Source organism: Macaca fascicularis, chromosome 2 (genome assembly GCF_037993035.2).
Source record: "Macaca fascicularis isolate 582-1 chromosome 2, T2T-MFA8v1.1".
NCBI classification, from domain to species: domain Eukaryota; kingdom Metazoa; phylum Chordata; class Mammalia; order Primates; family Cercopithecidae; genus Macaca; species Macaca fascicularis.
This window is the reverse complement of record NC_088376.1, coordinates 91,088,439-91,376,796: the sequence shown is the minus strand read 5'-3', so window position 1 is coordinate 91,376,796 and position 288,358 is coordinate 91,088,439. Positions and strand designations below refer to the sequence as shown.

Genomic DNA, 288,358 nt, shown 5'->3' with positions numbered 1-288,358 from the left:
TAATGAGCCATTTCCATAAAGGACAATCACTAGAGTCTGCTTTTGTGTAAAGTATAATGTCCCTCCACAGACCTTTATGTAGGCATACATCTGGTATACATCTATAAGCAAAAGTTGGGACTTAAATTTTTGACTTTTATTATGTTGCTTATATAGGGAGCCATCAAACAATTTTTTTGTTTGTTTTTGTTTTTGTTTTTTTTGAGACAGAGTCTTGCTCGGTTGCCCAGGCTGGAGTGCTATGGCGCAGTCTCAGCTCACTGCAAATTCTACCTCCTAGGTTCAAGTGATCCTCCTGTCTCAGCCTCCCAAGTAGCTGGGGCTACAAGGGCCCACCACCACGCCCAGCTAATTTTTGTATTTTTAGTAGAGACAGGGTTTCACCATGTTGGCCAGGCTGGTCTCTAACTCCTGACCTTGTGACCTGCCTGCCTTGGCCTCCCAAAGTGCTGGGATTACAGGCGTGAGCCACCACACCCGGTCCACCAAACAGTTTTTAACACCAAAACATTACTCGAATTGATACCGAATTCTCTCCTTCACTGTGCCTGCACAGATCACTTTCATCTGAATTGTTACAGTGCTTTTCCTATCTTCTCACCTTTTAGATGCTAGGAGAGTCATTTATAGAATGTCTACTATTATGGTCATATGCTGTGCTAGGAATTAACATATGAATAAACTTTCTTGGAGTTTCACATCTTGTGTCTGCCCATCGCCATTAGGACAGAAAGCTTTCTGAGAGTAGAACTGGTTTTTTATTTGCCAGCATTATACCAGGCCCGGTCAACATCAGACACTCAGTCAATATTTATACAAACATAAATAGAAAGCAAGAAAAATCAAGATCAAGAAAAACATTCTCCAACTCTAACATCTACTTACTTGTTCTTGTTCTTCACAAACTGAATACTCTCGTATTTTATACAGGTGCTTTCCCACTTCAATATCTAAGTCTTTGCACAATCACACATTCCTGAAGCAGTGCCTTCTCCATCAAACCTTCTACTTTCTGTTTTTACAGAATACATATTTTTTCATAGGACTTAAAATTTATCACAGTTAAATGAGTCACTTTATTAACCTCAACCAGCTCACTAACCCTATGGGAGATTATATGCCTTTGTGATGGTGTATTTAGCAGGTATCATTTTTTGAAGGATTAAAAAACATCCTCTTTCTGGTCTACTCTTTAGAGTATAACTACCCAAACCATGAGTAATTAAAATATTTATCAACATGAGACTAACTGGTTAAATTATGATTCATCCACATAATGAACTACTATATACCTGCTAAAAAGAATAAGGAGAATCTGTATGTAGTAACATGGGAGGAGATACTACATATACTGTTATGTCAAGGTATAAAATAAGCATGTGTAGCACTTTCCTATTTCATTAAAAAATAGTAAGCTGGGCCGGGCGCGGTGGCTCAAGCCTGTAATCCCAGCACTTTGGGAGGCCGAGACGGGCGGATCATGAGGTCAGGAGATCGAGACCACCCTGGCTAACACAGTGAAACCCCGTCTCTACTAAAAATACAAAAACTTAGCCGGGCGAGGTGGCAGGCGCCTGTAGTCCCAGCTACTCGGGAGGCTGAGGCAGGAGAATGGCGTAAACCCGGGAGGCGGAGCTTGCAGTGAGCTGAGATCCGGCCACTGCACTCCAGCCTGGGTGACAGAGCGAGACTCCGTCTCAAAAAAAAAAAAAAAAAAAAAAAAAATAGTAAGCTGGGAGCAGTGGCACATGTCTGTAGTCCTAGCTACTCGGGAGGCTGAGGTGGGAGGGTCACTTGAGCTCAGGAGCTCGAGTCCGTCCTGGGCAACACAGCAAGTCCCCATGTCAAAAAAAAAAAAAAAAAACACAAAAGCCAAAAACAGGCTGGGCAAGTTGACTCATGCCTGTAATCCCAGCACTTTGGGAGGCCAAGGCAGGAAGATTGCTTGAGCCCAGGAGTTCAAGATCAACCTGGGCAACAGAGCAAGATCCCATCTCTACCAAAACAAACAAACAAACAAAACCCCCAAACAATTAGTTGGGCATGGTGGCCAGCACCTGTGGTCCCAGCTATTCAGGAGGCTGAGGCTGGAGAATTGCTTAAACCCAGGAGGTCGGTGCTGCAGTGAGTCATGACTGCAACACTGCACTCCAGCCTAGGCAACAGAACGAGATCCTGTCTCAAAAAAACAAAAGGAAAGCACAAGTGAATATTAAAAAAAATAATTTTGGATTTATATATTTACTGATTTAATTATCATCAGAGATCTCTGTATGACACAAAATCCCAAAAGCCAAAGACTGGCAAACCTGACAATAATTAAATGAGTAAATACATAGAAAGTAATTAAAACACTGATACAAAATGTATTAAAAATTTTATTAGCGGCCAGGTACAGTGGCTCACGTCTGTAATCCCAGCACTTTGGGAGGCTGAGGCAGGCAGATCACTTGAGGCCAGGAGTTCAAGACCAGCCTGGCCAACATGGCAGAACCCTGTCTCTACTAAAAATACAAAAATTAGCTGGACGCGGGGTTGGGCGCCTGTAATCCCAACTACTTGGGAGGCTGAGGCAGAAGAATCGCTTGCACCCGGGAGGCAGAGGTTGCAGTGAGCCAAGACCACACCATTGCACTCCAGTCTGGGAGACAGAGCAAAACTGTCTCAAAAAATAAAAGGAAAAAAAGAAAATGCTCTTAGTTACTATTACAAATTTGTCTGAAAATATAAAAACACTTCTGTGTTGCAAAAATTTCTACACTGCCAAAAGACAACATATAGAGAAAGAAATACACACGGCCAGGTGCAGTGGCTCATGCCTGTAATCTCAGCATTTTGGGAGGCCCCAGAGGGTGGATTGCTTGAGCCCAGGCGTTTGAGACCAGCCTGGGCAACATGGTGAAATCATGTCTCTACAAAAAACAAAAATAAACTGGTCATGGTGTCATACACCTGTAATCTTGGCTACTAGGGAGGCTTGGGTGGGAGGATGGCTTGTACCTAGCAGACCAAGGCTGCAGTGAGTCAAGATCATGCCACTGTACTCCAGCCTGGCCAACAGAGCAAGACTTTGTCTCAGGAAAAAAAAAAAGAAAGAAAAGAAATACACACAACTAACAGATATATGAAAAAACTACTCAACTTTACAAAGAAATATAAAATTGAAATGATGAGGCAACATTTTTCAATTACCGTATCAGCAAAATGTTTCACTTTGATAAATTCCATTACAGAGAAACATGGAAAACTGAAACATGGAAACTGATGAAGAAACAACTCGTGCAACTTTTTGGAGAAGAGTTTGGCAATATGTACCCAAAGTTTAAAAGCATGTGCTATTTGGCTTATCAATGCCACTTCCAGAAATTTATTTTCCAGATATGTTACATAAATATGCAAACAATATGGGAGAAAATTAAACACAGCAGTATGTATAATACCAAAAAACTTGGAAAGAACCCAAGTATCAGCAACAGGGGACTGGTTAAAATAATACAGGCACTCAGCAGCATAAGAGAAGGGAAAAAATATATATGTCTAGTTTTTTAATATGTAAATAAAATATAATATATAAGAAAGAAAATCCACATAGCTTTCCATAACAGCATATATCCCTTTCTTTTTAATGGCCACATTATACATTTCATTGGATGGATATATCCATCCATTTGCTGCCCAGCTGGGGCAACAGAGCAAGACTTCAACTCTAAAAAAAATTTTTAAATTTTAAAAAGAACTCCTTTTAATCTGACACATATCTCCTAATAGTCTCCTTGTCACCAGTTTATAATTTTCACTCCAAACAAGCGAATTCTATCTTTACCCCCCCGCCTTTTTTTTTGAGACAGAGTCTCGCACTGTCACCCAGGCTGCAGTGCATTGGCGTGGTCTTGGCTCACTGCAACCTCCACCTCCTGGGTTGAAGTGATTCTTCTGCCTCAGCTTCCTGAGTACCTGGGATTACAGGCACATACCACCATGCCCAGCTAATTTCTGTAGCCTCCCATAGTGTTGGGATTACAGGTGTAAGCCACTGCATCTGGATATAAATTTATCCTTTTACATAAAACATTCTATAGTGCTGAAATAGTAATAGTTTTATTAATTTTTTTTTTCTGGTGGTTGGCAACCCTAGGAAGATTTTCTTTCCCACCAACCCCTCTTTTTTCCTACCGTAATTCAGCCTTTTCAGCTTCAATCTGAAGGACGGCCATTGATTTTTCATAAATCTTTTCAGGACTGTCATAGAAATTACGGGCAATCCATCTCGATATGGGATGCTACAAGAGAAAATTTGTTTAATATTAGTCCATTTCTGAATAATATTTTGCTTTTCTAGTTGACTATTCTTTAAAATGATCATTTCAGTTAGATAAACCAATAACATCTAGTATGATGTTATTTGATTTATATCTAGTATGATTTATATATATATATATATATATAAAATAATTTTAACAGATTAGGTGGATACTATTTTTGTCCACATTTTAAAGATAAGTGAATTGCACAAAGTTACGTAGCTAATAAATGGCAGCACCTGGACTCAAACCAAGTCTGACTCCAAAGCTATGTGCTCTTTTCCATTACACTATGCTGAGCATCTTAGGTGGCAGATTCAGAAGCCAAACCCAGGTTTTGGTAATTCAAAAATGGGGCTCTTTGCACCAGTTAGCATAAACGAACTAATTCTAAGGCCTGCCTTAAGATTTAATGGTTTAAGATTTATATTTAAAATATAATTCATTCAGATAATAAAACATGATGGGATAATAAGACATTTTTAGACATCTCTCTGTGTAAGGCATTATTTATAGGTATTCCATGAGTTTCTCATTTTGTTTTTATATACTGTAACAAGATATAATAAAAGACATATTATTTCTTCTGGTCTTCCCTATACCTATGATACGAAACATTTTAGGATTCAAGATGTTAGAAGTACTTTGAACAAAATTTCCCATGAAAATCTAATGTTTATTGTCATTGACATTTTCATTCTTTGTTAGAGGACTATAGTTTTGTTTTTTTTTTGGGACATACTCTATTCAAGGCTCATGATAACACTTGTAAACAAATAACAAAATTAATTTTGGGTTTTGGTAGCAGTGGCAGTATGGCGTAATGACCAACAGTGCAGGCTCTGGAGTCAAAGTTGCCTGGGTTGAAATAGTGACCCTATCTAGACAGGTCACTGAACTCTTTTAGCCTCAGTTTCTTCATCTCCAAAGAGGGAATAATAATAGTACATTTTACATGGGATGAAATAATAAATGTTTGTAAAACACTCAGCACAGTACCCGTTACACAGTAGGTGCTCAATAAATGACAGCTAGCATTAACATTGGTGAAATCTTTCCTAAGGCATTGAACTTAGGATAAATTATGTTAGTCTGTTAGGCTGAGAACACACTGCAATCATTCTTTAAAAAATTGTAAAGCTTAAAATGATTTTTAAAAAATTAAGTATCAAAACTAGTTGTTTATAAAAAGTATGCAAAAAATGTATCTACTTGATATAAAAAATGAAATATAAAACTCTATCATGGCTGGGCACAGTGGCTCACACCTTTAATCCCAGTACTTTGGGAGGCTGAGGTGGGCGGATCACTTGAGGCCAGGAGTTCGAGAAAAGCCTGGCCAACATGGTGAAATCCTGTCTCTACTAAAAATACCAAAATTAGCCAGGATCACACAGCAGACACCTGTGATCTCAGCGACATGGGAGGCTGAGGGATGACAATTGCCTGAACGCGGGAGGCAGAGATTGCAGTGAGCCGAAATCGTGCCACTGTATTCCAGCCTTGGCAACAGAGAGAGATGCTGTCTCAACAAAACAAAGCAAAACAAAACAAAAAACCTGACTATATCATAATTGCTGAATTAAGATATTAACTAGTGCATTGACAAGGCACGTAACAGTATGTAATTGTCAATGTCCTATACAAACCTTATAATATTCCCAGTGTTCTGGGATATAGCCTTCTGGAATTTCTGCTAGTTCAGCTTCACCTAATAAGAAAAAATGGTTATGTTCAACTTCAGCATGAGGAGTTTAAAAAATTAATTCTTCACCATTAAAGTAATAAAACCAACTTCTTGTGGTTTTAAAGGATCCTTTAAAAACTTTGTACCAATGAAGATATCTAATATCTTTAATTCACTTTAATCTGGTTGACAATCAATTCATTTGTTAGACATTTTTAGACATCTCTCTGTGTAAGGCATTATTTATAGGTATTCCATGAGTTTCTCATTTTGTTTTTATATACTGTAACAAGATATAATAAAAGACATATTATTCCTTCTGGTCTTCCCTATACCTATGATACGAAACATTTTAGGATTCAAGATGTTAGAAGTACTTTGAACAAAATTTCCCATGAAAATCTAATGTTTATTGTCATTGACATTTTCATTCTTTGTTAGAGGACTATAGTTTTGTTTTTTTTTTGAGATGGAGTCTCGTTCTGTCGCCCAGGTTGGAGTGCGATGGCACGATCTCAGTTCACTGCAACCTCCACCTCTCGGGTTCAAGTCATTCTCCTGCCTCAGCCTCCCGAGTAGCTGGCATTACAGGCGCCCACCACCACGCCCGGCTCATTTTTTGTATTTTTAGTAGAGACGGGGTTTCACTATGTTGGCCAGGCTGGTCTCTTGAACCCCTAACCTCATGATTCGCCCGCCTCGGCCTCCCAAAGTGCTGGGATTACAGGCATGAGGCACTGCGCCCGGCCGAGGATTATAGTTTTATGTGTTCTAGGATGGATTAAAAAATTCTTAGTTCAGGTTGAGATTTGGTTATTTTAAGATCAACTGCCATGCTTATGCTTAAAGAACTTTTCATTACAATATCCGTAATTTCTTTTTTATATTGATGTACATATGTTTAAAAATTTTTCCAATCTGGTGGTGCTGGCAGGGGATGGAAGTGACTTACCAATGAATACATTCACCAGAGTTATGATAATTACTACTGGAATCCCAGTCAATGCAATGTAGAATCTCTAAGATAAAAAATAAAAAAATGTTTCTCATGACCGTTTCGTAACTCTCCCCACACACAAATCATCCTCATGATATGATTTCCTCATATTTCTTATAAAATAAACTTGCCAAATTGGGCATACAGTACGAAATTATTAATTTCTGTGATTTTACTTTTTGGTAAAGCAATGTCATGAAAGAAAACAACACGTTAAGAACAAAAGTGTAAAAACATCAGGGTGATTTCTATCACTAAACAGGATTTGAGCTGGTCATAACAAGAAAAGCAAGGGCTCAACCAAGGAGATGAAAAAGGTCATTAAACACAATGGAAGGGCAAGAGAAAGTTTTAAGGTCAGTACTCAAATGATGATTCAGAGCTTTATCTACAGTGGCAGATGGTTCAGACAATCTCCCATTTTCTAAGCCTCTACTTTGTTCCTATTGAGCCTTGAGACAGAAATACAGTCAGCATTCTAAATAAGCAATGTAATTATATTATTGCTAAATTAAGATGGCACTATAGATCCCTGTTACCCTCTGAAATCAGTGTTCTTGAGCAACATACAAATATAAAACCATATCCCAAAATAATGTAGCTCCTTTATTTAAAAAAGTCTTTCAACAAATTCTTTGGTCATTTAAAGAATATTTTAGTTATAGCAACACAGATTCTATTTCGAAACGCCATAATCTTCAAAAGAAAGGAATGGTTCATGTTTTACCTCCATTTAGTGTAAATCCTTTTGTGAAGAAGGAAAGCTTCACTAATTTAAAGAGAAATTCAGTAACAAATCAGACTTTACAATCTCAGTCTCTTCTACAGAAAGAAATATAAATTTACAAAATAAAATATTTCATAAAATGAAAGATGTTTTCTAAAGAGGCAAAAATTTTTTCCATTACATGCAGAGACTCTAATTCAACAAAAAATTTAAACTTACCAATAACTTCAAAAACCGGATGTCATAGAATCTAGAAGGTTTGATGACAAATAGTCTTTTCCCATGGCCTCCACTGTGTCGAACAGGAGCTGGAAATATTGAATTACCCTGTTTTATACAAGGTTCATATGGGTATACTGTTATATTCTGAGTTAAAATCAGATTATAAAGAAAAAAAATACAAGGATCCTTTTGCAGATCATAAGCAGGGTGACTGGGTTTTCACATTCATGTGTGAGATATGCCTCCCTCAAACCTTGTTATGAGGTAGGCACATTACTCATCTGACATGAAACAAAAAGAAAATATACATTCTTAGATGTTTAATATAAGATTTTAAAATGTCTTATTTGAGTAACAAGGCCAGGTCAGATAGGATATCTTTAAACAAAGATGGATCTACTGTTCTAAAGCATAACTTTCCTCATTTTAATTCAAAGTTAAAGAAGTATCTAAATAATCATTTTAATTTGTTTCAATAGCAGGCCGAGAGGTTAGCTACTTAATGAGCTGTTTATCTGTGTCTCCTCTGCAACAAATATTTGCTAATGCTGCAAAAGAAATACATTTAATGTAAATTATTCCATTATGACATTTCACATGACACATTATCTGTATTATATGTATTATTATGCTGCAAAATAGATGGAAAGGACCAGCAGTATTTATTCAACAAATCACCAGCAGGAATTAGAACTTGTTATCAAACTACACACTCTAAAATATCTTGATAAAATCACATGGTAAACCATTGCTGATTAAGAATATCCTCTTCAAGTCTCCCCCCTGACAGAATTTAATCAAGCCTTGCTGGAAGTAAATTGAGGCAAAATTTCACTTCTGGATCCTCTTTTTACATTCTTCCTCTTGAAGGTCTGGAAGGATCACTACAGGCATTCCAAGCCCTTTGCACTGGGAACAGGAAAGGATCTAGCTGTTACTTAGAAACTGAAGGTTCCTATGTTTTCACTGTGTAACTACTCTCAAGGATATTTTGCATGTGAGTCACTGTGGAATAAAAAACTTTAATTTCCCATTGAAGGAATTTCAGTCATAATAGATGTCAGAAAGATCTGAATCTTTTGTTCATGTTTAATATCTAGAAAGGTGTCCCCTCTCCTAAAATCTGTATTAGGCCCAGATAACATCTTATCTTCCAAGATGCCAACATTCTTCCCAACCATACGAGATCTTTCCTACTTTTGAATTACTATACATTACTGTGATGTGTATATTTGTGTTCACTGCTGCCACTTTTAAGTATAAATATCTTGAAAGCAGGAACTGTCTTCTTAACTTTGGTTAACACCTGAAAGCAGCTTGCAGTGAGTTTGGGAGGTAGAATCACAAGGGAAATTAGAAACTGGAATGAATTTACTATATATAATTCATACTACTAAGGCTTTTTAAAGAACAAGATTAAGAGAATTTGACAAAGTAAGTATGGACTTCAGCAAATCATCTGAAAGATACATAATAGAATTTTTTTGTGGACTAGATGAAGAAAAAGGGTTGGATGACAGTACAAAGTACTCATTAATTCAATACATATTTAATTGCATACTATGTGCAGATCCTATGCTAGACCGATATACGGTCTAAGAGGGATATATATCTTGCTGGGAGAAATACACAATACACAAATAATTACAAATCTGTAACGGTAACAAGGGAAAGAAATAGGATACAGTGGCCCAGAAGAAAAGTTCCTATTTGGACAAGATGTGGGGGCTAGGAAGAGGAGACATTATAAGCTGAGAGAAAGAGCAAGTTAGAGAAATTTGTAATGGGTACTTGATTGACTGTAACCAAAAGGTACTGATTAATTATTGCAGTAACCTGGCAAAGGGATCTCTCAAAAGTCCTGCAGCATCAAGGTTTTTATGAATGGCTTAGATGAGGTGGATACAGCATTCCTGACTTGTCAAGTCTTAGAAACACAAAGCTACTGCTACAACACAAAGAACTACTTAGAAACACAACTACTTAGAAACACAAAGCTACTGCTACATCATCAGTGGCTAAGACACTGATGAAACAGGGTCCCTAAAGAGTCTTTACACACATTACAAAAGGCTGAATCCAAAAGGATTCAATGTAATAAGGTAAGTGGGTTTCCACCTGGAACTCCCAGAAATTTAGTTGCTCACAAAAAAGCAAAAGGCCAATTCAATATTAATCTGATACACTAGAAGTACAGGGTCAAAACAGGATGATCTTCCCTGTCCCTTATCCCCTGACTACACCTGCAGAAATGTGTTCATTCAAGAGCATACTCTCTTAGAGGGACAATCTATTTTCAGCTTAATATTAGGTTGGTGCAAAAGTAATTGCAGTTTTTGCAATTGAAAGTAATTGTGGTTTTTGGCCGGGTGCGGTGGCTCATGCCTGTAATCCCAGCACTTTGGGGGATTGAGGCAGGCAGATCACGAGGTCAGGAGATGGAGTCCAACCTGGCTAACACGATGAAACCCCGTCTCTACTAAAAATATATAAAAAAAAAATAGCCAGGTGTGGTGGTGGGCGCCTGTAGTTCCAGCTGCTGGGGAGGCTGAGGCAGGAGAATGGTGTAAGTAAACCCAGGAGTGAGCCTAGGTTGTGCCACTGCACTCCAGCCTGGGTGACAGAGCGAGACTCCGTCTCCAAAAAAAAAAAAAAAAAAGTTTAATGCATTTAGTAATGTGAACAGCTTGCTCTTTCTTTACACATATTACCCAATTATTAAACAATTAGTCATGTCACTAAAAGTCCTAGATAACTTATTAATATTGTTTCAAAGTATATTTCATAGCATGTAACTCTTTTTTTCTTTTTTCTTTTCCAGAGACAAGGTTTTTCACTATGTTACTCAAGCTGGTCTCAAACTCCTGGGCTCAAGAGATCCTCCCACCTCAGCCTGCGGAGTAGCTGGGATTACATCACGCACCACCACAACTGACTTGCACTTAACTCTTTTTAAATGTTTTGAGCCGTCATGATTTTTGATGTAGTAGGGCCATCTGCTTAAATCTAAAAATATTAGTGTGTAACCAGGAATGGCGGTACGTGCTTGTAATCCCAGCTACTCAGGAGGCTGAGGCGGGAGGATCACTTGAGACCAGGAATTTGAGGCCAGCCTGAGCAACATAGCTAGACCCTTCCCCCTAAAAAAAAAATTAAATTATAGGGTGAACATTGCTTACAATGAAGTGACTACCAGGATTTCTGGAACCCTGATCCTCCTGACACCAAAAATAGGCATCTTTCACTGCTCTCTAAAGCCTGAAATTTCTCCATTAAGTATTCATTAATTTCATAGGCCCAAGGCCTCAATAACTAATTTTTTAAAATGCAAATAGCCTCAGAAAAGTTACTAAGCCTTTGACGATTGCGATTTTTATAAGAATTGAATAAGATAATGTAGGAACTTTTTGTGTATCAAAGACAACAATTGGGCTGGGCACAGTGGCTCACACCTGTAATCCCAGCACTTTGGGGGGCCGAGGTGGGCAGATCACTTGAGGTCAGGAGTTCGAGACCAGCCTGGCCAACATGGTGAAACCCTGTCTCTACTAAAAATACAAAAAATTAGCCAGGCCTGTAATCCCAGCTACTTGGGAGGCTGAGGCAAGAGAATCGCTTGAACCTGGGAGGTGGAGGTTGTGGTGAACCAAGACTGTGCCACTACGCTCCAGCCTCGGTGACAGAGTGAGACTCTGTCTCAAAAAAATAAAAAAATAAAAAGACGACAACAATAAAAATTGGTCATTTTCTTTCCGTCATTCCCAGTAAAGGGCACCACCATCTCAATTACCTTGGATAAAAATCTCAATCATCTTCCGTGCATCTATCCTTCATTCATCATTTGCCAAGGCCTCTTGATTCTAAGATTTAAACTCTCCATTTCATTCCATGCCTTCTTTACCTTACTGGCCTAGGTAATCAACATACCCTATAAGCCATCCAATATTCAGAAGCATCTTCCTAAAACACACTCCTGATATTGTTCTTCTGCTATAACACTCTGTTGCCTACAAAATCAAATGAAGATACTTTGGCTTTGTAGTCAGTCCCTCCCCTCCCCCAATTTGGTCCCAACTTTCCTTTATTTGCCTTTTCTCCCAACACCTACCTGCCCCAAGAGTCATATATCTAATAAAAAAAACTTAACCTTTACTTTTCTGCCAGTTCCACCAATTAAAACTATCCCTTTAATTCGGTTAAAATGCCCCATCTATTCCATGTCTGGATTAACTCCACAGCACTCTTGTTTATATATTCATATTAATATTCTTCACATTTTTAAAAACCATAAGTTGTGCATATCAGTCTTCAATTATAAATTAAATTTACCTGCAGCTGAGGGGAGAAATTAGCTCATTTCTGGAATTACACAATCTCTGATGTTTAATAAATAATTTAATTAAATAGAATAGCTTTATCTGCTAATTTTCTGAGAAAGGTTTACAGAGGGTGATGGAGAACATGACAGCACTAGACTTTTAGGAAAGATGAGGCTATAGGTATTTGTAGAAGGCTAATGCCAGGACTTCAAAGGCACAGACAAAAAAAGAAAAATCAGACAAACTGGACTTCATGAAAATTTAAAAATTTTGTCTGAAAGGACGCTATCAGCAGAGTAAAAAGGCAACCCACAGAATGGGAGAAAATATATGCAAATCATATATCTGATAAGGGATTGATATCAGAACACATAGAAAACTCAACAACAACAATAAAAAACCAAATAATCCAATTTAAAAATAGGCTGGGCATGGTGGCTCATGCCTGTAATCCCAGCACTTTGGGAGGCTGAGGTGGGGAATTTCTTGAGCCCAGGAGTTTAAAACTAGCCTGGTCAACATAGCCAGATCTCATCTCTACAAAAAACTTAAAAAATTAGCCGGGTGTGGTGGTGTGTACTTGTCATCCCAGCTACTCAGGAGGCTGAGGCAGGAAGATCACCTGAGTCTAGGAGGTTGAGGCTACAGTGAGCTATGACTGCGCCACTGCACTTCGGCCGGGGTGACAGAGCAAGATCCTGCCAAAAATAAACGAAAAAATAAAACAGGCAAATAGCTTGGCAGAGTGGCATGTACCTGTAGTCCCAGCTACTTGAGAGGCTGAAGCAAGATTGCTTGAGTCCAGGAGTTCAAGTTCGGCATGGGCAACATTAGGGAGACCTCATACTCAAGATAAAAAATAATAAAATAAATAATAAGCAAAGGATTTGAATAGACATTTCTCTAAAGAAGATATATATACAAATGGCCAAGAAGCAAACTAATTAGGGAAATGCAAATCAAAACTACAATGATATCATCACATACCCATCAGAATGGCTACTTTCAAAAAACCAGAAAATAACAAGTGTCAGAATATGGAGGAATTGGAATCTTTGCACACTGTTGGTAAACAAAGGAATGTAAAATGGTATTGCTGCTATGGAAAATAGCATGAGGGTTCCTCAAAAAATTAAAAACAGAATTACCATATTGTGGAATCCTAGTAAGATACATAAGCAACAAGTAAGGGGCCCCAGGAGGAGGAAAGCAATTCTGCTGAGACACGGCTAATCACAGGCGACGCACGGGCACAACATCCTGTTCCCAAATACCTCATTCAACACATAGCCCCAGCAGAGTGACCTTATCTGCACACCTTCTCTACTCATAGTCCCGTCAGTATGACCCTATAAAACTTCCCTGTAGCCCCTGATTCTGCAGATAGCCCCTTCTCTGCTGTGCTGCCCACTGTTCCCTTGCAACTTTATCTTTGTATTTTCTCTAACAAATCTGTCCTCTTTACCTATGACTGTCTTGGTAAATTCTTTTACCACCCACAATGCCAGTCCCAGCCAGTGACACCCATGACACACATGACCCAGCAATTACACTTCTGCAGATACACCCACAAGAATTGAAAGCAGGGTCTCAGAAGAGATATTTGTACATCCATGTTCACAGAAACATTATTCACAAAACAAGTCACACTCAATGTCACTGATAAGTTCTTGGAAACTGTGACTTTAAGTGAAACCACATACAGCAGGTCCTTAAACAACATCATTTCCATCTTTATTATAGGTTCTGAGGGTTGCAGTTTCAAAAGCCAATGATGTTAAGTGAAGCTTTACAGTAATTAAAATCTGCAAGTGCTTGGGTGTAGGCTCACAGCTGTAATCCCAACACTTTTAAGAGGCCAAGGCAGGTGGATCACTTGAGGACAGGAGTTTGAAGGAATTCTTAACAGAACCCATTTAGGATTAAACACGTTTTATTGTGGGTATGAAGAAACTCCCCAGGCCTCCACAAACAAGTTTACTGGGGGTCTGAAGGAACTTCCCAAACCTCCATGATTTAGCAGGAGACAAGATAAGGGTAATCACCCCAGTACCTGGACCCATTTAGATTAAGTAAATTTACTAAGGCTCCAGAGGAAGGTCTTCAGGACTCAGACCTTAATTATCGATTTTAAAAACTTAGTCACTTATGTCTTTAGATGAGTGCACACTTACACGTAGACATACAGCTTAAAAGGTCTACGGGCTCTGGAAAACCGTAATGTTAAGTTGGTCTGGCGATAATTTCCAGGACTTATCCCTGTAACCGGTTACAGGAATAAAAACTCTTTCTGGCCAGGCGTGGTGGCTCATGTCTATAATCCCAGCACTTTGGGAGGCCGAGGCAGGCAGATCACCTGAGGTCAGGAGTTCAAGACCAGCCTGGCCAACATGGTGAAACCCCATCTCTACTAAAAATACAAAAATCAGCCGGGCGTGGTGTGGCATGCACCTGTAATCCCAGCTATTTGGGAGGCTGAAGCAGGAGAATCCCTGGAACCCAGGAGGCGAAGGTTGCAGTGAGCCAAGATCGCACCACTGCACTCCAGCCTGGGCAACAGAATGAGACTGTGTCTCAAAAAAAAAAAAAAAAACCCCTCTTCCTCCCCAGTTCATCTGCATCTCATTATTGGGCAGCAAGAAATAGCAGCCTGACCCTCAGTTTGATACGAGAACACTGGAAGCCAGGGGTTGCGGTGAGCCAAGATCGTGCCACTGCACTCTAGCCTGGAAGACACAGCAAGACTCTGTCTCAAACAAACAAACAAACAAAAAACCTGAAGCAACCCAATTGACAGATGATGGATAAGCAAAATGGGGTAAATACATACAATGGACAATGGACAATTCAGCTTTAAAAAGAAGGAAATTCTGACATATGCTACAACATAAATATGCCTTGGGATATTATGCTAAGTGACAGACAAATATTTTATGATTCTACTTACATGAGAAATAGAGTAGTCAAAATCATAAAGACAGCAGAATGGTGGTTACCAGGGTCTACGTGGAAGGGGAATGGAGAGTTACTGTTTAACGGATACGGAGTTTTAGTTTTACCATATGAAAAAAGTTATGGAGTCGGATGACGGTGATGGTTGCATAGCATTAGGAATGTATTTAATACCACTGAACGGTGCACTTAAAAATGGTTAAAATGGTAAATGTTATGTGTACTTTACCACAATTTTCTTAAAGGTTACTGCTGCCAGGCACTGTTGATTTTTTCCACTCTTCACAACTACCTTTTGAGGCAGGTTAAAATTCTCATCTTTTTTAAAGAGGAGGAAACGCAGGTTATGAGCAATTAGGTGTCTTCCACTTTAGCTTCCAAGATGTGATGATCACAGACATGGCTTCTAAATTCTAGAGCCAGAATTTGAAGATAGGCAGTCTATCTCCAGAGAAAACAAGACAAGACAGGTTGTCTACTACACTAGAGCTTACATTCTTGTAGGGACAGATACAAACAACCATATAAGAGATTAAAACCTTTCATATCACAGTGACAGATGCAAAATACCTTTGAAAGCAGGTACACAGCAGAAAACACAGTAACCTTTAGTAAAGATAGCTATTAGATCCTTCCCTGCTCTGACTGGAAAGGGCGCAGAACACGGTAATGATTCTTTGAGAAGCCCAAGAAAGGGCAATAATGTAGAAAGAGAAACTAGGGGTGAAATTTTGCTGCAGTTTATCTCCAGCTAGATTTGATTGAATACTACCAGGGCGAGTATTTGAAGTATTTGTATTTGGCTATATGAGGATATTTGTAATCAGAAAAGACTTAAAAGGGATTTTCATCAAGGAATGTTAGCATATGTAATTTTGTAACAAGTTCAAATTCCTGCTGGAAATCTGTTAAATACCACTGGTTCTTTGCATCATGTTTCGAGCAAATCCCTATGTATATTGCCTCATCCTGTGGAGTGGCATAATTCAAATTAAATTGGGAGAATAAGGGTAAAAACAGAACAAGATATTTTGAGGCTGGAGACAACTTTTTGACTTTAAAGTTTCACTTCCTCTTTACCTGTTTCTATTGCACAGGGCAAATAGCTCACAGTATATATTTAACGAGGAGGATTAAATAAATTAATACTTTAAACCCTTAAAATGATGCTTGAGGTCAGGTGCGGTGGCTCACGCCTGTAATCTCAGCACTTTGGGAGGCCGAGGTGGGTGGATCACGAGGTCAGGAGTTCGAGACCAGACTGGCCAACATGGTGAAACCCCATCTCTACAAAAAAAAAAAAAAATTAGCCCGGCACGGAGGCATGCACCTGTAAACCCAGTTACTCAGAAGGCTGAGGCAGGATAATTGCCTGAACCCAGGAGGCAGAGGTCGCAGTGAGCCAAGATCACACCATTGCACTCCAGCCTGGGCAACGCAGCAAGACTCCGTCTTGAAAAAAAAAGGAAAATGATGCTTGACACATAACAGGTGCTCAGTAAATGTTGGCTGTCATTATCATTTAGTACAGTGACACATTATTTAATAATTGAGTCAGTTTCCTCATCTGTAAAATGAAAATAACATTGTAATTTCTTTGCACAGTCTTTGAGATAATAAAATGCACCGAATACCAAGCATTTGATGCTTTGCTATGATTATTCACACCACCATAATGCAACTCACTAGGTCCAAATAACCCTGTTAAGACTGTATTGGTCAGGTGCAATGGCTCACGCCTATAATCCCAGCACTTTGGGAGGCTGAGGCAGGCAGATCATTTGAGGTCAGGAGTTCGAGACCAGCCTGGCCAACATGATGACACCCCATCTCTACTAAATATACAAAAATTAGCCAGGCGTGGTGGTGTGCACCTGTAGTCTCAGCTACTGGGAGGCTGAGGCAGGAGAATGGCTTGAACCCGGGCAGTGAGCCAAGACGGTGCCACTGCACTCCAGCCTGTGTGACAGAGTGAGACTGTCTCAAAACAAACAAACAAAAAGACTGTATTATGACTTTCCTGAGACCTAGGCACTTTTGCCTTCAAGGGCCCCTTCCTCTTAAGTTACCAAAAATCGTATGTTATGACTGCATTGGTATAAAATGAATATAATACAGGCTAGATTCGTTATCATATTCATAAACATTATGATCTTTTTAAAAAAGAAATTTAAATTAAAACACTTTCGTGGACCCCTAAAACTATCATGAGTTCAGGCAGGTGAATCGCTTGAACCTAGGAGGCGGAGGTTGCAGTAAGCCAAGATCGCGCCACTGCACTCCAGCCTGGGTGACAAAGTGAGACTGTCTCAAAAAACAAAGAAAACAAAAAAAAACTCTCTTCCCCCCCAGTCCATCTGCATCTCATTATTGGGCGGCACCGTACTTACTGTGCCTAAAGAATAAGTTGGCCCTGAGCCTCTTTACCTGTCTACATATTACCTGTCTTCATATTCCTTACATAGGTGGGCTTCTCAGCAACATGACTTTGCATATGTGGGACTAGAACCCAGCCTTTGGGCAGGTGGAACGCAACAATAAGCTTGTGACCTAGAGATACAGGTCTCAGCTCTATAGCTTCCTAGACTCAGCTTCATCCGCAAATTAGCATTGAGATGGTGAATAACAACGTTTTAGAAATGCTAATAATGTAAACGCGATCGATCTGACTACTTCAGGAAAACCCCTCCTATAGCTCGCGCTCCGTCTCTCCTCTCAAGCCCCAAGCCCACAATTTGTCCCGGCTCCCTCCGGATCCCACCAAGGTCACCCTGGAAGCGTCCTCTCTTTTCTCGCCCTGCACCCGCTTCACGCCCGTTCTCCCAAGGCCAGCACCCACCAACAGCCTTCGGAAAGCCACGAGTGAGGAAGCCCCCAAATCCGAGTCGAGTGCCAAGGGAGCGGCCAGAAAGCGCTGCCACCGCAGTAACCGAAACCCGTCGCAACAAACTCATGCCCGCCATGGCTACTGCGAGCAACAGGAAAAATGGGGGCGGGTCACGGAAGCTGAGAGAGCCAATTTACCAATGAGGACAAAGGCAGGAAGTGGCCATCTTAAGTGAGGGCAAGTTTCTAGTCCCTTCACGGCCGGCTTGAGACGCCGGAAGTAACGCCATCGTTGGCGGAAACGCGGTTTGCCTAGTTATGCGAAAACATGGCTGCGGCAGGTTTGGCCCTTCTTTGTAGGAGAGTCTCAGCTGCCCTGAAAGCTTCCAGGTCGTTAATAACTCCTCAGGTCCCTGCCTGCACAGGGTAAGTGATGGGTAAAGTAGGTTTGCCCACCTCTCCAACTCTGGATCTTCTTTGGTTGCGGAGATGCCAAGAACAGTTCAAGAATGGAAAGGCCGCCTGGATGGCAGAGCAGGAGCCCACTTTGGTGAGGAGTGAGTGACCTTGGAGAAGTCGCCCACCTCCGACATTTCTATTTCTTCCTCATTTTGTTGCTGCCCGCTGCGGACAAGACAGTATATGGGGTTTGTAGATGTCCAGAATTTGTTCAAGTAAATAAACCTATAAGTACAGAAGCATCCTGTTGGGCTGGGTGAGGTGGGAAAAGCTTTACCTAAGATGTTTTTGTTATGATACTCAAGTCTGTGTCAAGTTTGGATGGTTTAAAAGGTGTTTGTATTTACAGAATGTGTTACAATGAAAGTAACTGGTAACTTCGTAACTTCTTTAATTTTTTTTTTTTTTTGGTTCTGGATCCAGTGAAGGATCATTTATTACATTGGTTGCCCTGACTCTTTAGTCTCTAATCCGGAACAATTTCTTTTTTTCTCTGTCTTAATGTTGTTGACATTTTGATGAGATTAGCTTTTTAAGAATCTCTCTTCTTTTGGATTTTTCTGATTGTTTCCTCATGATTAGATTTAGGCTAAATATTTTTGGTAGGGATACAACACTTGTGATAAACTTCATTATTTAGTTTCAGATCATCTCAGGTCATTATTTTTTAAAAACAGGAATTTTGAATTACTGCATAATAATTTATCCAGATGCACAATAATTTTTGAACCATTCTCAGCTGCACATTTACATAATTAAAAACTTGATATCCTATATAGTGCTTTAATAAACATCTTAATTTACAAATTCCCATCTATGATAATTTCTTCAGTTGAAATTTCTAGATGTAGAATTACTGAGTTAAAGGAGGAAGTATTTGAGGCTCCTGATACATGTTGCAGAATTGTGGGGCTTTTTTGTTTTTGTTTTTTGAGACAGGGACTGACTCTGTCGCCCAGGCTGGAGTGCAACGGTGTGATCTCAGCTCACTGAAACCCTCTGTCTCCCAGGCTCAAACCATCCTCCCACCTCAACCTCTCGAGTAGTTGTAACTATAAGACACATGCCACCACTCCTGGCTAATTTTTGTATTTTTGTTAAAAGACGAGGTTTTGCCATCTTGCCCAGGCTGCTCTTGAGCTCCTGGACTCAAAGTGATCCTCCCACCTCGGCCTCCCAAATTTCTGGGATAACAGGTGTGAGCCACCGTGCCCAGCCCACATGTTGCAAAATTGACTGCTCTTTTTACCTGTGCTTGCACCCATTAGCAATGTAAGAAGGACCCAAAAATGTTACCTTAAAATATAATTGTGTTAATGTGTTACCTCTGAAATTATAAGGTAGCAGCTTCTATAATGCAATATTGAAAATACTTTCTAAAGCATTTTCAACATTTATTGTGACCAAACATGGTGGCTCATGCTTGTAATCCCAGCACTTCGGGAGGCCAAGGTAGGAAGATCACTTGAGTCCAGGAGTTCGAGACCAGCCTGGACAACATAGTGAGACCAAGTCTCTAAATAAGAAAAAAAAAAAAATTAATTCTTGTGCAGAAACCCTGAGTAGCTTTTTAAAACATTATAGATGACAAAATGATTATATTTATTATGATAATGTTTGCTGCTTATAAAATCCAAATATTATAAAACTTTACTTGTTTATATGTGTTCAATTGCAGGTTTTTTCTTGGTTTGTTGCCTAAGAGTACACCAAATGTGACATCCTTTCACCAATATAGATTACTTCATACCACATTGTCAAGAAAAGGACTAGAAGAATTTTTTGATGACCCAAAAAACTGGGGGCAAGAAAAAGTAAAATCTGGTGAGATACTTGGATTTGTCAACATTAAATATATTTATGGAACCTCCCCCCATCATTCTAGGATTATTTATCCAGTTTAGGAATTATTTAGATGTTTCCTTTTTCAGTTTTCTTTGAGACTGTCTACTAGAGAAAATTAAAAGAACCATATAATAGTAGAGTTAATTGTTCCTTGGCAGATGGGCAAGATAGTTAGAAAAGGAATAGGTTGAAATTATTAACTAAAGTAAGGTTTAGGGCTTATTTTAGATTTTATTTTTTAATGATAATTAGAAGTTTATTTATTTATTTAGAGATGGAGTTTTGCTCTTGTTGCCCAGGCTCGGGTGCAGTGGCACAACCTTGGCTCACTGCAGCCTCTGCCTCTCGGATTCCAGTGATTCTCCTACCTCGGCATCCCAAGTAGCTGGGATTACAGGCATGTGCCACCATGCCCAGCTAATTTTGTATTTTTAGTAGAGATGGGGTTTCGCCATCTTGGTTAGGCTGGTCTTGAACTCCCGACCTCAGGTGATCCCCACCATCTTGGCCTCCCAAAGTGCTGGGAATACAGGTTTGAGCCACTGCCCCCGGCCAAAAAGTTAACTTATAATGACATAAAGTATTTTGTCATTAGGGTGTGAAAATACATTCTGTACTAATGCTAACATTTTTTGAATGCTATTGCCAATCATGTTAATGTTATTTTCATATGTTACCTAATTTATCCCTAATTACAAATTATGTTATATACTGTAAAAAAGCTATTATATAGTTTACAGATAAGGAAACAGGTTTAGACAGGTTTAGAGAGCTTAAATAATTTGCCAAAGGGCACATGGCTAGAAATATTATTTCATGTTATGTATTATTTTAATAGGAGCAGCATGGACCTGTCAGCAACTAAGGAACAAAAGTAATGAAGATTTACACAAACTTTGGTAAGTATAGTAAGTACATTAATATCTAGACGTTTGAAGCAGTTATAATGTAACAATGAGGTAAAAACTAAATCTGATATAGGAAATTGAGTAAAGTGATTTGTTTTGTAGTACTATGGATGATAAATCTGATATTTAAGATCATGAAAGATTTTATATGACAGAGGTTAGGTTATGACAAATGTCACAGTTCTCAAGTGGTCGGGAATTCAGAAATTTTACTGTGATTTACATTGGTCCTACTAACACCTTTATACTAGCAATTTCAGTGAATTAATAAAATGAAACGGGGAACAGTTGGTTGCTTTTGTTTTTTTCTTTGAGACAAGGTCTCGCTCTGTTGCCCTGGCTGGAGTGCAGTGGTGCAGTCATGGCTTACTGCAGCCTTGACCTCCTGGGCTCAAGTGATCCCCCACCTCGGCCTCCTGAGTACCTGGGAGCACAGGTATGCATCACCACACCCAGCTAATTTTTTTGCATTTTGTGGTGAGGGAGTTTCCCTATGTTGCCCAGGCTGGTCTCACTGGGGCTCAAGTGATCCTCCCACCTCGGCCTCCCAACATCCTGGGATTACAGGCGTGAGCCACTGTGCCCAGCCATTGGTTATATTTAGAATTCTCTCCTTTTTATTATGTTTTCATGATCTGTAATCTTTAGTGTATTTGCTTTGGAAGGGCATGTTGGAGGGTGCATTTAATTGGGAATATAGGTAGATTTTTCTGGCGGGCTCTGATGAATTAGAGAGGGTTGAGAAGATTTAAGACAGGATTGCATTTTTAATGTACTATATGTAGGCCAAAGATATGTTTTGTTTGGACCATAATTGTTTTTTAAATTGGGAAGTTTCACACAGAAAATATTATTTCTGTCGGCTCTTGAATAACGAGACCTGTGATTTGGCAACACTGGCCCTGCATTCCTACGTGGCAACAACTTGGCTGGTCTGTGGAGCAACTGCCCCTCCTAGATGGAGCAGGGACACACCACTTCTTAGGCACCCTGTGGTTCTTTCACTGTGTCTACTTCCTTCATGATTGTTATCTGCCTAAGAACTCTAGTAGACATTTACTTTTTTTTATTTTCTTTTTTTGAGACACAGTCTCGCTCTGTCACCCAGGCTGGAATGCAGTGGTGTGATCTTGGCTCACTGCAACCTCCACCTCCGAGGTTCAAGCAATTCTCGTGCCTCAGCCTCTGAAGTAGCTGGGATTACAGGCTCACGCCGCCATGCCCAGCTAAATTTTTGTATTTTTAGTAGAGACGGGGTTTCACCATGTTGGTTAGGCTGGTCTTGAATTCCTGGCCTCAAGTGATCTGCCTCTCTTGGCCTCCCAAAGTGCTGGGATTATATACAGGCATGAGCCACCGTGCATGGCCAGCATTTATGTTTTTTCCCCTGATGTAAAGCATTGTTTATCTTTCTTGACAAATTAAAGAATTGTAAGGTATTTATAAAAACCACTGATACTATGTTTATTCATTATAGAAAAATAAGTTGTTTTAAAGCACTATTAGTTACCATGGGTTATCGGTGAAAGGATAGTTAGGGCTATTTCAACATTCATCATGGCTGCAACCAACCAAAGTTTTGCCATTTCTCTTTTTTGTTTTTGTTTTTGTTTTTTTGAGACAAAGTCTCACTTTGTCGCCCAGGTTGGAGTGCAATGGCGTGATCTCAGCCCACTGCAACATCTGCCTTCTAGGTTCTCGTGTCTCAGCCTCCTGAGTAGCTGGGATTACAGGCACACACCACCACACCCAGCTAATTTTTGTATTTTAGTAGACACGGGGTTTCACCATGTTGGCCAGGCTGGTCTCAAACTCCTGACTTCAAGCGATCCACCCACCTCAGCCTCTGAAAGTGCTGGGATTACAGGTGTGAGCCGCTGTACTCGGCCCTAACTCTTATTCTCAAATAGATGTATTCAGAAAATCTGTCTTCACTTTAGCTCTGCTGCTTCAGTACCTTTGATTATGTTTGCTGTGCTCTCCCTTCTATGATAAACTGCATCTCCTCTATGAATCTTTCCCTGGTCATCTTAGCTAGAAAAGATGTTTCTCATCTCCCCCACTTAATTCTTCTGGTACTTATTGCCTGTCCCACTTATTATCCCACATACATTACAGTTTCAGAAGCAGCATGGTGGAGTTAAAATAGAATGGATTTTGTACACAGAGATCAGGGATTTGAATCTTGAATTACCTGTATGACCCAGAATACCTTACTTCTCTCAGCCTTAGCTTCTTTGTTTAGTAAGTGGAAATAATGCCAACCTCAGAAGGCGGTTGTGAAAACTAGATGAAATTAGTGTATATAAAATGGTTAACACATTGTCTGGCATATAATAGGTACTCAACAAATGTTATTTATCTTCCATCTGCCTTCTCTACTCTCCACTCAGAATGTAAGGACTATATTTTATGCCTCTTTGTAACTATCTTTGCACTTAATACATGTGGCAGATGAAAAGTTTATTGAACAAATGGATAAGCAAAGATAGTTATGTATATAGGATTATTCTTTGTAATCATATTCTATATATTGAGATTTCTAGTATGACTTTTTTTTTTTTTTTTTGAGACAAGATCTCACTTTATCCCCAGGCTGGAGTATAGTAGTGCGATCTTAGCCCACTGTAGCCTTGAATTCCCAGGCTCAAGCAATCCTCCTGTCTCAGTCTCCCAAACAGCTGGGGCTACAGGTGTGTGCCACCATGCCCGGCTAAGTATATTTTTTATTTTTTTGTAGAGATGGGGTCTTGCTGTGTTGCCCAGGCTGGTCTTGAATTCCTGAGGTCAAGCAATCCTCCCACCTCAACTTCCCAAAGTGCTGAGATTACAGGTGTGAGCCACAGCACCTCGCCCATAAGTGACTTTCAAGTACAGACAATTAATTTTGATGTCAGAAATCACAACTTTATTAACATAACCACAGAATAGCATCACAAGGTTTGTGTTCTTTTGTTTAGGTATGTCTTACTGAAAGAAAGAAACATGCTTTTAACCCTAGAGCAGGAGGCCAAGCGGCAGAGATTGCCAATGCCAAGTCCAGAGCGGTTAGATAAGGTAAGAATTGGGGGAGGCTGGAGACTGGTATACACGATTACAGCTAAAAGGAGTTTAGCTATGTGGTTCTTGTATTTGTTGTCAAATAGATTTTTTTTTCTTATTTGTTTGAGTTTTAGTAAATGTGAGTAGTGCAACCATCATAGCTCATTTGGAAACATTTCCATCCCCCCTAAAAGAAATCTGATACTCATCTGCAGTCATTCCTCATTTCTACCTGCAAGGTTTTTTTTTTTTTTTTTTTTTTTTGGTGGGGGCGTGGGGGGCAGGAGGGTCTCACTCTGTCACCCACGCTGGAGTGCAGTGGTGTGATATCTTAGCTCACTGCAACCTCCACCTCCCAGGATCAAGCGATTCTCTTGCCTCAGCCTCCCAAGTTGTTGGGATTACAGGCACGTACCACCATGCCAAGCTAATTTTTGTATTTTTGGTATAAATGGGGTTTCACCATGTTGCCAGGCTGGTCTCAAACTCTTGACCTCAAGTGATCTACTCACTTCGGCCTCCCAAACCTACCTGCAACTTCTAACATAAATGTGGACAACTGTTTTTATTTGAGTAGATACCTAGGAGTAAAATTACTGGCTTATATGGTAAATCTATGTTTAGCATTTTTAAGAAACTGCCAAACTGTTTTCTAAGTAGCTATACCACTTTACATTCCTAGTTCTGGTTTAACCATTTCATTAATAACTAGATCAGTTTTTTACTGCTTTTTAAAATACTGTGGTAAAAATCACATAACATAAAATTTACTATCTTGACCATTTTTAAGTGTAATAGTCAGTAGTGTTTAATAGATTAACAATGTTTTGAAAGGTTGGTTACTTTTTTTTTTTTTTGAGACAGAGTTTCGCTCTTGTTGCCCAGCCTGGAGTGCGATAGCGTGATCTCGGCTCGCTGCAACTTCCGCCTCCCATGTTCAAGCAATTCTCCTGCCTCAGCCTCCCAAGTAGCTGAGACCCCAGGCACACACCACCACGACTAGCTAATTTTTTGTATTTTTAGTAGAGACGAGGTTTCACCATGTTGGCCGGGCTGGTCTTGAACACCTGACCTCGTGATCTGCCTGTCTCGGCCTCCCAAAGTGCTGGGATTACAGGTATAAGCCATCGTGCCCAGCCAAAGACTTATGTTTTTATTTAGATTTATGTTTTTACTCGATTGCTTTCAAGATCAACCCTTTATTGATTTTTTTCTGTGGCATAGTAAGTAGTGAGAACAGAATTCAGTTTTTGTAATAGCATTAGTGCTGCTAGCTAACCTTAGCTACTTTAGTTTCCTTTCCTCACGCCAGTCGCAGCCATTGTTACCACACTGCCTTTAAGATGGAAGGACAACAATACCTGGAGAAAATCAAAGAGGAAAAAAATGAAACCTCATTGATTTGCCCTAATTATGGAGAAGGTTATTCTGATGTAGTTAAAGTTGAGTTATATAACATTTTTTTCTTTTATCTTTATTTTGACATAATATTAGACTCACAGAAAAATTACAAGAATAGTAGAAGGAATTCTCATATACCCTTTACCCCGATTCCTCTGTTTTACTGCATTTACCTTATCCTTCTATTCATCCATCACTCCTCCATACACATTATTTTTTCTCAAATGTTTGAGAGTAAGTTGTACACGTGACATCCCTTTATCTATAAAAACTTCATAAAAACCAGGATATTCCCTTATATAACCACTGTGTAATTTTCAAAATCAGGAAATTAACATTGATACAATTCTATTAGCTGTAATCTACAGATCTTATTCAGAGTTTATCAGTTATCCCAAGTGTCCTTTATGGCAAAAGAAAATTCTGCATCATGAATTTTCATGTGTCTCTTTAGTCTAATCTGGAGACTATCTCCTTTAATCTTTCATTGTGTTTCCTGACATTGAACTTTTTTAAAACGATAGGGCCTGGGAGGTTGAGGCTGCAGTGAGCCCCGATTGCACCACCAAACTCTAGCTTCGGTGACCGAGCAAGACCCTGTCTCAATAAATAAAAAACTGAAAGTGCATTGACAAGGATGTTTTATAAAGAACACATTATTTGATGAAAAAGCTTTTGTTATAATGGTGCTGTTATAGAACTTCAACAGTGGATTATCTGCTTTAAATATATATTTCAGAGGTGAACTTCAGCCCAGTAGGTCATATGTACTGCACTTTCTCAATCAGTAGAACCCAAAATAATAGAAGTTTACTCCAGAGAAGCTGAAAGTGACCGTAATTTTTTCAAACTTCAAATATATCTGGTGTTTCCAGTGTTTTGTGACATACTACTAGGAAACTTTATTAAGCAAAAATGTAAAAAAATTTCTCAATATAAGATAGAAACCAAAGATTTGGAACTATTTTAAGGAAAACAGAAAAGAAGAATTATAACTGGGATATAATTCTTATCACTGGGCTGATCTGAGTTGATACCCAGTTCAAGCATATTACAGACAAATTTTACTTACAGAATAATAGAAAAATTAAGGGAGAAATTGTATAATTCTGGCACAATAGCTATGATTGTAACTAAAGTATTAACTATCCATCTGAGATTAAAAAAACCCTCACTATATGTGCTTCTCTTCAGAGTATTAGTACCTATTTATCACACAAATAAATGATATTATGTTACTTCCCTTGTGTTTGAAATACAGAAACAAGGCACATGATAAAAGATTGATTATAATTTTGCAAGTGTATCTTTTTGTCTCTTTTTAAAAAATGTGTTTCAAGGGCTACTCTGTAATATTAATTCTTGGCTGTAAAGAGAAGTGTATACTCTTACCCTGGAACACAGTCCTATTAATTTTATATTCTCTCAACTGACACTTTTGGCACTAAGAAACTTACAGAAAAGATGGGCTCTTTGAGGTTGACTTGTTTACAGTTAGGTATATCTAAATAATACTTCTGATTTTCCTTCACATTTCTTGGCATGAACTTCTGAATGTTAATTCTGTGGACTTGGTAGCCATTTTCTTTCTATCTTTGTGAGCTAACACTGGATTTCAGCTGAAAGCCTCAAGTCTTACCCTTGCTTAGGCAAACTGTTAGTGTAGTTAATCAACAACCAGATTTACTAAAAATTTCTAAAGATTAGCGAATTTTATATAAAGCCCTTATCAGTGTGGTCCCTTTACCCTCCTGAGTTTGCTTGTCTTCAAAATAGAATTTGTCTTAGTCATCTTTTCTTTTTCAGGGATTTTGTAGAAAATAAAATAGTTAAGAGGAAGGCATGTGAATTCAGCTACTGTAAGCCATTTAGTGAAGTTGAGGATAGCAGAAGTGCTGAGTGTGAACCGAGCAGGTTATGGGCCGGGTGCGATGGCTCACGTCTGTAATCCCAGCACTTTGGGAGGCCAAGGCAAACAGATCACTTGAGCCAGGGAGTTTGAGACCAGTCTGGGCTACATGGCAAAACCCTGTCTCTACCAAAAACATACAAAAATCATTCGGGTGTGATAGTGCATGCCTGTAGTGCCAGCTACTTGGGAGGCTGAGGTGGGAGGACTGCTTGAGCCTAGGAGGCAGAGGTTGCAGTGAGCCAAGATCGTGCCACTGCACTCCAGCCCGGGTGACAGAGCTAGACCCTGTCTCAAAAAACAAAAATGAAACAGATTATGAAATAATTTATCTAAATTTGTGGCTTTCACATCTTTTTCAGATCTCATAGTTACCTGGGAGATTATAATCTGTGCTTTTTTTGAGGATTCTTATGAGAAACAAATGTGCTTATACAGTATTTGATATCTCTTGTGATGCTTAAGGGACATACATAACACATAAAATGGCTCTCAGTATGTATTTAGAACTATGAAAAAGTTTGGCCCATCTCACATTACAATCCCCAACATATGAATATTTATGTATAAACAAATATAAGGCCGGGTATGGTGGCTTATGCCTGTAATCCCAGCACTTTGGGAGGCCAAGGTGGGCAGGTCACCTGGGGCCAGGAGTTTGAGACCAGCCTGGCCAATATGGTGAAATCCCGTCTCTACTAAAAATACAAAAAATTAGCCGGGCTTCGTGGCGGGTGCCTGTAATCCCAGCTGCTCAGGAGGCTGAGGCGGGAGAAACACTTGAACCTGGAAGGTGGAGGTTGCAGTGAGCTAAGATAAGTGAGCCGAGATCACACCACTGCACTCCAGCCTGATTGACAGAGCAAGACTCTGTCTCAAAAAAAAAAAATATATATATATATATATAAAAAAACTCTGCCAATGTATACATTATAAAACAATAGAAATCTTAAAGAGGTAAAATTAAATAGAAGTTTAATAGTATCATCTTGCATCTTGATAAATCTTTGGAGATTCTTATCTAGATGGACTGCTATTCCTTTCCCTGTAGTAGCAACAGCTACCAAGCAGGCTGCAATATCTGTGTCTGCATATCAGGGACACAATGATTAGTTGAGACCAGAACATGTCTTTTTTAATATAATGAAAATAGCAAATTGTTGTCACTTCTTATTAGCTCATTGAGTTTTGAAATAACATGAATCAAATTGGGTCTCCAAAAAGAATCTATATAAGTGTATCTCACTCCAAACAGACCTAATATGTGGAAATAGATTTGTAGTTAAATAAAACTATAAACTTTTTTAAAAACATAGAAAGTGGTAATCTAGACACCCATGTAGACATACTTGTGCCAAAAAGATTTTTAGGAAATACTTAACAGAGTGGTTCTTTGGTATAAATATTCATCATAAGTTTTCTGTAGCGGAGTGTTTATACATTCTCTTTTTTTTGGAATTTTGTAGTAGGTGATTGTTGAAATTGTATCTTTCTATTCTCCTTTCAGGTAGTAGATTCCATGGATGCATTAGATAAAGTTGTCCAGGAAAGAGAAGATGCCCTAAGGCTTCTTCAGACTGGCCAAGAAAGAGCCAGACCTGGTGCTTGGAGAAGAGACATCTTTGGAAGAATCATCTGGTAGGTAGTTACGCTGTGGGTCTTCTAAGATGAGAGTGGAAATCCATGCCTCATTCCCCTGCCCAATATCTTAAAAAAAAAAAAAAACACTTGCACCGTATGAGATATATTAGTGATATGTCTAATAAAAGAAGAGGCCCCACACTCCTTTGCACTTTAACGAAGGGGGATATGAATGAAGGTAGCTTTATCTGGTAAAACCAGCCCAGACATCCCATTCCCATGATTCAGTTACCTATAAGTCTTTATTGTAGTGGTTCGTAGTCTTACATGAATCACAAGGCCTTTTGAGACTTTGATGAAAGTTATGGATCGTTTCCTCAGAAGAATGTACATGCACACGTATCATTTCAGAAGGTATAAAATCCACGAAGCTAACTTCAGGACACACACCTGCCCTCTTTGCCCATTGAGAACCTGGAACTATTTTTTTTAAAGTCTCAGGGAATGTCACATGAACCAGTTTCAGTTTGCTCCCGTTGCCATCAGGATAAACCCTAGGACAAGTTATGAAATAGTTTATTTAAAAAAAAAAAAAAAGAGAGAAAAATAGTTTATTTATTTTACCTCCTTGTTTCTCCTACATTCATATCCCAGAGTCTTGTCGGCCTTTGGGAAAGGATCTGATAATCAGCATTCATGCTGAGGTGTAAGTAACTAAGAAGACCTGGTGTAAATAAACCTCATTCGGTGGGAAGGCTGTTCAACCCAAAGGTAAATAAACTTCCGCTCAGAAGGAGGTTTATTTATCTTTGGGCTGAACAACCAAGATGAAGCATCATTAGACTTTTAAATGTAGGCAGAATGGGGAAGGCATTTTGGTTAGAGACCTTCCCTGTACTCTTGACATTATACCACTTAACTCATAGCTCATTTGGTAGGTTCTTTCAATGGAGTTTAAGTCCAACACAGAAAAGAGAGAAATTGCCAAAACATCTCACTAAAAACGTTTATCTGTTTTATTTTCTACTAATTTGTATTTGGACTAACCCATTTGAGGTAAATTAGGAAAGTGAAAATGTATTAAATGTTTTCTTTAAGGCAAATAACTTTTTGCTTTATTGGCAGGCACAAGTTCAAGCAGTGGGTTATACCTTGGCACCTAAATAAAAGATACAATAGGAAACGATTCTTTGCCATGCCTTATGTGGACCATTTTCTCAGGTGAGCACAAGTACTCTTAATAAAACATACTATCTTTATACCAGATGACATAAAGAAAGTCATAAAGACATAAAGACATAAAGAAATATGACATAAAGACATAAAGAAAGCTTTCTTTAAATTTTAATTTCTGTTATTACATAAGTATTTTTAAAAATAGAAAAGTCAGGCCGGGTGTGGTGGCTCACACCTGTAATCCCAGCATTTTGGGAGGCCAAGGTGGGTGGATCACGAGGTCAGGCGATCGAGACCATCCCAGCTAACACAGTGAAACCCCGTCTCTACTAAATATACAAAAAATTAGCCGGGCATGATGGTGGACACCTGTACTCCAGCTGAAGCCAGGAGGCAGAACTTGCAGGGAGCAGAGATCGTGCCACTGCACTCCAGCCTAGGTGACAGAGTGAAACTCCGTCTCAAAAAAAAAAGAAAGAAAAACAGGAAAGTCAGGTAAAAAAGAAAATTGAAGTCACATATAAGCTCACTATCAGAAATAGCCACAGTCAGCCAAGCGCGCTGGCTCACACCTGTAATCCCAGCACTTTGGGAGGCCACGGCAGGCGGATCAGTTGAGGTCAGGAGTTTGAGACCAGCCTGGCCAACATGACGAAACCCTGTCTCTACTAAAAATACAAAAATTAGCCGGCCGTGGTAGCATGCACCTGTAATCTCAGCTACTTAGGAGGCTGAGGCATGAGAACTGATCGAACCTAGGAGGTGGAGGTTGCAGTGAGCTGAGATTGCACCACTGCACTCCAGCCCGGGTGACAGAGTGAGATTTCGTCTCAAAAAACAGAAAAAAAAAAAAAAAAGAAATAGCCACTGTTAACATTATAATATGTATCCTTTGAAAAGTTTTATTGCCTTTCTATTCTTGTATCTATATGTAAATGGAAAAATTTCTCCTCTTATGTTAAAATGAAGGTCCAAATAATTCAGTTGCATACAGTGTGAGTTCATGTTATTCGAAGGCTGTTGAAAAGAAAATGGGGCTAGAAAGAGAAGTCTGTTGTATTATATGTAAACTCATGTTGTCCTGCAGAATGTTGATCTCCAAATATTTCCTTTAGCACATTTTTCCTGCATTAGGTTTATCATTGAATAGGGAGAACATAGGGCTTCTGTTATGATAGAGGAGCGCGTGTTCCCATGAACCACTTGCTGATAACTATACAAACTTAAGATTTTTTTTTTAAAGAGCTATTTTAAAACACTTGGGCCATATCCAAAAGGAGACAAAGCCAGAGGATAGAGTTTAATCCCCAAAACTGCAATTAGAAGGGAAAAGTATTGCAAGTTAATGGTTTCCTGGGCCAAGGGTGCTACTCAATTCCCATTGCTGTGGCTCCAGAGAGAGGGCAGAGGAACCAAAAGGCTCCTGGCTAAGGGTGCTAGAAGTCAGAATTCAAGGCTGGGAAGGCAGCTAGAAAATTAAAAGGGAAATCGTAGCAGCACAAGAACCACAGCTTTTAACAACTCTCTTGAATAATACATTCTGCTTTTAGCAAGTTCCTCAAAAACTGATTCTCTCCCGCCCCCCACCACGAAAGATTTTCATACCAAAACAAACTTTTAAAAACAATTTAAACAGGAATGGAATGTATCTTTAAGCTTGGCTTTAAAGTGTTTAGTGTACCTTAGAATCACATTTAAAATTACTTATCTTCCCTACTGAACCAGCTACCTCTCCTCATTTCATGTGTAGTACATCCAGTCTGCATGGCACTAAACCATCAGTCGTCTTTTTCATCACCATTGCTGTATATTTAATCAGTCCTTGATTTAATTCTTGCTGCAGAATGTCTCCAGGATCTGTCTTTTCTTCTCCCATTGTCTTTGCCCTAGTGCAGTCTCTGTCTTTATCAAATTGAATTACCGCACATCCTCTTGACTGCAGTCCAATCAAGTATTGCTTCCTGGCTAATTTTCCTCAAGACTTTTTTTTTTTTTTTTTTTTTAAATCACATCAGGGCTGTTCAGAAACATACAGCAGCTTCTTATCTACAGGATCAAATCTTAAACTCTTTTCCTCCCAGCATTCCTACAAGTCTTAGCTACCTACCCTTCATCGAAGTCAGAATTCTTGCCTTGTTTCCTAAATATTCCTTGCTCATTTTCCACTGTTGCTTCTTCTGTGGCGAAAGCTTTTAAATCTTTGCTATTCACATTTAAGACCTAGTTGAGATGCTAAGCAACTGAAGAAATCTGAGTCTGAGATTTCTCCAAGCCCAGTGTTGTGCTGTTTGATCCTTTTGTCCCTTAGTCATACAGGGTGGTTATAAATCACTTTTTTTTTTTTTTTTTTGAGATGGAGTCTTGCTCTGTTGCCAGGCTGGAGTGCAGTGGTGTGATCTCAGCTTACTGCAACCTCTGCCTCCCAGGTTCTAGCGATTCTCCTGCTGCAGCCTCCCGAGTAGCTGGGACTACAGGTGCATGCCACCACGCCCAGCTAATTTTTGTAATCTTAGTAGAGACAGGGTTTCACTCTGTTGGCCAGGATGGTCTCGATCTCTTGACCTCGTGATTCTCTTGCCTTGGCTCCCAAAGTGGTGGAATTACAGACATGAGGCACTGCACCTGGCCATAACTTTTAAAATAATGTATGAGAATGTATCAATCCTGTATCACTTTTACAGGTTTTATACACATTCTGATTTTGTTTTTGAAAGTACCTTTTTTAGCCTCACCTTCAGAATTTGGCATCATCATCTTAATATTCTTAAGAATAGCAAACCTTTATTCCTTCAGATGGGTCTTTGTTTTTGTAAATGGTCAAAATTCAGTTGGAGCAAAGACTGATGAATAGAATGGGTAATCTCATTTTGACTGTAGCCTTTATACTTTTCCTATATATGTGCATATTTTTTACTTCACCCAATTTTCTATGACCTCTCCCACAGCACTGGCATATTGTATTCAGCCTTTTTTTCCCCAAAAAACTCATTTGTAGTAACTTTATTGCTGTATTTTATATAAGCTTATTTCTATTGATCAATATCCTGTAAGATATCAATTTAAATGGAGGTTTGGTATCCAAGCATTTTTTTTCATTTTCAATTTTTACAACTCCCAAGTTGACCCTACAGGTCAAGTAATTTATGTTGTAATTTATGCAGCACATGTGTCATGCCCTGGGATACTGATGTGTGGGAACAAACTCATTTAAGGAATAGTAAGCCTAGCCAGAGCCTAAGAATTTATTTTTGACATCATGAGATATATCCTGAGACTTGTGGGAATTCCCTACTTTCAAATAGTACTCACTCTAGCTTATCATTTCCCTTATACACAGAGTAAAACCCTGCTAAGAGATGATGCTTATTAAGTCCCAGTTTGTTACAGGTTCGTAAGATCGGGACATTCTTTCTAGTCAAGAAACAGGGATAGTTGGTATAGGGTTTCAGATGCTCTTGACTTGTATAGGTTTACAGTGATTACTATTCAAGTTTAATAATATATATAACACACCAAATACAGAGACTGGCATGTTTGAAGCTTTGATGTAATTGATTTATGCATATTTTGATAGTATTGAATAACAAGGAAATATTTTTGTATAAATTGCTTTATGCTTTTTTTATTCTAGACTGGAACGTGAGAAACGAGCCCGCATCAAAGCACGGAAGGAAAATTTAGAGAGAAAGAAAGCAAAAATTCTTCTAAAAAAGTTTCCACATCTTGCTGAAGCGCAGAAGTCAAGTCTTGTCTAAGATGTCTGAACTCTTAAATTTACCATTTTGTTTTTCTTGAATAGTCTGTGTACAAGAGTAAATATGTTAAGTGGTTTATAAAGAAATTCTGTTTTTAGTCAAGTGACTTTAATCAGTTGTTCTAAGTGTGAATATGGCATGCTAATTAGCTAATTTGGTAGAAGCTAATTTACCTCTAAAAATCAGGTATAAAGTTCGGATTAAATTCCCACTTTATGAATTCTGACATTTAAGCAGGCTTTAAATGTCGCCTGCTATCTTAGAGGGTGAAGGTGATGGTAACTGCCACGGCAAAGGCAATAACTGAATTTGAGTAATAATTTTACCTCTGTTGTTAATAGGATATGAAGAGGATGTGGGTACTGCTTCAAAATAATGATAAACACATTCAGTCCTTAAAGTAGTAAGTCACAGTGCACCACAGTCCAAAATTTATTTCTGGAATGGCTAATTTTTATTTAATTCTATAAGCCTAAGGTAAAAAGCATAGGCAGTAACTTTTACTAGTCAATAAAAAGCAATTCTACCAATCCACTGGTAATTAATATACTAAACAGAGTTGGAAAGCATTTTACTGAAAGCAAAATATTTAGAGAAAATAGACATTTATACAAAATTATAAAAATGCTTGTAATAAGAATAAGTGCATTTCAAGGAAAGCACAAACTTATCTTAATTTATAGAGCCAGTTAAAGCTTTAAAAAATTTAAGTGGAAATTGAAATATGCAAAAATGTATAAACATTCTACAAAAGATGGTCATTCTTTTCCTGAGTATACTAAAGCTATGAAACGTAAGGTGACAAAGGAAGGTAGAAGCTTGGGAACTCTTTCTCAAGGGCATTTTCTTTCTACACACTGCTTCCCTCCTTCTTCATATTCTTGCTTGGAAATCCACATCTGTTGAAAAGTACCCTGTAAAATGGAAAGAAATTTATATAATTATGCCTTACTTTTTACTAGAAATGGCTTTTCTTAATTTATTTTTTTGAGAGAGGGTCTTGCTCTGTCAGCCAGGCTGGAGTGCAATGGCGTAATCATAGCTCATAACAACCTCGAACTTCTTGGTTCAAGGGATCCTCCCACATCAGCCTGGGACTCCAGGGGCATGCCACCTTGCCTAATTTGTAATTGTTGTAGAGATGGGGCCTCACGCTATGTTGCTCAGGCTGGTCTTGTACTACTGGGCACATGTGATCCTCCTGCCTCAGCCTCCTAAAGTGCTGGAATTATAGGTGTGAACCACTGCACCAGCCTTTTTTTCTTTTAATATCTTATTTTCATAACTCCTAAACTTTGAATAATTCATTTAAGAGTCCCACCTCCCAAAATAGTACTCGATTATTTCTGTCCTCCTCCAGAACCATACTCCAGAACAGTATATATGGTGTGTATATATACAGTATATAAAGGGGGAGGATGCTGTAAGTCCAGGATGCAGAAAAGTATAAGGATTTTTTTCTCCTTATTCAAGGCAGATGGTAGTCCAAGAAACATCTTACACACAGCACCATGACTTCACCATTTGCTCCAAGAACCAATTCCTGACTTCCTAGACCTCACTGTAGACCTCACTGTAAACTGGGGAATGACCAGAACTTGAGAAGGAATGTTTCGATTTTAAATACATTCCAGACAAGCCCTGACCAGTGCCAATGGGGGTATAATTAGAAGAGGCATGCATATGTTAACATATTTCCACCTCTGTTTGAGAGGGGACATTGAAATTAGGCTGACAGATGTCCACTAATTAGGCAAAGAGGCATTTTGTTATATCAGAACACATAAAACTGGTTATTCTATTAGGTCCTCCGCTCATTTGACAGTTATAAAATGCAAAGACAAATGAAGCACTGGAATTGTTTTTTGTATTTTTACTAAATTTAGTATAATTCAGTAAGAACATTTTTGCAAAGTAGCTCATCTACTAACCAAAGAGGCTAGAATGGAGCCGCCAATCCATGAGCTAAACCTCCGTTCCACTGTTGTATTATTTGCAATCAATTTCAGCCGCATACTCTGAAATAGAAGAATATGCATTAGTTCAATCAAATCTTGTGACTCAACTTAGGAAATTTTTTTTTCTTTCTTTTTTTTTTTAAATAGAGACAGGGTCTTGCTCTCCATATTGTCCAGGCTGGTCTCCAACTTTTGCACTCAAGCAATTGGTCCATCTCACCCTCCCAAAGTGCTGGGATTACATGCATGAGCCACTGCACCCAGCCAGGAAATTCAATTTTGACAGACTTCTGAATGGCTCCCTGTGGTTCAAACACTGATTAAAATACGGTAATTTTGAAATAGGATAACAAATCTCAAATCAATCAATAAATCAATCTAATGATTAGTATTATAATTCAGGTAATGCTCTAGATCTCCAAGAATTTAGAAAATACAAGGCAGATGTCTGTGTGCCTATATATTTAGATATCACTTGTAATAATAGAAATGTGGCATATGTAAAACATTCTTTTATATGGGAAGCTAAAAGACTATTAAATATACAGATTTATAGACATTGTTAGGGCATATGTAACCACTAATATGGGTTTTAAAATTTAATATTTAGTGCAGAACACCTTACAAAAAAACCACTTGAAGTTTTGTTGTTTTTTTTTTTCCTGAGCCAGAGTCTTGCTTTGTCACCCAGACTGGAGAACAGTGGCATGATCTTGGCTCACTGCAACCTCAGCTTCCTAGGTTCAAGCAGTTCTCCTGCCTCAGCCTCCCAAGTAGCTGGGATTACAAGCACGTGCCACCATGTCCGGCTAATTTTTGTTTTGTTTTTTTTTTTGAGATGGAGTCTCGTGCTGTCACCCAGGCTGGAGTGTAGTGGCGCAATCTCAGCTCACTGCAACCTCTGCCTCCCGGGTTCAAGCAATTCTGCCTCAGCCTCCCGAGTAGCTGGAATTAAGAGACGCCCGCCACCAGGCCCAGCTAATTTTTGTATTTTTAGTAGAGATGGGGTTTCACCATGTTGGCCAGGCTGGTCTCCTGACCTCGTAATCCATCTGCCTCGGCCTCCCAAAGTGCTGGGATTATAGGCATGAGCCACCGCATCCAGCCAATAAAAATTTTAAATTTAAAGTTAAAAGATTATAACTGCCATTCTGTTATTGAAGTACTATATAAATTACCTTCTCAAACCGAGTTTTTCTATTCTCTTAAAAGTTATTACAATATACCCACTGATCTTTCTAAAACAAACATATGAGCTCATCAGTCCGCTGCTAGATTTTATCCTGTGAAGAAGGAAGTATTTCCCCCTAGAGATTCAGCATAGCCCCACTGACACCTTGAGGCTTCTAGCCTCAAGAACTATAAGACAATAAATTTCTGTTTTAAGCCACCAACATGTACTTTGTTACGGCAGCTCTAGGAAACTAATCCATCTTTCTAGCCATATTGCTTTCCCCACTTATGTAAAGACTAGAAGCCAACTACTTTGAATTACTGGAACATACCCATCTTCTCTTAATATTTTTGTAAATGGTTTTATTCCCTCCATCTAGATATCCTTTCATAAATTAGTAATGAGTTGAACTATTCATTCAAACTATAGCTTCTTCATGAGGCTATTCTCTGATACTCCTAGCGAGTTAAGTAGTGGCTTCTTGGTGTTCCCGACAGCACCTGGTCCATGACATACTGAACTGTTTAGCATGCTACAGTCATCATTTTCTGCATGTCTAACCATCCTAGTAGACTGAGCCCTTGGTGTGCATGGACTAGTGCCTAGCAAACTATCCATATTTAAATATTAAGTTAATAAATGAGATTCAAATAATTTAAGAGAAACTAATAGATGTTAACTAGAAAAACTTGGTTAAAGGATATTAACTTTAGTGATACTATACCAAGCACATACAAAATATCATGTATCTATTGAAAGATGAATGCTTATCTACAAAATGACACCATCAGTGAGGAAAGATATGACTGAAGAATACCATTAAAGAACAAACAGAACTTACTGGAGGAGTTTTCTGAGACAGCTCTCTATTCAACCTGTCAGTAAAACTCTGTATTAGTGTGTTTCCTCCTGCCACTATTACACTGCCATAGAGACCCTAGGATAAAAATACAAGAAAAATCAGTTCCACATGTTTCCAAAAGTTTTAAATACAACTAAAAATGTGCGCTACTACAATCTTCCCTTTCATTTTTTGGAAATGTTTTACTATTATATAGACCTAATAGCTTAATCCATCGATTCTCCATCCTAGCTGTACATTCAACTCATCTAAGGAGCTTTTAAAACACAAATTCCTAGGGGCAATTACATAAAAATGTCTGGGGATGGGATCCAGGCAAGATTACGTTTAGAGACAGGGTCTCGTTATATTGCCTACATTGGAATGCAGTGGCTATTCACAGGCACAATCATAGTGTACCACAGCCTCAAACTCCTGGGTTCAAACATTCCTCCTGCCTCAGGCTCCCAAGTAGCTGGGACTACATGCCACTGTGCCTGGCAGGCATGGTTTTTAACTCCCAAGATTATTTTAATGTGCATGAAGTTTTAAGAACCACTAACTTAAAGGAATCATTCTAAAAATCATAATTTTTTTGGCAGATAGCTGCCAATATTTAATTAGAAGTACATTCTATAATGACTTTATCTTAGAATGGTCATCTGGAAATATTAATAGCAACCACCAGCCAAAAATTAAAATTACAAATATTTTGAAAAAGAATGCTCATCTGGAAGTTAGGATATTCAAAATTAGACAGATTATTTTATGATTGTGACAGACAATGATAATCTGAACATATTCCTGGCCAAAATGATTGCTACCTTTCTCTTTTGCAGAGGTATATATACATCAGAAGCACATGGGAGCTTTTCCAAAACACACATGCTAAGGCCTCCCCAAATACAAATAAATTACTACTTATATTTACTTTGAATTTGCATGTATGCATCAGAAAGTTAAATGTCAACCTGTTTTAGTGGATAAGTTCCTATTTTTAAAACGTATTTCAAATGTCTAAATCATCTAAGTTTTGAAGTAGAAAATAGAATGCAAAAGTATCTCATTAGTTAAAGGGAGAAATTTCACTAAAAACAAAGTTATCACTGTTGCAATAAATATACTTCAATTCAATTACCTTCCCCCAAAGGTGGAATTGTATTTGCACTAAAAAAATCCCAAACTTATATTACTATTGTCCTAGAAACATCACATGCCTACCAGGTTACCAGGTGAAATAAAGGTAAAATAAAGTATGATTTTCATAGCCACTGAAAGCCTTTTTTGAACAACATAGTAGCTATTAGCACTATGCTTTAAGCAAATTCATTTATTCAAAATCTAGGCAGTATGTGGGTGAGAAGCTGAATTAGGTTTAAATAAGATAAAGTCAGTCCTCAATGTTATCAATATGACCTTGGAAACTGACTTTCAACAAAATGACATGTAACAAAACCAATTTTTTTCCTGAAACAATGTCCTTCAAGGACTTACTGTACATTGTTTCACTTAAAGTTCAGTCTCCAAGAACCTATCACTGATAATGAGTGAAATATATAATATGGAGTTAGTATTTAAAACCTGACAAAGCACAAAAAATATGAAGATCATTTAAAATAAACTTCATGTAAAAGTTACTCATACCATTTAAACCACACCTTCCTGAAAAATAAAAGTAGAAGTTGTACTATCTGTAAGAAAATCACCAACAATACATATTTTGGTTTGCTACATTTCAGGAAATCTCTAGTGCAGCATTGTCTACAGAACTTTCTGTGATGGTGCAAATGTTCTATATCTGCACTGTCTGATGCAGCAGCCACTAGCCACATTTATAATGAGGCTATTACAACTGAAGAATTGAGTTTTATGTTTTTACTTATTTTAATTTAAATTGCCACATGTGGAGGGTAGCTACAAAACTGGACACCATGGCTCTAGAGTTGCACATTTTTCTTTTTCTAGTACTTCATCTTTTTATAGATACTGTTATAAAATGAACTTCAAAGTCAATGACATTGACAACCATTAGGTCACTGTCAACCTAACAATGATTTGGGGGCATTTCAATCCCCTAAAAGGTACCTTTAAACCGTAACAGGAGACTGGCACTTACTGGTCTGATATCAATATCACACATCCCAACACTTGTGGTGACAACATGACTGACTCCTAACATTGTGTTTCCTGATAACCCCTACAACAAAAGAAAACAAGTAGTCACATGGAGGCTCTTCATACAGTAAAGCATATCCAAAACATTTTAGCCACAAAAGCTCTTCACCTATATAGGAAAAGCCAGGCTAATTATGAAAAGCTTTTATACCTTTACATTGGAAGGGTCAAATAATCCTTCTGGAATTTTTAGCCGCTCTGCACCAAAATCACAATTGTAGCCATTGGGGAACTCATAATGAACAGTTGGCATCTGTGCAGCCACTCTGAAAACATGTTAAACAGTATTACACAAAAGACAAAAATAATTCTCTTCAAAATTATAAACTACTAGGGAATTATCAACTTGTAAAAAAATGGGAATGAGAATATTTTAAACATTATTCAATTAAGTACTTTCTATGTTTTCTAAACAAATCCTTTCCTCATTTATAAAGTATACAATTTAAATAAAAAACATACTGTTCATCATAAGTTGAATCCGACACTTGAAGTACCGAAGCTTGAAAATCCTGGATAACACACTGTGAGTAAAAGAAAAAAGTTTAACAAACAAGGTTGAGATTTATCTTTGTAATCCATACTTTTATAATATATTTTAAATACTTTTCAGAATGAAATTGGACCATGTTTCTAGATGTGTAAATCATTTCAACAGTATTAATCTACCTAACAAGAATTCTGAGTATCAAGAAACCTAATTCTAAACATTTGCATTAGAAGCTAAATTACACACATTTAAAAGTTACAACAGTTATGAAACGATGAGAGATAAACAACTGCAGGTGCAGGAACCCCTGCACCACAGTCCTGCATAACAAAACCAATTTCAGAACACCACTTTCTTCTTAAAAATAAGCTAGATTAGAAGCAAGATTTCATTACCTACATATACACATGTGCATATACATCACATTTTATGCAACTTTTAATGACTGTACATAGTATAAAACAGTTTAATAAAATGCTATGAACTAACATGACCTCTAGAAAAATCTTGTCTAATATCTAGGAAAAATGAGTAATCCTAATTTTTCCTCATATATTACATGTACACACACACAAAATCTTTAGGTGCAAAAACTGTCAGAGCTGGGTGCAGTGGCTCATGCCTGTAATCTCAGCACTTTGAGAGGCCGAGACAGGAGGATCGCTTGAGGCCAGGAGTTCAAGACCAGCCTGGACAACATAGTGAGACCCTGTCTCTATAAAAATAAAAAATAAAAAATTAGCCGGGCATGGTGGCGTGCACCTGTAGTCCTCCCTACTTAGGAGGCTGAGGCAGGGGGAGCCCAGGTGTTTGAGGCTGCAGTGAATTACAATTGCACCACTGCACTCCAGCCTGGGTGACAGAGAGAGAGACCCTGTATTTATTTATTTTATTTAATTTTTATTTATTTAGACAGAGTCTTGCTCTATTTATTTAGACAGAGTCTTGCTCTGTTGTCCAGGCTGGAATGCAGTGGCACAATCTCAGCTCAACGCAACCTCCATCTCCCATGTTCAAGCAATTCTCCTGCCTCAGCCTCCCAAGTAGCTGGGATTACAGGCACTCAGCACCACACCCAGCTAATTTTTGTATTTTTACGAAAGACGGGGTTTCACCATGTTGGCCAGGATAGTCTTGAACTCCTTGCCTCAAGTGATCCACCACCTCGGCCTCCCAAAGTGCTGGGATTACAGGTGTGAGCCACCGTGCCCGGCCAACCCTGTCTTTTTTAAAAAAAAAAATATATATATATATATGTATATGTGTGTGTGTGTATATATATACATATGTGTGTGTATATATATATAAATATATATAAAATTATATCATATATATTTATATCATGTATATATCGTGTGTATATATCGTATATATATGTATATATGTATATATCGTATATATATGTATATATATGTATACGATATATACACACGATATATACATGATATAAATATATATGATATATATGATATATATGATATAATTTTTAAAAACCTGTTAGATGTGATCCTTCTCATAGTAATTATGACTTATATAATTTTACTCTTAGTTTCTTTTGCTGGATACACATTAATTTCTATCAACAGAGTAAGCAAACAACCTACAGAATGAGAAAATATTTGCGAACCATGTATCTAATAAAGGTCTAATACCCAGCTTCTATAAAAAACTTAAACAAAAAAACCCACCTCATTAAAAAGTGGGCAAAGGACATTAACAGACACTTCAAAAGAAAACATATATGTGGTCAACAGCATATGAAAAAAAGATCACTATCACTGACCATCAGATAAATGAAAATCAAAACCACAATGATACACCATCTCACACCAGTCAGAATGGCTATTATTTATTATAAAAAAGTAAAAAAATAGGGCTGGGCACGGTGGCTTACACTTGTAATCCTAGCACTTTGGGAGGCTGGGGCAGGTAGATCATGAGGTCAAGGGTTCGAGACCACCTTGGCCAACTAAGAATACAAAAATTAGCCGGGCGTGGTGGCACGCGCCTGTAGTTGCAGCTACTCAGGAGGCTGAGGTAGGAGGATCACTTGAACCCGGGAGACGGAGGTTGCAGTGAGCCGAGATTGCACCACTGCACGCCAGCCTGGGCAACAAAGCAAGACTCTGTCTCGAAAAAAATAAATAAATAACAGATGCTGCTGACAAGGCTGCAGAGAAAAATGAAAGTTTATTCATTTTTGGTGAGAATGTAAATTAGTTCAACTATTGTTGAAAGCCGTGTGGCAATTCCTCAAAGAGCTAAAAACAGAACTACCATTTGTTTTTTTTTTCTTTTTTGAGGTGGGTTCTCACTCTGTTACCCAGGCTAGAGGGCACTGGTACACTCACGGGTCACTGCAGACTCGACCTCCCAGGGCTCAGGTGATTTTCCCACCTCAGTCTCCCACGTAGCTGGGACTAAAGGTGCACACCCCTACACTTAGCTAATTTTTCTTTTTCTTTTTTTTGAGATGGAGTCTCACTCTGTCACCCAGGCAGGAGTGCAGTGGCACCATGTTAGCTCACTGCAACATCCATCTCCTGGGTTTAAGCAATTCTCCTGCCTCAGCCTCCCAAGTAGCTGGGATTACAGGTGCCCACCTCCACACTCAGCTAATTTTTAAATATTTTTAGAGACGGGATTTCACCATGTTGGCCAGGCTGGTCTCAAACTCCTGACCTCAGGTGATCCACCCGCCTCGGACTCCCAAAGTGCTGGAATTACAGGAGTGAGCCACCGCACCTGGCCCCACTTAGCTAATTTTTCTGTTTTTGTAGAGACAGGGTTTTGCCATGATTCCCAGGCTGGTCTCTAACTCCTGAGCTCAAGGGATCCACCCACCTCAGCCTCTCAAATTACAAGCGTGAGCCACCATGCCTGGCCCAGTACTACCATTTGACCCGGCAATTTCATTACTGGGTATATACCCAAAGGAATATAAAGCACTGTATCATAAAGACACATGTATGCGTATGTTCACTGCAACACTATTCACAATAGCAGAGACATGGAATCAACTTAAATGCCCATCAGTGGAAGACTGGATTAAGAAAATGTGGTATATACAGACCACAGTGAAAAAAAAAAAGAAACAAAGAATGAGATCATGTCTTTTGAAGGAACAGGGATGGAGCTAGAGGCCATTATCCTTAGCAAACTAATGCAGGAGCAGAAAACCAAACACAGCACGTTCTCATAAGTGGGAGCTAGATGATGAGAACACATGGACACAAAGAAGGGAACAACAGACAGTGGGGCCTTCCTGAGGGACGAGGGAATGGAGCAGAAAAAATAACTATTGGGTACTAGGCTTAGTACCTGGGGGACAATAATCTGTATGACAAACTTCCGTGATACGAGTTTACCTATATCACAAACCTGCACATGTACCCCTGAACCTAAAATAACAGTTTTTTTAAACAAAACAAAAAGAAATTAAGGTGTATCTGTGGTGTCAGGTTGTTTTACTAACCTCTTCCCCATCAGTAAGCCATATGTTCAGAGATGGGTTTTTAGTAGAGAATCTCTCATGGGTTCCTTGTTCTGAACAAAAACACATTTTTGATATGGCTGACTGATGCTGGGAAACAGAACATAACTGAGACATACTAGTAGGCCTCTCCAAAACCTAAAACCATTTTCTCAGTCAAAAATGTTCAGAATAGCATAAAACAAAAATTCCTTCCAGGTCTCACCATAGTAATCCAAGTGAATATGTAGTGATTTGCAGAGACATTTGTTTGGCAAATATGAAAAGCATGCCTCTCACAGCAAAGCTCTTTTGTTAGTAAAGTATCATTAAAAATATAGAGTGTAATCCTGAGATCATGCTCTATTTAATCTTCAAAATATATTTAGTAATTTAAAAAAAAGAGCTTGAAAATATAAAGTGCTCATATTTTACTCAAGGATTTACAGCCTATATATAACTTTTTTTTTAACACTCACGCAAAAAGCCTATAACATTTTTGTAAAGAGAATGAGGGTTACTTACATTACACATATAATTGTGCCAAGACCTTGTAACCTGAGGCAACTTCTCTTTTCTTTTCCAGTTTGCTGGAGATCCTTCACGAACAGCTTCCTGAGAGTACCAAGAGATGCTATGTTAATGGAGTTCATTTCATAGGGGTGGGGGAGCTAGAGGTAAGTTCTAGAAAGAAAATTCAATACTTACTTTTGATGCAATCATATATGGAGGAACCAATTCAATATTCATTTCTTGGAAGAGTTCTCTGCATTGCATAGTAATAAAGTCTCCAGCAAGAGGGGATTTCACAATGCCTATGAAACAGATGAGACAAGGCTAAGAGAGCAGTTAAGTCCAAACTTCCTAGAACGAATTTCCCCTACGGGTGTATTTATATGAATAACTTTTTCAGGTAAATGAACTATCCTTCAACACATAAATAAAGCAATGCATCAGTTTTAAATACACATTATATACTAAAGATTTTTAACATACTTAAAAATGATCTTATTCAGAAACTGATATGCTTTAAAAGTGCTACTCATCATTTTATTTCATTATGTGCGTCCTCATAACACCTAAAATCATCTCAGTGTATCCTGGTTAAATACATTTACCTTGTTGAAGGACATAGCCATCGTGGACTGGAATTGCAGTGGTATGAGTGGCTCCACTGTCCAAAATCAGCCCAGTAGAACGACCATTAGCAAATCTAGTTTAAAACATTAAGGAAAAGAAAGTATCAAGGCCGCTAAAATAATGTTTATTGTAAAGGGCAGGCTCTTATATTTCAGAAACTATTTCTTAAACATCTATCTCATAGTTAAAAATGTATTACAGTGAATCTAGGGATAAAAATTGGTATAAAATAATATTTATGGCTTAAGAACAAATAGCAAGAGGCAGGAATTCTAGAATGGAGGTATCAGGAACTCAGGGAAACCTTTATCCTAGAAACAGCTACTATTAAGCTGGTCAAAATTAACATAATCATTGAAAGTCTCTGGAGACTGATCAAAGCGCTTACAACAAACTGAGATGCATTTATTTAACAAAATGTACAGAAACTTGGTAAGAACAGTGGGAGGTTGTGACAACTGAGCTAGGGACTATAACCATTCTCACATAGCATTGAAGAGGAGCTGTTTCAGCAGTTTGGCAAAGCCATATGGCAGTTCCTATCTCCTCTAACTCAATGGGCAGGAAAACTATGCCAGGTGAATTCCACAGTTGGTGAATATTGGCAGATCCCATTTTCCACATTCTGTGCTGCAGAAGGCCTATACTACCTGAATATACTAAACTGAAGTTTAGGAGTAGGGGCATTCACTCATTCATCAAATATTTACTGAGCGTCTATTAGGTGTCTACTAAGTCTGGTGCTTAATAAGGAGGGAGGGAGGAAAGAGGGAGGCTGCTCACCTGGCACTAAAATTCCTTTAACACAGTAGACACACAATGGTGCACCAAAACTGCCTTTTCCCTGAAGGTTATCCTGTTTAGTGAAGTAGATGATCAATAAAGCTGTAAAAAGAAAAGCTCACGATGTCCCAGGGAAGGTGGTGGTGTAAAAGAGAAGCCTATTCCTGGGATATCCAATTGTTAATTATGGGGAAGGGAATATGGGCAAGAGTAGGAGCATGTGGGAAGACCAGGAGGCAAGAGAACACAGCGAGGTCAGAGAACTGCAAGCACCTCAGTACGGTCTGAAAGTAAAAGGAAGAAATGTAGAAGATGATTCTAGCTTAAAGCAGACTAGCACTTTAGAAAGATTATTAGAGGCTGGGCATGGTGGCTCATGCCTGTAATCTCAGCACTTTGGGAGACCGAGGCAAGCAGATCGCTTGAGTCCAGGAGTTAGAGAGCAGCCTGGGCAACATGGTGAAACTCCATCTCTACCAAATAAATAAATAAATAAAAATAGAAAGATTATTAGATCAACAGTGTAAAGAATGGGCAGACAAGAGGATGTGCTTCAGTAATCCTGGAAATAGCTTCCACCTAATGCTGTGGCAGTGGGAAAGAGAGAAACAAATAGCAGGAAAGAATAGGTGGGACTTGATGACTGACTAAATTTGAAGGGGAATGAATTTACAGCCAATTTCCAGTTTTCTGTGATATTGGAAGGGAGGGAGAAAATGGCAATCTTTCATTTCATCTAAGCCAACTGGTTAAAATATTGCCTTCTATCCACATGCACCTTCCTAAAAACAAAAACGTCTTAACACTCAGAATTTGAGTGTTACTTTATTTCCCTCATACTTTCTAGTGTATCATCAGTTCTAATGAGAAACACCAAAAGATGAATAGCTAAAAAGCAAGAGAAAAGAGAAAAAAACAACTTCTGAACAAGCAATAATTGGCTTATGTCTTCTGCCAGAGTTATCACATTCAGTAGTATGGTATACACTTCAAGAGGAAAGGTATTACTCTTTCAAGGATACGCCGTCAAAACTGCAGTTTTGCAAAGGAAGAATGCAGGGATGTTGTAGTGTTCAAACATTAACTCTGTCAGTTTCTCTCTCTTTGCTCTAGTATTCCACTTGAGAAGAGGGGAAAAAGAAATGCAAGTTATTAAGAATTAAAAAGTTGATTTATCTCCAGATAAAATCTAGCACTATATTAACAAAGAAATAAAACAATAAGAACAGCAAAAAATACCATAGGAAATAATCTTTCATAATAATATCTCACAAAAATAAAAACAAAACCTCTATATTTCTTTAGATGTAGATTAAATTTAACAAATCAATCAGATAAGAATTAAAATTCTTTAATAATAAAATTGCTTCTATAAATTCTAGAAATTAGAGACTTTTCCACATATGAGGAAATCAGTATTCTTATAAACATATTATTAAATCTAAAGAGTAAATATGGTCAATCCAAATCCTAAGTATGAATTTTAGACCACCAAATTCTCCCACTTATAGATGGTATTCATAAAAGAAACTATAAGTTAGCAACAATAAGATACTGATAATTTATGACCATTATGCTTGCTTTCTGGGTCGTTTCTGTCTATGTACCAAATGTATTTCACAAGAGACTTTGGTCCAGAAATTTCCAGCCCTTGTTCAACATCTCAATTCTCTCTTGGAAACTTGAATAAAGTAGATATACGCTGCCCTTGGGGCACAAGAAATGATTCGTAATTCAAAATGGGAAGCAGTCCTAGGAAATAAAATGTTAAATCCCTAGAAATACATAAATAACCACAAGAATTCATTAGTGTGTTTTGTTGTTCTCTGCATATTTTATCAGAATAGTAAAATGAAAGTTACAATAGTATTAAAAAATTAATCTTTTTCCCTAATTTTCAAATTCAAAATATGAATTTCTGAATTTCTATGCCTCTTTATAGAAAAATATTCATCAAATGAGTAGAAAACTAAAGGAAAAAAGAAAAAAAAAAAAAAACAACTACAGAAACATGAAAAAGAAAATCTTTATCTCACCGGTGCCTCTGACATGAGAACAGGATGGAGGCTGGCTTCTGATTTGACATGCATTTTGTAGGTATGATCCAAAATAGCCTGGAAACTATCCCAGTCTTCAACTAGAATATAAGATTAGTAACTTGGAAACAATGCATAGTTGAAGATGAATACAACATATTTTGAGAAATTGTTTCTGTGACTTAACAATTAATACCGTATTATACAGAACCTACTGATTTTACAGATCAACTTCATACCACAGTACTTTATATAAAGATTACCTTTGTCTTCTAGATATATAGAACTTCTTTTTGGTCCCTCCAGCCCCCAGACCTATCCCAAATGTAATTAATCTAACAGACCTAAAATACCAAGTAAATGTTATTCAATTCAATAAATACTTATTAGAGGCCCAGAATGTGATCAGAATAACAGGAAGTACAGAAGAATTATATGGCCTTCTAAATGATACTACTGCTGGGTTTAAAAAAAAAAAAAACAACAAAGATTTGTATGGTCTAGACCCAACACTCAAAAAAGCTTACAATCTATTTGGAAAAAGACTAAAAGACATGTTAAAAATTCAAAGAAGAACATCTGTCTTCAATTTGGCTTCCACCTAAACATTCCATTAAAACTACTGACATAAGTCATTAATGACCTTCTTTTTTTTGAGATGGAGTCTCACTCTCTCGCCCAGACTGGAGTACAATGGCGCAATCTCGGTTCACTGCAACCTCTGCTTTCTGGGGTCAAGCAATTCTCCTGTCTCAGGCTCCCAAGTAGCTGGGATTACAGGTGCCCGCCACCATGCCCAACTAATTTTTGCATTTTTAGTAGAGACAGGGTTTCACCATGTTGACTAGGCTGGTCTCTATCTCCTGACCTCAGGTGATCTACCCACCTCGGCCTCCAAAGTGCTGGGATTACAGGTGTGAGCCACCGCCCCCAGTCGCGAATGACCTTCTACTAGGCAAATTCATGGACACTTAACATTTTTAATCTCATCTGACTTCTCTAAATTATAACAGTATTGCCTTCACAAGAGTTTACAAACTTTTCTACTGCAGCCCAAAGAAAAAATGTCATTAATTATATATTTCCACAGGCCCACCTGGATTTTTTTAACTTCTTTCTTAGTGTAAAGCTTTCAATGTCACAGCGGAAAACACTGAGAATAAATGGAATTTTATGCTTCCAGAAACTTTTTCTTTTCTTATTCTTCCCCTGAATTTTTTCCTACATCCCTAATTGTTCCCTTTCATTCTCCTTCAAGGGTACCTTTTATTCTCTATTGGTTAAAATATACAAGTTTTTTGCTAAGAACTCCATCTTCAATCCTCTTCCCATATTCCAAATTTTTTCAGAGTAATAAAAAGCAACTCCATGTCTTAAAATCTTTCTTATAATCTTTTATTCCCCTGTTTACAGAATTGTCACCTGGATGTTCTAAGCACTTTTAACTTAGTGAACCCATTTACTTACTATACATGAAAGAGTTAACACTGCAAGCCTGAGAAAGGCCTGCTTGTAAGGCTCACTCTTAGCTGGTGTCTGGAAACACGATTGGCAAACAGTTCCCTATGTTCATATAAAACTTGTCCCTAAATGGTAAGAGTAGCTCGCTATACCTACACTGTTTGTACAATGTGGTTGGTTCTGAACACTTGCTTTCCTTCTGATAATCTAAAATTTTGTTACATGCCAGGTACATGGTACCTACATAACCAGCCCTCTGTAAAATCCTTGGGTACTGAGTTTCAGAGTTCTCCTGGAAGATAACACAGGTTGTAACTTGTTGATGGAGGGATTAAGCACATCCTGTGTGACTCCACTGTGAGAAAACTCTCCGAAGCTTGCATCTGGACTTCATCATCCCCTGTCCCTTTTCCCTTTGTCGATTTTGTTTTGAATCCGAATCTTCAGTACAATAAATCTTAGCTGTGAATACAACCATATGCTGAGTCCTGTGAGGGAGTCTTGCTGGTGAGTAACTGAACCTGAGAGTGATTTGGAGTATCCCTGATAACCTCGCTTTTTTCTTTTTCTTTTTTTTGAGACAGAATTTCGGTCTGTCACCCAGGTTGAAGTGCAGTCATGGGATCTCAGTTGCAACCTCTGCATCCTGGGTTCAAGTGATTCTCATGCCTTAGCCTCCTGAGTAGCTGGGATTACAGGTGGTATGTATCGCCACACCTGGCAAATTTTTGTATTTTTAGTAGAGATGGGGTTTCACCATGTTGCCCAGGCTGGTCTCGAACTCCTAGACTCAAGCAATCCACCCGCAGTCTCAGCCTCCCAAAGTGCTGGGATTATACAGACGCAAGCCACCGCGCATGGCCAACCATGCCTTTTAAAACCATAAAACTTGCTTCTTCCCTTTCTATTCCTATCTCAATGCATGGTACTCTCTGTTCAGAGTTACTCCAACCAAAAATCTAGGAAACTTTCTCAACTTCTCTCTTGCTTTCACTCCCTCGATAGTTTAGTACCATTTGTTTCCTGGTTACCCTGAAAGTCCCTTCAGGATCTCTACCAGCATTATATAAGAGTTTAAACCTTTTTCATTTCTCATCTGGACTCTTACCTCCCTTACTGAGCTCCATCTCTAGTGTCTCCTTCCAATCTAGACTACATATTACTATTCATCTTTCCAGCTGGCAAATACGAGCATATCACATCTGTTTAAATTCCTTTGGGGTTATCCTTCAGTAACTAGCTTAATACAACCCTGGGATGGTTTACAAGCCCTTTTATGACTGCTCCCTGCCTACCTTTCCTGCTACTGACCCTAATGAGCCCAATGCTGCAACCATACTTAATTCTATTACATTTTTAAGCACATAAGCTTCTTTCACAATTCCATCCCTTCACACATGCTGGTCCCTCTGCTTTACCCAGCTTTGTCAGCCAGACTCTTTTTTTTTTTTTTAATTATACTTTAAGTTCTAGGGTACATGTGGATAACGTGCACGTTTGTTACATATGTATACTTGTGCCATGTTGGCGTGCTGCACCCATCAACTCATCAGCACCCATCAACTCATCATTTACATCAGGTATAACTCCCAATGCAATCCCTCCCCCCTCCCCTCTCCCCGTGATAGGCCCCGGTGTGTGATGTTCCCCTTCCCGAGTCCAAGTGTTCTCATTGTTCAGTTCCCACCTATGAGTGAGAACATGCGGTGTTTGGTTTTCTGTTCTTGCGATAGTTTGCTGAGAATGATGGTTTCCAGTTGCATCCATGTCCCTACAAAGGACACAAACTCATCCTTTTTTATGGCTGCATAGTATTCCATGGTGTATATGTGCCACATTTTCTTAATCCAATCTGTCACTGATGGACATTTGGGTTGATTCCAAGTCTTTGCTATTGTGAATAATGCCACAATAAACATACATGTGCATGTGTCTTTATAGCAGCATGACTTATAATCCTTTGGGTATATACCCAGTAATGGGATGGCTGGGTCATATGGTACTTCTAGTTCTAGATCCTTGAGGAATTGCCATACTGTTTTCCATAATGGTTGAACTAGTTTACAATCCCACCAATAGTGTAAAAGTGTTCCTATTTCTCCACATCCTCTCCAGCACCTGTTGTTTCCTGACTTTTTAATGATTGCCATTCTAACTGGTGTGAGATGGTATCTCATTGTGGTTTTGATTTGCATTTCTCTGATGGCCAGTGATGATGAGCATTTTTTCATGTGTCTGTTGGCTGTATGAATGTCTTCTTTTGAGAACTGTCTGTTCATATCCGTTGCCCACTTTTCGATGGGGTTGTTTTTTTCTTGTAAATTTGTTTGAGTTCTTTGTAGGTTCTGGATATTAGCCCTTTGTCAGATGGGTAGATTGCAAAAATTTTCTCCCATTCTGTAGGTTGCCTGTTCACTCTGATGGTAGTTTCTTTTGTTGTGCAGAAGCTCTTTAGTTTAATTAGATCCCATTTGTCAATTTTCAGCCAGACTAATTCTTATTCATTGATCAAGATTCATCACAAGTTACCTCCTTTGTGAAAACCATCACTGACTCCCAACACTAGAGTAAAATACCTCTCCTCTCTAATCCCATTGCTCATTGCATATACCTATATTGTAGCACTTATCACAGTGTACCATTATTTGTATATATACATACATCTATTTCTCCTAACTAAGCTTTTAAGGAAAAGGAACATTTCTTATGTATCTTTATATTCTCAGTGTCTGAAATCAGTTTGTGGAATAAAAACAAAACAAAAAACAAAAAAAAACCATGGCTGATGTTCAACTTATAGGAAGCTACTACTTTGTATGTAAACTGTAACATGTATACTCTATAATCAATTCCATGGGGAAAACATCTTACCCATCCCATTTTTTAGAGGTGAAATGGCCTCCATATTCTCCCTTGGAACACGCAGAGCATTAGTATCTATGTAGTAGGTGGGACCGCCTTGTTTGCCTTTATCGCCATCTATTTCCATTAATGTGCTTCCGTCATCTCTTTCTACCACCATACCAATAGCTGTAGGAAAATCCACCTGTAAGAGTCAGAAATATGATACACAAGTTTCACCTTTTATCAAGGAGGCATTTTTCCCCCAACTAATGTAATTTATTATATTTTGTTTTAAATTAGAATTTCTGCATGACTTTAATTTACATGAATAGCTCTACATATCCAATTAACTCTAACTTTACACTTACCTTGGGGCAGTCCTCACCAGCATAACCAGCTCTCACAGTATAGGATCCAATGTCAAAAACAAGGGCTCCAACTTCATCTGAAAAGATTAAAAGATAATTAGCATTAACAGCTTGCAGAAGTATCACATGAAAATCACAGCTCACTGCAGCCTCAATCTCCTAGGCTCAAGCAATCCTCCTGCCTCATCTTCCAAGTAGCTGGGGCTACAAATGCATGCCAGCACGCCCAGCAAATTTTAAAAAATTTTTTGTAGAGATAAGGTCTCACTATGTTGCTCAGGCTGGACTCAAACTCCAGGGCTCAAGCAATTCTCTGCCTCAGCATCCCCAAGTGCTGCAGGCATGAGCCACTGCACTCAACTCAATTATATTCATATTATTATTCACTTGAACCTAGTTTCAAATACACCTTAAAGAATCATTTAATTAAAATATAACAAGTCATATACCGTATTTCAGTAGAGGTTCAATCAATTAAGAAATGGTACACTAAAACTGGGTAATTTGAGTTTACTTATTAAAGGGAATTATTTGCAAAGATATAGGTGAAATACGGACAACCAGAAGGAACAGTACAGTACCCCAGTACTACAATGATAACTAATAATAATGGATCCACTGCCATTCTTCAAACTGAAGAAACAAGAAGAAATTACTGTTATGAGAATCTGGAGAGAAAGTTGTATGGGGAGGGCTACCTGATAGGAGCTGTGACTTTTAGTAGAGGGGATGCAGTTAGCCATAGATTACCCTGAGGTGAATGAATCAGGCTAATAAATATACCAGTAACCTCCCTCCACCATCAACTAGGGTGATTCTATAATTTATTATCCAAAGTGGGACAACCACTATGGGAAATTTAGTTACATCTACTAAAGTTGAAATTGTGCATACATAGAATTACACTTATTTATTCTGGAGACACTCTCTCATACAGGTTGCAAGGAGACATGTACAAGAATGTTCAACAGCTACAAGAACTGAGCAATTTATTAACCTCTCTGCTTCAGTTTCCTAACATGTAAAATATACATAATAGCTCTTACCTCACCGGATGCGCTAATGATTAAACGTATTAAATACTTTCATGTATATGAAGTCTTAGAAAACTCACACACTAAATGTAAGCTGCTATTATAATTGACACACTGCTTGCCATAGGAAAAGGCAGAAATAATCTAACGGTCTCTCAGTAGTGAAATAGATAAGCAATAGTATATTCATACAATGGAATCCTGTACAGCAGTTCAAATGAACACTCTAGATCTACATATGTCAGCATCAATAAATCTAAAAGAACGCTTAGTTTTAAAAGCTAGTTACCAAAAAACTATATATGTATACACACACACACCCCCCTCAAAAAAAAAAAAAAAAAAAAGAAAGAAAAGAAAATACGCATGGGGTCTGGGAATGTTACATACCAACTTCAGTTCAGTGGTTACCTGAACTGAAGAAGTGAGAGGAAATCTGTATCAATTAACATTTTTATTCTTAAAATATCTGAGGTATTAATATGGCAAAATATGACATCTATTTAATCTCACTGGTGAATATAGTATTGTATTACATACAAACTTATAGTAATATTACCATAATATCACATACAAACATATATTTATATATTTTTTATGTTTAATATATTTTTAGTATGCTTAAAATATTTCAAAAACTTCTTAAAAATTTTAAAAGTAAACCCATTACTTTGCAAATATCAGTTAAGAGATAGTATCTTTGCAGAATGATTTTTGTTTTTTTGGACTCGCAGTCTTGATGTGTCACCCAGACTGGAGTGCAGTGGTGTGATCTCGGCTCACTGCAACCCCCAACTCCCGGGTTCAACTGATTCTCCTGCCTCAGCCTCCCGAGCAGCTGGGACTACAGATGTGCACCACCACGCCCAGCTAATCTTTGTATTTTTAGTAGAGATGGGGTTTCATCATATTGGCCAGGCTGGTCTCAAACTCCTGACCTCGTGATCCACCTGCTTTGGCCTCTCAAAGTGCTGGGATTATAGGTGTGAGCCACCACACCCAGCCTTTCGTTTTTACTCAAATAAAACAAAGACACATTTAAATTTCTAATATAAAAGAAAGTTTATGTATTTGTTACATTTCTCAAGATAATTAACACAACCCTGTAAAATTCTCTGGTCCAAATTATTTTGTCAGAAACTAGGGGATCCTTAAAAGGAGAACACTGTATTTGTTTTCACCACAGCACCTAAACTTGAGTACAAATGGTAAGTATAGCAATGAACAGGAGTTGATAACATTTAATACTTTTATTAACCAGAATGCTGGGTAAAGAGATTATCCTAATTAAATGAATTAATTGTATAGTTAACCAAAAATTTCAACTTCTGTTCCTCAAGGATTTATCTTTTGCCCTGCACTAGGAACCCTTAACCTGTTCTGTGTTATGGACCCTTGTGACAGTGTTGTGGACTGAATTGTGTCTCTAAAATTCCTATGTCAAAATCCTAACACCTAGTACCTCAGAATGTGATGTACTTGAAACCAGAGTCTTTATTCTGTACTTTTTTTTTTTTTTTTTTTTTTTATGTTTTGAGAGAGAGTTTCGTTCCTGCCGCCCAGGCTGGAGTGCAATGGCACAATCTCAGCTGACTGCAACCTCCGCCTCCTGGGTTCAAGAGATTCTTCTGCCTCAGCCTCCTGAGTAGCTGGGATTACATCTGCTGGCCACCAAGCCTGGCTAGGTTTTATATTTTTAGTCGACACTGGATTTCACCATGTTGGCCAGGCTGGCCTCAAACTCCACACCTCAGGTGATCCACTCACCTTGGCCTCCCAAAGTGCTGGGATTATAGATGTCAGCTACCACGCCCAGTGAAACCAGAATCTCTGAAGAAGTAATTAAGTTAAAATGAAATCATTAGATTGGGTCCTAATCCAGTATAACTGATGTTTTTAAGAGAAAATTCGGGCCGGGTGTGGTGGCTCACACCTGTAATCCCAGCACTTTGGGAGGCAGGCGGGCGGAACAGGAGATCAAGACCATCCTAGCCAACATGGTGAAACCCCAACTCTACCCAAAATACAAAAAATTAGCCGGGCATGGCGGTGTGCACCTGTAGTCCCAGCTACTCGGGAGGCTGAGGCAGGAGAATTGCTTGAACCCAGGAGGCGGAGGCTGCAATGAGCTGAAATTGTGCCACTGCACTCCAGCCTGGGTGACAGAGCAAGTCTCCATCTCAAAAAACAAACAACAACAACAACAAAAAAAAAAAACACAGAAAATTCAGACTTGGACTTGTACAGAGGGAAGGCCATGTGAAGACAGAGGGAGGAGATAGCCATCTACGCACAGAGAGAGACCTCAGAAGAAACCAACTCTGCTGACACTAAGATCTACCTCTAGCCTCCACAACTGTGAGAAAACTAATTTCTGTTGTTTAAGCCACACAGACTGTGGTACTTTATTATGGCAACCTACAAACTAATACACACAGTTTAGGAAATTATGAATCCCTTCTTAGAATGTTTTTAAATGTTTATAAAAGAAACCAATTATAATAAAATATAGTTCTACCATGGAAACTTTGGGAAGGCCACAAACCCCATGTTAGGAGCCCTTTCCCTAATTTACCCTTTCCTGGATAATATACTGTACTCCTATAGCTTCAACTTCTACCTAAATACTGGTAATTCCAATCTCAAAACACTCTCTCTCTCTCTCTCTCTCTCTGTCTCAGCTCTAACCAATGTCTAGATCCATATCCTGAACTTTTTACTGTACAACAACATAATTGTATCTGATGTCTCATGGGTATCTCAAATTCAACACATCTGAAGCACTGCTCATCTCAGCATTGCCTAACACATTGCTGACCACAGTCCACATTGGCAAAAAGCTGAGAGTTGTTGTGAACACCTCCATCTTTCAAGTTCTGCCAAATATTTCTGCTAAGTATTTCTCAAATCCCCTCCTTTTAAATACCATTGCCCCTGCCTTCAATCAAGCTCTTATCTCAACAGGGAAACTACAATTCCCTACAGATACCGTGCCTCCACCTCTTTGCCTCTTAAATCTACCCTTCCAACTGCTGCACTGTGATCTTTCAATATTGTAACTGTCATTATTTTGGTACATAAATCCTTCAACAAAAATAAGGGGGTGAATCATTCCGTGGTTTCTCATCATTGAATTTGATAAAATTTAAATCACTCTAGCCAGTTGAAATTCAAGGCGTAGCAATATCTGGTAGCAGTCTCACTTCCTGCCTCATACACTGACTTACTGGGTAATATGTCATCTCCTGAACACACCACATACTCTCAGCTAACCTTTGCATATGTTGTCCCTTTCCACTCCTCCTCCATCATCTCCATTACCTCTATTGTAAAGTCCCTTGACTCCACCACATGGAATCAATAACTTTATTCTCTGAACTACTTTTGCACTATATATATATAACATATGTAAATATATATAACATATATAAATATATAACATATAAATATATATAACATATATAACATAAAAATTATATATATTATATATATAAATTATATATAACATATATAAATATATATGTTTGTTTTTGTTTTTTTAGGATACAGTCCTGCTCTGTCACCCAGGCTGGAGTGCAGTTCCGGGTTCAAGTGATTCTTGTGCCTCAGCCTCCCCAGTAGCTGGGACTCCAGGCATGTGCCACCATGCCTGGCTAATTTTTGTATTTTTAGTAGAGACAGGGTTTTGTCATGTTGGCCAGGTTGATCTTGAACTCCTGGCCTCAAGTGATCCGCCCGCCTCAGCCTCCCAAGTTGTTGGGATTACAGGTGTGAGCCACCGCACCTGGCCCCTTCTACATATTGTTATCAATGAACAGCTCTCATTGAATTACAGTTACCATTTCTGATCAATATAAGATGCTATCAACTACATGATGCACCACTATTTCCGGCATCACTAAGAAAATAATATGGCAATTAAAACTCTGCCAGGCCAGCACTACTGAGACATATTCTGGCTGGGGGCAGTGGCTCAAACCTGTAATCCTAGCACTTTGGGAGGCTGAGGCGGGAGGACTGCCTGAGCTCAGGAGTTCAAGACCCGTCTCTATTAAAAACAAACAAACAAACAAAAGACATATTCCAACTTCAGCTGTTTAAATGTGGGAAAAATGTACAATTAAGAATCGGTGAAATATGGTGTCTATTTACCTAACGGATTCATCTACAAGACTGAACTTCTTGATGACAACAGCCTATACCTGCCACATAGTGCTCAAAAAACATTTTTGTGAAATAGAAAAAAATCCAACATATCAGCTCATTTTCCTGCCCTAATTAGTAAACTGGATATGGTGGAAGTTTAATTTAAGACTCTAAATTCTTAGAATTTTACATCTGTTCCTTTTTCAGGATGGGAGATACATCTAATTCCTGTACCCTGCTTCATTAAAAATCAAGCCCCATGAACCCTAAGTAGGAGAGTGGCAATGGGAGGCAGGAGGCTTAGTAGAAAGAACCACAGAGTTCTGGATGTTTAAAACCTAGGATGCAATTTCTAGTGTATAAAAATCCTCAAGAATTGAACCTCGGCCGGGCGCGGGGGCTCAAGCCTGTAATCTCAGCACTTTGGGAGGCCGAGACGGGCGGATCACGATGTCAGGAGATCGAGGCCATCCTGGCTAACACGGTGAAACCCCGTCTCTACTAAAAAATACAGAAAAACTAGCCAGGCGAGGTGGCGGGCGCCTGTAGTCCCAGCTACTCGGGAGGCTGAGGCAGGAGAATGACGTAAACCCGGCCACTGCACTCCAGCCCACTCCAGCCCGGGCGACAGAGCAGGACTCCGTCTCAAAAAAAAAAAAAAAAAAAAAAAAAAAAAAAAAAATTGAACCTCTATTCTACTAAAAAGGCTTTTTTTTCTTTTTTGAGGATTTAAATGTTTTTCTCCTTCCAAGTTTAGGGGTGATGTGATTTTCTTGGGGAACATGAAGGAAAAATCTTATTTTTGTTGTATCTTACCTGTAAAATGACATCCTTTATAGAAACAGCATCACTACTAGACACAGCAACAATAGCAATAGTCTGGATTTGTTTTCTGGGTCTCTAACTCATCAAACACAACCCAAAACATTAATTATATGTATCAGTGTTTTGATTCACCTGCAGATCTTGCAAAAATGGAGGCTCTAAATCAGTAGATTTTGAATGACGCGTGAGATTCTGCATTTCTAACAGGCTTGCAGGTGATGCTGACACTGCTGGTCCATGGACCAGACTTTAAGTGGCAAATGTAGCATTATTTCATTTAACCTTCACGCCCATCCCCATTGGCTAGGAATTATTCCACAAATGAGGCCTGAAGTTGGAAAATTATGTAAATTGCCTAAGACCAAAGCGCTCAACAGTGAGGCGGATATTTCAACTCAGGTCTGTAACCCCCCGCACCTGGTAATCTTTCTGCCATACCAGTCTAATCAAGGATAAGTGAAAAAACAAGACGTCTAGGACCCCCGGCAAACTTTCTGGGCATCCTTAAACTACACGTGCTCCTGAATTAATCTCAAACAGACCCGCCCACGAGTCACTCTGGAGACTCCGCAGCCAACAAACAGGCAGGAGTTACTGAAAGGTGAGGCAGCTCGCGCATGGGGCACAGACAGGGAGGAGGCAGTACCCTAAGTGGCCGCCGCTTCCCTAGTCAGTTCTACGGCTTGAGGCTCGCATTGCCACCTGTGAGACGCTCTGGGAACCCTCCGTCCACGCTTGCAAACCGCCGGGACCTTCCAAGTTTAGGCGCGAGCACATGCGCCCCGACACAGCCGAGTCCAGGAGGCACTCGTGGAGATGCGACCCTGGGGCGGTAACGCAAGCCGGGCCCGGCGGCCGGCTGGACTGAGCTTCCCGCCCAGCCCCGAGGCTCTCTAGAGAAACGAGCGTGCATCCCAAAACCCTGCTTCTCCGGGGGCAGAGGCAGGAACCGGCCACAGAGAGCCACCACTCCAGGGCGCCCGAGGCGCTGGCCGAGCCTGGTGGGCTCCGGGGGCGGGCAGAGCGTGGGGCGGGGATGGGGCGGGGAGGCCGGGGTCCCGAGAGGGGGAAACCGGAAGGGAACGCCGAGGAGGGGAGGGCTGGGAGCGGCGGTTACAAACCCCACACGCCGAAAACGCGCGCTCTCTCCTCCGGCCGCACTCACTCACCTCCCCCGTACACGCCGCCGCTCATGGCTGCTGCCGGCGCGACCCCTACCCTAAGGGCTAACTGGAGAAGTGACTGCAGTGGCCCCGACTGCGAGTCCCGAGAAGCGATAGCCCCTGACTCCCTTAACTTCCACCGCCACCCCCCTCAGGCAACAAAGCGGCGTCCACACACCCCGGAGCTCAGCTACACTTGCTGTCTCCTCCTATCAGCCAATCACGAGGGTCCAGGCCTACGTTTAGTCAATCAGAATGCGGCTGCGCCGCATCCCCGCCGCGGCCCAGCAGGTTTAGCCAATCGAAGGCAGCCATGGGGGCGGGGAAAGAGGAAAGCGACAGCCGGACAGAAGGAGTTGGGTTGCGGAGCTGAAGCGGGCGGAGCTTCCCGGGTGGGCGAGAGAGTGGGCGGAGGCAGTGGGAGAAGAAGGAGGAAGGCTGGAGGGAAGCATGGGAGGGGCGTAAGAGGTGCGGCTGGGCGCTGAGGAGCTGCGGGAACCTGGGTAGGGGAAGGTAGACTTCTGGAAATTGAACGTGTGTCTCAACGCTGAGATTCCTGTCCAGTGACTGTGGGCAATGTGGATTTCTTTCTTTTTTTCTTCAGAAAAAGTATTTTAAACTAACTTTAGGTTGAAGAAATAAAAATTTTGCGCTCCACTTTGGGATAGGGGAATCAGTAAATCAGACAAATTGATAGGATCTTGTAATTTTTTAAATGGTTATTAATAAGTAAAAGAAGAATGAAATGATGCATTATCCCAGCTAAACCTAGGTAGCGCTTTAAAAACGATTTAAAAAATCAATTTCTTAAAAAAAAAAAAAAAAAATTTCAGGCCGGGTGTGGTGGCTCACCCGTGTAATCCCAGCACTTTGGGAGGCCGAGGCGGGTAGATCACGAGGTCAGGAGTTCGAGACCAGCCTGGTCAACACAGTGAAACCCCGTCTCTACTAAAAATACGAAAATTAGCTGGGCGTGGTGGCACACACCTGTAGTCCCAGCTACTTGGGAGGCTGAGGCAGGAGAATCGCTTGAACCCAGGAGGTGGAGTGTCCGGAGCTGCACGCCCCGGCCATAGTGAATAATAATTAAAGATTAAACGCCTGAGCTATATTCATTTCCACCCCACACCTTCTCCCTAGATTTACCTTCTTCCCTGTATTAATACTGCCATTAAAAGATGGCGCTCTTCCTGCTTCTTTTTCATTCTTTTTTCCCGCGCCTGCGAAAAGACTACCTGACTGCGCAGGCGCAACATGAAGTCCGACCGGAGAAACCGAGGCTTATCTGGCCACGCCTTCCTTTTTTAGGTAATTTCCGCCTTAGCCCAACCCCTTCCCCTCCAAATGTATATAAGGCATTGCATTACCGCCATTAAACGAGACTTGATCAGGATACTGTCTTGTCTCCATTTCTAGTGTCTCTTGTTCCCCAAATTCCCACCCCCCTCTTCCAGGGCCTGCTTTGACGATCCCGTGGGCTGGGACTCGTGGCGCCCAAACGTGAGGCCTGGAAACGAGGGACTCCGTGAGGAAGAGGACGCGAAAGACCGGTCGATCGTTAACAAAGACGAAAGAAGTTAAACTCCTCCAATCACCGCGGGAACCTGCCGCGTCAGAATCGAAGGTAAGTGACGCGTCCGAAATGGGACAAGAATTAAGTCAACATCAAATCTATGTAGGACAATTAAAAGAGGCTTTAAGGATACGAGGAGTAAAGGTTAAAAGTAATGATTTGTTTAAATTTTTTGATTTTGTAAAAGATACTTGCCCTTGGTTTCCACAGGAAGGAACTATTGATATTAAAAGATGGCGTAGAGTAGGGGATTGTTTTCAAGATTATTATAATACTTTTGGCCCAGAATAAATTCCTGTGACCGCCTTCTCTTATTGGAATCTCATTAAAGAGTTAATAGATAAGAAGAAGGCCAATCCGCAAGTCATGGCTGCGGTCGCTCAGACAGAGCATATTTTAAAGGTTAGCTCCCGCTCTAACCTCACAAAGCCTCCGCAAGATACGGAGGAAGATCTCATTTCCCTCGAAAGTGATCATGAAGAAATCAAGTCTCCTTCTGTAACAGATAAAGAAATACCACACGAAAATAAACCAAAAAAATACCCAATTTTACAGATGTTTCAAAAGGAGGAGGAAGTTAATAAGCCTAATCAATCGGATATAAATTGGGATAATTTAGAGGAAGAGGCGGCTAAATATCACGACCCTGATTTGCCTCCCTGTTCTTCATACTCACCCCCATATAATAAGACACATAATGAGGCTTCTGCGCCCATTGTTATGGCAGCAATAGATCCCAAAGAAGAATTAAAGCACAAAATTGCTCAACTAGAAGAACAGATTAAACTTGAAGAGTTACATCAATCATTGATAATTAGGCTCCAAAAGCTAAAAACAGGAAATGAAAAAATACCTAACGCAGACGCTATGGAGGGTTCCTTGCGCCCACTTCAGCGGCCTGGACAACATGTCCCAAGAGGGGGGTTAGTTGCTAGCCGACACAGAGAAGACTCCTCCCCCAAAGACGTTTTTCCGGTCACTGAAACCATAGATGAACAGGGACAGGCTTGGAGACATCATGCTGGGTTTGATTTTACCATCATAAAAGAGCTAAAGACTGCTGCCTCTCAGTATGGGGCTACTGCTCCATATACTCTTGCTATAGTGGAATCTGTAGCCGATAATTGGCTCACCCCTACAGACTGGAATACCTTAGTCAGGGCAGTTCTTTCTGGGGGAGACCACTTAATTTGGAAGTCAGAGTTCTTTGAAAATTGTAGAGATACAGCTAAAAGAAATCAACAGGCAGGAAACGGTTGGGATTTTGATATGTTAACTGGTTCAGGTAACTATGCAGACACTCAGGCCCAAATGCAATATGACCCTGGACTGTTCTCACAAATCCAGGCTGCTGCTACAAAGGCCTGGAGAAAACTTCCCGTTAAAGGAGATCCAGGGGCCTCGCTCACAGCGGTTAAACAAGGACCCGATGAGCCATTTTCAGACTTTGTGCATAGACTTATGACCACGGCAGGTAGAATCTTTGGAAATGCAGAAACGGGTGTAAATTATGTTAAACAGTTAGCTTATGAAAACGCCAACCCCGCTTGCCAAGCGGCAATCAGACCTTATCGAAAGAAAACAGATTTAACAGGATATATTCGCCTTTGTTCAGATATTGGGCCCTCATACCAACAAGGTCTAGCAATGGCTGCCGCCTTCAGCGGTCAAACAGTAAGAGACTTCCTCACTAACAAAGGTAAAGATAAAGGGGGATGTTTTAGATGCGGTAAAAAGGGACACTTCGCAAAAGATTGCTGTGAAAACCAAAATAAAAATCCAGAAACAAAAGTTCCAGGTCTTTGCCCAAGGTGTAAAAGAGGAAGGCACTGGGCAAACGAATGTAAATCTAAAACTGACAGTCAAGGAAATCCCTTACCCCCCAGGCAGGGAAACGGGATGAGGGGCCAGCCTCAGGCCCCGAAACAAGCATATGGGGCAGTCAGCTTTGTTCCAGCCAGCAACAGCAATCCATTTCAAAACTTAGTAGAGCAACCCCAGGAAGTGCAGGATTGGACCTCAGTTCCACCTCCCACACAATACTAACACCTGAAATGGGACCGCAAGCCTTAAATACAGGAATATATGGGCCTTTACCACCTAACACTTTTGGGCTACTTTTAGGAAGAAGTAGTGTCACCATGAGAGGCTTACAAGTCCTCCCTGGAGTTATCGATAATGATTATAAAGGAGAAATTAAAATTATGGCCAGAGCTATTGATAGTATTATTACTGTCCCTCAAGGAGTTAGAATAGCTCAATTACTCCTGCTACCTTTGGTTAAAACAGATAATAATATCCAATACTCTAATAGAAATATAAAAGGTTTCGGATCATCAGATATATATTGGGTGCAACCAATTACAAATCAAAAACCCTCTCTAACCTTATGGTTAGACGGGAAAGCATTCACTGGACTAATAGACACAGGGGCTGATGTAACTATCATTAAACAGGAAGATTGGCCCTCTCATTGGTCTACCACAGAAACTAACTCACTTGAGAGGAATTGGACAAAGCAGTAATCCTAAACAAAGTTCTAAATACCTAACATGGACAGATAAAGAAAACAATTCAGGCCTCATTAAGCCATTTGTCATCCCTTACCTACCTGTTAACCTTTGGGGGCGAGATCTACTCTCTCAAATGAAAATTATAATGTGTAGTCCAAATGATATAGTTACTGCACAAATGTTAACTCAAGGATACACCCCTGGTAAAGGTCTTGGAAAAGGAGAGAACGGTATCCCACAGCCTATACTGGTTTCAGGACAACTTGATAAAAAGGGGTTTGGAAATTTTTAGCTCAGGCCACTGACATACCTGCACCCCAAAGGTGCGCTGACCCCATTACTTGGAAGTCAGATAAGCCCGTTTGAGTTGATCAGTGGCCTTTACTCAATGATAAACTAAGTGCTGCCCAACAGTTAGTGCAGGAACAACTAGCAGCAAGACATATTGAAGAAAGTAATTCCCCTTGGAATACACCTATTTTTGTTATTAAAAAGAAGTCTGGTAAATGGAGACTCTTACAAGATTTAAGAGCAGTAAATATCACTATGATCCTTATGGGTGCCTTACAACCAGGATTGCCTTCACCGGTTGCGATTCCTCAAAAATATTTTAAAATCATTATTGACCTTAAAGATTGCTTTTTTACAATTCCCCTTCACCCTGCTGATCAGAAAAGATTTGCCTTTAGTCTTCCATCTACAAATTTTAAACAACCAATGAAGCGTTATCAATGGAAAGTCTTACCTCAGGGTATGGCCAATAGTCCTACCTTGTGTCAAAAATATGTAGCTGCCGCTATAGAGCCAGTCAAAAAAACATGGACACAAATGTATATTATACATTATATGGATGATATTTTAATAGCAGGAGAAATTGGCGAACAAGTCTTGCAGTGCTTCGCCCAACTCAAACAAGAGTTAACAGCAGCCAGACTACAAATAGCCCCAGAAAAAGTACAATTACAAGATCCATACACTTATCTTGGTTTCCAGATTAATGGACCCAAAATCATTAATCAAAAGGCTGTTATACGTCGTGATCATTTAAAAACTTTAAATGATTTCCAAAAATTACTGGGAGACATAAATTGGCTTCGACCGTATTTAAAGCTCACCACAGGAGAGTTAAAACCTCTTTTCGATATATTAAAAGGAGACTCTAATCCAAAATCCCCCAGGTCCATTACTAAAGAAGCATTAATAACACTCCAACAGGTAGAACATGCCATTGCAACACAATTTGTTACCGGTATTGATTATTCTCAGCCATTAATATTCCTTATTTTTAACACAACAATAACCCCTACTGGCCTATTTTGGCAGAACAATCCCATTATGTGGGTACACCTGCCCTCCTCCCCTAAAAAGGTTTTGTTGCCTTATTATGATGCCATAGCTGATCTAATTATCTTGGGAAAAGAAAACAGTAGGAAATACTTTGGAATAGAACCCTCTACCATTATACAGCCCTACACTCAACCACGCATCCATTGGCTGTTACAAAATACGGAAGCCTGGCCAATTGCTTGCGCTTCTTATACTGGCGCGATTGACAACCATTACCCACCTAACAAACTTATTCAATTTTGTAAACTTCATGCGTTTGTATTTCCCCATATTACCAGTAAAGAACCTCTCAATGACGCATTACTAATTTTCACTGATGGATCTTCCACAGGACTTGCCGCTTACACTTACAATAATGTAGTCGTTAAATTCCAGACCACTTATACATCAGCTCAGCTGGTCGAATTGCAAGCTATAATTGCAGCACTATCAGCTTTTCCTTGTCAGCCACTTAACATTTATACAGACAGCGCCTACCTGGCTCATTCAATACCCCTCTTAGAGACCGTGTCTCAAATTAAACATATTTCAGACACAGCTAACCTATTTTTACAATGTCAACAACTTATCCGAAAAAGGACTACTCCCTTTTTTCTTGGGCATATTAGAGCACATTCAGGATTACCGGGACCTCTAACACAAGGTAACGCAACAGCTGACACGGCAACAAAAACCATAGCCACAGTCACTATAGACAATTTGCAACAAGCACAAAAAGCACATGCCTTACATCATTTAAACGCCCAAACCTTAAGACTTATGTTTAAACTTACCAGAGAACAAGCTCGACAAATAGTTAAACAATGCGCCAACTGCATAACATATTTACCTGTTCCCCATCTAGGAGTTAACCCCCGAGGACTCATCCCCAACAAAATTTGGCAAATGGACGTTACTCACCACTTAGAATTCGGTCAACTAAAATATATCCATGTATGCATAGACACCTATAGTGGATTCATCAGTGCAACTCTCCAAACAGGAGAGGCCACCAAACATGTCATAGCTCATTTATTACACTGCTTTTCTATTTTAGGAATACCCAAACAAATCAAAACAGATAATGGCCCCGGTTATATAACCAAAACCTTCTTACAATTTTGTAATACCCTACAAATTAAACATACCACAGGCATTCCCTATAATCCCCAAGGACAAGGTATAGTAGAAAGAGCTCATCTGTCATTAAAAACTATTATCACAAAATTAAAAGGGGGGAGCTGGTACCCCGTGAAGGGTACCCCCAGAAACATAATCATGCCCTGTTTATCCTTAATTTTTTAAATTTGGACAGTCATGGAAAATCGGCTGCCGACCGTTTTTGGCATCCTGAATCTCAAAAACAGTTTGCAATGGTAAAATGGAAAGATCCACTTGATAGTTCATGGCATGGCCCCGATCCAGTTTTAATTTGGGGAAGAGGCTCAGTATGCATCTTCTCAAAAAAATGATGCAGCCAGATGGCTGCCTGAAAGATTGGTAAGACAAATAAATCATAACCATTGTCAGTCCAGGGAAGATAAATCTCCCTGAGAAGTTCTTTCCTTCTTGTTTTTCAGGAAATGAAGCCTAACATGAAACTCCTTTGGAGAATAATCGCTCTATATAACATAGTGACAGTCTATGCAGGTTTTGGTGACCCTCGTAAGGCAAAAGAATTATTACGAAAACAATACGGCCAGCCTTGTGACTGCAGAGGGGGACAAATATCTGAACCTCCGTCAGATAGAATCACCCAGGTGACCTGCACGGGCAAGACAGCTTACCTAATGCCAAACCAGTTATGGAAATGTAAGTCTACCCCAAGAGATACCTCACCTAGCGGGCCGCTCCTAGAATGCTCTTGTAGCTCTTTCCAATCTTCTGTACATAGTTCCTGTTATACCTCCTATCAACAATGCAAATCAGGCAATAGAACATATTATACGGCCACGTTACTTAAAACACAAACTGGAGGTACCAATAACGTACAAGTATTAGGATCCACCAATAAACTTGTACAATCTCCTTGTAACGGCCAAAAAGGACAGCCTGTTTGTTGGAGCACTACCGCCCCCGTCCATATCTCTGATGGAGGGGGTCCATTAGATACTGCTAGAATTAAAACTGTTCAGAAAAAATTAGAAGAAATTCATAAAGCCATATCCTGAACTTCAATATCACCCTTTAGCCCTGCCTGAGCTTAGAGGTAATTTTAAGCTCGATGCCCAAACCTTTGATATCCTCAATGCTACTTACAATTTACTTCAAATGTCCAATACAAGCCTGGCCCATGATTGTTGGCTTTGTCTTAAAATGGGCCCCCCTATACCTCTAGCTATACCTAATCTTTTATTATCCTATGTCAATTACTCGTGTGAGTCCTTGGTCAATAACTCCTGTCCTATTATCTCCCCCCTCTTAGTTCAACCAATGACGTTTTCTAATTCTTCTTGCCTCTTTTCACCATCATATAATAGCACTAAAGAAATCGATCTAGGTTACGTTATATTCACCAACTGCACCTCTATAATCAATGCCACCAGCCCTTTATGTGCTGTAAAGGGCTTGGTCTGTGTCTGTGGAAATAACATGGCATATACTTATCTACCCATAAATTGGACACGGGTTTGTGTTCTGGCCACTCTTCTCCCCGATATTGATATCATCCCTGGAGATGAACCTGTCCCCATCCCTGCTATTGAACATTTTTTATATAGGCCAAAACGAGCCATACAATTTATTCCTTTGTTGGCTGGACTAGAAATCACCACTGCATTTACAACAGGGGCTACAGGCCTAGGAGTCTCACTAACCCAATATACCAAATTATCCAATCAATTAATTTCCGATGTACAAACCTTATCTAGTACTATACAAGATCTACAAGATCAAGTAGACTCATTAGCTGAAGTAGTTCTCCAAAATAGAAGAGGTCTAGACTTACTAACAGCAGAACAGGGAGGGATCTGTTTGGCCCTACAGGAAAAATGTTGTTTTTACGCTAACAAATCCGGAATCGTCAGAAATAAAATAAAGACTTTACAAGAAGAACTAGAAAAGCGCAGAAAAGACCTGGCCGCCAATCCATTGTGGACTGGACTCGATGGACTTCTCCCCTATCTCCTGCCTTTTCTTGGTCCTTTACTCACTCTTCTACTCTTCCTCACTCTCGGGCCTATAATTCTTAATAAGTTTATGGCATTCGTCAAGCAACAAATTGAGGCCTTCCAGGCCAAACCTATACAGGTCCATTATCATCGCCTTGAGATGTCTGAAAATGGTGAGTCTTATTTGCCCTAAAGAGACCACCTCCCCTGTGAGCTGAACTGGTCAGTCAATGACGGGTAAGAGGACACTATCTCCATCAGAGCCTAAGACAGGAGGGCCGCCTTTGCTGCTGCCTTATCCCATGACGGGCCTAGAAGGTGGGGGTGAGTTGACCCAACCTAAGACAGGCGCAGTTCCCGAGGGGTTTTCTTATAAAAATATAAAAAGGGGGACCTGTCCGGAGCTGCACGCCCCGGCCATAGCGAATAATAATTAAAGATTAAACGCCTGAGCTATATTCATTTCCACCCCACACCTTCTCCCTAGATTTACCTTCTTCCCTGTATTAATACCGCCATTAAAAGATGGCGCTCTTCCTGCTTCATTCTTTTTTCCCGTGCCCGCGAAAAGACTACCTGACTGCGCAGGCGCAACATGACGTCCGACCGGAGAAACCGAGGCTTATCTGGCCACGCCTTCCTTTTTTAGGTAATTTCCGCCTTAGCCCAACCCCTTCCCCTCCAAATGTATATAAGGCATTGCATTACCGCCATTAAACGAGACTTGATCAGGATACTGTCTTGTCTCCATTTCTTGTGTCTCTTGTTCCCCAAATTCCCACCCCCTCTTCCAGGGCCTGCTTTGACGATCCCGCGGGCCGGGACGGTGGAGGTTGCAGTGAGCCGAGATTGCACCACTGCACTCCAGCCTGGGCAACAGAGCGAGACTCTGTCTCAAATAAATAAATATAAATAAATTTATTTTATCCTGTGAGAGGTATTTAAAACAGCTAATCTTCATTCAAGCAAGCACCCAATCCTAAATATACATCCTATAAACAGCCTGTCTTAGTCCCCTGTTTCTACCAGCCTAGTCCAGATCACCTTCCTTTATCCCTGGATTACTGCAGCAACTTGTTGCTCTGTCTCTTTGCCACTCTTGATCAACGGAGCTTCATCTGTAAAAACAACCAAACCCAATCAGGACACTCCAGCGCTCAAACCCGTAAGATTGTTGCCTATCCTTATAATTGATAGCAGTTCTTAAGTTGATATGTCTAGAGTCTAGACATGCAGAGCCTGCTTTTAACCTCAGAAACAATTGACTAAAACCCCATCAGTCTCAGTGGCAGCAGGGTGGCAGAAAGTTATGAGGCAGTAGGGTGGGAAACAAGGCTAGCGGGAAAACTCTTTCCCATTCACTTGACAATATAATCACAGTATATCTGATCATTTAGAAAAGCCCTATTAACCCAGTGAGATAATGCGGATGTCAGCAAATTAAGGCACTAGGGCCAAATCATCTTTTGTGTGTGGGGCAGGGAGGGGAGGTGGGGAAAAAGGGAAGTAGGTGGGAAGACTGCCTTTTTTTTTTTTTTTTTTTATGACCATGAGCTAAGAATGATTATTTCTGTTTTTAAATTATTTTTTAAAAAATTTTAAAGAATAATGTGTGACAGGTTGGGCATGGTGGCTCACACCTGTAATCCCAGCACTTTGGGAGGTCCAAGCGGGAGGATCTTGAGGCTAGGAGTTCAAGACCAGCCTGGGCAACACAGGGAGACCACCCACCCCTCTCCGTCTTTACAAAAAAATTTAAAAATTATCTGGGTATGGTGGTACATGCCCCCTAGCTACTCTGGAGACTAGGGTGAGAGGATGGCTTGAGCCCGGGAATGTAAAGCTACAGTAAGCTGTGATCTCCCCAATGCACTCCAGCCTGGGTGACAAAGCAAGTCCAAGAAAGAGAGAAAGAGAAAAAAAACTATACGAAATTCACACTTCAGTGACCTTAAACTAAGTTTTATTAGGACACAGCCCATGCTTATCCATTTATGACTACTTTTGCTCTGTAAGGGTAGAGTTGAGTAGTTGGGAGACAGAGACTATATGTCCCACTAAACTGGAGAATACATTTATTACTGGACCCTTTACAAGAAAAGTTTGCAAATCTGAGCTAACACATGTGATATAAACAGCATAGCATGCATAAGTACCCTATGTCAACTGTTGTCCCCATTATTATAGCTGTCACTGTAGACGTATATCAAATCCCCAAATATTTCTTCTTCCAATCTGTTTTTATGATGTGTTTGACTAGTAGCTGAAGAGTTATAAAATATTGAGATGCTTTCTAATAATTAAATATTGAAGAGATGCTATTTGTGAGTTTATAATACACAGTTATCCATTTAAATCAATGTAGCATTTAAATGCCAAGTAATTTATATACAGCAAATTAACTAGATTTTGATATTGCTGAACATTGATATCTCTCTTCAATACTATCTCCAACATCTCTCAAATTTGAAGATAATATGTCCTAGAAGTAAAATACCTATCTAGGCTAAGAGAGTAAAATATTTGTTCCACTTGTTCAGCGTTTATCAGAAAACAAAACGGTTCAAAAGGGTTGATGAGGACCACACCCCCTAGCCTCTGGAGAGCCTGAGATGGGACTGTCTCCTCCCCAGATTTAAGACTGTCCTGAACTGTGTGCAGAGTAACCACACTGTGCAGGAGAATCGTAAGCACAAAGAAGAAGAAAGTCACACTTACATGATTTTGCTTAAAGTCAGGTTTTGCACCATTTGATAATTTGGAAAAATACTAGACTGGTCATTCGTGTGTTTGTTCATTTGTAATTTCAGGTTGGCTTGATCTCTTGATGTCCCATTGGAACCACGGCTTCATTTAATAATAAGCCATTGAAATGAATTTCAAAGGAAATAAACTTCACAGTACATCTGATGTTTCAGGACAAATCACATGTTGACACAGAAGTGCACACTTTTGAAGCCTTTAATAAATTTTAATCAATAAAAAATGTAATAGGACACTAAGATTATTAGCCCTGAAGTATTGAATTGCTGGAGGATGGGATTGTTCAGAAAGAAAATCTATTCAGGCTTCTAAGAGAACTATGTCAGGGGACGGGCATTCTCCACATTCATGACGTTATTTCCATTGACTTACAGCATAGCAGTTTGTTTTCTTTGATTCTTCTTTTTCTTTCTTTTTTCTTTCTTTTTTTTTTTTTTTTGTGAAACAGAGTCTTGCTCTGTCACCCAGACTAGAGTGCAGTGGCATGGTCTCGGCTCACTGCAACCTCCATCTCCCAGGTTCAATTGATTCTCCTGCCTCAGTCTTCCCAGTAGTTAGGATTACAGGCATGTGCCACCACAACCAGCTAATTTTTGTATTTTTAGTAGAGAAGGAGTTTCACCACGTTGGCCAGGCTGGTCTCGGACTCCTGGCCTCAAAAGATCTGCCTGCCTCGGCCTCCCAATCTTCCATTCTTAGGAAAACTAGTTGAAAGTACATTAAAACAAAAGTACTAACCCAGCAAAATCTGCTTTATGAAATATAAAATATACGAAGGTTGGGGTTTTTTGAGTAGTGATATTTCTCCCCTGTTGTCTAAAATGTTTAAAGTGTTGGCTCAGCCTATATTAATGTTATCAATAACTAGTCAGATTAAACAGCAACAACAACTCAAGGTTATTGTCTGTTATTTCAGTTCTCAAGGGCACAGCATATCAAAACTATCAATGCTTGTAAAATTTCCCCTGAACCAATATATCAGGTATGTCAACCTAAAAACAAAAGATGTTGAAGTAACAGGTATATAAATTTATCTAGACCACAGTAGGTGCTCAGTGGTTGATTCTGAATCCAGTTCACAAAAATAAAGAGCCTTTCAAAAATCCTTTGTAATAGCCAAGCATCCAGAATTTCCTCTGCGACCCTGGGTGCAACAATTGGCTTTGCCACATTGGGTCGCTGGTCCTCCATTCTTGGAATGCTGCACCAGGACTTGTGATGCTGGATCCTCTCTCCTTTCTTCACCAGCCCTGTCTGCACTCAAGTTATAGAATTTCAGCAGTTATTATGAAATGTTACATATCTTGTCCTCTGTCTGAGCTTTTATTAAGTTCAGCATTGAAAAAAATGCAACTGCTATTTATGCAAGCTAGGAAACAAATTCAGAAAATTATCATCCGTCTGTCGGGAAGGAATGACACAAAAACTTATGTACATTTAGAATTATTTTGTTTCATGCTGCAAAATATATAAAGTTGGCAATAGTAAAAAGCAATTTTCAATATAGACATTTTGTATGTGTATGAGGAGTCATTGTAAGCACCATCCTTTGTGTACTGAAGTTCCAAATGTGTAACACTCATCCGAGCACTACTGAGATAAAAGATAAATACCTGGTATCATATATAGGGTTTTTCTTTTTTTTGGGGGGGGGGTTTCAACAATAGAAATATGATTGGTCGGATTCATACATGTTTGCCGTCGGAATAGTAAGAGATTTATCCATTTCAATAATATAACCTAGATATACAAAGAAGCAAATAAAAGTATGTTTGGTCACAGCTGGTAACTTTATAACACACTAATAGGTTTGCTATAGTATTAACAATGGTCCTGAAGAGACAAGAAAGGAAAGAAAAAAAGATGAAGTGCTAAATGCTCAGTGAATTTTACGAATCTGTACTGTTATTTTATTATCTTTAAAAAAAAAAAAAAAAAAAAAACCTCTTCTTTGTTCGTTTGATAGAGCTTTTGGGGAAAATCACAATGTGCGTAAGCAATGCCAACATTTAATCAATTGGTGCTGTAAAGTGACACTGTGTTGCTTGGGGCCACTTTTGGGCAAATCGGGGCTTCTCATTGATCTAGGTCAGTAGCAACACCATGTTGTAAGGCTGTTGTTACACAGCTCAAGCAGCAACACTCTCCTGAGTCCAAGGTTCTTGCTATGGATGGCTTCTTTGGAACACTTGAAACTGTTTTGGAATAGAAAGGATTTCATTGGCCATATGATAATAATGACTACAAATTACTGAACTTTATGTGCTATCATAGGAAAGATGCTTTATGTATAATATTTTCCATTTAATCAACTTATCCTTCTGAGGGTTTTGGCAGAAGAGGCCCAGAGATTTACCAGCTTTCCCAACATCACAAAGCTATTGAGATTCAGGATTTGAAACTAGGGTTGTCTGAACCTACTGAGTATGCTGTTTCTACTTCAAGATTATTTTTCTCTTTCCACTTCCATGCTTCCAGTAAATGTTAAAAACAATAATTTCAATTATATGTAATATATAATAATATAATCTACACATATTACGTATGTATATATACAGATATGTATGTAAATCTAAAGGTACAAAAAGATACAGAGAACTAAGTCTTCCCTTTTACCTGTATCCCTAGCTGTCTCCTCTTCAGGGTGGTTCTATGCTTAAACAACTGATTATGTAGATATATTCCCCCTACTCTGTTTTTTCTGATCCAAATGTAACTCACAATACACTAGTGATCTTTAAGAAGCATTCTTGGCTGGGCACAATGACTCACACCTGTAATCCCAGCACTTTGGAAGGCTCTGATGGGAGAACTGCTTGAGCCCAGGAGTTCAAGGCCAGCCTGGGCAGCACAGTGAGACCCTCTTCTCAATAAAAAGTAATAAAAAAAAAATTAGGCAGACTGGTGGTGTGTGCATGTAGTCCCAGCTATTCAGGAGGCTGAGGTGTGAGGATCACTTGAACCTGGGAGGTCCAGGGTGCAGTAAGCCATGATTACATTACTGCACTCCAGCCTGGGATACAGAAAGAAACGCTGTCTCAAAAAACAAAACAAAACAAAAAGCATTATTCTCTTTAGAAATCAATTTTAAAATATTTACTTTGGACATTTTTATTTTAATAATTTTAAATGGTCTACACACAGCTAGAAACTGAAATGACACAACAGTAAAAAACAAAGCTCCCTTCCTTCTCTTTCAATCCTCCCAATTCCTCAGTTCCTTTCCCCAAATTGAACAACTGTTACCAGTTTCTTATGTAACCTTCCAGAGATAGTCTTTTCAAATAGAAACCTATATTTATATTCCTTCCCCCCATTATTGTTATTTACACAAGCTGTAACATACTGAACAGGTGTTGGAGGTCAGTCCATGTCAACATGTATAATTCTTATTCCTTTTTAACATCAGTACAGAATTCCATTACATGTATATGTCATAATTTATTTCACCAGTTCTCTGTTGAAGAGACATTTGTTTCTAGTCTTTTACTATTACAAAGAATGCTGTAATGACTATTCTTTTCTTTGTGCATATATGAGAGTTTTTGTGCAGGATGAAATAGCAGAAGTGACATTGCTGGGTCACAGGGTATATACATTTTTAATTGTAATGGTCATTGCCAGATTACACAGGACTTAAACAATTTACATTTCCCCAATGATATGTTTGGGAGTACACTTTTTTCCTCCAACCCTCACCAACACAGGACTTTTTAAAACTTCTGTTAAGATGCAGCTTTTATATAAGATGTTTTGTTCATTCATTAGCTGTTTAGGTAGAGCCTATGATTTACTGTTTGTACCAACAACAGTGCACCAGATCCAAGAGCGCATTTTGGGGGCTCTAAGACTTTCAATGAAAAAAGAAGCAGAATAATTTACAAGCAAAACTTCTGATCTGCTAACTTTTTGAACTTCTGCTCTAAGCCTGGCCCCAGGGATACTAGGAGAAATGAGCCATTCTTTCACTCAAGGGCTGTAACAGTTCTCCCATTAATGTGAAAGTGGCTGATAGCACATTCCAGTTGCTATTTGGAGAATGGATCCCAAATATCCACTTAGGCTGAGGTTTCCACCAATGCTTGAGAAGATGTGGGTGGTGACTGCACAGTTCCTTCCTTCATTTAAAGTTGTTTCTCTTCCACCCTGGCACATGATTAAAACTATTGTAAACAAGAGAAAAGGCATTTGCCACACGTAATATGTAGTATTCACATTTTAATTGTAGTGTGCACTACATTTCTAACCAGGGATTGGTTATAGAGTTTGTTTTCTTTTGTTGGAATGAAGGAAAAAGGCATTTCTTTTGTTCTTTTGTTTTTTGTTTTTTTTTTGCAGGGGGAGGAGTGTGGAGGGAGGTGGGAAAGTTTGCTTTTTTCTTTTTAGGAAAAATCTGTGAGAAGCAGGGAGATTATTATTTTTATTTTCCCCCTCTTACTAACCACTATACAAATGAGAAGGGATTATTAGTTACCAAAATCATTGGTCTTTGTAAAATTATTCAAATAACTGCCAGTTACCAGCTCTACCTAAACTGACTGGAAGAAATCCTATATTTAAGCTTACCATTGTGTTTGTTAATTTCTAATAAAACCTGCTCCCCAAATGGTCATAACCAGAAGGAAAAACTAAATTATTGAAGAATTTGAGCATTAAATTAGGCCATAATCAGCCTACTGTGCCTACCTGATATTATGAGGTTAGCATTGTTGAGTGCACACTCTACTTGCCACTCCTCCCCTTACCTCATATAACCTAGAGAATCACATTATGATACTCTAGGATCACTCACCTTGGTTATCAACTGTCAGACTTTGATAAACTCCCACAGGGATTTAAAAGCCTCTGTTTGCTCTGTCTGTGGTACACCAGATCCAGAAGCACATGGGGACTCTAGACTCTGGATGACAAAAGCAAGCAGAATAATTTGCAAATAGAACCTGTGATCATTCCATATACACTTGACCCTTGAACAACATGGGTTTGAACTGTGCAGGTTCAAAATACATGATTTATTTTTATTTTTATTATTATTTTTTTTTAATTTTTGAGACAGGGTCTCACTCTGTTGTCTAGGCTGGAGTGCAGTGGTGCAGTCTCCGCTCACTACAACCTCTGCCTCCCGAGTTCAAGTGATTCTCCTACCTCAGCCTCCCAAGTAGCTGGGATTACAGGCTTGTGCCCTCACATGCAACTTTTTTTTTTTTTTTTTTTTTGTATTTTTAGTAGGGACAGGTTTTTGCTATGTTGACCAGGCTGGTCTTGAACTCCTGGCCTGAAGTGATCCACCTGCCTCTGCCTTCCAATGTGCTGAGATTACAGGCATGAGCCACCACACCTGGCCATGAATTTTTTTCAATAAATATATTGGAAAATTTTTTTGAGATCTGTGACAGTTACAAAAGACTGACGAATGAACTGCATAGCCTAGACATATCCAAAAAGTTAAGAAAAAGGCATGTCATCAATGCATAAGATATAGCAGATACCAGCTATTTTATCATTCACTAACATAATACACAAATCTATTATAAAAGGTTAAAATTTGTAAGAACTTACTATACACATAAACACAGATATTAAATGAGCCCCGTTCACAGTCAAGAGAAATAAATGTAAAAATGCAGTATTAGGCTGGGCAAAATGTCTCACGCGTATAATCCCAGCACTTTGGGAGGTTGAGGCGGGCAGATTGCCTGAGCTCAGGAGTTGGCGACCAGCCTGGGTAACAAGGTGAAACCATGTCTACTAAAATACAAAAAGTTAGCTGGCATGGAGGCGTGTGCCTGTAATCCCAGCTACTTGGGAGGCTGAGGCAGGAGAATTGCTTGAACCTGGGAGGTGGAGGTTGCAGTGAACCGAGATTGCACATGACAGAGTGAGACTCCATCTTGGGGGAAAAAAAAAAAAAAAGCATTATTAAAACATGGCTGCATAAAATTAAATGTAGTACATACTGCACTACTGTAATAATTCTGTGATCATCTCCTGTTTCTATATCTGTGAGCTCAAGTGTTGCAAGTATTTGATTGAAACACGGCGTGGTACTATTCATCTTCGTGTGAGCAAGTCGTGTCTCCATTAAATTGCATATTGCAGTAAAAAGTGATCTCTCACGGTTCTTAAATATTTTTTATGTTGTTTAGTGCAAACCATAAATCTTGAATAACACCATGGGACTCATATGAAATGCCACTGGTCGTGCTTTAAGTGCTCCCAAGAAGCAGAGAAAAGTCATGATATTACAAGAAACAACTTTCTTTACAAAAATAAGATGGCTGGCCCGCAGGTTGTAGTTTACTGACCCCTCTTCTAAACATTTTTTTAAAAAATTAGGTAAATCCATAAATAATGTGAAAACTTTTCAAATTACATTGTAAAAAAATGTATGTTTCAAAATAGATTGTGTAGGGTGGGTGCGGTGGCTCACACCTGTAATCCCGGCACTTTGGGAGGCCGAGGCAGGTGGATCACTAGGTCAGGAGTTTGAATCAGCCTGGCCAACATAGTGAAACCCTGTCTCTACTAAAAATACAAAAAACAAAAAAAATAAGCTGAGCGTGGTGGCGGTCACCTGTAGTCCCAGCTACTCAGGAGGCTGAGGCAGGAGAATCGCTTGAATCCGTGAGGTGGAGGTTGCACTGAGCTGAGATCGTACCACTGCACTCCAGTCTGGGCGACAGAACGAGACTGTCTCAAAAAAAAAAAAAAAAAACAGATTGTGTATTTATAGAGTATGTTGTTATTTTATTAAAAGTTATACGTAAAAATTATATAAATAAAACTCTGTAACTACATAATTATATATAATTATTATATATTATGTGTGTAACTACATGTAATTATATATTAAAATATAGTTATATATGTCTATATATAAAATTATATCTTTATATAGATAAGCAGGTAATATAAGCAAAGGAAAAAAGCCTGATGTAATATGCACCAAAATGTTAACCTGGTGACTAAAACCTCAATTTGGGATTGTAGAAAGCTTTTCTTAATATAAAAGTTAAAATTTTTTTTCAGACAGAATCTCGCTCTGTCACCCAGGCTGGAGCGCAGTGGTGTGATCCTGGCTCACTGCAACATCTGCCTCCCGGGTTCAAGTGATTCTTCTGCCTTGGCCTCCTGAGTAGCTGGGACTACAGGCGCCCGTCACCATTCCTGGCTCATTTTTGCATTTTTACTAGAGACAGCATTTCACCATGTTGGCCAGGCTGGTATTGAACTCCTGACCTCAGGTGATCTGCTCACCTCAGCCTCCCAAAGTGCTGAGATTACAGGCGTGGGCCCCCGTGCCTGGCCTAAATGTTTTTTAGAAAGCAATAATCTTAAAACAAATTTATGACACAAAATGAAACATTTTAAAATGTACACATTACTAGTTATATACAATCACTTTTGTCTCTTTCTTTTCAATGCTTGTCTGCACTTTATGCTTGTCAAAGTTTACATATTTTCCTAGTTTTCTTTGCTTTATTCCTATTGTGTGCTCAGGGTCAGCAGCTTGCAATAAACCACAGTTTAAAAAATATTAGGCCAGGCGCAGTGGCTAACGCCTGTAATCCCAGCACTTTCAGAGGCTGAGGTGGGTGGGTGATCGCCTGAGGTTAGGAGTTCGAGAGCAGCCTGACCAACATGGTGAAACCCAGTCTCTACTAAGAATACAAAAATTAGCCTTGCGGGGTGGCGGGCGCCTGTAATCCCAGCTACTTGGGAAGCTGAGGTAGGAGAATCTCTTGGACCTGGGAGGCAGAGGTTGCAGTGAGCCGAGATTGCACCATTGCACTCCAGCCTGGGCGACAGAGCAAGACTCCATCTCAAAAAAAAAAAAAAAAAGAAAAAAAAATTAGATAAAAGTTGTGATTATAATCATAGTGGTAGTAATGTGAAATAGAGCAAGTTTAGGTAAAATTTCTAAAAATAAGCCTTCTTGGGGAAAACCAACGCACTCAAAATGTTACTCTCAAGTGTTACTCAAGAACCTTTCAGATGGGCTATTGTGTAGAATCTTTCAGAATATCTTTGTTCACATGTCCCAGGAGACAGACACCAAAAAATTCCAGGAGCATTGCTACTCTCTGTTTCTTACTACAGCCCAGTTGGCACAATGGGAACGACTCTGATGCTTTTAATATCTGTAAGAACTACAGTTGACCCTCGAACAATGCAGGGGTTAGGGTTAGCCTAAGTTAACTACTAATAGCTTTCTGATGACTATTTATGGATAATGTAAATACACATATTTTGTATGCTTGTACTGTATTCTTACAATAAAGTAAGCTAGAGAAAAGAAAACATAATGAAGAAAATCTTAAGGAAGAGAAAATACGTTTACAGTACTGTAAATGTATTTATAGGCACTATAGATTTATGTCATCTGTTTACAAAATGAATTGTATGCCTGAAATAGCGGGTAACTGCAGCTGCAGGCCTCAATCTCCGGTACATATCAAGTAATTCAACTTCTGTACTGCAGCCTGGGCAACAGAGGGAGGCTCCATCTCAAAAAAAAAAAAAAAAAAAGGAATGGCTCACTTTTGTTAAAATAGTGAACCCCAGAACTCATAGGAACTATTTTTTTTTTTTTCTTTCCAGAAAACCTAATCTTCTTCTGACTTCTCTAGTCCTTGGATGGGCCCTGCTTGTTCTTTTTCCACCTATATCAGGAAAACGGCTCAAAACCAAAGTACAGTGGCAGGTAGCTGCTGCCTGGGACTTGGGCCCCTTACTCTGGTGTGCTCCAGCTGCCTGGGACTGAGCTGATCTTCTCAGGCTGTGGGTTGAATTCTTTTATCTCGTTATTTGTTTCACTTTCTCTGTCTCTGTCTCTGTCTCTCTCTCTCTCTCTCTCTTTCTTTCTTTCTTTCATTTTTAACTGTGACAGGGTCTCGCTCTTTCACCCAGACTGGAGTGCAGTGGCATGATCACAGCTCCCTGCAGCACTGGGGCCTTGAACGCTGTCACAGCTCACTGCAGCCTCAAACTCTGGGGTTCAATCCATCCTCCCACCTCAGTAGCCGAAACTATAGGCATGCACCACCACCACCACACCCCGCTAATTTGTTATTGCTGTGGTTGTAGAGACAGGATCTCTATATATTGCCTGGGTTGGTCTCAAACTGCTGGGCTCAAGCAATCCTCCTCCCTTGGCTTCCCAAAGTGCTAGGATTACAGGCATCAACTACTGTGCCCTGCCATCTCCTCATGCTGACTAGCACACTAGAGGACCCTGCCTGGGGTCCTGCCTGGCCTGGCTCTCCTCACACAGCCTACCCACAGCTCTACCTGTGTCCCTGCCTTATTTGGATTTGATTTTTGTATATGGCAAGGATACGGGTCTAGTTTCGTTCTTCTATATATGGATATCCAGTTTTTCCAGCACCATTTATTGAAGAAACTGTCTTTTCCTCAATATATGTTCTTGGCACCTTTGTTGAAAATGAGTTCACCATAGCTGTATGGATTTATTTCTGGATTCTCTATTCTGTTCCATTGATCTATGTGTCTATTTTATGCCAGTACCATGTTGTTTGGGTTACAATAAGCTCTGAGGTATAATTCGAAGCCAGGTAATGTGACTGCTCTAGTTTTGTTCTTTTTGCTCAGAATAGATTTGGCTCTTCTTGGTCTTTTGTGTTCATATCAATTTTAAGATTGTCTTTTCTTTTCTTTTTTTCTTTTTTCTTTTTTCTTTTTTTTGAGATGGAGTTTCCCTCTTGTTGCCCAGGCTGGAGTGCAATGGTGTGATCTCGGCTCACCGCAACCTCCGCCTCCTGGGTTCAAGCAATTCTGCTGCCTCAGCCTCCTGAGTGGCTGGGATTACAGGCTGCCTGCCTCATTTTGTATTTTTAGTAGAGATGGGGTTTCTCCATGTTAGTCAGGCTGGTCTCGAACTCCTGACCTCAGGTTATCTGCCTGCCTTGGCCTCCCAAAGTGCTGGGATTACAGGCATGAGCCACCATGCCTGACCAGGATTGTCTTTTCTATGTCTGTGAAGAATATTGTTTGTATTTTGATAGGGATTGCATTGATTCTCTAGATTGCTTTGGGTAGAATGGAATTTCAGCAATATTGATTCTTCCAATTCATGAACATGGAATATCTTTCTATATTTTGTGTCCTCTTCAATTTCTTGCATAAACGTTTTATAGTTTTCATGGTAGAAATCTTTCATTTTGGTTAATTCCTAGGTATTTAATTTTATTTGTAGCTATTGTAGATGGGATTACTTTTTAATTTCTTTTTCAGATCATTTGCTGTTGGCATATAGAAATGCTATGATTTTTATATGTTGATTTTGTATCCTGAAACTTTACTGAATTTGGTTATCAGTTTACATAGTTTTTTGGTGGAGTCTTCAGATTTTTCCAAATATAAGATTATATCATCTGTAAATAAGGATAATTTGACTTCTTTCATTCCTATTTGGATGCCTTTTATTTCTTTCTCTTGTCCAATGTTTCTTTGTTGATTTTCTGTCTGGATACTCTATCCAATGATGCAAGAGGGGTGCTGAAGTCTCCAGCTATTATTCTGTTGGGGTCTATCTCTTTTGCTCTAATAATATTTGCTTTACCTAATCTGGGTGCTCCACTGTTGGGTGCATACATATTTACATCTGTTATCTCCTCTCGCTTAATTAACTCCTTTATAATTATATGATGACTTTCTTTGTCTCTTTTTATAGTTTTTGTCTTGAAATCTATTTTGTCTGATACAGCGATTCTCACTCTTCTTTTGGTTTCCATTTTCATGGAATATTTTTTTCCATCCCTTTATTTCCAGTCTATGTGCATCTTTATAGGTGAAGTGTGTGTCTTATAAGCAACAGATCATGGGGGCTTGCTTTTTTTAGAAAAATCCATTCAGTCACTCTATGTCTTTTGATTGGAGAGCTTATTCCATTTACATTCAGTTATTACTGATAAGTAAGGACTTACTCCTATAATTTTGGTATTTGTTTTCTGGTTGTTTTGTAGCTAGTCTTCCTTCTTTTTTTCCTTCCTGTTTTCCTTTAGTGAAAGTGATTTTCTCTGATGACATATTTTAATTTTTTTTGCTTTTTATTTTTATACGTTCATTGAGGTTACCATTAGGCTTGTAAATAGTATCTTATAACCCATTACTTTAAACTCATGACAACTTAACACTGATGCCATAAACAAATTAACTAATGAGCAAAAATAAAATTCATAAAAACTCTGTAGTTTAACTTTATCTCCCCACTTTTTAACTTTTTTGTTGTTTCTGTTTATATTTTATTATACTATCTATGTCTTGTAAAGTTGTTGCAGTTATTTTTGGTGATTTCACCTTTTAGTCTTTCTGCTTAAGATACGAGTAGCTTACACATCACAATTACAGTGTTATATTCTGTGTTTTTTCTGTGTACTTACAATTACCAATGAGTTTTGTATCTTCAGATGATTTCTTATTGTTCATTAACATCATTTTCTTTCAGATTGAAGAACTTCCTTTAGCATTTCTTATAGGACAGGTCTGGTGTTGATGAAATCCCTCAGCTTTTGTTTGTCTGAAAGAGTCTTTATTTCTCTTTCATGTCTGAAAGCTATTTTCACCTGATCTACTATTCTAGGGTAAAAGTTTTTTTCCTTCAGCATATTAAATATGTCATGTCACTCTTCTTGGCCTATAAGGTTTCCATGGAAAAGTCAGACGTATTGGAGCTCCCTTGTATGCTATTTGTTTCTTTTCACTTGCTACTTTTAGGATCCTTTCTTTATCCTTGACCTTTGGGAGTTTGATTATTAAATGCCTTGACGTAGTCTTCTTTGTGTTAAATCTTCTTGGTGTTCTACAACCTTCTTGTACTTAAATACTGATATCTTTCTCTAGGTTTGGGATATCCTCTGCTATTATCCCTTTGAATAAACTTTCTACCCCATCTCTCTCTATATTTTCTCTTTAAGGCCAATAACTCTTACAGTTGCCCTTTTGAGGTTATTTTCTAGCTGTTGTAGGCATGCTTCACTCTTTTTATTCTTTTTTCTTTTGTCTTCTCTGACTATTTATGTTCAAATAGCCTGTCTTCAAGCTCACTAATTATTTCCTCTGCTTGATTGATTCTGCTACTAAGAGAATCTGATGCATTCTTCAGTATGTCAATTGCATTTTCTCAACCCCAGATCTTCTGCTTGATTTTTTTTTTTTTTTTTTTTTTTTTTTTTTTTTGTGACAGGGTCTCACTCTGGAGTACAGTGGCATGATCATGGCTCATTGCAGCCTTGACCTCCTGGGCTCAAGCAATCCTCCCACCTCAGCCTCCCAAGTAGCTGGGACTACAGGTCACTGTAGTGCACCACCATGCCCAGCTAATTTTTGTATTTTTTGTGAAGATGGGGTTTCACCATGTTGCCTGGGCTGGTCTTGAACTCCTGAGCTCAAGCGAGATCCACTCATCTTGGCCTCCCAAAGTGCTGGGATTACAGATGTGAGCCAGCATGCCTGGCTTTGATTCTTTTTAATTATTTCAATCTCTGTTAAATTTATCTGACAGGATTCTCAATTCCTCTATGTGTTATCTGGAATTTCTTTGAGTTTCCTCAAAACAGATATTTTGAATTCTCTGTCTGAAAGGTCACATATCTCTGTCTCTTCAAGCTTGGCCCCTGGTGCCTTATTTAGTTTGTTTGGTGAGGTCATGTTTTCCTGGCTAGTCCAAATGCTTGTGGATGTTCATTGGTGTCTGGGCATTGAAGAGTTAGATATTTATTATAGTCTTTGCAGTCTGGGCTTGTTTGTATTCCTCCTTCTTGGGAAGGTATTCCAGGTATTCAAAGAGACTTGGGTGTTGTGATCTAAGTTTTTGGTTACTGCAGCTGTATCTGCATTCGGGGGCTCCAAGCCCATTAATGCTGTGGTTCTTAAAGAGTGGAGGTACTGCCTTCATGATCTTTGATAAGACCTGCAAGAATCGTCTGGATTACCAGACAGAGACTTGTTCTCTTCCCTTAGTTTCTCCCAACAAGTGGAACTGCTGTCTGTGCAGAGCTGCCTGGAGCTGGGGGAGGGGTGACACAAGGACACCTGTGGCCACCAGCACTGGGACTATGCTGAGTGAGACCTGAAGCTGACAAGCACAGGCTTCACCCAAGGCCTGCTGTAACCACTACCTGTCTACCCTGTTTGCTCAAGGCCTTAAGTCTCTGCAATCAGCAGATGCCAAAGCCAGCCAGACTTGTGTCCATCCCTTAAGGGCAGCAAGTTCCCCTGGGCCCTGGGCAGGTCCAGAGATGTTGTCCAGGAGCCAGGGCCTAGAGCCAGAAATCTTAGAACTCTACCTGGTGCTCTCTTCTACTGCAGCTGAGCTGGTACAGAAACCACAAGACAAAGTCCTTCCTATTCTTCCCTCCCCTTTCCCCAGGTGGAGGAATTTCTCCCCATGTCCAACACCACCACAAGCCCACAGTAAGTGCTTCCAGGGTGTAGCTGATATTCACTTAAGGCCTAAGAGCTCTTCAGTTAGCTTGTGGTGGATGCTGCCAGGCTTGGGACTCACCGTTCTGGACAGTGGGCTCTCCTTTGGCCCAGAGTAGGTACAGAAATGCTACCCAAAAGCCAATGGCTGGGACTGGGGACCATGAGAGCCTGTTTGGTGCTTTTCCTCAATGTGGCCAAGTTGGTTCCTAAGCTTCAAGACAAAGTCCCCTTTTTCTTCCTTCTTCTTTTCTCAAGCAGAAGGAGTCTATCCTCGTTGCCACCATAGCTGTGAATATGTTTGTTCACATCTGAAGCCAGTACATCCCAGAGTCTCACCCAAGGCCCATAGTGTGTACTACCTGGTTAATGCTGCTAATTATTTGGGGCCCAGAGATTCTTTAGTCTGCAGGTGATAAATCCTGCCAGGACTGAGTCCTTCCCTTCAAGACAGTGGGTTCCCTTCTGGCTCAACATGTGTCTAGAAATGTTATCCAGGAGCTAGGATGAGGGAGGCATGGTGTCAGCAATTCAAGACTCTTTCCTACCCTCTTCAATAACTCTTTCAGTGATATGAAGTTAAAACCAGGTGCTGTGATTGCTCACATGATTTTTGATTCTTATGAAGGTGCTTTTTTGTGTAGATAATTATTCAATTTGGTGTTCCTGCGGGGAGGATAATCAGTGAAGGGTTCTATTTGTCCATTTTGCTCTCTACCTTTCTCAATATTTTTTCATATTCTGAAAACTTGTTATATGCCAGGTATACTATTCTGTGTTCTATATATGTAACTCCAGTATTAAGACACTTACTGTGGAGGAATAAGTCCATTTCAAAATGATTTTACTCTTAGCCTATAAACCAGTCCCATGAAATTCTGAGAAATACTAATTTAGGACTTTTACTTAAGTTCAAGTATTATATTCTAACTCTCACGGAGTCCATAGAAATAAGAAATGAGTGCAGAGGTATCAGAAATTTGGAAGTAGCTTCTCTAGTCCTTTCAACTTATCTCTAGTTCTGTTCATGGGACCTTTTATCCTGGACAGTGGGATCACATTACACAGTCACCTCCATGGCTGGCTAAGAGTAGCTCCCAGGGTGCTGTCCACACTTGAGCTGTGTCCACTCCTTTTATCTCTTCACTCCCGAGTTCTTCACTCACCTGCTCTGCTGTCCAGCCACCAGCCTAGGAGCCAGGCATTCTTTCTGGTTCCACTGCTGGAAGGAAGATGGGGGAGGCGACAAGTATCAGTAAGTCTTTGTGGCGGTCTGGTCGCAGGTTGGCACATCTGCAGGCAATCAGACTTTTTATATTTTAACAGTCAGTACTCTCTTTGTTAATACTAAAAGAGCGTGTTTATATTCTTCCCAGTCTTAAGTCACATTACAAAAGGCTCTCATCATTATGGATGTGTCTGACTCACAGGAGTGTGGGAGAAAAAGAAAATCTGAATCCTCACATTAAATGCTCACATTGAATCTTCACAGAGCCCTTGAAAAAGAGGCACAGTTGATTCTCATTATTCATGGTAACTAGAAAATCACCATGAACACTGACTCAGTGAGTACTGAATCATTGTTCAGTACTGTTTAGTTCAGAACACTGAACCTAGGGACAACAAAGGGTTAGGTTCCTGTAAGCCTCTGGTCACAATATGTTCATCAACCAGTCAGTACATAATATTGTTTTATGTTTGTTTTTGTTTAATGACATAGTCTTAGTTCATTTTCTGTTGCTTATAACAGAATTCTAAAATTGGAAAACTTATTTTTAAAAAGTTTTTTTTTTTTTTTTTTTGAGATGGAGACTCACTCTGTCACCCAGGCTGGAGTGCAGTGGCGCAGTCTCAGCTCACTGCAACCTCCATCTCCCGGGTTCAAGAGATTCTCCTGTCTCAGCCTCCCAAGTAGCTGGGACTACAGGTGCACACTACCACGCCCAGCTAATTTTTGTATTTTTAGTAGAGACAGGGTTTCACCATATTGGTCAGGCTGATCTCGAACTCCTGACCTCAGGTGATCCACCCGCCTTGGCCTCCCAAAGTGCTGGGATTACAGGCATGAACCACTGCACCAGGAGTTTATTTCTTATAATTGATGGGGACTGACAAGTCCAAGGTCAAGAGGCCACATATGGTGAGGGCCTTCTTCCTGGTGGGGACTCTCTATAGAGTACCAAGGTGGCACAAGGCATCACATGGCGAGGGGGCTGAGTGGGCTAGTTCAGATCTCCCTTCTTCTTCCCTTAAATCCACCAGTCCCACTCTGTGACAACTAATTAATCCATTAACTCATTAATCCATAAATGGATTAATTCATAAGGACAGAGCCTTCATGTCCCAATTATGTCTTTTTTTTTTTTTTTTTTTTTTTTTTTGCTTTTCAAGACAAGGTCTTGCTCCATCACCCAGACTGCAGTACAGTGATGTCATCTTGGCTCACTGCACCCTCAAGCTCCGGGCCTCAAGAGATCCAGCTCAGCCTCCCAAGTAGCTAGGACTACATATGCCACCATGCCCAGCTAATTTTTGTATTTTCGGTAGAGACAGGTTCTCACTGTGTTGCCCAGGCTGGTCTCAAACTCCTGGCCTGAAGCAATCTTCCCGCCTTGGCCTCCCAAAGTTCTGGGATTACAGACATAAGCCATTACGCCCAGCCTCATTCACCTCTTAAGGTCCTACCTCTCAATACTATCACATTGGGGATTAAGTTTCAACGTGAGTTTTGGAGGGGACAAACATTCAAACCATAGCAGAATAATCATAGCATAAGTATTGTTGATTCATTAACATTGAACTCATACCTGACAGCACTATACCTCATGCCTGAACAAAGTTTATCTAACACTTATCTGCACTCCCATTTCTTTTGCAGCACTATTCACAAGAGTCAAACAATAGAATCAAACTAAGTGTCCATCAACGGATAAATGGATACAGAAAATGTGATATATATACACAATGGAATACTATTCAGACATTAAAAAGATGAAATTCTAGGGCGGGTGCAGTGGCTCATGCCTGTAATCCTAGTACTTTGGGAGGCCGAGGCACGCTAATCACCTGAGGTTGGGAGTTTGAGACCAGCCTGACCAACATGGAGAAACCCTGTCTCTACTAAAAATACAAAATTAGCTAGGCGTAGTGGCACATGCCTGTAATCCCAGCTACTCGGGAAGGCTGAGGCAGAAGAATTGCTTGAACCTGGGAGGCAGAGGTTGCAGTGAGCCGAGATTGCACCATTGCACTCTCACCTGGGCAACAAGAGCGAAACTCCGTCTCAAAAAAAAAAAAAAAGATGAAATTCTGTCATTTATAGCAACATAGATGGAACTGGAGGTCATTATGTTGAGTGCAATACGCCAGGCACAGAAAGACAAATATCACATGTTCTCACTCATATGTGGGAGCTTAAAAAGTTGATCTCATGGAGGTAGAGAGTAGATGATGGTTACCAGAGGTTGGGAAGGGTAGAGGGGAGGTGATGAAGAGAAACTGCTTTCCCAGTACAATTTGAAGGATTCTGAAAGCTTGCTTGTCTCTAAATGTATCCTTTGTTGATATGATTTGGATATTTGTGCCCTCCAAATCTCATATGGAAATGTGATTCCCGTTTTGGAGGTAGGGCCTGGCGGGAAGTGTTTGGATCATGAAGACTGGTCCCTCATGAATGGCTTAGTGCTGCCCTCTCAGTGGTGAGAATTCTCATTCTGTGTTCATGCAAGATCTGTTTTTATTTATTTATTTATTTATTTATTTATTTATTTATTTATTTTTAGGAGTGTGCCATCTCCCACATTACTTGCTCTTGCTCTTGCCATGTGATGCTCCTGCCACCTTCTTCCATAATTGTAAGGTTCTTAAGGCCTCACAAGGGATGCTGATGCCATGCTTCCTTACAGCCTGCAGAGCCGTGAGCTAATTAAATATATTTTATTTATAAATTACCCAACCTCAGGTTCCTTCCTTCCTTCCTTCCTTTTCCTTTCTTTTCCTCCTTCCCCTCCCCTCCTCCCTCTTTTTCTTTCTTTCTTTCTTTCTTTCTCTTTCTTTCTTTCTTTCTTTCTTTCTTTCTTTCTTTCTCTTTCTTTCTTTCTTTTCTCTTTCTCCTTCCTTCCTTCCTCCCTCTCTCTCCTTCCTTCCTCTTTCTTTTCTTTTCCTTTCCTTTCTTTTCTTTGCTTTTCTTCCCTCCCTCCCTCCCTCCCTCTCTCCCTCCCTCTCTCCCTCCCTCCCTCCCTCCCTTCTTTCCTTCCTTCCTTCCTTCCTTCCTTCCTTCCTTCCTTCCTTCCTTCCTTCCTTCTTTTCTTTCTTTCAACAGGGTCTCACTCTATTGCCTTGGTTGGAGTGCAATGGTGTGACCATGGCTCACAGCAGCCTCAACCTTCCAGGCTGAAGAGATCTTCCCATCTCAGCCTCCTGAGTAGCTGGGACAACAGGTACACACCACCACACCCAGCTAATTTTTAATTTTTTTGTAGAGACAAAGTCTTGCCATGTTGCCGGGGCTGGTCTCAAACTCTTGGGCTCAAGCAATCCTCCTGCCTCAGCCTCCCAAAGTGCTAGAATTGCAGGTGTGAGCTACTGCACCCAGCCATGTATTCCATTATAGCAACACAAACAGGATAACACATTCATCCATCTACATAATGCTTAAATGAAATCTCTTCTAAAATCCTACTATTTAAAAGCCTATCTCAGCAGGCATTGCCTGGAAATGGTAAAGAGGAGAGGCAAATATCTATGGTAAGAGTTGAGTGGTATTAGGAACTAGTCCCTATGGTTTGGGTATTTGTCCCCTCCAAACCTCATGTTGAGATTGGATTCCCAATGTTGCAGTTGGGGCCTAATGGGAGGGTGGTTGAGTTATGGTGGCAGATCCTTCATGAATAGATTGATACCCTCCTTGGGAGAGTGGGAGGCTGTGAGTGAGTTCTCACTCTCTTAGTTCCCACAGCAGATCATTGTTAAAAAGAGCCTGACACCTCCCACTCCCAACCCCCGCACCTTTCCTACTCTCTTTCCATATGATCTCTGCACAGACTCTCCTTCACCTTCTGCCACGAGTGGAAACAGCCTGATACCCTCACCAGAAGCCAAGCGGTTGCTGGTGCCATGCTTTTTGTAAGCCTGTGAAACCGTGAACCTTCACGCCTGTAATCCCAGCACTTTGGGAGGCCGAGGTGGGTGCATCACGAGGTCAGGAGATCGAGACCATTCTGGCTAACACGGTGAAAATCCATCTCTACTAAAAATACAAAAAATTAGCCGGGCATAGTGGTGGGCGCCTGTAGTCCCAGCTACTCAGGAGGCTGAGGCAGGACAATGGCGTGAACCCAGGAGACGGAGCTTGCAGTGAGCCGAGATCGCGCCACTGCTCTCCAGCCTGGGCGATGAGTGAGACTCTGTCTCAAACAAACAAACAAACAAACAAACAAAAAGTGAACTTTTTTTTTTTTTTTTTTAAATAAATTACCTAGGTTTAGCTATTCCTTTATAGGAGCACAAAATAGACTAAGACACTGAGACAAGGACAAATATCTGAAGAATGAGCACTTTGGGGAAGAGCAATCTTATACAACAATTCAAAAGCAGAATCAACAAGAGGAAGCTACACTTTGCCTCCTTCGAAGTTTTGCCAAAGACCAGTCGTACATCTCAATTAGGCTAGAAGCTGAGATGACCTCAACTGTGAGCACAGGGCTTATGAGCTTGCAGCACTTCTGAGAGTTCCTTAAGAGGCCTTAAGAGAGCTGAGCATCAGCAGCAGATGGCTGGAATGTGCTCTGTACTGACTTACTCACTCCCATTGCCTGTGTTCCTTAAGTCACTCCTGGGGTTTGAGCTCCTGTGTCCAGTGCCAGCTTTATGCCCCTCAAGCTGGAGTGTATGTACTCCTGGAATACAACAAAGGAGGTGGCCAAAGAGACGAGGTCCTCTCTTTACGTGTTACAGCACGTAACATGGCACATCTTGTTAAGATGTGGTAAGAGGCTCTGTAGCCTCTTTTTTGCTCAAAGACAGAAGAGGGGGCATATGGAGAAAGGGAATTAACCTAATAGGAAAGTCAATGAAAACATTATTTAACCCATGTGTGGGTTAAAATATGAAAACCCTTTTTTTTTTTTGAGATGGAGTTTTGTTTCTGTTGCCCAGGCTGGAGTGCAACGGTGCGATCTCGGCTCACCACAACCTCCACCTCCCCGGTTCAAGTGATTCTCCTGCCTCAGCCTCCCAAGTAGCTGGGATTATAGGCATGTGCCACCACACCTGGCTAATTTTGTATTTTTTAGTAGAGACGGGGTTTCTCCATGTTGGTCAGGCTGGTCTCGAACTCCCAGCCTCTGGTGATCTGCCCACCTCAGCATCCCAAAGTGCTGGTCTTACAGGTGTGAGCCACCACACCCGGCCAAAACATTTTAACATTAAAACAAACACTGATAAAGCACTGAGTAGAATGTAAAATTTAAATAATTTTTGGAAAAAACCCAAACTTTTTACTTGCTGCAGGCCATTTCAAACTTTCTCCTCAGTGACCATTGCCTCACCCCTCATGCTGGACACACATCCATGCACATCTCTAGTCTGAGGAGAAGTGAAAGGAAGGTGCTTTGGCGTAAAGATTCCAAAATTGTTACTAGTCAAATAAACCAAAAAAGAGAGTACAACCTACCCAAGCATGGGACCAAACTAAATTTGGGGTCAGAGAATTAGGATGCAGGATCTGTTACATCAGCAGTTGCATTTTTGCAACAGTTTGTTGACCAGCAATACAGATACTGGCAAGTTGAAAAGGTAATAGCCAAATGACATTAAAGGTTATCAAGAAGCAGTTTTCATAATGATGAAACTCGGCAAAATTTTTCTCTCACTTTATTTTCTCTTTTTCCAGCAGTAACCACTGCCACCCTCCCATAGATGACACTTGGCCTTCGCCTGTCCCTTTGTTGTCTAAAGCACTCTTACTGAAGAACACTACTTAGGTTTTCTCTTTCTTTCCCTCCCTTCCTCCCTCCTTCCCTCCCTCCCTCCCTCTCTCTCTCTCTCTCTCTCTCTTTCTTTCTTTCTTCTTTTCTTTTCTCTTTTCAGATATAGACTGTCACTCTGTCATCCTAGGTAGAATGCAGTGGCATGATCGTAGCTCACTGCAGCTTCAAATGTGTAGGACCAAGTGATCCTCCAGCCTCAGCCTCTCAAATAGCTAGGACTATACGTGTGAGTCACCATGCCTGACTGATTAAAAAAAATTGGGGGTAGGTAGAGATGGGGTCTCATTATGTTGCCCAGGTTGGTCTTGAACTCCTGGCCTCAAGCAATTCTCCCAAAGCGCTGGGATTACAGGCATGAGCCGCTGTGCCTGGCCAGGTTTTCATTCTACCCAGAGTTCTCCAAACTTTACATGCTTCAAACAAAAGATCAGGTCACGTTAACAAGTCAAATAGCGAGGGAAATTTTCAAAATAGAATTAGTCCTAAAAAAAAAAATTGAACTCCTGGTTAAGTTAATCATACTGAGATACTACCAGTCCTTCCATTCCTTCCTTCCATTCCTCCTAAGCAAAAATTTGAAGGCCCTCTATACTGGTTTCTGCTGAGCATTAAGAGCAAAGTATTTTGATTAGCTAATTACAAAACTTTACATGAAATGTAATGAACTCTTCCAGTTAACAATCTCAAGGGATGTTTGTGTTTTAAAATAGATGCCTGTGAATCCAAATGAATGAATCTCTACTTGGCTGAAAACATGGGGAAGATATTTTTCCTTTTTAATTTGAATTTCTTTATACATATGTTGTAATTTTACATAGATGAATAAATGCTATCACATTATACATACTGGATTTTCCAATGAAGTCTTTTAATGTTTTTCTTTTCTTTTTTTTTTGTATTGGTTCCCTAAACCCCACGTCACCCCCTGTATCCGTTTCCTAGGGCTGTCACAACAAAATATCACAAACGGAGTGGCTTCAAACAACTGTGAGAAATTCATTGTCTCACAGTTCTGGAGGCTAGAAGTTCAAGATCAAGGTGTTGGCAGGATCATGCTCCCTTGGAAGCCTCAGAGGAAGATCTTTCCTTTCCTCTTCCAGCTTCTGGCAGCCTCAGATGTTCCCTGGCTTGTGACAACACAACTCCAATCTCTCTGCCTCCATCCCGTCACCACAGGACCCCTCATACGGCTGTATTCTTCCGTGTCTACACTGCTTTCCCTCTGTGAGAGTCTGTCTCTATGTCCAAATGTTGCTCTCTAATAAGGATACCAGTCATGTTGAATTTAATTGAATTAGAGTTCACCGTAATGACCTCATCTTAACTTGAATACATCTGCAAACACCCTATTTCCAAATAAGGACACATTCACAGTGATATAATTTAGATATTTGTCCCCGCCCAAATCTCATGTTGAATTCTAATCCCCAGTGCTGGAAGTGAGGCCTGATGGGAGGTATTTGGATGATGGCAGATCCCTCATAGCTTGGTGCTCTCTTCAAGGTAGTGAGTAAGATCTCACAAGATCTGGTCATTTAAAAGTGTGTGGCACCTTGCCCACCCATTCTCTTGCTCTTGCTCCCATTCTTACCCTATGATAAGCCTGCTCCCCCTTTGCCTTCTGCCATGACTGGTAGTTTCCTGAGGCCTCCCAAGAAGCAGATGCTGCTATGCTTCCTGGACAGCCTACAGAACTGTGAACCAGTTAAACCTCTTTCCTTATAAATTACCCAGTCTCAAGTATTTCTTTATTGCAGTGCAAGAATATTGCTGTGCCTAACAGACACAGGCAGTAGGGGTTACAACCTTACTGTATCTATTTGGGAGTGATATCACTCAACTCATGACACCTCTCAAACCCATGTTACCCATCCTGGTTTGCACCCTTCAGCACTTTCTCACTCGTTCTTCCAGTTTCCCATGCCTGCAGGGAGCCTTTCCGTTTCCTCCCTTCTTCCATCCAGCTCCTTCCTACCAAGACAACTGGGTTAGCAGCCTACAATCCCATTTGTAACACAGCATTGGCCTTTGCTACAGTATCACAAAGGCAGGCAAGAGCAGTGATCACAGTGTCAGAGCCCCAGGAGCAGGAAAAAAATTTTCTGGGGCTCTTTTGGTATGAGCTTTGCGTTTGCTCAGTGCTCTAAAAACAACAGACAAGGAGAGGTGGACTGGGATAGATCTGCTTATCTTGACCAAAAACACATTTCCTCGGGAAGGGAAAGTTTAGGTACTTTTCCCTCCCCAGCACCCCTACCCTGCCTCTGCCTTGAACTTAGGTCGGAGGCTTTCTCTGTAGCCTGGCAGCAGCATTTTAATTATAAATAATTTTCCTACAGACTTCCTTCTGCTTTTCTAGTCATATGTCCACATTCTCTATTTTGATGAAAATCATTGAAAAATGCCCATGGTGTTTTAGAAAAGTTTAACAACTCAAACACCGAAAAGCAAATGCCTCAGTAAACTCTCTTGGCGTCTCTTTTCCCATCCCTCAAAACCCCTCAAATGCCAATAATAATCCATTTGAGAGAATTGTGAGTAGGGAAGGCATTTTTGAGCAACTGAGAATAGGGGTCAGTTCTCAGCCAAGACAACTTATAAATCAGGGCAATTCAAGGAGGCTGGCTGTTTCCAAGTCACGAGTTTGAGCTTTGTGGAGGTCACCTGCTACTGTCTGCCCAGCACTTCCCTCCTCTCCTCCTGAAGAACAGCTCCTGTCCTTACTCCAACTAGTTGGTTCTAGCAAATACTGATCTCAGGGCTAGGCAAGTGACCCAAGCATGGATCTTCAAAGTCCTCATTCGGGAGTTTAAAAATTGGAATAAAAACATCAGGGACTGTCTCATGTGTGATGAAGCTGGAATGATGAGCCTGGAAGGAGCTTCAGGCCTCTCCATCACTGTGGAGTCTGAGAAAGGGGCAGAGACAGGGAATCCTAATGGCATTTGACTTCCTGCTTCCAGGCATCCCTGGAAGCCCATTTGTGCCCTGCCCTTTCCTCAGTTTATCAGAGCCAAAAATTCCCTTTTGCTTATTCTATTTTGGCTTTATTTCTGTCATCTGCAACCAAAAGAGTCCTGCTTAGTACAACAGTTCCTGTCTACAGGGAAGTTCAGCAACCACTTTGTCCCCTCCCCCAGAGCCCAATACAGCCAGAGCTGAGATGCTGAGACCCATATTTATCCATGGTCCACCAGTTAAATGAGGAATGCCACAGCTACTTGAATGGAATGGTTACGCCCCCTATCTTCCTTCTTCCCCCTAAAACAAACAAAACCCCCAAAACCCAACAGTGTTGTGCTGAATGTGAAATTTCATTTTATAAATGAATAAATCAATATATATATTTTCTAGGAATCCTGTAGAAGAGACAGATTTTTGTCAGTTAAACTAAGTCAGGAAGAGATCCAGAGAGTTGAGGAAATCCGTCAAACACATTAACATGGAGCCTGCAAATAAAGAACAGTCTTTGCAAAAGCTTGCCAATTACACAAAGCATGCTTTCTGGGAATGGCACCAAGATATTAGGGAATAACAGTGTCACATTTTAAAACAAAAACTGCTAGTGCAGTACTAATATATTTATCTGATGGCCCCAGAGTCCAAATGACCTAAATCCACAGCCTTTGTTTCTGCAGAGTTTATGTTGCCATCTTCTCAATACAATTCTGTTTTTTTTTTTTTTTTTTAAAAGTGCATTCACACCCGAGTAATTTGTAACATTTGAAAGCATAATCAGAGCTGTATAATACTAGGGCAATTCAAGGAACTAGTTGTCAAGTCTGTAAGGGTGACTTCAAGCACTGAAAGCGTAGTATACTTATATTACAACATGTCAATTTTTTTTTTGAGACGGAGTCTCATTCTGTCCCCCAGGCTAGAGTGCAGTGGTGCGATCTCAGCTCACTGCAAGCTCCGCCTCCCGGGTTCACGCCATTCTCCTGCCTCAGCCTCCTGAGTAGCTGGGACTACAGGCGCCCGCCACCGAGCCCGGCTAATTTTTTGTATTTTTAGTAGAGACGGGGTATGTCAATTTTTAAAGTGTTTATTTATTGTAAAAAATCTTATCGAGCTGCAATGGTGAAGTGGGTGTTAGGTTCTGAACATCGATTGTGAATATGAAATAATTCCTGCTTTGACCATATTCACAGCGTAGTGCCCAAGAGATATTTAAAAATAATTGTCTGACCGGGCGCGGTGGCTCACACCTGTAATCCCAGCACTTTGGGAGGTCGAGGTGGGTGGATCACCTGAGGTCAGGAGTTCGAGACCAGCCTGGTCAACATGGTGAAACCCCGTCTCTATTAAAAATACAAAAATTAGCTGGGCATGGTGGCATGTACCTGTAGTCCCAGCTACTCGGGAGGCTGAGGTAGGAAAATCGCTTGAACCCGGGAGGCGGAGGTTGCAGTGAGCCAAGATCATGCCACTGCACTCCAGCTGGGTGACAGAGTGAGACTCCATCGTAAAAAAAAAAAAAAAAAAAAAAATTGTCTGTGTATATTTCTTGGTAGTTTCTCCCTGTTTCCTTTTCCCTCTTCTTCCCATACCTGATGCATCTGTAGATGTGCACAGCTGCTGAGAGCCTCTGACCAGAGCTCAAACCATCACCTCCCTTGGGGTCCGACACAACATATCAGCATATCCAGAGTGTCTAAAGCTTAATTGCAAAGCAAGTTCAACAACCCTGAGAAAAGAAAAGGTCAAGAATGATGAGGGGGAACAAGAAAGGGTCCTGAGAGTTTAAGGAAAATGGTAGCTTAGGACACTTTAGGAGAACTGTTCTTGTTTGTTTGTTTGTTTGTTGAGACAGTTTCCCTCTGTTGCCCAGGCTGGAATACAGTGGTGCCATCTCGGCTCACTGCAACCTTTGCCTCATGGGTTCAAGTGATTCTCCTGCCTCAGCCTCCCAAGTAGCTGGGATTACAGGTGTGTGCCACCACACCCAGCCAATTTTTATATTTTTAGTAGAGACAGTGTTTCCCCATGTTGGCTAGGCTGATCTCAAACTCCTGACCTCAAGTGATCCAACCACCTCAGCCTCCCAAAGTGACGGGATTACAGGTATGAGCCACTGTGCGTGACCAGGAGACCTGTCTCTTGAAGAACTCTACCTTCACTGAGCCTCTACCCAGACATCAGACGCCACATGTTCCTGTTTTTCTTCTGCCACACAGACTCCACTTTGGCAGAGCCCACCTCTTCTTTCTGGCCTCTAAATATTAGTGTCCTAGGAGGCAGTCCTCAAAGCTCTTCTCTTCTATCTATTCACACTCTCTAAATGATCTCATCCAACCTCATTCAATCAGGAGCAGTGACTGCACCTAGAGAGGAACAGCTGTGGGGAGGCCTGTGTGACGGCAGCTGTGGCTTTGATCAAGGGACTCAGGCAATCTTCAGGAAAGGAGCTGGGGGAATACACCACCTCACTTGCTCTTTTTTTCGGATCTGCCACAGGACTGGCTGACTCCAGCTGGAAACAAAGGGTTGAAGTCCATTGACTTAATCCATACAGGTCAGGCTGTGTGAAGGTAAAGAGCAGAGTGGAGAGGCATGGAGTGAGAATAAGGAAGGCTACAAAGATATGCAGCACACTGTAAATATGCTGAAGACTCCCACATTGTGTTTTTCCAGCCCTAACCTTTCTGGTCGAATCCCAATGGCCTTCTTGGTCATCTCCTCCTGAATATTCACTTGACTGTCCCATCTCCCAGCCTGGTCCTCATCGCCTCCCTTCTATACTGTCCTCCCAATTTCACCACCATTCACACAGTTGTTTAGGCCAAACCTAGCTTTCATCCCTGAATCCTTTCTCTTATAACCAACCCATGAGCAAGTTATGTCAGTGCCACTTTTAAGAAATGTCCAGAATCTGGATATTTCTCACCACACCCACTGCTTCCACCCTAGTCCATGCCCACATTGTCTCTTGCTTGTATGAGGGCAGTAACTTCCAAACCCCCATGTCTACCCTTGCCCCCAGTATGGTCTGTTCTACCTTGGCCCCATGAGGTCTACACAGCAGCCAGAGTGATCCTTCTCCAGCTACTCTTTAACCCTTTACCTTATTTTAATTTTCTTTCCAGCAAGTAACTCCATGTAAATACCTATTATATGTTTATTCATTTATTTGTTTATCGTTGTCTCTTTTATTAAAATTTAGGTTCCATGACGGCAGGAATCTTCTTATCTACCAAGTTTTCCCCTCCGTTGAATAGGTTAATTGTTTAATGGAAAATGAATATAACTTTTCAAAACACACTGTCAAGAGGATGAGAAGACAAGCTATAGACTGGTAGAAAATATTTGCAATAGATGTATCTGATAAAGGACTATTACCCAAAATACAAAGAACTCTTAAAACTCAATAATAAGAAAACAAATAACCTGATGAAAAAATGGCAAGAGACCTGAACAGATACCTCACCAAAGAAGATCCACAGAGGCAAATAAGCATGTGGAAAGGAGCTCAATATCATATGTCATTAGAAAAATGCAAATTAAAACAACAACGATGAGATTCTGCCACACAGCTATTGGAATGGCCAAAATCCAAAACACTGACATCACCAAATGCTGACAAGGATATGGAACAACAGGAGCTCTCATTCATTGCTGGTGGGAATGCAAAATGGTACAGCTACTTTGGAAGACAGTTTGGCAGCTTCTTACAAAACTAAACCTACTCTTACCATGTAATCCAGCAATCATGTTCCTTGGTATTTACTCAAATGAGTTGAAACCTTATGTCCACATAAAAACCTGCACATGAATGTTTATAGCAGCTTTATTCACAATTGCCAAAAATTGGAAGCAATCAAGATGTCCTTCAGTAGCTGAATAAATAAACTGTAGGACATCCAGATAAGGGGATGCTAAAAAGAAATGCTAAAAAGTGCTACAAAGAAATGAGCTATCAAACCATGAAAAAACATGGAAAAACTTTAAAAGCATATTGCTAAGTGAAAAAAGCCAATCTGAAAACCTATATCACAGGTTCAGTTCTGCGATATAAAACAACACATCACAAAGCAGTTTTACAGATAGCTTGTTTCTAGTTTTCAGGACTGGATATTCATATTTTCTTATAAAAGGTCAATAGGTTCGGAAAATCACTTCTTAGATTCTACAAAAAGAGTGTTCCAAACTTGTAAATGCAAATTCAACTATGAGTTCAACTATGCAATCTCTGGAAAAGGTAAAACTGTTGAGACAATAAAAAGATCAGTGGTTCCCAGGGGAAGGTATGATTTCATCTATGTGATCTCTAGAAAAGGTAAAACTATTGAGAAAGTAAAGATCGGTGGTTACCAGGGGAAGGAGGGATGAACAGCAAAGCACTGAGGATTTTAAGGCAATGAAACTTCTGTTGGACTCTACCATGGTGGATGTATATTATTATATATTTGTTCAAACCCATAGCATGTAAAACACCAAGACTGAACACTAACGTAAGCTATGGACTGTATCAATGTAGGTTCATTGGTTGCAACAAATATACCACTCTGCTGTGGGACGTTGACAGTTGGGGAGGCTGTACATGGTGTTGGTGCAGGGGGCATATGGGAATTCTATGTACTTTCTGTTCAGTTTTGCTATGAACCTCAAACACCTCTAGAAAGTAAACTCCCTTTTAAAAAAGAAAAAGAATAATATGTGTGGAGATCCTAGAGGAAAAAAAAGAACCATAAATCCAGAAAAACTAGCCCACTACACTCTGAAACTAATCATTTGTCAAAACAGCAAATATACACTTAAGATGTGTGCATTTCATTGTATGTAAATGTTATATCAAAAGAAAATCTATAAACAAATATTGAATTCTAGTTGTGATATGCATGCTGAAATATTTATGGGGGAAGTGCACTCATGTCTGCAATTTATTTGAAATGCATCAAAATTGGATGGATTAAGGTATAGGTAAAAGAATAAATGGATGGATCGATGGATGCATGGTAGACAGACAGACATATGATAAGGCCAGTTTTGTATATTGAAAATAGAAGAATCTGGGTGATGAGTATTTGCTTGTTCACTGTAAAATTCTTTCAACTTGCTGTATGTCTGAATTTTTTCATAATAAAATGTTGGGATAAACTATATTCAAAACAAGGGTGCAGCTTCCACTTGTTTTTGAGATTTATTAGTGCCAAACATTTTAATGACCTTGGCAGTTATGGTGGGGCAGAACACTTAAGCTAATAACTGAATTGTCACTTTGCTTAAATAAAAACTCAAAGATGTTTTTTCAGACCTCCAAGTCCTTAAAAAGTTTATGAAGAATGTGAAATGGAAGAATTGCTTATGCTCATCTTTAAGCCACTTAGGACCGGCACAAGCCTCAGTCCTCAGAATCATCTATAATGCATGCAGTGTGTGCTCTCAGCAGTGTTTTTTCTCTTTTCTTGACGTCAGTTGCCATTTGTAAGGGTTTCCAAGGTAGTGACCAGACACATCTAAAGGCAAGCCTATAAGAAAGAACAACATACTTATTTTTTCCCTTTTAGCCTCAAATATATTTAAAATTCATAACACATTCAGTCTGATGAAATTCTACTTCAGAGAGAAGCAGACTTCACAGTACAGAAAAGAGCTCCCTACTCTTGTCTCTGCAGCTCTGCTTTTAATGACTGGATTTGCTTAAAAAAAAAAAAAAACTGTATGTAGACTTCTCTTTATACCACAGTTTCCCCCCCTTCCACCCGCCCCCGGGGGAAAAAAATGTGAGAAAATGCTAGGTATATTTTAAAAATAATTTTGGTAAAATCAGTAGAAAGACCTAGTTTACCTCAAAAGTCGGCATGGGAAAAATTGGATCTGTTCAAAACAGGAATATATCATGTTCCTTGGAAAGTATGTGATTTAAAAAAATCAATTAAGACATAATACTTAGGGCTATCAATCAGCACGGTTAATTGATATATTTCTACCTGGACAGATGTTGCATTTTATCAGTTCTATATTTTATATAAATAAAACATGAGTTTGGCTAGGTGTGGTGGCCCGTGCCTGTAATCCTAACACTTTGGGAGGCCAAGGCAGGAGGATGGTTTGAGCCCATGAGTTCAAGACCAGCCTGGGCAACATAGGGAGACCCCCATCTCCACCAAAAAAATTAAAGATAAAAAAATTAGCCAGGCCTGGTGGTGCATACCTGTAGTCCCAGCTACTGAAGTGGGAGGGTCACCTGAGTTCAGGGAGTTCAAAGCTGCAGTGAGCCATGACTGTGTCACTGCACTCCAGCCTGGGCAACAGAGTAAGACTCTGTCTTAAAGATAAATAAATAAATAAATAAATAAATAAAGGTAAGTTTTATAACTGTACACATTTAACATGTATGTTTTTATTTGTGGTAGCAATAAATAAACCATTATGGATTAAGGAGGAACTCCATCACAGTTTTTAAACCTACACTCAAGCCAGGTTCTCCAATGTGGTGCATAGTCCCAGTTACTTGGGAGGCCGAGGTGGGAGGATCGCTTGAGCCCAGGAGCTGCAGGCCAGCCTGGGCAACATAGCAAGACTCTGTACTTTTCTGTTTATTTATTTATTTGAGAAATGGGGTCTGCTATCTTGTTTAAAAACAACGTGACAACAAGGAAATAAATTCATTTGGCCCATAGCCATCCCATTTAAGTTTCTGTTTTGTTTTTTTTTTTTAAGAGACAAGATTGGAGTGCAGTGGTGTATCATAGCTCACTGCAATCTCAAACTTCTGGGTTTAAGCAATCCTCTTGCTTCTGCCTTCCAAGTATTTGGGACTACAGGTATGCACCACCTTGCCCAGCTAATTTTGTTTATCTTTTTTTACTTTTAGTAGAAACAAGATCTTGCTATGCTTCCCAGGCTGGTCTTTAACTCCTGGCTCAAGCAATCCTCCCCCATTAGCTTCCCAAAGTGCTGGAATTAAAGGTGGGAGCCACTGTGGCCAGCCAATTTCTGATTTTTTTAAAAAAACTTAATTTATTTTGGGGAGAAATCTCACAATGTTACTCAGGCTGGTCTGAACTCTTGGGCTCAGGGAATCCTCCTGCCTCAGCCTCCCAAGGAACTGGAATTACAGGTGTAGCCACTATGCCTGGTTTAAGCTTCTAATTTTCACACACACATTTAACTGAGATATATTAAATGCTTTCTGTTTTTCAGGTGTTATGCTGACAATAGATAGCTGAGTATGTGCCTCTCCTCCAGGGACTTGCAATCTAGTTGGAAAGATGGCATGTAAATAACTTTTTAGGGATATGTGACAAGCAGTCCATTTGGGCTGCTGTAATAAAATACCTTAGATTGGGTAATTTATAAATAACAGATATTTTTTTCTCACAGCATTGAGCATTGAAAGGGCCATACTAACAAGAAGCCTTTGATTCTGCCTGGAAAGATCTGGAAGGGCCAAACCCCTGTTCTCAGTTCCTTGTAGAGACAACAGGGTAATCTTTTCTCTTTTTTTTTTTTTGAGACAGAGTTTTGCTCTCATTGCCCAGGCTAGAGTGCAATGGCACAATCTCAGCTCACTACAACTTCTGCTTCCGGGTTCAAACGACTCTCCTGCCTCAGCCTCCCGAGTAGCTGGGATTACAGGCACGTGCCACTACACCCGGCCAATTTTGTATTTTTAGTAGAGATGGTGTTTCTCCATGTTGGTCAGGCTGGTCTCAAACTCCCGACCTCAGGTGATTTGCCCACCTCAGCCTCCCAAAGTGCTGGGATTATAGGTGTGAGCCACTGCGTCTGGCCTAGCAGCAGGGTAATGTTTGTACTGAGCTAGCCAGGGTTGGAAACTGGTAGCCTACGGACTATATCAGGATTCCAAACTCATTTTGTTTGGTCTACAGAGGATTTTGAAAATCCAAGAATATCTCATATAAAAATTCAGATTTGTGGAGTTTTCTGAAAAATTGCAAGATCTGGCAATTCTGGGCTACAACCAACGGGATCTAGACAAGCTGCCTTCAGTTTGTTTTATAACCAAACTGCATGACCACTGACTAATTATACTGCCTTTCAGCAGTTGACCTTCTGTCCCCTGTTAAGTAGGATTGATAATACCATATTTGCGTTTTTTGAAAGTGGAATCTGTAAGAGCAGGGATTGGAGCAGTATTTCTCAAAAATTGGTTTACAACTACCTTTGTCAGTATCGTGTACAACAGTTCTTCCCAACATTTACTGTGGGTATGAATCACCTGGGTATTCTGCAGACTGTGCTCTTTCAAAGTCTTAGAGTGCGTCATTCAACAAAGGAGTCACTAGTCACATGTGACTACTTCAGTTTAAATTAATTCACATTCAACTCCTCAGCACACTAGTCACATTTCAAGTGCTCAACAGCTACACGTATCCTGTGGCTACGTCACTGCACAGTGCGATAGAACATTTCCATCATCTCAAAAAGCTTCATTCGATAGTGCTGTACACAACATTGTCTTAGTCCTTGATGGCTGCCATCACAAAATACCTTAGACTGAGTAACTTTATAAACAACAAAAATGTATTTCTCACAGTTCTAGAGGCTGGAAAGTCCAAGATCAAGGCACTGGCAGATTCAGTACCTAGAAGACACCTGCTCAGAGTATCCTCACAGGGTGGAAGGGGAAAAGCGGCTCCCTGGGACCCTGTTTTATAAGGGTACTAATCCCATTCATGAAGGCTCGCCCCTCATGACCTAATCACCTCCCAAAGACTTTACCTTGAAATACCATCACATTGGTGCTTTCAAAACAGGAATTTTGAGGGGACGACATTCAGGCCATAGCAAACGTTGTCTAAGTCCACCTGAAGCCACTGATCACCTAGGGATGTGATTTTGTTTGATCTACTATGCTTTATTGATTAGGGTTGATTGTCTTTAAAATTAGATGTGAACTTTTAGAAAATTAATCAGTCACAATTGTTTTTTTTGTCATATAGAGAGTCAAATGATTTATGTCCAATAAAAAAGAACCCTAAAGGTTATTTATTTATTTATTTATTATTATTATTTTTTATTTTTTTGAGATGGAGTCTCACTGTGTCGCCCAGGCATTCTCCTGCCTCAGCCTCCCCAGTGGCTGGGACTACAGGCGCATGTCACCATGCCTGGCTAATTTTTTGTATTTTTAGTAGAGACAGGGTTTCACCATATTAGCCAGGATGGTCTCAATCTTCTGACCTCGTGATCCACCCACCTCAGCCTCCCAAAGTGCTGGGATTACAGACGTGAACCACTGTGCCCAGCCATGGTTTTGGTTGTATTGGTCTGTGGGACATTAGTCAGTTCTCTATTCTCTATATAACTCTGCAATTTTATCTAGCATTCTTTTCTTCTACTGGTGACACGTATACACGCGCGCGTGCACACACACACACACACACACACATCAGCAATCTTCTATCCTCCTCTTTAAACGAGCTGGTTCTGTCACAAATGAAGTAAGTAAGTCTTGGACTATATATCTGTATGAAAATCATGTTTTAACTTTTTGAAATTTGTATTTTGATAGGAGCAAATTATTTGAATTTATACTTTGGGAAACCTATTCAACTTTGTAAAGCCTCAGTTTGCTCACTTGTAAAGTGAGGAATAGTTTCTAAAACAGAGACTTTTCTCATTGGTTCTTGAGAATTAAATGGGATAATGAATATAAAACATTTAGTGCAGCTCTTGGCATGTAAAATTGCTAAATAAATATCACTATTATTTAAGAAAGCTTTCTCAACTGTATTTCTGGATGTCTAAGCATCTCAATTCCTACTTTTGTGTAGCTCCATTCAAATGCTGGAAGTTCCAACTGTATTCTGGGCACAACGCCTGCATCTCCCAACTTTGGCTTCACTCTGTCTGCACTCAGCACCTTTTTCATCCTTTCTGTAGCAATGGGAGAAGTTTTCTGGCCAATATCTGGCTTCAAATTGAGAGAGAAAGTCTTCCAGGCTGAGAACAACTAAGAATCCTCCTTCCCGGCACCCTGCTTTTCTCTCCCTCCCCCTTCCCCTCCACCCTTTCCTGCCAGCAGAAGTCATTGACTCCATACTTCCTGCCTTGCACTATAAACACTCTCTCCAGCTGTGGCCTGCTTTCACTGGAGGTTTAACTATTTAATTGCTAAAGACCATTTTCCCAGAACAATGCACAGTCTTATCTTGGGGTTAGGGAACAGTTCACAGAATGTTCTCTCCGTTCTGCTTAGCCTCCTCATGCATTCTACAATATCCATTTATACCGCTCATATATAAAATTAATTTTTGTTGCTGTTAATTTGGGGAATGGTGCCAAAAAGAATTTTCCTGAACTCAGAACTGTTTACTGAGGATCTTGTAGGTGTGTAATACTGAAATTTACTTCTCAGCTAGCTGATGAGAAAAAGAGAGAGGAAAATTTTGTTCTGTTTTGCAGAGTTTGTACAACTAGACTAAGAAAACCCAATCTAGATTATAACTTGACAGAGCCTAGGCATGGAAGCACAGTTCAGATATTTGCAATAAAGATAACAAAGACAGTGTCGAGTTAGAGAGAGAATAAAATAGAGACATCCAAGAGAGAGGTAAGCAGACCACTCAGCGTGGCCTTCCAGGGTCCAAAGGGTGGCCCTCAGCTTTATTGGCCCAGAAACTCCGATTTTCATTTAGACCTCAGAATCTTCTGAGGGATATTTGATCATATTTCTGCAAATTGAAGTGCAATATGTTTTATCTTCAGTGACAGTGGAGTAGAGAAAGGCAACAGTCTCAGTTCTGCATTTTCTAGCTATAAAATCTAGGGCAAATGATTTAACATTCTTGTGCCCGGTTTCTGTCAGGCCTCTGAGCTCAAGTTAAGCCATCATATCCCCTGTGACCTGCACATATGCATCCAGATGGCCTGAAGCAAGTGAAGAATCACAAAAGATGTGGAAATGACCGGTTCCTGCCTGCCTTAACTGATGACATTACCTTATGAAATTCCTTCTCCTGGCTCAGAAGTTCCCCCACTGAGCACCTGGTGACCCCTGCCCCTGCCCGCCAGAGAACAACCCCCTTTGACTGTAATTTTCCACTACCTATCCAAATCCTATAAAATGGCCCCACCCCTATCTCCCTTTGCTGACTCTCTTTTCGGACTCCGCCCGCCTGCATCCAGGTGAAATAAACAGCCTTGTTGCTCACACAAAGCCTGTTGGTGGTCTCTTCACACAGGCGCATGTGACATTTGGTGCCGAAGCCCGGGACAGGAGGACTACTTTGGGAGACAGGTCCCCTGTCCTCACCCTCACTCCGTGAGGTGATCCACCTATGACCTCTGGTCCTCAGACCAAACAGCCCAAGGAACATCTCACCAATTTCAAATCAGGTTAAGTGGTCTTTTCACTCTCTTCTCCAGCCTCTCTCGCTACCCTTCAATCTCCCTGTCCTTCCAATTCCAGTTCTTTTTCCTCTCGAGTAGAGACAAAGGAGACACATTTTATTCATGGACCCAAAATCCAGCGCCGGTCATGGACTCAAGAAGACAGTCTTCCCTTGGTGTTTAATCACTGCAGGGACGCCTGCCTGGTTATTCACCCACATTTCATTGGTATCTGATCACCACAGGGATGCCTGCCTTGGTCATTCACCCACATTCCCTTGGTGGCAAGTCAATTGCGGGGACGCCTGCTTTGGCTGCTCACCCACATTGCAGCCCAGGGCTGCTCACCACCCCCATTCTCCGTGTCTCTACCCTCTCTTTTCTTTGGGTTTGCCTCCTTCACTATGGGCAACCTTCCATCCTCCATTCCCCCTTCTTCTCCCTTAGCCCGTGCTCTCAAAAACTTAAAACCTCTTCAACTCTCACCTGACCTTAAATCTTAGCATCTTATTTTCTTCTGCAACACCACTTGGCCCCAATGCAAACTCAATAATGGTTCTAAATAGCCAGAAAATGTCACTTCTGATTTCTCCATTTTACAAGACCTGGATGATTTTTGTCAAAAAATGGGCAAATGGTCTGAGGTGCCTGATGTCCAGGCATTCTTTTACACATTGGTCCCTCCCTAGTCTCTGCTCCCAACACAACTCATCTGAAATCTTTCTTCTTTCTCTCCTTTCTCTTCCTTCAGTCTCCACCCCAAGCTCTGAGTCCTTTGAATCCTCCTTTACTATGGACCCATCTGACCTCTCCCCTCCTCCCCAGGCTGTTCTTTGCCAGGCCAAGCCAGGTCCCAATTCTTCCTCAGCCTCCGCTCCCCCACCCCATAATCCATCTACTACCTCCCCTCCTCACACCTGGTCTGGCTTACAGTTTCGTTCTGAGACTAGCCCTCCCCGACCTGCCCAATAATTTCCTCTTAAAGAGATGACTGGAGCTGAAGGCATAGCCAAGGTTAATGTTCCTTTTTCTTTATCTGACCTCTCCGAAATCCATTAGTGTTTAGGCCCTTTTTCATCAAATATAAAAACCCAGCCCAGTTCATGGCTCATTTGGCAGCAACCCTGAGACCCTTTACAGCCTTAGACCCTGAAAGATCAGAAGGCCATCTTATTCTCAATATGCATTTTATTACCCAATCAGCTCCCAACATTTAAAAAAAAGCTCCAAAAATTAGATTCTGGCCCTCAAACCCCACAACAGGACTTAATTAACCTCACCTTCAAGGTGTACAATAATAGAGAAGAGTTACAATTACTTGCCTCTACTGTGAGAGAAAACCCAGCCACATCTCCAGCACACAAAAACTTCAAAATGCCTAAGCTGCAGTGGTCAAGCATTCCTATAGGACCTCCTCCATCAGGATCTTGCTTCAAGTGCCAGAAATCTGGCCACTGGGCCAAGGAATGCCCACAGCCCAGGATTCCTCCCAAGCTATGTCCCATCTGTGTGGGACCTCACTGGAAACTGGACTGTCCAACTCGCCTGGCAGTCACTCCTAGAGCTCCTGGAAGTCTGGCCCAAGGCTAAACCTCTTAAAACTCCCCAACTCTGATGCCAACTTGGACAACATTCTTTTATGCACTCCTTTTTACTTATCCCCACCTGCCCAGCTCCCTTATTAAGTTGAGACATTTTAACTAAATTATCTGCTTCCCTGACTATTCCTAGGCTACAGCCACACCTCATTGCCACCCTCTTCCCCAGTTCAAAGCCTCCTTCACATCCTCCTCTCGTTTCCCCCAACCTTAACCCACAAGTATGGGACACCTCTACTCCCTCCCTGGCAACCAATCACATGCCCATTACTATCCCATTAAAACCTAATCACCCTTACCCTGCTCAACACCAATATTCCATCCCACGGCACACTTTAAAAGGATTAAAGCCCGTTATTACTCACCTGTTATAGCATGGCCTTTTAAAGCCCATAAACTCTTCTTACCGTTCCCCATTTTACCTGTCTAAAAACCAGACAAGTCTTACAAGTTAGTTCAGGATCTACGCCTTATCAACCAAATTGTTTTGCCTACCCACCCCATGGTGCCAAATCCATATACTCTCCTATCCTCAATACCTCCCTCCACAATCCCTCCACAACCCATTATTCTGTTCTGGATCTCAAACATGCTTTCTTTACTATTCCTTTGCACCCTTCATCCCAGCCTCTCTTTGTTTTCACTTGGACTGACCCTGACACCCATCAGGCTCAGCAAATTACCTGGGCTGTACTGCTGCAAGATTTCACGGACAGCCCCCATTACTTCAGTCAAGCCCAAATTTCTTCCTCATCCCTTACCTATCTCGGCATAATTCTTCATGAAAACACACATGCTTTCCCTGCTGATCGTGTCTGGCTAATCTCCCAAACCCCAACCCTTTCTACACTTCCTTCCTAGGCATGGTTAGATACTTCTGTCTTTGGATACCTAGTTTTACCATCCTGATTAAACCACTAAACTCACAAAAGCAAACCTTGCTGACCCCACAGATCCTAATCCTTTCGCTACTCCTCTTTCCCTTCCTTAAAAATAGCCCTAGATGCTTCTCCCACACTAGCTCTCCCTAACTCATTCCAACCCTTTTCATTACACACAGCTAAAATATAGGGCTGTGTGGTCAAAATTCTTACACAAGAGCCGGGACTGTGCCCTGTAGTCTTTCTGTCCAACTTGACCTTACTGTTTTAGGCTGGCCCCCACATTATACCTGATACCACACCTGACCCCCATGATTGTATCTCTGATCCACCTGACATTCACTCCATTTCCCCATATTTCCTTCTTTTCTGTTCCTCACTCTGATCACACTTGGTTTATTGATGGCAGTTCCACCAGGCCTAATTGCCACTCACCAGCAAAGGCAGGCTATAGTATCCTCCACATCTACTATTGAGGCTACCGCTCTGCCCCTCTCCACTACCTCTCAGCAAGCCAAACTCATTACCATAACTTGGGCCCTCATTCCTGCAAAGGGACCATGTGTCAATATTTATACTGACTCTAAATATGCCTTCCATATCCTGCACCACCACGCTGTTATGTAGGCTGAAAAAGATTTCCTCACTATGCAAGGGTCCTCTATCATTAATGCCTCTTTAATAAAAACTCTTCTCAAGGCCACTTTACTTCCAAAGGAAGCTGGAGTCATTCACTGCAAGGGCCATCAAAAGGCATCAGATCTCATTGCTCAGGGCAATGGTTATGCTGATAAGGTTGCTAAAGAAGCAGCTAGCGTTCCAACTTCTGTCCCTCATGGCCAGTTTTTCTCCTTCTAATCAGTCACTCCCACCTACTCCCCAACTGAAGCTTCCACCTATCAATCTCTTTCCACACAAGGCAAATTGTTCTTAGACCAAGCAAAATATCTCCTTCCAGCCTCACAGGTCCATTTCTATTCTGTTATCATTTCATAACCTCTTCCATGTAGGTTACAAGCCACTAGCCCATCTCTTAAAACCTCTCATTTCCTTTCCATCATGCCAATATATCCTCCAGGAAATCACTTCTCAGTGTTCCATCTGCTATTCTACTACTCCTCAGGGATTGTTCAGGCCCCCTCCCTTCCCTACACATCAAGCTCGGGGATTTGCCCCTGCCAAGGACTGGTAAGTTGACTTTACTCACATGTCCTGAGTCAGAAAACTAAAATACCTCTTGGTCTGGATAGACACTTTCACTGGATGGGTAGAGGCCTTTCCCACAGGGTCTGAAAAGGCCACCATGGTCATTGCTTCCTTTCTGTCAGACATAATTCTTAGGTTTGGCCTTCCTACCTCTATACAGTCCAATAACGGACTGGCCTTTATTAGTCAAATCACCCAAGCAGTTTCTCAGGCTCTTGGTATTCAGTAAAACCTTCATACGCCTTACTGTCCTCAATCTTCAGGAAAGGTAGAACAGACTAATGGTCTTTTAAAAACACACCTCACCAAGCTCAGCCTCCAACTTAAAAAAGAGGACTCTGTCAAGAATAGAGCCCCAAAACTCACCAACCAAGCGAGTAATTGCGCTGAACCCCCTTGGGCACTCTCTAATTGGATATCCTGGGTCCTCCCAATTCTTGGTCCTTTAATACCTGTTTTTCTCCTTCTCTTATTCAGACCTCATGTCTTCCGTTTAGTTTCTCAATTCATACAAAACCATATCCAGGCCATCACCAATCATTCTATATGACAAATGTTTCTTCTAACAACCCCACAATATCAACCCTTATCACAAAATCTCTCCCACTCTAGGTTCCCACAGTGACCCTAATTCTGCTCAAAGCAGCCCTGAGAAACATCACCCATTATCTCTCCATACCATTCCCCTAAAATTTTCACTGCCCCATTACTTCAACACTATTTTACATTATTTTTCTTATTAACATAAGAAGACAGGAATGTCAGGCCTCTGAGCCCAAGCTAAGCCATCATATATCCCCTGTGACCTGTACATATACATCCAGATGGCCTGAAGCAAGTGAAGAATCACAAAAGAAGTGGAAATGGCCGGTTCCCGCCTTAACTGATGACATTACCTTGTGAAATTCTTTCTCCTGGTTCAGAAGCTCCCCCACTGAGCACCTGGTGACCCCTGCCCCTGCCCACCAGAGAACAACCCCCTTTGACTGTAATTTTCCACTACCTAACCAAATCCTATAAAACGGCCTCACCCCTATCTCCCTTTGCTGATTCTCTTTTTGGACTCAGCCCGCCTGCACCCAGGTGAAATAAACAGCCTTGTTGCTCACACAAAGCCGGTTGGTGGTCTCTTCACAGGGACATGCATGACAGTTTCCTGATCTGTAAAATGGGGATAATAATAGTAACTACCGGACAGGGTTGTTGTGAGGATTAAATGAATCAATATATAAAAAGCACGTAGAATACTATCTGACACATTGTAAACACTCAGTGCTAGCAGCTGCGTTAACTTCATTGTTTTTTGTTTTTTGGTTTTTTTTGGAAAAACATCTGGATTTCATTTGGTAGTTTAAAGGTTTTTGAAAATGTTGATATACACAAGCTGTACTTGAAGCTGGATGACAGACATACTTTTATTCTTTTATTTTATTTTTGAGATGGAGTTTCGCTGTCACCCAGGCTGGAGTGCAATGGAGCAATCTCGGCTCACAGCAACCTCCACCTCCCAGGTTCAAGCCATTCTCCTGCCTCAGCCTCCCGAGTGGCTGAGATTACAAGCACCTGGCCCTACACCCAGCTAATTTTTGTAGTTTTAGTAAAGACGGGGTTTCACCATGTTGGCCAGGCTGGTCTCAAACTCCAGTCCTCAGGTGATCCACCTGCCTCGGCCTCCCAAAGTCCTGGGATTACAGTCATGTGCCACTGTGCCTGGTGACATGCTTTTAACATAGGATTTTTTTTTTTTTTTTTTGGACAGAGTCTTGCTCTGTCACCCAGGCTGGAGTGCAGTGGTGCGACCTTGGCTCACTGCAACCTCCACCTCCCAGGTTCAAGCAATTGTCCTGCCTCAGCCTCCTGAGTAGCTGGGACCACAGACGCGCGCCACCACACCCAGCTGATTTTTGTACTGTTAGCAGAGACAGGGTTTCACCATGTTGGCCAGGATGGTCTCCATCTCTTGACCTTGTGATCTGCCCACCTCGGCCTCCCAAAGTGCTGGGATTACAAGCGTGAGCCACCACGCCCAGCCTTAACATAGGATTTTCATCCTAGAATGACTTTTCCCCAAAAAGATTCAATCTTAGGCCTCTTGCTGCAGGCAAGTTCCATGGGACTGCACAAAAGAGGCGGGGAAACAGTCCCCATGGGAGATTGTAGTTTCTTTAAAAATATGCTTCTAGGCCAGGAATGGTGGCTCATGCTTGTAATCCCAGCAGGTTAAGAAGCCAAGGCGGAGGATCCCTTGAGCCTAGGTGTTACAGACCAGCCTGGGCAACACAGGGAGACCCCCGTCTCTACCTTCTACCCCCAAATTAAAAAAGTTTGCCAGGCATGGTAGCATGCGCCTGGTGGTCCCAGCTACTCAGGAGGCTGCGGTGGGAAGAACTCTAGAGCCCAGGAGGTTGAGGCCACAGCAAGCCACAACTGCGCCACTGCAGTCCTGCTTGGGTGACAGAGCGAGACCTTGTCTCAAAAAATTCTTTTAATTAAAAAAAAAAAGAAAAAGGCTCTACTACTTCCTATGAAGTTCATAAAAAGATCTACCTTTGTTTAGTCATCCAGAGTAAAGTCATAGGGCTCAAAGTCTTTCTGGAAGCAGCGAGCCAGGGTCTCCTCGTCTTCCTTACTGATCTGACACTGCCTCCAGTCAGACTTACCCGGAATATTAAGGATGGCTTCACTGGCCAGGACCTCCCTTCCAAACTGCAAAGGAAAATTCTTTTTAATTCTGTGGAAAAGCTTTTCTCCTGTGTCAAGTTCAACATAAAAATATGCGGCTCCTGGCTGTGCAATCTGCTTGGTGTCAGAGTGCTTTGGGATTTCCAACAGCTCTATCTGCTGCTCCTGGGCCTGGGTAATGAAGGCATCTTTAATGTCATCAGTAGCACAGCAGCTGACTGGGACAGGAATGACCTGTAGCTGGAGGTGATGGCTCTTATAATTTCTCTCAAATACAACACACCGTTTCCCTCGACTCTTAAAGAACCGTCTCAGTGTGGCCTTATACGTCTCCACCTCTTCTACCTCCTCTGCTGAAAGCTCCACCACTGACTGGTAGTGTCCAATGGGCAGGATGAGGACATGGTCATCAGATAAGCCTCCTTTGGCCAGGGCGAGGTAGCAATGTGTGCCGATGTTGACCACCAAATGCTTTTCCACTTCAGGGCTAGCAAGGCAAAACCAGCAGGGTCCTGGAGGCTAAGGAGGTTTGCGAGGCTGCTTTGGGTGAGGAGAAGATTTGCTATCTCTACCTGTGGATGAATGCTTCCTTCCCTGCTTTGCATTTAAATCAAAGAAAAACTGACAGGCTGATTCTTCCACAGGGGCAGAAATTTGCTTTCCTATGGATGCTTCCTGCCCAGATTTTCTGTAAGGGTTTTCAGTGACATCCGGAGGCTGTTTTACCAGTTCTGCTGCATCCATCAGCTTCAAGGGAACAATACTAAATGCATAAGGATAACTTTTTCTTTTCTGGATTTCCAACATTTGCCAGAGCTATAAACCGGGTGGCATGCTGTGCATTTTCCTGTGGAACGATATGGTTTCGATATGGAAGCCTCTCATAATAGGTATTTTCCAAAGCAGCAAAATGATATCTTGGTTTCAAGCCCATGGCAAGACTGGAAACCAAAGCAGAACCACATTTTTTGGTATCCACTTCTCCAGAAGAATTCCCAAAGTTCCCCACATACTTGGGCCACGGGGATGTGAGCAAGATATCAACACCCTTAAACTGGGAGGTTGTACACAGCATCGTTCTCAGAGAAGACACATCCTTGGGACTAAAATTATAACCTGGTACTGGCTCATTTAAGGACTCTGTGCCACTGAGGTACACAATCTGCAGCCCCGAGCTTCCAGTGAAGATACCTTTACGACCCAGATAAGTAACGTTTTCAGCTAATTCACATCCATCAGCATCCTGGAAATATTTTACTGTTTCCTGGTTATTAGCACCAAGCACATATGTCTGAATAGGAGATTTCTTGATGCCAGTCTTATACTCCTCCCATTCAGCATCTGGGGTGGAGCCAAAGAAATTTCCTACACACAACAGCAGATCAAAGTTTCCACTTTTCTTCTGAATTGCTCGAACTCTATTGAACAAAATATCAAACTTTCCTTCAACATCTCCACAAGCCAAGAGGCGCAGCGGTTTCTGTGCCATCTGTCCGAATAGTATGAGTTGTGACTGCCACCTAAAACTGGGAATGCGAATCTCAACTTCACTGTTATTTTTATTAAGTTGTATTACTGAAGTCACTCAGGATGCTAAGATTGTGACTTTTGGATATTTGTAGAGAACTTAGCATACTGTAAATATTAATGGGTTTTTGATATGAGGCTCTCACATTAAATGATGATAAAACACAGCAATAAAGTCAATCTCACTTATTTAACTGGAGAAGCAAAGAACACAAAGGATAAAAGTAATTCCATCATTTTAATATGTGGCCATTCTAAAGTCTATTCTTTAGTAAGAACCGAGAAATGTTATAAACCAAAGGAAAGTTGTGTATTAGTCTTCTAGGGCTGCTAGAACAAAATGCCACAGACTGGGTGGCTTCAACAACAGATATTATAATTTTTCACAGTTTTGGAGGCTGGAGCTCCAAGATGAAGGTGCTGGCAGGGTTGGTTTCTGGTGAAGCCTCTCTCCTTGACTTGCAGGTGGCTGCCTTCTTACTGTGTTCCCATGTGAGCTTTTCTTTGCATAATCACACCCCTATTGTCTCTTCTTCTTCTTATAGGACACCCAGTCCTATTAGATTATGGCACCACTCTTACAACCTCATTTAACCTTAATTTCCTCCAGAAAGGCCCTATCTTCAAATACAGGTACATTGGGAATTAGGGACTCAACATATGAACTTGGTGGGGGACATAATTCAGCCCTTAACACTCTGTCTGCCTCACACCCTTGCCCTGTAAATTTGAAGGTCTCCTCATTACCCTCAGAGAAGTTGCAACCTAAGTCATGGTGACTAAAGGCGACTTCCCACCTTGCTTTTCCATGGGCTGCTTCTGTGTCTTAAACAAAATTCATCAAGCATTGTTTGCTTTGGGTATATTCCTTCTTGCACTCATTCTGTTCCTTGACTCTAGAATGCCTTTCCCCATCTTTCCGTGTCCACGTCATACCTGTTTCTCTGATCCAGCCTAAGTGCAGCTTCTCCTGGGACACCTGTCCTAGTCCACCCTGATGGAAATCCTCTCTTTTCAGCCAAGCTCCCTGGCACAATGTGCTCCTTTTAGCACGTTTCATTTTCTCAATTTTATGTCAGCTCATGCTTCAACTCCGCTATGCGTTCCTGAGGTATCAACTAGTTCTGATTCATCCTTGTCATCACTGTAATCCTTCTGCAGCACAGTGTCTCATTCTGCATTCAATCTTAAAAAATGTGTTGAATGAGTAAATGAAATGTTGATTGCCTGCCAATGACTACCAGGTAGGGGTTGAGGGATCAGGAAGGATAAGCATCAAACTTTGTGGTTATCCATGGAAAAGTGAGATTTCAGAGGGCTTTTATTTTATGTTTTCTATATTACTGAATTATTTTAATTTTATGATATGTATCCATAACTTTTTAATTTTTACCCCACTCCTGTTGAATGCAGTAACTTTTTAAATAAAAAACAGTATCAAAGATTTCAAAATTTTTTTTAAAAAGGTAGGTGGGAGAGAGAACACTGATGTTAGGAAACATGGCTATTATACTTAAAATGTATTGTCCATGTGAACAAGAAAATAAAAAAGGAGGGCTTTGCAGGTACCTATGGAAGTATTTGCATATGCAGAAGCAGTCATCCTAAAACATAATTATAAGGTTTGTAGAATTCTTTGACCACTTAGACTATGTACATGTATAGCTGATAAAAATGAAAACTTAAAAAAAAAATGCTGTAGGCCACATGCAGTGGCTCACGCCTGTAATCCCAACATTCTGGGAAGCCAAAGCAAGAGGATCACTTGAGCCAAGGAGGTTGAGACCAGCCTGGGCAATATGGAGAAACCTCACCTCTACTAAAAAGTACAAAAATTAACTGGGGTGGTGGCACATACCTGCAGTCCTGGCTACTTGGGAGGCTGAGGTGGGAGGCTTGCTTAAGCCCAGGAGGTCGAGGCTACAGTGAGCAGTGATCACACCACCAGCCTGGTAACAGAACAAGAACCTGTCTCAAAAAAAAAAAAAAAATTGCTGCCCATGAGAAATGCCTTATCCTTTCTTTAGTATTAAAAAAATTTTAAGTATATGTAATACAACCCATCTTGATACACAACTTTTTTCACTTTTTCCCCATATTGAGCATGCAACTTATATCTCTTATTTTCATCTTCTGGTCTTTACCACCAGTTAGAAAGCCATCCCCGAGTTCCATGAGATATAAGAAAAAATAGAGATTGTTTTTAAAATTAAAAAGCATAAAACTTTTCAGTGACAATTAGGAGAAGATAAATTTTAGTAGAGTAAATGGTAACATGTTTGGAAAAAAAAAGAAGGTAAAATCTATTCAGAACATACCTTCAGGCTTTTATAGATACCTTTAGGATTATCTACACAAAGCTGAATTCACACACACACACACACACACACACACACTCCTACTAAAAGCTATAGATATTTACGCTCATTACACTTTACAATGCATATGTGTGAAGCCTGAAACTATTGTTAGTTTTTTTTCACTCTGCTCTGAGCACAAAGTAGAAATGAATCCAGAGAAAAAATGAAATGTGCTTTCCCAGAGTCCACCCCTGCCATGGAACACAGTGAATGTTGTCCTCTGGGAGAGGAGCAAGCCATTTAAATTCAGGGAACAGATTCTCAACACTGGCAAGCTATTTTTAGCGCAAGCTGTAGCTTAATTTGGAAACCAAGCAGTTGAGGTCTTGCCTTTTTCTTGGATTGACTTTTTTTTAATGGCAGTAGAAAGCTATACATACAGAAAAGTGTTCTCTAAATGTAGCATTTTAAGCACTCTTGAAGAATGTATAATTCTAAAGCTGGTTGAAAAAAATGTTCATGCCAGAGCTTTGCAAGTATTGTTTATCTATAGACTGTTGTTGTTTTAAAATTCATCGTGTATGGTCCTGAAAAAAAAGGAAGATGCTCTTAATTGGTTTATGTAACCACAGTTTTGGGGTATATGCCAACCTGTACAGCAACCTGATACAACAGCAACCTCACCTTGATGTCAGGTGCCTGGCCTGGGAGGTCTGGCCAAAATAAAGATGTGGGGAGTCTCTTGGCTTCCAGAACACTGTAATGCTTATGCTCAAAATGATCCCCCAGAGTTTTAGGGCAGTAGGACACGTATTCTATCAGCCATGATGACTTAGCTGTTGCAAAGACCCTGTCTATTAGGGTAGTTTAATTCAAATTAAAGCTTATTTTAAAAAATAAATTAAAAATTAATTTCTTTAGTCATGCTAGCCTCATTTCAAGTACTCAGTCACATGGGGCCAGTGGGCTACCATATTGGACAGTGTAGAGCCTTTCTATTGTCATGAAAAATTCTACTGGGCAGCACTACTATACCAATGACAAAATAACATTAGGCAGTTTTGTGAAAAGCACCAGATGAGGTGTTAAGAGACATAGAATTTGAACCTATCCTAGCCTCTTTTTTTTTTTTGACAAACACAAACATTTAAAATAGTACTATTTTAAACACTTTATAAAGTGCTTATTAATGTCATTTAATCCTCATAATAACCTTAGGAGCTGCTACAATTATTTCCATTTTCTAGATAAGAGACTGAGGCACAAAGATGTTAAGTGCTTACTAAGTCAGCAAGTGGTAGAGCTGAGATACGAACCCAGGCACTTTGCTTCAGAGTCTTTGGTCTTAACCACTACTTAATGCTGCCTCTCTGAAAATCCACATGATTTGGGAACATTTCTTCACCACTGTATTCATCTGTCACATAAAGAAAGCAACCAAATTTCATCTAAGGTCCTTTCCACTATGAATGCGCTGAAATTAATTCTCTTATACAGTTGTTATTGAGTGCCTGCTCTGGGTAGGGAGTATATTAGATGCTGGATATAAATAGATTACCAAAACAGACATGGTGCCCTTTTAGTGAGAGAAAGAGACATTAACCAAACACATAAATACGTGGAAAATGGCAATGGGGAGCTGTGTGGCAAAGGATGGGTTCTGGATACGGCAAATGTTCACTGAGATTTGACCCAGAGAGATCGACCATGGCTCTTTTGAGCAGGTGGAACAGGGCGATGTGGCCAACACTAAGAGGTGGGGAGCTCTTGGGAGCTCCACCTTCCCAACTGCTGCCACCCAGGGACAGTCAGCCGTACCTACACACCTCTCATGGCCGTGGGTTTATCGTGGATCTGTGTGGGTGGGGAACGGGAGTGAGAGAATGGTGTTGGAGGCTGCTAGTGAATAGGACCACAGAGAAGCAAAATACATCACCCTTCAGGCATGCCCAGATTCATATCTCCTGGGCAAACACTATATGCTTCTATGTCAGAGTTAAAAAAGGAAGCAGGCTAACTTCTGTAATGGGGATCAGAAATAATTTGGGTTCTAGCCTGTACATAATTCATACAAAGGGGATAGCTTCGCACATGCTTATGTCAGGAATGTCAGCCTATGACAAGGCAAACGCGTGCAAGACTCAGCTAGTGAATTCAGGCCAGAAACTTCACATTGGAGATTTGCCCCAGGGATTCTGGCTACAGAGATTTTGCTCCAGAAAGGGGCCTGATTCTCAAGTCTGTACATGAGAAATGTAAAATTAAGAGCAAATAGGAAGCTCATTCTGGAGAGGCGTCTTTCCCCCGCTCTGCTTTTCTACTGTGGGTTTTCCTCAAGACTCAGGCCTTGCTTTCTTTCTGTTTGGCAAAGTCCTTCTCTGGCATGGCTTTAACCAGTTCATCACTAAGTGGTGCCAATGCAGACAGGAAACCAGCAGGGAGATATCCTAGTCAAGCCTTAAACCTGAGTACTATTAATAAGAAGAAAGATTTTCTTCTGAGAGTTCACTACTGAACAAGGGCAGTGGCTCAGAAGAGGAACTGATCCTTCAGAAGAATCTTAAAGCCAGGATTGCAAATTCAGTACTGACTGTGGCAAGACAGGTGATAGAAATGAGTGAGCTGGGCAGGGCAGGTCCATGGTAAACTGGGGATTTTGGACAGCTTCTACTTCTCCAGCTACTTGTGGCTCAATTTGTTTTTCTATTTTTTTCTCTTCTTGTAAAAAAAGCAGGCTGGGCACTGTGACTCACACCTGTAACCCCAGCACTTTGGGAGGCCGAAGCAGAAGGATCACTTGAGCCCAGGCATTTGAGACCAGCCTGGGCAACATAGTGAGATCCTATCTTAAAAAAATTAATTAATTAAAAATTAGCTGGGTGTGGCTGTGCACACTTGTCGTCCAAGCTACTTGGGAGGCTGAGGTGGGAGGATCACTTGCTCCCAGGAGGTCAAAGCTGAGGCTGCAGTGAGCCATGATTTCAACACTGCACTCCATCCTGGCTGACAGAGCGAGACCCTGTCTCTTAACAAAATAAAGTCAGAATTCTGTATTTGCATGTGAAATGTGGGCAACCAATATTGTATGCCAACTGGTACAAAAACACATCTGCAGGGACAGATGTGATCTTTTGCTTGCTAAGGCTTAATAGTCTTATCATATCTAAAGAAAGAGGCTGCCAGTGGGGAGGAGGGTGGCCAGAAAAAAAAGGGGGGGGGGAAGGGAGGGCCAAAGGGTGAACGGAGGCCAAGGGTCTATAACACTGCAAGCCCAGGTGAGACAGTGCAACAGTCCACTCCATGGAGTAGTTGCATATTGAGTTGTCTATGTGGAGATTGCCTGGGATGACCATGGCTTGGCAATATGGTCATTTGTTTATATGTTGCAGAAGAAAGCAATAACTATGTTAATATTGCTGGGAATCAAAATCTCTCTCTCAGTGTGTGTGTGTATATGTATGTGTGTACATGTATATGTATATACACCTATGTATACCCTGGGGTTGCCACCTAACTCTCTTCACTTGGGCTTGGTGCTCAGAAGCTACTTCCACTTATAATTTGGCTTCCCAAGATCTGCCCACAGACAGAGAATGCCAGTATGAATATCCAGTTTATTTGGTAGTGTTATTTCACTTTCTAAAATAATAAATGGGCATTCTGATACAAATTAATCTCTTTTGGTTAAATTAAATGTTCTCCAGATCTCCACCACCTAAGACAAGGATGATTCAATTTCTACATGATCATCTTATCAATATCAATGAAAAAGGCAAGGTGCCGTATATTTATATATATATATATGTGTGTATATATACATAGATCTGGAATCATCATTTCTCCAAGGAAACTTGGTTTCTTGAGTGGGAAATGATATTTAAAGGCCACAAGCTGTGCTGTCATCACTTCTAGGACTTTTCAGTGGACACAGCTAGGAAATATTTCTGGAAATTTTTTAAAAATCACAGGCTCATACTGATATTTCCAATTCAAATTTAACATTACAGGGAATATATATATATATACACACTGAGAAAGAGGTTGTGATTCCCAACAATAGTAACATAGTTAATGCTTTCTCTGCAACATATAAAACAGTTTTGAAATAATACTGACATTACTATTAACAGTAAGTATTTAATGCATGAATTTTATGATTTCTTTGCAGCTCTATTTGTCCTTAGAATATATTCCATTGAACAAATATATCAAAATGCTGTGTTAATGACTTCAAGTAATTATTTTCTATGTGCTTATATCACTAACTTGATATAGAGTTAAAAACAATAAAATATGTTATTTCAATTTTTTTAAAATTAGGGATTATCTTTCCTTTTTGATTGAATTTTATCTTTTGGATATGTGAAATATTAACAAGATACTAAAACTGTATAAAGTCTACTCTCAGAAGAATAACTTCCATCTACATTTTTATTGGTTTTGGTTTATCTTTTCAGTTTCTTTTTGCGAATGTAAGCAGACAGCTATTCATTTTAACCCTATTGGCTTCTTGTACAGCGCTGAGAGAGAGTGATCATGGGAGCCTTGCACTGCCCTGGCTGCTGCCTCTCTAGTGAGGGGTCTGCTGTGCCCATGTGTCATCCATGATGGTGTGTTTGCCATGGATCTGTGTCGGTGGGGGCACTGTGGATCTACAAGAAAATGTCGGCCAGCCATGGTGGCTCACACCTGTAATCCCAGCCCTTTGGGATACTGAGATGGACAAATTGCTTGAGCCCTGCAGTTTGAGACCAGCCTGGACAACATAATGAGAACCCGTCTCTATTTTTAAAAAGTTAATAAAAAATAAAATGTCCATATTTGTCATTTGGATACTTTCAGTTAAAATTCATGATGTATAAAGACTAACTGTGCCTCCAAACTTCCCTGTTCCTGTTCTCAGTGCTTCAACTCTCCCAACCTCTCAGTATCAAAATTGGTCAACTTAGACTTCTCCATTTTGTTTAGTCCTCACAGCCTATCAATCACCAAAACGTGTGGTTATTCATTCAGTTAACATCAACATTTTTTGTGCATTAACTATGTGCCAATCACATGATGAACAAGACATGATCTGTGATTCCAAGGAACATACATTGCAGTGGAGAAGATGTGAGAATAATTAAATGATCCCAAGATTGTATAAAGTGCTGTTGAAGTAAACAGGGATAGCTTGGGAGAACAAAGGGAGTAGAGAAAACCCTCATCAAGGGGGTCTTCACAGAGGAGGTAACGTCTGAGCTAAGTTTGGGGCTGGGGAGAGTGGTAATAAGATCTAATCACAAGAACAACAGGATGAAGATGGGAGAAGAACACTCCAGGCAGAGGGAGCTGGAGGCAAATGAGAGCAGGATGTGTTCCAACAATCACAGATTTTTCAATATGCTTGGAGTGTCACAGTTCGGCAGATAAAGAGACAGAGACCTGATAACAATGAATTTTGTCTACTCACCATGCTATGCTACAAGTCTTTCTTTTCTTTTCTCCCTTCTCTTTTCTCCCTTCTCTTCCCTTCTCTTCTCTTCTCTTCTCTTCTCTTCTCTTCTTTCTCTTCCTTCCTTCCTTCCTTCTTTTCTATTTCTCTCTTTCAGTGAACCCTCTGGGAGCACTTCATAGGATTTATTAATAAAACTGTGTGATAATATCATCAGAATCTCATTTTGAAAAGATCAGCCTGGACATTGGTCAAAGAATGGAAGAGCCGAAGGAAGCAAAAAGCAGAAGCAAGACCAGTACAATAATTTAGGGGAGCAATGAGGAATGCCTGAACTAGGGTAGTGGCAGAAAGGATAAAGGGAAGAAAACGTATTTAAGATGCATGAAGGAAACAGAACTGATAAGATTTGGCAGATGGATGGTGACTCTACCATACTCTCAGATGTCTAGTTTTAGTTTGGCCAGCTGGGTGGGTGTTGGTACTATTTCCTCAGAATGGGAACACAGAAGAAGCAACAGGTTGAAGGATGAGGAGCTATGATGATGGAATCAGGTGGAGTTACACTACGGAGAAGTATTCATTCAACAAATATCTGTTCAGCATCATTAACTACAAGGTGCTATGTTCTTTAGGGCGTGAGCAACAGATTGTAAGATAGGGGGAGGAAATCCAAGAGCTTATTTACAATAGAGAGAGAATTACAGAGGGTAATGTAGGAAAAAGTGAGAGAGAGAAGAGCAAGGGAATGAGTATTAATGGGGATGAGAGTGTGGAGCTAGGATTTGAGAAGCATGAAGAAAGTAACTGACTTCAATAATCTAAACAGCTTATTGACCTAAAATTGCTTCAGTGTGAATGAATTCTGAAACCCCAGGAAGTTTCAGAAGCTGGTGAACTAAGTTTGTATCAATTCTTCTTTTAGAAAGTCTCTTATGCCATCCTTTCTTTTTCACTGTCATTGCTATCACCAAAACTTGTTTTCTTCTTGTTCCTTTAATTTATGTGTATTTCTCTTCCTTGTTTGTATTTTTTATTTTAAAATATTTTGTCCTCCTTTGTATCAGATAGGCAAAAGAACACACTTTAAACACCACTCATAATCCCATCACTCAAAGACAAATACTGCTAATGTTTTAGAGTAATTTTCCATTTTTTCTTTTCTTTTCTTTTTTTTTTTTGGAGACGGTCTCACTTCATCGCCCAGGCTGGAGTGCAGTGGCACAATCTCAGCTCATTGCAGCCTTGACTTCTTGGGTTCAGGTGATCCTCCCACCACAGCCTCCCAAGTAGCTATGACTACAGGCATATACCACCATGCCTGGCTAATTTTTTTGTATTGAGACAGGGTTTTGCCATATTACTCAGGCTGCTTTCAAATGCCTAAGCTCAAGTGATCCTCCTGTCTTGGCTCCCAAAGTGCTGGGGTTATCGGTGTGAGCCACTGGGCCCAATCAATTTTCCATAGTTTGTTCTAATGGAGAAAGACAAAGAAATTTACAAAAAGAGTATTATTGTATACCCTGATTTTTAACTTGTTTTTAAAAATTTAAACAGTGTGATATAATCTCTCCCTCTGCCCTTAAAAATTCCTCTATAACATCACTTTTAATGACCTCATAGTACTTTACTTTAGTCTATGAAGTAGTTTTCAATTTTTAGTGTTAAGAATAAGATCAATCATTTCAACATTATGCCATATTTTCCTTTCTCCAAGTTCATAATACTATTGTTAATGACATTTATTTTACTTATTATCATAAACAACTTATGATATTTCTTTCTTTTTTTTTTTAGACGAAGTCTTGCTCTATCCCAGGCTGGAGTGCAGTGGTGCAATCTCGGCTCACTGCAACCTCTGCCTCCTGGTTTCAAGCGATTCTCCTGCCTCAGCCTTCCAAGTAGCTGGGACTACCGGCATACGCCACCATGCTTGACTAATTTTTGTCTTTTTAGTAGAAACAGGATTTCACCATGTTAGCCAGTCTGGTCTCGAACTCCTGACCTCATGATCTGCCTGCCTTGGCCTCCCAAAGTGCTGGGATTACAGGTGTGAGCCACCGCACCTGGCAGCTTTTGATATTTCTATACTGCTATTTAACTTTTTAATAAACCTGTATCTTAGTTTTGCCAAATATTGCTTACATAAATCAGTTTAGGTTAGCTATTCAGCAGTAGCAAACACCCTCAAAATCTCAGTGACTTACAAAGACAGCAACAAAAAAGACTTATTTCTCACTCATATTTCATGTTGGCTATAGGTTAGCTGTGGATCGGCTTCATGTGCTCTTCACTTTGGGACGTAGGTTGAAGGATCAGCCTCTGTCTGGGACATGCTATTCTTTTGGTAGGGAGAAAAGAGCAATGGTGGAAATCATGTGATGACTCTTAAAGCTTTTGCTGGAAAGTGTTGTTCGGCACTCCACTCATTATATAGATACATACTACTGAAGCAAGTAACAGAATCAAGTTGTCGTGTCAGTGGGTAAATAAGTATAATTCTTTCACATGGAGAGACACTGACTCATCGAGAGCAGGAATAAAATCCACCTCAGCTCTAAATTCCTGTGGATATGTATATTTTGTATGTTCTTTATATATCATCATTATAAGGCAGCTGAATTTTGTAAGGTAAAATTATTAAATAGATTTATTTTACTCACTGTCTTTCAAATCTACATGAATGTTATTCCCTTCTTCCCTTTTCTGGCTCTGATATTATCTGATGCAGATCTAAAAGTTTTTCTTTAAATTCCAAGGTACTATGTATCACACAATTTCATCTTCATGACTTAAGAAGCTGAATTTCATCAAAACCCAAGCTTTAATCTCTCATTCAGTTTAAAGCTCCTTCTCTCTTCCATAGTTCTCAATCGGATCTACATTTGGAGCTTTGCAGTAAGAGGGTCTGCTTTTCTCTACTTGTTCTACATCTTCCTCCAGTTGCTCTGTTTAACCAACGCCATACTGGTATAGGCCTATAGCAGGTGCTGGCTCCTTCTCTCCTAGAGTGTTGCTGTTCACTCCAGGTTAGCTGAGGATCAGCTTCATGTGCTCTTGACTTTGGGACCTAGGTTGAAGGATCAGCCTCTGTCTGGGACACACTATTCTTTTAGTAGAGAGGAAAGAGCAATGGTTTGAAGCAATGGTTTTAGTTGTTTGAAGACTCCCTGCCTGAATCTTACACTACACAATTCCTTGATGTGGGCAAGCATCCTTCAGCTCACCGCACAACTGTTCCTACAGCTCCTGCTTCTGGCTTTACACTCCAGAGCCAATTTCTCTTAGGGTCATCTTGTCAGGCAGACAGACCTCTAGAATGAAGATGCCTTAAGAAAGCTTGCACAGGCCACCTACTGCAGTGTCCGGTCTGGTCCACTAGAAATAGTCAGACTTTTACCACCACCAAATTCTGAAAATGCTTGTTCTTTCCACTATAGCCTTCACTCCTCACTCTATTATCAGGGGCAGCTCTTATCTTTAATCTTATCTGGGAGCAAGTTAATCTCTGGGTCCTCCAAACACCTGCAGAGATATGGCAAGCTCTCTGAAATAGTCTCTTAGAGCTCCTTATCTCACTAAAGCTGGGGTTGGGATATAAAGATTTCAATGCATGGTGTTCTAATAACTATTTCCAACAGTGATTCTTATCCCCAGCATTCCTCATCTCATCTATAGGCTGGAGGTGGGAGATGGGCTTAGAGTCACAAAGTGTGTTTCACAACCTTTTAGCAGGTCCTAAACACTAGATCAGCATGTCCTTTTGTTTACAACTTCAGAGAAGTAGCCAAAAGTAAGACAAAAGAAAATCATATATATTCAGAATATATATTTTCTGCCTATGACATATTTTACACAGTATCAGGCCGGTGTGAGAGATGGGAGAAGGCGATATATAGTTATTTTAATAAAACTTTACCTTTCTCTCCTATCTGAGATAGCTGCATAAAATAATCAATTTTTTAAAAAAAACACAGAGGCATGAAAAACAAGCAATACTAGAAAATTCCAAATTTTGATTTGAGAAGAATGAAAAAGATTATAATACTAATGGAAAGCAGTTAGGAAAACTTGACTATCCCACTCATCCCTGGAAATTGACTATGACGATATGGGAAAAAATTCTGCTTGGAAAGATCTGGGAGTTCAGGACTCAGAACCTTTCCCCTGTTTAGTTCAACTTAGCTTTATCTGTTATTCATCTTATAAGCAAAAGAAAGCAATGCAGAGGCTCAGGAGTAGTATTTTGAATCTTGGCTTTAAGCAAATGAAAAACAGATCAAACAAGTTTGGCTTGTGATTCATTCTACAATTCAAGGCCACTGCCCTTTAATTTAATTCTTTGAATGCAACCATGTAGGTTTGCAACCTTGTATTTGGATAATGAGCCAACCCACCATGAAGGCTGAAGCCTGTGTTTGGGACTACTTGCTGGCACTAGATAACACTGGGAGCTGTGACATCATGCTTCCAACAGTCTTAATTATAAGGGTCTTGGAATAGAAACAAATGGAACAGAAAATCAAAGCTGTTCTTAATTTACCACTAGAGAACAAATGGCAGACCATGTCTGAGTATGACAGAGGCTGTCTTTGTTGGAGGTAAAGCTGTGGACGTAGCGACCAGCTATTGAAGACCAGCACACTTTAATGGATGATGTAGTTAATAATTGGAATTTTTTTCTAATATTTTATTGTGAAAAGTTTAAACATTCCAAAAAGTTGATAAAATTTGGTAACTATTCATGTATTCACCACCTAGATTCTATGAACATTTTGCTGTATCTGCATTATTACATACTACTCATCTGTTTATCCTTCTGTCCATCCATTGATCCATCTTATTTTTTTGTACTTCAGAGTAAGTTGCAGAAATCAGTAGATTTTACCACTATACCTCTAAATACTTCAGCATGCTTAACATTCTTTGTTCAATTGTGATAGTTGTTTTTTTTTTTTTTTTTGAGGAAAAGTACACATACAGTGGAATGTAGAAATCTTAAATGCACCATTTGATAAATTCAGTCTGGGCACGGGGGCTCACCCCCATAATCCCAGAACCTTTGGGTGGGAGGATCACTTGAGGACAGGAGTTTGAGACCAGCCTAGGCAACAGAGCAACCTATCTGTACACACGAAGAAATTAACCAGCATCTTGGCATATGCCTATAGTCCTAGCTACTTGGAAGGCTGAGGTGGGAGGATGGCTTGAGCCCAGGAGTTTGAGGTTACAGTAAGCTATGATCATACCACTGCACTCTAGCCTGGATGACAAGGCAAGGCTCTGTCTCTAAAAAAATAAATTAAAAATGAAAATAAAAACAAATGCATGTATCTGGGACTCTGAGTTTTAATCTCTGATTTAAATGACTATATTTTATTCTGAGGGGTACATATGCCACCTAATCAGAAGATTTTATTGAAGTTCAGGGAATTTTTTTCCAAAAGCTTAAATATCAAAGACCACCAGAAGGATGGACTACAGGCTACCATTGCCTACTTAATTATCCCCTCTATTCATTAAGTAAACATAACAGCAGTAGCAAACTAGAAAATATGATGATGAAGATGATGTTGTTCACAATGGCAACCAAAGCATAAAAGTACCTCAGAACAGGACAGGCGCGGTGACTCATGCCTGTGATCCTGACACTTTGGGAGACTGAGGCAGGCAGATCACTTGAGGTCAGGAGTTCAAGACCAGTGTGGTCAACATGGTGAAACCCTGTCTCTACTAAAATACAAAGATTAGCCAGGCATGGTGGCAGGTGCCTGTAATCTCAGTTAATCAGGAGACTGAGGCAGGAGAATAGCTTGAACTCAGGAGGTGGAGGTTCTAGTGAGCTGAGACGGTGCCACTGCACTCCAGCCTGGGTGACAGAGCAAAACTCCTTCTCAAAAAAAAAAAAAAAAGAAAGAAAGAAAAGAAAAAATAGCTCAGAATAAGTTTACAAGAGAAACATGTGACATAAATAAAGAAAATTATACATTTTCTTCATGATAAAAGAAGGTTTTAATAATATGAAAACAATACCATATTCTTCAGTAGAAAGCTTAATTGTAACAACACCAGTTCTCTTTAACTCAGTCTTAGGCTTCAGATCATTCCGACTGAAATATCAATGACGTATACTAATGGGAATTTTTCCTTAAAATATGACAAAATGGTTATGAAATTTATGACAGAAAGACCTAAAATAGAATAATAATAGAAGGCTTAACCCCTATTAAATAAGAACATGTGCAATAATCACAGCAAGAGATGATGGTGCTCAGAACAAAGAGGTAATAATGGAAGTGGTGAGAAGATGCCAGCGGCTAAACTTCTTAAAGGTAGAAGTTTAAAACAGTCTCATGATGGATTGAATACACAGCATGAGAAAAGAAAGAACTCAAGGATGACATCAAGTTTATGACCTGAGATATTTGCTGAGGTGTGGAAGACAGAGGAAGAGGTTACCAGGAGTTCGATTTTGTTCATTTTAAATTTTAGATGTCCCTTAAATGTCCAAGAGAAAATAAGAAATAGGCAATTGGGACCAGACATGGTGGCTCATGCCTGTAATCCCAGCACTTTGGGAGACCAAGGCGGGTGGATCACTTAAGGTCAGGAGTTCGAGACCACTCTGGGCAACATGACAAAATGCCATCTCTACCAAAACAACAACAACAACAACAACAAAAAGCCCAAACCAAAACAAACCCCCAAAATAAGCCAGGTGTGGTGGCACCTGCCTGTGGTCCCAACTAACTACTCAAGAGGCTGAGGTGGGAGAATCACTTGACGCTAAGAGACAGAGGCTGCAGTGAGCTGAGATAGCGCCACTGCACTCCAGCCTGGGTGACCGAGTTAGAGACTGTCTCAAAAAAAAAAAAAAAAAAAAAAAGTAGGCAATTGGATGAGTATCTTGGTCTGGAGTTCAGAGGATTGACAAGGCCCAGGTCTAGGCTAGATTTATAAATACAAAATAAGATCACCTAGGGAATAACTGTAAAGAAAGAGAAGAGATATGGAAGCTGACAGCATCATAGACAAAGAGGGTTGTTGCACAGATTCCCCTTTGAGGAATAGCTTTTTACTCCTCTCTGTAGGCTTCTCCAGCTATCTGCTACTTCCAGAGCTTACTCAACTGAGAGAGTCATTTCATCCAAGGTTTCACCCTTTCTGACATGATTATATATTTAGAAAACCCCATTGTCTCAGCCCAAAATCTCCTTAAGCTGATAAGCAATTTCAGGAAACTCTCAGGATACAAAATCAATGTGCAAAAATCACAAGCATTCCTATACACCAATAACAGACAGACAGAGAGCCAAATTGTGAGTGAACTCCCATTCACAATTGCTACAAAGAGAATACAATACTTAGGAATCCAACTTACAAGGGATGTGAAAGACCTCTTCAAGGAGAACTACAACCACTGCTAAAGGAAATAAGAGAGAACACAAACAAATGGAAAAATATTCCATCCTCATGGATACGAAGAATCAATATCGTGAAAATGGCCATACTGCCCAAAGTAATTTATGGATTCAATGCTATCCCCATCAAGCTATCATTGATTTTCTTCACAGAATTGGAAAAAACTACTTTAAAGTTCATATGGAACCAAAAAAGAGCCTGCATAACCAAGACAATCCTAAGCGAAAAGAAAAAAGCTGGAGGCATCACACTACCTGACTTCAAACTATACTATAATGCTACAGTAACAAAAATAGCAAGGTACTGGTACCAAAACAGATATATAGACCAACAGAACAGAACAGAGCCCTCAGAAATAATACCACACATCTACAACCATCTGATCTTTGACAAACCTGACAAAAAGAAGCAATGGGAAAAGGATGCCCTATTTAATAAATTGTGTGGGGAAAACTGGCTAGCCATATTGCAGAAATCTGAAACTGCATCCCTTCCTTACACCTTATACAAAAATTAACTCAAGATGGATTAAAGGCTTAAACATAAGACCTAAAACCATAAAAACCCTAGAAGAAAACCTAGGCAATACCATTCAGGACATAGGCATGGGCAAAGACTTCATGACTAAAACACCAAAATCAATGGCAACAAAAGCCAAAATTGACCAATGGGATCTAATTAAAGGGCTTCTGCACAGCAAAATAAACCAGCATCAGAGTGAACAGGCAACCTACAGAATGGGAGAAAAATTTTGCAATCTATCCATCTGACAAAGGGCTAATATCCAGAATCTGCAAAGAACTTAAACAGATTTATAAGAAAGAAACAACTCCATCAAAAAGTGGGCAAAGGATATGAACAGACACTTCTCAGAAGAAGACATTGATGCAGTCAACAAACATATGAAAAAAAAGCTCATCATCACTAGTCATTAGAGAAATGTAAATCAAAACCACAATGGGATACCATCTCATGCCAGTTAGAATGATGATCATTAAAAAGTCAGGAAACAACAGATGCTAGAGAGGATGTGGAGAAATGGGAATGTTTTTACACTGTTGGGAGTGTAAATTAGTTCAATTATAGTGGAGGACAGTGTGGCGATTCCTCAAGGATCTAGAACTAGAAATACCATTTGACCCAACAATCCCATTACTGGGTATATACCCAAAGGATTACAAATCATTCTGCTATAAAGACACATGTACATGTATGTTTATTGCAGCACTGTTCACAATAGCAAAGACTTGGAAACGACCCAAAGGTCCATCAGTGACAGACTAGATAAAGAAAATATGGCACATACACACCATGGAATACTATGCAGCCATAAAAACGATGAGTTAATGTTCTTTGTAGGGACGTGGATGACGCTGGAAACCACCATTCTCAGCAAACTAACAGAAGAACAGAAAACCAAACACTGCATATTCTCACTCATAAGTGAGAGTTGAACAATGAGAACACAAGGACACGGGGAGGGGAACATCACACACGGGCGCCTGTTGAAGAGTCGGGGGATGGGCAAGGGATAGCATTAGGAGAAATGCCTAATTTAGATGGCAGGTTGATGGGTGCAGCAAACCATTATGGCACATGTATACCTATGCAACAAACCTGCACGTTCTGCACATGTACATCACAACTTAAAGTATAATAAAAGAAAAGAAAGAGGCAAAAAAATAAAAAAATAAAAAAACCTCAACCAACCAGTCGGACGTCGTGGTTCATGCCTGTAATCCCAGCACTTTGGGAGGCCAAGGTAGGCAGATCACGAGCTCAGGAGATCCAGAACAGCCGGACGAACATGATGAAAACCCGTCTCTACTAAAAATACAAAAATTAGCCGGACTTGGTGGCACACGCCTATAAATCTCAGCTACTCAGAGGCTGAGGGAGGAGAATCACTTGAACCCAGGAGGCGGGGGTTGCAGTGAGCCGAGATCGCGCCACTACACTCCAGCCTGGGCGACAGAGCGAGACTCCGTCTCAAAAACAAACAAATAAAAAACCAAAACTCAACCAACTACTTTTGCCCAGTTCAACTCTGATCAATGGTATGTGTTCCAGAGTGCCCACTGGGTAGAGCACAGCTTTGTTGGACTGCCTTGCAGTTTAACTTCTCCCTCTGACCATTCCTGCTTTCATTCTCTTGCTTTCATAGCTATTGCTATCTGAGATACATCTTGTACCCTAAACTCTCTCTCAGCATCTGCTTCCTGAGAACTAAACTTGTAACATACAACACTGTATACATGTATATGAATGTCACATTTTCTTTGTCCTTTCATCCATCAGCCAACACTTAGGTTATTTCCACAAGTTAGCCATTGTGAATAAAGCTGCAAGGAACATGGGTCAGTACATATCTCTTTGAGATACTGATTTCATTTTCTGTGGATATATTCCCAAAAGTGGGATTGCTGGATCATAAGGTAGTTCTCTTTTTAATTTGTAGGAAACCTCCATACTGTCTTTCATAATGGCTGTGACAATTTACAATCCTATCAACAGCATAAAATTCTCTTTTCTCCACATCTTTGCCAATACTTGTTTTTTGCTTTTTGATAATAGCCATACTACTGAGTGTAAGATGATATCTTATTGTGGTTTTGCTTTGCATTTTCCTGATGATTAGTGATGTTGAGAATCTTTTTATATATCTGTTGGCCATTTGTATGTTTTCTTTGGAAAAATGTCCATTTAGGTCCTTTGCTCATTTTTTTCATCTTTTTAATTTTTTGTTTTAAACTACTGAGTTGTATGCTCAGTAATTGCTTTGGCTAGGACTTTCAGAGTTACGTATGAGTTTCTTATATATTTTGAATGTTAGCTCCCTATTAGATACATGGTTTGCAAATTTTTCTCCCATCCCATAGGTTGCCTTTTCATTTTATTAATTGTTTCTTTTGCTGTGAAGAAACTTTCTAGTTTGACACAGTTTCGTTAATTTATTTCTGCTTTTGTTGCCTATGCTTTTGGTGTAACATTCAAGAAATCATTGTCAAGACCAATGTGAAGAAGTTTTTCTTTTATGTTTTCATGTATGATTTTTATGGTTTCAAGCCTTATGATTAAGTTTTTAATCCATTTTGAATGGATTTTGTGTATGGTGTAATATAAGGGTCTATTTTCTTCTTTTCATGTAGATATCTAGTTTTTCCAATATCATTTACGAGATTCTATCCTTTCTCCATTATATATTTCTGGTGCCTTTTTCAAAGACTAGTTGACTACATAAGAAGGAGTTTACTTCTGGACTCTCTATTCCTTTCCCTTGGCTTATGTGTCTGTTTTTATACCAGGGCTGTAATGTTTTGATTACTATGGCCTTGTACTATAATTTGAAATCAGTTAGTGTGATGCCCTCACTTTTGCTCTTCCTTCTCAAGATTACTTTGACTACTCAGTGTCTTTTGTAGTTCCACACAAATCTTAGGATAGTTTTTTCTAGTTCTGTGAAAAATGCCATTGGAGTTTTGCTAGGGGTTGCATTGAATGTGTAGGTCACTTTGGGTTAGTATGGACATTTTAACAATATTAATTCTTTCAGTCCATGAACACAAGAAATCTTTCATTTATTTGAATCTTCTTGAGTTCTACATCAGTGTTTTATTGCTTTCAGGATTCAGACCTTTCATGTCCCTGGTTAAATTTATTCCTCAGTATTTTATTCTTTTTTATGCTACTACAAATAGGATTATTTTCTTAATTTCTTTTTTCAGAAAGTTTGTTGTTAGTGTATAAAAAAACCTGATTTTTGCATGTTGATTTTGTATCCTTCAACTTTAATGAATTTGTTCAGTAGTTCTAACAGTGTTTGCAAGAGTCTTTAGTTTTCGATATGCGAGATCATGTCATATGCAAACAGAGATAGTTTTACTTCTTTCCTGATTGGATGCTTTTTATTTATTTTTCTTGCCAAATTGCTCTGGCTAGGACTTCCAGAACTTTGTTAAGTAGAAGTAGTGAGAGTGGTCATCCTTGTCTAATTCCTGATTTTAAAGGAAAAACTGTTGGTTTTTCACTGTTGAGTATAATGTTCACTGTGGGTTTGTCATATATGGCTTTTACTACATTGAAGTACATTCCTTCTAAACCTAATTGTTGAGAATTTTTATCATGAAAGAATGTTGGATTTTGTCAAATTTTCTTCCTGCATCTTTTGAGATAATCTATGATTTCTGTCTTTCATTCTGTTATTATGGTTTATTGTGTATTTTAACCATCCTTGTATCCCTGGGAAAATCCCACTTGATAATGTTATGATCTTTTTAAGATGCTGCCTGTGTTAATCTGTTTGCATTACTATAAAGCAATACCTGAGACTGGGTAATTTATCAAGAAAAGATGTTTGTTTGAGCTCACACTCCTGAAGCCTGTACAGGAACCATGGTGCCAGTGTCTGCTCCTGGTGAGGGCCTCAGGAAGTTTCCAATCATGGTGGAAGGTGAAGGGGGAACAGGCATGTCACATTATAAAAGTGGTACAAAGAAAGCGAGAGGGAAGGCACCAGACTCCTTTAAATAACCAGCTGTCATGTGAACTACCAGAGTGAGAACTCACTCATTATGATGAGGATGGCACCAAGTCATTCATGAGACCTCTGTCCCCATTACCCAAACACTTTCCACTAGGCCCCACCTCCGACATTGGGGATCACATTTCAACATTACATTTTGGACACATATCCAAACCTGCTGAATTTGATTTGTTACTAGAGGGTTTTGGCTCATTAGTTTTATTGGCCTATAGTTTTCTTTTCTTGTAGTGTCCTTGTCTGACTTTGGTATCAAGTTAATGCTGGCCTCATAAAATGAATTTGGAAGTACTTTCTCCTCTTCAATTTTTGGGAAGAGTTTGAGAAGAGTTTGATATTAATTTTTCTCTAAATATTTGGTAGAAGTCACCAATGAAGTCACCAGGTTCTGGGCTTTTCTTCATTAAGAGAGTTTTTGTTTTTTGTTTTTTGTTTTTTGTTTTTGTTTTTGTTTTTTGAGGCAGTCTCACTCTGTCACCCAGGCTGGAGTGCAGTGGCACAATCTCAGCTCACTGCAACAAATGCCTCCTGGGTTAAGCAATTCTCCTGCCTCAACCTTCCTAGTAGCTAGGATTACAGGTGTCCGCCACCATGCCTAGCCAATTTTTGTATTTTTAGTAGAGACGGGAGTTTCATCATTTTGCCCAGGCTGGTCTTGAACTCCTGACCTCAGGTGAGCCACCTGCCTTGGCTTCCTAAGGTGCTAGGATTAAGGCATGAGCCACTGTGCCTGGCTGAGAGATTTTTGATTACTGATTTATTCTTAGTCAGCACTGATCTCTTCTTATTTTCTATTTCTTTATGATTCAGCCTTCATAGGTTGTATGTTTCTAGGAATGTATCCATTTCTTCTAGGTTTTCCATTTAGTTGATACATAGTTCTATGTTTATATCAGTCTCATCATCCTTTGCATTTCTGTGGTGTCAGTTGTAATGTCTCTTCTTTTGTTTCTGATTTTATTTGAGTCTTCTCTCATTTTTTTATTTAGTCTAGCTAAATGTTTGTCAATTTTATCTTTCCAAAACCAACTCTTAATTTTGTTGATGTTTTCTATTTTTTTGTCTCTATTTATTTCTGCTCTGATCTTTCTTCCTTCTCTTTCTTTCTTTCTCTCTCTCTCTCTCTCTTTCTCTCTCTCTCTCTCTCTCTCTCTCTCTCTCTCTCTCTTTCTTTTTATAAAGTCTCATTGTATTGCCCAGGCTGGTCTTAACCTCCTGGCCTCAAGCAATCCTCCCACTTCAGCCTCCCAAAGTGCTGGATTACAGGCATGAGCCATTGTGCCTGACATCCGCCTCCCAAAGGGCTGAGATTATAGGCATGAGCCGCTGTGCCTGACATAATTTTTATTATTTCTTTCTTTCTGCTAAATTTGGGATTAATTTGTTCTTTTTTCAGTTGCTTGAGTTGTAAAATGAAGTTATTTATTTTAGATTGTATTTTGATTTTTGTTTTTTTGGGGGGTGGGGTTTTTTTGAGACAGGGTCTTACTCTGTCACTGACAGTCTGGAGTGCAGTGGCATGATATGAGCTCACTGCAACCTTGAACTCCTGGGCTCAAATTATACTCCCGCCTCAGCTGCCCAAGTAGCCAGGTCTATAGGTGTGCACCACCATGTCTGGCTAATTTTTAAAATTTTTGTAGAGACAGGATGTCACTATGGTGCCCAGTCTGGTTAGATCTTGTTTAAAAATGTAGATGTTTATTGCTAGAAACTTCCCTCTTAGAACTGTTTTTGCTACATCCTGTAAGTTTGTGTTGTTTCCAATTTTGTCTCAAGATTTTTTTGATTTTCCTCTTGATTTCTTCTTTGACCCACTGGTTGTTCATGAGTGTTTGTTTAAATTTTACATATTTGTGAGTTTTCCAGTTTTTCTCCTATTGATTTTTATTTTTATACCATTGTGATTGGAAAAGATACTTGATATAATTTTAATCTTCTTAAATTTGTTAAGATTCATTTTATGGCCTAATATAATCTATCCTGGAGAATTTGCCATGTGAACTTGAAAAGAATATATATTCTGTTGCTGTGTGATGGAATATTCTGTATATGTCTGTTAGGTCCTTCTAGTCTAATGTGTAGTACAAGTCTAATGTTTCCTTAATGCTTCTATCCTATGATGGAATGATTGTTGAAAGTGGAGTGTTGAAGACCCCTACTATTCTTGTATTGCTATTTATTTCTCTCTTAGTTCTTTAACATTTGCTTTATAAATTGAGGCATTCTGATGTTGAGTGCATATATATTTATAATTGTTATATCCTTTTGATAAATTGATCCCTTTATCATTACATAAAGACTTTCTTTGTCTCCTGCTACAGTTTTGACTTTATGTGTATTTTGTCTCATACAAGTATAGCTACACCTTTTCTCTTTTGGTTTCTACTTTCATGAAATATCTTTTTCCATTCTTTTATATTCAGCCTATGTGTCCTTACAGCTAAAGTGAGTTTCTTGCAGGCAGCATATAGTTGGGTCTTTTTTAAATCAGTTTGGTCACTTTATGTCTTCTGATTAGATAATTTAATCAATTTATATTTAAAATAATTGTTGATGAGTAAGTGCATACTATTGCCATCTTGTTTGTTGTCTTCTGACTGTTTTGTAGTTATTTTGTTTCTTCTTCTTTTGCTATTTTCCTTTGTGATTTGATTGGTTGTTTTTTTGTTTTGTTTTTGTAGTGGTATGCTCTGATTTCATTCTCTTTATGTCTTAGGTATCTACTATAGGCTTTTGCTTTGTCATTACCATAAGGCTTACAGGAAACATAGTTATAACAATCTATTTTAAGTTAATAAAAACTTAACTTCAATTATATGCAAAAACTCTACCCTTTACTCCCCCATTTTATGTTTTTGATGTTATAATTTACTTTTCATATTGTGAATCTATTAAAAAATATTGTAGATATCATTATTTCTAAATACTTTTGTCTTTGTACTACAGTTAAAAAGGATTTACATACCACCATTACAGTTTTACAGTATTCCAAATTTGACTACATATTCACTTTTGACAGTGAATTTTATACTTCCATATATTGTCATGTTGCTAATTAGTTTCCTTTTGTTTCAGCTTGAAGAACTCCTTTTATAAGGCAAGTCTAGCGATGATGAACTCCCTCAGTTTTTGTTTTTCTAAAAAAGCCTTTATCTCTCCTTCATTTCTGAAGAATAGTTTGGCTAGATAAGTACTCTTGGTTGAAATTTTATCTTTTAACACTTCAAATATATCATTCCACTCTCCTGGCCAGCAAGGTTTCTCCTGAGAAACCCGCTGATAGCCTTATGTGGGTTCCTCTGTATTTAAAGAGGCATTTTTCTCTTGCTGTTTCCAAAATTTTCCTTCCTTCCTTCCTTCCTTCCTTCCTTTCTTCCTTCCTTTTTCTTTTTCTTTCGTGATAGGGTCTCACTCTGTTACCCAAGTTGCAGTACAGTGGTGTTACCCAAGTTGCAGTACTGTTACCCAAGTTGCAGTACCTTGGCTAACTGCAACCTCTGCCTCCCAGGCTCAAGCAATCCACCCACCTCAGCCTCCCAAGTAGGTGGAACCACATGTGTGTGCCACCATGCCTGGCTAATTTTTTTTATTTTTGGTAGAGTTGGGGTTTTGCCATGTTGCCCAGGCTGGTCCTGAACTCCTGAGCTGAGGTGATCCACCCACCTCAGCCTCTCTTTCTTTCTTTTGAGACAGAGTCTCGCTATCTTGCCCATACTGGTCTCTAACTCCTGAGCTCAAGTGATCCTCCCGCCTCAGCCTCCCACATAGGTATGACTATGGACACACGCCATCATGCCCAGCTAGCTTTCAATTGTTTTTGTTTGCCTTCAGCTTTTGACAATTTAATTAGTGTGTCTTGGTGAGATTCTCTTTGAGTTATACTTGAATGGGAAACTTTGAGCTTCATGGCTGTGGATATCCATATCTCTCCAAAGATTTGGGAAGTTTTCAGTGATTTTTTTTTCTTCCTTCTTTCCTTCCTTCCTTCCCTCCCTCCCTTTCTCCCTCCCTCCCACCCTTCCTCCTACCTTTCCTTCCCTCCTTCCTTCCTTCCTTCCTTCCTCTCTCTCTTTCTTTTGTTTATTTGTTCATTTATTGTTTTTCTTTTTTTAATATGGGGTATTGTTACGTTGCCCAGCGTGGTCTCAGCCTCCTAGCCTCAAGCAGTCCTCCCACCCCATACTCCTGAGCAGCTGGGATTACAGGCATATGCCACAATACCCAGCTGGTGATTCTTTCTCCCTCTCTTCCTACCTGCTTTTCTTTTCTTTCTTTCTTTCTTTCTTTCTTTCTTTCTTTCTTTCTTTCTTTCTTTCTTTCTTTCTTTCTTTCTTTTTCTTTTCTCTTTCTTTCTTTCTTTCCTTCCTTCTTTCCTTCTTCCTTACTTCTTCCTTCCTTCCTTTCTTTCCTTTCTTTTTCCTTCTTCCTTTCTTTTCATTTCCTTCCTTCCTCTTTCTTTCTTTCTCTCCTTCCTTCCTTCCTTCCTTTTCTCTCTCTCTCTCTTTCTTTCTTTCTTTCTTTCTTTCTTTCTTCTTCAGCTAAGATAGCAGAAGAAGTGATTTATTGTATGCTTGTTACACTTGGCCACAAGTGAACACAGAAATAGTTCAGAATGCCACAGATCCAGGGAAAAGAATCAGTGTGGACTGTTTTGGTTATGAGCTAGGTGGGTCTCCAAGGTAGTTTTGGTGATCACATGGCAATGGAAGTTCTAGATCCATTGAGACAAGCTCTAGACAGTAGCATGGAGTCCAACAACTTGTACTAGCTTCCCCCACCTCTAGCATTCCATGTTTCTGTTCCTGTGGCCTCCATGGGTGCATGAGCTAGTGGATTACTCGGAGCTCTGCCTCATCTTTCTTCTTTTGCGCTTCAGCCTATGCATTCGCTTCTTCCTCCACTTGGTTTTCATGGCACGGAGGTTTTCAGGATGATAGTGCTAAGGCTGGGAGCTGGTGATTATTTCTTTAAATAAGCTTTTCCTCCTTTCCTCTCTCTTCTCATTCTGCGACTCCTATAATTCGTATATTATTTTCCTTAATGGAGTCCCATAAGTCCTAAAGACTTTCTTCACTTTTTTTATTCTTTTTTTTCCTTTGAGACTGGATAATTTCAAAAGACCTGTCCTCGAGTTCATAGATTCTTTCTTCTGTTTGATCAAGTCTGCTGTTGAAGCTCTTTATTGCATTTTTTATTTCAGTCATTGTATTCCTCAGTTCTAGGATTTCCATTTTGTTCTTTTTTATGATTTTCATCTCTCTGTTGAACTAATTTTGTTATCGTATTGTTTTCCTCAATTTCATTTAGTTGTCTATCTGTGTTCTCTTATATTTTGTTGAGCTTCCTTAAAAATAATTAACTTGAATTCCTTTTCAGGCACTTTGTAACTCTTCATTTCTTTGGAGTTGGTTACCAGAAATTTTTTGTGTTCCTTTCGTGGCATCATGTTTCCTTGCCTTTTTGTGTTTCTTAAGACCTTGTATTGATGTGTGCACAATTGAGGGAGCCATCACTTCTTCTAGGCTTTATAGACTGTTTTCAGTGGAGACAGTTTTTTAATTGTGGGTGACTGTGAGAGCATCAGTTGGATGAGGTGTGGCAGCTATCATTCTGTGGAGGACACAGTGGCATAGTCTCCCTGCAGCTCCATAAACTGAAGTCTCTGTTGGCAAAGACATTGAGAGTTCTCAGCAGTCTAGGCTGCAGGTGTCTGTAGTGGTGACAGTGGCCCCAGCAGTGGCAGCAAAAGATGTTGTGGACTTCAGTGTCAAAAACTGTTAGGGTCCCTCTGGTTTCTTTTTACTTTGTGGGGGCAAAGTCCTAGCTGAAGGGATCTTTCTTGGCATCAGGTCTGGCATGCAGGCACATAGGCAGCCACAACAACACTGGGTTTCAGGGCAGAGGTGCTCAGAATGGCTGCAGAGACAGGGTTCTGGGCACAGGGCATGTGGAATTAACATGGAACCTAGGTCCTAGGGCATGGACATGCTTGCTACAGTGATGGTGCTGGTGTACTAGGCTTAGGTATGTACCAATTGCCCATACTGCTAGGTTCTAGGTCTCTGGGGTACACTGCAGCTTCTTGGGCTCCAGGACATGTGACATAGTGGCAACTCGGGTCTCAAGGAGGTACTAGGGCTGCTCAGGCCCTGGGGAAGCAGGGCGCAGCAGCAGCATGAGTCTGGGTGTGGTGGAGCATAGTAGCAACTCTGGCACTGGCACTAGGGTTTGGCATGCAGCACAGCAGCAGCTCCAGCCTCATGGATGGTGCAGTATCACAGTAGCTCAGATCTTGGGGTAGGGATGCAGTGGTTACTCCTTTCCCAGGGGAAGCACAGTGGCATGGACTTTGGGCAGTTTGATCAGATGGGTTCAGCATCTGTGAAGACTGTGAAGTCCCTCCTGGTGAAGGCTACAGGTTTCTGCAGTGGTAATGAGGGCTGCTAGGGTTTTCTTGTTCTTCTTTTTCCCACAAAGGGAAAAGAGAAATAGGCACTCTTGGTGCCTCAAAACTCTGGGAGATGAGAGCCCAGGTAAAATATTTTCTTTCAGTTTTCTATTTTGTGCTTCACATGGTTTCTGCTATTTCTTCATTGTACTCCAAAGTGCTCCTAGAACTATTTTAATTGGTGTGTAGATGTTTATTTCTTTATTTGTTATTTTTGCTGTTTCCATGGGGAAGACAGGCATTGAAACCTTCTAGTTCTCTATCTTAATGATGTCACTTCAGATCTCCTAGATACTAGATTGATACCTAGCTGTTTGAATAAACATGACATTTCACAATTTCCCTTAAAGTTAGGAATGGTGATGTAACCAATTTCTACCCAATAATATGTCAACAATTGCTTAAGAGAAACTTCCTTTACAAAAACAGCTTGGTAAAATCTTTGCCCCTTCCTATCCCTTCCTTCCTGCAGCTTGAAACATGTCTGGGATGGCTACAACTCCATTTTGGACCAGGAAGACAAGGGATATAACTTAGAAATGGTGGAGGAGAAAGCTGCAGTCAGCTTGGGGTCCAGAGGATGGTATGGCCTCTACACCAGCTCTGGAATGCTTCCATATGGACTTTTACAAGAAAGAAAAATAACTGTCACTAATTTTTGTGTCTCTGTCATTCCTGGGACAACCTAATGCTAAATAATATATATACCCTAAACTTTCTCTACTCCCCTAGGTTTGACCATTTCCTCTTTCTAACCCTTCTGCTCTTTGTTCATGATTCTATTGTAGCATCTTCCATAATGTATTGTCATAATTTATGCACCTCATATGTAGGCACATAATTTGACTGACTTTGTTGAAACCCGTGAATAGTTTTCAGCCTGTTAATTTGAACCTCTATTCTCTTATGTATTATTGTAATTTAAAAGTTTTTTATTCTTCTAATTAGATTGCAAGTTCTTTGAGCACAGGAACCTTTTCTTATTCATCTTTGTAAAATTTCCATTTGGTTCTTCCTTATGTTCTCTATTTCTATGCTGAGAATTTCTGTCTTACTATTTGTTTCAAGAGTGTTCACCCTTGCTTCTTAGAGAATTTTTATAATAGCTGCTTTAAAAACTGTCAGATAATTCTAACGTATGTCTTATTCTGTTGTTGGTATCTATTGATCATCTTTTTTCATATGACTTGAGATTGTACTTATTCTTCCAATGCTGTTATTTTGGGTTGTGCCTGGACATTTTGAATATCATAAGGCTCTTAGCCTATGATGGTTAATTTTAGTGTCAATTTAACTGGTTTAAGGAATACTTAGAGAAGTGATAAAGCATTATTTTTGGGTGTGTCTGTGAGGGTGTTTCCAAAGGAGATTGGCATGTGCATCTGAGTGGATTCAGTGGGGAAAATCCACCCTCAAAGTAGGTAGCACCATACAATCGGCCAGGGGCTTAGTTAGAACAAAAACAAAAGAAGGGCAGGTTGGTCTCTCTCTTTCTCTCTCTCTCTCGGAACTGGGATACACTCTTTTTCTCTTTGGACATCAGAAATTCAGGTTTTTTGGCCTTTGGACAACAGGATTTATACCAGTAACCCTCCAGGTTCTCAAGATTTTAGATTTGTACTGAGTCATGCTACTGACATTCCAGGGTCTCCAGCTTGCAGATGGGCTGTCATGGAATTTCTTGGCTTCTATAATCACATAAGCCAACTCCCCTAATGAATCCCCTTTCGTATACGTCTCTGTCTATCGATCTACCTAACTACTTACCTACCTGTCTATTTTCTATTGCTTCTATCTCCCTGAAGAATCCTAACTAACATAGGGCCTTTTTGAAATCCTATGAAGGAAGCTGATATTTTTATTTGAGCAGACAATTGACCTGGCTGCATGTTTTGACTGTACTTCTGAGTTTGGCACTGTCTTGAGTTCAGGTTAGGGGATATTGGAGGGAAAAAATACAAAAGTCATTGCCACTTTAAAAATACTTCAAATTCTAATCTTCTCCAGTACATCTGCTTCTGAAAATAGCTGTTCCACGAATTCTGTCTAGGTTTTATACTTACATTCCGTGGGTGAAATAGAGTGAATTGTGCTTACTCCATCTTATCCAGAACTAAAACTTACTAAGTCATTTTTAAAAATATATGTCCTCAATTTCTGTAGAGGTTAAAAAGAAGAAATGGTCATACAAATAATGATTTTGAGTTTCTAGTAAAGTCCTTAAGATGTATCTTGATACATTACAGGGTTTAAAGTGTTGTATGCAAAGCAGTTGGGAAATGTGGAAAGTGCATAAACCTTGGAATTAGACAGTCCTAGCTACATTTCATACAAATAGAAAATAGATTAATATGATACACTCTGAGAGGATTAAATCATATCATGTATGTCAATTCTCCAGCATACATAAGGTAGAAAATAAATGTTAATTTCACTTCCTTTTAGAATTTAGTATCATGAAAAGATTGCCTGCAGAAATAGCATACTTCTTTTAATCTTTTTTTTTTTAATTAAACATTTTTTTTAGACATAAGGTCTCACTCTGTCACCCAGGCTAGAGTAGAGTGGCAGAATCATAGCTCACTGTAGCCTCAAACTCCTGGGCTCCAGTCATCCTTCCACCTCAGCCCCCTGAGCAGCTGACACTACAGACATGTACCACCATGCCCAGCTAATTTTTTATTTTTATTTTTGTAGAGATGGGGTGTTGCTTTGTTGCCCAGGCTGGTCTTGAACTCCCCTGGCTTCAAGCAATCCTCCTCCTCAGCTTCCCAAAGTGCTGGGACCATTGCATTGATGTTATAGTAAGAAACATGCAACTCGTATTTCTTTGTGTGCGTTAGCTGACTGGAGGCTCAGAGATAAGCATAATGAGAAACCAGTGTGTTCTTCATTTGTGGGGTTGATATATTTTCTTCTATTCTACATAGCATTTTATTTTCCATTTTTTATTTTGATAACCAAATTGTATAACATGACTTTTGTGGTAAAATACTTTAAACTTTTTCAATGTTAGATAGGGCATAGCCATTAAAAAACTATGCCTTTTAATTGATGCAGTATTTATAAAAGTTTTATGTTCCTGAACTGAAAATTCACAATTATTTTCTGATAAAATAAATAATTTCAAATTAAAATAGAGATAGTTATTTTATTATATGTAGATAGATAGACAGACAGACAGACAGATAGATAGATAGATAGATAGATAGATAGATAGATAGATAGATAGATGCAGGATCTCACTTTGTCACCCAGGCTGGAGAGCAGTGGTGCCATCTTGGCTTACTACAGTCTCGACCTCCCAGGTTCAAGCGATCCTCCTGCCTCAGTCCCCCAAGTAACTGGGACTACAGACACACACCACCGCTCCTGGAAAATTTTTTGTACTTTTGGTAGAGATGGGGTTTCACCATATTGCCCAGGCTGGTCTTGAACTCCTGAGCTCAAGCGATCTGCCCCTCAACCTCCCAAAGTGCTAAGATTACAAGCCTGAATGACCATGCGTGGCCAAGACAGTTATTTTAGAGTCATGAACACTTGGTCATAAAATAATCACCTCTTATAACTAAAATGTATACTTTATAGTTAGAGCATTTTATATTTCAAATCTAGTATTGTTCCTATTGTCAACTTCAAAATCACACAATTTATAAATGTTAAAAGGAGAGCTTTATATCTTAAGAAGGGGATCACAACCTACAGGCAGGAAGTATAGCCTCTGGTTGAAGCTGGAAGCAGGCACTTCCAAAGAGGAGGAATTGGAATAGGAATTTATGCTAAGTTGGCTAAACAGACGTATTCAACAGGTGACAGGAGGAGCTATGAATATTCATGAAGGGGGTCCTAACACATGCATACTGAAAAAACACACATGTTACTTGCATCCCATGTTCACTATGGGGTAGAGGACTTAACATTTAAATGCATTACAGTTAGGCCCTATATGTCAAAAGTTGAAGCAGGGACTCAAAGGCTAACAAATGTGCAGCCTCTCTAAACTTAACAGAACCAGTCCATGGTCAGTAGTCTCTTATCAGGAGAAAGTTATGGAAATCAGTCTTTCATCCAATCAAAGCTATAATCATGGCTTTTGGAACAGGAAGGTCGGTTCTTCAGTGTCTGTCAGTGGATGAGCTGCAAGTGGATTCTTTTTTTTTAAGACAGGGTCTCACTCTGTTGCCCATCTTGGAGCTCAGTGGCATGATCTCTCCTCACTGCAACCTCTGCCTCCTGAGTTCAAGCGATTCTCCTGCCTCAGCCTCCTGAGTAGCGGGACTATAGGCGTGAGCTAGCACGCCCAGCTAATTTTTGTATTTTTTGGTAGAGATAGGATTTCACCATGTTGGCCAGGCTGGTCTTGAATCCTGACCTGAAGTGATCTGCCCGCCTTGGCCTCCAAAAGTGCTGGGATTACAGGCGTGAGCCACTGCGCTCGGCCAAGCTGCAAGTGTTTTAATATTGCTTATCTTGAGGCCAGTGCTTGTTTAGCTGCTAGAGAAAAAAAAAATCTTATGGCAGTTAGAACATAGGTTATTTTTTAAGTATAAGAGTGCATGCTTAACCTTTGCTTTGCAAGGCTTTAGGTCTTATTTATAATTTTGTATCTTATTGCTACGAAAATTATTGCTTTTGTCAGTCTTATGATCTCTATTTTAACATTAATGTTGGTCAGTTTTTGGATCTAAACTGTAAAAGGGAGGGGATCTGAGCTGCCATGCTGTCATGGCTGGGAACTCAGTTTTTAAGGTTTCTCTGGGGTTCCCTTGTCCAAGAGGGGGTCTGTTTAGTCAGTTGGAGGACTTAGGATTTTATTTTTAGTTCTCACCATATATGACCCAGTTTAAAGCATTTAAATTTTGGTGCTTATAACACTTGAAGATTTCTCTAACAAAATAAGATGATATGATAAGACTATGGTTGTATAATCTTTCTTCCTCCAAATGTTATTGGCATATTCATTGCAGTGAACAGTATGCCTTTCTTTGTTAAACACTGGTAGGAACTGTCTTATTAAATATTCTATATTTTGCTTTCCAAGTCTAAAGACATTCATAGTAAGCACATTTTGCACTAAACGGCTCTTATTTAAAATGGACTTGGTTAGATTTTGAAATAATGAAATGTCCCATGCTTTGGATGAAAGCTTTCTCTGTCTGAAATTTTCCTTAGAAGAGGCATTTTTAAATAGAAGTGTTGTCTAATTACAGGCCCAATTTCTCCAGCTTGGTTTATGCCAATATGTTTTTGAAAGAAGTTTACGATTATTTTGTGAGGCCCAGTGTTTAAACAGTTTTGGTTTTATTTCTCTAATTTGCAGGCACAGGCTCACCATTCACAGGGGAAGACAACTTTCTAATTATTGATTTAAAGCTGTTTCTTAAGCCTTAGGTTTTCCCTAGTAATGCAGCTCATAGCAGTGCAGCAGTTTGTGTGTCTACTCAGCTTGCTGGATTTAAGGCAAAACTTTAATGGGCTGGCCAGTGTCAACCTCCTCAGATTCTCTCTTTGGGCTTCACTGTGCTTGCACTCTGTCAAGTAAAACAGGATCAAAACTTGTCCTATGTTACCAGGCGCTCCTCTTGAAATTCCTTTGGAAGCCTATGATGGCTCATTGGTTTACTGTAAGAGATGTCAGGGATATTCTTGTTTTCTTTTTGTATTTGCATATTCTTATTTAGCTGAAAGATATACAAAGACTGCAACTTTAGGCAGAGGTGAATGATAATAGCTGGAAATTGGGAAAGCTAGGTTAAGAGCGCCTGAAATAAATATCACAATAGTAAGATGGAGAACAATGCAAAATCAGCAAAGAAATGTCCACATAATAAGGGATTTATTAAGCAAATAAACTCATGATTATTTTTTAAATTTTAACAGAAGAATGACTTGAAGAATATTTACAATTACTGGAGGAAAGGCAAATTACAGAACATGCATCTTTTACTTTTTTTTTTTTTTTTTTTGAGACGGAGTCTCACCCTATCTCCCAGGCTAGAGTGCAGTGGCACAATCTCGGCTCACTGCAACCTCTGCCTCCCACGTCAAGCAATTCTCTGCCTCAGCCTCCCGAGTAGCTGGCGTTATAGGCACATGCCACCACGACCGGCTAATGTTTGTATTTTTAGTAGAGACGAGGTTTCACCATCTTGGCCAGGCTGGTCTTGAACTGTTGATCCCGTGATCCACCTGTCTCGGCCTCCCAAAGTGCTGGGATACTGAGTTTTGGTTGTTGTTTTGTTTTGAGATGGAGTCTCACTCTGTCACTCAGGCTGGAGTGCAGTGGCACAGTCTTGGCTCACTGCACCCTTCACCTCCTGGGTTCAAATGATTCTCCTGCCTCAGCCTCCTGAGAAGCTGGGACTACAGGCACCTGCCACCATGCCTGGCTAATTTTGTATTTTTAGTAGAGATGGAGTTTCACCATGTTGGTCAGGCTGGTCTTGAACTCCTGAGCCCAAGTAAGCCACCTGCCTCAGTTCCCAAAGTGCTGGGATTCCAGGCATGAGCCACCGTGCCCAGCCGACACTGAGTTTTACATATTGCAAGACAGTGCTATTCGGGGGTTAAGAGGAGAAAAATACACTCCACTTAGTACTGGTCAAAGTATTACCAGAGAAGTATATCCTGCTTTATGTTTCATAACGTAAGGCATTTACATGTCAAGGCATTTTACAAAGCTAATTAAATATTGCCAGATATATTACCCAAATGGAAATAAGCAAAAGAAATACTGGGTTGACATACAGTACAGGGCTAGTCTTGACTTACTATTTACAAACTATTTCTTAATTCTGTAGGGGCAGAGACTAACTTGTAGATACAACTGAGTTCATTATTCATAGTAGTTATGTTCTATGAAGTTGCCATGGGCCGGGCGTGGTGGCTCACACCTGTAATCCCAGCACTTTGGGAGGCCAAGGCGGGCGGATCATGAGGTCAGATTGAAGCCATTCTGGTTAACACGGTGAAACCCCGTCTCTACTAAAAGTGCAAAAAAAAATTAGCCGGGCCTGGTGGCGGGCACCTGTAGTCCCAGTGACTTGAGAGGCTGAGGCAGGAGACTGGCGTGAACCCAGGAGGCGGAGCTTTCAGTGAGCCAAGTTTGTGCCACTGCACTCCAGCCTGGGCAACACAGTAAGACTGTCTCAAAAAAAAAAAAAAGTTGCCATGAACACTGAATTAGCAAATATTGAATGAATCATTTCTTCTATGGCAAATATAAGCCTCAAGATACAAAATTTTTGTCAACTGATCAACACATAACCTTGTTTCATGTGTATTTGTTTGAAGACACACACACACACACACACGTATATATAGCTATATATATTTGATATAGTTGATATAGTTGATTAACATTGAACTCATGACCAGCAGTACTATAACTAATGCCAGAACAAAACTTATCTAACACACATTTTCTTTTAAAGGCCCATCACAGATTTCTTGCACTTAGGAACATTAAACAACCCTTCAGCACTATGCTTGAGGGCCATTTAAAAACAATGAAATCACCAACAAAAAGCACAAAAATGGAAAAAAAAATGGCACTATACGGATGGCAAAGGGACATTTGGTTACAGTACGAGAGCTGAAACAGGAAGGTAGTGTCACCTCTTTCAAACTCAATTATGAATTGGCACATCAGGCAACTCAAATTTTTCGCTGCTCTATGCATGGCCTCAAAGGAGCACGAAAGTGTGTTGAGTATTAATTTGGGGGTTACAAATAAACTGTAGTGAGTAAGCAATTTCACAGATACAGGATCTGTAAATAATAAGAATTGACTATATTTGTCCAGTAGGGATACAAATAATTTTTAACCAGAGGAACAGAACCCCAAGGGTTATATATTTGGCCCTGCTAGAGCGTTAACCAATTCTAAATCTTAGGCCAAGATCAAACTGGTTTGCCAATATAAGTCTAGTTTCTCAACTACTCTGAACTGGTTTTAACATCTCATGGATTCCCTTATTAATTGAGGAATACTATTGACATGTGCTCATTTTATATTTTTCTGAGAGTCATGTTTTTCACAATTTGAAATTTGAACTTTATAAATTTTCAGAGGCCGAGACACTGAGACAACATGCCCATAACTACTAAATGAGGAGGTTGAACTATAAAAGTTCTAATGTCCTTTTTTTAGCTCTAGATTCTGCAATTTTAGGAGAATGGGTAAAGGATGATTCAAAATTATTTAAACTATATTAATTGTAATAAAATGTGTCAAATATTTTGACTTTAGTTCATTAACATATTCTAGCCTCAATCTATCTAGCCTGATACTACTATTAGTATAGTATCAGAAAAGAAAAAAACTCTCTTAAAATCAAAACGAAAATAAGCCATCTAAATAATCTACAGAGAGTAAAACAAGATTATTTAAATCATTATCTGGTAAGAGATAAAAATTTGTCCAGTCTTAACGGTGGTTATATTTGGAATCAAGAAAAACAACTGTCTTTTTGTCACAGGATTTTTTGCCTTTTGTGATTTCAATAATTGCTTCATCAAGTAAATCTATATAGTCCCCCATTGAATTAACGGAGGGAAATGAAATTATGCTGACGGTTTCTTTCTTTCTTTCTTTTTTTCTTTTAAGCTTTCATTGCCAGGCAACTTAGAGTGAAATTTGAGGCTCAGCTATAATAACTATATTACACAGTTTTTCAAGACCTATGCCTTTATGGGCCTTTCGCCTGTCCTAATCTTATTTATTATTGATACTACTTATTTATAATATAAACTGAGTAATATAAATTTATTTATAAAATAGTATATATATAATTTAATTATAAGTTCACTATGATTTTTAAATAATTTTCTCAGTCCTGGGTTTTAAATTCCTATATCTATTTTACTCTTTTATTATACATGTCTTTTGTGGTCACCTATACAAGTCAAGCATTGGAAGGAAAAAATATTCTACTCCTTTGTGGAAGGAGGCAGGGTATACACAGGAAAAATAGACAAATAAAGGAAATAAAGAAAAAAAAACATTAAATTGTCCTTTAGCCAGAAAGGAAATGAGCCATTGTTGTCCGGAAGGCAGAACAAAATGACTATGACTTCTTACATATGAGGCCATCATGGTTGTATTATCGTAAATCAGAGTGACCTCAGACAACTAGTGCAATGGATTATTGCCAGAAGAAAGGCTTCAGGCCAACAATTTCTCATACCCAGCATGATGAAGGATAGAAATTGTAAAAGGTGGCCGGGCGCGGTGGCTCATGTGTGTAATCCCAGCACTTTGGGAGGCCGAGGCGGGTGGATCACAAGGTCAGGAGATCAAGACCATCCTGGCTAACACGGTGAAACCCGGTCTCTACTAAAAATACAAAAAAATTTAGCCGGGCGTGGTGGTGGGCGCCTGTAGTCCCAGCTACTCGGGAGGCTGAGGCAGGAGAATGGCGTGAACCCGGGAGGCGGAGCTTGCAGTGAGCCAAGATCGCGCCACTGCACTCCAGCCCGGGCGACAGAGCGAGACTCCGTCTCAGAAAAAAAAGAAAAAAAGAAAAAAAAGAAAATTGTAAAAGGTCCCACTAACTTTTATGGGGAGAAAAAAGTAAAACACCCTATTTCTCAGGACAAACTTCATATTCTGAGACCAGAAAAGTCATACCAAAAAATTAAGACTTTTCCACCTGCCATATGTGACCCACACCACCTCCCTCACCTCCAAGAGTCATGAAAAGCCTTGGAATAATGCCAAAATTATTCAAAGCTATAATTTTTTTAAATTTGGAACTGCAAAAATGAAGATTAACTGCAGTGTGATGACAAGCAGTAGAGGTGGCTCTACCCTTCAAAACAGTGGGAATAATTAGTGTCTTAGTAGAGAGGCACTACAGCCTCAATGTCCCAAGGCATTAGTGGGGGCAGGGAATTATGAGGAGATGGAAGGAAAGAAGAAGTCTGTCTTTTTAAAAATAAATGTTTTATACAAAATAAAATAATGTTTTCATATTTCAAAAGCAGAATGTGCTAATTTTTAGAAAATTTTGAAAAATTTAACAACGTTCACAGATGAAAGTAATAACCACTTGCGTCATCACCACTCAAGAGAGAAACCACCCTAACATTTTACTCTAAGTACTTTATGAGCCTCTAGTCTTCTAATCTTTGCTGATATATGCATATCTTCCCTCTCTAAGAATATATCGCATTACAAAAAGGTCATTTGAATAGGGAACCATAATTTCACAGAAAACAACGAGTAAACATTTGATTGAAACTTGACTTTTAAAAGAAGCAGGCCAGGTGTGGTGGTTCATTTCTGTAATCCCAAGCACTTTGAGAAACAGGTGAAAGGACTGCTTGAGCCCAAGAGTTCAAGACAAGCCTGGACAACATGGCCAAACCCCGTCTCTACAAAATCACCAAAATTAGCCAGGCGTGGGGGTGCACACCTGTTGTCCCAGCTATTGGGGAGGCTGAGCCGGGAGGATCGTTTGAGCCAGGGAGGTAGATGCTATAGTGAGCTGTGATTGTGTCACTGCACTCCAGCCTAGGCGACAGAGCGAGACCCTGTCTCAGCAAAGTGAAAAAATATATATAAATAAATTAAAGAAGAAAATTACAGAAATGAATTTATTTCATGTTGTGTTGAGCAAAATTTAGGTTGTAGTTGAAACTATGCACTAAGACTTAGAGTGAATCAAGTCGACTTTGTTTCGGAGCAATTGATTGAGCAAAATATATTTGATATGTGAACAGTGTGATAGGAAAGACAGTGCATCAGTTTATTAATTAAATCATTCTTTTTAAAACTACCTATTATTTTATGATTTTCATCTAGTTTATTTTATTTAGTTTGGGGCTGGGCACAGTGGCTCACCCCTATAATCCTAGCACTTTGGGAGACTGAGGCAGGAGGATCACTTGAGCTTAGGAATTCAAGACCCACCTGGGTGACATAGTAAGACCCTGTCTCTAAAAACATAAAAAAATTGAAATAAATTTTTTTTAAAAAAAGAAGCTTAGCTATAGGAATGGTGGCTCATGTCTGTAATCCTAACACTTTGGGAGGCTGAGGCAGAAGGATTGCTTGAGTCCAGGAGGTAGAGGCTGAAGTGAGCGCTGATCACAACACTGCACTCTAGCCTGGGTGACAGAGACCCTGTCTCAAAAAGAAAAAAAAGTTCAACTTTGCCAGGCCCTCATTAGCAATGACTTTGGATGTCTTTGAGAAACTAGGAGGAAGATAAGATACTTCCTTTCTCAGGATTAATTTTATTTACATCCATGGAACTCATGGAATTCTGGTGTCTTTCAGAAGCTCTACAACTTTAGTTTGAAATTAGTTTGCATTGTGTCCTGATTATTTTAGCAAATGCTTACTGTATCTGAAAATCAGGTAGAGACTGACTGACCAAGAGACAAATTCCATGGGCAAAGGTCAGTGTTAAATCTGTGGGAGTTTTGTAACAATAAATGTTGCTTCTTTATACACTATCTTATCAATGTGGACATGAATAAGAAACAAAAACCCCTCTATACTTGATAACAGCATCAAGTAGTTTTGGTAGATGGGGTTGGGGGATGAAGTGCATCCTATGACATAAGAGCTGTATAGGATCCTCCAAGAGGATCCTTATTTCCAGGATCCTCCTAGAAAAAGCCAGGACCTTGAGAATGGTGGCAGCTAATTTATAATGGAGAGAAGGAGAAGTAAAGACTGAGCTAAAGAGAGATAGTATATGGAAAAGTGTTCAGAGCTATGCACTTGTAAGTTGTTATTGCCATTATTACAGGAGTCAGAATACCTGGACTAAGTCACCAGATGTATCTTATGCCTTTAAGAAAGTCACTTCCATTGGAAACACCATTGATTTGTAAAATAAAGGGTTGCTGCCTTTGTCTGTTTTCTGTTGCTATAGTAGAATACCACAGACTGGGTAATTTATAAAGAAAAGAAGCTTCACTCACAGTTCTGGATGCTGGTAAGTCCAAGAGCATGGCACTGTCATCTGGCAAGACCTTTCTTGCTGTGTCGTAACTGCAGAAAACATCACATAATGAGAGGGCAAGAGCAAAAGAGTCACAAAGCTTGCTTTTTTAACAAAGCCACTCCTGCAGTAACAAACCTATTCTTGTGGTAGTGGCATCAATCCATTCATGAGAGTAGATCTCTCATTAATTCATTAATCCATTTACAAGGAAGAGCTGACATTAATCCATTCACATAGGCAGAGGGATTAGTTTTCCAAAACATGAACTTTTGGGAAATACATTCAAACCATAGCAATTGGTGTACACTTATGTTTTTAAAGTTCTATAATTCTATGACCTGAGAATGTGCAATATTTCCAAGAGATGCTGGAGTGCTTAAGAACATTTGAAAAATATAATTCTGATATTTGCTATTTAAGAAGAGTTTATAGCCATTTGAGTTTTTTTTTAAAATAGATGCTCTTACATATTTGCACTTACATGTTTCTTTTGCTTTTAGTTGAACTAATCAATTGGCTCATAAGACTTTAGTGAATTAGGAAAATGCTTCTCCATTAGCTTGGCAAAAGGACTGTGTGTGTGTGTGTGTGTGTGTGTGTGTGTGTGTGTGTGTGTTCTCTCTTTGCAATCATGGCATTGCTTCCATTGGATAGATAAAACCAAATTATTCTTGTTTGGGCTCTTGATCTGATAAGTGGAGGTGCTATAGTCAATAATATCATTTGATTTTCTCCCAAATAGTTTTCAACTTCTACCTGAAGTGAACATAAAAATGTTAAATTGTTTGAATGGCTATACGAGATAAATACAAGTATGAAGAAAAGTAGATTTCAGGGACAGACAGAAAATTTGGTCAATTTCCAGGAAAACATGCTGGGAGAAGATTATTTCAACTATTTAAAATAAAATGGGCACCAGAGATCATATAGAATCACTTGTTAGAGGTGTGTCTTGGTGTCTTGTATATTCAACAATATCCTAGTACATATGCAACTTGATACTGATTTTAAAGATTTCTTGAATAAGATAACTAGCATAGGCAAGACAGTGACCCCATTTCTACATAAAATAAAAAAGTTAGTTGTGTGTATTAGTCTATTCTCACACTGCTATAAAGAAATACCTGAGACTGGGTAATTTATAAAGAAAAGAGGCACTACAGGAAGCATAGTAGCTTTTGTTTCTAGGGAGGCCTCGGGAAACTTATAATCATGGCAGAGGGCAAAGGGGAAGCAGGCATCTTCACATTGCTGGGGCTGGAAGAAGATAGAGAGGTAGGAGGTGCTACACATTTCTAAACAACCAGATATCATGGGAACTCTATCACGAGAAGATCACTAGGGTGATGGTGCTAAACCATTCATGAGAACTCTGCCCCATGATCCAATCACCTCCCTCTAGGCCCCACCTCCAACACTGGGGATTACAATTTGACATGAGATTTGGGTGGAGACACAGATCCAAACCACATCAGTGTGTGTGGTGGTGCACATCTGTAGTCCCAGCTACTCAGGAGGCTGAGGTTGGAGGACTGCTTGAGTTAAGGAGGTTGAGGCTGTAAGTGAGCCATGATAATGCCACTGCACTCCAGTCTGGGTGACAGAGTGAGGCCCTAATTGCAAAAACAAAACAAAACAAAACAAAACACCCACAACAAACAAACAAAAACATCAAAACCTTAGTAAAATGGATAGGAATCTCAAGGGATGTGAGTTAACTATTTGTGACTGCTGCAATAGGAATGTTTACTAATATTTCCTAACTGTTTACTATGGATCAGGCAGTGAAACACTTTGTAACAGGAAGTTGCTCGGGACTATACAGCTCATAAATGGCAGAACAACTGCTATGATTTGAATGTCTCCTCCAAAACTCATTTTGAAATTGAGTTGTCATTATGATGGTATTATGAGGTGAGACCATTAAGAGGTGATTAAGCCATGAGGGGTTATCCCTCATGAATAGTTTAATGTTGCTGTCATGAGAGTTGGTTTGTTACTGTGAAAGTGGATTGTTCTAAAAGTGAGTTTGGTCCTCTCTGTCTCTCACTCCCATCTTCGCTCGCCCTTCTGTCTTCTTCCATAAAAGATCACAGCCTGAAGGCCCTCATAAGATATAAGCCCCTTGATCTTGGACTTCCCAGCCCCCAGAACTATAAGAAATATATTTCTTTTCTTTATAAATTACCCTGTATATGGTATTCTGTTACAGCAACACAAAACAGACTAAGATGGAAAATTGCTACTGAGAGTGGGACTGTTGCTAAAACAAATACTTGAAACTGTGGAAGTGACTTTGGAACTGGGTAATGGGTAGAGCTTGGAAGAATCTGGAGGAACAGTCTAGAAAAAAACCTAGAGTGTCATGAATAGAACAGTAAGAACAATTCTAGTGAGGGCTCAGAGGAAGACCCCAGAAATAGGGACAGCCTAAATCTTTTTTTCATTTTCTTTAAATAAAAAAAATATAGAGATAGGGTCTTGCTATATTGACCAGGCTGGTCTTGAACTCCTGGCCTTAAGTAATCCTCCAATCTCGGCCTCCCAAAATGCTGGGATTACAGGTATGAGCCACCATGTCCGGTGTAAATCTTCTTAAGTTGTTGTGATGAGAGAGTGGGTAGAAATACGGATAGTAAAGGTCATTTTGATAAGGTCTCCCATGAAAATGAGAAACAAGATATTGAAAACTGGAGCAAAGGCCATTCTTGTTATACAGTTGCACAGAAATTGGTGGAATTTTGTCCAACCTGAGGGCTTTATGGAAAACATAATTTAAGAACAATAAACTTGATATCGGGTGGAAGAAATTCCTAAGCAAAATATTGAGGGAGCTGTGTGGCTACTCTTAACTGCATACAGTAAGATGCAAGAGGAAAGAAAAGACTTAAAGATGAGATTTATAATTAAAAGATAATCAGAACTAAAATATTTTTTTTAAAAACTTCAGGCTGACCTTGTAAAGAATTTAAAAAGTGTGTTCAGGAGGGTGAACCAAGGATTTGGCAAGTAACTGTTTGCTAAGGTACATACAGAAGGGATCGTTAAGACAATGAGAGAATGACTCCAAAGGCACTTCAGATATCTTTAAGGCTGCCCCTACCATCACAGGCTCAGAGCTCTTGGAGGGCAGACTGTCTTCAGGGTACAGTTTCAGAGCACCCTCTATTGGCTTGCTGCCCAGAGCCACCTTGGGTCTCTACTCCCCACATTCTGCAAGAGAGAGTAGAAAAGACTTAAAGTGCAAGATAAAAGAAAAGACTTAAAGACAAGATTTATACTTAAAAGAGAATCAGAACTAAAAGATTTTTTTAAAACTTCAGGCTGACTTTGTAAAGCTGCTCCTCAGCTGCTCCGGCTGTAACTCAAGCAGGACCAGGTGAGGTTCAATCCATGGCTCCAAAAGGTACAAGCTGTAAACTTTGGTGGTATTTACATGATGCTAATTCTGCAGGTGCACAGAATGCAACAGCTGTGGGGACATGGCTTTCTCCACCTATATTTCAAAGCACATTGCAGACAACCTGGGAAGCCAGGCAGAGACTTGTCACAAGGGTAGCACCATCACAGAGACCCCCTACTAGGGCAATACTGAATGAACAGACATGTGGAGTTGGAGCTACAAGAGAGTCCTCACTAGAGAAATTCTGAGTGGATGCATGGGAGTGGAGCCACTCCTGAGGTCCCAGAACTGTAGAGCTACCAGCTTGCAACACTAGCCTGGGAGAGCTGCAGGAACAAGACTCCAACTCTAGAGAGCTGTAGCACAGGCTGAGCCCAGCAAAGCCATCGGGTGGGGCTGCCCAAGACACTGGGAGGCCTAACCTCAACCCCACTGTGCCCAGGTTGCAGGACAAAGGGTCAAATAAAATTATTCTCCAGCTTTAAGACTTAACGTTGTTTTCACTGTTAAGTTTTAGATTTTCTGTGAACCAGTTACCTCTTTCTTGCCCATTTCCCCCTTTTGGAAAAGGAATGTCTATTCTATGCCTGTCCCAACATTGCATCTTGGAAGCATGTAACTTATTGATTTCATAGGCTCACAGATAGAGAGGCATTTGCCTCAGGATGAATCGTGCTTTGACTCTCACCTATATCTGATTTTGATGAGACTCTGGATTTTGAACTTTTAAGCTGGAACTGGAACAAGTTAAAACCTTTTGGGGCTATTGGGATGGAACGAAGCCATATTGTATGAGTTTTGGTGGAGCAGAATGGTGGTTTGAATGTCCTCTCCAAAATCATGTTGAAATGTAATGGCTGCTGGGACAGTATTAAGAGGTAGGACAAGTAAGAGTTGATTAGGCCATGAGGGCTCTGCCCTCATAAATGGGTTAATGTCATTATAGGAGGAATGTGTTCATTATCACTACTGCAGAATGTTATAAAAGAGAGTACTGGGACGGGCGCGGTGGCTCATGCCTATAATCCCAGCACTTTGGGAGGCCGAGGCGGGCAGATCACGAGGTCAAGAGATTGAGACCATCCTGGACAACATGGTGAAACCCTGTCTCTACTAAAAATACAAAAAATTAGCCAGGCATGGTGGCGGGTGCCTGTAGTCCCAGCTACTCGGGAGGCTGAGGCAGGAAAATCGCTTGAACCTGGGAGGCAGAGGTTGCATCCTGGTGAGCCGGGATCTCACCACTACACTCTAGCCTGGTGACAGACTGAGACTCCGTCTCAAAAAATAAAAATAAAATTAAAAATAAAATAAAAATTTAAAAGTGCGTTCAGGCTGGGTGTGGTGGCTCATGCCTGTAATCCCAGCACTTTGGGAGGTCAAGGTGGAAGGATAACAAGGTCAGGAGATCAAGACTTTCCTTGCTAACACGGTGAAACCCCGTCTCTACTAAAAATACAAAAAATTAGCCAGGCCTGGTGGCAGGTGCCGTAGTCCCAGCTACTCGGGAGGCTGGGGTGGGAGAATTGCTTGAACCCAGGAGATGGAGGTTGCAATGAGCCGAGCTCGCGCCACTGCACTCAAGCCTGGGAGACAGATCAAGACTCTGTCTCAAAAAATTAAATAAATAAATAAATAATAAAAATAAAATAAAATAAAGTGAGTTTGGCCCTCTCTGTCTCTGTCTCTTGCTCTCACCCTTGCTTGTCCTTCCACCTCCTGCCATTGGATGACACAGCTTGAAGGCCCTTGCCAAATTCAGGCCTCCTTGACCTTGAACTTCCCAGCATCCAGAATGATAAAAAAAGAGTTTGCTTTATTTATATGGTACCCAGTCTTGAACCAAGCACAGTGGCTCGTGCCTGTAATTCCAGCACTTTGCAGGGAGCAAGGTGGAAGGATCACTTGAGCCTTGGAGTTTGAGGCTGCAGTGAGCCATGATCACATCACTGCACTTCAGAGGGGATGACATATTGAGAACCTGTCTCAAAAAAGCGAAAAAAAAAAAAAAAAAGAGAGAGAGAGAGAAAGAAAGTAAAAAAGGACCCACTCTGGGATTCCATTAGAGCAACACAAAACAGACTAAGATTGAAATCTGGGCAACATGACTCTGGGTCACAGTACTCTAATGCTATACTTAACTATAGACTCTTGCTGCTTCTGTGCTGCAGTGCTTTCACTTTAGCAACTTGGCAAAAAATGTACTGTTTTGTCTATTTGAATCAGGTGTAAATCTCATCATCAAGAATATGTGACTTGGCTGGGTGCAGTGGCTCTTGCCTGTAATCCCAGCACTTTGGGAGGCCAAGGTGGGGAGATCACTCAAGGCCAGGAGTTCAAGACCAGCCTGGCCAACATGGTAAAACCTCATCTCTACTAAAAATACGATAATTAGCCAGGCATGGGGGCATGTGCCTGTAGTCCCAGCTACTCAGGAGGCGGAGGTAGGAGAATCTCTTGAACCCGGGAGGAGGAGGTTGCAGTGAACCGAGACGTGCTACTGCACTCTAGCCTGGGAGACAGAGCAAGACTCCATCTAAAAAATAAACAAAATAAATAAAAAAAAGAATATGTGACTTAATTGAATACTATTATTATTATTTATCTTTTAGAAACAAGGTCTCACTCTGTGACCTAGGCTGGAGTACAGTAGCACAATCATAGCTCACTAAGCCTTGAATTCCTGGGCTTGAGTGATCCTCCCACCTTGACCTCCCAAAGAGTTGGGATTACAGGCATAAGCCACTGCAGCCTGGCCAATTATTGTTTTTTTAAGCCTCAGTGTTGCAAATTGATGAAACCAAACAAATCAAAGATGACAGGAAAGAAGTGTTAATTTATATCAATCAAAATCATATTTTCTACCCTCTGTCTTCTCATTCTTTATACCATCCAAGCCAAAGAGAGCAATTGCCAGTGCTGGGTAATTTCATATAATAGAGAAGTGTAGCACAAATGCACTCTTGAATCGAAATTACAACCAAGTGGTTACATTTACATATTGATACTGCAGTAGAACTTATATAACAGGCTGGAATTTCTTTTCAAACATCTGTGACTCAGGGTAAACTATAGGAAGTTAGAAAAAAGTTATTTCCGTGTTTTCAAAATAGAGAAACAGAACGGTCTGTTGGATTTGCCTTTAGAACTGATACCACTTCCCAATCTCAACTAATCTCAACTATAAGAAAAAAACAAATTGGCTAGACATGGTGGCTCGTGCCTGTAATCCCAGCACTTTGGGAGGCTGAGGTGGGAGGTTTGTTTGAGCCCAGGAGGTCAAGCCTTCATTGAACTATTATCATGCCACTGCCCTCCAGCCTGGGTGACAAAGTGAGATTTTGTCTCTAACAAGAATAGTAATAATAATAATAATAATAATAAATGAATGAAATAATTCATGATTAAAAATTGCTTCAGGAGGAAATTGGGTGAAGGGTACAAAATTGGGTGAAGGGTACTCTGTATTATCTTTGCAACTTCCTGTGAATCTATAATTATTCCAAAATAAAAAGTTTTAAAAAGATTTCCTTCAGTAAGGGAAGTGGGCTTTTCACATTGGAAAGAATTACTGCTATATTCTAGAATTTACTAGAAGAATAAGGGAAGGGATGTCTGTAGTCAGACTTTTGTCATTTTCTTTTTTTTTGAGACAGAGTCTCACTCTGTTGCCCAGGCTGTAGTGCAGTGTCAGGATCTCGGCTCACTGCAACGACCAACTCCTGGGTTCAAGCAATTCTGCCTCAGCCTCCCGAGTAGCTGGGATTACAGGCGCGCGCCACCATGCCTGGCTAATTTTTTGTATTTTTAGTAGAGACGGGGTTTCACTGTGTTAGCCAGAATGGTCTCAGTCTCCTGACCTCATGATCTGCCCACCTCAGCCTCCCAAAGTGCTAGGATTACAGGTGTGAACCACCATGCCTGGCCAACTTTTGTCATTTTCAAAGAGTGAATTTAGTGTCCTTGGAGGGTCACTTCTTCCAAATCAGTGGCAGTGAGTAGGAAAAAAGTGTCAGGGTGCTCCATCAAAAGTATGCTCCCTTTTCCAACTCAAGACTTGAAATCAGAAGCAATAATCAAGGAGTACCAACTATATATTTTGGTGTTCCTTAAACATTTTCTCTTAGTGACAGAAATAATACCTGTTCATGGCCTGGTGTGGTGGCTCATGCCTGTAATCCCAGCACTTTGGGAGGCCAGTGCAGGCAGATCCCTTGAGTCCAGGAGTTTGAGACCAGCCTTGGTAAAATGGCAGAATCCTGTCTCTACAAAAAATTCGCCGGGTATAGTGACACAAACCTGAAGTCCCAGGTACTCAGGAGGCTGAGATGGGAGGATCACTTGAGCCTGGGAGGTCGAGGCTGCAGTGAGCTGAGATCACACCACTGCATTCCAGCCTGGGCAACACAGCAAGACCCTGTCTCAAGAAAAAAAAAAAAGAAAAGAAAAAAAAAAGAAAAAAAAGAAAAGGAAAGGAAAGAAAAAGAAAAAAAAAAGAGATAAGATGTGTTCATTATATGAAAATTTGGTGAATATTGAAAATTATAAATTAATCCAATTTATCCATAATTTGAAACTGAGCAACAACTAATGTTGATATTTTGGTATATCTTTTCAGTTATTATTGCTATATAAATGTTTTTGTATAAAATTGGCATTAAAACTTTTTTTCTTTACCTCTCTTTGAAAGGCACATACTTCATTTTCATTTTGTGAGTTTACCTTTACATTTAGTGAGTTTTTCTCAAATAAAAAATAATATTGTGACTGATTATGCCCCTATTACTGTGCACTACTACAGACTTATAAACACTCTACACCTAGGCTATACTAAATTTATACAAATATTTCTTACTTCCATAATAAATGAAGGTGAGCTTACTGTAATTTTTTTTTTTTTTTTTTTTTTTGAGACAGAGTCTTGCTCTGTCACTCAGGCTGGAGTGCAGTGGCATGATCTCTACTCACTGCAACCTCCACCTCCTGGGTTCACTCCATTCTCCTGCCTCAGCCTCCCGAGTAGCTGGAACTACAGGCACCCGCCACAGTGCCCAGCTAATTTGTTGTCTTTTTGGTAGAGATGGGGTTTCACCATGTTAGCCAGGATGGTCTCGATCTCCTGACCTTGTGATCCACCCTCCTCAGCCTCCTGAAGTGCTGGGGTTACAGACGTGAGCCACTGCACCTGGCCTACTGTAACTTTTTTACTTTGTATACTTTTAAATTATTTTGTAACTTTTTGACTCTTTTGTAATAACACTTAGATTAAAATGCAGGCACACTGTACAGCTGTATAAAAATATTTTCTTGCAGGCACGGTGGCTCACGCCTGTAATCCCAGTGCTTTGGGAGGCTGAGGCGAGCGGATCACGAGGTCAGGAGATCCAGATCATCCTGGCTAACACAATAAAACCCCGTCTCTACTAAAACTACAAAAAATTAGCTGGAGTGGTGGCACGTGCCTGTAGTCCCAGCTACTTGGGAGGTTGAGGCAGGAGAATTGCTTGAACCCAGGAGGCAGAGGTTGCAGTGAGCAGAGATCACGCCACTGCACTCCAGCCTAGGTGACAGAGCAATGCTCCATTAAAATATATATATATATATATAATATGTATTTTTTTCTTTCTCTATATCTTCATTCTCAAAGCTTCTTTCAATTAAATTTTTTTTTGGCTTTGTAAATTTTTGTTAAAAACTTAGACACAAACACAAACAATAGCCTAGGCCTACACAGGGTCGGGGTCATCAATATCACTGTCTCCCTCCTTCACATCTTGCCATCTATACTGGAGGGCAATAACACTCAAGGAGCTGTCACTTCCTATGATGACCATGCTTTCTTCTGGAATACCTCCTGAAAGACCTGGCTGGGGCTGTTTTACAGTTAACTTTTTTCTTTTTATAAGTAGTAGGAGTATACTGTAAAACAACAATAAAAAGTATAGTGTAGCGAATATATAAACCAGCAACACAGTTGCTTATTATCATTGTCAAATATTATATACTGTATGTACCTAATTGTATTGCTATACTTTTATACAACTGGCAGCACAGTGTTTGTTTACAGCAGCATCACTACAAACACTGTACTTCAGTGTTACCGTGTCACTGGGTGATAGGAGTTTTTCAGCTTCCTTGTAATCTATGGGATCACTGTGGAATATCTAGTTCATAGTTTATTGAAACATTGTTATGTGACACATGACTGCATAAGACTGAGTTCCTTGACCTCGGTATCACAAAGGCAGAGAAGATGCCATCACTTTCAGAACTTTCTTGTAACCATATTAACATTAGTATGTTTTTGCATTTTCCAAAACTGTATTAGCCCAATACACTAGCACTGTATTACTGGGTTCTAGAGAAACCCAAATGAGTAAGACTGTGGAAAGAGAGAGGCAAGAATGGTTTCCTGAGGTTTAGGACTTTAGAATTCTCATGGAAAGGACCGTATTCCTCAGTGTTTCTCAAGCTTTAATGTGCTTTTAAATTACATAGGACCTTTTAATTTTTTTACTATTGCTGTTTTATGGTGTGATTAACATTTGTATACCGAACTTAGTCTGCATCTTATTTTTTCACTCAATAATGTGCCATGCAGATCTTAACACATCTATCTCTTTCCGTACCAATACAATAATAATCTTAGAATATGTTTTCATAATTTGTTGTGCAGGCCCCTCCTATTTTTGTTCAACTAAAAAAGTATTTGTTCTACTTGCCCTTTACTCTTTCATATATGGTTTATCTCATTTTTCAGCTTTATTGAGGTATAATTGACAAATAAAATTGTATATATTTAAGGTATAACCCAAAAAGTAACTGAGACAAGTGTCAATCAGTTTAGAAGTTTATTTTGCAAAGGTGAAGGACAGTCTCAAGAGATCCTGAGAACATCTGCCCAAGGTGGCCAGGCTACAGCTTGGTTTCATACATTTTAGAAAGATACAAGACATCAATCAATACCTGTTAGCTGCGCGCTGGTTTGGGCCGGAAAGTACACACAACCCTAAGCAAAGGGGAGTAGAGTACCTTCCAGGTCATAGGTGGATTCAAAGATTTTCTGATTGGCAATTGGTTAAAGGGGTTTATCTAAAAGACCTAGAATCCATAGAAGAAAGGGTCTGGGTTAAGATAAGGGGCTGTGGAAACCAAGATTCTTATTATGCAGACGAAGCCCCCAGGTAGAAGGCTTCATAAGGAATAGACTGTAAATGTTTCCTATCAGACTTCAAAAGGTGCCAGGCTCTTAGTTATTAATAATTCTCTCCTGTATCAGGAAAAAGACCCAGAAAGAGAAAAGAATTCTTTACAGATGTAAATTTTTCCCACAAGAGACAGCTTTGCAGGGCCATTTCAAAATATGTCAAAGAAAGATATTTTAGAATAAAATACTTTGAGTTCTTCCAGGGCCTGCTATCTGTCATGTTGGTATCTTACTGCGACAAAGAATCTGCTTTGTCCATCTTAAGGTTTCTGTTTTAATGCTAGTGCTGGTCAGTTGTGCCTAAATTCCAAAGGGTGGAGGCTATAAGGCATGTCCAACTACCCATTTCCATCATGGCTTGAACTAACATTTCAGGTTACCTTCGCTTTTTTTTTTTTTTTTTCTTTTTGAGACAGAGTTTCACTTGTCTTGCCTAGGCTGGAGTGCAATGGTACAATCTTGGCTCACCACAACCTCTGCCTCCCGGGTTCAAGCGATTCTCCTGTTTCAGCCTCCCGAGTAGCTGGGATTACAGGCATGCGCCACCACACCTGGCTAATTTTGTATTTTTAGTAGAGATGGGGTTTCTCCATGTTGGTCAGGCTGGTCTCGAACTCCTGACCTCAGGTGATCCACCCACCTTGGCCTTCCAAAGTGCTGGGATTACAGGCATGAGTCATCAAGCCAGGTCTTGTTTTCGTTTTTTAGAGACAAGGTCTTGCTCTGATGCCCAGGCTGGAGTGCAGTGGCACAATCATAGCTCACTGCAGCCTCCACCTCCTGCACTCAAGGAATCCTCTCACCTCAGCCTCCCGAGCAGCTGGGACTGCAGGCATGTGCCACCACACCTGTTTCATATATATATATATATATATATTTTTTTTTTAATCAACAAAATGATCCTTTAAATTATTATCACTGGTTTTTCATACCTGGAATCACATTTCATTATACATTTGGGTGGGTCCTTCCTGCAAATTTTCAATGTTTATTCCCAAAATCAAGCTCCCATTCACACGAACAATACAGGTTAGACAGAGGTAATGTCACATTTTACATTATAACTTTGCAGTATTAATCAATGTAGTACTTTAAAGGAATGATTGAAAACTATTTGGGAAGATAAAAACCAGTTTCAATGAAGCAAACCTATTCCTCATGAAACTTAAGATCAGTCATTTTACCTTCAATCCACATTTAATGAACACCAACGATGTTTATTTAATACCTATTATGTGCCTGACAGCCACAGTGCATCTGACACTTTCTCCAAAACAACTATGATTTGAACCTTGAGTAAATCACTTTGGTTAGAGTTACTATATTTGCTCAAGATGACAAATGCAGGTGCTTTCTTTTTTAAAGAAAAATGACACTAGATCATTAACACCTTGAGTACTAGGACAGGTAATTGCCTCTGTAATCCCCAGAGTCTAGTGTAGTGCCTGGTCCACAGAAAGCTCTCAATAAGTGTTTGATTACATTTAATCTCAGAGCTCCCTTTCAAAGGATACTTCCAAGAGGTAAAACTCTAAACCTATACTCCTACTGATAGCAGAATTTCTTAACTAATCCAGAACCATCTTCTTGGCTTAAGTATAAATTCTTGCCAGGCACAGTGGCTCACACCTGTAATCCCGCTACTTGGGAGGCTGAGGTGGGAAGATCAGTAGAGGTCAGGAGGTCAAGACCAGCCTGGGCAACACAGTGAGACCCATCTCTAAACAACTATTTAAGAATTAGCCAGGCATGCTGGCACATGCCTCTAGTCCCAGCCATTTTGGAGGCTGAGGCAGGAGGATCGTTTAAGCCCAGGAGTTCAAGGCTGCAGTGAGCTATGATCAGGTCACTGCACTCCAGCCAGGGAGACAACTGGAACCCATGTCTTATAAACAATAATAATTAATTTTTTAAAAAAGTATTTACACCATCCACACCAATCCTGGGGGAGCTAAAAATCCACCCTTGGCTGGGCGTGGTGGCACAAGCCTGTAATCCCAGCACTTTGGGAGGCTGAGACGGGCGGATCACGAGGTCAGGAGATGGAGACCATCCTGGCTAACACGGTGAAACCCCATCTCTACTGAAAAATAAAAAAAAACTAGCTGGGCGATGTGGCAGGCCCCTGTAGTCCCAGCTACTCGGGAGGCTGAGGCAGGAGAATGGCGTAAACCCGGGAGGTGGAGCTTGCAGTGAGCTGAGATCGGGCCACTTTACTCCAGCCTGGGCAACAGAGCGAGACTCTGTCTCAAAAAAAAAAAAAAAAAATCCACCTTTAATATTTCAGTTTTAAAACCTGGTTGATTTGGAATAGAACTTTGTCCAAATTAAATTGTAGAAATGCTATGGATTCAAGACTAAACCTGCTTGATTAATCCAACAAGCTGAAAAACTACTCTGTTAATTTCTTTGTTGTAAATTGATCACTATAATTTTACCTTACATGTCATTTATATTTTGTACATATATGAGCATTTTAATTTCCATGACTTTTAACAGGTTGACATAATACTTCTCCACGCAGTAAGTCAGTCATTTTTTCCACTTATAACTGTAATTCAATAAAATTTTGGTCATCTTGGTCTTCTAGCTCCATGCTTAATAATCTAGGTAAGTAAGCAGGCATGGCTTATAGACATGAGCTATACCTCACTCACAAAAACATCTCCAGCAAACTCTCTAAACTTCTTTCAACTGCAGAGAACTATGAAAAGAATAATGCCAGCTGGCAGAAGAACAAGGACGGAGGTAGGTCAAATCAACTGTTCTTTCTCTTTCTGTCTCAAGCTGCCTAGAGCAGGAGCTACTTCTGCTTAGCCAAAAGCCAAAATAGACAAGGAACCTATCCCTGCCTCAAGTATTTTACAGATTAAGCTCCTAGCTTCGCACAACTTGACGGGATATAAGACTGCAGGACTGGCCAGGTGCGGTGGCTCATGCTTGTAATCCTAGCATTTTGGGAGGCCGAGGCAGGTGGATCACTTGAGGTCAGAAGTTTGAGACCAGTCTGGCCAACGTGATGTCTCTACTAAAAACACAAAAATTAGCCAGGCATGGTGGCATGCACCTGTAATCCCAGCTACTCAGGAGGCTGAGGCACAAGAATTGTTTGAACTCGAGAGGCAGAAGTTGCAGTGACCTGAGATTGTGCCACTGCACTCCAGCCTGCGCAACAGAGAGAGACTCAGTCTCAAAAAAAAAAAAAAAAAAAAAAAAAAAAAAAAAAAAAAAAAAGGCTGGAGGACGAGGCTGGTTTCTCCAAAGCTCTTTAAATCTCTGTTTGGGCCTGAGTGGCCCATGCCTGTAATCCCAGCCCTCTGGGAGGCTGAGGCAAGAGGATTGATTGCTTGAGGCCAGGAGTTCAATACCAGCCCAGGCAACATAGCAAGACCCCATCTCTACACAAAAAAAAACAAAAAAAGAAAAAAAGAAAAAAAATTATCTATTTAAGGCTATAGTAGTGTTACCGAATATAGGAATATCTACATTGATTAAATGAGAAAAAAACTCTGGTTAGGTCGCAACTAGGAGTCATAGGGAGACAGAATTTCAGAAATTCATATCACACCAGACAGATGTGTTTTATTAAAAAAGAAGAAAAAACCTTTAATCAGAAAGTCTGATTAAATTCAGTATTAACTCAAACTCTTAAAAAATGTCTGGAAAAGTCAACAGCGTACATCACAGAAAAGCAGGCAGCTGCTGACAGTTGTTTGGTGGAAGAGTAAGTTGCATACTTACCCAAGCTGCCCAAGTGATTATCAAGCCAAGTTTGCTTTTCAAAAATAGGTTTTAAGATACACCAAAGAAACTATACAATACAAAAATTTAACAATGAAGTTAAAGTATATAGCAAAAGTCAAATATGACAATACACATAAATAATGTGTAAAAGAAGCCTTTGAATCCTAGAAAACTAAAATGGGGAGAACTTACTGAAGGGTAACATACATAAAATGAGTACTAATAGCAAGGAATAATCCTAAACATTTTCCCAGTGACTGACTAAGCCTCAAAAAGACAGCTTAGGAAAACGATTAACATGTAGTTTTCCTTTTTTCCTCGCCAATTCAGTTCTACTTAGATAAATTTGGTTACCAATCAATACATATACAAATTATTTTTTTTCTGCTCAATTACTACCATTTTTTCTTTCTCACCTTTTCCCTAATTTTCTCTAGCAACACTTTTCCTTTGGTTTGGTCAGTTGAACTCAAAAGGTTTGGTACCTAAAATGAGTATCAACTGTTACCGGAATAGCACTTGGGAAATGCAATCCTAGAAAAGGCAAATGTGTAACCGAGGTGCTTGACAAAGTGAAGTGTCCAGTCTCCACACGGTAATGTCTCCCACATTAATCACTAGGTTAATGGCTGCTCCTGGCTAGATCACAGGACCCTGCATGATACTGGAATGCTCCGTGGTGAGGTACTGCAGAGGTATGTGCACAAACACCCACCCATTTAAGCTTTCAATAAATATATCATTTTAAACCATTTCAGTAGAATAAATTAAAAATACTGCATTTCTGTTGGCCAGCTTTGCTTCTTGAGCTGGCCTGGAGTGCTGCTCCTGACATAGTAGACACAATAATTAGTGGCTACCCTAAGCTCTTTAGACTCCAGCACTTCTCACTCTTCAAGCCTTAGCACCTGTTTTGCAGCAATAATGGTTTTGTTTGTTTGTTTGTTTTGTTTTGTTTTGTTTTGTTTTTTTGAGACGGTGTCTTGCTCTGTCTCCCAGGCTGGAGTACAGTGGCACGATCTCGGCTCACTGCAAGCTCTGCCTCCCAGGTTCACGCCATTCTCCTGCCTCAGCCCCCCGAGTAGCTGGGACTACAGGCGCCCCCCACCACGCCCGGCTACTTTTTTTTTTTTTTTTTTTTGTATTTTTAGTAGAGACGGGGTTTCACCGTGTTAGCCAGAACGGTCTTGATCTCCTGACCTCGTGATCCGCTCGCCTCGGCCTCCCAAAGTGCTGGGATTACAGGCGTGACCAACCGCACCCGGCAATAATGGTATTCTTCATTAGCACTGCCACTGTCATGGGGCCAAACACATCCAGGAACTGGAGTGATATAACCGGCTTTTTCTCCGACTCCTTCAAAATCCACATCTCCAACCAACTTGGGTTTGGCAGTTACAGGATCGTGAACTCTATTTATTCCCACATCAATGACTGCTGCTCCTTCCTTGATGATATCTGCTGTGATCAGATTTGGAATGCCTGCAGCAGATATTACAATATCTGCAAAAATGGTATGTTTCTTCGACTGCTCTTTGGGAGTATATCGATGAGATACTGTAACAGTGGCATCACCTCCGGGACGTTCATGCGCCCCATCTGTGTGCAGTAACATTACAAAGGGCATTCCAACATTTTTTGACCTTCCAGCCACAACCACATTCTTCCCTAGGGTTGGAATGCCAGTTCGCTTAATTATTTCCCACACACCCCACGGGGTAGCCGGTAACGTGGAATACTGGTCCAAACACATTCGCCCTACATTAATTACGTGAAAGCCATCAACATCCTTGTCCGGAGAAACAGCATTGCAGATCCTCCTCTCATCAATGTGCTCTGGAAGAGGCAGCTGAACAAGGAGACCATCTACATTATCATCATTATTCAGTTTACCGATTACATTAAACAATTCTTCCTCTGAAATTTAAGCTGGTTTCACAATGGTCTCACTGTTCATTCCCATATCTGCAGCTGCCCTGGTTTTGTTGAGGACGTAGGAGTGACTTGCAGAATTCTCGCCAACCAGGATCACGCTCAGGTGTGGCCATTTGTTGCCTGAGGCCACCCACTCTTCCTACCTCCTGCCGCACTTCCTGCTTGAACTGCTGGGCCAGTTTCCTTCCAGAAATTACAACAACTTCATCTCGAACTGCGGCGAGGTGGAAGGGGTGAGGGCGGAGGAAGCAGCTGTGCACGGGCTGCAGCAACCCAGAAGCCAGCGCCGACGTCAGGGAAGTCGCAGCCGTAGCCCGCGCCGGTGACCGCGCCAGGAACTGTTTAATATTTTTAATTTTTAGTAGAGATGGAGTATCTCTATGTTGCCTAGGCAGGTCTTGATCCCCTGGCCTCAAGTGATCTTCCCTCCTCAGCCTCCCAAAACGTTGGGATTATAGATGTGAGTCACAGCCCCCAGCCCCAAGGTTAACTTTGGAACCCCTTGGCCTAGAGGAGGGGTCCATTGCGTTGGTTGGGGGGCTTAGAATTTTATTTTTGGTTTACAAAGGTATACAATATATTTGATATACATATATATTGTGAAATGGTTACCACAATCAAGTTAAATAACACATCAATTGTTTGTCATAGTTACCCACCCGCTTCTTTTTAATAAGAACATTGAAGATCTATTCCTTTAGCAAATATTGAGTATATAATACAATATTGGCCAGGGGCTTTGAGTCTGCCTTTCTGACAAGTTTTGTGGAGTGCTCTGAGTAGCAGGGTTATTTGACTATTAGGAAAGACAACAGTTTGAGGTAACAATAATTTAGGAGACTCTATCAAGGGCTGAAAGAGACCATGAAGGTAACTAGCATTGGCCCAGGAAGGACTGCCTGATTCTCCAGCAATTTTGCTTATGGAAATCTGCATTTTCTTGGTCTGGATAGTCAGCTGCAGCTTCTCACTGGTTTGTAATAGCATACTATCTTCCTAAGAGGGAATATGATGGAGTGAAAACATCACAAGTTTTAGGATCCAACACGTGGATACAAACCTTAGTGCTCTTGGGCAAGATCTTTTAACCTCTTCAGTTACTTCATCTGTTGGGTGAATAAAATAAAGTCTTCCATACAGGGCTACTGAGAAGATTACACAAGCACTTGGCAGAGTGCCTGACTCATAATAAATGCAAAGGTCTAGAGTTGTTATCTTTACTATTATTAATATATACATTGGTCATTTCCCTCTCATGGAAACAATGACAAATTTATTTCAGAAAGTTGTTCTTGAACAATATGAGAAATACCTTCTGTTTGGGCAGACAACATAGTAAATTTCCCAACACATGCTGGATGGTCCTTTTTCTTTTCAATGTCTTATTTCTGAAAGACGTAGTAGGGGAGGGGCAGACTCAGAGAGAAGTGTGTTGACTTATTGATTCTCAGGAGCTTTGTTTTGAGTGACTGCAGACATTGCTTCCTGACCCAGTGAATGTACAGACCACTGATACAACTCCCTCCAGTAATTGAACCCCAAACAAACAATACTATTCTTCCACTTTCTTTTCTTAGCTAAACACCTTTGACATATACTGATTATTTAAACCTTCCTAGACTTTCAGTTCAATCTTTCTTTTTTCCTTCATTAGCTCTTGTTTACTTCCTTCTGTCTTTGTTGCTTTTTGCTATTCACAAATGGGGTTGGGTTGGGTGGTAAGAATCTTTTTACTTAAAATGATTTTGTGATAACTCCAAATATGAGAGAACAGGAAAGTGAACCAATAATTTTTTTTTTTTTTTTGAGACAGTTTCACTCTGTTACCCAGGCTGGAATGCAGTGGTGTGATCTTGGCTCACTGCAACCTCTGCCTCCTGGGTTCAAGTGATTCTCCTGTCTCAGACTCCCGAGTAGCTGGGATTACAGGGGTGCACCACCCCACCCAGCTAATTTTGTGTTTTTAGTAGAGACAGGGTTTCACCATGTTGGCCAGGCTGGTCTCCAACTTCTGACCTCAAGTGATCTGCCTGCCTTGGCTTCCCAAAGTGCTGGGATTAATTATCATTAGTTATTTCCATGCCCGGCTAACCAATTATTTTTAATAGATTTAAAAAAAGAAATTTGGAAAAGTATGCTACTTCTCTGAAGTCACACAGCTCATAAATGACAGAGGCAAGATACGAACTTAAGTTTTTCTAACCTCATAGCTCATGTTCTTTCAAGTATGCCATGCTTATTGTCAAATCTGGGAGATAAAACAAGCACACAGACTAATATAATTCAAGCTAAAGTGGGTTATAGTGACTTAAGTACTCAAAGGGAAATCCCAGCACCTCTTCTCAGAATTAGGAAGAGCCAAGTTTCAGTGGAAAATACCACAGAGATAAAGCTAGAAAGGACAGGTTGGGGCCAGATTATAGAAGGTTATGCCAAGTGAGCATGAACATATAATTCAGTAAACAACTAGAAACTGTTGTAAGTGCTTAGCCAACAAGTGACTTAATCAGAGCTAAATTTTAGGAAAATGGATTCAACAATAGTATGTTGGATGGATTAGGGCAGGGAAAAGCAGAAAGCTCTATTTGGTGCCATGAAGGATACACAGATCAATCAACCTTGTGTTCTACATGTAAGATTCTCATTACACAGTAACTTTTTACACACAAAGAAAACTTCAATGAAAGGTAGAATTTAATAAATGTCATTGAAATATACAAAATGTCTTAGTAGTTGAAGGTTGAGGTGGCAAAAACAATCTGTTTTTAGTTAGTGTAGAAGGATAGATTTGTTAGGCAGTCATTGTCAACATGAAAATTTTGAAAAGCTAGGTCTGATTTCATGGACATTTAAACTTTCTTGAAATTTATATTTCAGCTCATATGTAGACCCAAACAATTAGCTCACCATCTCTCCAACCGAGGAATTCCTTCCAAATACTAATGCCTAAAATCATTTTTTAAAATTATATATTAGGATTTCCAGTGGCAGGGTCTGGAGAAGGGGCGGCAGTTGCCATGTCCAGCCGCTAAGGTGGCAAGAAGGCCCTGAAACAGCCCAAGACGCAGGCCAAGGAGATGGACTAGGAAGATAAGGCTTTCAAGCAGAAACAAAAAGAGAAGCAGAAGAAACTCGAGGAGCTAAAAGTGAAGGCCACGGAGAAGGGGCCCTTGGACAAGGTGGAATTAAGAAATCTGACAAAAAGTAAGCTGTTCCTTGTGCCTGAGGTGATGGTGACCATTGATTTCATTCGTATTTAAACATCAGTATTCCCTGCCATAATGTCTTTTGCCACCCATAGCTGGAATGAAGTGTTGTCTTGGAGCCTGTTGTATATTTAAGAATAAACTTTTGTAAAAATAAAAAATAAAAGATAAAAATTATATATTACTATAGAAGATCTTGGCGGCCTTACCTGTAGTCCCAGCTATTTGGGAGGAGGATTGCGGGAGTCCAGGAATTTGAGTCCAGTGTGGGCAACATAGAGAGACTCTATCTTAGAAAAAAAAAAAAAGGAATTATTTAGGTATGCAAAAAGGCAAAGTTAAGAGTAAGAATTTGGTTTTTAAAATAAAAGAAAAAGAAGCAAATCTACAGTAAGTTTTATTTTTAGAGCTGCTGCTTTATCAACTAAACCAAGATGAAACACTTATTCATAAGATGACAAAATTTTTTTTCTTCTTAAATTCATTTCTGAGTTAATACATATCTGACTCATTGTCACCAAAGAGGAACCTTCTTGCAGAGACTTGTGCAGCTGCCCTAGGGTCAGTCTCTACAGAAAATATACTTACCTTCATGCAGTGCTAATAGTGTAAATGTTAGTTGAAATCTGATTTTGATTATAAATAAGCCTTTTTTTTTTTTTTTTTTGAGACGGAGTCTCACTCTGTCGCCCAGGCTGGAGTGCAGTGGTGGCATCTCGGCTCACTGCAAGCTCCACCTCCCAGGTTCATGCCATTCTCCTGCCTCAGCCTCCCGAGTAGCTGGGACTACAGGCACCCGCCACCGCGCCAGGCTAATTTTTTGTATTTTTAGTAGAGACGGGGTTTCACTGTGTTAACCAGGATGGTCTCGATCTTCTGACCTCGTGATCCGCCCACCTCGGCCTCCCAAAGTGCTGGGATTACAGGCGTGAGCCACTGCGCCCGGCCATTATAAATAAGATTTTATAAAAATTGACAAATAGACTAGAATTGTCTTTGCAAAAGTGAGATTTTTAACAATGAGGTTTCTGGTTTCTTGAGAAAATACAAACTCCCTAACACAGACTCATGTGCAATGAGAACGTCCATGAAGCTCTCAGAAAGTAAGACGGAGCAGTGCAAATATCTGTAACAAGCAAAAATGCCACAATGTAGAAAAAGCAGGATTAATGTCATTCTGATTCAAAGCTTTTAAGCTTGGAAATCCATCTCACAGAAAGGATAAGAACTCAAGTTTATTTCAGTTGAAGCAAAACAGGAAGAACAGTAAGTAGCTAATCCTGATAATGGGAAAAGGGGGGAAAAGACTAGCTGAGCAATTGATGTTTCCTGATTGAATGAATTGGTGAAGTCTCTGGGATTCGGGTTAAATGTTGGGGCAAATTGGGTGAGGATGGGGTGGTTAAATTCACCTACCTGATTTTTGTTTATGAGCTCCAACTGGAAAGATAGAGAAACTTCTGAGGCATTCATTTACTGGAGATTCTGCTCTGATTTATTTAGCAGGAAATACGATATTCACAATGAAACCTAAACAAAAGCAGTTGTGGAGCTGTTGGAAGGTAGGCTTCTGATAGCAGGAATAGGAACACACCCAAGCATCAGGTCAGAAAGTCCTGGCTCCATGTCAGTGTCACCATTTACCAGCTGTGGGATTCAATATAGGAGAGTCTCAGGGGCGGCAGTGTTGCTGAAGCATTCTGGAGTTTCATTTGCACAGCAAGCACACTCTTTCCCTAGGTTGTCTAGCTACTGTGGTAGCTTGGAGGACTTGAAGATGGGGGCTTGGGAAGAGTAGGGAGGACCTGATCTCCCCATGCCTACCCCTGGCACTGCCTCAAGACCTTGAGCAAGATGCTCAATTCTCTGAGCCTAAATCTCCCATTTGCACAACAGGAATAATAATATCCCCTTACAAATCTGTTGCATATAGTAAATGAGGTTAATTAATGTGAAGTGCTGCCTCCTAAATGCTCCATAAATGTATGTTAAATGTAAAAGATATCAAAGGGGAAATACTAAAGTAGGAAATTTGTTTAAAAGCAGATTGTTTCTGTTAAAAAATTCTCAATTCTGCTCTGTTCCTAGATGAGTTTTGGTATCTATTTTCAGATATAGTTAGCCTTCCATATCTTCTGCATCCTTAGATTCAATCAATCTCGGATCAAAAATATTTGAAAGAAATTAAAAAAAAATAGAACAATAAAAAGAATATAAAAATTTAAAAATACAGCCTAATAACTATTTATACAGCATTTATATTGTATTAGGTATTATAAGTAATTTAGAGATGCTTTAAAGTATACTGAGTGTGGCTGAGGCAGGAGAATTGCTTGAACCTGGGAGGTAGAGGTTGCAGTGAGCCGAGATCAAGCCACTGCACTCCAGCTTGGGTGACAGAGCAAGACTCCGTCTCAAAAAAAAAAAAAAAAAAGAGAACTAAAATGATAGCACAAGGAAACGTGAAGCTGTAAAGGTAGCTCAGTGCTCAAAAGTTACCACCTCAAAGTGAAGGAAAATTGTAAAAACCGTCACAAGTCTTAGAACTCATGCCCTACTTCCACCCCAGGTTGACTATCTCACCTGCCAGGAAAAGATTTCACTCCTAATGTTGAACCAAGCATTTTGTTAGCCTGACTCTATTTGTTCTTAAATAGATATGAAGACACTTTTTATCTGAGAGCGCATTAACTACTTACAGAAGAATGAATGAATGGAGCTCCCAGAGATTGTCCCTTAGAGCTCTGCATTCATTTGCTCACTCATTAATTGAAGAAAATTGGTGGGTACATGTGCTGTGCTAAGACTGTGGACTGTGGCTAGAATGTGATGAGAAATGAGTGAGACCCCAGGAGAGAGAGTTTGGCATAAAATAGTCATTCAATTATAAACCTCTGAATCATACAAAGTACTGTATTACATTCTAGGCACTATAAAATGAGCATAATTATACAAAGGGGAAAACCATGTAGAATGTAACTTTAATACATCATACACTCTACCTGAACTGAATTTGCTATCATTAACAATTTCACTTGACTTTCTTAGAATTTAAACGGGCTTTTGAAAACATGATTTGGATATCCAGGTCCATTTAGAGAAAATGGCTAAGGAAGTCTGAATTCATGAATCCTTTTTCTCTTAAATATTCCTTGGGGTAAGAAGACGCATTCAAAATCATTCTCTTGATCTTAGAGTTTTGTTCTAAAGAGCAGGTTCTTTCATTTTTTTTGTTTGTTTATGATACTGAGATTGGCATTTCTACCAACAACAAACATGTTTAGAGTAAGAGTCGGTCCGCGGGGCTCCTTTTCATCTTTTCTTAGCTACTAAATAGAGTCTGAAGTCTGGGCTATGTGGCTTGGTGTCAGTTCAAAGCAATTGTTTCCCTCAAAAAACTATTTGCCAAATGGATAAACCAACTGTGGTACTTCCATACCATGGAATGCTGCACAGCAATAAGAAAGAACCAAAGTGTTATGCTAAGTGAGAAAAGACAGTCTCAAAAGGTCACATACCGTATGGTTCCATTTATATGATAATCTCAGAAAGACAGAACTCTAGGGTCAGAGGACAAATCAATGATTGCCAAGAGTCATGGTAGGGAAGAGAGGTGACTATAATTAAGGCTGTAAACGGTAAGTATGAGGGAGATTTGAGGAGTGATGGAACTGTTCTGATTATAATGATAGTTACATGAATCTGTACATGTGTTCAAAATCATAGAACTGTACACTAAAAGAATAAAGATCCATTTTACATTATGATTTTTAAAATCAAAGCAAAGCCAAAACAAATTTGTAAGGAAAACAAGATGTTTTCCATTGTTTGTAATATCTAACAGAACATATAAGCATAAATGAAATCAGTGCAGTATGGGAGGAAGGAATGGAAAGACAGAATCTTAGATTGTTGGATGCTCATCGATTATTAATCCAGGGTTAGCAAACGTGCTTGTGGCAGATTATATTTCTGACAATAGCTGCAATGATATGTGCCATTCAACACGTTCCTCTAGATAAGTCCGTCCAGCCTAGGGAACATGGTGAAACCCCGTCACTACAAAAATACAAAAAAAATTAGCCGTATGTGGTGGCACACACCTGTAATCCCAGCTACTGAGGAGGCTCGAGAATCACCTGAGGTTGCAATGAGCCGAGATTGCGCCACTGCACTCCAGCCTCAGTGATGGAGCCAGACCCTGTCTTAAAAAAAAAGGTCTATGTCCCTATCACATGAATTTGTGACTGCCTAGACCAAGCGAGGATGGTGGAAGCGACACTATGGGATTGCTGAGGCTAAGTCATAAAAACGCTATGCACTTCCTCCTTGTTCTCTTGGAACACTTGCTCTTAGAACCCAGCCACTCTAATGTGAGGAATTCCATGTAGGCCGTGGAAAGACCTACGTGAAAAGGAACTGAAGTTTCTGCCTACACACCTGGCTGATCTTCCAGCCAGCAGCCAGCACCAACTTGCCAGCCATGTGAGAGAGCCGTCTTAATAAGAGTCAAACTATCTGAGGCTGCATGGAACAGAGAACATGTCTGCCAAGCCCTGCCCACATTGGAAATTCATGAGCAAATTAAATAATTGTTGCTGTCCTAATCCACTAAGTTTGGTGACTTGTATAGAGCAATAGATAACTAATATGTCATCTCAAGACTCATGTTTTTACTCACTTAACAGAAACAGATCAGAGTTCCTTTTGAAAATGTGGTGTTCAGAAGAGTTCTTGGGATGGAATGAAGCTTAGAGGGCAAGAGTCCATGATTGATTAGTGAAGTCATCCCCGGACATAGTCTGAGAGATGGCACCGATGTTGTCTATTTGTCAATTGTATTAGAATTCAGCACCTTCATTTTATATAATTAAGACAGAATGCAGGCAGGGTAAGATCTGCTTAAGATCACATAGATATTTAGTACCAGAGCCAAAACCTCTAAATCAAGTCTTCTGATGTGCAGTTTTGTGTTTTTTCACTTTGCCATGTCCCTTTCCAGGGACCTGAATTCTCTGATTTCCCTGAATTCCCTGATTCCAGGGACCTGAATGACAGGACACAGAGCAGCAGATACATGCCTGCATACTTCTACTTCCCTCTCCCATGCCTGTGACAGACATCATTGACACTCTCCTAAGGTCACTGGGATGCACTTGGATGACAGATTCCAAATTGCCATGATTGATGAGAACCTGAGTGGAAATATACAAAAGCTTTAACCGATTTGTATCACGAGTGTCAGAGGAGTACGGCAAAGGTGACTCAAAGTACAAACTGTACTTTGGTATGGAAAATGCATTGTGTGTGAGCAAGAGGGAATGCTTTAGGCATGACTATTCTGTATCAAGGATGCCTGTCTGAAACCACACAGACCGACTGACTTCTCAGAATCTACTAGGGAATTGCTTCTCATGTCCTTGGGGAACTGTGCTATAGATCCTGTTAGATAATTTCCATTTAATATTTTCTTACTTATTTTGTTGTAGGTGAAAGAAAATCTGTTACTGTAGTTATGATGTTGTATGTATATAATTTGGCTTCATTTCAGACACAATAGAATTGGAATGCATACAACACATACAGGGCGGTGCTGAAATGTTGGACACTTTAGTGGCTCTGTTCTTCACGGTGTTCTTGGCATCGTCTGAGAGCAAGGTAGGCTCAGAAAAAAAAAATAGAACATTTCTAGGGTAAAACTTAAAAGCAGGATATGCAAACCTATGGCACTATGGACTACAGCGTAGCTCACTGAGTACAGCATTCAGACTCACCCAGTGTAGGACCAAGAGCAGAGCTTCTCTAAACTTGATCACAGTGAAGCAAAACACCCTGCAAAAGCAACTGTAACTAAACTCCTAGAAAAACAATGATCACTTTCTCCCCTCCTACCATTCTGACTAGTGTATGGGATGGGGTGAGGTGGGGTTATTTGCATAAAACAAGTAGCCAAGTGCATTCACTTATTTATTTGTTTGTGGAGTACCTAGTAAGTGCAAGGTGCTCTGTTAAACACTATGGGGGAACACAAAGATGAAATGGACAAGGATTTTGTCTTCAAAGGTTCTCTAGCAGGGACCCCACCATGCTCTCTTAATAGAGTAGGATTTGAGAACATGGGCCTAATGAGTCAGAAATCTAATTATCAACCGGTGGCACCCCAACAAGAGATCATGGGGCTTAATCCTTAGAAGTAGGATACATCTCTACAATTGTCTACACAAACCAGCAGGCATCAGAAATGTTAACAGCATGCCCCTTCACCTTTCTCTCTACCTCCCTTCCCTTTCTCTCTCTTTCATTATTCATGGATTTCATTATCATTAGAAAAATTGTGAATTGCTGGATCACTTAGATGCATTACTATCCTCTTATGAAACTATTCCTGATGATGAAATTCTTTTAATCAGCCCCACTTTCAGATTTTCATATAGGCTTGTCCTTTAACAAGTTTTTTTTTTTTCCAGAAAAATATGCAGCAGGTGTGGCAAAACAGAAATACAATATTCTTGGAAGTAGATTTGTTTGGATAATAATTAAACTTTCCTTTTTCTGTACCTGGACTTTCTTCTTCTAGTAATTTCTTTGTCTACATTAAATTTTCAAGAAGGTTGACGTTATCATTCTTTTAAACTCTTCAAAAGACAGTCAAATTCTTGTTACATCTTTTCAGGTTTTTTATCTTAGGAGCTGTTCATTTATATTTCCCTTAATCTTTTCTGGAATAGACTATCTCATTGCTTCCCACTGGGTTTTCCTAAATACCAGCAACTTGTTTTTCAACAAATAATCTTAACCCAACAACCACCTCTCAAAGCTTTATAACATCTGGTAAATGCTAGTGCACGGGAACAAGGCGGAAAAGAATCTAAAGAAAGAATATGGGGCCAGGATCGGTGGCTCATGCCTGTAATCCCAACAGTTTGGGAGGCCAAAGCGGGCAGATCACCTGAGGTCAGCAGATTGAGACCAGCCTGGTCAACATGGTGAAATCCCGTCTCTAATAAAAATACAAAAAATCAGCCGGGTATGGTGGCTTGCGCCTGTAATCCCAGTTACTTGGGAGGCTGAGACACAAGAATCGCTTGAATCCGGGAGGTGGAAGTTGCAGTGAGCTGACATCACACCACTGCACTCCAGCCTGGGTGACAGAGTGACTCTGTCTCAAAAGAAAGAAACTGCACTCCAGTCTGGGTGACAGAGTGGCTCTGTCTCGACAGAGAGAGAGAGAGGGAGGGAGGAAGGGGGGGAGAGAGAGAGAGACAGAGAGAGAGAGAGAGAAAGGAAGGAAGGAAGGAAGGAAGGAAAAGAAAGAGGGTTTTGGAGTTGATCCAATCTGATGTCATGCAAGGCTCTGCCAGTACCTTGGTGACTCTGATAAATTAATCTTACCAGGGCATCAGTTTGCTTATCTGTAAAATGGGAATAAAATTCACACTTCAAGGTAATTATGAGGATTAAGTACAGTATAAGAAAGCAGAGAGCATGGTCCATAATAGGCACTCTTTTAACAATTTCCCTTTGCTTCCTCCTAGAAACGACAATGATAAAGCTCAGGATTTAATCATTAAAACATAAATAGTTACAGATGCAAAACACTCATGTCCCAACTAGCTCTTCTGACACTTTGATATGCAGAATATTTGGCATTTTTCCTCTTTCTTCTTAATGGAAAAGTGCTCCTAATATTAGTAAAAATGAAAATTTTGGGGGGAAAATGATCCACAGTTTCTTTATCTCTGGATAAAGAAAATAGAAACAGCTGTTTCTATTTTTGTCACGGCCTGGCTTTTATACAAACCGGTCACATTTTCTCCACAGTCACAAACAGGGTGTGCTTATCATGGCATCACCTCTTTCAAGGGACTAATAGATTTATTCCAGGTGATAGTGAGAAGCAGCTAGAAAAGGAGGATTGGAAGGCTGCGGGGGTGTTAAAGTTATCTGATGATACTGTTCGAACCTTTCTCCGGCACAGAAACTCCACAAAGAACTCCTCTGCAGTTTTCGCTACCCAGGGCTGTTTCTTTAAATTGTTTGACGTCAGAGAAGGAATGCTATAGCAACAGTCTGTCAAACTGGAATTAACTCCGAAGAAAAATGGGGGTGGGGAGAGGAAAAATGCTCCCAGGCGGTACTGACTTTAGAGGAAGCAAATTGGATAGATGCATTTATTTTATGACATTTTAAACATAAAACACCCAGATAAATGTGAGAAAGAAAAAAAAAACTCGATTGAGATGCATGTGGTGTTTAACTCATGCAGAGAAGAGCGACTTGGCAGGGATATCTGGAAGGCCTTCCAGTTTTATCAACGACAATAGGAACAATAACTTCCAAGTATTTGGAGGCAGGCTTCGTGCAAACATTACTTCATTTAATATGCTTAGCACCTTTATCAGGCAGGTATCACTATCCTTATTTTGGCGATGACGAAACTTAAGCCCGAGACGGTACACGGTCCTACAACTAGTGATGGTAGAGCGGGGAATGTAACGCAAGGTTGTGCGACTCTGGGCTTCAGTTTACTTTCTGACATTTAGAATTCCAGAATGGGAAACCCAAACGGGACCTTTGGGGTCTTCTAGCTCTGCCCTTCGATCCTGCTCACCAGCAAACTGGCGCCTGTCAGAGCCGGAAAGGAAACTGGCCACGCCACTTAGACGGGCGCTACTTAGCAGCGTGCCCCAGCGCCGCACCAACAAGAAAACGAAACTGCCCGGGAAGGAATGTTTTTCTTCTCCTTCGGGCAGGAAACGAGAGAGAAAATAGGAAGCAGAAGCTGCGCGCGGCTCCCGCTCCCTTCGCCCCCCGCCCGGGCTGCGCGCGCTCCGAGGGTCTGCGCGCCCCCGGCACGTCCCCGCCGGGCCCGCGCGCCTCGTGCCTCGTGCCTCGCGCCTCCAGCCACGTCCCCGCCCTGGCTCCGGCGCGCCGCGGAGTTGGCTGCTGGGCGGTGCGGGACTGGGTGTGGCCGGCGGTTCTGGTTTCGGCGGTGCGCTGGGCTGCGCTCTCCCCGCGGGCTCCGAGCTCCAGGAGCTGCTGTGCGCTCAGCGGACCCCGGCAGCGCGCGGTCGACGCGGGCCCGAGCTCCCTCCAGGTAGGCGGCGAGCTCGCGAGCGGCGGCTCTTTGGTGTGCCCGGCGAAGCGCTCCTGGGCTTCTCGCAGAGACGTGGGGCGCCGCGAGCCAGTCCTGCAAAACGGGGCCCGGGTGACGGTGCGGGGCGGGATGGGTCCCTCCTGGCTCCGGGACTGAGGGCTCGGGCGGCGGACGGTGCCCGGGAGGGACGGGGAGGGCGCGCCTGGGTCGCGCTGCGCTGCTGCGCGGGAACCGGCCTCACGACCGCCGGCGCAGGCACTTCCCGGGTGGTCCAGATGGCTCGCCCGGGCCAGCGAGGAACGGTCGGCGGTCCAGGTCCTCCAGACCCCCTGGGTTTCTCGTCACTCCCCGAGGCCTCCTCCCAGGAACTCAGAGTACGAGCCCGTGCGTGCCCCCAAAATAGCGGGTATTCGGGACTGCCCAGGAGGGCTATTGGGTGGAGAGCGCTGGGAAAACTCATAAAAGTTCTACGCTGAGTACAAAATTAGTCCAGTGGTTTTGTATCTGATTTATTTTGGGAATGATATAATGTCCAGAGTTTGGGGATGGGAGGGGATTAATGAATTTTGAATACTTGTGAGTTCAGTACAAGAAAAAGTGTTTTCCTTTTCTCTCCACCTTTTGCTACTTCAGAACACAGATGATTGCCATATACTTTGATATGTATTCCTATTCGCTAAGGGAAAATTGAATTTTCAAAAGTTTAAAACCAGGCTTTCATTTGTTTATATAAGCAATACTTTGTTATTTTGCATCTCCTTGTCTTCCCTTTTCTCCCTCTCCTTCCCTTTCTCTTTCCATAGAGGATGAGGATGCATCTTTCTCCCTCTCAGCCACTGACAAAGTAGCTTGGCGTGTGGATTAGCACTTTATCGGAAAGTTTTCTTAACACGTTCAAAATTTAATTGTTGATTAGAACTTTTATTATCAGTCCATCTCAGTGTTGCAAACTGAGTTTATGACCATTAAGTACATCTTCTAGGACAGAGATAGAACACACGCTGCTTATTTAAGATGGGAGGGAAGTCATTTCTAGTCGGAGAGGAAAACGACGGATTAGGTGCATTTAAAATTGTGTGCTTTGAGTCTCTGCCATTGTTCATTTTAATACTCTTCAGTGTGGTGCTTTTGGTTTACTACTGATCCTGGGCTCTGAAAATTTGCTGTATATTTCAGTATGTGGTTTTAAAACATTTTAAGATTTTCCATGTTGCTTTTTGGTTTGTAGATGAATTTGAAACTGAAATAGAAACTTTTAAAATGTCTTATTGAACTTTGTCAACCTTCTGTATATACTTTTATGAAACTGATTAATACAGCTTTTGATACATTTAGGTTGGTTCATCTCTTTGTGGGCCTGTAGACATTATTTAGGAAGTTATTCCGAGTCATTGGCCTTTGTTAACCTGTAGAATCGTTTCTTTTAAACAATTGGCATGTAAGTATGTCAGCACATACTTTTACACTTTAAAAATAGACTCTGGGGCAATTTGAAAATTAAGAATTGGAACTAAGTGTTGGACATTTTTCTGCCCTTACCAAATGCTGCCTGAGATGGTGTGATTTCTCTTAGGCGTGTTATTGAAGTCAGCTGGCTGTGTCATCAGTTTCTTTACCTTGCTGACTATTAATCTGCATCTGTTATGGACTTATTTATTAAAATATTTCTTCTGGGCTGGGGCAGTGCTGTAAGTTATTCTTCTTATATCTCACAATAACACCCTTATCTACTTCCACAGGTAAGGAAACTGAGGTTTTAAGTAACTTGGCAGTGGTCATGTAGGCGTTAAGTAACTCAACTGGTATTCGAAGCAAGACCCCTCTGCTTCCACAGTCCGTGTTCTTTCCCCTGTGCCATATTAACTTAGTACCAGGGCATTAGGAGTGACCCTCAATTACTCATTAGCATGTGTATAAAATATCCAAGACATCCCAGAGACATGTTTGTTTTTCCAGCATGATCATTATTGTCCGTCCATGTTTTTATACAACTTCTCACATCAGCCATTCTCTTTTCACCATGCTACTCCTAGTTAAATGTCTTGTTCCAAGTTCAAAACCTCCCTTTTGCCAGGGCACAGTGTATCCTATTGATATTAACAGGTAGTGATGGTTTAATTATTTTGATAAAATAATAATGCCATTTTAATGTGGGTTCTCTAGAAAGAGAGTTGTAACTAATTTGGAAGGTTACGAACAGGATGGCAATCTGTTTTGGGATATGAGAATCCTTTATATACCTCAAATTAAACCAGGCGATATTTTGATAGATATTTCCCTCTGCAATTTATCATACTCTCTCCTGTGTCTTCAATTTGTCAGTTACTACAGAGTCATTTGCACTATTTTACAGTCTGTCTCCCATTTTAAAATAAAATTGTTTCTTGATCAGTGTTCTGCTTCAGTGACTGCCTCATTTCTTTTTATTTATTTATTTTTATAAATAGAAGCAGGATCTCACTGTGTTGCCCAGGCTGGTCTTGAACTCTTGGGCTCAAGCAATCCACCCACCTCAGCCTCCCAAAGTGTTAGGATTACAGGCGTCAGCCACTGTGTCCGGCCCTGCCTCATTTCTCTACCTCACCTTGAGGAAGCTTAGTTTTTTAACAGCACAAAAATAAATACAGGAGCAATAACCAGAAACTAATTAGTTAACTACAGGCACTGGGTAGGAACTGAGTAAACGGGAACAACAGAAGGAATGGCGTTGCTCTGAATATACCTTTTTGCATAGTTTTGAGTTTTGGAAACTGTTAGTCTTTTTTATGTTCAAAAATAAAATTAACAAGATGTGGAGATTGGGACTCCAAAACTGAATACAAACAACAACAACAAACCGTGTATTTCTGTGAATAACATAAACTCCCAGAAGAAAGAAAGAAAGAAAAAAAAAACCCAAGTAAGTTTTGAGCACAGGATTAAAGATTAAAGAACTGAAAAAATAATCTTGAACTCTGTGTACTCTGTGTAGTAGGCTATTATTTGTATGGTAGAGGTGTAGCAATTCTGAAACTATTTTGTGTGTGTTACAGGATTGAGCAAATGGGTCAATTCATTGATATTTTGGGAACTGGGATTTTCAGTGAGGAAGAAGATAACTAAAAATATGAAACAGGCCTGGCGTGGTGGCTCACACCTGTAGTCCCAGCACTTTGGGAGGCCAAGGCAGGCGGATCACAAGGTCAGGAGATCGAGACCATCTTGGCTTACACGGCGAAACCCTGTCTCTACTAAAAATACAAAAAATTAGCTGGGCGTGGTGGCAGGTGCCTGTAGTCCCAGCTACTCAGGAGGCTGAGGCAGGAGAATGGTGTGAACCCAGGAGGCGGAGCTTGCAGTGAGCCGAGATTGCGCCACTGTACTCCAGCCTGGGCGAGAGAGCGAGACTCCCATCTCGGGAAAAAAAAAAAAAAAAAAAAAAAAATTGAAACAGAAGAAGGCAATGAAGAACTCTTGATTTTGGATTGGAATTAATGGTATCAACATGAACTCATGATTAAAATATATATTCACATGTGCCTACTTGCATCTATTTGCTAGTTCTGTCTAATTAAAGGGCCCAGAAGCAGTGACATTCTAGGTAATTAATTTGGATTCAGGCAATGTTACTTCAGGCAAGTGCCACACAGTCTCAAATGATCTCTCCAGATTAACACCAAGGGGAAAATAGTAGCTTCACAGTGGAGAAGTGTGGCAGACACTACCTTAACCAAGGGATCAAAGTTAGCATCGCCAGTAGTAGCATAATCATGTTCTTCTTGCTGTGTCTGAACCGAGAACATCATTACTTTTCTGTGGTTTTTCTAAAATAACCAGAATTTAATCACAAGGAAACAGTTGGGGGACCTTTATTGAGGATTATTCTAGAAAGTAACTGCCTTGTAATCTTCAAATATGTCGGTGTCATGAACGACAAAAGGTAAGGAACTATTTCAGATTAAAGGAAGTTCAAGAGACATGGTAATTAAATACCATGCATAATCCTGGATTGGATCTTGGCTTGGAAAAAAAAAATCATTTCTCTAAGAACATTGTTAGGATATTGGCAAGATTTAAATATGGAGTAATAGTGTTGTATCAGTGTTAAATTTTCTGAATTTGATAATTGTTTTGTGATTATGTAAGATAATGCGCTTGTTCTTAGAAGATAACACAATGAATTGTTTAGGAGTAAAAGGTCAAAATGTTTTTAGCTTACTCTCAAATGGATAGACAATAATGATTCCATATATAGAGAGACTGATAAAGCAAATATGGTACAAGTTAGCAATCTAGGCGAAGGGTACAAGGGTGTTCACAGTATTACTATTTTCAAGTTTAAGATTTTTAGAATTGAAAAGTTAAAAATAAAACTTCAAACAGTAACAATGCAGCTTTGCTTCAAAAAGAAAATCTTTGAAAGACTCCATATAGGCTGCCTCTCCTCCTTATCTGCCATCTTCTTCTGAACCCACTCCAGAGAGACATTATTCCTCCTACTTCATGAAACAGTTCTTCTCCAGGTCACCAGGGATGTCAGTCTTGCCAAACTGGATCTTCAGCCACATTTGATACAGGCAACAGATAACTCCTTTCTTATCAAAATGTCTTTTCCCCTTGGCTTCTGGGACACTCGCTCTCTCTGATTTTCATCCTGCCTCATTGGCTACAGTTTCTCATTCTTATCCATCTCAGTAAATGGTACCACCATCCACCAGGTTGCTCAGGCTAAAAATTCTAAGAGTTATCCTCATTCCCCTGTTTCACTCATCCTAAATCTATTCCTTCAATAGCAAGTATTATGGGCTCTACCTTCAAAATCACTGCAGATTGGACCATCTTTTTTAAAAATTTGATTTGACCATTCCTATCACCTACACTGCCACCACCACTCTTGTGTCAAACTGTATTCTTTCCTGGCCTGGATGACTGCAGGAGCCCCCCAACTGGTTTGTCAGCTTCTACTCTCTGTCTCCCACCAGCCAGCATGAACTTTAAAAGAGGTAAATCAAAGCAGGTTATATCTCAGTCATCAGAACCCATTATTGTTAGATAAAATAAAAATGTTTTAGCCAGGCATGGTGGTGCATTTCTGTGGTCTCAGCAACATGGGAGTCTGAGGTGGGAGGATTGCTTGAGTCCAGGAGGTCAAAGTTGCAGTGAGCCATGTTTGTGCCTGATTAATAGAGTGAGACTCCATCTGAAAAGAAATCAGGAGTTTTGTTTTTTTTTTTACCATGATCAAGAGGCTATGACTGGACTCTGGGGCACCCTTCTAGTCTCCTCTGCTGCTCTCTGCTGTGCTCACTCTGTTCCAGCCTCGCCATCGTCACTGCTGTTGGTCCAGCATGTCGGGTTAGTTTCTGCCTGGGCCTTTGCTTGCTGTTCTGCCTGGAATGCTTTCTCGCAATTAAGACATGGCTCATCCTCTCATTTCATTCAGTCCTTACTTAATTTATACAAAAATAGCCTTCCTCCTCACCCTCTAACTTCTTGAAGTTCTTGCAGTTTTTTTCTTGCATACGACTTATCTGTACTTAAAATTATGATGTGCTTTCTTGTTTATCTCCTAGACAAATACAGAACAAAGCACTATGGCAATGGGAAGTTTTGTTTTGTTTACTACTGACTCTCTAGAGCCTGGAATAGGTTTGGCACATGGTCAGGACTCAGATATTTGTTGAATGAAGGAATGAATGCATGAATTAGTATTTGCTGTATCTTAGCTAATGCTGTTTCAAATATAGAAGACAGTTTCCCAAGAATCTGACAGTATTAGTGCTATGTAAGGTGTTTGGTAATGCTGCTAAAGCTTCTCTGAAAGCTAAAAAGTTACCAACTTTGAGTGTTTCACGTTGTCACCTTTCTTTTGTATGCCCTCTGGTGGAGTGATAATAATAAGCGGCAAGCGAGTAGAATAGGTCGAGAAGAAACTAAAAGGCAAGAACTTAGATCACAAACTGGATAATTAACTTAAAAAAATAGATTTGAAAATTTTAATTTTAGTTAAGCCTCCTGAATAATTATAATAAGATTAGAAAGAATGAAAAGAAAATGAGGCACAGTTAGATTTGAAGAGATATCTGGCTTAGGATGAAAAAATAACCTATTGCACACACCCAAAATGTTTGGATTACTTAAAATAATTCCTGCTTAAATATACTTCTGTCCCTTAAAGTATTTTAATATTTTTCCATCTTTGGTTCAAAGACCTCTTTCTCTCAACCGTAGTAATCATTTCAGTGAACGTTTATTGACTTTACCATGTGTCGGTTAATGTACGCAAGTGGTGAAGCCAGTGTTCAGACTCCAGCAGTAGAGGACCAGAGACAGTGCACTCAATCATCATGCTTCACTACCACCTTTGTGCTAATGTCCTGTGGATGGTACAGGGACTGGAGAATTTCCTTTAGAGCAATAGTTATGGACAGAAAAATGCTTGGTAAGTTCACAGTGTGTATTCCTCAGTTCCATTTTCCAGTATGTTTATAGAGAGCCCTTTCTTCCAGAATTGCTGAAAGATGTGTTATCTTTTTTGAAATAGGAATCACATGAAATGTTTCCACGCTCAGGTGCTACTGACTTGCTAAAATAATATAAAGTTTCTCTTAGTGTACATATTTAATACTTACGGCAGTAACAGCTTCATTGTTCCCCCACTTTTGGCTTTAGCAGGGTTTGTTCATATACTGTATAGTTATTACAAAGGAAATTTAGTATACCTTACTGGGTAAGGACAAACTTCTACTGAGATGCTTATCTTACTTGCAGTAGGAAACCTCCAAAAAAGAATTCGTTCAGAAGATATCATTATTCTTAGTATCTTTGCAAGTCAGTACTTAGAGCACTAACAGTGTCTTCTTAATAGCTGCATAATATTTCATTGTATGAATGCATCATATCTACTCTCCTATTTACATTTTAAATTTTTTGTCATATAAACAATTTGCTAATGAATATCCTTAAACATTAATTCTTAGCTATCAAAAGTGTTGGCCGGTTGCAGTGGCTCACGCCTGTAATCCCAGTACTTTGGGAGGCTGAGGTGGACAGATTACTTGGGCCCAGGAGTTCAAGACCAGCCTGGGCAACCTGGTGAAATGCCATCTCTACAAAAAAAATACAAAAATTAGCCAGGCGTGATGGTGTAAGCCTGTAGACCCAGCTACTTGGAAGGCTGGAGTAGGAAGATTGATTGAGCCTGGGAGGCAGAGGTTACCATGAGCTATGATCATGCCATTGCACTCCAGCCTGGGTGACAGAGGAGACTTTTAATTGCCTTTAAAAAAAAAAGAAAGAAAGAAAGAAAGAAAAAAAAATACATAAAATACTCTTTTTAGAAGCCTTACTGTTTCTACTCTCTTTTAGCTTGTCATGAATTTTCAGCTATGGAGAAATTGAGGAAATCTGCTTTCTTTATGGAACAGATTCTGTCAATTTCTCTATAGCTGAAAAAAGGGAGAATACTACTTTGGGAGGGACAAGATGAGGACAATGGCCCCTATGCTCAAAGAGCTAATAATCCCTAGGCTCTTATATAGAAGTTTTAATTTTTTTTTTTCTGGCAGCACTTAGCAATTGCTTGACTCAGTTTTTTTCTCCTTATTTTTATATTCAGTTTTTCAACAAACACCTTTACCCAGAAATTGTTTAAAATATGAAAATTGGTCATTAACTACTTGGTAATGTGATAAAAACCCAGTAAGGCAGCGTAAGCTGAATGAGGTTTTATGTCTAATTGGCATGTGACATAAATTATATACGTTGTGTTTAGGATAGTTAAAAAGGCTTACGGTGGCTCGTTTTCATCAGGAAATAATTTAAGACATTCTAGAATTCTGCAAATTAAAATATGTGTGTATGTATATATGTATGTGTGTACTTTTTGAGACAGAGTCTTTCTCTGTCACCCAGGCTGGAGTGCAGTGGTACAATCATGGCTCACTACAGCCTTGACTTCCTAGGCTCAAGCCATCCTTCCATCTCAGCCTCTTAAGTAACTGGGACTATAGTTGCATGCCACCGTGCTGGCGAAATTGTGTATTTAAATGGGACATGGTAGGCAGTTAATTACTTGAGGAAATTGAAATTTGTCAACAAGGGATCTTAGTTATCTGCATTACTTATTAAATGGGGCTCTAGGGAAGCTGTTGAGAGATAAACAAACAAACATAAAAACAAACAAAACAAAAAAAACCACCCTGAAAAATGTGATCTCCTTGCCATGTGATCTAAAAAACAAGAAAACTTAGTATTTAAAAATTTTAAACTTAGATATTAGTTTTCATGGTTTGTGTTAACCTTTACTATGGAAGTTAAAATTTATGAACAAGAGATTTCATTTGGTTCACTAATTACTGAGTGTATCATCAGGGAAACTTTTTTGGGGGGAGAAAAAATGAAAAAAACCACAGAGACTCTTTGCAGTAAGACATAAAGAAGGTAGAGATATGTTAGTATGTAAATTTCATTCATGTTTATGTGTTGACTCATTTTTTTAATGCAAAAAAATCTCCACAAAGGTTTTAGAAATGATGATGAGACAGATTATGAGAGGATACTGAAGAATTGGGGGGATTGTGTGTTCCCTTAAGGCATTGAAGAGCAGTCTTGGTATATCTGATAGAGAATTTGTAGGATAAAAACATCAGTAGGAAAATCAGCAGTAGAACAAAACTAAATGTGACTAAATGTAACTAAAAATGAATATTCTGTTCAAACTGCATGGTAGAGATAAGACCCTTTGAATGATAGATTCTGAGAACATTAGTAGTAGGGGTAGAGAATTGGGGATGGGATGGAATCCCAAATAACTTGAGTTATTAATTAACTGCTAATCTAACCTGAGACAGTAATTGTATAATATTTTGGTAAATAAAGTGTGATCCTGAGGTAGCAGAGATGGATACCAGCTCATCTCAGAACAATATCACTGTAAGTACGCTTGCTCGTTAACTAAAACTTCTAAATTTTATCTTATAGGTAGGCTTTATGGCTTTGTTAAGATAAATGAAATCTACAGTGAAAGACGCTGGATGCTGTATTCTATTTCTACTTATTATTGGTAACTTTGAGATATTTTATCTTTTTTTTTTTTTTTTTCCTGAGACAGAGTCTCACTCAGTCACCCAGGCTGGAGTGCAATGGTGAGATCTTGGCTCACTGCAACCTCTTTCTCCCAGGCTCAAACGATTCTCAAGCCTCCCCAGTAGCTGGCATCACAGGTGGACACACCAGTCCTTGCTAATTTTTGTATTTTTAGTAGAGATGGGGTTTCACCATGTTGGCCAGGCTGGTCTTGAACTCCTGACCTCAGGTGATCCAACTGCCTCAGCCTCCCAAAGTGCTGGGATTACAGGCGTGAGCCACCGTGCCCAGCCATATATTTTACTTTTATTAAAGCTGTGAGCATATGGAATTGTAGCTACCTTTCCATGACTATGTTAATTGCACAAGTTACATTTTGTCCTATGTAGCTGAGTTAGCAAATAAGCTAGATGGTAATGCTTGTGAAGCACTCATAAACATTTGTTGGATGAAATTCTGATATCCCCAGTTGTCATATTCTAACCCTTTAATGGTGGGATTGATTTTTAAAATTTTTGTATGTAACCAAGAGTAATATATAACCAAGTCTGGTAAATTTAAAGGGTTGTTTCTGGTAAAACAAAAGCGAGTTATGTGACTTTAAAGTGATACAAGACTGCCAGGTATGGTGGATCACACCTTTCATCCCAGCTACTCAGGAGGCTGAGGTGGGAAGACAACCTGAGCTCAGGATGTCAAGACAAGCCTAGGCAACCTAATAAGGACCCTATCTCTAAAAAAAATTTTTTTAAATTAGCTCGGCACGGTGGTGCATACCTGTAGTTCCAGCAACTTGGTAGGCTGAGGTCGGAGATCGTTTGAGCCACTGAGTTCAAGGCTGCAGTGGTGAGCAAGGATGGCAGTGCCACTGTGCTTTAACCTGGACCACAGAAAAAGACGCATCTCTTAAAAAAAAAAGTGACATAGGACTGTGTGACTTGGTAACACAGAGATAACCACACGTGGTCGTTAAAAAAAATCCAAGAGATGATAATGCTTGAGTGGTCATGTAAGAAAAGACAGGCTAAGTGTATGATTTAAAATTTACATAATCATAATTTATGTTTTTAATATTTAGTTCACAAAATCTTAGAGTACTAAAACCAAGAGGCTCCTCTTAGAGAAGGTAGTTTTAGGACTAAGTAAAAGGAAATGCCCTGCTATTTTACAGAGCTGATGGTAAATTTATAGAACTTGTTACTTTAAGAAGTAGTACAGGAGAAAATATAAGAATACTAAAAATGGGTTCAGTGAATTCATGGACAATAGTTTCAAAACATATTGTGTAAAATTTAAGAGAAATCCTTAGTATGTTGAGTTCAGCCACATTCTCATAAACATTTGGTTTCAATGATGTGACACTTTAAATACAAGTTCTGTCATAGCACTTATGCTCTAATATGATTATAGTGATGAGCCCCATAATGATGTTTCAGTCAGCTGGGTGCAGTGGCTCACACCTGTAATCCCAGCGCTTTGGGAGGCCGAGGCAGGTGGATCGAAACCAGGTCAGGAGTTCGAAACCAGCCTGAACAACATGGTGAAACCCCATCTTTACTAAAATACAAAAATTAGCCAGGCTTGGTGGTGGGCACCTGTAATCTCAGCTACTCGGGAGGCTGAGGCAGGAGAATCGCTTGAACCCAGGAGGCGGAGTTTGCAGTGAGCTGAGATCACACCACTGCACTCCAGCCTGGGCAACAACAGTGAAACTCCATCTCAAGAAAAAAAAAGGATGTTTCAGTCATTGAGTGGACTGTATATAGGGTGATGGTCCCATAAGATAATAATATCTTTTTTTTTTTTTTTTTTTTTTTTTTCTGAGACGGAGTCTCTATCACTCAGGCTGGAGTGCAATAGCGCGATTTCGGCTCACTGCAACCTCCGCCTCCTGGGTTCAAACTATTCTCCTGCCGCAGCCTCCCAAGTAGCTGGGATTACAGGTGCCGGCCACCAAGCCTGGCTGATTTTTGTTTGTTTGTTTGTTTGTTTGTTTGCTTTTGTATTTTTAGTAGAGACACGGTTTCACCATGTTGGCCAGGCTGGTCTCAAACTCCTGACCTCAGGTGGTCCACCTGCCTTGGCCTCCCAAAGTGCTGGAATTACAAGCATGAGCCACCATGCCTGGCTATACCATGTTTTTACTATTCTTTCTATGTTTAGATATGTTTAGATACACAAATATTTACCATGGTGTTAAAATTGCCTGCAGTATTGAGTATGCAGTACAGGTTAGTAACCCAGGAGCAATAGGCTATATGCTATAGAGCCTAGGTGTATAGTAGGCAATACCATCTAAGTTTGTGTAAGGACACCCTTTGAATTTTGCACAGTGATGACATTGCCTAAGGATGTGTTTCTCAGAGCATATTCCCATCGTTAAGTGATGCATGGCTGTATTGTTACTTACCTGTTTTTCCAATGGATGAATGTTTCTGATGGGGTGGGTTTCTATGCCTAGCACAGGGTAGGTGTTTAATACATGTTTGTTGAGTGGAAGAATGAATCACATGATGATTTAGATTGACAGTTGGTCAGAATAATACTCATTTCTTACGTACTTTTAGGAGTATAGGTGAAAATAATAGGAATAATGCAGAAGAAAATCCTTTTGAAAACTTTCCCACAGTGTTGACTGGAAGAGTTTAAACGTATTCATTTAAAGCTGCTATTGTCTCTCTCCCTCCCTCTCTATAGATACATATCTAGATCTATAGCTCTAGATATCTACAGATCTAGATACAGGAATTTTTATAAAATACACTGAAAGAATAGAAACATCAACACTATACTTAAGACATGTACTCTGCATTAGGTTTTAATTCCATAAATTCCTATTCATTTTTTATTTTTATGCATGAAATTTTACTGGGTAATGGAATTTACCATCCCTGTTAAGATTCAGCATTGATGACATATCCTGTTCAATGTCATAAGCCCTAATTATTAACCCCAAATGGACCCATTTATGGGAGAAAGAACTTGTTTTTCTTCTTGGTCAGTTTGCGCCTGTACCAACTGATCACATCGTGCTTGTTCAGAAAACGTAATCACAAGTTCTTTCAAAAATAATGAAACATGTAAAAGTCAGCTGGCATTTCAGAATCTAAGTCCCTTTTTAATTCCCAAAATACATGAAACACTTTTCTTGGTGAGTATTTTCTCATGTACTTTGCTACTTTAACAAAGATTAATTCTTTTAAGCCTTAATTTTTTAAAAAATGGCTCAAGTGTCTCTTTTTTTAGGTGGCATGAATATTTCAAGATAAAAGAAGACAGCTTGGTTCCTAACTAAGCCTGTCCTTCCCGACCTTGGTATTTATTTTATTCTTATGGTTCTTTAAAGTAAGACCAATGGAGGTATAGCTGCTCCCTGAAAAATCACAGTTCTGTTTGATGCATTGTTTCCATCAAGGAAAGAGAAGATAATACCTGAAATAGGTCAAGGAATTAATTGTTAATGATTTCTGTGTACAAGTGTTTTAAGTTGGGAGCGTTGCAAAAATTGCAATTTATATAGGAACTTCCTTGCCTTTTCTGATGCCATTCTTCAGAAAAAAAATTCAAAATCTTATCACAATTCAGATATGGGAAATTATTTTGCTTTGTTTTAAAATGAACTAAGAACGAGAATAGTTTTTTAAAAATCTATATTCCTTTTAATGTATACATCAAAGAAAAAAACTGAGACAAGCCTCAATCATTTTGTGAGGTTTATTTGCCAAAGTTAAGGATGTGTGCCTGGGAGACAGGTCTATGCCTATCTTTGAAGATGATTTTGAAGGCTTCAATATTTAAAGGAGAAAGGGCAGCATGTTGGGAAATATGCAGTTTTCATGTGGGAAGTGGGTAGGGGAAAATATCATTCATCCCTTTGTTTAGATCAGGAAATCTGTATTTTTACATAAGACAACATAGACAAATAGGGCAGAGGAAGCAATCAGATATACATTTGTCTGAGGTGAGCGAAGGGATGATTTTGAGTCCTGTCCTGTGTCCCACACCTGTGAAGATAAGCTATCAATTGACATTGCCATGGTGAGCTTCAGCGGAACTGCTTTAGGGTAGAGATCTTGGGGCCCATAAGGATTTCTTTGTGGGGCAAAGTGTGAGGGAGATATGTAGCTTTTCATCTTTGCAGCCATCTTATTTAGGAACCAAAATGGGAGGCAGGTTTGCATGACCCAGCTTGACTTTTCCTTTAGGCTTAGTGAGTCTGGGGTTCCAAGATTTATTTTCCTTTCACAGATGTCTTTATGTTTAAGTATTTAGATGTTTTATCTGATTAGGAAGATTATAAGTGCCAGTTTAGTGATTTTGGGGAAGTGATTAATGCATGAACACACGTTCTTGAACTTTCCTCCAATCACACGATCTTAAACTGCTTGTGTAAATAAGAGCTTAGACCAGTGGATCTCAAACTCTAGAGAGCTTCAGACTCACCATGAAGACTTACTAAAACACAGATTGCTGGGCTCTACCCTCAGGGTTTCTGAGTCTGTAGTCCTGGGAAGGGATTTATGAATTTGCATTTCTAACAAGTTTCTACGTGATGCTGATGCTGCTGGTCCCCACACTGTGAGAACCATAGATTGAAACTGTTTGGTTCAATTAGTGATTATCAACCCTGGTTCCGCCCTTACACACTTGAAGAGTCAAGGCCTTAGGGTGGGTATGGGCCACAGTGGCAGGTGCTGCTGATGCGGTGGGGCAAGTATTTAAATCTTCCAGGATGTGGATGTAGTTTGAGAAAGCCCTTCAAATGATTAGTTGTTTTCTTCCTATTCTCTCTCCCCCTTTGAAACCACTCTCCTCTACCCCTCAGTACGAGAGTCCTGGTGCAAATGAAACAGCGCTCATGGATTGTTTTAGTCCTTTCCCAGAAAATAAAACACAGCCTTTACCAAGTTGCCCCATTGCTTCTTAAGGAGTTCAGTAGAGGAAGAAGTAGTTAAATTGCAATATAACTGAGGTGCGAAGGCCAGGAAAGGACTTCCTTCTGGTTATTTCTTTTTCCATTTTTGTTTAGAGCACTATAGTATTAGATCCGTCGATTAATCACTGTAGATAGTAGCCTGAGTAGTGTTCATGGTTATAGCTTTTTCATGTATTTCCCTTGCTGGGCCAAATTGACTTAAATTTCCAAAGACATTAAAAAATGTGTATTATTTAATTCCCAAAACAATCCCGTGGGGTAGAGATCCCCACTGTGCAGATGAAGGAATTGAGGCTTAGAGTAAAGAATTTCTGGGGTCACACTGTAAGTAGTCATCTCTGGCTCCTTTAGGTTGTGTGAACTTGGCTAAGGTCCATAACCTCCATGTGTAAAGTTTCCTTATCTGTGGAATGAGAATGATACTGGTACCTACCTTCTGAGGTTGTTTTGAGAACTAAATAAAGAGTTACTGCACAGAGTTGTATACATACACGTAATAAATGCTCAATAAATGTTATCTCTTGGTTGGCTAACTCCTAGTTAGTACTTTTGAAGTTCAGGGGTAATCCTGCCTTTTCTTTTTTTTTTTTTTTTTTGAGATGGGGTCTCACTCTGTCGCCCAAGCTAGGGTACAGTGGCACAATCGTAGCTCACTGCAGCCTTGACCTCTAGGGCTCGAATGATCGTCCCGCCTCGACCTCCCAAAGCACTGGGATTGCAGGCAAACACCACCACACCTGGGTGATTAAAAAAATTTTTTTTGTAGAGATGGATACCTGCCATGTAGCCGGGCTGGTCTTGAACTCCTGGCCTCAAGTGATCTGCCCACCTTAGCTTCCCAAAGTGCTGGGATTATGGGCATGAGCCACTGTGCCTGGCCTATCCTGCCTTTGTGCCAGGTGATCCTCCTCATATGTATTACAGGTCAGTCTCTTAACTATTTAGAAACACCAAATACTCTTGAAAACTACAGGTTTTTTTTTTTTTTTTTTTTTTTTCCTTTTCATAAATCATTTAGTGGCAAAACCTTATATGACCTAAACTCATTTGGTGGCACAGTGTGACCTGAACTGTAATAACGTGAAGCTATCGCTTAGTCTGTTTTTGTTTTTTGGAGATAAACTTGCTCTGTTGCCAATCAGGAGTGCAGTGGTGCAATCTTCCGCTTACTTCAACCTCCGCCTCCCAGGTTCAAGCGATTCTTAATGCCTCAGCTTCCCAAGTAGCTGGGACTGCAGACTCACGCCACCATGCCCTGCTGATTTTTGTATTTTTAGTAGAGACGAGGTTTTACCATGTTGGCTAGGCTGGTCTTGAACTCCTGGCCTCAAGTGATCTGCCCACCTTGGCCTCCCAAAGTGCTGGGGTTATAGGTTCTTAGTCTGTTTTTTTTCCTACCTCGTATGAGCATGCTTTACATTTTGCTGCAGAAATGTTAATTCTTGACTCTGTGGGTGCTGCTCTGGGGTCTGGTTGTGGTGTTACGCCAACACAATGAACATCCCTTTCTAAAACCTGGGAACTTCCAAATTCTGAAATATATCTGGCCCTAGGGTTTAGGGTAATGGATTATGGGCCTATGTGTGTATGTGTTTATACGTCTGTCTTCCCTTTTAGACTGTAAACTCCTTGAGACCTGGGCCTCAGATTTATTCATATGTAGCCCCAGTTCCTGGCACATTCAGTAAATATTTGGTGAGAGAGTAAACCCTACTAGGACATAACAGTTAGGTGAAGGGAAATAGACTGGAGAGGAGTGCCTTGTTTATTTCCTGGAACACAAAACAGCCTGCCTTCAGTTCACAAGAGGTTGAACTATTTTACTTTAGGGGTATTTTAAAATGCTCAATGTGATGAGTAATTTGGTAGCAAAACAAAAAACAAGATTTAAAAAAGTTAATGCCGTATGCTACAATTTCAGCATCTGCGACTTCTATTTTCCTCTCTTATCCACTTGTACACATGCAGCTGTAGGGTTTTGACTAACTTCCTGAGAAAGCAAGCCACGTGGAGATGTCTGTGTATGAAATACTTGGGGTGGGTGGGCATGTGTGTTTTAAAATGTCTTGGTTCAAAAAAAAAACATAAAAGCTTTAAATATTGTACCTGATTCATTATGGTTTTTAAAAATTATTTTATAAAGTATAAGAAATATAAATTTGTATTGCAAAAAGAAAAGTAGCATATTAGAAAATTTATAACAAATTTAAAATTATGAATAGACTTCTAGAGAAGCAAAAGTAGTTTATACTTACTTTTATTTTATTTTATTTTATTTTATTTTGAGATGGAGTTTCACTCTCATTGCCCAGGCTGGAGTGCAATGGCATGATCTCAACTCCCCGCAACCTCCGCCTCCTGGATTCAAGCGATTCTCCTGCCTTAGCCTCCCGAGTAGCTGGGATTATAGGCATGTGCCTGGCTAATTTTGTATTTTTAGTAGAGATGGGGTTTCTCCATGTTGGTCAGGCTGGTCTTGAACTCCCAACCTCAGGTGATCCGCCTGCCTGGCCTCCCAAAGTGCTGAGATTATAGGCATGAGCCACTGCATCAGGCCTATACTTACATTTTTTAAGTACAAATTAAAGTAACATTTTTTATGGCTTATATGAGCTTTCATGATCAGTATGAAACAGTAGCTAGGAAATACTTGTATTTTCTTGTCTTGTGCAGATTAAAATGTGTTCACTAACACAGCAATATAATTGTACAGCCTGCATAATGCCTTGCTTCAGTAAAAGTTCTGTGGACATTCTAAGACATGGAATGAGAAGGCCATTTGAATTATGCAAGTGTATTTTTTCCATTTTATTTAACAGATTGGCTTGGATACAATGGCTCATTAGTATCTTTTGATATTTGTAACTGGTACAGCTGAACTCTTAAAAGATAACTGATATGCTGCTTTCTGCTCAATAACGCTTTCACTATGTGATAGTTATTTAAAATGTGTTAAATGAATCGAATATTCGTGTTGAAACAGTGCTTAATCAAGAAGTTACGGTGACAAAATAAGAGCACTGTGTTTATGAAACAATTTCTATTTAATTATTGGTTTAAAATTGCCTTAGTCAGCGATGTTAATGCCGCTTTGAAGATTGTGATAAGCAGCTCCAATGTGATCTTGAGCAAAAATCACTATTGGTTGAAATTCGTTGACGATTACACTGTGCCCTTCTGTGTTTTTTTTTTGTTTGTTTTGTTTGTTTTGTTTTGTTTTGTTTTTTTATAAAAGAAAGGGATGGTATGTGTATCTCATATTCCTCTTTAGCTTTGCTTCCTCCCAAGAGGGAAGTTTCCTAACTAGCTTGATGAAGATAGAACCCTGGACACATAAATCAATATTTAAATGAATGGAGGAGAAGGACCCATAAAGGTAAAAAGAAGGAATAATTAAGTACAAGGGTAATCGGAGAAGTATGGGTTCATGAAAGCCTCAGGAATAAAATTTCAATAAGAAGGGAGGATCATTAGATTGAGCAAAGAGGTCTTAAGATGCCCTTTGAAAAGAGGCCGTATGGGTGGTAAACAACCTGGGTTTCAGAGTCATAAGGTTGGATTCAAATCTGAACTCTGCCTCTAATCTTAAGCAAGTTATTTAACCTCCCTAAGCTTCATTTTCTTTTTTCTTTATTTTTATTTTATTGTTCCCAGTGGACTTCAGGTGCAAGAGTTGGATAAATTATTAATATGCTCACCTTTGATTCCTATAGCACTTGCTTTTATATATTTATGTTTGCTTGCTTATTTTGTTTGTTTATTTTTAAGAGACAGGGTCTCATTCTGCTGCCCAGGCTGGAGTACAGTGGTACAGTCATAGCTCACTGCAGCCTTGAACTCCTGGGTTCAAGCCATCCTCTTTTCCTCGGCCTTTGGAGTAGCTGGGACTACAGGCGTCCACCACTCCCCTGCATCCAGCTTGTGTGCATTCTTTTTTCCTTCCTTCCTTCCTTCCTTCCTTCCTTCCTTCCTTCCTTCCTTCCTTCCTTCCTTCCTTCCTTCCTTCCTTCCTCCTTCCCTTCCCTTCCCTTCCCTTCCTTCTTTTCTTTCTTGCTTTCTCTTGCTTCCCTGCTTTCTTGCTTTCTTTCTCCTTCCTTCATCCCCTCCCCTCCCCTCCCTCCCTCCCTCCCTCCCTCCCTCCCTCCTTCCTTCCTTCCTTCCTTCCTTCCTTCCTTCCTTCCTTCCTTCCTTCCTTCCTTCCTTCCTTCCTTCCTTCCTTCCTTCCTCTTTCCCTCTTTCTTTCCTTCTTTGACAAGAGTCTTGCCCTGTTGCCCAGGCTGGAGTGGAATGGTGTGATCTCGGCTCACTGCAACCTCTGCCTCCCAGGTTCAAGCGATTCTCATGCCTCAGCCTCCCAAGTATCTGTAACTACAGGCACACACCACCACATCTGGCTCATTTTTGTGTTTTTAGTAGAGACAGGGTTTCACCACATTGGCCAGGTTGGTCTCAAACTCCTGGCCTCAAGCGATCTTCCCACCTCGACTTCCCAAAGCGCTGGGATTACAGGTGTGGAGCCACTGCGCCTGGCCCATTGTGTGCATTCTTGTATGTATCATTTAGTTGTTGTTGTTTTTTGAGTTTTGTAAAAGGGGTATGATGCCAGTATGTGTCTCCTGGAATTTGCTTTTTTTCTCCCAAGATTATTTTAAAGATCCATCTATGTTGCATGTAACTGTAGTTCATTTGTTTTCACCGCTGTATAATAATTTACTGTGAAAGCACTACAGTGATCCATTCTCCTGTCAGTGGGCATTGGTGTTCCAGTTTATTGTTATTATAAGTAGTGCTGTATGAACACTGTTAAATCCTGTGCACATGTACTATAGATTCCTTAGGGCTTATATATCCAGAAGCAGAATTGAACTGTCAGGTTGAAAGGTACATGTGTTGTCACCTTTGTTAGATGTTGCCAAATTGCTTCCCCAAGAGTTGCCCCATGGAATTTGTCCCATTTCTACAACCTTGCCAACCCTTGGTTGAGATATAAAATGTTTTTAATCTAATAGGCATGAAATTCTATCTTATTTTAATTTGCATTTCCCTGATTCCTGAGGTCGAGTGTCTTTTCATTTGTATGTGGTCATCTGCAGCTTTTCCTGCTGTGGTTTGCCAGTTCATATTTTTGCACATTTTCCTATTGGATTGTTAGTCTTTTTAATGATTCATTTGAAGTAATTACTTTTAAAAATCTAGATGCTAATTCAGTATTTGAATTTTAGCTTACAGCTATCTTTTCTCAGTCTGTGACTTTTTTTTTTTTTTTTGGTGTTTTGTTCTTTTGAGGTATCTGTGTTCTCATCATAGATACCTTGTATTTACCCAACTGAAGCTGTTTGCTCCCCCCTCCCCCGGCCTTTAGAGACAGGGTCTCTTTTTGTTTCCCAGATTTGAGTGCAGTGGTGTGATTGTAGCTCACTGCAGCTTCAAATTCCTGTGCTCAAGCGATCCCCCCACTCAGCCTCTTGAGTGGCTGAGACTAGAAGCATGGACCACCATGCCCAGCTGGAAGCTGCTAGCTCTTATAGTTGATCTTTTCTCATCTCCCCAGTTTTCTCATATGTAGGGATAATTATAAAAATCGTCAGCAGCGGATGTGTCTGTGTGGTGGGGCTGGAGGATATAGCTGGTCATTGAACTGTTAGTAAGCCTTTGGGGAGATTCTGCTCCCCTATGATGAAAGCTTTTTTTTTTTTTTTTTTTTTAATAGCATGCTTGATGCCTCTTTGTCTTCATCTTTGGGGCTCATTTATCAGGTCTGTGTTATTGGGAGAAGTCCCACTCAATTTTCTGTTTTGCATGTAACTAGTGTAGATGAAAAACTTTCTGTCTGTAATCACTTCCTATTTTTGTCATTAATTCAGGAAAAGTCTGATCAGTCAAATTATTTTTTTGGTTTACTCCCTTCTCAGATTGGGATCTTGATTATTTTAAACTTTAAATAAGGAACACTGAATTAATTGATGCTGCAGTTAGTCCGCCTGGCTAAGACCCAATGGAGGATTTCTTCAGTAGTGGGTAACTGTCTTGCCAATCCCCCCCTCCCTCCACTTTTCATATTTTTGTTTTCCTCACATCACAAAGCTTTAGACATCCTTTTGCCACTTCCGTGATTTCTGTTTCTTATTAAACTGTGGATGTAAAGGAACTGCAGGAGGGCAAGTGGTTAGATGACTTTCTTTTCTACTGTCAAAGTGTGTCGCTAAAGAGCTTCCCTTTCCTGAATTTACCCATGCTTTAGATAAACAGCCTGAGGGAGCTACTTACTAAACTATACCTGATGTAATAGTATTGTTTCCAAGAGTTAAAAATTTTTATAGTCATATTATGTACACACATTTCAACACACACACAACACAGTTTGGCCACTTTGGATCCTTACCTTCAAAATGTATTTACTAGGACTTGCCATATTAGGCTTCACCTGGGGCATCCTGTGGCCTCGTTTTACCCTCATCAGCCTTTAGGCTTGTCTGAGAGTAGTTTATAATCTATTGGTCTATGCTAGATTCATGCTTTATTGGTATTCTCAGGAATCCAACAGTTGTTGGCTGAGAAGAAAAGATCACCAAAAAAATCTGTGTAATCAGAATGTTCTTCCTCCCAAGTGACAAAATGAATCAGTTGTGTTTTTTTTAAGGAGTGAAAAGTTAGTTCCTCCTTTTAGCAGCAAAAAGGAAAGGGGAAAAAAGGGCAGCTTTGACATTTCTTTTCAGACATCCAAAGAAAGGTTGCGGTTGTCTGGCACAGGCATCACAAGGGTTCTGATTTTGCAGCTTAGCAACATTTCTCAGACAGCCCCTTGCCTTACAACTACGCTCCCTCTCCATCATGCCTGCCCAAACATAGCTGGAGCCTGCTGGACATGAGGTTTGAGAACTCAGAATTTCATGTGAGAAAGTGGGGTCATGTGTAGGCAGTTCTCTTTAAAAGTCCTTGATGAAGGGACGAAAAAGGACTGTAAGTGGTGGTGCAATGTGGAGTCAAGGAATTTTTTCTTTTTTCTTTTTCTTTTTAAGGGAGAGACTTGGGCGTGTTTAACTGCTGATGGAAAAGACCCATTTGAAAGTGAAAAGTTCCCCCACAGATTGTCTGCTGGATGAGAGTGAGGGATTATAACTGTATAGTGGACAAATTAAGCTGTTAACAGCTGAACACACTGAGGAATCTTAGCTTCTCTGATAGTGGCACAAAGAAACATTAAGTTCATCCTGATGTGCTGTAGTATGAAGTCCACAGCATCACCTGGAAGGATTCTTGCCAAATATATTGAACCTAAATATAATCTAGCCAGTAGATCTAACCCCCTTCCAGTTTACAAGCAATCAGTATAGAAGATAAACAAGTTAAACAGTAGTACCATAGGAAGTAAACAGAATGGGGTACATCCTGTAAGACAAGTGATTTAGTCTTTTTTCCTTTTTTTTTTTTTTTTTAATTGAGACAGAGTCTCTCTTCACCCAGGCTGGAGTGTAGTGGTGCAATCTCGGCTCACTGCAGCCTCTGCCTCCTGGGTTCAAGTGATTCTCCTGCCTCAATTTCCCAAGCAGCTGGGATTACAGACACATGCCATGATGCCTGGCTAAATTTTTTGTATTTTTAGTAGAGATGGGGTTTCGCCATATTGGTCAGGCTGGTCTCGAACTCCTGGCCTCAAGTGAGCCACCCACCTTGGCCTCTCAAACTGCTGGGATTACAAGTGTGAGCACCTGCACCTGGCTGATGATTTAGTCTCTCTAATAAGTCAATGTCAGAAAGTGCAAAAGAGTAGGCAAGAGATGGATTCTTCTAGATGGTGGCACAAGAGACATAACTAAATGTATTATGTAGTTCTTAATTGGATCTGGATTTGCACAAATCAGATGTAAAAAGACATTGGTCAAAGAGTTGGGGAAATTTGAAAATCTCCTGGGTTTTAGATATTAAATAATTTCTGTTAATTTTGGTAGTTATGATAATGGTATTGTGGTTTGGTAGATATTTTTAGAGATGTATAGTGAAGTATTTAGGGCTAAAATGTCTTGATGTCTATAATTGACTTTAAAATACTTCAGCAGAAACAAAAGATAAAGCAAATACAGCAAAAAAAGTTAATATTTTTTAAATCTATGTGATGAATATTAGGTTGTTCAGTCTTTGTGTTAGAAAATTTTATTAATAAAAAGACTAAAAAGAAAAAAATGCATGAGATTGAATATACTGGAAGTGTAAGAGTGAGAGTTAAATCACTGGTGGTTAAAAGGTGAGAGTTTAAATCACTGGTGGAAGGGCTGGGCATGGTGGCTCATGCCTATAATTTTAGCACTTTGGGAGGCCAAAGTGGGAGGACTAATTGAGGCTAGGAGTTCAAGCCCAGCCTGGGCAACATAGCAATACACTATATCTCAAAAAAAAAAAAGAAAAATTAGCCAGGTGTGATAATGCATGCCTGTAGTCCCAGCTACTGGGGGAGGCTGAGGTGGAAAAATTGGGTGATCTCAGGAGTTTGAGGTTACAGTGAGGTATGATTGTGCCGCTGCACTCCAGCCTGGTTGACAGAGTGACACCCTGTCTCAGAATGAATCAATGAATGAATGAATAATAAATAAATCGCCAGTGGAGGAATTGGCCCAAACAGGAGAGAAGTCAGCTATTCTATTATAATTTAAAGGAAGGACTGGGTACAGTGACTTATACCTATAATCCAAGCACTTTGGAAAGCTGAGGTGGGGGGATCGCTTGAGCCCAGGAGTTTGAGACAAGCCTGGGCAACATGGCAACCCTGTCTCTATCGAAAAAGAAAATCAGCAGGGCGTGGTGGTTCCCGCCTGTGGGCCCAGCTACTTGGGAGGCTGAGGCTGGAGGATTGCTTGAGCCTGGGAGGTTGAGGTTGCAGTTCACCACCACTGCACTCTAGCCTGGGCAGCAGAGTGAGACCTTGTCTGTCTGTGTCTGTGTCTGTCTGTCTGTCTCTCTCTGTCTCATTCACACACACAAGGAAGATGAGGAATATGCTGAGTCAGTTATGTATCTATAGCTTTGTATAGTAGTGGAAAATTGAAAAAGTTCATGTCTGATGGCTTCTACTTTATGATATAGATGGCAAGGTCATGTGCTGCAAGAGGGCTTGTGAGAAGGTCAAAATTTTGGAAAGATTGCAAATGAATTTAAATATTTGATAGCAAAAGCAGAAGCAGTGCATACAAAGCTGTGTAGGGTTGCCAGGTAGTTTTGAGGGCCCAGTTGAGATTGGTGATGTGAATTTGTAGTAGACTGATATGCCCCATTGTTTGTCTTTCTCAATCAATGTTTGGCCACTTGAGTGCTCGCTGAAAGAAAGTAGGTAGCTGATTTCATCCAGGGTTTTGCTTTTGCTGTTGAGTGTGACAAGATGGAAGGGCAGGCAGTCTGGGGTACTGTGAAAAGGCTTGAAGTGCTGGACCTAGAATGCCTGATGAAGTACTGGATGAAGCTTGGTTAAGAAGTGATGAGCCACAAACTCACTATTTTCCACATTGGACCCCTCATCTTTTTTCTTGTGAAGCCTGTATCCATGACTGCAAAGGGCCTGGGATCTTTACCTACTTACAAGTGAATAAATGAGTCTGTTATTGTTTCATGAGACTCCTTGGTCAGACACAAAAGATTTTATTATTCACGGGGAGTAGCATGGTGTGATCCTGCTTTGTGTTGATTGCCTATGTTCCCCAGTGCCCACAGGGTGACACAGGTAGGCCCACATGGATGCTGCACATGCACTGGATTTGCATCACAGCCTAGAGACACTGAGCTTGGGGGTTTTACCCCTTTTACAGTAAATAGAAGTCATTCTGCTCTTTGTCTCCTGAGGAGACATTGTCTTATTCCTTGAGGTTGCATGTTGCAAAACAATCCTGAGAGATGGCCCAAGTAACAGCCACTAGGGACTTGTATTCTTGGCATTCCAGCCAGAATGTGCAGGAAGGGCCAGGGTCTGTGACAGATTGCCTCTCCCGTCATCCCATCAGTGCCCCATCCACAGAGTGATGGTGGTGAGGGAACTGCTTTTTGTTTCCCATTTCTCTTCATGGTACCTCCATCCTTAGGGGCACTCAGCCTGGAAATTCTCATTCATTTGGTACAGATCATAGTCTGTCCCAAGTAACTCTTACTACAGGTAGCTCCTGCTTTAGAAGGTCACTGGTATGTGTGTGTGGCTTTGGGAAGGACAGCAGTGGGATGGGTAACAGGTAATTTTTAATATGCTTAAAAGTTCTGAGACCCAGGCTGGGCTCAGCGGCTCGTGCCTGTAGTCCTGGTGCTTTGGGAGGCTGGGGTAGGAGGGTCGCTTGAACCCAGGAGTTCAGGACCAGCCTGGGCAATATAGCTAGAACCCCATCTCTACAAATAATAACAATAATGGTAATAATAATAACTGCAAATTTTTAAAAAGTTCCGAGGCCCGTTGATAGTTCTTTCTAGTATGTTAGCAACTTAGTAGGAGGGGTGTAAACGAGTTCTGCTTACCCCAAATTTTTTGGGACCCTAAAAATAAAGAGCTATCAAAATCAATCAGAGTTCTAGGACTTTTGGGCCGGGGATATCTCAGGAACCGTCAGCAAGGGCAGCTAAGGTTGTGACTTTAAAGAGCCTGCATGCTGCTTGTCTTCAGTTCAGCAGAATGGTATTCCAGACCGGCTGTAATCTGTCCAGTCGGGCCCTCTCTGAGATGCACACTAAATTGTTCGACAGTCAAACTTTATCAGGGAATGGTGAGGACTCATAAATAAAAGATGGAAACTTTGGATAAACAGAGAAATACGCCACAGTATTAAATTGGAAATGGAATATTAGAATGATTTTAGTTCTTCTGGAACTGTTTTATACCTTAATGCCATTCCAATCAATCCCCATACATTTATTTTTTAATTGGACAAAATAAATACATAGTGAATTCTGAAAGAATAAATAGATGCTGGTTTCTTTTTCTTTTTCTTTTTTTGTCTGAACATAATAAACAGATGTTTCTACCATGGTTGATGTGATTGTAGGATAGACACCAAAAACAAATTCTCTCTCATGAGGGGAATCAATCTTTTATGGGAATTTGAACTTAGGACAGTCATTTTGGGCTACAATCTTGACCCAAAAAGATATAAGCTTGGGTTTTGTACTTAGGGGAGCAGAAAAAGTCATTCTGTAGAAAGAAAAAAACCAAGGAAGAGAAAAGAGACCAGGGAGAAAGAATACTCCCAGTTTCTAGCCTCTAGTGTCCTTTAGAGGCAGTGATATTCCTGTCTTCTGGTTCTCGGATTCATCCTAAATCCTTAGAATGAATATTCCTTTATTTGTTAAGCTATTTCAGGTTGCTTCATTTACTGGAGACCAAAGTATCTTAAGTGATGGGGATACGACAAAGAATAAAGCAAACAGAGACCCCGCCTCAAGGAACTTTACATCTCCTTTTTTTTTTTTTTTTTTTTAAAGACAGAGTCTCGCTCTGTCACCCAGGCTGGAGTGCAATGGTGTGATCTCAGCTCACTGCAGCCTCCACCTCCCAAGTTCAAGCAATTCTTGTGCCTCAGCTTCCTGAGTAACTGGGGTTACAGTCATGTGCCATCACACCTGGCTAATTTTTGTATTTTTGGTAGAGTCGAGGTTTCACCATGTTGCCCGGGCTGGTCTTGAATTCCTGGCCTCAAGCGATCCACCCACCTCGGCCTCCCAAAGTGATGGGATTACAGGCGTGAGCCACCACGCCCGGCCCTTTACATCTTATCAGAAGGAAAGAGATCACAAATAAGTAAATACTTGCTGATGGTGTTGAGTCTTATAGTGAAAAACAAGACAGGGTAAGAGGAGCGTGTTTGGGTGCATGTGTGCTATCAGCAAAGGTCCCGCTGAGAAGATCGCATTTGAGCAGATATAAGGGAGCAAGGGATTAAAATATCAGGGACAAGATCTATCCAAGCAGAGGCAGGAGCAAATGCAAAGACACTGAGACTGGGGCCTGCTTAGCGTGTTCAAGGAACATCAGAGAGGTCTTTGAACAACTGGAAGAGAGAGAGTGTGAGAGTGATAGATGAGGTCAGAGGGGGGGTGTGTGTCTGTGTGTGTATGTAATGATACAGGGCTCTGTGGGTCAAAATAGAGTTTAGTGGAGTGGAAAACCTTTGGAGGATTTAAAGTGACTTGTATTTTCAAAGGATCTCTAGTTGCTCTAATTAGACCAGAGAGTAGTCGAGGGCAGTAGGAAGGAGACCAGGTGAGAGATGATCAAGGTGGTGTGGACCCAGACAGTAGAAGTGGAGGAGATCAGAGTTAGAACCTGGATAATTTTTAAAGGAATAACTGACATGATTTGCAAATGGATTCGATGAGGAGGGTATGATTAAAACAGGACTGCTCCCAGATTTTTAGCTTAAACTATTGTAAGTAAAGATGGACTTGCCATTTCCTGAGATGGGGAAGGCTTGGGGGTGAGGTGGGGTTCAGTTTTGAGGTACTCTTTGAGGTACCAATCCAGACATCCAAGTGGGGAAGTCTCTTGGTGTCTTCTGAACTATTGTAAAATATTTCTCACTGGACTCCATTCTGGTGCCAGTTCCGCATAATTCAGCCTTGAATACTACAACTTGCAATTTCTCCTCCATCGTCTGATCGTGTTCTTATATAAAACCCTTCAGTAAATAACCTCAATCTGTATTTACTAAGCATCTTTAAATTCCCTTAATAACTGACTACCTCCGTTGAATTTCAGAAGGTCCAAAAAGAAGTTATATGTCAGTGTTGTAAAACTAGATGAAGATGTAAATACAGAACTGAATCTTTCTCTTGTTCTCTGTTTTTTAACAGCTGTTTTCACTCATTAGCTCCTGAGGTAAACAAATTGAAAAAATGAGTGAACTGGAACAGTTGAGGCAAGAAGCAGAACAACTGCGGAATCAGATTCAGGTAAAACCTTTTCATTTCGGAATGTTAACACTTATTTACAGGAATCTACAAAATTTGCCTATTTATCAGTCTATATTAAATGATTTCGAAGGCTAGAAATGGTCTTTTTTCTCTCACATGTGAAGTAAGAACTAAGGTCTATTTGTGTTTATCATGTCTCGAAATAACTCTTCAAAATTCATTGCAAACAAGTACCTATGTAGAAGAATGACCTCTATGAAAGACAGACATAATTCTCTCTTGATTTACATGGCTAGAATCATAGATTTTTGGTACAAAACAATAATGTAGATAGTGTCACAATGTAATACACTAGGAAAATATTAATCTGTACATTAGATTGCAGAAAATCATTAGGCTGGGCACAGTGGCTCATGTCTGTAATCCCAGCACTTTGGGAGGCTGAAGCAGGTGGATCACCTGAAGTCAGGAGTTCAAGACCAGCCTGGCCGACATGGTGAAACTCCGTCTCTACTAAAAATAGAAAAATTAGCCGGGCGTGGCGGCATGCACCTATAATCCCAGCTACTTGGGAGGCTGAGGCAGGAGAATCACTTGAACCCGGGAGGCGGAGTTTGCAATAAGCTGAGCTCGTGCCGCTGCACTCCAGCCTGGGTGACAGAGCGAGACTCTGTCTCAGAAAAACAAAACAAAACTATTAGTGGCAGAATCAAAACATGTCTGACACCTTTTACTCTTGGAATCAACTCAAAACAGTAAGGATAAGAAACAACTACAAACTCCATCTTTAACAAAATTAAAAGACACTAGATCTTCAAAGCATAATAGGATGGGGAGGAGTTGCCAAATGCAGTGAAGCAGCAGCACGTGGAGATGCTCTGAGAGGAGGCGTCTGCGTGGGGAGCACTCTCTAAGAGACAGCACCACGGTCCCTTCTTTGGAACAATGGGAACAGATGCTTCCTTGGGCTTCATTAGCACTGAGAAATATCAAGGAAGGCAGAGCTAAAAATGAAAGGATATAGACATGCCATCTTGTAGGAAGCCTGGTGGTAAGCAGGGTGGAGGAAAGAGGCTTTGAGTTGTGAGTAGCCTGGCAGCTGCCTCCTCCTTTTCCCAGAGAAAAGTAAAGGCTAAAGCAACGTACAAGGGTAAGCAGGGAGAATCTCATAACTTGGAACACAGCTGCGGCTTTTCCCAGTTTGAACCTCTTGCAATAGCTGTTTCTGAAGAATTTATCTAATTTAAAAGTGAAGAGTAGGCTGGGTGCAGTGGCTCACGCCTGTAGTCCCAGCACTTTGGAAGGCTGAGGTGGGAGGTTTGCTTGAGACCAGGAGTTCAAGACCAGCCTGGGCAACATAAGGAGACTCATTAAACATTAAACAGAAAAACATTAGCCGGGTGTGGTGGTTTGCGCCTGTAGTCCCAGCTGCTCGGGAGGCGGAGGCGGGAGGATTGCTTGAGTCCAGGAGTTTGAGGCTGCAGTGAACCATGAACACACCACTGCATTCTAACTGGACAAAAGAGCAAGACCCCGTCTCCAAAAATCAAATCAAATCTCTACAAAAATGATACAAGAAGAGAGAAGAAAGGATTAGGAAAAACGGGGATGAATGAAGAACATTCACCAGAAAAGTGTTGATTCTGAGTGAAGTCATAACCAGACAGACTTATTGCCAGGAATTCAAGAAAGTTAATTATTTCGATGTGAGTAAGAATTATGAGTTGAAACCTTAGGTATCTGAATGAGTTGAAACCTTAGGTATCTGAGCAAATTTCAGAACAAAGGAGAGATTTGTTTTGCCTGGGATACTCACAGAAGGCTTTGCAGGCTCGTCTCTGAATTCGATGTTACTGCACCCACTAGAAGGAATTTCTGCCTTGTCTACTTTGTGTCACTTACTCCAGATGCTGAACAGGAGCAGCTGATTGGCTAAACCACGTGGCCACATGCCCATCCTCACACCGACTCTGTGAAGTCGATGGTGTTACTTCATTTAATAGTTCAGGAAGCTGAGGCTCAGTGAGATTAAATAAATTGCCAAGGTAACAGATCCAGGATTCAGACCAGGTGTGTTTTGCTAGAGCTTAAAGTGGGTTCTCCCAATCTTAGTTACTAATGTCCTTTCCTGTGACCTGTGCTGTAGCCATGCTAGTCTGGTTCCCTGAACAGGCATTACTCTTTCTCATCTGTTACCTTTTATCAAATTGTTCCCTTGGCCTGGAGTTATACTACCTCTGAGCCAATTTTGCTCTAATTCTGTTGAGTCCTAATCTTCCAAGAGCCCTCCACTTGGATTTATCATGTTTTTTTTTTTTTTTTTTTTTTTTTTTTTTTTTTTTTTTTTATTGAGATGGAGTCTCACTCTGTCACCCGGGCTGGAGTGCAGTGGTGTGATCTCGGTTCACTGTAACCTCTGCCTCCCAGGTTCAAGCGATTCTCCTGCCTCAGCCTCCTGAGGAGCTGGGTCTACAGGCGCACACCACCATGCCCAGCTAATTTTGTATTTTTAGTAGAAACGGGGTTTCACTATGTTGGCCAGGGTGGTCTTGATCTCTTAACCTTGTGATCTGCCTGCCTTGGCCTCCCAAAGTGTTGGGATTACAGGTGTGAGCTCTCGCGTCTGGCCAAGTTTCTTAACTTCACTGATGATCAGTATCTTTGCTGTGAAGCAAGAGTACCAGTACCCCACTTTATATGTTTCTGCAGAGGATTAAGTGAAATAACACATAGAGGACTTAGTCTACTGCCAGCAAGTGGCAGATTTTTACTCGTGCAGCATGTTGGACTTCTGTTATAGAGCTGATCACGGTCTGCCTTGTGTTGTAGTTCCTTGTGCACGTTTACCCCTACTGTTTGTAGCTAAATGGATAATTTTGTGTCTTAATCATCTTCATATCTCACTAGCATCCCAAGCACAATGTCGTGGGCGCAGGTGCTCACCAAATCATCTCCTCCCGTGATTTCAAGTAACCACATATATGTGAAATACTACATACTTTTCTTAGTTTAATTGTCACACTATATTTAAAAATCTTTCCGGCCGGGTGCGGTGCTCACACCTGTAATCCCAGCACTTTGGGGGGCTGAGGTGGGTGGATCACGAGGTCAGGAGATCGAAACCATCCTGGCTAACACGATGAAACCCCGTCTCTACTAAAAATAAAAAATAAAAAATTAGCCAGGAGTGGTGGCAGGCGCCTGTAGTCCCAGCTACTCTGGAGGCTGAGGCAGGAGAATGGCATGAACCCGGGAGGCGGAGCTTGCAGTGAGCCGAGATCACGCCACTGCACTCCACCCTGGGCAACAAAGCGAGACTCCGTCTCAAAAAAAAAAAACAAAACTTTCCTTTCTTCCTCCTCCCATCCAGAAATATGATCTATATTTTTACCTTACTATGGTATAAATACATGGTATAATATATATTTATTATGTGTTGTAGTAGATTATTTGTTTTAAATTTTAAAAAATGCAAATAGAGAAAACATTTTGTTTTCTTGTGTAATTGTTATGTCTTTGATTTGGAAAAAAGTATGTATCATCTTTCTCTTGCACAAAGATCTTACCAGATTTTGTGTTTCTTGTGGTGCTGGACAGTACGAATTCAGCCTTTAATTGGGAATACTTTATATTCTGGTTTTTTTGTTTGTTTTGTTTTGCTTTCTTTTTTTTTTTTTTTTCTCAGAGACAGGGTCTCACTGTTTGCCCAGGCTTGTCTAAAACTCCTGGGCTCAAGCAGTGCTTCCCCCTCAGCCTCCCAAAGTGCTGGGATTCTAGGCATGAGCCATCATGCCTGGCCTTATATTCTGTTTTATAATGGATAATAGTGTTCATAAGAGAGAGTTCTCAGTGTAAATAGAATCTTTGCATAATGTAATTTTGCACAGAACCACTGCTAACATATTTGTAGAATTCTTGTGTTCCAACATGATAATTTTTGTTACCAATTTTCACTGTAGTTCAGTAATTTCCATTTGCAGTTTTTAAATTGTGTTACTAATATTAATGTAAGCTCAATGAGGGCAGAGATTTTTGGTGTCTGTTGGTGCCTAGAATAGTGCCTGACACATAGTGTTCAACCAAGTTTTTTTAACAACTAACTAAATTTAAAAAGATAGTCTAAACAATGATACTTCATTTTCATGAAGCTTGAAGTCAAAGAACCTTTTTTAAGAATTTGGTCTTCAACTCTACCATTTTTGGAACATGGTCCAGGCCCATCACTGTCATTTCTGGAAACTCTTCATTATAGGAAAGTGGGCTACATTATTCCTTACCAGATGAGGTCTTTAAACCCACAATTTGGCTAAGAATGAAAAAATAAAATCATATGTTTTGTGCCACTGCTTGTGAACACCCTTACTTAGAAATATTCTAAGTGGTTATAAATAGGTTGAAAGGGCAGCCAGAAAGATCATGTCCGCCATCCAGTGTTTGCTGTGAGCTGAAACAGGCATTTTTCCCTTGGCTGACTGGAGCAAGTTGTCCATTTGGGACATTTAGTCAGCAAACATTGTGTGCCTTCTCCTTGCCCAGGAGTATGCAAGTACTTAAAACACTGTATAGGAAAAAAAAAATTGAAGAGGATACTACTGTAACCTTTGTGGAAAAAAGTTTCAGTCTAGCAGAAAGGATTTAATTGCATTTCTTATTTTTCTATGTGTATAAATCCTCTAAATTTGTTAACTGATAAATTTTTAAAAAACTGATTAAGTTTGGTTTAAAACTTTTTTTGTTTATTAAATATCTCTTTGCAGTCTTTAATTTTTTGTTAATTTCTGCTTCACCATCTTCCTTTTGATAATCCTTTTCAGTTTATATAAAAATTTGAGGTCTCTCAAATTTTTATTGACATCTCTCAGATTTTGTTCAGAAGAGGCAAATCCATAGAGAAATAAAGTAAATTAGTGATTGTTAAGGGCTGTGAGAGAAAAAGGAATTAGGAGATACGGGGTTTCTTTTTTGGGGTGATGTAAATGTTCTGTAATTAGTGGTGATGGTTACACAACATCGTGATACTAAAAACCACTGGATTATATGCCTTAAAATGGTTAAAATGGTTCGATTTAGGTTATATGGTTTTTATGTTAAAACATTTTTTAAAGATTATGTGGTATAGTGAAAAGTAAATTAGCAAATCTACATTTTCAAAAAAAGTATCACTGTAGTCATTCCACAGGTTTCTAAATGCATTATAATCATCCTTCTTTACTTCAGGATGCTCGGAAAGCATGTAATGATGCAACGCTTGTTCAGGTAAAGTTTTGTTTTTCTTTATTTCATTTTGGTAACTCATAAAATAATTTGACATTGAGGCAAATGACAGATCCTTGTATTAGTACTTAATTGAAAAAAGTTAAATGAAATCTCGTGTAAAAGCACTTTATAATTTGCCAAATGCTATACAGTGCGAGTGCTTTTTAAAATATATTGTTAAAATAGACATCTATGGAAAAATAAATGCTATACAAATATACCAACTATACCAACATGGTGAAACCTCATCTCTACTAAAAATACAAAAAGTTATCTGGGCATAATCCCAGCTAGTCGGGAGGTTGAGGCAGGAGAATTACTTGAACCCGGGAGGCAGAGGTTGCAGTGAGCCAAGATTGCACCATTGCACTCCAGCCTGGGCGACAGAGTGAGACGCCGTCTCAAAGAAAAAAAAAAAAATTATATATATATATGTACATATATATATGTATGCATAAGTATACACACACACACACGTGTATATATATAGATTCAAGGCCAAGCATGGTGGCTCATGCCTGTAATCCCAGTACTTTGGGAGGCTGAGGTGGGAGGATCACTTGGGGTCAGGAGTTTGAGGCCAGCCTGGCCAACATGGTGAAACCCTGTCTCTACTAGAAAAAAAATCAGCTGGGCCTGGTGGTGCCTGCCTGTAATCCTAGCTACTTGGTAGGCTGAGGCAGGATAATCGCTTGAACCTGGTAGGCAGATTTTACAATGAGCCAAGATCACACCACTGCATTCCAGCCTAGGACACAGAGTAAGACTCTGTCTCAAAAAAAAAAAAAAAGGATTATGTATATTTATGTATGTATATATGTATATATAGATTCATATAGTTTATGCTTCTTTTTAAATAGTTTCTGATTCTTTTTGGTATACCCGAATTAAGTGGTTTTTTTCCTTGTGAAAACTCGTAGGTTGGGAATGATATTAAGAGGGGTTAAGAAAACTAATATTTTAAAAATCTTTGGAAGGCTTCATGTTTAATTAATATTGATAATTATTATTAAGGAAGTATTTTATGTGCTTTACAAATATAAAATTGGCTTTCTTACAGTTAAAATTATAAATGTTTACTGTGATCATTTGCTACTAGATTTTTATTTGTGGCTGGCTTTTTATTAAAGCATAGAGGTTTATCTATTTTTAGTTAACAGTCTGCAGAAGGCATTCTTATTATATATTTATATATATTATTTATAATAGCACATAGGATTATTTTAAACTAATCATAATTTTCATGAACATATTGATCCCATAACGGCTCTGTGGAATTATATCTATTAAATTTCTTCGATTACTATAAATGTACTTTATGTTTGTTTTTTTCACTCCTCACTGTTTCTAGTTCAAGTTGTCTCATGAACCATGACTAAGGTAAAGAATAACATTTTTGTTGCTTTCAAAAGATTACATCAAATATGGACTCCGTGGGTCGAATACAAATGCGAACAAGACGTACACTGAGGGGCCACCTAGCTAAAATCTATGCTATGCACTGGGGATACGATTCCAGGTTTGTACCTGTCATTACCTGTCATTTTTAAACTGTCTCAGAATTATTTTCATTAAGGACTATCATTTGCATTTTCTTTGTTTAAAAAGAGTATATTCATGAAGCATTTGCAGAAAATGCATCTCAGATGAAGGAACATGTTGCTTTCACTAAGAATATTAATTGACTCTTTAAAAGTTAAAAAATTTTTAATATGGAATCCAGGACAACTGTTTAGAAGAGGATTCCTTTTCTTTGCAGTGGGACATTGCAGACATTCTGTGTTTTTTAAATATGCTCAAAGCATTTTTCTTGTGTATTAACTTTGAGATTTCAGTTAATAAGCAAATATTTATTCAACACCTTCTATGTGCAAGTTATTGGTTATTGCTATAGGTACTTAATACATAAATTTGCAAATAATGGAAATTACACCAAACAAAGTTATTTCTATTGAATACATCTTTTACTCCCTTGACCCCATCACAGAAAGGCGTGTACTTGAATGTGCAAGCTGACCGTCTGCAGGTGCAGGGGCACACGCACAGCTGCCACCTGGCCTGCAGTTACATAGATTGCTCATCACTGTCATTCACTATGTGTATAAGGCTACAGTGCAGCCTGTGCTTTTTCCATTGTCTGGCAATAGCAGGTGTGTCTGCTGCCACAGTGATTTACTTGTTCCTTTGATTTGGTTAATCTTAATGGGAAATGCCTAAACCGAGAAACTTCTGTTTTTTAATAGAAGTTGCACGTTTATTCTCTTCTCCCAGGAGACACTAAAATTGTAAAGTAGAAGAAGCCTCAATTGTTGCTCTAATTGGGATACTTGACCACAATAATATCGACATGTCATAAAAGTATACAATTGACAACTGACATAATGTCTTCATCTTTTTCTTTCTTTCTTTTTTTTTTTTTTTTTTTTTGAGACAGGGTTTCACTCTTATTGCCCAGGCTGAAGTGCAATGGGCGATATCGGCTCACTGCAACCTCTGCCTCCCAGGTTCAATGGCTTCTCCTGCCTTAGCCTCCCAAGTAGCTGGGATTACAGCATCCACAACCATGCCTGACTAATTTTTCTATTTTTAGTAGAGAGGGGGTTTCACCATGTTAGCCAGCCTGGTCTTGAACTCCTGCCCCTCAGGTGATCCAACCGCCTCAGCCTCCCAAAGTGCTGGGATTAATCAGGTGTGAGCTACCGCGCCTGGCCGAATATCTTACTCTTTTTCTTAAAGGAGTTTAAGATAAAAATAGTTTACCTGTTGATAAAGCAAATTTTTAATTCAAAATATAATAACATGAAACAGTGTTTATGGTTCTTGCTTTCCTTAAACATTTTCTCAAGACTGTTAATCTTCATAGAAAACTGAAAGTATCACCCAGGAACCTATCTCACATAGTCTTCCCACCCATCGTATTGTCAGTCCATTACTTAATGTTCTCCTTAACTCTTATGCTGATGATGGCAATTGATTTCTAAAGAATTTTCTTGGCCGGGCGCGGTGGCTCAAGCCTGTAATCCCAGCACTTTGGGATGCCGAGACGGGCAGATCACGAGGTCAGGAGATCGAGACCATCCTGGCTAACACGGTGAAACCCTGTCTCTACTAAAAATACAAAAAACTAGCCGGGCGAGGTGGCGGGCGCCTGTAGTCCCAGCTACTCCGGAGGCTGAGGCAGGAGAATGGCGTGAAACCGGGAGGCGGAGCTTGCAGTGAGCTGAGATCTGGCCACTGCACTCCAGCCCGGGCTACAGAGTAAGACTCCGTCTCAAAAAAAAAAAAATAAATAAAAATAAAAATAAAAATAAAAAAAGAATTTTCTTTAGATTCCATCCTATACGCCACTATCAGATAGATCTTCCCTTTTGTAAAACCTTGTAGTGATTGCTACCTGAGAACCTGATAAATTTATTTACCTCTAGGGAAGGTAAATAACTGGGTGGCTGATGATAGACCCAGGAAGGGGCCTTTTAAATTTTTTTCTGTATATCCTTTTTTATTTTTTGAATTTTACACCATGGTGAAAAATAAAAATTCCAAACAAGGCTGGGCGTGGTGGTTTATACCTGTAATCCTAGAACTTTGGGAGGCCAAGCAGGTGGATCACTTGAGGTCAAGAGTTCGAGACCAGCCTGGCCAACATGGTGAGATCCCATCTTACCAGTTGTGGTGGTGTGCACCTGTTAGGCCAGCCATTCGGGAGGCTGAGGCAGGAGAATCACTTGAACCTGAGAGACAGAGGTTGCAGTGAGCTGAGATCACGCCATTGGACTCCAGCCTGGGTGACACAGTGAGACTCTGTCTCAAAAAAAAAAAAAAAAAAAAAAATCCAAACAAAACGAATTTAGTGGCTAAAATTACTTAGGAGTTCATACTCTAGCTTAACAAAGCTTTCTGCAGTTTAAGCCCAGTCTGCTTTTCTCACCTTATTTTTCCTTTTTCTCACAAACTCTGTACTACTGGAAGACTCACAATTTCTGAAACACTCACTGTGTTTTTCTACCTGTCATTGATCTTAAAGCTTTCTCCTAAAATACAGCCTTTTCTCTGTCTTTAGCTCTCAACATTTTCTTTCAAGACTCATTCTCTTTTGATTAACTCAACTAGCCATTGTTCCTCCTTTACTCTCCTGTGGTATTTATTTTATACCCCTCTTCTGACAGTTTTTACTTATTTGATTTAATATAAATATGAGTAAATGTCTTATCTTCACCAGATGGTAGAGGCCTCAAGAGCAGGAGATGTATCCTGCATTGTACCTCTAGTACTGTCATATTCTCAGGCTCTCAATTGGTGTTTTTAGATTGGATGAAGTATGGTTGTTAGGCTACTATGTACATTCTTGTCATTAAATTTAAGTAAGTCAGTAAGTACTAAACCAGTCAGCTAATATCCCTCCAAATCTTGTATAACTAAAATGTTGTTATGACAAAAAAGTTTAATCATAGCCAGACATTTTTAGTCAGTTGCTAAATTTTATTTTATGAAATATGTTCAAAATTTTTGGCATGCAGCATACATTTTTTAAAAGTTGGAAGAACATATTTTGGTATCAAGTTTTTAATTATAAAGATTGTATTTTTTTCTGAATTATTCTACATTAATGCAATGCATAACCAATTTAAGCTGTTTTTTCCCTCTAAGTGTCAAATTATTTTTGTGTTTGTTCCTCTAGGCTGCTAGTCAGTGCTTCCCAAGATGGAAAATTAATTATTTGGGATAGCTATACAACAAATAAGGTAGAATTTCTTCATAATTATTTTTAAATAACCTTATATTTGTTTGGCTGTTTACCAGTTCTTTCCTTTATTCTTTTACCTCAAACTTAAATTGCTTCCTGGGATAAATTTATTATAGTTTATTTTAATCTAGTTCTTCTCTTTTGTCTTAGTGTTTGCTTTTAATGTTTAACCCTTTTTTATTTCCAAAGATGACTTTGTGTTTTACTAGAGTGCTCATATTTAATTTATGAATATTAGAAAAAGTACCATTATACATGTACTAATAAATGATTTTTTAAAATCCCCATTTCCTAATGTGACAAAGACCCAGAGATTGTAATTTCTAGTTGTGGATAAGTTAGATGGCTAGTGTGAAGCTCTTCTTTGGCCCACTCCAGGCATTGATTTGTGCTTCTGGACTGCTTAGAAGATACAGTAGATTGGAGGCAAATGACAACTTGTTTAGATCTCTTGGGGGTAACAGACTGTGGATGGTCCTAATACATCCACTGGAAGGAATCCCCAGTTTAAAATTGTTGAGTGGTAGTGAAAAAGCTTCAAGAATACTTTGATAAGTTTAAGACCTTTATACTCTGTGTATACATATTAGTATTTTTATTAAACATTTGAAAATACCATTTTGTGAAATAAACAATAGCTTCAACCCGATTGAGATTTTAAAGCAGGCTAAGACAGTTTTGTAATATAATAGTTTTTCTTTATTAATCATCATTAAGCATGTTATCTTTCAACTATATTTTCATAAAACCAAAAAATGTATTTTAAGCATATTATTTTAGGTTAAGTGAGAGCATAGTAGTAATCCTGCCATGTGTTGATTCCCTGTATGGACTGTTTAGCCGTGGTATTCTCATACACCTTACTTTTTTCCATCTGACTTTCAAATTATTGGTGTTAGGGTAATAAGGCAGCAGATAGCGTTGTGACCAGATCAATGCAAAACTATCACCATTGTTTGAATGAGAGCCCAGAATAAGGGCCTATTAATAGAGGGATGCTAGTGTCATCTTTTCATAGAAGACTCATGTAATCGACTCTGAGACTTGCTAATTATCTCCCTAGTTCTTGTTCAGAGTTATGTTTGAGGAATTTTGAGCACTATTACAAAAATGAAAATTCTATTAAAACCTTTAACATTTTACACTTAATTTTTCAAATGGCAATATATTAACATTGAAACTTCTTTATGTTCTTTATTAAGAGAATTATTTCCAAGAAGAGCACTTTTTGACTCATGATTTGATAATACAAAATAATAGGCATTTTAATGTGCATTAGCATTTTATTTTTCATGGTTCACTTTCTCAAGCCATTATTTTATTTGACTTATCTTTCTTAGATGTATTTAATTTTTAGTAATATTTACTTCATTGTAAATGGGTTTATGCAATAGATGATGGTTTTTGTAATCTGAGTGATGTGTGACTGGTGTGTGCCCTACAGATGCATGCTATTCCTTTGAGGTCCTCCTGGGTGATGACCTGTGCTTATGCTCCCTCTGGTAATTATGTTGCCTGTGGAGGCTTGGACAACATCTGCTCTATATATAACTTAAAGACCAGAGAGGGAAATGTGAGAGTGAGCCGAGAGTTGCCGGGTCACACAGGTGAGCTTCCTTAAATATTCTTTCCCACCACACGTGATTCCTTGTGTAGAATGTGCTGATCAAGGTCAAATAACAGATTGTGCTCGGCTGGCTAAAGGATGCGGATTAATCGGGTGGGAAAAGAAATTATTATGAACCAAAGGAAACATTAACTTTTTATAGTCATACAAACAATCATAATTTTGTTTTTCTTTCAAAAATAGCTGTATTGTTTTTGTAAAAATGATAAGTTTATGGCACAAAATTCAAACTCATGAAAAATAAAGCAAATAAAATGTTCTCCATTTTCTGCTGCCATATAACCATTATGGGATTGTGGCATCTGTACTCAATTATATAGTTGAGAGTATGCATTAAGGTGCATTAGTGAAATACTTTTCACCATGATAGTGTATTGCTTTGTTTGCCAGTGTGCCCATCATAGTTCAGTAGTGTAGTATTGGGTTAATGGTGTTAATTAGGAATTTATTGCCACTGATCTGGCATCCATCCATCTGAATTTTTAACCATACTATTTGACCTTGCTTTTATAAAATCTCTAGAATGGTGTTTTCCTGACATTTCCGTGTTTTGAAACACTGATGAATGCTGAGCATTCAAATGCCACATCTTTCATAAAGTCTTCACTGTTGTTCTTTTGATTTCTCACGATATTTTTTTTTTAATATTTTTTATTTGAAAAAAAATTTTTTTTTTTTTTTTTTTTTTTTTTTTTTTTTTTGAGACGGAGTCTTGCTCTGTCACCCAGGCTGGAGTGCAGTGGCCGGATCTCAGCTCACTGCAAGCTCCGCCTCCCGGGTTTACGCCGTTCTCCTGCCTCAGCCTCCCGAGTAGCTGGGACTACAGGCGCCCGCCACCTCGCCCGGCTAGTTTTTTTTTTTTTTTTTTTTTTGTATTTTTTAGTAGAGACGGGGTTTCACCGTGTTAGCCGGGATCGTCTCTCGATCTCCTGGCCTCGTGATCCGCCCATCTCGGCCTCCCAAAGTGCTGGGATTACAGGCTTGAGCCACCGCGCCCGGCCGAAAAAAAATTTTTTTAACCGCTCCTTGCAGAGCAGGGCTAAATCACAGGCGGTGCGCCCAGTGGCGTCCTCTCACAGTATTTTAAAAGTATTTCTCCAGGGTGCTTAACACAGTCGGCCATAGATTATAGTTCTTCCCAAGGTAATTGTCTTAGGTGGCAGGGGCTGTGTCTTGCTCAGTTTGGTAGCTTTCAGAGTACCCAGCACAATGTCATTAACACGGTAAATGCCTAAGAATGGTTTGTTGATAACATTTAATTTATAGACAGTGTAGGATTTGAAGTAACTAAAAGTAGAACTATGTTGTTGCCCAAGCATTCTATTTTTAACAATATGTATTGCTATTTCATATGGTAGCTGAGTTATTCAATCAGTGATAACCTAAAATTTGCTACTCTTTATGCTGTAGGGTACTTGTCCTGCTGTCGTTTTTTAGATGACAGCCAAATTGTTACAAGTTCAGGAGACACAACTTGGTAAGTTTATTTCAAAAGCACACTGATTATGGGTGTGAGGGTGGTAGCAGGAACTGACATAAGAAGAGGTCATTGTCATTAAGTGTTGTATTTTATTTTTAATTACAGTGCTTTATGGGACATCGAAACTGCCCAGCAGACCACCACATTCACTGGGCATTCTGGAGATGTGATGAGTCTTTCTCTGAGTCCTGACATGAGGACTTTTGTTTCTGGTGCTTGTGATGCCTCTTCCAAATTATGGGATATTCGAGATGGAATGTGTAGACAGTCTTTCACGGGACATGTCTCAGATATTAATGCTGTCAGTGTAAGTGAATAGCATTTCCAGAGAAAATTTATTATGCATTTAAAATATTGAGCTCTGTGGCATGATTTTAACAACAAATTGCCTTCAAGGATTCTTATAAATAATGTGCTCTCATAACTTTGAATCTCCAAGTAATAAGCGTTTTTGATTTTTTAAAAAAGAAAGCTTCAATTCGTAGTCCTAGATCTTTTTTATTATTGTTGGATTTTGTTGTTGTTGTTGTTGTTTGATTTTTTGAGACAGTCTTGCTCTGTCATCCAGGCTGGATTACAACAGCACAGTCATGGCTCACTGTGGCCTCGACCTCCTGGGCTCAAGCAATCCTCCCACCTCAGTCTCCTGGTAGCTAGGATTACAGGCACACACCACCATACACGGCCAATTTTTGTATTTTTTTATAGAGATGGAGTTTTGCCATGTTGTCCAGGCCGGTCTCGAACTCCTGAGCTGAAGCAATCCTCCTGCCTCAGCCTCCCAAAGTGTTGGGATTACAGGCATGAGCCATTGTTCCTGGCAACCTAGGTTTTTAATTGCTGGTGAATATCACTTTTTTTTTTTTTTTCAAAATAGAGGGAGGGATTATCATGAGTAAACAAGCAGATCATGGATGTTCTAACAGTGAATTTAGATGAGAAAAAAGTGTCGTATCTCTGGGACCAAAGCAAACAACTCAGAGAGAACAATAAGGATGAAAACAGCAGCTGATGAGTGTGGAGTATAGCTTTTGAAGGCAGTGCAGCCCGGGACTAATCTTAGTTCTGCTGCCGTCAAGCACCTGTGTGACGCTAGTCATGCTGTCTAATCTTCGTGAACCTAAGATTCTTCAGTTTTTAAAATAGGGATAATACCACCTACATCAGAGAATGGTGTGGAGACTAAATTAGGTATTAGATGCTCAGTAAATGGTATAAATAATAATAATTATTATTATTTAGAGACAGGGTCTCACTTGGTTGCCCAGGCTACAGGGCAGTGGCATGGTCATATCTCACAGCAGCCTTGAACTCCTAGGCTCAAGTGATCTTCCTGCCTCAACCTCAGGAGTACTGGGACTGCAGGCACTCACCACCACAGCTGGCTGGTTTTTGTTTGTTTGTTTGTTTTTAAATCTTTGGTAGAGGCAGAGTCTCATTATGTTGCCCAGGCTGCTCTTGAACTCCTGGGCTCAGCAGTCCTCCCACCTCAGCCTCCCAAAGTGCTGGGATTACGAGGCATGAGCTACCATGCCTCGCTGGTATCAATTATTTATAAGCTACTTCATATTTTATAAAACTACCTAAACAGATAACCATAAATAGATTAAGCCAGGTAAAAAGTACTCAGTATATAAGAGGATAAGCTAGTCATAGGTGTCTGTAAATTAGGATAAAGTGAAAATAACATTTTGAATGACAATCAAAATGATTATGAAATAGTCAGAATTGATGGGGAGGGGTGTTAAAAGAAGGTAGGATACTGCTTGAGTTAGGTTACCTAAGCAGATCACATATGACTAGAGTGTCCAAAAGTACCATAATTGCCAAGGATTTTAATGTATGAGAAACATTCTAATTTTGTAACAAGACATTTTTGGGGAAAAAATTAGCTTTTCTTTATCGTGCACTTACTGAGAGTCATTTTTGTTTTACATGATTTTGTAGAAAACATCAGAGAAAGTAAATGCTGTGCTCACCTCATTCCCACCTCTTCGCCTTAGGCCAACCTGGTTAGATTAATAGAGTTTTAGAGCAGCAAACTTTAACCCTCTCTATCTCTCGGCCCATTACTTTTATCACATTGAGATGTTCTCTCATAATTTGCTAAATTCTTTATCAGGAATGAGTGTTGAATTTTCGTCAAATACTTTTTCTCCATCTAGTGAGGTGTTCGTGTGGTTTTTTCCAGCCAGTTAAAATGGTGTGTTTACATTGATTTTCTTTTTTTTTTTTTTATTTAAGTCAAAACATTAGTACCATCTTTTAAAACTATAAGTAAATATAGAAGCCTTCCATTTGGAATAAAATGGTTCAAACAAAGATACTGTATATATAACAGTTTTCCTTTTTTCCTATGAAATTATGACCAACTTTATTATATTTTTACTTTCAAATTATATTCAGTGAGGATTTCAACAGTGACATTTCTCACACTGTTTAGAATGTTAGGCTTAGAAATCAAACCGTAATAGTTTCATTTGTGGCTGAGCCCCATATATTCACTGATTGAGTTGCTGAAACTTTCCATTTGACTCTATATTTATGGGGCCTCTAGGTGTCTCTCAGCAGTAAAGACACTGTTAATAATTGTGAACCGTGATTATTATTTTCATTAACTCAGTGCCAGATTCAGTTATTTCTATCATAGATCAAGGCTTTTTTCCTCCCCAGCCCCCACTTTATTAAGGTATAATTGGCAAATTAAATTGTATATATTTACAGTTTATAATGTGGTATCATATTAGTTATAGGGCTTTTTAGGTTATCAATTTCTTTTTGAGTGAACTTTCAAAGATTTTATCTATATCATCTCCATTGTCATATTTATTGGCTTATAGCTGTTTATTATACTCCCTTAATTATTTTTGATATCTATAGAGTTTACAGGATATCCTGCTCTCACGTATGATGTTGGTAATTTGTGTTTTACTTTTTTCCTGATAGTCTAGGACTGTAGGTTGAATTGTGCCCATCTAAAATTTATGTGTTGAAGTCTTCAAGCCCAGGACCTCAGACTGTGACCTTATTTGAAAATAAGGTTGGTCCAGATATAATTGGTTAAAATGAGGTCATAATGGATTGGATGACACTAATCCAGCATGACTATTTTCCTTATAAAAGGGGGAAATTTGGAGACAGACAAGCATAGAGGGAAGATGATGTGAAGAGACACAGGAGAAGACAGTCATCTACAGGACAGAGAGAAGATTACAGATCTTTCTGTCACAGCCCTCAGATATCTTGGTTTCAAGCTTCTAGCCTCCAGAACTGTGAGACAATACATTCCTTTTGTTTAAGCCAACCAGCTTGTGGTGCTTTGCTATTGCAGCCTTAGCAATAAATATATCTGGCTAGAAGTTTTTTTATTTTATCTATATCTATACCTATCTATCAATCAACTATCTGCTCAGAGTACCAGCTTTTGTTCTGAATGATACTCTGCTGTTTTTCTGTTTCATTGATCTTTCACTCTCATCTTTATTATTTCTTTTCTACTGCTTCCGTGGTGTATTAGTTCGTTCTCACACTGCTATGAAGAAATACCTGACACCGGGTAATTTATAAAGAAAAGAGGTTGAATAGACTCACAGTTCTGCATGGCTGGGGAGGCCTCAGGAAACTTACAATCGTGGTGGAAGGCACCTCTCCACAGGGTGGCAGGAGAGAGAATGAGTGCGAAGGGGGAAGCCCCTTGTAAACCATCAGATCTCGTGAGAACTCACTATGGCAAGAACAGCCTTCAGGGAGCCCACCCCCATGATTCAGTTACCTCCCACCGGCTCCCTCACAACACTTGGAGATTTGGGGATTACAATTCAAGATGAGATTTGGGTGGGGAAACAAAGCCAAACTGATCACTTGGGCTTCATTTGCTTTTCTTTTTCTAGGTCTTTTTTCTTTCTTTTCTTTTTTTTTTTTTTTTTTTGAGACAGAGTCTCGCTCTGTTGCCAGGCTGGAGTACAGTGGCGCAATCTCAGCTCACTGCAACCTCTGCCTCCTGGATTCAAGTGATTCTCCTGCCTCAGCCTCCCAGGTAACTGGGACTACAGGTGCACGCCACCATGCTCAGCTAATTTTTGAATTTTTAGTAGAGACGGGTTTCACCATGTTGGCTAGGATGGTCTCGATCTCTTGACCTTGTGATCCGCCTGCCTCTTCCTCCCAAGGTGCTGGGATTACAGGCGTGAGCCACCGTGCCCGGCCTTGTTTTCTTTTCTTTTCTTTTCTTTTTTTTTCTTTTTTTTTTTTTTTGAGACGGAGTTTCACTCTTGTTGCCCAGGCCGGAGTGCAGTGGCGCAATGTGAGCTCACCACAACCTCTGCCTCCAAGGTTCAAGTGATTCTCCTGCCTCACCTTCCTGAGTAGCTGGGATTACAGGCATGCGCCAACACGCCCGGCTGATATTTTTTGTATTTTTAGTAGAGACAGGGTTTCTCCCTGTGGTCAGGCTGGTCTCAAACTCCTGACCTCAGGTGATCCGCCCACCTCGGCCTCCCAAAGTGCTGGGATTACAGGCATGAGCCACTGTGCCCGGACTTTTTTCTAGTTTTTTAAGATAGAAGCTGATGTCATTGATTTGGAACTTTTTAAGATAGAAGCTGATGTCATTGATTTGGAACTTTTTAAAATTTCTAATATTGGAACTTAAAGCCATAATTTTTTTTTTTTTTTTAAGACTGGGTTTCACTCTGTCACCCAGGCTGGAGTGCAGTGGTGCAATCATGGCTCACTGCAGCCTCAACTTCCCTGGGCCCAAGTAGCTGGGTATACAGGTGCATGCCACCATGCCTGGCTATTTGTGTGTGTGTGTGTGTGTGTGTGTGTATTTTTTGCAGAGATAGGGTCTTGCCATGTTGCCCAGGCTGGTCTCGAACTCCTGGGCTGAAGTGATCTTTTGCCTTAGCCTCCCAAAGTGCTCGAAATTCAGGAGTGAGCCACCATGCCTGGCCCTTCTTCATGTTTCTTGTGTTTGGATCTATGAATTTCTTTCTTTCTTTTCTTTCTTTCCTTTCTTTTGACCGACTCTCTCTTTGTCAGCCAGGCTGGAGTACAATTGCATGATCTTGGCTCACTACAACCTCCACCTCCTGGGTTCTCAGCAACCTCCACCTCCCGGGTTCAAGCAATTCTCTTGCCTCATCCTCCTGAGTAGCTGGGACTGCAGGCACACACCACCATGCCTGGCTACTTTTTTGTATTTTTCGTGGAGGTGGGGTTTTATTATGTTGGCCAGGCTGGTCTCAAACTCCTGATCTCAGGTGATCCGCCCGCCTCGGCCTCCCAAAGTGCTGGGATTAAAGGCGTGAGCCACTGCACCCCGGCCCCAATCAGATTTTTTTTCTGTCTCCTCTCTTCCTTCCTTTGGAGACTTTAAGTTACAGAGACATTAAACTACTTGAAGTTTTCCCAGAGCTCCCTCATGTTCTGTTCATTTTATTGTTCAGGATATTTTTCTTTCTGTATTTTACTTTGGATGGTTCCTACTGCTTTGCCTTCATGCGTCTTTTCTTTTCTGTAGTATCTAATTGGCCATGATCCCATCCAGTGCACTTTTCATCCCAGACATTGTCATTGTCCTTGTCTATTAATTTTATCTTCTGTGACTTTTTCTGTTTTTTTCAACTGATTAATTTTTCTCCTAATTATAGGTCATATTTTCTTGCTTTTTTGCATGTCTGGTGAATTTTTATTAGATACCAGACATCGTGAATTTTACCTTGTTGGATGCTAGATAATTCTATATTCATAAAAATATTGTTTAGGTTTGCTCTGGGGCATAGCTAAAATCAGACTGGCCAAGTTAAGTTACTTGGAAATGATTTGATCATTACAGGGTTTGCATGTAAGTTTTGTTAGATGGGACCAGAGTCACACTGTGTGTGCTTAATTTTGCCCCACTGGTGAGGCAAAAGACTTACAAACCCTCTTCCCTATAAATTATGAGGTTTTTCCTGTGTATTATGAGGTTTTCCCTCTGGCTGGAGAGGATAGGCATCATTCTCATCCTATGTATGCACCAGGGTTTGTTTCCTCTAATCTTTTTGGGTGTTTCTTTTCTGCTTGATTAGTTTTCTCACACGACTCTGCTGATTGGTACTCAGTTGAATACCTAAAAGAGGCCCTCCACATGCATCTGGAGTTTTCTCTTTGCCAAACTTTGCCCTCTCCGACACTCTCTGTGAACTCTAGCTGCTGTGGGCTTCTTGGATTCCCAGTGCTGTCTCCTCAACTCAGGGAGGCCAGTGGGCTCCAGCTGCGTTTCTCTTCCCTTCACCACGACCTGTAAACTTTCATAGTAAGGTAGTAAGATGGAGCAGTTGTAGGAATTATTTATTTATTTACTTACTTATTTTGAGACAGAGTCTCATTCTTTCACCCAGGCTGGAGTACAGTGGCGTGATCTCGGCTCACTGCAACCTCCGCCTCCCAGGTTCAAGGGATTCTCCTGCCTCAACCTCCCAAGTAGCTGGGACTGCAGGCACCTGCCACCACACTGTGCTAATTTTTATATTTTTGGTAGAGACAGGGTTTCACTATGTTGGGCAGGCTGGTCTCGAACTCCTGACCTCAGGTGATCTGCCCACCTCAGCCTCCCAAAGTGCTGGGATTACAGGTGTGAGCCACCACACCCGGCCTCTTTTATTTATTGTTTCTCAGAGGCACACTCCTTCGTTGACTGATATCCAGTGTTTTTAGAACCATGTTTTATATATTGTCCAGTTGTTTTTAGTTCTTTAAGGTGTGGAGCAAATCCAATCATTATTTCTCTGTTTTGGCTGGAAGCAGAAGGATAGCCAAGAAGTAATTTTTTAAAAAATATCTTAGTGGCCGGGCGCGGTGGCTCAAGCCTGTAATCCCAGCACTTTGGGAGGCCGAGATGGGCGAATCACAAGGTCAGGAGATCGAGACCATCCTGGCTAACACAGTGAAACCCCGTCTCTACTAAAAAATGCAAAAAAAACTAGCTGGGCCAGTTGGCGGGCGCCTGTAGTCCCAGCTACTCGGGAGGCTGAGGTAGGAGAATGGCGTAAACCCCGGAGGTGGAGCTTGCAGTGAGCTGAGATCCGGCCACTGCACTCCAGCCTGGGTGACAGAGCCAGACTCCGTCTCAAAAAAAAAAAAAAAAAATCTTAGTTGAAGAAAAACATTGAGTTGAAGGTCTAAGGGTCTTATGAAGTAGTTTTTAAAAAGTAATTAAAAGAGGGGCCAGGCGCTGTGGCTCATGCCCGTAATCTCAGCACTTTGGGAGGCTGAGGCAGGCAGATCACTTGAGGCCAGGAGTTCAAGACCACCCTGGCCAACATAATGAAACCCTGTCTCTACTAAAAATGCAAAACAGTTAGCCAGGCGTTGTGGTGCATGCCTGTAATCCCAGCTACTGACGAGACTGAGGCAGGAGAATTACTTGAACCCAGGAGGCAGAAGTTGTAGTGAGCTGAGATTGCGCCACTGCACTCTAGCCTGGGCGACAGAGCAAGACTCCATCTCAAAAATAACAAAGAAAAGTAATTAAGAAAAACCAACACGTCCTGTTGAATTTAGAGTATCAAAAGATGGAAGAAAATTCAAGATGAAAACGCAGATTACCTAGATATAAGAGATTAAAAACCAAGCTAACCTCACACTTTTTCACAGTAGACACTGCTGGAAGGCTCCTGAAGAATATCTGCCAAGTGTTAAGGGAGAAATACTGTATCAGAGATCATAGCCATGATGTAGGGAGAAAATACACTAAATAGAATATAGGATAAGATATTAAGGCCCAAGAATAATCACATAAGGCATTGCACATAAATGATGACTGCTATTGAAAGATATGGAATAAACTTAACTATAATGTTGTTTGCAAGAAACACACCTAAAGCAAAATGACCCAGGAAGGCTAAATGTAACAATGAGAGAGTGGGTAAGTCATAAACTGGAAGGAAATCTGCAGTAATATTACTATATTGCTATTAACCGAAGTAGAATTGGAGCAAAAACTATAAGATGAGAGAAGTTTTATCTTAATAAAATAGACAGTAGTGACACCATAACATCGAAATTCATAAAACAAAAGCCATTAAAAATTCAAGGACCCAAAACACCATTGTGTAGGAGACTTTAGTAGACAACTTGGAAATACTGATACCTTAAGAAGGCACGAAATAAGATATTGAGGATGTGAATAGTGTTGTTTAATAATGTTGACTTGACAGTGTATTGTACATTGCACCATATTTGGGTTTTACCAAATATGCAGTATATTACCTTTCTAAAATCTGAAAAATTCTGAATTCTGAAAAAGAACTGTCCTAAGGGGTCCTTATAACCCTATGAGGATTGTGGACCTTTTATCTCCTTGCCACTCGTTCTGCAGTAGCCACACACACACACACACATATATTCTATAAATATTAGTACTTACCTTAAATGTTTCAATATGACATATGGAGAACCAGAGCCAGTATTTGTTGAATACTTGCTGTGTTCTGAACAATAGGCTATATACTTTGCATATGTTATTTAATTCAATCCCAACCAACACTTTGAAATGGAATCTAAGGCTCAAAATATTTAAGAATCTTTAGTGCCCAACATTGCTCACCTGGTAAGTAGCCAAGTTGGAATATTAGTCTAGATTTGTCTATTATTACACTGCCTCCTATGATTTTGCATACATCTGTAGAATAAATGTTTGTTACTCTCCTGTCTAGTTTTTCCCAAATGGATATGCCTTCGCCACTGGCTCTGATGATGCCACTTGCCGGCTCTTTGACCTTCGTGCAGATCAAGAGTTATTATTGTATTCTCATGACAATATCATCTGTGGAATCACTTCCGTAGCCTTCTCAAAAAGTGGGCGTCTCTTGTTGGCTGGTTACGATGACTTTAATTGTAACGTATGGGACACGCTAAAAGGAGATCGTGCAGGTTAGTAAATCAGTCCACATTAGGTTCTGATTTTCAGGAAGTGTGAAGAGGTTCCCGTCAGTTGTGTTCTAGGCCTCCATGGACATCTTGGAGTTGTGGGAAGTGGTAACCCAGTGCTTCTCATCATGTTCTTTATTGTTACCCTTTGTTTGTGGTTATAATCCATAAGCCATATTTACACTTTTGCTTTCTGAAGAATCACACTGAAGTCTGTAATATTTTCTTGTTTCATAGACTTCAAAGTTAAAGATGGATAGTGAATGTGATTCAGTGTGGTATTTTAGAAATCACACTTTTCTATCACCTGACAGGAAACATTGTAACTGTTCGTTTTCTTCCTTCTGAAGCAGATCTTGTATGGGACAGGACATACACTTGTCACTTCCCTTAGCCCCACACCCTGAGTCCTCCTCTGCAGCTTCCACAAGATGACAATACACATTAAGTCATACTGGGGACTGTCATTAATAACAAGTCACACAGAGTAATTTTTAACTCTTTTTAAAAATCAAAATTACACTTAAAGGAATCCAATTGTCCTATATAGCTTGTTACCAAAACACGGCATTGCTTCATTCCCAACCCATAGTTTCTGCTCCCCAAAGTAACTACATTTAGTCATTAACTACTCCTCCTCTCTCTCTCCACCTTTGTTTTGTTTTGTTTGGACAGGATCTCTTTATGCTGCTAAGGCTGGTTTCTTCCTGCCTCAACCTCTGGAGTAGCTGGGATTACAGGCTTGAATCACCTCACCTGGCCTACTTACATATCTCTAAATAACATGCCTGTATTGCTGTTACTTGTTTAAAAAAAAATAGGTGTTATCTGTTGTTGACCTATTATCATGGATGATAAGGGTTTGGTTTTAAGCTGCTCCCACCATAGCCACATTCTTCCCCACCAATTTTTTCCCATATGATAGATTTTGTTTAGAGCCACATTCACTGTTTACATAATTCCGACTTTTTAAAAAGTCATTTGTTGCTGAGCCATGAGATGTGTTATGACTTCTTTTGCCATGCGGCTTTTTTTGTAATTTCTAGAGTTAATTTTTTGGTTTATAGTCTTAGTTTTGATGTGCTTCTCACTAATGAATCTTCACACTTTCTGCCACTTTTGATATGTCTTGGAGCAGATCCATTTTCATTGTGCTGGGTATTTAGTGTGCCTTTTTGATCTGGAAACTGATTACCTTATAGAATAGGGACACTTGGGGGTGGGGGCTTGTTGAATTTTATTTCTTCTCCATTATCATTATTCCCTTTTTCTAGATCTCCCATTATGTTGATAATGGGCTTCCTGGACTGATCCTTTGACTTCTTTTTTTTGTTTTTAAGAATTTTTTTTTTTTTGAAATGGAGTCTTGCTCTGTTGCCCAGGCTGGAGTGCAGTGGTGTGATCTTGGCTCACTGCAGCCTCTGCCTCCCAGGTTCCAGCAATTCTCCTGCCTCAGCCTCCCGAGTAGACTAGCTGGGATTACAAGCGCGCACCACCATGCCTGGCTAGTTTTTGTATTTTTAGTAGTGACGGGTTTCACCATGTTGGCCAGGCTGGTCTTGAACTCCTGACCTCAGGTGATCTGCCCGCCTCAGCCTCCCAAAGTGCTGGGATTACAGGCATGAGCCACTGTGTCTGGCCTGACTTTTTAATTGTATTTTTTTTATTTTCCATCTTTTTTGCTTTATCTTCTGGAAGGAAACCTCACCTCGGGTTTCAACCCTTCTGTTAAGTTTTGGTTTTCATTTTCACTGCCATCTTTTTAACTTAAGAGCTAGTTTGTTCTGGGTTTTTCTTTTTTCTTTTTTTTTTTTTTTTTTTTTTTTTTGGTGGCACCCATTCTTTTATATTGCAGGATCTGGCCGGCAGCCCGCAATGTAACGGGGCTCTCTCTTTGTTCCCAGGCGGATCGGCAGGTCGAGAAATAATAGGCACACACAAGATAGTGAAAGCTGGGTCTGGGGGATCACCGCCTTCCGGTCCCGCGGTGCCAACAATGCACTGGATATACCAGCATTTTATTATTAAGTTTAGTGAGGGCAGGGGTAGGTTAGTGAGGGATTTAGGGTCATTTGATGATGGTGAGATGGTCACATGGGGATGAAGTAGTTCTTTAACATAACATCTGTATGCAGAAGTACAGTATTCAGAGATAATTTACAATATAGTGTGTGCATCAGTAATTTCTAACAGAGCCTTAAAACAGAAAGTCTTTCCATAACCTATGATTAGCAAGATATTAATCAGCAGTAACAGTTACAGCAAAAGCTGGTTACAAACAATCCATAGAAAGAAGACGTGAAGCTAGACAACCGGGTAGACCAGAAATTCCCAGAAGGGAGTATGCCTTAACCCTAAAGAGGCCTAGAAGAACCATGGCAAGATGAGGGCGTTCATAGCCCTATCTTATCTGTATGGACAGGTGCTCCCCATGCGTCCGTTTATAGGCTCTCCACGAGGGTCGCATTCCATTCCCAGAGCTATGAACATCTGCTTTTCTGGGATAGGAATCTTGGTGATGTGAAACCTCCCTGACTGCACGTCCATTCATAGGCTCTCTGCAGGGGGAAGCACATCACGTGCTGTTGGCTCATTCTGGCAGTCCCACCTGGCATTGTCTTTACACAATCCTGCGTGCAATTTTGTATTTACAATAATCACAGGAGCATTTCATCTTTTATTCTGTAGCAATAGTTTCAGGGGGTCTCCCTACACTTTTATTCATAAATGAAGTCTTGTGTTTCTCTGAGCTTATTAGTGAAAAAAATTTTTTTCAAGTTTCTTCTTCAAGCATAGCTTTTGTGTTGCCAAGTTTTTTTCGTTTTTTTTTTCCTTCATTTTTGGGGTTTCCTGTCCTTATTTTTAGAGTATTTCCTTAAAAGTGCTAGCTCTTATTCATACTTAAGAGTGAGGCACTAAAACCATTTGAAGCTCTGAGCACATGGCTGGCGTGCTGACTCTAGGCCTCCCTGAAGGGTGATCTGGCTGGCCATTAACTGAGGAAGCTCTCCTGTGTCTGCCTATCTGCCTTTCTGCCTTTCTTCCTTTTTTCCATCTTCCACTTTCCTCCATGAAGTGTATAAACTGGCTGCCAGTTTGGGGGCTGATTTCTAGAGAAAACCTGAGGGGCCACAGCATTTAGCTAGTAAACTTCCGTTATTCCCCATTTCAGCAGTTTACCAATCTCATCTGGGTCTGTTTTCTTCCAGTCAGGAGACCCTGTTTTACCCTTTCCACTAAGTGAGTCTCTAGTCTTATGCCACAGCACAGGATGATCCGTCACCTGACTCTGCAGAGTGGAGGAAGAGGACACCTGGGGGGTCTTACTGATTGATGAACACTTTCCAGTCAATCTTATTTTTCTCTGCCTTTGCCCCTACCTGTTCCAGAGATACCTGTTTCCACCTAGTAGGGATGCTTTTGGAGAATCTGCAGTGTAATTTTGTTACTTGGCTTACTATATTATTCATTTTGAACTCACTATTTTGGTGTTCATTAACACAGTTGCCACCATCCAGCTTACAAAAGTTGGTTGCCATTGCCTGCTCTCATTTCACTGTCCTTGTGGATTTATGTCCTTACCCTTTTAACCCCCCTATGCAGTTGTTGGGGTTCCTGAGGTAACAGAGGCAGTGTAAGTTTTTTCCAGGAATAATTTTTTACAACCTCTTTTAAGAGGCTGCATGGTTTGCAGTTTTATACTTTGCAAGTAGATTCCTGGAAGTATTCTGTTGCTTAAAGCCAATTACTTTGTAAAGATATTTGGTGTTTTGCCTGGATTGAAACAATTCGTATCCATAACAAAATAAAAATGTGCTTGTTGTCCACACTTACATGCTTGCGTTTTAGTTTTGCTTTACTTACAAGCTGGTTTCAAGTTGGCTCAACTGGAACTTTGAACTTAAAATTGGATCCTGACTTGGGAATTGCTAATTCATTTCCCTGTCCAATGTGACTTAAAGTATTTACCCACAATGTTCATATTTTTTTGTTATTTCAACTCATAATGGTAAATTTTCCCATTGCCAAACATGGCCATTACGGGAGATACTATAGAGAATATTTAGAGTTAGACAAGATGAACTTCTTTTCCTGAGATGATTGATCGAAAATGATATACTTACGAATATAGGGGGATAATGTAAATTCAAACATAGTGTATTTTAAAAAATTTTTGAGCATTTGATATATTCTGATTTTTCTTATTAATCTTATTGTATTTCTTGTTTTCCTCCCAAATATTGGAAATACATCAAGTGAGTTTAATATGTGAAAGAAATGAAAACTAGATGAGTTTCATGGTTTCAGAAGGTTATGACCAATAACATTCCAGAGTTTGGTGATTAGCATAAGAAAGTAAATAAATTATGTTGGTATTTTTGGAAGCAGTGATGTAAGGCAGCTTTATTCTTATGTTTTTATTGTTCCTGTGGTGAAGGACTACTTCAGTGAACTTCATTGAAAATCTTGTTTTTGTTGAAAATAGCATAGCTCAGTAGCAAAATTTGGAATATCATGAACTTATTAAAGATGTGGAATAATTGTCTGCATATGTTTTCCTAGATAAGTTGAATTATAAAATGATTTTTCAAAAAATAAAACCACAAATTGAGGCACATGTCAAAATTCAAATAATCCAAATTTATAAATACATCCAGCTTACTTCTAACCTGTCTTCTTACTCAGAGAAATTTGTTTTCTTTTAAAGTATTATCATTTTTTAACTGATGAGCTTTCAGACTGGACTGATAGTTTTTAAGTACCCTTTTAAATCTCTGCATATACTTGTTTAATTCTAAAACTCTACAATTGCTAATTTTTTACTGAATTTTTTTTTCAGGTGTCCTTGCTGGTCATGACAACCGTGTGAGCTGCTTAGGTGTAACTGATGATGGCATGGCTGTGGCAACAGGCTCTTGGGACAGTTTCCTTAGAATCTGGAATTAACAGTGTCATACATGTTCTTTGTTCTCCATTGATATATCTGGAGAAATCAATGCTACAGCCTATAGCTGTGAAAAAATTCTACCTTATATTTGCAGGTGAAGATTTTTCTATGAGATTATATACAAAAACAAGCTTTCAGTATACTACCAAAAAAAAGTCGGGGGAAAAAGGCAAAGGCGCCTTCTGAGATCAAAAGGACCAGTGTATTAATTTGAGGAGTTGGGTTAATTTAACCTTAATGAATTGTTGTGTGTACTCAAGAGTCTATTTTCTTTGTGTAGAACATAATGTACACATTATAGCAGGTCGCCATTGTGTTTGCATTTTTTAAGAAGTACATTTTTAACTTTGTATACACAAGAAATGTCACGTTTTTTAGTTTTGTAATGGAAGAACCAGGTACAGAAATAGACAGAAATGATACTGTGTGTATATTTATGTCTGAAGAAAGTCCCCTTGAATTCTGATATCTCTTTGAATCTAAGAGATCCTGATGGCTTCATGTTTAAGAGCATTGACAGGAGGGGCACCTCTAAGGGGAGTCCTTCGTTTCTCATGCATCATTTGCCATATACTATTAATCTAAGTGCTCGCTTTCAGTCCTTTGAGGGGACAGATAATCTGAAGGCCAGAGATTAGAGATTTCACTGATATTTTGGACATACATAAGAAACTTCTTTAGAATTTATTAATAAAAAGTAGATAATAGCATATAAATGGTTCTTCACATTTTAAAAGCCTGGTTATGATCTGGTTATGATTTAGTACCCCCCTAAATGGCTGAACTTTCCTATTCATTTCATATTTGGAACTAAGTTTGTAGTGTATATTCATCTTTCAGAAGTTTGGTAAACATTGGGATTGTCCCTGCATCTGAACATCTTTCCCAGTGCTATCAGTATACATTTAGAGAGGAAATGCAGTGTGACAGTGTTACATTTGGAGAGAAGTGTGAAATCTAACCAATCACTAAGACATATTTGTTGTAATATGGTGGTTTATTTCACGTTTGCATACTATAAAATCTGAATCGATGTGAAATATCTGTGCCTTTACATTTCTTAAAATGAAACCCTTAAGCTTTTTGTTCTGTTTTGCAATATTTTGTAATATTCCCTTCCTTAGCACAAAATACTGGTTTCTAAGTGGTTTTGCTTCAAAGGATATCTAGATCTAAGTGATTCCACGTAAAGCCAAAATAAAAATTCCTAAAGCAGTTCTTAAAGGAGTTAGAGATAAATAGTTCTTCTGTGGTATAATAATGTGTCTATTACTAGAATGTCCCCCACCACCAAGTTAAAGATACTTTTCCTGTTGGATTTTCTTTTACAAATAAGTCGGAATGATTTATAATAGAAGATTGTTAGTCTTGCGTGATGGTTAAGTCTTGGATTATTCTGATATATAGACGTGCATTGTTTTGTAACTTAGTTACTTTTCAGATAGGTCTGTGTTAACTTTTGAACATGTGTAACCTTAACCTAAATACTCCCAAATTTTACCTCTGAATTTTTGTTTATATTGTGAATGTGCTAATATATGCATCAACTGTAAAGACATCAGTATCAGTTTTGTTTATTAAAATCAGTTGACAATTAGAAGAATAATAAAATGGATAAAGGCAAATTAAGATATAGGACCAAAACAGAATATCGTAGATGGCAGTTATGAATGTATATTTATATTTTGGTTAAGATTTCTATTAACTTTTTGGCTGGGTGCAGTGGCTCACACCTGTAATCCCAGCACTTTGGGAGGCCAAGGTGGGCGGATCACTTGAGGTCAGGAGTTCACGACCAGCCTAGCCAACATGGTGAAACCCCATCTCTTCTAAAAATACAAAAATTAGCTGGGTGTGGTGGCACATTCCTGTAATCCCACCTACTTGGGAGGCTGAGGCAGGAGAATCGCCTGAACTCAGGAGGCAGAGGTTGCAGTGAGCCGAGATTGTGCCACGGTACTCCAGCCTAGACGACAGAGTGAGACTCCGTCTCAAATTTAAAAAATAAAATAAAAAATTTAAAAAATTATATGAACTTTTGCTATTAATGCTATGAATGTTTATTTGTAGGCTGTTTATATCACTTCATAAAGAACAGCTCTTTAAGAAAAGAATAAAGGAATGTATTCATTTCCGGAAAAAGAGGGTTGGGGAAAGTTCGCCATGTAGGTTAGTCAGAAATTTATTCTGAAGTCCTGTTCAAGAAAGCAATTGTATTATGCATAAAAATAACCTTAAATGTATGAGAGAGAATCTCCTCTACTTAAAAGTTATAGTAGTCAGAGGCATACAGACCACAGGAATTATATGGCCTTAACATATTTCAAAATGACATTTATTTTAATGTTCTTAAAGTTTATGAAGAGGAGTTTAAAGCAATTCCCATAATTAAACATTTATTCGGCGACTAAAAACTATTTAACACTTGTGGTTAATTATACACATAAACAAATGGCCACAGAGTAGCTTCACTACCACAGTTACCTTCCTGGTTACACCTTTGCTTTCTAATATTAGAGTCTCCAGTTGCTAAGTATATTTGTTTACTTGCAGTTTAAGTTGAGCTGATTATTTGTTTAATTCTGTTACTGTTCCTGAATTCAATGAGTATATAATTTGTAGAGATGTTGAATATTTTTGATCTTACTTTTTAAGGCTGAAAAATCTGGCTGGATTTAGTTTTAAAAAATATGCATCATCCAGAATATTGCAGTTAATATTCCTTTTTTTTTTTTTTTTTTAAGACAGAATCTCTGTCACCCAGGCTGGCATGTGCAGAGGCACGATCTTGGCTCATTGCAACCTCAACCTCTGCCTCCCGGGTTCAAGTGATTCTTGTGCCCCAGCCTCCCAAGTAGCTGGGACTATAGGCATATGCCACCATGCCTGGCTAATTTTTGTATTTTTAGTAGAGACGGGGTTTCGCCATCTTGGCCAGTCTGATCTCCTACTCCTGGCCTCAAGTGATCCACTGGCCTCAGCCTCCCAAAGTGCTAGGATTACAGACGTGAGTCACCGTGCCCAGCCAGGTTTCCTTCTTTACTTTCTAGGAAACATTTAAACATAATGTGCCTCAGAAGGTTAATTTGTCGACTCTGTAGCATGTCAAGAAGAGTAATTTTTTGAGATCTGGCAAGAATGTTTTAGAGATATATATTCTTTTCTAAATATGTGATCACCCTGTGGTGTTTAGCATATCATCCCAAAACCTGCTTAAGAGCAGTTCTTGGCCAGGCACAGTGGCTCATGCCTGTAATCCCAGAACTTTGGGAGACTGAGGCAGGTGGATCACGAGGTCAGGAGTTCAAGACCAGCCTGGGCAAGATGGTGAAGCCCCGTCTCTACTAAAAATACAAAAATGAGCCAGGTGTGGTGGCAGGTGCCTGTCATCTCAGCTACTCATGAGGCTGAGGCAGAGAATTGCTTGAACCCGGGAGGCGGAGGTTGCAGTGAGCTGAGATCACGTCACTGCACTCCAGCCTGGGCGACAGAGCAAGACTCCGTCTCAAAAAAAAAAATAAATAAATAAAATAAAAAGTTTTTGCTATCAGCAAGGATGTCTCCTTCACTTTAATGGACAGGCCTCATTTTTGGCAGCTATACTGTTTGAGATTTAGACTGAATATCCAGGATTCCTCCCTAGCTCAAGTTTTTACTTGTGATTACACATACCACATTGAATTGCATCTTCAGAGGCAAAGATTTGGGCTTCATATCTCATCAGCAAAAGGGCCTGTTCAGCAATTCCCTTCATTTTAGACTCATATGACCTCAGAGATTGCATGATAATAGTAAACTAGTCTCCTGGAAATAATGGATGTAGGTGCTTCTAGAATATGTTACAGAATTTCAAACTTAACCTATTAATAAATGGATCTTGACTTAAGGTGACAAAGTGAAACTTTTATTATTGCCTAAAAATGCTGTGCCAGTATTGTATAACTGAGTTCCTCCAATACTCTTGGTATTTTGGATTTAATAATAATTTAAGACCTTAAGCATTTTCAGTGTGAACATGTTCAGGGAAATATGCTTTGATGTAAATGTCTCAGATCTAAGTTGTAACACAATGAATACTTGTGGCTTATTCTTGGTTTAACTTAGGAAAACTGGTTAAACAATCCCCCATTTGGGCCTGTCATCATTTTAATAGTGAAGATGTTCTTTCTAAAATCTTCAGGGTCTGAGTCAGGCTGAATTTTTTTTTTTAATTAAATATTATGTTCAGATTCTTTCCTTTCTGCCATTGTGAAAAAGCAAAATTTTAAATGATTCCTTCTGTTAGAATTTTTAAAAATATCCACAGGTTGGACTATCTTATGGGTTGCACAATGAATTTATATTTTAAATTAGATTAAGTAGAATGTGAAGTACATTTCAGATTTACTAGTTTTCTTTCCATTGTTCATTTTGGGTTGCCTCAGATTCAGTGTATATTTTAAAATATTGGTTACATAATAGGTACTCAGTGAAATGGTTTATAGAATATCTAAGCTAGCACTTTATTTTTAAAAAGTAACTTATTAATCACACATTGATGGTACACCTTGTATTTAGCAAATGTTTGCATGTCGATAAAATCTCCTATGTCTTCTTTAAATCCAGTTACTGATTTTGTAAAATACAGTTGTGATAAAGCAGCATTACGGGGGGGGGGGAAAGCTATGTTCCAACTGGTGTTAAATGTATTCAACAAAATCTTACATCGTACAGTATTTCTTAATAGAACTTCAGTGATATACTTGGTAGATATCTCAAGCCTTTTGTCTTTTACACAATGGTGCTTTATCCTATTGTTTTCTTTTCAAAGAAGCATCTGAACACTTGCATTTCTATTTTCCTATCCAAAGGCATTCACATGTAAGTGTGTTTTTAAAGTTGATTAAAATTATTTTCCTGTTAAAGCATTCTGAAAATGTTTGTCTTTACCTAGAATGATTTGTACACACTTGTGGTCAATTGAACATGAATGTCAGTAGTAGTCTAATTATGGGAAGGGTAAACATGTTAGATTAAGGCTCTTAAAGCTCTAAACCATATAAACTATGGACTTGTATCATGATTTAACTGTTCTTAGATCTTTCTTACACAGTGATTCATTCCTCTATTTGTACAGTGGCTTTATGAAATGATGTGAATTGATCCTGTAATCAATAAAGTGCTTTTAACCAGATTTCATTGTATCTTTTTTTTTATGCCGCACCTGTTTTTTTTTTTTTTTTTTTTTGAGTGTTACTGTTGCCCAGGCTGGAGTGCAGTGGTGTGATCATGGTTTACTGCAACCTCAGCCTCCCGTGCTCAAACGATCATCCTACCTCAGCTTCCTGAGTAGGATCGGACTATGGGTACATGCCACTATGCCCAATTAATTTTTATATTTTTTATGGAGACAGGGTCTGTGTTGCCCAGGGTGGTCTTGAACTCCTGGGCTCAAGAGATCTGCCTGCCCCAGCCTCTTAAAGTGCTGGGATTACAGGCATGAACTACCATGCCCAGCCAATTTTTTATAAAGTTTTTATTGAAACAGAGGTCTTGCTTTGTTGCCCAGGCATGTCTTGAACTCCTGACTTTAAGGGACCGTCCCACCTTGATCTCTCAGACTGCTGGGATTGCAGGCTTGAGCCAACAAGCCTGGCCTCTATAATTTTTAAATAAGCAATTCTGCTTATGGTGTTGATAAATTATCTTTACTACTTTCTTTCACCACCACACCCTTGGGGGAGGATGAATGTGGAAATTGAAGATGTTATATAATTATTTACAGATTATCTTAAATTTACTTCAAAATGTGGGAGATAAAACAACTTTAGCCATGGGTTGGAAATTCCTGAAGCTGCACAATGGGGTCATGAAGGTTTACTATGCTCTCCTGGTTATTTCTGTCCTTGATTAATATTATTCTATAATAAAATGTTTCTTTCCCTTATGAGTCCATGCAGGGGTACACAGCACTATAGGTTGAAGCAGAGGGCAAGAATTAATTGCCCTTTGACACTCTGAATATTAGTTCTATTGTCCAGTGAAGCATACTAAGTACCTGTAAATTGTTATGTCTAAGGCAGAAAACTTGAAATGTGCTCCTCCAATGGTATTGTGTCCAGAATTGGTGGGTTCTTGGTCTCGCTGACTTCAAGCATAAAGCCCCGGACCCTCACGGTGAGTGTTACAGTTCTTAAAGATGGTGTGTCTGGAGTTTGTTCCTTCAGATGTTCAGATGTGTCCGCAGTTTCTTCCTTCTGGTGGGTTGGTAGTCTCGCTGACTTCAGAAGTGAAGCCAAAGACCTTCGCGGTTTTGCGAAAAAACAAAGCCCCCACAGTGTGGAAAGGGACCCCAGCGGGTTGCCACTGCTGGCTCAGGCAGCCTGCTTTTATTCCCTTATCTGACCCCACCCACATCCTGCTGACTGGTCCATTTTACAGAGAGCTGATTGGGCCATTTTGACAGAGTGCTGATTGGTGTGTTTACAATCCCTGAGCTAGACACAGAGTACTGATTGGTGCATTTACAATCCTTTAGCTAGACACAGAGTGCTAGAGAGAAAAGTTCTCCACATCCCCACTAGGTTAGCTAGATACAGAATACTGATTGGTGTATTTACAAACCTTGAGCTAGACACAGGGTGCCGATTGGTGTATTTACAATCCCTTAGCTAGACACAAAGGTTCTCCAAGTCCCCACTAGACTCAGGAGCCCAGGTGGCTTCACCTAGTGGATCCTGCACTGGGGCTGCAGGTGGAGCTGCCCGCCAGTCCCGCTCCATGCGCCCACACTCCTCAGCCCCTGGGCGGTCGATGGGACTGGGTGCCACAGCACTGGGCAGCGCTCATCAGGGAGGCTCCGGCCGTGCAGGAGCCCAAGGCGGGTCGGGGAGGTTCGGGCATGGCGGGCTGCAGGTCCCAAGCCCTGCCCCATGGGGAGGCAGCTGAGGCCCAGCGAGAATTGGAGTGTAGCACTGGCGGGCCAGCACTGCTGGGGGACCCAGTGCACCCTCTGCAGCTGCTGGCCTGGGTGCTAAGCCCCTCACTGCCCGGGGCCAGCAGTGCTGGCCACTCACTCCGAGTGCGGGGCCCACCGAGCCCATGCCCACCCAGAATGCGCTGGCCCGCGACTGCTGCACGTAGCCCCGGTTCCTGCCCACGCCTCTCCCTCCACACCTCCCCGCAAGCAGAAGGAGCCGGTTCCAGCCTTGGCCAGCCCAGAGAGGGGCTCCCACAGTGCAGTGGCAGGCTGAAGGACTCCTCAAGTGCCGTCAGAGTGGACTCTGAGGCCGAGGAGGCACCGAGAGCGACGGCTGCTAGCATGTTGCCACCTCTCAGTATTGTATGACACATACTAATGAGTGGTGTATGTAACTTTGACTTACTCTTTTACTGTATTATACTAATGAGGTGATACCAAACCATTATGAGTTTTCAAGTTTAAGTACTTTCATATAAAGGTTACGGCCTTGAGCTTTGTAACCTAAATTAGCAGTGCGTGATCTTAGACATTGTTTTTCCATGTTGTAGTTGTTACCTAATCCCACTTTCTGTGGCCTGTACCATTTCTTGGGTTATAAATCAGCAATAAAAGCTAAACACCAAAATTAATTTGCATTAGTATACTGCATTCTAGTGTTAATTTGACCAGAAGAACTAAACAGTAATGCAGTCAAAAGAGGTCTCCTCAAGATAACTTACGTATCTACCACAAAAGTAATTAAGAATGAAAGATTAAACCTCACTTACTACTAGTATAAATGCTACATTTGTCAACTATCAGGCAAACAGGTTTTATTTTCATCTTGCAACCTTGTATAGTGAAAAAAAAATTTTTTTAAAGATTATACAAAGTTTAATCCTGCAAACATACAAAGTAAACAAGTGTATGTGCAATAACATTGAAGTACATCACTCATAATCACATAATTTCTGTATAATTCATGGACTTGGTCATAGGTGCACATATTTCCAGGCATAAGAGTTAGCTTTCATTATTTTACTGTTTCATTTCCAACATTCATTATGTTTTCACAATTTATCAGATAGAACTACATAAAACAAGTGATGGAAAAGTTGCCATACCAAAGCTACTACACCAGTGGCCCCCAACTTTACTGTGCATCAGAAACACCTGAATGGCTTGTTAAACCATAGATTGCTGGACCCCAAACCTACTGTTTGACTCCATAGGTCTGGGTTCAGACCCAAGAATCCACACTTCTTGTAAGTTTGAAGGTGATTATAGCTGTGCGTGGTGGCTCACGCCTGTAATCCCAACACTTTGGGAGGCAGAGGTAAAAGGATCACTTGAGCCTGTGAGTTCAAGACCAGCCTGCACTACATGGGGAAACCTCGTCTCTACAAAAACTAGCCAGGCATGGTGGCGTGTGCCTGCAGTCCCAGCCACCCAGAAGGTGACGTGGGAGGATCACCTGAACCCGAGAGGTTGAGGCTGCAGTGAGACATGATCACGCCACTGCACTCCATCCTGGGTGACAGACTGAGACCCTGTCTCAGAAAAAGAAAAAGAAGTAATGTTGATGATCCACGACCAAACTTTGAGAACCACTGTATTATACTAATGAGGTGATACCAAACCATTACGAGTTTTCAAGTTTAAGTACTTTCATATAAAGGTTACGGCCTTGAGCTTTGTAAACTAAATTAGCAGTGCGTGATCTTAGACATTGTTTTTCCATGTTGTAGTTGTTACCTAATCCCACTTTCTGTGACCTGTACCATTTCTTGGGTTATAAATCAGCAATAAAAGCTAAACACCAAAATTAATTTGCATTAGTATACTGCATTCTAGTGTTAATTTGCATAAAAATATATTTTTGAAAGGCTTCAATGGCCTAGTGTTATCTCCTAAGATATCTTGAAAAATAGAGTTGCACCTGCTGTAAAAAGGCTGAGTAGCATCTAGAAGCCTTAAAAGGCATAGAAAAGGAAGGATTGTGTATTCAAAGAAAAAAAGCCTTAAATTTTATCCCTCCCATGAAAAGGAAGCATAAACTACACGTGGCCAAATGTACTGTGTTCCCTGGGATTGTGCATTTCTAACAAGTGTCTAGGAGATATTGATCTGGTAGTCCTATATTTTGTCTAGCAAATTCCTAGAATGGTGTCATTTTTGTACATTTCCATTCCATCTGAGTTTCAATCAATTTTTTTTAACTTCAGAGATTTTAGTTGATTCATTAAAGAAGAAACTGGTGAGGCATTTCTACCAGCTCAAGGGAGAATTTTGTAAACGTTACATTTATTGATCAGAAATACTGAAATGAATGTGCAAATGGAGGCAAAACTGGCCTCTTCCACAGTGGGGAAGAAAGTCAACAGAACCTCTACTAGGCATAATTTACATGTGTACAGACTCAATCAGCTTTTAATATAGAAAGATATTTGAACCCAAAATCTTTCATTAAGGTAAAAAATACAGTAATAATTTTTGATGAAACCCTGGAAAATTCATACAAATAAAATTAAAAGCCTCCAATGGGGTAGAATCCAGCAATATCCTAGACAAATGCCTCCTGAAGAACAGCTTTTTTAAAACATCACTGTTATCATTCAAAATTCAGACCTCTCCTATCTTTGGCTATTTTTATCTCTTCAAACTTTACTCCTAAAATTGCGCTAGGAAAGCTTTCCTTATTGTAATCATAATTGGAGCAAAGCTGAAAATGTTTCTTTAGAAACATTTAAGGAAATACTTAGATACTTATAAGTGACCATAACAAGCTTTTTATCCTGTTTCACGTCAGTTTTAATGGGAATAAAAAGTAAAAACAGCACATTTATTAGTGGTTCACATAGCTGCCATGATGGCAAAGTGACTGTAACTTGCATAAATAATACACTCAAGGACATTCCACACTCCTTGGTGGTTCTAGCAATGCAATTTATTAAATAAAATTAAAAAGTGACTATTCCCATGAAAGAAAGCATCAAAAACTAGTTTTAAGAAGATGAAAGGCTCAATCTCTAACTCCTGGATGCCAGGAAGCAGAGTTTTTCAGAATCAAAAACAAATTAAGAGCTCACAGCCCCACCCCTCAGGGGTCACATAAGTTGGTACTGTTGCTTGTAACTAATTCATGATTTTAGCCCTTTCTTTACCCAAAATTAAAACTAAGGACATAACACTCTTCAAAAATACACATACCCTGAGATAGATCATTACCAGAATCTACACAGGGCTTTGCTATTTAGGTATAGTTAGTACAATTCATATTTAAAGTCATTTCATAAAAATAACAACTGTCCCAATCTTACAAGTTTCATTTCCTCCCATCATGGTCACCAAAGTAATCTCTATTGTTAGGATTCTTCATTGCTTGAAGGTAGAAACTGCTTAGCAAAATTCTCCAGCTCATTTTCAAGTTGAACAGCTTTATTTCTAATTAAAAAAAATAAAACACCAATCTAATTACCATAAAAGTCAAGGAGAAAAGTATATTCCATCCATTATTAAAAGACAAAAACTTTAATAATAAACAACGAAGAGCATAACAGACAGTGGAATCACATCTTACACGGGAGTTATATCCTAAGTTACCTAGAGTCATGATTATGCTTGCAAATTCCCTTTAAATAATGCACAAAGTACACAGTGTTTCTTACGGACATATAAGGAAACTAGCAGATGTTACAGCGGCAATGGCATACCAAAAATATTTCCTTTAAACACTAGATTCATCCTTGATGCAGCCAAATGCCCACAAGAGAGGAAAATTGGAACTAAAACTGTCAGAAAACCAGATTTGTTTCCCATTCTCATACTATGCCAGGGCACATATTTATTGCGTGGGCTCTCTCTCTCCATTATGGAGCAGGGAGGGTTCTTGTTTTACTTTATTCCTGCGTGCATATGCTTCAGGTCACACAAGTGAAGTGTACATCAGCTCTGAACTCTACTGTATATATTTCTTGAGGTAGCTCTCCTGCAGCGTTAGCACATTAAATTCTATTCAAATGGCTGAGCCTAATCTAGTAAAAAATGGAGATTCCAAATATTATGGTATTTGATTTTTTTAAACTTTTTTCTATTAGAAAAATTATTAGCAGACCAAAAATATTCACACTTATTCAAGCCAGTCTTTCCCAAATCAGAAAGCTACATGACTAATGCCAATAATCTATTTTATCATTTGTTTTATTATAACAAAATGAAATACTACTTAAAAACTTACCTAGGTATTTCTCTATCAAAAGCTGAATAAATCAAAACCAAAATTAACCACAAAAACTTACAGGGTTAAGTTTAAGGTTAAGACAAAAAACCAATTTCTACTGCAGTTTCACGAAATTTGAAAGGTATATTTGGGATGAGCTGACTTAAAATAGGAGCAATCGAATGCATACAATTCACATGGGTGGGTGAGGGTGGAAATATCTAAATGACAGGCAGTCATCTTTTCCAGAGATTTTGAAACTAAGGTGCAATGAACACGTGTGTTGGTCAGATGAAGACACTATGGATAATCACTACTATGGGTGTTTTAAGCACATGTCCAAAAATCCAGGTCACAAAGACAGTCCCTCCAATTTGTAAACACTGACTACTAAGCTATTCTTACACGGGCAATTTTGTGTAGTATGTGTCCTAGAAGTAACAGCAGGGACTAAATGAGGTTTAATCGTTCTTCCAAGATATTCTGACAAGCGAGCCTAATGGGTAAGCATAAGTAAGAAAGCTGAAAGTTAAGTTCTTAAGCACTGAGTAAGAATTCCCAACTACAGACCAAATGGTGACACTTTCAGTCTTGTCCCCAAAAGCAAATTTCATTAGACCCTAAATAATATATAATGAATCATATCAAACCAGAAATCCACATTTTATCAGGAAATCTTACTTTTGTTATGATTTAAGTATGCACAATCAATAGTCTCCGATGAAAACAGAAGTTATGAGTCTTGAACATATACAACTAAAAACCACTTTTAATCATACAACTTGTTCTGAAAGGGACAAATATAGCCTAATGAAGAGTAAATTTGGATCTATAAAGTTTCTTTCGATTCAGATTTGTTTTCTTGTTGAAATTAGCCTTCGGTGAAACTGCAAAACACATGGAATTCAATATGGAAGATTTTCATTCAAACCAACACAAAGAGCTATTAGGTATGAATACAAATTCATTAATAATTTTACATATTTTGTAATGAGACGAGTAAATGTTCAAATTATTGAGAAGAAAGGTTTACATACCTTAAGAGCTTTGAATTGTTTTGTATTTTCTCCAACTGATCTATTTCTTTCGGTAATCTAGCAATTTCTTCTTCCAGTTGTTTTTGAGTAATATCAACTTGTTGGCACAGGCGAGCAAAAGTGGTAGCCATTTTTCTTAAAATGAAAATTTAGAAGCAGTCATAAATGTCTTCAAAAATGAATAAGCTTTAATTTAAAGCTCACATAAAAAGGAGAACACAAGTTTTAAAAATCTTCTAAACTATAGGGAATCAGAACACTAAGAATGCTAAGAGGGAAGATATGGCACTAGTGGGCTGAATTTTATCCTGGCTCAAGAGACGATATTACCTCTGCTATATGGCTGTGAACAAGAACAAGCTACATAAAGACAAAAGACAGGTCTGTTTCTTCAGAAGCACAATAAACCTTACTCATGCTCGGGACCCTGCCCAATCAAAGTAAGAAATTATCAGGAACAGAAAAAAAATTCCACGAACTTTCGTGACATAGGCAAAAATACCTTACTATAGCAAAATTTAACAATATTTCTAGAATCAAAGGGTTATATTTGAGAGCTAATTAATATAGCAACTTTGGCAAACATTATATTTTTAAATGGGAGCATACCTCTTCCTATTCCACCAAATCCCAGTATTAGACACGAAGCATGTGTCATTCTTTTAATATTTTGTTAAATATTAAATATTTACTTAGTTTATTTTAATTGAGATATTATTTGAGGTTGCCTCCATTAATGTGACAAGTCTTCTAAGAAAGAGGATCAAGTCAAGTTTTTATTTCCCATAACCCCTAGCATGAATTGCTACATGGGAGCCAATTAATAAATGTTTGATAATCAATGCATGGAAAGCTACATTAACTTTGTTTTTATTTATATGAATTTCAGCTGATTTCTTTGGATGTCCAAATATGTTAGATGAAAACTCATTCTTAATATAAATTACAACTATCAGATAAAATAGAGGCTCAAAAAACTTAGTCAATAAATGAATGAATGAATAAATGAACAAATTCCTCAAATTTGAGGTCTCCTGGTAACCATTCTCTGCAATTATTAACTGTTACTTCAGGCTTTGATTTTGTATCTGAAACAGTTTACCGTTCCTGCAATTCCTGTCTCCTGAGTCTGAACAATTTCATATACTACTGTAAAGTTATTTGTTTTAGAGCTGAGTGTTGGTGACATCACTCTCAGAATTCCTAATTATCCAAACCCCAATCTACACATACAGACAAGGCCACATCCTGCCATGACGTCAATAACTGAATGTATGTACACAGCTTATATACACGTGCCACACTGAAATTTTTCTCTTCATGTCCTTGAATGCATTCCTTTCCCCTTACCTTCTTGCTTTTGATTTGGGTTGTGGTCTCCATCTCATCTTCTGATACAGCGTGTTCAAATCTCATATGCTACACATCTCCTCTAGGAAACCTTTATTGATCTACTATCCTTCATGATTTAAGTAACTTGTACAGCCTTGTCTTATGATAATAGTTTATCTTCTTTTTATATTTCTTATCACTCTTACTTTGTATTATAATTATGTAAATGTTAGTTTCTCCCATTAAACTGAAGTTATCTTGAACTCAAAGAATTTTAAAATTCTGCTCTCAAGAGGCATCCAAATACAGAATACTGTACCCTGACTTGACTGGAGTTCTATGTATTTTTACCACATGAATGAAACAAATATTTAAGTTGCATAAAAGCAGAAACCGGGTCGACTTAGGTATATGTTATAATAAAATTCTCCTAAGATCTAAAAATAAAATAGCATTTAACTTATAAATTCGAACTGCGAGAGCAAAAATACATTACACTCACCATGAAATCAGGAGTCTGCCTACCATTAAGTTCATTTGTTAAATGCTAAGAATTCATTCAGCTTTCTTAGACTGCTTGGCCAGGCTACCTCTCTATTCATTCAGTTTTTTTAATTAATAAACCACAAAGATCTGGCTGGGCGCAGTGGCTCACGCCTGTAATCCCAACACTTTGGGAGCCCAAGGCAGGTGGATCACTTGAGGTCAGGAGTTTGACAGCCTGGCCAACACGGTGAAACCCTGGCTCTACTAAAAAAAAATACAAAAAAAAAAAAAAAATTAGCTGGGCCATAGGGCTGGGTGTGGAGGCTCATGCTTGTAATCCCGGTACTTTGGGAGGCCGAGGCAAGTGGATCATGAGGTCAGGAGACCATTGAGACCATCCTGGCCAACATGGTGAAAACCCCATCTCTACTAAAAATACAAAAAAAATCAGCCAGGTGTGGTGGCGGGCGCCTGTAGTCCCAGCTACTCAGGAGGCTGAGGCAGGAGAATTGCTTGAACCCGGGAGGCAGAGGTTGCAGTGAGCCGAGATCGCGCCACTGCACTCCAGAGTGAGACTGTCTCAAAAAAAAAAAAAAAAAAAAAATTAGCTGGGTGTGGTGGCACGTGCCAGCTACTCACTTGAATGCGGGAGGTGGAGGCTGCAGTGAGCCGAGATTGTGCCATTGCACTCCAGCCTGGGCGACAGAAACCACAAATATCTTAAGGGCAACTATTTATTTTTGAGACATAGTCTCTCACTCTGTTGCCCAGGCTGGAGTTCAGTGGTGTGATCTCAACTCACTACAACCTCTGCCTTCCAGGGTCAAGCGATTCTTGTGCCTCAGCCTCCCAACTAGCTGAGATTACAGGCATGCGCTACCAGGCCCGGCTAATTTTTGTATTTTTAGTAGACATGGAGTTTCACCATGTTGGCCAGGCTGTTCTCAAACTCCCAACCTCAAGTGATCCACCTGCCTCAGCCTCCCATTGTGCTGGGATTATAGGCGTGAGCCACCTTGCCCAGCCAGGTACATAAATTTAGAACAGGTCTGCTGAAGATCTTTTGAGTTGGGCATGGTGACTCATGCCTATAATTCCAGCTACTCAGGAGGCTTGAGGAGGGAGGATCACTTGAGCCCAGGAGGTCAAGACCAACCTGGGCAACATATTGAGACCCTGTCTCAAAAAAAAAAAAATTAAAAATTATCCAGGTGTGGTGGCACACACCTGTGGTCCCAGCTACTCAGAAGGTTGAGGCAGTAGGATCACTTGAGCCCAAGATTCGAGGCTGCAGTGAGCCATGATTGTGCCACTGCCCTCCAGCCAGGGCAACAGAGACCCTATCTCTGAAAAAAAAACAACAACAACAAAAATTAAGAACTATCTTTTTAAATCCCTCCAGAGTTCTTGAGAGTTCCTATCTACCAATTTTCTAATGTTCAAACCTAACCTATCAGGAGAATGGAAAGAAGAATAGTGATTAGGAGGGAGAAACGGCAGCAGTGAGGTTTAGTATTGTTCTATTTTTTCTCATTTGTGGCGATCACAAAACATGTTCATTTTGTGATAATTCTTTGAGCAATACACTTATTTTGTGCATTTTCTGCATGTATGTCATATTTCAGTAACTTTTTTTCAAAGGAAAGATGCACCTTTCAACTTACTGTTTTACTTGGTGACTGCAGTTCGCACTCGTGGAGCTAACAATCATCTTCAGTTTTTCAGTTGCATAGTTTACAAACTGCTGTTTAAAGGCTCGCTCCTTGGCATGGGTGGTCCAGGACAGTCTTTCATACAGATACAAAGCTCCATACATAGTTAATGAAACAGATATGAGTTTCCAGCCTATAGTTTTCCAAATCTGTAAGATAAAGTCACAGGTTAGTCTGAAAAGGAAAAACACCATTTTGGAGAGCACATTTAAAAGCATTTTAGTTCCTTATGGATCTCTGAGTTAGATACATTTGTATCTTCCTTCTCTATGAGAAAATCTGAAGTTACCAGAAATCAATCAGGCTTAAAAGGGATCAGCACACAAATAAGGGAGAGCTTAATAAGCTGCCAGATTTGATAAATTGATTCAATGTATCTCAACAATAAAACGACGTTAACTATTTTAGGTCAGATCTTTCAAAAACCAAAACAAGTATATCTATGCTGTTAATGATATAATTTAAAAAAAAAAAAAAAAACAAATAACTACTACTAAAAATAATATTTAATACTTAAGATAGATCCCCTTGATATTCAGAGAAGGCTAGATAGGGCACTTGGGGTTTTCTTATTACCCCAATGTACAAATATTTCTTTGGGTGCTATGATGTGCAAATGCTCAGGAAGTATTAAAGACCAGCTAGATGGTGACAGTTCATTCCTAAAAATGTATGTTTTTTAAAAATTTAAGATGAGACTTGTGATATTTAATTCACTACCTTTAACCTGCAAATGTTCATACTATTTTACAGATCCTATAAACAGAAGTAAATACTATATACCTTTTCTTTTGTGAGCTAACAGGCAGCCTTGCAAACATTTCAATTTTAATTACACTAAAAGTAATGTTTCTTACCACTCCTCCAACAATAATGATACCCATAGAAGTTCTAGATGTAAGGGAAGCCAATCCTGTTACTAATGTAATCATGAGTTCTTCTTGTGATGCATTATCTGGTGTTGCTGGAGTGGTAGGAGCACTGGGAGTAGAAGCTAAAGATCTAGGGAGCTGCCAAAAAAAAAAAAAAGAAAAAGGAAAAAAGATTATTATACTTAAACAACTACAAATTAAAGTTACCTTTATAAAACTCTTTAAAATTATAATAGCAAATCTATGAGGGAAAAATTACCCTAAATGATGAGTATACAGCAAATATACATAGAAAATAAAAATAATTTGGAAATTCTTATCTACAATATGGACCAATGATATCATGAACAATAAATGTTCATAATATACAATGGGGTCTAAATGTAACAATAGGCCTTCAACTCTCAAGAGGAACGAATTGTATTTTTAAAAAAACTAAAAACAAAAGCACAATCCTTGAAACAGACAACAACAGAAAAAGATAAACCAAAAAAAAAAAAGGACTTCAAAATAAAAGCCTCTTAAACTTCAAAATGCACAGCCACAGACAAGAGAAATATATTTGGGGGTGGGCGCGGTGGCTTATGCCTGTAGTCCCAGCACTTTGGGAGGCCATGGCAGGAGGATAGCTTGAGATCAGAAATTTGAAACCGGCCTGCGCACCACAGTGAGGCCTTGTGTCTACATAAAATTGTTTTAAATTAGCTAGGTGTGGTGGCACATGCCTATGGTCCCAGCTCCTTGGAAGCAGGGGCTGCAAGTGAACTGTGATCATGCCATCATACTCCAGCCTGGGCAGAGCAAGTCCTTGTCTCAAAAAATAAAAAATCAAATAAAAATCATATTTGGAAATCATATATATGAGAAAGAACTTGATCTAGAATATGCAAAGAAACCCTGCAACTCTATAGGACTCAAATAATTTAAAAATAGGTAAAAGCTTTGAATAGACATTTCACAAAAGAAGATACACAAATGGCTAGTGATGTTTAAACAAAAAGATGTTTAAAATCATTGGTCATTAGGGAAATGCAAATCAAACCTCCAATGAAATACTACTCTATACCCACTAGAACCTAAGTATATACTAAAGAGAAATGAAAACACATGTCCACATAAAAAACATGTAGATGAATATGTATAGCAGCATTATTCATAATAGCTAAAAAGTACAAACTACCCTAATGTCCACCAACTGATGAATGGATAGTGTTATATCTATAATGGAATATTCCTCAGCCATAATAAGAAATGAAGTATTAATACATCCTACAACACTGATACCATGATGACAAACCTTGAAAACATTATACTAAGTGAAAGAAACTAATCACACAAGGCCATATTTTATATGATTGCATTTATAGGAAATGTCCAGAAAGGGCAAATCCATAAACATAAGGCAGATTAGTGGTGAGGCTGCAGGTGGAAATCATAATTGACTACAAATGAGTAAAACGGCTTTGGGGTGACAAAAACTAAAACTCAATTGTGGTGATGGTTTTACAATTTCACAAATTTCCTTAAAAATTACTGAATTGATAAATTTTTAAAACTTTTTCTTTTAAAAAGTTTGTATTTATTCTAATTTATTTGAAATGTGAAAACCAAATCTTCTAAGAAAATATAAAAGTTTCAGAAATGAATGTAGCACCACCTGCAACAGTACTGGACGAAAGCTTTATGATAAGCTTTCCCTTAAGCATACTACAGGCTGAGTGTCCCCTATCCAAAATGCTTGGGACCAGAAGTGTTTCAGATTTCAGATTTTTTAGGATTTTTGAATATTTTCATAGATATTATAATGAGCTATCTTGAGGATGGGACCCAAGTCCAAACACAAAATTCATTTATGTTTCATATACCTTATATGCATAGCCTGAAAGTAATTTTATCCAATATTTAAATAATTTTGTGCATGAAACAAAGGTTGTATACATTGACTCATCAGAAAACACAGGTGTCACCATGTCAGCCACCCATGTGAACACTCTGTGGTTGTTTGGCATCACCATCATTCTTGATTGAATTTATATGCTACTGACAAGCAATCATTTTCTTACACCTATTCACACAAAGGAACTTAACAGTAAAAATATAAGACACACCATTAATAATAGTGAAAAATAATGTATTCAAACTAAGCAGCACAGAACATCTGTATCAGCTGTTAAACAGCAACAATGGCAGGCTTTCAGTCTCTACCTACAATGCTATGTTTTGATTAAAAAGTTCCTGTACACAGTACTTTGTGAGGTGAGAAGAAACATCAGAAGCAGTTGGGGGACCAAGAAGTGGGTCCTCTAGGCATAATAAGACATTCTGCTGAATGGCCTTTTAAAATGTTTCCTGTAGTACCACCTACTTGCTTCTCTAACAATGGTTTTTGTTGAAGTCTCTCCCTGATTTTATAAACCTATTTCTTGTTCTGTTATGAATACATGCTGCTCTAGTGCTTCAAGAAGCCCATCACCATGCTGCCTATAGGCACTTGTTCTGCAGGGTCAACAACATCATCTTCATTATCACCATTATCATAATCACCTTGATTTAGAAGCATTTTAGCTCTTTGGTCATCAGTTAATGAATGAACAACTGAAGCCTCATAATCAATGTTAAACACTTCTTTGATATACCCTTCTTCCAGCTTACAGATGGACTCTGAAGATATTATTTTTTTGCATAAGGAGGTCAGACATCATTTTTTTCTCTCTTGATATACTTCAAAGTCACCAACTTGCTCCTCATCATCAATAAATGTAGTGACAGGCAGACGCTGCAGGCATACACAACTGAGTCACTGTCTTCCAAGTGCTGGCATATATGGCATCCTTCATCCTAAACTCCTTGTGCTGGCAACAGCATATATGGCAGCTTTCATTCTAAACTCCTTCTGAAAACCTTCCACACTCAGCCTCAGTTCACTGCTGCTAGCATGCTGCCCAAAAAAGGTTTTTGCATTTACTCCTCATTGATCTTAGAATACCCTGGTCACAAGGTTAAAATAATGAAACATTATTTTTTATGAGAATTTTAGCTAGAGGATGAGCAGAATAGTTGTCAAGGAGTAACAAAGTCTTGCAGTCATCATCTGGTCTAGCTTCCCTGCAAGTGCACACAAGCTGCTGGTATAAAATGTTTGTGAAACCAATCAGAAAAGATGTCCCTAGGGATCCATGCCTTTTTGTTCGCACAATAATGGACTAGTAAGAAATTCATTCCTTGAAAACAGTGAGGACGCAAGCTTTTGCCTATCACAGCAAGTTCACATTTATGCCTGCTGCATTAGCACATCCCAGCACAGTTATTCTGTTTTTTGCATCCTTAATTCTTGTAGGGGCTGTCTTCTCAGCTGTAGTCAGTGTCTTTTTGGGTCAATAATGGCAAAACAGTGATGTTTCGTCAGCATTACAGACTTTTTCTGGAGTTGATTTTCATCAGAGACAACTTGGCATATTCATCAATGAATTTCTCTGCTGTTTTTGTGATCAAGATGCTTTACCACCACAAACCTTTAAAAAAGTTAATGCTATCTTACCTTAAATTTCTCTAACCAGCCTATTGAATACTCACAGTTCCCTTTGATTTTCAGTTCATTTTAATAGATCTTTATTTCATAACCAGCATGTCCTTAAGTGGCATGTGTTCACTGAAATGCTGATGGGTCCACTCTTTCAATACATGATCAAGATCTTCATATTTAACTTTCTGTAGTGTTTTGTTTTTTTTTTTTTAATTAACTTCTGTCATCATTTTTAGCACAGAACTTCAATAGTTTAGGCCAAAAGAACAACTTTCCTGAAGTTAGGTCATATATAGTATTCATTCCAACATCATTCTTCTGTAAGAAGTTGCTCACTTACATTGTTATCCAGTTTTTCCAACAGCTTAAATTTTTGTGCTATAAATAAAATAAATGCCTCTTCTTTTTCTTATCAATGTCACCCACGAGGGTATCTGTAGGCCTTTTAAACACTTTAAACTGGAAGCTGTGGCTCACGCCTGTATTCCCAACACATTGGGAGGCTGAGGCAGGTTGATCACTTCAGATCAGGAGTTTGAGATCAGTCTGGCCAACATGGTGAAACCCCATTTCTACTAAAAATACAAAAATTAGCCGGGCGTGTTGGTGGGTGCCTGTAATCCCAGCTGCTTGGGAGGCTGAGGCAGGAGAACAGGATGAATCCAGGAGGTGGAGGTTGCAGTGAGCCAAGATTGTGCCACTGCACTCCAGCCTGAGCCACAGAGCAAGCCTCCATCTCAAACACACCCCCACTCAAAAAAAAATCTTTTTTAAACAGTATCTTTACACCAGAGAAAAGAGAGTAAATAAAGAAGCCCATAGTGGGTAATGCACAAAGGTCTTGGCCCCTTGTGGGGCATCATGGGGAACCTGCTGTTGGTGCACTGGGCCTGCACATGTGCCATTTTAGTACCCTTCATAGGTGTGCTTGTGTGGGGGAATTTGGGCATGTGTGGAAAAGATATATTGCAGTTAGAGGAGGCTGAGTCTTTCCTCTGAGGACACTGAATAAAACTGTGTGTTGTGTGCCTGCCTTTTTACTATGACCTCACATGAGGTCTTGTGTGGAATTTTCCACCCGTGGTGTCACCATACTCAAAAGTTTTTGATATTGGACCTTTAAGGATTTTCAGATTGGGGATGCTCAAACTAAATATCTACCTCAGAAATGGCTCTAAGAGACAGATATTAGCTTTTAAATATGCAGATTTTGTAAAGCTAGTTTTATTATAGAAAAATCACATAAACAAAATAATAAAGGAGAGTTTAAATTGGTAGATTCAAAGATACATACCTGAAAGATAGGCTCTGATAATCCTAGGAGCACCCTCTGAGCATTTCTAGGGCCCAAAAATCGATGTACAAGGGAAGACCAGCCCAGGGAAAAATGAAATACAATATCCTCTTGAAAATCAGAACATAACTTGTGGTAATTTAGATTATAACTGAGATCAAATTTCTGGCAAGGGATCAGTGTATGTAGTTTATCCTGTATACCAGCTGGAAGTAATGGCTTCAAATTTTCTAGAAAGAACAAAATTACAACACTTATTTTAAGAAAGAATGGTAAGTGTTTTACCTTCAATGGAACGCCTAAAGGAAAATAAGCTCTTTACCAGAGTCATGAATGAAAAAACAAACCAGACATGACCTTGTAGACATAAATATTACCAATAATTTCTTGCTGGGACTGAAGCATTAGGGCGTTTACTTCATCGGTGCATCGATCAGCCAAATTTCTTCCCATACCATCCTCTATGTGCTTATTTAATTCCTGTTAACAATGGTAAATATCCATATTATTTTTTCTCCAGAAAGCATGTAGTTTTTATAAAGACATAAAAAATGCAGTAAATGCCAAAATGGTCTTTTTAATTTAATTTAATTTAATTTATTTATTTTTTGTGTGTGTGAGACAGGGTCTTGCTTTGTTGCCCAGGCTGGAGTGCTTTGATCTTGACTCACTCTAGCCTTGACCTCCTGGGCTCAACTGATCGTCCTGCCTCAGACTCCTGAGTAACTGGGGCTATAGGAGCGTGTCGCCACGCTTGGCTATTTTTTTTTTCAGATGGAGTTTTGCTCTTGTTGCCCAGGCTGGAGTGCAGTGGCGTGGTCTTGGCTCACTGCAACTTCTGCCTTCCGGTTTCAAGCAATTCTCCTGCCTCAGCCTCCCAAGTAGCTGGGATTACAGGCGCCTGCCACTGGCTAATTTTTTTTTTGTATTTTTAGTAGAGACAGGGTTTCACCATGTTGGTCAGGCTGGTCTCGAACTCCTGACCTCATTCATGGTCCGTCCGCCTCAGTCTCCCAAAGTGCTGGGATTACAGGCATGAGCTACCGCCCAGCCTAACTTTGTTTTTTGTAGATTACAGTTCTCACTATGTTGCCCAGGCTGGTCTCAAACTCCGGGGCCCAAGTGATCCTCCCGCCTCGGCCTCCCAAAGTATTGAGATTACAGGCATGAGCCACTGTGCCTTGTCCTAAAATGATCTTTATCTCATTCTAAGTATAAATTTTCTATTTACTTTTTATACAAGATAGTTTACATTTATTACAAGAGGGCAATCTAACAGTTTCATTTTGTACTGATTGCCATGAAGACACTGAAATGCCAAACCATGAAATAAATGAGGGTATAGAATAATAAGAAACTGTCTCTGAATAATTTTATCTATACTTTAACTTACACTTTTATATATTTTTAATACATCTGGATTAGGATGAAACTCTGAACAAAATTCATCAACCAAAACAGACAGTCGACAAATTTCATCTGTCATTGCACATGAAACCTGAAAATATGAAAAATTCGGAGTTAAAATAATTAAACAAGATTATCAATTACTCAAAAAAATTAAGTTGAAAAATCTTAAAACATTCTTTTAAAGTAACAGGAATAACATTTTTAGTATTATCAAAAATAATTTCCATCCAGGTTATTTTAATCATGAAGCTATTGTTACCCACTTTGTTTGCCACCTCCTCGGTAACCTCCTTGATTTTTTTCTTAGCATCCAGTGTTAAAAGGTTCATCTGGTTTCGAATAAAGTCCAGTCTATCAATTTGGTCTTCCCTCTCTTCCACTGAATAATGCCTATTTCAGTAATAAAGAGTAATCAACGTTCAGGGTAGACTGAAGTCCTAAAGCATTTCAGCAAGGGACTCATTCATGTATTGAACCATCTATTAGCATGACCCAAGAAAAAAAAACTTGTAACATCTGAAAGGATTCAAGTAATATTTCACTTATAAAGTATTTTATATAGACCATTTGATAGAAACCACATTTCTCTGCCCATGTGGCACCTGAAACCCAGAAAGGATGAATAAGAATTCTAAGTCTTCAAACACTTCATAAATATGAACAGGCAAAACAGAATGCAGTACTAACTTTAGTTAATAAGCAGGGGTCAGCATATGGCATCTTACAAGCCAAATCTAGCCAGCTGCCAGCTTTTGTTAAAATTTTCTTGAAATGCAGCCACATCCATTCATTTACCTATTATCTATCTATGGCTGCTTTTGCTCTAAAACTGTAGAAATGAGTAGCTCCAAGACACTTTATGGCCCATAAAGCCTAGAATATTTACTGTCTGGCTCTTTTTTTGAAAAAAAGTTTGTTCACCTCCGGCTGATACAGGAAAATAAAGGTCTGAGATCCATTTAAGAAGATCTTTTACTTAAGAAGTTCCCAGGACATTATGATTATACAATCCTCAAATCACATTTTCTTTGTGCTATACTTTGTTCAATGTCCTATGTCTTTAAAAATAATTACTAATTAAATCAATCTTATAGACCAAAATTTGGGTACTACATCAAAGCAACTGAGCTAGAAGAAAGTGCTATAGCAGCACAATCTCATTAAACAGAGGCTCTACACAGGGGCTGAGTTCAAACTCAGGGTTCTGATCCTTGCATTTTATATGCTGGCAGTTCTCTGCGTTTGAACTTAATTCATTCCTAAGAAAGTACCATTATAAAGCAACACACAGGGACATGAGAGAGTCTTTGTTCCCAGCAAGAGCAAATACATTTAAAATTCCAATGTTATGACATCTTGGACTTAAGCTTTGATGTTTTTATGTTTCCTTCAACTGGCTTAAGTCCACTGAAGGTTCTATTGAGGCTTAACATCATTACTTTTGTCACATCTAGTAACATTCCATTCTGTGTTTCAAGCATACCAAGTTTGTGAGAATTATACTTTTTATCAATAATGCTGGTATTTTCATGTATTCATTGCCACCTTTACAAGGTAACAAATAGTATAAAATAATGCCATATAGTATAACATAAAGGGTACTGCTTACCGAATCAACTTTCTGGTTGGCAGGTAGCATCACCTTGTTTGTTCATCAGGCGATAAACAAACACAACTAGTATAAAATAGTGATTTCAAAATACCGATGTATGACTATATTAAAAAATGGGTTGTGGGTTGAATGCAAAAAGAGGATCACCTGTTTTGGAGTTCTTCATAAAAATCTGCTTGAAGAAATAGCCATAAAACATTTTAAAAATCACAATTCATACACAGGAATAGTGAGGTCCAGGGAATATAAATGATGTGTGCAAGGTTGCAGAATAAATATTGACACTTTCAAATATGCACTTAAAAAATACAAGTAGGCATCAGTTAAACCCACAAGGCTGATTTCACTGTAAAAAGTATTTATAGTACAACAATTTAAAACCTCAGTCTTAACAAAAGTCTGACAAAAAAAACTAACATTTTTATGTTGCAACGAAATGAACTCATACCTTTTCTCTTCAGCTGCCAGGTTTATTGAATCCATTATGTTTTTCACAGTAGCTAGTATCTGTTTAGCTCTGATAGTGTGCTGTTCAAACTTTGTTTTCACTGCTGACTGCGAGATACACTCCTGCGAGGGGCCCAAGCCATAACACATTACTGTAATTCCACCTCAACATTTTCAGGAATTTAAACACAAGAACTTGCTGTTTGTAACTTTAACCCAAACAGAAATAAAGATAGAAAATAAATGAGTGATAAAAGCACAACTTAAAATTACAAAGGTGAAAAAAATACAAAGACTCAAAAGTAAAAAGGGCTTTAGCAGCAAGTTACCATCTTTGTGTATTTTTACACAGTAATGTGCAATGGTTTGACTCTAACATTAAAAAAAAAACCCAAAAAAAACAGGGTACTATTTTCAATGTTAAAAAATTCTCTCATTAGAATTACTATTTTTTATCTGGATCACCTTTAATCCAATTCTAGTCCTTCTATCTAGATTCTTCTCATACTTGAAATAGATATAACCTAGTAAAGTTCTTAAATAAGATGTGAATTAGAACAATTCCTTATTTAAAAGCTGAATGATACAATGATTCCTGTAAGTTCGCTAAAAAAGACTTCTCTGGATTAAAATGTGAAGAATCTGAAAGCTAACATTTAACAATGTAACATCTAAAATTGTTTATAGAAAAAATATCTGCAGCTATTTAGAAGATAATTGTAATTATTTTCATTAGAATATAGTATGTACACAAAGGCCTGAATCATGCCCTATCTCATTTGTTTTACCTTAAAGCTAACAACCCATTAATAGTTGTTATAGATCAGTGTTTTATAACCAGTATTTATTTAAATAAAAAATACATCACAATGCATCACACGTATTGATGGATACATTTTGCAACATTTTTGTTTCAATTTTTTTTCTTTTTTTTTTTTTTTGAGACGGAGTCTCGCCCTGTCACCCAGGCTGGAGTGCAGTGGCCCAATCTCAGCTCACTGCAAGCTCCCCCTCCCGGTTTCACGGCATTCTCCTGCCTCAGCCTCCCGAGTAGCTGGGACTACAGGCGCCTGCCACCACACCCGGCTAATGTTTTGTATTTTTAGTACAGGTGGGGTTTCACTGTTGTTAGTCATGATGGTCTTGATCTCCTGACCTTGTGATCCGCCCACCTCCGCCTCCCAAAGTGCTGGAATTACAGGCGTGAGCCACCGCGCCCGGCCTTCAATTTTCAATATATAGAATACTTGTTATCTAAGAAATACATATAAAAATTTATATATATATAAAAATATGTATATATATATGTATTTTTTTTTTTTTTTGACAGTCTTGCACTGTCATCAAGGCTGGAGTGCAACGACATGATCTTGGCTCACTGAAACCTCCACCACCCAGGTTCAAGTGATTCTCCTGATTTAGCCTCCCAAGTAGCTGCAATTACAGGCATGTACCACCATGCCTGGCTACTTTTTGCATTTTTAGTAGAGACAGGGTTTTGCAATGTTGGCCAAACAGGTCTGCAACTCCTGACCTCAAGTCATCTGCCTGCCTCAGTCTCCCAAAGTGCTGCGATTACAACAGTGAGCCACCATGCTCATCCTATAAATATATATTTACTATGATTTATCATTTAAAGTTTATAAAATTGTTATATTACAATTTGTCTTTCGTTTTTTCTTCATGGAAAGTCAAATTCTGCACTGAAATACAGCACAGTAACTACTATAGATGTTTTACAAGAGACTTATTTTCTATGATAATTTTTTTTTAAATTAGGGATATATTAATTCTCTGATACTCCAATGAATTCATCTTCTTGAACCTCTATATATTTAGCTAATACAAATCGTGGTAATTGCTTCCTGAAGTTCATTACTATCCTTCCTTTGTTAAAACAAATGGCTTTTAAGCTTCAAAAGGCATTTACTTAATACTCTAGTGCTACATTTGTTATCCTGAAATCATCAGGATGCTACATGTGTATTCAGTGTCCTATTTATGACCTATGCTTAGCCTTCATGTCTATGAAATTATTCGAGCATTCAGAAAGACTACAATCTCCTTTGCCATTTTAGCTCCCTACTTCAGCATTTTGTTTGAGGTAGAGAAAACAAAACAGATTATATAGAGCACATGAGGGTAATTCATTTAGTCAATATTTAACTCTGAAGCCATTACTTTCTTGCATTGCCTAGCTTAATTTTTGCCCATGGTGAAGCTCATTTATGCATTAGTCATTTTCACTGATTTTGAAAAGATTAATGTAGGAAGTTATAGTATTCCTGTTCTGTACACACCTAAAGATAAAACATTCCTGGATGTTTTCTTTTTTTTTTCCTTTTTTTTTTTTTTTTCTGGATGTTTTCTTCTTTAAAATCAACAATAATTATATAATAATGAACACTTGTAAACTACTTATTTTTTAATAATTAAAAGAATGCATTGATTTTATTTTAAATAAACGCCTCGTAAATGTGTCAAATTAACTTCCGCAAAAATTATAATAAAAACAAAAATATTTTTAAAGGAAAAATATTAAAATAAAGTCGATATTCCTCGATGAAGCAGATCTAGATATCAGCAATGAAGATCCAAAATTGTAGATAACAGCACAGTGTTAGAGCTAGACGAGACAGAAAAGATCTCCAAAAGTTATTAGGCAATATAAGTTTCTTTCTGATTCAAAAAGATATAATGATGAGTAAGCATAGAGAAGAAAATAATCAATCTTCTAATTAAAAAGTATCCCACAGTGGTGCTCCCACTGATCTGTAGGATATTTAAGAGATACCTTGAAAAAAGAACATTCTACTCCAAATAAGTATGGGTAGTGTTAACTTAAATAAAGTCCCCCTTCTAAGTTATTTCCCGGCATCCTTAATACACTAATATGCTAACTAATCTCTATGGGGAACATATATACTACGCAGCAGTTCCCAGACTTAATTTATCAGGAACTCTAATCATACATTAATATTAATTTATATGTGTAATTAAAACATAAAACCAACAAACTTTTCAATTTCCCTTGAAAATAGACCCTACAAACACCTAACAACATGCCATTCATTACTGCCAACTTATTTTGGTGTATTTTCAACAGAAAAGTGCAAGAACTATACCTTTCATCTAGATATATCAAATACTAACATTCAGCCCCTTTTGTTTACTTCTCCTCTCCCTCCATACACATGCTCCATACTTTCTATCTTGTGTGAGGGCATATATATATATATGTAATATTTATATATTATATATAATAAATATCTTGCAATATATATATAAAATGTATGCCCCCATATATATAAAGAGAGGCATACATTTTTATATATACTTATGTATTATTTTCCTTCCTAAACATTTTGACAGGTCATTACTACATCACAAGCTTATTACTAAATACATCAACACTTGTCTTCTAAGAAAGAAAACATTTATTTGCACAATCACGAAACAACTGTATTCAGAATATTTACCATTGAGACAATACTATTATCTAACAAACAGTTCATGTTCAAATTTCACCTATCATCCAGGAATGCCCATTACAAAAAATCCACTGACATTTTAAATAAGTTATTTTTATATGTCTATCTCCCATCATACAACCAAAACTAGTAAGAATTAATGGTGAAATAACTGTGCAAAAGAAATTTGGATTTCTAACTTGCCTTTAGAACAATGCAGTCCAAATGCATTTTGAAACTTTCCAAATACAGTTTTAAAACAATAAGAAAATGTATTAATAGACTAACACTGATTTTCCTTTCAAAAAAGAAAAGAGACAGAGTCTCACTCTGTCACACAGGTTGGAGCACAGTGGTACCTCCATAGCTCACCATCACCACAGACTCAAACTCCTTGGCCTCCTACCTCAGCCTCTGGGGTAGCTGTGACTATAGTCATGAGCTATCATACCTGACTTTTTTTTTTTTTCCTGGTAGAGATAGGATTTAGTCTTTTCATGTTTTTGCCCAACCTGATCTCAATCTCCTTAGCTCAAGCAATCTTCCTGCTTTGGCCTCCCAAAGTACTGGCATCACTGGCATGAGCCACCAACGCCCAAGCTAATATTGATTTTCTTGATTGCTTTTACTCAATTTAATTTTCAAGTCTTGTTTAACTTAGTATTCTAAATGTTTAAAATACTTAGATCCACTTGAATCAAATGAATCGAAAGAAGTCCATGGCAAAGGTCAGATTGATAAAGGTGATGAACTTGATAGTTTTTCTTTTCACAAAAAATCTTGCAAGACTACAAAGAAAAGTAAGCAAATCCCCAAAACAAAGAGAAATGTGTGTAAAAGCCACAAGATGTGACAACACAAAGAAACCAAGAAATTAGTAACCAAAAATTGTATAAAATGAACCACAACACTTGAATTTTAAAAAATCTTACATTGATAAGGAAATGCCAAAAGGATAATTAGAAACAAAATCAACAAAAACTAAACTAGCACTGAAAACCTTGGGATACGCCCAAAGTTGCAGTCACAAATTCACAATCCTGAATCTTTTCTTCAAGAACAATAAGCAAAAAACCAATGCATCTTCAAAGTAAACAATGTTAAAGATGAACACAGGCCAGGCACGGTGGCTCATGCCTGTAATCCCAGCACTTTGGGAGGCCAAGGCGGGCAGATCACAAGGTCAGGAGATCGAGACCATCCTGGCCAACATGGTGAAACCCCGTCTCTACTAAAAATACAAAAATTAGCCAGGTGTGGTTGCGCACCCCTGTAGTCCCAGCTACTAGGGAAGCTGAGGCAGAAGAGTCCCTTGAACCCAGGAGCTGGAGGTTGCAGTGAGCCGAGATCATGCCACTGCACTCCAGCCTGGCGACAAAGTGAGACTCTGTCTCAAAAAAAAAAACCAAAAAACACAGAACTTAGTGAATGAACCCCCAAAAATGATATTTATTAAGTGATAAATTACATAAGAGCTGGGGCTGCGTCTTTGGATGATAAAACATTGGCAAACTCATTAAGGGTCTATGTGTGTGTGTATATGTATATGTAGATATACATTCATATTTAAATATAGACATGAGAAACAAGAGACTCAAACAATTTTATGCTACTAAATTATAAAATTTCAGAAATACACCAATTTCTCAGAAACCAGGAATTACCAAAACTGATTTAAGAAGTAACAAATACCAGTCTTGGACTAAAGCTGACTAAAACTTTCAACATAATTAATCACCAAAAAATATTTTGTCTCTTTTCAATACATTTAGACATAATATTTTTTGCCCAGCTGATTATGTTTAGATAAATTCAAGTAATTTTTACTGATTCTCATTTTAGATATTTCAGACTTAAAATTTTCAAACTCTAAAGCTGCACATTCCATGACTATGTAAAAAAAAAAAAAAAAAAAAAAAAAAAGCTACTGCTCAAAAGCAATTTTTTCCATACATAAATTTTAGAATCCCAAATGGACCATTAGAATAAAACACAAACTGCCAAGTTTCCTCTACAAACATTTAAAAAGAATAGTTCCTAAGTCTGTCTGATTATTGCAATCATTTGGGGAGCTTTGAATATGTATGTATATAGATTGCTAGACCAACTCCAACCCCCTGGATCTGGGGTTGGGGATATGACAGGTTGGGAGCCTGCGGTTCTGTAAAGCACATCATGTGATTCTGATGATCAGCCAGGCTTGTGAACCAATGCCCGACAGCATATATTTTATTCTTCTCATTCCCACCTCCTCAAGGAGATATTCTGGGGAAGCACAAGCTATACCATGAAGCAATATGGAAGCAATATAAATGTGTAACAGAACATTACACAATTATACACTCTATAAATGTATAATTTAGAAGAAATCAATGATAAACATACATAAAACACATATATACAAAAGTCAATAAATAAGGAAAGACAAGGAAACAGATCCTCTCCCTACATATTTTCCCCATGGTTGAAATACTGATAACAGTGGAGGAGAGGAGGCTGAGGTGGGAGGATCATTTGAGCCCAGGAGTTCGAGGCTGCAATGAGCTATGATTGCCCAACTGCACTCCAGCCTGGGTAACAGAGGGAGATCCCATTTCTTTAAGATTAAAAAAACGGTGAGGAGAGCATCAACCCTTTGGTGAAAGCAAAAGGAAAAGGAAAAAAAACAAGCAATGGTCTTTGAGTAACTGGGACTTCACGTATCCTATAGCTTGGCTTGAGAGGACATCTACCCATAATCCAGTAGCCTCGGAACAATTAGATCTTACCGAGATAGCTGGCAGTGGATTTGCTTTCTTCCAGTTTGTCTTCATCTAATAACCTTTTTTCTCTCACCAAATTAAAGATGAGAGATAGTAAGCAAAATGTTTACTTTAAAAATCCTGCCAAGTATACTCAACATTCATGTCCCCCCTATTAAGGCAGTTACTACTTATAAGAATAATTACAGATTGAGGTTTCTTCAATGCTGAAGTCATCGTGTTCATTCCTAAGTGGGAAGGTGATATGAATTATATAGGGCAAAACAGGAGTTCAGAAGGTTAACATCTAAAGAACTATTCAGTCAAATGTAGGGTGAGTTTTAATGTCTCTGAATAAAAACACTTACACTGCAACATAAGAAACTAGCCTCCCTCCCTGTCTACCACTCAGGCACTTCAGTAGTTTCCTAGAAGATTCTGAAAACGGTGAAGCTCTTTTTTACTCAATTATTCATTTAGAGTGTTTGGCACAACATATGGAGAATGGACATGTGGTAACATAGTATATAAATATAATAAAATTTTGTCAAATGGCATTAATCATGTTTTGTATACTTCTATTAGTCATGCGGCACAAAGAAAAAAAGGATAATGCTTACTTTGCTCTATTATCCATTCCAACAGCAATTACGCTTGTTTGCTCTTGTTCCAAATTATTGAATACAGGGAATTTCATTCATTGCACAACACAGCAATACTGAAACACAGTTTCTTATTTATATATAAATACATAAAAAATAAGAATAAGGAAGAAATTACAATCGCTAATTCTCAATTCTTACAAATCATTTTGCAGGGGGTTCCTTTCTTCAGACTTTCCACATTTTACTGGCTATGTCAGTAACTAAACTAAATAACAGCAAAAGTTATTGACAAAGACAAATGATAAAACAGAAGATTATGCTTTCTCCAACCAAGGAAAGAGTTTTGTATTAGGCAATACAATCACAAAATTCCTACCTCAAAGATTTGTTCAAAATTCTGAAATTCCTGTAATCTTGCCTGAAATCCTTCAGCAAGTGCTCCACCTGTAATGTACAGGCAAAGATTTAAAAACCTAGTATATAGCAAGATATATTTTCTGGTAGGCTACTGATTTTATAATTTTATATATATATATATATATATATAAAAATAGTCCATTTTATATATATATACATATAAATATATATATATATATTTTCCACCCCCCCCACCCGAGACGGAGTCTTGCTCTGTTGCCCAGAGCTGGAGTGCAATGGCGCAATGTTGGCTCACTGCAATCTCCGCCTCCTGGTTCAAGCAATTTTCCGGCCTCAGCCTCCCCAGTAGCTGGGATTACAGGCACACGCCACTATGCTGGGCTAATTTTTGTATTTTTAGTAGAGACGGGGTTTCACCATGTTGGCCAGGCTGGTCTCGAACTCCTGACCTCATGATCCGCCCATTCCAGCCTTCCAAAGTGCTGGGATTACAGGCGTGAGCCACTGCACCTGACCAATTTTAAATATTTTTATATTTAAAAAGGAAATCTATAACTAATGCATACCGCTTTCTGGCATCCCCTGTGCTTTTTGCTTTCTAGCACTAAGAACTTCCTTTGCTGAAACAAAGAAGATACGATTCTGTGCTTCTAAAGCATTTACAACTTTGAGCTCCTCCACCAAGAAATGCAGGCATCTTTCCATGTGCTGTCTGCGTACCTACAGAGAAAAGGGTATTAAAAGAATTCTAATAATTTAAACAAATATAATAACCAATGACTACAGGCCAATACTTTTATTTACAGTGATATAACAAAAGTTACCATATAACTAATGAGTTCAAAAAATTCTGATAAATGAAGTTTGATACTTAATGACAGAAAATCTTTCTCTTAACGATTCTGTCTTTTGAACATTTATTTAAAATTCTGCTGGGCACAGTGGCTCACGCCTGTAATCCCAGCACTTTGGGAGGCTGAGGCGGGCAGATCACAAGGTCAGGAGTTTGAGACCAGCCTGGCCAACATGGTGAAACTCCGTCTCTACTAAAAACACAAAAATTAGCAGGGTGTGGTGGCAGGCGCCTGTAATCCCAGCTACTGGGCAGGCTGAGGCAGGAGAATCGCTTGAGGCCGGGAGGTGGAGGTTGCAGTGAGCCAAGATCGTGCCCCTGTACTCCAGCCTGGGTAACAAAGCAAGACTCCATCTCAAAAACCAAAACAAAACAAACAAACCCTGCTAAGGTTGGGGCGAATGCATTAACCAGGCATTAGAATTGCAATGTTGGGTTCAAGATTACCACTTGGGCACACTGAGGTGAAGATTACGGGTTAGAAGTTAGGATTTAGTACTAGTCTTCAGCATTATGGCTATGATAAGGGTTCTCTATATTAAGACTTGCAAAAATAAATCTAAATAGGAATGCTGAAATATTTGAGGAAAAATAATTTATGAGTGATACTTCCTAATTCTCCAATGATTATGTGAGCCCCAATCTGAAAGAACATGGCTGTAACACAACAGTTAATGACAGGAGGATATAAAACATGATGTTACGCAAAATTCCAATGGTGGAAAAATGAAAGCAAATAATTTAACATGTGAACAGTGATGGGATAGTTTAAGTTATTTTTATCTTGTCCTCTACATATAATAATTTCATACTACCATTAAAATCAGAAATCGTCTCAAGCAAATTAAATAAATATTATTTATAGTCCAAATTCCAGATACTTTAATCTTTTTAAGTTTCTACAATTGGTGTGACAAAAATGCCAAAAAAAAAAAAAGTTGAGGATGCAAATCTTATGAAACTCAATCTGCTGGCAAGAGTACAAATTGACACCAAGCACTTTGGAGAACTCTGGTGCTATGTTTACTAAAATCTAACATATTCTTAACTTGTAATCTAGCAATTTTACCTCTAGGTACATATACCCATGGTTTACTGACCTCTGCATTACTGACATTTTGGATTGGCCAATGTTTGTTTGGGGGCCCGTTCTGTGTCAGGGCATGTGTAACAGCATCTCTAACCTCTACTCATTAGATGCCATTAGCACAAAACCCCAGTTGTCACAAAAAAAAAAAAAAAATCTTCAGATGCTGCCAAATATCCCATGGGGGTCAAAACTGTCCAACCTCCACATTGAAAACTACCTAACAAGAATGCATATATATGCACACCAGAAGGACATATACAAGCATATGCACGGTAGCATTCATAATTAAATATAGTAAATTAACCCAAATGCCCATCGCCGTGAATAAGTCAACTGTAGTATAGTCACAGATGGAATACTATACAGCAATGAGAATGCAATACAACTATGCTATGCACAATATGGACACATATGACAAACATGTTAAACGAAAAAAACGATGCAAAAGCAGATATTATATGATTCTGTTATATAAAGTTGAACAGGCAGAAAAATTAATTTAGGGGGTCAAAAGTCATGATAAATGGGTAATTTCTCTTTGGTAAGGAGGACAGAATGGAAGTTGGAAGGAGGGAGGTAAGCGAGAGGTGCTGGGGTGTTCAGAATGGTCTGCTTTTTGATCTGGATTTTGACACAGGTGTGTTAAATTTGTAAAATTTGGCCAGGCATTTTGGCTCACACCTGTCATGCCAGCACTTTAGGAAGCCAAATTGGAAGGATCACTTATGATTTATGTACTTTTCTGTTATGTACATTTCAATAAAAACTTAAACAAAAAAGAAGTTTCAAGCTTTGAAATAACTAGATAGTATAACACAATTTTCCCTCAAAGTAACTTCATACCTCGGTCTTTATCACATACCTACTTCAGGTTTTCTCTAACTATATTCTTTTCATGGAATAGCTCTTATAATTTTCTATTATATAAGCTATATTGTTTTCTCAAATAACAATATATGTGACTGTACTTCAAAACCTACGAAAAATAAATAAAATAACTTACGTCTTCCATATATTCCGGCTCTGATGCAGAGGCATCCCAACGATTATTGAGAATGAAAATATTAGGCTTGGAAAGCCGCTCATTCACTTTGTGAAAAAAATGTTTTTCCTGAAAAAAAAAAAAAAAAACTCACAGTACATTCACTGTAATTTACATTTACAATTGAAATTTTATTTTAATGAGAAAGTCTGAACCATTTAGACAACATTAACACCACTGACAAAGGATCCCAAAGCACTCTATGAGCATTAAACTTTCAAAGATGAAAAAAACTGATGAATAACAATTTTTAAAAATCATGTTATAGTTTTGAATATTAGATTATCTCAACTCTGGAAAGTTTATTTCAGATGAGTCTGGCTCCAGACATTTGGATAAATAATCTTCTAAGTCTGACAGCAGCTTAAAGTGTACACAGGTAAGGTGAAACCTAGAGTATATTCAGGTGAAGCTGGAAACAGCTAACAATACTGAAAATATAAAAAGCCTTGCCCGATAGATGGCAGAAAGGAGGAGTGGTTTATATTTTATTCAAGAGACTTAAGCATCCTAAAATTTCTGGCACTCATTCTCCCTGAGACTGGCAAATAACCATAAGCTAGAGTCATCAAGCCCTATATTGCTAGAGAAATCCAGGGAACTACACACTATAGAAAGACTAGAAACAGCCCTTCTGGTTCTATGAAAACACAAACCCCTTCATTCATGCCTGTTTTTAGAAGTTCTTTCTAATCCATGATTTGGATTTCTCTTTTCAGAATGAAAACAGACACTGCTTCATTCCCTACCACCGAAACACAATAATATGATTAAATCCTACCGTATTCATTAGTGTAGATTCAGAGTTTGCGACCAAAACGAAGACATCAGCATCCAGGCAAAACTTATCAATCCAGCTATCCAGCTCTGTAGTAACATCTGTGCCTGGACTAATGAGAGTGAAATAAAAATTGTATTATGTTTCTTAAAAAGAAAATTTGGGTTACAGAATTTTTTCAGCTTTTATGTATAATTTGAAGTCTAAAAAACAGGATTTCCACCTGTCATCTATAAGAAGCCTAGGAAATTTTAACCCAGTGATCTTTCACAAAGCAAATAACATGCTCAATATTTTAATCTTTTTAATCTTTATGCTTTAGATGGCTGAAATATAAAACTAGGCTAATGGATACTAAACAAGGGTTAAAGCAGCTATATCCAGTAAGGCTCAGAGAAGATTTAAGCCCTTATAAACACAAATAAAAACATATAAATTTAATATACCAACTACACTAGGACCTGCAGTGAAGAATTTGCCAACTACAAATCTTTGTAAAAAATTTAAAAAATTTTTCATTTTAAATGTTTGTGGGTACATATTAAGTATACATATTTATGAGGTATATGAAGTATTTTGATGGAAGCATACAATGTGTAATAATCACATAGGGGCTGAGCGCAGTGGCATATTCATGTAATCCTAGCATTTTGGGATTCCAAGGCACGAGTGCTTGAGTCCAGGACATTGACACCAGCCTGAGCAACATGACAAAACCCTGACTCCACAAAAAAAAAAACAAACCACAAAAAATTAGCTAGGCTTGGTGGCATGCCCCTGTAGCCCCTGCTACTCTGGAGACTGAGGTGGGAGGATTGCTTAAGCCTGGGAAGCGGTGGTTGCAGTAAGCCATGATTCCATCACTGCACTCCAGACTGGGCAACACAGCAAGACCCTGCCTCCAAAAAAAAAAAAAAAAATCACATCATGGTAAATGAGGTATCTATCAACTCAAGCATTTATTCTTCGTATTACAAACAATCCAATTATATTATTTTAGTTATTTTTAAATGTACAATTAAATTGTTATTCAGCCAGGTATGGCAGCTCACACCTATAATTTCAGCACTTTGGGAGGCTGAGATGGGAGGATTGCTTGAGACCAGGAGTTTGAGACCAGCTTGGCCAACATGGTGAATTCCCACCTCTACCAAAAAATACAAAAATTAGCCAGGCATAGTGGCTACTCGGGAGGCTGAGGCACAAGAATGGCTTGAACCTGGGAGGCGGAGGTTGCAGTGAGCCAACACTGTGCCACTGTACTCAAGCTTAGGTGATAGAGCGAGACTCTATCTCAAAAAAATAGTAATAAAAATCAATTATTATTCACTATAGTTACCCATTTTGGTACCAAATACTAGATCTCTTTCATTTTTTCTTGTATCTATCCAACTGTCAATCTTAACTGACTGGGTCATAGATACAACCTGGTTATGAAATAAAGCTAAATTAGTTAACATTGTATTTAAACCAAATATTTTGGTGTCATGAACATCTTCTCTCTCTTCTGTTTCTATGGATTACTTGAAACACTCATTTCCACTTAAAAGGAAAATTCATTATCAAAAACAAAATGGAGCCAGGTGAGGTGGCTGGTGTGTGTCTGTAATCCCAGCTACCCAGGAGACTGAGGTGGGAGAATTGCTTGTGCCCAGCAGGTGAAGGTTGCAGTGAGCCAAGATCATGGCACTATGGCACTGCACTCCAGCCAAAAAAAGTGGCCATCCTTAAAATTTCTTGAAATGGAATAAGACTGATGAACTGGTGCTTTTCTGTAACTTATAAAATAAAACCAATACCTTATCTCTTCCTTAATCTAGCTAATGAGAACAAAGTGGCAACTGAATGTTTTAATTTTTTATACCACATGCTAAAGTAAGCAGTATTATACTATTAAATAAACTTCCAGAGAAAATGCAATCCACATGTAATTTTACCTGTCTACTAACACCAGGTCATCTCTCAAGAGGGCACATTTTGCTTTTGGCCAAAACACACGTACAAGACAGCCAGCTTTCAAATCTTTGTCCATGTGAAGGGCATGGGCCAGTTGATTAACTGTCTAAAGCAGGAGGAAAAGAAAAAAATAAACTCCACTTGTAATAAAATTCAATAAAAATTAACAACATTGTAGTACATTTATTTTAGCCAAACAGGTGTATAAAAACTCTGAAATAAAACCTTCTGAGCAATCTTGAGAACCTGAATTTTTAAATTTCCAAGTACGAAAAAAAATGGTTCCCTCAAAAAGAACTCCAGCAACAGAATTCTAAGCAACTCCTGATACTGATACTGGTTTTGTGAAGTATATAAGTTATGGAGTCTTCATTCTTTTTGCCTACTTATATTTTCTGACTACTGAAATAAATGTGTATCACTTTGTCATATGGAAGAAATGTCATTATTAAAATAGGTTAAAATTAAATAGCTTTTAACACCCCCTAGAAAGGAATGAAATCATGTCTTTTGCAGGAACATGGATGGAGCCACAGGCCATTATCCTAGGTCAATCAACGCAGAAACAGAAAACCAAATACTGCCATCTTCTCGCTTAAAAGTGAGAGCTAGGCCAGGAGCAGTGGTTCATGCCAGTAATCCCAGCACTTTGGGAGGCCGAGGTGGGTGGATCACCTGAGGTCAGGAGTTTGAGACCAGCCTGGAAAACCTCGTGAAACCCTGTCTCTACTAAAAATACAAAAATTAGCCGGGCGTGGTGGCGTGTGCCTACAATTTCAGCTACTCGAGAGGCGGAGACAGGAGAATTGCTTGAACCCAGGAGGTAGAGGTTGCAGTGAGCTGAGATCACACAACAGAGTAAGACTCTGTCTCAAAACAAACAAACAAACAAACAAAAAAGTGAGAGCTAAACATCTGGGTACACACAGAAATAAACATGGGAACAATAACACTGGGAACTACTACAGGGGTAAAGGTGGAAGGTGGCAAGAGCTGAAAAACTACTGAATGCTACATTCACTATTTGGGTGACAGGTTCAGTTGAAGGCCAGTCTTATGCATCACACAATATATCCACATAAAAAACCTGTACACATAGGCTGGGCGCAGTGGCTCAAGCCTGTAATCCCAGCACTTTGGGAGGCCGAGACGGGCAGATCACGAGGTCAGGAGATCGAGACCATCCTGGCTAACATGGTGAAACCCCGTCTCTACTAAAAAATACAAAAAACTAGCCGGACGAGGTGGCAGCGCCTGTAGTCCCAGCTACTCGGGAGGCTGAGGCAGGAGAATGGCGTAAACCCGGGAGGCGGAGCTTGCAGTGAGCTGAGATCTGGCCACTGCACTCCAGCCTGGGCGACAGAGCGAGACTCCGTCTCAAAAAATAAATAAATAAATAAAAATAAACCTGTACACGTAACCCCCAAATCTAAAATGACAAGGAGAAAAAGAGTGTGAAGAGGACTGGAAGAGCACAGATCAGGAAAATGAGAGATGATTTCTTTAGAGTAACACAGCATACTTTGAGGCTCTAAAGTCATGAGACGTTTGAATTTTGATTTGCTAAAAATCTTAATTACAAAATAATAGTGATTCCTTCATTTATATGAATTAAAAGCTTGATTAGTATTTTCTTTTCTTTTTGAGACAGTGTCTTGCTCCATTTCCTAGGCTGAATGATCACAGCTCACTACAGCCTCAGCCTCCCAGATTCAACCAATCCTCCCACCTCAGCCATTCGGGTAGCTGAGACTACAGGTATGCGCCACCATGCTTGGCTAATTTTTGTATTTTCTGTAGAGATGGGGTCTCACTATATTGCTGAGGCTGGTCTCAAGCAATCCGACCACCTCAAGTGCTAGGATTGCAAGCGTGAGCCACTGCGCCCAGCCTTGAATAGTATTTTCATAAACATCATCTCACTTTTCTAATAACTAATCTGAAGGGTATGCTTATTCTAAAACTTACAGATTGAGTCACCTGATTTACATCAAAGAGCAAATTCACAGAGCAAGAACCATCCATGACTTTACCAAGAAATGAAATAGCATGGATCTTCAAGCACTGAACTTTTTTGTTTGTGGAAGAGATCCTTAGACTCAAGACAAAGTGACCGCAATAAGAAACAGTGCCTTAACTAACTGCTTTCAGTCCAGAGTCAACATCTTGCATTCTAATTTGTTTTTCCTTTTATTCTTTTTTTGGCTGCAGGAGTCTAGTGGCACTAAATTGAGAAATTTATGAAAGGCAGGGAATTGCCATTGGCTCTCATCTGACAAAGTTAAAATCTTTATTCATGAATATACTTACTACATACTCCTGAGGTAAGACAGTTTCTAAAAACACAGACACATATCAAAAACAGATTCCAGGGCCCAATTTCTTAAGCAATTCTGTTTTAAAAAGACAAATCTGAGGCCAGGCATGGTGGCACATGCCAGTAACCACAGCACTTTGGGAGGCCAAGGTGGGACAAATTTGAGATTAAACAGTAATGATACACTTCAATAATGTCAGTCTCGGTCAGGCGTGGCAGCTCACGCCTGTAATCCCAGCACTTTGGGAAGCCAAGGCAGGTGGATCACCCGAGGTCAGGAGTTCAAGACCAGCCTGGGCAACATGGTGAAACCCTGTCTCTACTGAAAATACAAAAATTAGCCAGGTATGGTGGCGCATGCCTGTAATCCCAGCTACTTGGGAGGCTGAGGCAGGATAATTGCTTGAGCCTGGGAGGCAGAAGTTGCTAGCTGAGATTGTGCCATTGCACTCCAGCCTGGGCAACAGAGCAAGACCCCGTCTAAAAACAAATAAATAAATAAAATAATGTTAGTCTCACTGTAAGGGGAGATTTAAAAAACCTGTAATTCTAATATACCTTTAAATTAAGGACAGGTTTTATTCTTCCACTAATTTAGCTATGAAGTAAAAAAAAAATTTAGAGTACTTAAAATATTTAGTGATGGCTTTCAAAGTTACAAATATTAAGTTCTTCCTATAATCCTAGCACTTTGCGAGACTAAGGCAGATGGATCACCCGATGTCAGGAGTTCGAGACCAGCCTGGCGAACATGGTGAAACCCCATCTCTATCAAAAAAAAAAAAAAAAAAAGGACAAAAATTAGCTGGGCATGGTGGCATGCACCTGTAATCCTAGCTACTTGGGAGGTTGAGGCAGGAGAATCATTTGAACCTGGGAGGCAGAGGTTGCAATGAGCCAAGATTGCACCATTGCACTCTATCCTGGGCGACAGAGCAAGACTCACTCTCAAAAAAAAAAAAAGAAATATTAACAGTTCTTTTTATAAGATGTCAGCAATGCAGACATCTATAAAAATGTTATTAAAGAATAAGTTAAGGACATTGTTTCAGGTATATTATGCTGCTAAAGGTTAAAGATCATACCTTCACACTTTTTTTTTCATCTGATCCTTCTGTCATAAGATAGGCTTTATCTCCATCAGTTCCTTCAACACTTAGGAAGCAATTGGTTATATGGCCAATTCCACTAGGGAGAACTTTATCCCACAGCATTGCATTGATAACAGAGCTCTTCCCACTGCTTGTCCTGAAGAATATACAAAATCATGAAAAACAAAACATAACAGTAAAAAAATTAGTTCTTTCACTGGGTCTAATATCAACTTTTTTAAAATCCAAATTTTGTTAAGATTTCTTAAGACTGCATTTTTACAAAAAAACTGACCACTTGGCTTACACAAATATCAGCAATGTACATTTCAGAAAAAATAAAGTGTAAGAAAACAAATCCGACCTTTCTCATAGTATTATCCTCAACTTTTCTTTCTTGCTTTTTGTGGCAATTTGAAATCACAGGTCAAAATTCTGTAACACTACTATCACAAGATGGGGTCCAATATCCCATCTCCTTAAATCTGGGCTGGTTTGTGACTGCTTCAACAAATAATGCACATCAGAAGTGACACTGGGTGGCTAGGTGCAGTGGCTCACGCCTGTAACCCTGGCACTTTGGGAAGCCAAGGTGGGTGCATCACTTGAGGTCAGGAGTTTGAGACCAGCCTGACCAACATGGTGAAACTCCATCTCTACAAAAAATTAGCCAGGTGTGGGGGGTGGGGGGGGGCACCTGTAATCCCAGCTACTCAGGAGGCTGAGGCAGGAGAATCACTTGAACCCAGGAGGTGGAGGTTGCAGTGAGCCAAGATCGTGCCACTGCACTCCAACCTGGGTGACAGAGCCAGACTGCGTCTCAAAATAAAAAAAAAATAAAAAAAAGGAGTGACACTGGGTGACTTCCAAGACTAGGTCATAAAAGACAATGCAGCTTCTTCTATCTTGTTCCCTGGAATATATGCACTTGGAGCCTTGCCATGTAAAAAGTCCACTTACCCCGAGTCTGCTGTGCTACAAGGAAGTCAAGCTAAATGGAGAGCTCTGGGTAGTGCTCTACTGAACAGTCCTAGTCTTTGAATCATTCCAGCCCAGGTCCCAGACGTGTAACTGAAGATTTAAGATTATTTCAACCCTCAGTTTTTGAGCCACCCCAATCTTCACATCTTCTCAGTTAAGGCTCCAGAGTCCATGGAACAAAGATAAGACACTCCCGCTGTGCCCCATCTGTATTCCTGACTCACAGAATCAGTGAACATAATAAAATGGCTGTTAAGTTGCTAAGTTTTGGGTAATCTGTTATGCAGTCATAGGATAAAGAACACTTTTGATGGCTCTGAAATGCAAAGAACAACCCATACTCACTTCAGGAACTTGCTTTCCATTAAGTCAACCCAAGTTCCAGATACCACTGGGAGCCTTTTGGTTCACTGCAAAAGCATCCTATCTTTTTGGCATATGTTTTACCTCTTTTCTTTAGCAGAAGAGGGAAAGAATTTTTCTTATGTTATGGATATCATTCCCAACTCCCTTCCCAGGGAAGCTGCTTACCTTCATTAGCTCAATATTGGCTTCCATTGCCACTATACCACATCCTGCAAGGATGCCTAGGACCTCTCTTAAAATGTACCTTTCTGGACATTTCATGAAGCCTTGCAGTGATCCTCAAGGGTAGTTCTGAAACCATCTCCATGGGGTTAACAAGAATTACATGCCGAGTTCTGGACAGAAATATGGCTATAGCTCATTATTAATCAGGCTGCACTTTGGCCCACTTCCTTGTTGCTAAATGTCACGTAACACCAGATACTGACCATTTGCACCTCCTTCTTCCTATAGACAGGATCTCTGACATTAGAATCATAACACTTTTAAGGATAGTTTAAGATGTTTTCAGGCCCCCAAATCCAGCAACCAGTTTGAAAACCCCCTGCCAGAAAGGAATGGGATGGATCAGCATGTGAATACAGCCTAGCTGTATTATCTCCCTCTACCATGACTTCACTCTGCAAGCTCCAACCAATCAATGATCTCTATACTTTGGGCACTCCAAAAACCTTAAAAACCCTAACCTCAAATTCCTTGGGGAGATGGATTGAGGTTCCCTCCCATCTCCTCATTTGGTGACCCTACGATTAAATCTCTTCTCTGCTGCAACCTGGTGTCTCAGCATATCAACTTGCTGCATGCACTGGGTGATGAACCTACTATGGTTACAGTTTGGGTCCCCCCACCCCATATAAGAATCATCTGGGGAGCCCATTAATGATGCAGATCCCTCAAACGAACTGTGAACCTAAAGAATCAAAACTCTGGGGATGCTCTCAGATGATTCTTATGCATACTAAAGTGTGAGACACACTGTCATCCTGCCTCCCAAAGCAAACAAAAAAAAACAACTGTGGAAAAAGAAACTTTTTATCCTCTACTATCAAAATCAACACAGAACACTTCTTAACTAGATGTATAGGGATTTTTCCACATGCATGAAGCAGTTCTCCAGCAGACACCAACTGGGTGTCCTACCATTCAATTCATTTCTACCTCCTCCCACCTTGGGTTCAATGTCAGAATAGCTCACAGAACTCAGGGAAGCACTATACTTACATTTACTGGTTTATTATAAAGGATATTATAAGTGACACAGATGAGATGCCTGAGCACTCATGCCCTCTCAGCATGCCACTCTCCCAGGATAACCATGAGTTTAGTTACCTGGAAGTCCAATCTTATTCAAGAGTTTTCATAAAGCTTAATTTTCAGCCTGTCCTCCCCCACCCTTCCTGGAAATGGGTTGGTGGGAAGGAAAGTTCCAATCCTCTAATCCCCTGATCACTTAAACTTTCAGGTGACTGGTTATCTGAGGTTATCTAGGCACCGCCCCACCCTAAACCACTTATTAGCATAAATTCAGGTGTCATCAAAAAGGGCTCATTATGAAAACAAGATACTCCAATCACTCAGGAAATTCCTATGGTTTTAGAAGCTCTGTGACAAGAATGGGACAAAGATCAAATATATTTCTTTTTATACCATACCAATGCTTTCTAATTTTCCTTTTACCTGGCTGGCATTTCTTTTTCTTGTTTGAGATGGAGTCTCCCTCTGTGGCCCAGGCTGGAGTGCAGTGGCACGATCTCAGCTCACTGCAATCTCTGCCTCCTGGGTTCAAGTGATTCTCCTGCCACGGTCTCCCAAGTAGCCGGGATTACAGGAGTGTACCACCACACCCAGTTATTTTTCTACTTTTGGTAGAGACAGGGTTTCGCCGTGTTGGCCAGGCTGGTCTCAAACTCCTGACCTCAGGTGATCCACCTGCCTCGGCCTCCCAAAGTGTTGGGATTACAGGCGTGAGCCACCATGCCTGGCCCCTGGCTGGCATTTCCATGGATAGTCCCTCTTCCTCTCCCCAGTGTTTTTCATTACACACTCTCCCTGGATCATCTCATCAACTCCTGTGATTTCAATCACCAACATAAGCCAATAATAATTCCTAAATTTCCTGGAATTCTCCCTAGTCCAAGTCTCATATTTCCAACTGCCTTTTTGGTAACTACACTTGAATATATATAGTTGTATTGAACACACACAATTTATGGCCTATACTACTTGTCAGAGGTGTTTGAACCAGAGCAACTCCATCTTGAATAGGGGCTGAGTAAAATGAGGGTGAGACCTACTGGGCTGCATTCCCAGTAGGTTAGGCATTTTAAGTCACAGAATGAGATAGGAGGTTGGCACAATATACAGGTCACAAAGACCTTGCTGATAAAAGAAGTGACCAAATCCCACCAAAACCAAGATGGCGATGAAAGTGACCTCTGGTCGTCCTCACTACTCATTGTAATATATATATATAATATGTATATAATATACATTAAACTAATTATAATACATTAGCATGCTAAAAGACTCTCCCACCAGTGCCATAACAGTTTAGATGCCATGGCAACATCCAGAATGGATGGCTATATGGGCTAAAAAGGGGAGGTACTGGCCGGACATGGTGGCTCACACCTGTAATCCCAGCACTTTGGGAGGCCGAGGTGGGTGGATGGCCTGAGGTCAGGAGTTCGAGACCAGGCTGGCCAACATGGTGAAACCCATCTCTACCAATAATACAAAAATTAGCTGGGCATGGTGGCACACTCCTGTAAACCTAGCTACTAGTAGGGAGGCTGAGGCAGGAGAATCGCTTGAACCTGAGAGACAGAGGTTGCAGCGAGTCAAGATCATGCCATTGCGCTCCAGCCTGGGTGACAAGAGCGAAACTATCTCCCAAAAAAAGAAAAAGAGGGGGACAGGTACCAACTTTCAGTTCTGGGAATTGCCACCCCTTACCTGGAAAACTCATGAATAATCCACCCTTTGTTTGGCATACAATGAAGAAATAACCATAAAAATAGCAAAGCAGCAGCTCTTGGGGCTGATCTGCCTATGCAGCAGCCATTCTTTATTCCTTTACTTTCTTAATAAACTTACTTTCACTTTATGGACCCACCCGGAATTCTTTCTTGCACAAGGTCCAAGAACCCTCTCTTGGGGTTAGGATCAGGACCCCTTTCTGGTAACAATACTATAACTGCCTCCTACCTCCTGTTCTCATTTAATTCATTCTCCCCATTATATCTAAGGTTATAATTGTAACATCCAATCCTCTCATGACTATTTTCCAAAATAAAAGAATGCAGAACTCCTTAGCATGATATATTAATATAAGGTCTTTTACAATCTGACTTTTGCTTACAAAGTCTCTTCTTTTGCTAGTTTCATAACGCCTTAAATTCAACTACTTGAGTTCTCCAAACACACTGCAGTCTCTCTCCCCCTTTCTATTTATGGCTTTCTGCAAGAAATGAGCTTTTGGACCTTTTTCACATCCAAAGCTACACCTATTTCTCATTCTCAGTAGGACAGTTGAGTCATCACCTTCCCAGGAGGCTCTTCCTTCCTACTCCACCCTAATCTGAAGTAGGATCTTTTTAAATGGAGCTGTCTCATGCCAGACTCTGTGTAAGGCCCTGAGAATACGGTCAAATGGGAGAAGCAGAAAATAAAAACATAAAATAAGAGCATTGTGAAAAGTGTTGAAAGACATTAACAGGGTGCTTTAACAGAAAATAACTGAGAAGGAATAATTTAGATAGACTGGTCAGAGAAGGTATCCAAGGTAATAACATTTAAGATGAAATATGAAGAATAAGAAGGCATCAGATATAGATAGAACAAGGAAAGGAGAGTTGTACGCATAGGCAATTGCAAGGGCAAAAGCCCTAACATGGGAAATAGCTTAGAAGGCCAACGAAGTCAGTTTAGTAAATAAATGCCTCTGTTGGTACACAGCACATGATAGCTGAATGACCAATTATGGAGCTACTTATTTGTCTTTGCATATAAGCTGTGGCAGAGATCACCCTATCACTCTGGATAGTGACACCAACGTAATGGTGCCTCCTACTCTCCCTCTGGGAATGATGGAGTTGAAAATTCTGGAAGACATACCTGATCACTGCCCTTTTCTTCCCCCCATAATCCTTACAACCTGTGAACCTGATAATTGTCAACCTTAAGAAAGATACTGAAGAAAATCACCTCTAAATTAGCCAGGCACAGTGGCTCACACCTGTAATCCCAGCACTTTGGGAGGCCGAGGAGAGTGGTTCACTTGAGGTCAGGAGTTCGAGACCAGCCTGGCCAACATGGTGAAACCCCACCTCTAATAAAAATATAAAAATTAGGCCAGGGCCAGGCACAGTGGCTCACGCCTGTAATCCTAGCACTTTGGGAGGCTGAGGTGGGTGGATAGCCTGAGCTCAGGAGTTCGAGACCAGCCTGGGCAACATGGTAAAACCCCATCTCTACTAAAATACAAAAAAAAAAAATTAGCCAGGCGTGGTAGTATGCGCCCGTAGTCCTAGCTACTTGGGAGGCTGAGGCAGGAGAACTGCTTGAACCCAGGAAGCAGAGGTTGCAGTGAGCCGAGATGGTGCCACTGCACTCCAACCTGGCAAGAGTGAGACTCTGCCTCAAAAAAAAAAAAAAAAAAAAAAAATTAGGCCAGATGCAGTGGCTCACGCCTGCAATTCCAACACTTTGTGAGGCCAAGGCGGGTGGATCACCTAAGGTCAGGAGTTCAAGACTAGCCTGGCCAACACAGTGAAACCCTATCTCTACTAAAAATACAAAAATTAGCCAGGTATGGTGGCGCACGCCTGTAATCCCAGCTACTCGGGAGGCTGAGGCAGAAGAATCGCTTGAATCCGGGATGTGGAGGCTGCAGCGAGCCAAGATTGTGCCACTGCACTCCAGCCTGGGCGACAGAGCGAGACTCCATGTCAGAAAAAAAAAAAAAAAAAATGCTGGAATGCATGGAATGGCATACCAGTGCATTCAGTGAGGGTAAGAGGAGTTTTTCTAATCAGCAAAAAGAGATTTACATAAGCTGCCTAGAAACAGAGTTCTTTGGTTCCAGAGGTTCAATGGCAGCTATTGTCAGTTCATTGGTGGAGATGCCATTACTGGACAAGAACTCTCCTGAGAACATTTTATCTGAATTAATGCAGTCCTAAAGTATGTTTATTGATAAGTCTTATCAAAGCAGGAGATTTGAAAGAATTTCTAGAAAGTCCTTGGAAATAGTTATCTCAGACACGTACACAAGAGCCTCTTTCCTTCTAGGCCTCTCTAGGTCTGACAAAAATTATTTCGTCCTAGCTTCTGAAACTTTCACATAATCAAGTAAACTTAAAAGAGTAAATCACAAATTATGCTTATCATTTATCTGTATTTCCATTCTTAAAACTGGCTAAGAGCCAATTCCTAGAGATGAGAATCATGAAAAGGTAAAAATATGACTGACTTTCATAAAGCTTCATTTTATACCAGGAGGTAAAATGTACAAATTCTTTCACATGCTAACAGCTTTAATGTTCAACACAGGCAGAAACTTGTGGGGTTGGGGGAGGATGGGAGAAATATTACTTGCTGAAACATCAGACACAAAGCTGATTTCTGGAAACTAACCTTAGAAGTAATAATAAATAATTACCTGCCAAAAAACGCCACCTTCATGTGTCTCCGAGACAGCACCTCACCAATGATGGAAAGCTTGTCTTTATATCCCTGCATTTCTACCAGATCATTCTCAGTGGCTATTCGATCAAGTTCTGGATTCTTGTATGTTGCTGTGAAATTGAAATGGCGTCAGAAAAGTGATATAAATGAATATTAAGTTAGTTATATAATGGAATACCTAAGATTGTATGTATTTTGGCTTTATGTTAACATGCCACCCACAGCATCTGAATGTTTGGTAAAAGGTGCGTACTCCGTGGCAATGGGTCATAAGAATCCCGCCCGAAAGAATTTCAAGAATATTAAATGTTGCAAGGGCACAGTCAAAAGCGTACTTCTAGGTCTCAAACATACAAGCTACCCCTGAGACAAGACTACATTTCTAAACAGAGAAACTAGAACCTAACACTGACCTATTATTGTTCCAACCTGACAGGATGGATCTTCAGATCTTGAACTCAGAAGGGGGAGCCACATACTGAGAAAAAAGTGAGGTTTAATAGGAGCCCCTCAGAAATTAAGATGTGGTTCAAGGTCTCCAAGCTAGGAAAGACCCTGCTACTTTACCACGTTCTATCTGCTTCCCTCAGGGATGAGGTGAAACAGCTCATTTAACAGAGAAGAAAGCGAATTACAGGTTGTGTCCCGTCTACAGCCATACCACCCTGAATGTACTCGATCTCATCAGATTGTATCCCAGTCTCACTCTCATCAGGTTTAGGGTTTAACTGCACATCCCAGCCCTCACCTCTCCTCTATAGCTGGAGGTAGTTAAAAAAGCCTGGGTTTGAAAGTAGAAAAATATTTCAATTTTGTTTATAATTCAGGAATAGGAGATAACCTGATGTTTACATTCTTATCACCTCTTTTTGAAGGTAAAGACATGAAGATTCATGTGGGCATGGGGGCTCACGCCTATAATCCTAGCACTTTGGGAGGCTGAAGTAGGCAGATCACTTGAAGTAAGGAGTTCGTGACCAGTCTGGCCAAAATGGTAAAACACCATCTCTACTAAAAATACAAAAATTAGCTAGAAATCACTTGAATCTGGTAGGCGGAGGTTGCAGTGAGCCAAGATCATGCCACTGCACGCCAACCTGGGCAACAGAGCGAGACATCGTCTCAAAAAGCAAAAACAAAAAAAAGATTCATCTGGCTATCTGAATGATCCTAATTAGAGACAAACACTGCCACTGAAAACATACCCAGTGCACATCCAATTAAGCTTCTCATATCTCACCATACTTTTTTAATGCATTAATAAAATATATGCAATTTGGTGAATAATGGACAGACTTGCTTAAGTATCATTACATTTATTTTTGCTTTTCATTTTATTTTTGCTCTTGTATGTTTTTCCTGATTTATTTGCTTTGTCTCCTTTTTGCAACATTTTTACTGAGGTTCTAAAACCTTTAAAACTGAATTCAGATTCTAAAGCTGCCATTTCACTAGTGCCTAGCATAATGCACGATCTATAACACGCACAATACACATTTAACTTCATTTTCACTTCCTATTAATTTTTTTAGAAAATAAAATATTTTTCAAAAGTCAACTGTGCCAGCTCAAATTATTTCCTAATTGGAAACAAAGATTCTATACTACTATTTTTTTTTTCTCATTCAGCATTCAATTGTGTCAAGTCTGGTGCTAGGAATACAATGAGTCCTAGGCTCCTGCCCTAAAGGAGCTCAAAATCTGGTAAGAGAGGGTTGCGAGAGACATGAAAAAAAAAGTTTGATTCTACCAATCTATCAAAGGTTTCCAGCGTTGCTGGAAAAATTTATAGAATCCCTCCCTTTCCATTGTACAGTTGAGAGGTACATAATCTTTGTTTTTTTTTTTTTTTTTTTTTTTTTTGAGACGGAGTCTTGCTCTGTCACCCAGGCTGGAGTGCAGTGGCCAGATCTCAGCTCACTGCAAGCTCCGCCTCCCGGGTTTATGCCATTCTCCTGCCTCAGCCTCCCGAGTAGCTGGGACTACGGGCGCCCGCCACCTCGCCCGGCTAGTTTTTTGTATTTTTTAATGGAGACGGGGTTTCACCATGTTAGCCCATGTTGGGATGGTCTCGATCTCCTGACCTCGTGATCGGCCCGTCTCGGCCTCCCAAAGTGCTGGGATTACAGGCTTGAGCCACCGCGCCCGGCCTTTTTTTTGAGATGGAGTCTCACTCTGTCGCCCAGGCTGAGTGCAGTGCACAACCTCGGTTCACTGCAACCTCTGCCTCCCAGGTTCAAACGATTCTCCCTCCTCCAGCCTCCTGAGTAGCTAGGATTACAGGCTTCCACCACCATGCCGAGCTAATTTTTGTATTTTTAGTAAAGACAGGGTTTCACCATGTTGCTCAGGCTGGTCTTGAACTCCTAACCTCAGGTAATCCACCCATCTTGGCCTCCCAAAGTGCTGGGATTACAGGTGTGAGCCAGGGTGCCTGGCTGAGAGGTACATAATCTTAAGAACCAGCAAAAAATTTCAACAGTTATCTTCAAAGAAGTATTCCCGGCCAGGCACGGTGGCTCACACCTGTAATCCCAGCACTTTGGGAGGCCAACGTGGGAGGATCACGAGGTCAGAAGTTCGAGACCAGCCTGGCCAACATGGTGAAACGCCATCTCTACTAAAAATACAAAAATTAGCTGGGCATGGTGGCACGTGCCTGTAGTCCCATTTAGTCTGGAGGCTGAGGGAGAAGAATCGCTTGAACCCAGGACGTGGAGGCTGCAATGAACCGAGATCCCGGCACTGCACTCCAGCCTGGGCAAGAAAGCAAGACTTTGTCTCAAAAAAAAAAAAAAAAAGTACTCCCTAGTAAGACATTCCTCATCACCATTGTTTCAACAGTTATGAAATGCCTTTTGCCCCTTTCCACTGCAACTCAGCCTCATTTAAGAGAATGAGATATGCCTGAGGTCTTGGTTTAACCGCTAAGTTGGGGAGGAGACAAGTATAATGGTTAAATGTGGACTGCCTGATTTTTTTGTCTGGGCATTTATTAGCTGTGTGACCTTGGGCAAGCTGTTTAACTTTTCTTTGATTTAGTTTCTTCATCTTTAAAATGAAAGATGGTGGTGATGAAAATTAAATGAACTATTAATATAGCTATTTCATCACCTAGTGGTGATAAAAATTAAATGAGCTATTAATATACTAAAGTTGTTATTAATACCATTTAATTTTCCCCTTCTGGAGGGTAGAAATGGGTTTTACTCGTTATGGTACTTCTCATAGTATACAGTACAATGCCCTATATGTGTTCAATAACTAATGTTGAAAGAATACGCACTTTTATGTATTTTCAACAGTAATTACTTTAAGAACTTAAGAAGAACTAACCTTCAACAAAATGTGATCCTTCAGTAACAAACTCCAGTAACTGGTCAAAGATTGCAGTAATAGCCTTCTTAGCCAGCACAAAGTGCTTCAGTGGAGAAACAGTTTCTGCCATTATGCTACTAGGGGGAGATAAAGTTAGAAAAGCACAAACTAAAGTGGATGATAGACATGTAAACTGATGACACACCAGTGACAGTCATCAACTCCCCAATGAGATAAATTATGCTGGCAAAACGTTTTTAGGTAATTCTTTTTTGGGAGTGTTCTAGTCAGACAATTAGAGATGACTTTTGAATGATATTTCACTAAAATAAGTGAAATCTATTAGCCAAAATTTTGGTTGCAATTTCGACTCAATTTCCCTTTGGTGAAGATGTAACTAATTGTGACTAAGTTTGTCACTGCATGTGACTATAAAGTACATCAGGGAATAGGGTTAGTGAAAGGAAGCCAAGTTCACAAACAATAACGAAGTTACTAAGTTTCTCAACCTGAAGCTCTAGGTGAGTGGGGGTGGATATGCAGAGTGAGGAAATAAAATTCTAAGATCACAACGTGAGGCTGACATTTAGAAAGACGGAGTTCATCACTACAAATGAGGAGGTAAGGCTTAAAGAGGGCATTAACGCTTCCAGCCAAAGTATCAGAAACTTCAAGGAATATGAGTCTCAGAAAGCATAGGTGGTTTCTCAAGAAAAAGACACCAAAGACAAACAATCACGGCCTAATCCTGGTGTGCACATGGAAAGGAACACTGGCCATAAAGAAGGCGGATCCTTCCAGAGAGTCCAGAAATGACCGCGCGAAAGAGCTGCGTGGGAAAAGCCGGGTGGGGGCAACGCCCCGGTCCGGCCGGTGTGAACACCTGCCTTAGTAAAAGCCTCCCGCCTTCTCACACCGGGCGCAGTGGTCGGGGCCAGAGCCCACCCCAGCCCCACGCGCGCCCGTCCAGGTCCGGATCCCCCACTCCCACCCCCGAGCTCGGCCTCGTGGGCTCCGTGGGCTCGACTCGGCCGCCAGCCCCGCTCGCCTGACGGTTCGCTCTCTCCTTTCCCACAGGACCGCGGCGGGCGGCGCCTCGTCACAGAACGCTGCATGCACGACTCCCGCCCCCCTGTCCCCAGTCGCTCGAAGGTCACTCCGAGCGTCGCAAACGTGCTAGCTGTCGAGGCAGCCGGCACTCACTGTCTCCGCTCCAACTATCACCCGGCAACAGCAACTCGGCCACTGATCCCAAACTGCCTCATCTTCCCGAGAAGTTAAAGGCGGAGAGGAGGCAGGGGGAGTGGCAAAGGGCGGCCACTTCCGGCCTCTTGCCTCCTCTGTTCTGTTTGGCTCCGTGGCCGGAAGCGCATCTATGCCAGGCGCCATTTTCCTTAAGGGCAGAAGGCAAGGTTTGTTGTGGGCAGGGACTGCTACCAGGAGAGTGGTTTTCCGTTCCCCTTTCCAACTTCTCACCCTCCCTTCTCCCCTCAAAGTGTCCAAGTCTCTGCCCAGCCTAGGCTTAGCTAGCTTCCAATGATGGCAGTGGCTGACGCCTGTAATCCCGACACTTTGGGAGACCGAAGGGGTGGGATATCTCTTAAGACCAGGAGTTCGAGACTAGCCTGGGCAACATAGGGAGCCCCACCCCGCCGCTTCCTCCTCCCCGTCTCTACAAAATAAAAAAATGAAAAATTAAAAAAAAAAAATTAAAAACCTAGCGAGGCGTGGTGGCACACACCTGTGGTCCCAGCTACTTCGGAGGCTTAGGTGGGGGGATTGTTTGGGCCCGGGGCTGCAGCGAACTATGATTTATCGTGCCACTGCACTCCATCCTGGGCAACAGAGCGTGACATTGTCTTTAAATTAAAAAAAAAAAAAAAAAGAAAGAAAAAAAGAAAAGAAAAATCCAGATCATATCACTTTCCGAGTTTAAAAGCTTTCCAGACCCGGTGGGGTGGCTCACGCCTGTAATCCCAGCACTTTGGGAGGCCGAGGCGGGCGGATCACAAGGTTAGGATATCGAGACCATCCTGGCTAACACGGTGAAACGCCGTCTCTACTAAAAACATAAAAAATTAGCTGGGCATGGTGGCGGGCGCCTATTGTCCCAGCTATTTGGAAGGCTGAGGCAGGAGAATGGCGTGAACCCGGGAGGCGGAGCTTGCAGTAAGCCGAGATTGTGTCACTGCACTGCAGCCTGGACGACAGAGTGAGACTCCGGCTCAATAAATAAATAAATAAATAAATAAAAAGAACTTCAGAAAATAGAGCAGAAAACCCAACAGAGAGAAAAGCAGACAAAGGATAGGGAGAAGCATTTCACAAA

The 288,358-nt window shown here is 39.8% G+C and overlaps 5 protein-coding genes, 2 long non-coding RNA genes, 1 other non-coding gene and 2 pseudogenes across 23 annotated transcripts in view; 4 read left to right on the top strand and 6 right to left on the bottom strand.

Moving 5' to 3' along the window:
• NDUFB5 (NADH:ubiquinone oxidoreductase subunit B5) overlaps positions 1–18,184 on the bottom strand; it is an 18,809-nt gene extending 625 nt beyond the window's left edge. The window contains exons 1-5 of one of the 2 annotated variants that reach the window (XM_045386597.2): positions 18,045–18,184; positions 7,932–8,020; positions 6,941–7,007; positions 5,951–6,012; positions 4,174–4,280 (exon numbers count right to left, since the gene is read on the bottom strand). In XM_045386597.2, the coding sequence (XP_045242532.1) occupies positions 4,174–4,280; positions 5,951–6,012; positions 6,941–7,007; positions 7,932–8,020; positions 18,045–18,168 (449 nt within the window). In that variant the 5' untranslated portion in view covers positions 18,169–18,184. The remainder of the gene's footprint in view (positions 1–4,173; positions 4,281–5,950; positions 6,013–6,940; positions 7,008–7,931; positions 8,021–18,044) is intronic. The other variant, XM_005546445.4, reaches the window with a different exon arrangement.
• Positions 8,118–8,221, top strand: LOC123572093 (small nucleolar RNA U13). Its single transcript, XR_006696429.1, has one exon. It is a non-coding gene; the product is annotated as a small nucleolar RNA U13 (small nucleolar RNA).
• A 144-nt stretch (positions 18,185–18,328) lies between the features above and the next one.
• On the top strand, positions 18,329–34,860 carry MRPL47 (mitochondrial ribosomal protein L47). Of its 4 annotated transcripts, none has more exons than XM_005546446.5 (7): positions 18,329–18,457; positions 20,169–20,314; positions 21,174–21,234; positions 24,204–24,300; positions 29,103–29,233; positions 30,302–30,397; positions 33,984–34,860. In XM_005546446.5, the coding sequence occupies exons 1-7, from the start codon at positions 18,360–18,362 to the stop codon at positions 34,105–34,107; spliced, it is 753 nt and encodes a 250-aa protein (XP_005546503.1). In that variant the 5' UTR covers positions 18,329–18,359; the 3' UTR covers positions 34,108–34,860. The 4 variants fall into 4 exon arrangements, with proteins under 4 accessions (XP_005546503.1, XP_005546505.1, XP_045242529.1 ...); XM_005546448.5 differs by having other exon boundaries at positions 18,329–18,581; positions 33,984–34,193; XM_045386594.3 differs by having other exon boundaries at positions 18,329–18,678; positions 33,984–34,193.
• Positions 34,539–61,250, bottom strand: ACTL6A (actin like 6A). Of its 4 annotated transcripts, none has more exons than XM_065540216.1 (14): positions 61,164–61,250; positions 52,850–52,926; positions 52,509–52,683; positions 48,177–48,277; positions 47,163–47,260; positions 45,336–45,430; positions 44,926–45,032; positions 44,743–44,832; positions 40,718–40,779; positions 40,407–40,521; positions 40,197–40,277; positions 38,081–38,176; positions 36,039–36,125; positions 34,539–35,021 (listed from the first exon to the last, which is right to left on the bottom strand). In XM_065540216.1, exons 3-14 carry the CDS (start codon positions 52,657–52,659, stop codon positions 34,941–34,943), a joined length of 1,164 nt encoding a protein of 387 aa, XP_065396288.1. In that variant the 5' UTR covers positions 52,660–52,683; positions 52,850–52,926; positions 61,164–61,250; the 3' UTR covers positions 34,539–34,940. The 4 variants fall into 4 exon arrangements, with proteins under 4 accessions (XP_065396288.1, XP_045242524.1, XP_073887533.1 ...); XM_045386589.2 differs by lacking the exon at positions 61,164–61,250 and adding an exon at positions 60,024–60,218; XM_074031432.1 differs by lacking the exon at positions 61,164–61,250 and adding an exon at positions 59,501–59,864.
• A 145-nt stretch (positions 61,251–61,395) lies between these two features.
• LOC141409651 (uncharacterized) lies at positions 61,396–69,273 on the top strand. The gene is made up of 3 exons (XR_012430870.1): positions 61,396–61,641; positions 67,010–67,241; positions 69,027–69,273. It is a non-coding gene; the product is annotated as an uncharacterized lncRNA (long non-coding RNA).
• A 6,817-nt stretch (positions 69,274–76,090) lies between these two features.
• On the bottom strand, positions 76,091–96,417 carry LOC123571855 (uncharacterized). Of its 2 annotated transcripts, none has more exons than XR_006696146.3 (3): positions 96,285–96,417; positions 85,912–85,967; positions 76,091–76,202 (listed from the first exon to the last, which is right to left on the bottom strand). It is a non-coding gene; the product is annotated as an uncharacterized lncRNA (long non-coding RNA). The 2 variants fall into 2 exon arrangements; XR_010585035.2 differs by lacking the exon at positions 76,091–76,202 and adding an exon at positions 77,870–77,992.
• A 15,828-nt stretch (positions 96,418–112,245) lies between these two features.
• Positions 112,246–113,906, bottom strand: LOC102125566 (CWF19-like protein 1 pseudogene; annotated as a pseudogene).
• Positions 113,907–167,629: 53,723 nt separating this feature from the next.
• LOC102118681 (bifunctional methylenetetrahydrofolate dehydrogenase/cyclohydrolase, mitochondrial pseudogene) lies at positions 167,630–172,125 on the bottom strand (annotated as a pseudogene).
• Positions 172,126–180,494: 8,369 nt separating this feature from the next.
• GNB4 (G protein subunit beta 4) lies at positions 180,495–239,642 on the top strand. Of its 3 annotated transcripts, XM_045386600.3 has the most exons (11): positions 180,495–180,628; positions 207,444–207,542; positions 209,411–209,573; positions 212,721–212,759; positions 214,172–214,278; positions 217,438–217,501; positions 218,948–219,110; positions 220,541–220,607; positions 220,716–220,917; positions 229,310–229,526; positions 234,364–236,117. In XM_045386600.3, exons 5-11 carry the CDS (start codon positions 214,184–214,186, stop codon positions 234,468–234,470), a joined length of 915 nt encoding a protein of 304 aa, XP_045242535.1. In that variant the 5' UTR covers positions 180,495–180,628; positions 207,444–207,542; positions 209,411–209,573; positions 212,721–212,759; positions 214,172–214,183; the 3' UTR covers positions 234,471–236,117. The 3 variants fall into 3 exon arrangements, with proteins under 3 accessions (XP_045242535.1, XP_005546496.1, XP_015301035.1); XM_005546439.5 differs by lacking the exon at positions 209,411–209,573 and having other exon boundaries at positions 234,364–239,642; XM_015445549.4 differs by lacking the exons at positions 209,411–209,573; positions 212,721–212,759.
• A 2,587-nt stretch (positions 239,643–242,229) lies between these two features.
• Positions 242,230–287,334, bottom strand: MFN1 (mitofusin 1). Of its 6 annotated transcripts, none has more exons than XM_045386602.3 (18): positions 286,917–287,334; positions 286,048–286,166; positions 282,686–282,821; positions 275,671–275,833; positions 272,250–272,374; positions 270,316–270,424; positions 269,496–269,603; positions 267,116–267,269; positions 266,548–266,615; positions 259,357–259,478; positions 257,560–257,686; positions 257,280–257,384; positions 256,264–256,366; positions 255,887–256,116; positions 251,055–251,207; positions 250,150–250,346; positions 246,668–246,802; positions 242,230–244,855 (listed from the first exon to the last, which is right to left on the bottom strand). In XM_045386602.3, the coding sequence occupies exons 2-18, from the start codon at positions 286,157–286,159 to the stop codon at positions 244,777–244,779; spliced, it is 2,226 nt and encodes a 741-aa protein (XP_045242537.1). In that variant the 5' UTR covers positions 286,160–286,166; positions 286,917–287,334; the 3' UTR covers positions 242,230–244,776. The 6 variants fall into 6 exon arrangements, with proteins under 6 accessions (XP_045242537.1, XP_065396286.1, XP_073887532.1 ...); XM_065540214.2 differs by having other exon boundaries at positions 286,048–286,163; XM_074031431.1 differs by having other exon boundaries at positions 265,594–266,615; positions 287,233–287,334.
• Between the last annotated feature and the right edge of the window lie 1,024 nt (positions 287,335–288,358).

Coding starts and splice junctions, on each gene's coding strand:
- MRPL47 (XM_005546446.5), top strand. CDS start 18,360: ATGGCTGCGGCAGGTTTGGCCCTTCTTTGTAGGAGAGTCTCAGCTGCC. Junction 20,315..21,173: donor GCAAGAAAAAGTAAAATCTG/GTGAGATACTTG, acceptor TTATTTTAATAG/GAGCAGCATGGACCTGTCAG. Junction 29,234..30,301: donor ATCTTTGGAAGAATCATCTG/GTAGGTAGTTAC, acceptor CTTTATTGGCAG/GCACAAGTTCAAGCAGTGGG.
- ACTL6A (XM_015445555.3), bottom strand. CDS start 59,767: ATGCACGCTCGTTTCTCTAGAGAGCCTCGGGGCTGGGCGGGAAGCTCA. Junction 45,033..45,335: donor TGGCTATGTCCTTCAACAAG/GTAAATGTATTT, acceptor TCTGTTTCATAG/GCATTGTGAAATCCCCTCTT. Junction 38,177..40,196: donor GTGATATTGATATCAGACCA/GTAAGTGCCAGT, acceptor TTTTTATCCTAG/GGTCTCTATGGCAGTGTAAT.
- GNB4 (XM_005546439.5), top strand. CDS start 207,486: ATGAGTGAACTGGAACAGTTGAGGCAAGAAGCAGAACAACTGCGGAAT. Junction 219,111..220,540: donor AGAGTTGCCGGGTCACACAG/GTGAGCTTCCTT, acceptor TTTATGCTGTAG/GGTACTTGTCCTGCTGTCGT. Junction 229,527..234,363: donor GCTAAAAGGAGATCGTGCAG/GTTAGTAAATCA, acceptor TTTTTTTTTCAG/GTGTCCTTGCTGGTCATGAC.
- MFN1 (XM_045386602.3), bottom strand. CDS start 286,159: ATGGCAGAAACTGTTTCTCCACTGAAGCACTTTGTGCTGGCTAAGAAG. Junction 257,687..259,356: donor CTGGCAGCTGAAGAGAAAAG/GTATGAGTTCAT, acceptor TTACTGAAATAG/GCATTATTCAGTGGAAGAGA. Junction 251,208..255,886: donor TATCAGAGCCTATCTTTCAG/GTATGTATCTTT, acceptor TTTTTTTGGCAG/CTCCCTAGATCTTTAGCTTC.